The 288,358-nt window shown below is 43.7% G+C and overlaps 1 protein-coding gene and 2 long non-coding RNA genes across 6 annotated transcripts; all 3 read left to right on the top strand.

Moving 5' to 3' along the window:
- Positions 1–38,913: 38,913 nt before the first annotated feature.
- On the top strand, positions 38,914–43,107 carry LOC309532985. Its single transcript, XR_014220083.1, has 2 exons — positions 38,914–39,030; positions 42,995–43,107. It is a non-coding gene; the product is annotated as an uncharacterized lncRNA (long non-coding RNA).
- A 48,689-nt stretch (positions 43,108–91,796) lies between these two features.
- PHF21B (PHD finger protein 21B) lies at positions 91,797–281,859 on the top strand. 4 transcript variants are annotated; one of them, XM_082223135.1, is made up of 14 exons: positions 91,797–92,187; positions 93,053–93,118; positions 215,904–216,227; positions 247,148–247,240; positions 254,522–254,875; positions 257,740–257,862; positions 264,034–264,085; positions 269,115–269,191; positions 270,510–270,564; positions 272,683–272,705; positions 273,989–274,147; positions 275,951–276,026; positions 276,752–276,855; positions 280,081–281,859. In XM_082223135.1, exons 1-14 carry the CDS (start codon positions 92,134–92,136, stop codon positions 280,306–280,308), a joined length of 1,788 nt encoding a protein of 595 aa, XP_082079261.1. In that variant the 5' UTR covers positions 91,797–92,133; the 3' UTR covers positions 280,309–281,859. The 4 variants fall into 4 exon arrangements, with proteins under 4 accessions (XP_082079261.1, XP_082079263.1, XP_082079262.1 ...); XM_082223136.1 differs by lacking the exon at positions 91,797–92,187 and adding an exon at positions 92,538–92,728; XM_082223137.1 differs by lacking the exon at positions 215,904–216,227 and having other exon boundaries at positions 91,800–92,187.
- Positions 155,433–156,346, top strand: LOC309532742. The gene is made up of 2 exons (XR_014219997.1): positions 155,433–155,784; positions 155,817–156,346. It is a non-coding gene; the product is annotated as an uncharacterized lncRNA (long non-coding RNA).
- Positions 281,860–288,358: the final 6,499 nt, after the last annotated feature.

Below are 288,358 nucleotides of genomic sequence, written 5' to 3'. Positions count from 1 at the left end.
AACCGGTGTTCCGCGGCACAGTAGTGTGCCGCCGGACGTCGCCTGGTGTGCCGTGGGAGGGAGGCGGGCGAGTCGGGCTAATCCTCCGACGAGCTCCACCTCCAGACCCATTGCTCAAATCCTTTAACCCAGCAAGGCAGGAGGGCGGGGAGGGGGGGGGAGAGAAAAACGAAAGGGTGGAAAAAAGAAGGGGAAGAGAAAATATTTTTTTAAAAAAAGGAAAGAGAGGGAAAAAAGCGAGGGATGGAGGAAGGTCGTTCCTCGATAGAAAGGACTGAAGGGGTGGCAGCTGCGTGGCTGACAATGGGGGTGGCGGGGGGGGGGAGAGACGGGAGAGGGACCGTCTCTCCTTTTCTCCAGGCGAGAATGCTGTGTGGCTTCTTCTTCGGAGCGGGGGGAGAACTGTGTGGCAAGACCCCAATCGTTTTTTTCTATGGAGAAAAACGATTGCTCCGACCGAGGGAAGAGAGTGAGTTGCGCGGAGCGCCTGCCTGACAATCGCCTCGGAAGGAATCAAGATTTGGGGTGGGTGGGTGGAGTGACGGGACGGCGGTGTCGCCTCCTCTCTCTTTCTCCCTCCTCCGCGGCCGCTAGCGACGGGCTTTTAACTTCTCCCAACTTTTGTGCGCGCGCGCGCGGCCCTCGAAGTCCCCCCTTCCCGGGGGACCCGACTAGGCCCTGCCCGCCGCATTGCCGCTGCCGTGCGCCTGGCTGGGTGGGGGGGAGGGGACCCTGGCGGCGGCGCCGCCTTGGTGCTCGTGCGGGACTCGCTCGGCTGGTGCCGGCCTCTCAGGGCGGAGGCCTAGTCGCGGGCTTCTGGGTGTTGGGGTTGCTACGCGCCTCAGTCCCCGGGGACCCAGCGTCGCAGCCTGACGCCGCCGAGTGTGTGGCTATGAATGGGAGGGTGGCGGCGGCGGGCCTCTCCCCCTTCCTTTCTGCGAGGGACTCTTCTTGTTGAATGTGGGGCTGGGAGAGAGGCGCGCATTTCTGCTCCCCCTCCCGCTTTGTACATGGAGAATGGCCTTGTCCTCCTCCCTCCCCCTTCCGCCGTGTAGCGCGGAGGGTGTGCGTCTAATCCCCTCTCCACCTGCTCCCTGAGCTGCTACCCTTGTGTAAGGGGGGGAGGCTGCGAGTGTGTATCCGAAGCAGGCAGCATGCTCTTATTTCTCCCACCTTAAATCAGCGCTAATTGCGCCTGGACGCAGTATTTACTTCCGAGTAGGCCCCCTCCTCCCCCCCCCGTAGCACCTGATGTTGCTATTCGTATCATCAGGTTTGTTTGTTGATAATTTAATTGTTTTAAAAGCATCATGCTAAAGAGCTCTCTCCCACCCCCAGACCCTTGGGCAAAACAGAAACACACACATACACAAACACAGAGATTGAGCCCTGCAGGTTTTATGAAATGAATGGATTCTGAATGCCTGTTTCAGTGGCTTGTCCGCCTTAGGCTGCTGGGCCAGACACCTGTTACACGGTGCAGTCCGTAAGCTGTGAGCACTGCTACCTGCCGCCGAGACCACGTAACAACAGTCTTGAAAGACCTACATTGGCTCCCAGTACCTTTCCGAGCACAATTCAAAGTGTTGGTTCTGACCTTTAAAGCCCTAAGCGGTTTCGGTCCAGTATACCTGAAGTAGCGTCTCCGCCACCATCGTTCAGCCCAGACACTGAGATCCAGTGCCAAGGGCCTTCTGGCAATTCCCTCACTGTGAAAAGTGAGGTTACAGGGAACCAGGCAGAGGGCCTTCTCGGTAGTGGCGCCCGCCCTGTGGAATGCCCTCCCATCAGACATCAAAGAGATAAACCAGTGTTTCCCAACCGGTGCGAGACGTTGCCTGGTGTGCCGTGGGAGGGAGGCGGGCGAGTTGGGCGGCGAGAGGCGGGGCGGCGGCGGCGAGGAGAGGCCGCCCAGCGCGGGGCTCTCGCCGTCTGCCTGCCTGGCTGCCTGCGTGGCGCTGATGTCACGGGGCTGTAACGTGCCCCACATAGGCACACGCGGGGTGGCGAGCGAGCTCCCTCCCACATCCCATCGCCGCTCGCTTCGGCCGGCCTACTGGGCTGTCGCAGGCGGAAGGCCTGCGCATGCGCGAGGTTTTCGCGCCTTCAGGATTGCCTTCACGCCTTCCTCCTCCCGGGTCCTTGAGAGCGCGGGAAGCGGCAGCGCGAGACCGGCGTTGAGCCTGGTAGGTATTGCGCTTGCCAAGGCAGTCATTTGGGAAATGAAAACTTGCAAAGCAAGCAACCAGTTCAATCTGAAGTACGTGTATGCTTAATATCCTGTATCTGAAACCTGTTCTGCCCCTTCCCCCACACTTGGTGCCATTTTCATCTACACATGCAGCAGAGTAAGTTGACCCAGAATAGTACCAATTCAGATGGCAGATGGGAGAATGACAGTGCTGAATGCTTTCCCATGTAGAACAGTCCCTGCAAATAAAAACCTAGCATATTTGGAAGAGGGATGCTAGCCTAACCATTACCTTCTATGTTGTTACTATTTTTATTTTTTATTTTTTTTTACATAAGTAAAAAGTGACCTTTCCCCATCTGGCATGGTGGTGTGCCTCGAGACTTTTTTTCATGAAACAAGTGTGCCTTTGCCCAAAAAAGGTTGGGAAACACTGATCTAGGGAACAGGAGCTGGAAACAATGATGGGCTGGATGGGGAATCCAGTTTCCCAGAGGAAATACCCCATATCTTTGATGAGTGGAGAAGGTGTTATGGTCTGCCCTTCTCCTCATGGTCCCAGGACTGGAGACACGTCATATATTATACATCATTTCAGAATAGTAAAATCACAGAAAGCACTATAAATTTTTGATCATTAATTAGATATCTGGAAAACAGAAATGTGGCCATTCTGGATGGGTTTTTGGATGCTGGGACAGGGGGGAGGGAGGAGAATAATAGTGTGGAATGAAACGTGCATGATTTGAAAAGCATTCTCAGCAGGTACATATTGGTGATATCCAATGTCATGCTATTAGATGTGGCAGGGCTTCCCCTTTCTCCCCCCACCCCTGCAGTCCCAACCCAAACCCCCAAACCCTACTCCATGCTCCAGACAGTCTTCCAGTCCTTCAGAGCAGATATTGAGAGTGTGCAGCGGCTGCAGATAGGAGATGAAGAAGAGGAGGTCCATTGCACTAGTGAGCTGAGGCCACTGGATGTCACCCGTTATGTTTGTATTTAGAATAAATTCTATCCACTAACCAAAGAAGATCTCAAGGCAGCTCTCAGCTTCCAACAAACAACCATCAACAATTAAACAATTAAAAGAATAAAAATAAATAAAAACAGGAACAGCATGGAAGAGGAATGAAAACATCACAGTCAGCTTAAAATACCAAGGTTAATAAAAAGCTCGCTTGAGCAAGATTGTATCCTGGCAACAGAAGCTAAAAAGAGACAGGAGCAGAAGAGCCTTCCATGAAAGAGAGTTCCACAACTGAGGTGGGGCTACAGAAAAGACCTCTTCTACTAGCACACACTTTTGTTGATACCATAACTGCGTTGCCTGAGGTTTCTGTGAACTTGGGATGTAGCCCCCTGCAACCTTTTTCTCTCAGTTGGTTAGAGAGTGGAGCTGATAACGCCAAGGTTGCAGGTTCGATCCCTGTAGAGGACAGCTGCATATTCCTGCATTGCAGGCGGCCAGACTAGAGGATCTTCAGGGTCCTTTCCAACTCTATATCAGAGAGAGAAAGGGAGAGAGGAAATTGATTTTCTATGCAAAATATTGAGCAGCTGTTCACCTGCAATTTAAGTTATACTCTATACAGTGGTGCCTCGCAAGACGAAATTAATTCGTTCTGTGAGTTTTTTCGTCTAGCGAATTTTTCGTCTTGCGAAGCACGGTGTCGGAAAAGTTTTGGAAAAGCTTCAAAAATCACCAAAAACCTCAAAAAAGGCTACCACACCGTGTTCTATGAGTTGCTCCTCGAAGTCAAGTCGCAACTGTAGTAACGGTGTTAAGAAAAAGGAAACAAACTTGCAAAAAACGCAAGACGTTTTCGTCTTGTGAAGCAAGCCCATAGGGAAATTCGTCTTGCGAAGCAGCTCAAAAACCGCAAAACCCTTTCGTCTAGCGAGTTTTTCGTCTTGCGAGGCATTCGTCTTGTGGGGCACCACTGTACTTAGTCTGATGTTGCTCGTTCCCTCTTGCACAATGCTTTTGGAAAAGCTAGTATTGAACACTCTGCAAGTGATATTCATTTACAATATTAGAGGGACTCATTTTTGCTGTCATTAACTTGGCTCTCAAACCATCAAATACATCACTGGGCAGGTGACCCTGCAGAGATGCAGACCCCCAACACTTGCAGAGTGCAGCGTCTTCAGTCAGAGGTGAGATCAGGCCGTACTGCTGATCTTTGCGATCCGGCAAAAGTCACTGGCTTCCAGGGAGTGAGCGTTCGGTAATCTTTTAGTGCACTCTGCTTTTTGCTCATGGATATATGCTGTATGAAACCATATCGTCTAACAGCTATAGGTTAGGATGTATATTCGTGGTTTTGGTGGCGACTGGTGCCTCCAAATTACAATAGTGAAGAGAGGCTCTCTCCACAGTCCCATGGTGAAGTATCTCCCAAACATATCAGCACAAGGTTCAGCTCAGCCACAACATCTATACCTCCCCACCTCCCTGACAGATCCTCTCAGGTACTGAGTACAGCAGAGGGGTCTCTTGGGAGTTCCACTGCCCTCAAACTTTTTTTGGGGGTGGGGTGGGGAATAGCAGCCAGGGATAAGCTGTGGTATTCCCTCCCCAAAGAAATGCACCTGGCGCCTTCATTATGGTGTTTTCATTACCCTGACTAGCAATACACATTTTAGGACCCACTTTGTTCATTTGACTGTAATCTGTTTCAACTATTTTTAATATGCTCAGATTGTTGTAATCCCCTCAGAGGCCTCAATGTTTATTTTATTTAGGGGCATTTATACCTTGCCTACCAACCTAAGTTCTCAAGGCAGCTTACAATATATTTTAAACACAATAAAACAGACAGTGACACAATAGCCGCCTCATCAGGGCAAAGGTGTAGCTCAGTCTTCCTGCTCCCTTTGTTATCTGATGTTCCAACAAGCGGCATTCTGCAGCTGAATCTCCGGGCTGTTGAAGCAGCAAGATGTTCAGCTCATGATGAAGAGCAGGTAAGAAACCTAAAACAACAACAACAACAACCATTTACTGAGTTAGAATTATGGTCTGCAAAATCTACTTGATCTCCAGCAGTTGCTAAAAACAGATCAAATGCTTCTGAAGTAGCACCAGACCAAATCATGAATGCTTTTTGTTTGGGATACCCAATGTAAACACAACAGGAAATGGAACTGAACATATGGGTCTGGACATGAATGGCCGGAGATACTATATACAGGTATATATATATATGTGTGTGTGTGTGTGTGTGTGTGTGTGTGTGTGTGCGCGCGCGCGCGCGCAGTAATTTTTCTGTATTAGGGAGAAATCTTAATAAAAAAGCTTTTTATAAAATGGAGTGCTTTTTGTTACAGAAATAAGTTTAACCTGCAAAAAATGTTATGTTTGAATGCATTGTATTTAAAATGCTACACAGAGAGGTTTGTATTGGACAAGAGAGCAAATGCAGCAAAGGAAGGTTAGATGTTTCCATTTGAGGGTTTAGGCTAATTTAGGGTTGCCATACGTCCAGAATTTCCCAGACACTGTAGGAACCAGTGTCCGGGTTGGGGGGGGGGGAGAAGCTCAGCGTCAACAACTTTAGGCCAAAACCCCACCATAAAACAAAAACTCAACAACGTTGCCTAAAAAGTTGTGTCCAGATTTTCACTTATTGAAATATGGCAACCCTAGACTAATTGATGATTTATCACCAGAAACCGAAGCTGCAATGTCTGTCGGCAGGAGGATGAAACCTGCAAACTCAGCATCTAAGTCACTCACGGAAGCTCCACAGTGATGAACAAGCTCTCTCTGGGACCAGAGAGAGGAAAACTATAAAGAAGAAGAAAGGACTATAAGAAGATGGGACCACATTGCTTGCTGTTAAAGAGCAATGTGATATTTTGTATTTTGCAACATTTATTTGTAACTATTTTAAGCCTGTTCTGCAGTCAAGCTTTGAAACACTTTCTTCTGGTGGAGACCTTATCATTTCTACTCTGCACAAGGTCCAGATCAGAGATTTCATTTGAAAAAACTCTTTCGCTTAGTAGCAATTTCACCAAAATAGAAAAGGGAGGACCCATCCCCTTGCCATCCCTTTCTCAAAGCCCTTGGGGAAGGGGCAGCTCAGCTCCATCCATTCTACTCCCCCAGCTCTCTTTTTTCCAAAGTCCCCTCAGAGCTGGGTTCCATATAGCTAGCAAGCAAATACCGTGTGTTGGTGTATTTATGTATTTGCTTTTTAAAATATGTTCAAGAAGCCGCGGGGTGCATGAAAGAGAAACAGTCCTCACACACACTTGTATAAATATGTATGCTAAATATATGTACCAAACTGCAAAAAATAACCCACAAATAATAGCAAAATCCACAAACATTGCAACTCCCCACATGGCACTGAATAATTTAGCAGAGTACTGATAGTTCCTAATAGCATACTGCACATTTTGATTATGTTAGGAAGGTGAGTCTTATGAGGTGGTGTTAGCCTTACTCAAAGAGCTTCAGATTCCCTACATTTATTTATTTATTTATTTATTTATTTATTTATTTATTGTTTCTTAAAATCTAAACCGCACATGGGTTCCAGGGCAGTGTACATTAAACTGCAAATACCCATAAAATATTAAAAGAAAGCAAAGTTGTTTTAATACTACTTTGATCCATCTGCCCATAAGATCAGCAACAGCCGCCCTTCCCACCTTCCCCAGCAGTTAGATTGGGAGAGGATCTTCTTTGCCGTGGTCTCTGGAATGCCTTCTCACAGGGAGAGTTAGCATGGAGTTCTAGGACTTACTTTCTGGTATGTGCCCGATCATTCTCACAGTTTGCATTCCATTCCATATTATAGTTATATCTTGGCTGGTGCTTCCTGTGGGAAGTGCTTGACGTGCAGAGCTCATAGCTGTGGGGTGAAGTGGGAACAGCCTTTCCTTAGCAATATGTGAAGGGGGGAAACATGCACCCACACATGAAACGGCCTGATCCTGGTCTCTCTTGCTCAACCAGGCTACAAAAAAAACGTGCTCTGGAGTAAAAGTCGCTTCTGGGGCTCAGAGGAACTGGGCCAGTTGGTGTGTCTCTGTGTGCTCTTTCTATGAGTGGGCGCACATTAGCCTGCCTGCCTTCTTTCTTCCTGAAAGAAAAGACAAGGAACCAATTAAAATATTATAAAAAATACAACTTTCTATTCAAATAGTACATTGCCTACTTTTTATGCCCTTAAAAAAACAAATGTCTTGAGGTTTCTGCGTGTGCCAAACTGAAAGTGAAAGAAAGCCAAGTTTTGCCCCTGCTTGGCATCCAGGAATTCTTTTTAAAAAACCTTTCTTTTCCCACCAACAGCAGCTTCCTCCATGTCATTTCTTTTTATGGTTTAAGAAAACTAGGCCCAACCCAAGATGGGGGGAGGGAATCCTTTCACCATGTTATGGTTCCTTAATGGGGAAGATGGAGAAATGCTATTGGGTGACAGAGAAAAGGCGGAACTAAACACCTACTTTGCCTGTGTCTTCACCCCAAAGGAAAGTGATGCCAGCCTGGTGAAAACAGAATAAATGACGTAAGGAGGGAGCCAAAGATAGGGAAAGAGGTAGTGTCAGAGCTGCTTCCAGATCCCAGCTCACAGAGGATCACGCTAGCCAGCGTTCACTTTATAAAAGTCTTTATTGAGTTACAGTTTCCATTTTCAAGCTGCAGCGTGCAGCTCTACGTCTTAGAAGCTAGACCGGCGAAGCTCTGTCTGAGTCCCCGCCTCCTGTACACCAACTTAATACTCTAGCCTTACTCCACCTCTTCCGCCTTTCCCTCCTTCTCTGGGTCCCTCTGCCCCCCGTGGTCTCTTCCTTCCTGGACTCTTCTGACGCTGACCCCCCGGACCCTTCTCCTTCCTTGCGGCGGGCTTTAGGACCTGGCTCCCTTTCCGGGCTGCTTACTGTGCCGCCTTCCTGTGCATTTGAACTTGGCGCGCGCGCCCAACCTTCCACCTTCCTCTTGACCGTTTCCTCACTCCCCGACGGAGGTGTGGCCACTCCTGACTCATGCCCTCCCGCCTGTGGCGAGACGTCGGATCCCGTTACCTGGCGCCCTTCCTCCCCACTGCGCTCTGTTGCGGACGCTGGCCCCGATTTCCAACTGCTGCTCTCTGAGTCCCCTCTGGTCCCTTCTTCCTGGGGTGTCCCCCTAGGCCCCCCTTGCTCTGACCACTGGCTCCTTTCTGTGAATCTTCCGATTCACTGGAAAGACTCGGAGATCTCGGGTCGTTGTCATCACTCATCTTTCCTTCGGACTCCTCCCCCTCGCTCTCTGTTTCCTCCCTTTCCTGCGCCTCTGCTCCTGAACCCCTGACATCCATCCCCCCCTCGAAGCCCCCCTTCCCCCTCCCCTCCTTCAGGTGTGGGTGCTGGGTGCTCCATTGTCATGGGGGTGAATGCCGGATACAATTCGTCTCCCGTGGCGTGCATCCAACTGGATAAGTCCGGTTCTTGCTCCTTGCGCTCGTCGACGTCGATCACCTCTGCTTCCATCTCTGTGCCGCCGTGCTCGAACCCAAAATCCTCCCCGAACACGTCCACGTCAGTCTCTGCCTCGGTCTCTCCTGGGTCCGTCGCTCGCCCTGGACCCTCCAGCCACTTCCTGCGCCACTGTTCCTCTGGTCGATCGTCCCACCAATACGAGGGTTCTGAGGCCGATCCCGAGGGTGACCCTTCCGGGGAGCGTGTGCCCAGTGTAGGTTCCACGTCCGAGTCAAATCCCTGGAACGTGCTGGATGAAAGTATGGGTGTGAAAAGCCAGTCGTCAAAAAAGTCGGCTGGCATGGGCCTGTGTGGGAAGAGGGCATGAAATTCGTCTTTGAGCAGAGGTTCATGCAAAGCGTAGCCGTGCACCCAGCAGTTGGCACTGGCCGGGGTGCCCTCTCTGGCGAGAAGGTATTCTACCCCCTCTTCCCCCCATCTAGAGTCCAAAATCTCTGTGACCTCGTTGATGGGCTCCTCCTCTGGCAACCCCCCCTGGGCGGTCCTTTCCCGGAGCGGACTCGGTGCCGTTCCTGGCTCCTGAAATCTGTGAGGTGCCTTGTAGGGAGTGAGCACCGATCTGTGGAACACCGGATGCATCCTGGATCCCTCCGGAAGCGTCAGCCGGAAAGCCACCGGATTGACCTGTGCCTCGACTTGGTAGGGCCCTAGCTGCTTATGCCCTAGCTTCTTCTTAGCTAACGATCTGGCCGGCACTGCGTGGGCTGCCAACCAGACCCAGTCTCCCACCTGTATACTTTCGCCAACCCTCCTGTGTCTGTCAGCTTGCACCTTATATGCGTGCGTAGCTAGCTCCAGCTGCCGTCGAAGCTGGTCGTGGACCTCCTGCAACTCTGACGCGAAAGCGTCCGCTGCCTGCGGCTCCCCCTCCCCCACTCTTTCCAGTCCCGGGAAGGTTCTGGGATGCCTCCCATTGTTGGCGAAGAACGGCGTCACCCCTGTGGACACGTGCTTCGTGTTGTTGTAGGCGAACTCGGCGAGTGGCAGGTAATCCACCCACGTTGCAGGCTGTTGATTTGCATAACATCTCAGGTACTGCTGCATGATGGCATTGACCCGCTCCGCTTGCCCGTTGGTCTGCGGGTGTCTCGCCGACGCTAGGTTGATCTTGACGTTCAGGAAGCCCATCAGCTTCTGCCAGAAGTTCGAGATGAACTGTCACCCCCGGTCGGACAGTATAGACCGTGGCAGACCGTGAACCTTGAACACGTGATCTATGAACAGTTTGGCGGTTTGTTCCGCCGTGGCCACCTCCGCACACGGAATGAAATATGCCATCTTGGTGAACAAGTCCACTACCACTAGCACTGCTGTCTTGCCCCTCGAGCTGGGTAGATCCGTGACAAAGTCCAGGGCCACTCTCTCCCATGGTTCGAACGGGGTTTGCAGCGGTTCCAGCAGTCCCGCCGGCGGTTTGTGCACTGGTTTAGCCCTCTGGCAGGTGTTGCACCTCGCAACGTAGTCCGCGACTTCCCCTCGCATTCTGGGCCACCAGAAGTCTCTAGCGACTAGTTCCACCGTCTTCTCCGTGCCAAAGTGCCCGGCTGTGGGCGCGTCGTGCAACTGCTGCAGTACCTTAGCGCGAAGTTCGTCTCCCAGTACGTAGATGGCCCCTTTACGGATGAGCAAGCCGTCGCGCACCTGGAACTCATCGCTCTTCGCCGTGCCCCTGTGCACCTCTGCCATCTTTGCTTGCGCGAATGAGTCGTCCTGCAACGCGTGCCGTACATCATCCAGGTCAACTGTTGCCGAAGCGCACGCCCACGCTGTCGGTGCGAAGATGTGCTTGGCCACCGCTGGCGTCGCCTCCTCGAGGTATTGCGGTTTTCGGGATAGCGCACCCGCCATGACGTTGGTGTCGCCTGGGACGTACTCTATTCGGAAGTCGAAGTCCGCAAAGAACTCCGCCCAACGTATGTGCCTCTGGTTCAGGAACCGCGCCGTGCGCCAGTACTCCAGATTCTTATGGTCTGTGCGGACCTGCACTGTGTGCTTGGCTCCGATCAGGAAGTGCCTCCACGCCTTGAATGCTGCATGAATGGCAAGCAACTCCCTGTCCCAGATGGTGTAGTTCTGTTCCGACTTGCTGAGCTTCCTGGAGTAGAAAGCTCCCGGCCTCCAAGCCCCCTGCGGGTCTTGCTGCAACAGGACTGCTCCCACGGCTCTGTCTGAAGCGTCCGTTTCAACCCTCATCGGTCTGCTGGGGTTGACATGTAGTAGCTGCTCTTCCGACGCGAAGAGACGCTTGAGTTTCTGAAAGGACTGCTCCGCCTGCTCCGTCCAGACGAACTTCTTCTTCTTGGAGCTGAGCGTGTCTGTAATGGCCGCCGTCTGCATCGCGAACCCCTTGATAAACTTGCGATAGAAGTTCGCAAAGCCGACAAACCGCTGGACCTCCTTCCGGTTGCGCGGGCTTTTCCAGTCCAACACAGCGCGAACCTTGGCGCTGTCCATGGCGAGCCCCTTATCCGACAATTTGTATCCCAGGAAATCCACCTCTGTCATGTCGAACTGGCACTTTTCCAGCTTGGCGTACAGTCTATGCTCCTGTAGTCTGCGCAGCACTTCCTTGACGTCCCGGTCGTGGACTTGCTGCGATTCAGAAAATATCAGGATGTCATCCAGGAAGCAGACACACTTCTTGTAGAGGAGCCCCGCTAACACGTGATGCATGAAAGCTTGAAAACAGTGGGAGCCATTTTGCAGTCCAAACGGCATAACTCTGTATTCGTAGGTGCCCAGGGGCGTGAACATGGCTGTCTTCCACTCATCGCCTTCCCGCATGCGAATGAGGTTGTACGCCCCTCGCAGGTCCAACTTGGTGAACACGCGTCCTTTGCGCACCGTCGCGAGGAGGTCGTCGATCCTGGGCATGGGGAAATCCGAGGGCTTGGTCATCGCGTTCAAGGTCCGATAGTCCACTACAAGTCTTTTTGGGGGAGTGTCTTTCTTCTTTACAAAGAATACAGGACTGCCCCCCACTGCCTTGGACTCTCAGATGAAACCGCGCTCCAAATTATGATCTATGAACTCTTTGAGTTCCTGTAGTTCGTCTTCAGACATGGAATACAGCTTCCCTTTCGGCAGCGTCGCCCCTGACAGGAGGTCAATCTTGCAGTCATATGGCCTGTGGGGGGGTAGCTTGTCCGCCTCCTTCTCGCAGAAGACCTCCAAAAATTCTGCGTATTTGTGGGGGACCGCTTGCAGCGTTCCCAACTGCAGCTGTGACTCCTCTTCTTCTCCCTCCTGCCTGGGCAGGATGCAGTGTTCTGCACAATAAGAAGAGCCGAAGATCAGCTGTCGCTGGTACCAAGCCAGCGTCGGGCTGTGCTTGTCCAGCCAACTCATGCCCAATACAATAGGTGTGTCCGACAGTTGGGTGACATTAAAACTGATGACTTCCCTGTGATTTCCAAGTCGCATCACCATTGGTGGCGTTTGCTTCACCACCTGCCCCCCTAGCAACTCCCTGCCATCCACCGTGACGACCTGCAGGGGCAGCGTGGCAGGCAGCAACTGTATAGCGTGCCGATCGACAAAATCTTGCCCTATAAAGTCCGCATTGCTTCCTGAGTCAATCGTAATTGGCACGTCCATTGTGAGTCCATTGGGTAGCTGGAGCGATGCGGTGAGCTGCACCACTGGTTTGGGTGGGAGGGGGTCTGTGGGCTGCAAAATCTCTGGGGACTGCTTCACTGACTCGTCTGGCTGGGCCCCAGTGCCTCTGTTTCCAGCCAGACTCCGTCGTTTCCCTGCTGTGGTTCTCTGTGCTGATTTGTTTCCATGACCGTTGCGGGGGCTGCAGTGTGTTTGTGGAGCCTCTGGGGACACTCTTTCGCCATGTGCTGAGGACTGTCGCAGAGGTAGCACTTCCGGTTCCCTCTAGGAGGCTTCGTTTTGACTGCTCCCGGCGCTAGGGCTCTGTTTGCTGACTGAGCCCTGGCACCTCCAACCTCCATAGGTTCCGCTCCCCCTCCTGGCGGAGGCGTGGATTGCGCACGCGCGGTTTCCTTGGGAAGGAAGGAAAACCCTCTTGCCAATTCGCGCCCTCCGCGCCCTTCGTCCCTGCTCCATGGACGTTCTTCCAGCCGCACCCCAATCGTCAGCGCCCTCTGAACGATCTCCTGAGTGCTCCGGGGTCTCTCCCCCCTCGCAATTTCGTCCTTAACCGCACCGCTCAATCCTTCCCAGAAAAGGTCTCTGACTGGAGCTGAATCTCTGTCCCATTCCAGAGAGCTGACCAGTGCAAAAAAGCGGGCATGATACTGCCTTACACTGGCTCTTCCTTGCTTCAGCCCATGTATCTCTTTCCTTGCAATATCCACGTCTATACTTGATAAGAAGCATGCATCCATTGCTTTAATGAAGGCATCCGCACTCTGGAGAGCTGGATCCTTATCCCTCCACAGATTACGCATCCACGCTTTAGCGTCTCCATGCAAATGGGATAGGATAAACCCCACCTTCTCCTGCTCATCTCTAAAGTCTCTGTCCAACAGTTGCAGCGCACACTGCACATCTGCTCGGAAGTTGGGGTATTGCTGTATATTTCCATCAAAATGAGATACGAGGGCGCCTCCTCTTCTCCCCAGCCCAATTCCCTCCGATTTGGGTCCCGGTTGCCCCTGCTTAGTAAGCACTTCCAACCTGATCTGGAGATCCTTGTAGGCGGCAGCTGCGTCCTCCTCCCTCTTCCTGGATGCGAGTATCTCTGCGTTTAGTTGTGTCACTGCATTTTGCAGGGCTGTAATCTGCTGTTCGGTAGTCATCTCTCCTGACTTTTGTGAGCTCGCGAAGAGACACCAATCTTCACCCCTCGCTGCGCCTGCTCACGCTGCGAGGCTTTTGGTGCCAAAACGTGGGGACGGAGCTTACTGTCAGAGCTGCTTCCAGATCCCAGCTCACAGAGGATCACGCTAGCCAGCGTTCACTTTATAAAAGTCTTTATTGAGTTACAGTTTCCATTTTCAAGCTGCAGCGTGCAGCTCTACGTCTTAGAAGCTAGACCGGCGAAGCTCTGTCTGAGTCCCCGCCTCCTGTACACCAACTTAATACTCTAGCCTTACTCCACCTCTTCCGCCTTTCCCTCCTTCTCTGGGTCCCTCTGCCCCCCGTGGTCTCTTCCTTCCTGGACTCTTCTGACGCTGACCCCCCGGACCCTTCTCCTTCCTTGCGGCGGGCTTTAGGACCTGGCTCCCTTTCCGGGCTGCTTACTGTGCCGCCTTCCTGTGCATTTGAACTTGGCGCGCGCGCCCAACCTTCCACCTTCCTCTTGACCGTTTCCTCACTCCCCGACGGAGGTGTGGCCACTCCTGACTCATGCCCTCCCGCCTGTGGCGAGACGTCGGATCCCGTTACCTGGCGCCCTTCCTCCCCACTGAGCTCTGTTGGGGACGCTGGTCCCGATTTCCAACTGCTCCCCTCTGAGTCCCCTCTGGCTCTATCTTCCTGGGGTGTCCCCCTAGGCCCCCCCTTGCTCTGACCACTGGCGCTCCTTTCTGTGAATCTTCCGATTCACTGGAAAGACTCGGAGATCTCGGGTCGTTGTCATCACTCATCTTTCCTTCGGACTCCTCCCCCTCGCTCTCTGTTTCCTCCCTTTCCCGCGCCTCTGCTCCTGAACCCCTGACAGGTAGTAAGGGGACACCTAGCTATTTTAAATGAATTCAAATCTCTAGGGCCTGATGAGCTGCATCCAAGGGTGCTAAAGGAGCTTGCAGATGTAATTTCAGAGCCTTTGTCTATTATCTCTGAGAATTATTGGAGAACAGGTGAGGTGAGAACATGGCAAATGTCCCCATCTTCAAAAAAAGGGGGGGGGGGAGGAATACTAGGGAACTACTGACCAGTGAGCTTGACATCGATACCAGAGAAGGTCCTTGAGCAGATAATTCAACAGTCGGTCTGTGAGCATTTAGAAAAAGATGCTGTGATTACTAAGACCCAGCATGGATTTCTCAAAAATAAGTCATGCCAGACCAATCTGATTTCTATTTTTGATGGAATCACAAACCTGGTGGATCAGGGAACTGCTGTGGACATAGTGTTCCTTGGTTTCAGTAAGGCCTTTGACAAAGTCCCCCATGATATTCTCGCAAGGAAGCTGGTAAAATGTGGGCTGATTGAGGTAACTGTTAGGTGGATTTGTAGCTGGTTGACTGACCAAACCCAAAGAGGACTCATTAATGGTTCCTTGTCATCCTGGAAAAAAGGGGGGCTGCTGCAGGGTTCTGTCCTGGGCCCGTTGTTGTTCAATGTCTTTATAAATGACTTGGATGAAGGAATTGAGGGAATGCTCATCAAATTTGCAGATGACACCAAACTGGGATGGGTAGCTAATGCCACAGGAAACAGAGTCGGAATTCAAAGTTACCTTAACAGCTTTGAGTACTGGGCACAAGCTAACAAAATGAATTTCAACAGGGACAAATGTAATGTTCTGCACTTAGGCAGGAAGAACCAGATGCACAAATATAGGATGGGGGACACCTGGCTTACTAGTAGTACATGTGAAAAGGATCTAGGGATCTTGGTGGACCATAAGCTGAACATGAGTCAACAGTGTGATGCGGGCTCAAACCAATGGCTTCAAGTTGCAAGAAAGGAGATTCCATCTTAACATTTGAAAAAACTTTCTTACAGTAAGAGCTCTTCAGCAGTGGAGCAGACTCCCATGAGAGATGGTGGACTCTCCTTCCTTGGAGGTTTTTAAGCAGAGGATGGATGGCCGTCTGTCATGGATGCTTCAGCTGAGATTCCTGAATTGAAGTTGGTTGGACTCGATTACCCTTGGGTCCCTTCCACCTCTAAGATTCTGTGAGTTTATGACTACTGAATCTTTGTCATTCATGAGTAATCACTAGGTAGTTAAGCACTGGTGGGTAGCAGTGAGTGGCAGGTATTTGAATGTGCTGAAATGTTGGACCAACACACTTTTTGTCTTGTTTTGTTTCCCAGACACAACGTGCCTTTACCAGGAGTGCTCAGAAGAGCCACAGGCAGGAATAACAGTGTGTTCTTTTCTTGCCTCCTTTCTTTCTTTCTGGACACTGCTCTGATTATCTGTTGACATTACACTTTAGGAAAAGTAGTGTGTGCATTTAAGAATGGAACATACGACTCTGTGCTAATGACCAAGCATTAGTGAAACTGAATGACAACCAAACAGATCTGCTAAAATTTATATGGTGTACAGAACTAAATTGGGAGGCTTGGCTCTCAGAAAAATGCCATGTATGTTGGCACCAAGCATTAGGCAAGGATGACATGTTGATCTTGGTTGTAAAAAACTGAGGATCAAAGCTCTCTCTCAACTATAAAACTCACTGGGCAATAATAGATATTATTATTATTAATAATAATAATAATAATATGCACCACCTTAGCCCGGTGCCCTCACCCCCCTATATCTGGCACTGAGTTTGTGGCTGAGGTCAGATAGCATTTTGGAGAAGTTTGGTTTATTTGTTGCAAAAGTGCAAAAGAAGAAGAAGCAGCCTGTGTTAACTGTTTCTAGTATGCAAATCAGCCAAAAGAATGAAAAACCCACTCATACACAAACTTTCTTTGCTCCCATCTCCCAAAAATAGCATTCCAAGAAAGAAAAACAAGTGTTTCTGTAAGGAGTGAGATGTTTTTTTCCCTCATATGTGATGTTTACATGCATACTTGCTGTTTTCCCCACCTGGACAGCAAATAAATGTATTTTGGGTTGTTGTTCTAGATCAGTCCAAAAAGCAGATGGTCAAGCTATTCTGAAACTACAGCACAAGTTAAAAGCCTACAAAATGCCATGTATCCATCTATTTCAAATTCATTTATCCAGAATCGCTACCTGAAGCCCCTTATGTATAAACTGCATACAGTACATGGATTTAGCTTGCCCAATTTCAATTATGAGGGCAAGATGAGGATTTTCCTGTGACGTCTCATGGGAAGTCAGATCTCACAAGAGCCTCCGTAACACTCCCAGAGCCAGTGTGTCAAACAGACTTTGCCTGGCAGGCAAGGCCGAGAAATTAAAATCTCCTTCTGTGCCCGGTAACCCCAAGTGCACTTAGCATGATAAGAGTTTTTCAGTTCTTGGCCTTGTTTGGTGGAATCTAGACACATATAAAAAACACTGTGGAAATGCTTTTTTAAAAAATGTTTTGAAAAATATATTTTATTTAATTTGCTATAAGCTCACCATCACCATCTAGTGTCATATTTGTATAATGCACTTAAAACGTTATATTTGCAGCTGTGTAGCTGAGTCCTTTGTCAGGCAAGGTCTGCTTGCCACACCAGTTCTGGGATTGGAGTCTCTCTCTATCCTCGTCACTGGCTGCCTTACAGAAGATAGGCTGGCTAGCTGCGGGGTGGCTCCAAGAGCAACCAAAATGTTGGCTATGTGCAATTTTTGCATGCATATGGTAGCTTGAAACCAACTCCTTGGATAAGAGGTGAAACAACTGTATTAACATATCTGGGTATCTAGTCACATGGCTGCATCAGAGTCTAGAAGGAGAGGACCCACAAGCCAGAGCTTGTATACAATTATTTATTGAATAAGACTTCTATATTGCTTACTTTGAAAGAAATCTCAAATAAATTTAAAATAATTTTAAATTTAAGTGGGTCAGAAGGACACAATGCTACTGTTCATGTTAAGCGTTTCACTTCTCTGCATCTCTAAGTGGTTGACCCAAATTAAATTAAGAAAGAATTCATTCAAAAATATGTGCTGTTCCCTCAGACTGGAAACAATCCTAACAGCATCACAGATTTATTTATTTTTTTAAGTGATGCCCAATTATGTAGGAATTGAACAGACTGATCCTAAACTGCTAAGGCAGGCTGTAAATTGAATGGGACCATGAAGCAAAAAAGAACTCCCAACTGAGTTTCTTGCAAAACAAGTTTGTAAACATTATGTGATTATATATTTGTTATAATGTTAGAGGATTATACCTGTGGGGTGGGTAGGCCGGTTGGCGGTTTCTAGAGCCAACTCTGATGAACTGGAAGCGTACGACTCACAATCGATTCAATAGAACTGAACACAAAGTATGTCTCTCTCTCTGTTTCCAATGCACACTGACTCTGCCTGAGCTTGGTATTAAGGGCTGACCATTGCTCAGGGCAAGGGCTGGCAGGATGGAGGAACCATGAGGCAAAGATGACACATTTAGCTCACTAACCGAGCCTTCCCTTCTGTCCCCTTTCTTTGCCAAGGCTGCAGATGGTGGCCCAAACACGGGGTCACCAAGTGGTCCTTCTCAATGCCAGATATCTGAATGTACCCCAGCTGCCACTGACCATGTGCACAGAGGCCTCCCCCCCCCCCAAGAATGCAATGGATGGGGTGCCATAGCCTCCTTATGCTGAGGGACCACCAGTTATTTTACAACAAAACAGCCCTGTGGAAGAATATATACGGAAAGCTATTTCTGAAGTGGTGCAGAGTTAGGGAGCAAACTATTGTGTACTAAATTAAAATTGAGAAATTTAGCACTGCCTGCTAGGCATTTAGACCACTGCTGAGGGAGAAGCTTCTGAACACCAGTTTGTTTCACATGTGCTTTCTTTCATTGCTTAGTGCGTTGTTAAATTTTCACTGGAATGCTTAGGTGCATTCCTAAATATATATTATCAATCAACTGGCGCAGGGCTCCAAGTATTAATCATGCACTTAATGGTCAAGAAAGCGTATTCTGCACACACTGTAGAGGGACGTGAGGGGCAGATGGGGCTTGTCAACCTGGGAAGGGAGCCCACCTAGGAGAAGGAAAACTCTTACCCTAAACCTCCACCGCCTTGCAGCTACTCATTCATGAGAAAGGCTTCTGGAGTAAACACTGAGCAAACACCCATTAATTGCTGCCTTGCGGGACACCTTTGGGAGGGAAAAAAGGCTGAGGAGTAAGCCTACACAAATCCAGAGTGGAGTTCCTAAAATGGTTGCATGGTATCTTGTACACCTTCCAGCAATGCTGCAGCCCAGCTGGTGGGAAACGTCTTGCTCTGCTTTCCTTTGGACCACATGAGTGAGGCCGAGAGGAGGGTCTTGTCGTCCGGGCAGCCCAGGACCTCCATTCACACTGCCCAGGCTTGTGCCTCGGGAAGGTCACTTTGGTGCCGCCAACACAGGAGGCAGCAGTTATGAGTTACTGGTCTCTGCAACCACAGCAGGCGCTGTGATTCTCCAGCAGTTAAACTTCACCCCTGGAGGCACACTCCATTGTCTCTCAAAATAGATAGATGCCAACAAGAGTATCTCTGGCTTGGCTTGGCCAGTGGCGTAGCGTGGGTTGTCAGCACCCGGGGCAAGGCAAGTAATTTGCGCCCCAAACCCGTGGATTTTGCACCCCCTAACCCGTGGAGCGCGGCCCCCCAGATGTTGCGCCCGGTGTGGCCGGCCCAGCCTGCACCCCCCACGCTACGCCACTGTAGCACAGAACACCATCCCTAATCCTGCAACTGCAAAAAGTTCTGCAACACAGCACAACAAACCGTGCAAAAGGATTGTTGTTGATGCTTTTATTAAAAAAATGTAAACAACAGCCATCTTTATTTACACTATGAGCTAACTGTCTGAGATGGGTAAACCAATCCCAAAGGGCCCTTACAAACAGTAGATTATGCTACATTTTCCTTGTTTAAATCCACAATGTTTTGGTTTTTTTAAATGCACTCTACCTCCCCACCCTTATACCCTTTCCACCCAAGACGTACACCTGATGCCTTTGTCACACATTACATGCACCCAACCCCTTCCCTGCAGTCAGCTAGATTTCCCTCGCAATAAACGTGGGTGGGTAGGTACCGGAGAAGGGAAACCTGAAAAGAGCAAGTGGCTGCTTTCCTGCATTCTGCCTCAGGGTCTTACTGCCCACCCGCTTCTGTTTCCTTGCTGTGTTTGCTCAAACGGAACAAAGAGCAGGGAAAGCCCCTCCCCTCCAGGCAGAGAGAGAGAGAGAGAGAGAGAGGCGCCCTCCACGAGTTGTCGAGCTTGGGCAACGGCTGTGCGGCCGACGGCGAGGCGCTAAGGCGCCGGCTCCCCAAGCTGCAGCACTTGGCCAGGCGCTGCGCTTGCATGCCTGGCCGCGCCCAGCGCAGCGGAAAACAGAAGCAGTGGCGGAGACGACGACCCCCCACCCCAACCAAGCCTCGATTGCTTGTCCCTTCCCTCTGGACTCGCGCCCCCCCCCCCAGTGTTGCGCCGGTGCGGCTGGCACCCCTGGCACCCCCCACGCTACGCCACTGGGCTCGGCTCTTGACTTTCATGTGCTTTGGCTCATTTGTGTGTTAGTAACTTTGGAATCCTGAAACTCCTTGCTCCTAGAAAGGATTAGTTGGATGTGGTTTGTGATAAACTGCTCAGGTTTGGCTCCAAGAATGTGAAGAATTCCAGTTCTCTGTTTGAATTCCATGGGTTGTGTTTGGGTTAATCCCAAGAAGAGCTAGTTAAAAAGAGCTGTGTCATTTCTCTGGAAGAGTTTAAAAATTAAAAATGACACGTTGGAAACTTCACTGCAGCCTGTCAGCTGTGAGTGGAACAATGCCAACAGGAAGTGTCAAAAAACCAGCACTGTCAAAATTTCTTATCTGTCTGTGTTGTTTAAAATGCAAAGTGTAAAAATGTAATGCAATGAAAGGCACATAATGAACTGATGTGCAAAAGAACCTTCATGCACTAAACAGAGATGATGTCAAAATTTCCTAGCACTAAAAATTTGGAATTAAGGTTTTTGGATCTTGGCAAGAACACAGCTCTGGCACTCCACAGCAAAGAGGAATATCTGTGCTGAGCTCATCATCGCCTGCCTTAATGCGGGTGCCTATTATTCCAGTGATGAAAGAGAGAAATCAGGGCCAGGCAGAACATCAGGTGCACCTTCTCCCACGGGAATCTTCCTTAAGATCTTAACATACTCCGTGCTCCTTCAGTTCACAGACAATCCCCACCTCCATATGCAGAGCAGCTCTTTTCTCTGGTGGCACCTTTCTCAAATGCATTGAGGGCGGTCAGAGGAGGATTGCTGCAACGACACAAGAACAGTAGCAAAAACTGCTTCAAGCAAGGACATGTGTGTGTGCGCGCATGTAGATTAGAAATAATACACCAAAGTCACAAAACATTTCCCACCCCACTTCTTCTTCCCGCTTTTGCACCGATGCCCTGCTGATGCCCACCTGCTCATGAGGAGGGCTGAGCACTGGGCAGCAGAATTCAAGAGGCAGTGAGCTACTGGCGAGATCTCACTGAAATCGTGTGAGATCTAGTGTGCTCCACAAGTTCTCACAAGATATCCCTGGAACCTCAGGTAGCTAAACAGGGCTGACCGCACCTGACCCCATCCCCAAATTTCTCCTGAGAAAAAAGTTCTCCTGAGAATGTTCTGCACAATCCTATGGAGAGGAGCCTTTTTTGGCAACCCAACCAGGCACCAATATCATTATACAGTTTCTGCCAGACAGCTAGCAACCTTTTATTTACAAAGCTTTGCTAGTTCTATTTTTGTTTTCCTGCTGCTTTTAATTATACATTTGCTGTTTGTTTTGTTAGATAGCTGCTGATTCCTTTTTTTAAAAAAAAAAGAATTTCCATGAAAGCTTTGTAAAAATTAATAATAATAATAATAATAATAATAATAATAATAATAATAATAATTTATTATTTATACCCCGCCCATCTGGCTGAGCTTCCCCAGCCACTCTGGGCGGCTCCCAATCAGCGTTAAAAACAGTACAGTGTTACATATTAAAAACTTCCCTGAACAGGGCTGCCTTAAGATATCGCTGAGATCCAGCGCCAAGGGCCTTCTAGCAGTTCCCTCAGTGTGAGAAGCAAAGCTACAGGGAACCAGGCAGAGGGCCTTCTCGGTAGTGGCACCCGCCCTGTGGAATGCCCTCCCATCAGATGCCAAAGAGATAAACAACTATCTGGCATTTAGAAGACATCTGAAGGCAGCCCTCTTTAGGGAAGTTTATAATGACTGGTGTTTAATGTATTTTTAATCTTCGTTAGAAGCCACCCAGAGTGGCTGGGGAAACCCAGCCAGATGGGCGGGGTATGTATGTATGTATGTATAAATAAATAAATAAATAAATAAATAAATATTTCTTGCACATTGTTTCAGTTGCTCAGGGCATGAGAGGCATCTAATGAAACTTGGTCAAACAAATGGATTAAACATTATTGGGTGGTCATCTGTCATTGATTCTTTAGCTGAGGTTCCGGCATTGCAGGGGGTTGGACTAGGTGACCCCCGGGGTCCCCTCCAACTCGACAATTCTATGATTACTGTGTTGTATGCCTACGCCCATTGCTCTACAGCTCAAAGGGGCTTGCCACACACTAGGCCTGGGACCATGGCACCCCCAGGCTCCTCCCTTGCGGAGCCCCAGCCCTCCACCTTTCCATGGCTCTCTAGACGTTCTCCTCCGCCTTTTCAACCTTATGTATTTGCAAGGCTGGCTGGAAAGAGAAGACCAGGCTTCCATCTGGCATGGTGACCTCTTTCCCAGTCGCCATTTGGGGCCTGAGGTCATTTTTCCTAGGAAAGTAAAGAAAGAGGGCAGAGTGGCTAAAAGAAAATGGACTCTGCTGCTCCCTAATAGGGTTTTTTTTTTGGGGGGGTGTTTCTTCATTTTGTTTGGGGAAGTGTGTTTTGTCTGCATTGGAGAAGCAGGTGTGTGAGTGTGTTTGCTTGCTTGGTGTGTGTATGTGTGTTGCCTGTTTTTCAGTGTTTTCTTTTCTATGGGGTATTACCTGTTTGTTTTGCCTGCGTATAGTTGGTTTTGGGGTGGGTATTTTGCCCATTTGAGCACCCCTCCCTTTTCCTTCTGTGAAATTGGTGTTTTTGTGTGTGTGCCCATGACAGTTTCTTAGATTTCCAAATGTTCCTCTGGGCCCAAGATGGTTGGGAGTCCCAGTTTTAGAGGGTTAATGCTGGGAGGATTCTATTTTAAGGTCAGAGAGTGAGCTAAATGACTTTGTGTTTTCTTCCAGTCCTCTAAATCTGCATCCTTTTGTTGAAATCAGGGGCGTTTATGTGCCAACTGCATACACTTACCGTATTTTTTGCACCATAACACTCACTTTTTCCCTCCTAAAAAGTAAGGGGAAATGTCTGCGCGTGTTATGGAGGGAATGCCTACGGGTGGCATGCCTACGGATTTTCCTCCTCTAAAAACTACGTGCGTGTTATGGTCGGGTGCGTGTTATAGAGCGAAAAATACGGTAATTCTTTAGTTCTATTTCCTTGTCAAGGAGCATTCTTTACTCTAGACAACAGAAAATAACTATGTCACTAACATGTTATTACAGACTTTATCTAATCTACTCAGCTATGAAGTATCACAACCTAAGTGAGGGGGGAGCTGTCTAGAAATAGGTACAGTATTTGAAATAATTCCTCCTCTTAAAAAAGTAACACCAATTTTTTCTCTAAATGGTTAAGTGCGGGAATGTGCTCAAAGTTCTAAGAAATCAGATCATCATGGATCTTAGTAGAATCATAGAATCATAGAGTTGGAAGAGACCACAAGGGCCATCGAGTCCAACCCCCTGCCAAGCAGGAAACACCATCAGAGCACTCCTGACATATGGTTGTCAAGCCTCTGCTTAAAGACCTTCAAAGTAGGAGACTCCACCACACTCCTTGGCAGCAAATTCCACTGTCAAACAGCTCTGACTGTCAGGAAGTTCTTCCTAATGTTTAGGTTTCCCCCTTTTTGAAAATAGGGACAACATTTGCCCTCCTCCAGTCTGCCGGGACTTCGCCTGTTCTCCAGGAATTCTCAAAGATGACTGCCAGTGGTTCTGAGATCACATCTGCCAGTTCTTTTAATACTCTTGGATGCAGTTCATCTGGCCCTGGAGACTTGAATACATCTAAACTAGCCAAGTATTCTTGTACTATCTCCTTAGTTATTCTGGGCTGTGTTTCCTTTGCTGAATCATTTGCTCCAAATTCTTCAGGTCGGGCATTGTTTTCTTTATCGGAGAAGACTGAGGCAAAGAAGGCATTGAGGAGTTCAGCCCTTTCTGTGTCCCCTGTTTGCATTTCACCATCTTCTCCTCTAAGTGACCCCACTGTTTCTTTGTTCTTCCTTTTGCTACAAACATACCCATAAAAGCCTTTTTTGTTGCTTTTAACCTCTCTAGCAAGCCTGAGTTCATTCTGTGCTTTAGCTTTTCTGACTTTGTGTCTACACGTGCTGGCTATTTGTTTGAATTCCTCTTTGGTGGTTTCCCCCCTTTTCCATTTTTTTTACACATCCTTTTTAAATCTTAACTCAGTTAAAAGTTCTTTAGATAGCCACCCTGGCTTCTTTAGGCACCTTCCATGTTTCCGTCTCATTGGTATTGCCTGACGTTGTGCTTTTACTATCTCCCTCTTAACAAACTCCCAGCCATCATGAACTCCCTTTCCTTTTAGTATTACTGTCCATGGGATCTCACCCAGCACTTCCCTAAGTTTTATGAAGTCGGCTTTCTTAAAGTCAAGAAATTGAGTCCTAGTATGCTTGGCTGCTCCTTTCCGCTGTATAGTAAACTTCAGAAGAGCATGATCCTTCCACTTCTACCCCACTAACCAGGTCATCAACATTGGTTAGGACCAGATCTAAAATGGCTGTTCCTCTTGTTGCTTCTCCCACTTTCTGGACAATGAAGTTGTCTGCAAGGCCAGTGAGGAATCTGTTTGACCTTATGCTCTTGGCTGAGTTTGACATCCAACAAATATCCGGGTAATTGAAGTCCCCCATTACTACTATCTCCCTTCCTTTTGCATGCTTGGCCATCTGTTCCAGGAAGGCATCATCTATGTCCTCCATTTGGCTTGGGGATCTATAGTAAACTCCCACAATGAGGTCACTGTTATTCTTCTCTCCCTTAATTTTGACCCAAATGCTCTCACTTTGGCTTTGAGGTTCTAAATCTTGGCTCTCTTCACAGGTATACACATCCCTGACATATAACGCCATTCCTCCTCCTTTCTTGTCTGGTCTGTTTCTCTGAAATAGATTGTATCCCCCCATTATTACATTCCAATCGTGGGACTTATCCCACCAGGTTTCAGTGATGCCTATTATGTCATATTTAGTTTGCTGTACCAAGAGCTCAAGCTCATCTTGTTTATTTCCCATGCTTTGCGCATTAGTGTACAGACACTGAAGTCCATTAATCATTCCCCCGTGTCTCTTATTTAAGGATTTTTTCCTCCCACCACTAGGTCTGAGTGCTGTTTGCTCCATTTGGTCTATGACATTTGGATGATCATCTTCATCAATTGATAGACTCCTACCTTCAGGAGCACTGTCTCCCTCCCCCACATTAGTCAGTTTAAAGCCCTCCTGATGAGGTTTCTGAGATTTTTGGCAAAAACATTTCTCCCAACTGTTGTGAGGTGCAGCCCATCGCTTGCCAGAAGTCCATCTTCAAGAAGCTGCAGTCCGTGATCTAAGAATCCAAACCGTTCCTGTTTACACCATTTGCGAAGCCAGCTGTTCACTTCCACTATTTTCCCCTCTCTCCCTGGGCCACGTCGTTCAACTGGGAGGACAGATGAGATGACAATTTGTGCATTTAGTTGCTTCAATTTCCTGCCCAGAGCCTCGTAGTCTCTTTTGATCTTCTGGAGGCTATTGCTTGCAGTGTCATTGGTTCCCACATGTACCAAGAGGAAGGGGTATTTGTCAGTGGGTTTTATGATTCCTTGCAGTCGTTCAGTTACATCTTGGATCTTAGCCCCGGGGAGACAGCACACTTCCCGAGACATCTTGTCAGGCCCACAGATCACTGCTTCTGTTCCCCTCAGTAGGGAATCCCCTATCACCACTACACGCCTCCTCTTAGGTTTGGTCGGGGTTCTTCCGTGAGCTGTCCGTTCCAAGGTCGCCTACACATTCCCCGAGGACTGACTTTGCTGCTCGTCTTCATATACCTGATCGACTGTAATGAGGGAGAGATCCTCAAATGGGGTCTGTTCTTCGTCTTCCATGCTAGGGAAGAGGACTTCAAAGCGATTGTGTATTTCTAAACAATCTGAGCGAATCCTGGGCCTCCTACTTCTTTGAGTCACGTTTCTCCATATATCTGGCTCCTGTGTTGGTGAACTAGCCTCTTTCTCACGGGAGTCCCCTGTCTCCTCCTTGGTGGAGACGGTGTGCTCTGTTGCTTCCAAGAAGAGCTCCAGCTCTCTAATTCTTTGGAGCGTAGCTACACGTTCCTCCAGTTGCTGGACTGGAGCAATCAACATGCAATTGCTGCAGGTAAAGCTGCCTGCAACCTTTGGCAAGATGGCAAACATTTCACAGGAACAGCAGGCAACTGCAGCTGTTCCCTCCCCCTCCATCTTGAGAACGTGTTGTTGGGGGTGGCTACAGCGGTCCTCCATCATAAAAAGCATGAAGACAGGACAAATAACTCCCGCCACAAAAAAACCTAGGTCTCCCCCAACAAACGTTTGAGACTAGCTCCCCTAAATCTAAAAGATGGATCAAACTGCTAGCTCTGATGAGCTCCTCCCACAGCTAATCACCTGCCTCAACATAAACCCTGCCTCAACAGAAACCCTCTGAAACTTTGTTTCAGAGCCAGATGGTGATACTCTCAACACAGCCTGATCATGTTCCATGTATAGATCAATAGAGATATTGTTGTGAGTTTGGGGAATTCATTGCTGAAGTAGCCAGGCCAACTTCTTGGCAATGACCCTAAGTATGGGTTGTCAATATGAGGAAGGAATCTGCTCTGTGCTGGAGGGTGAAAGTGTGCCCCATCTCACCTGGCTGCTCCTGAGAAGGACACTCGCCAGAGTGGCAGAAGCAGAGAGGGAGAACCACACTGGCTGTGCTGGTCCCGGGGGGGGGGGGGGTTTACCATGCGGCGTGGTCCGTGTCCGGTCCGAGGCTGAAGCGGGGTTCAAGGCAGGGAGTCGGGCGTGGTCAGGAACTCGGGCAGAAGGCAGGACAGGGTGCCGGCAGGAACAGGTAACCAACAATGTTGCTCCCACAACCTGGGACTGGGCAGGCTGGCTTTTATCTGCCCCGAGGCATAGGGCGGCCCCAGTCCACAGGTGACTCGCCTCTCCTGACCTGGAGGCGAGCACTCCTCCTGCGAGAACTTAGTTCCCTCCGCCTCTCTGCCCTGAGCCTCTGCAGCTCAGGAGAGGCTGGAGGGTTACTGGACCCAGAGGCAACCTCACCTTCTCCTGACAGTGCTGGGAGAGGAGCACCTGCAGGCAATGGGCCCTCGATCACCTCCGGAGCCAGAGCAGATTCAGCTGGTGACTGCTCCTGAGGATCCAGCATAGGTGAGGGTCCTTCAGATTCAAGCCCCTGCCCCAGCTCAGCCGGCCCTGGAGGCGGGGACTCCTGTGCAGGCTGGGATTCCTCAGGTTCAGCCTCTGAATCAGATTCCCAGGCCATCACACTGGCTTTCTGCTGGAATCCAAGGCTGTGGCTATGGGAGAAGCAAGACCTTCTGGGGTGTTAATGCTGTGAGCCCCTCCATCGTAGGCTCAGGTTAAATAGACCATATTTCCTAAAGATCTGAATCTCTGCTGCCCCTCATTCCAAGGAAAGCAAACCTTGGGCAAATGCCCAGAACCCCTGGAATCTGTCAGGGACTGGGCAGAGGAGGAATGGTGGAGGCTGCCTCCCCAGCCAGACCCTTCCCGAGAAGAGGAAGACAGTTTAGATTTACAAAAGGAGTTTGAGGGAGGTCACAGCTCAGAGGCAGATGAGGGGGAAAGTTGGGAAATAATGGGAGAGAAGAAGAAGAAGAAGAAGAAGAAGAAGAAGAAGAAGAAGAAGAAGAAGAAGAGTGGTTTGAATTTGATATCCCGCTTTGTCACTACCCGAAGGAGTCTCAAAGTGACTAACATTCTCCTTTCCCTTCCTCCCCCACAACAAACACTCTGTGAGGTGAGTGGGGCTGAGAGACTTCAAAGAAGTGTGACTGGCCCAAGGTCACCCAGCAGCTGCATGTGGAGGAGCGGAGACGCAAACCCAGTTCACCAGATTACGAGTCTACCACTCTTAACCACTACACCACACTGGCTCTCCAGTGTGGAGAGGAGGAGGAGGAGGAGGAAGCACCAAGGGGTGACAGCTGATGGACACAGTGTCTTTAGAAAGCATTCCAGACCCCACCCCTCTCCCAGAACTGGGCAAGCCTTGAAAGTAGGAGAGCTCAAAGGTAGAGGGCATGTGGCAGCACCTGTAGAGGTAGTGATGAGCATGACTAGTGAGGAAGTGGGAGAAACGGGGGCTGGAGATTCACCTGGGACACCGCCATTATCCAAGAGGCTGGGTTCCAAAGCCTCTCTCTGTAAATACTGAATAAAAAGCAGATAGTAAGAACATTCCTTGTCTTTGTACGTTCCTGGGCAACCGGCCGTGGGAGTCAGCAGCCCGACAGAGACTGGGGTTGATGGCTTACTGCTTAGAGGCTTCAGGATACTTCCCTGCTAAATAAAGAGCAAAGGGAATGTATTTTTTAAATTGATCTCAATTAATTTGTAAAGAAAAAGAAACATTACAGCTGTCAAAACAATATACCCTTCAAAGAAACAAACTGACACAACATAAGATTAGCAGTCAATAGATACGAAAGAAAGAAAGAAAGAAAGAAAGAAAGAAAGAAAGAAAGAAAGAAAGAAAACAAAGTAGGTAATTATTTAAAACAAAAACCAATAAAGCAAGAGCTCTGCAGATTATAACATGTCCAAAACATATCCATCAGGCAGGCAAGTTCTTATTCATTTCTCTAAGAATGGATGAATTCAAAATAAATTACAAAGTTTATACATAAATATTCAAACATATTTTACTTTTTTAGGTACTTCACATGAGAAGGAAAGGAGAGCCTACATCAACCAAGACTTATGGTATGCAGGTAGCGTGGATTGACCATGCTCTTCAATATTAATAGATATTATAAAGTCAGACCATACCACAGTAAAGTTATCTTTCTTAGTGTGACCTTGAACAACCCTCAGCTTATTTGTTATTTTTTCTATTAATGCCGCATTCTGTATCGCTCAATACCAGTGCTCTTTATAACTGCTGGGCAGTCAAGATTTCCAAGATTTTCCAGCTGTGCCCCACCATTACAGTGGTTCAAAGGTGGAGCTACTTCCTGTGGATCTATACTCGGGAGGCATCAAGCAATTTCAGCCTTGAAGCCAGAACTGCAGGTATAAGGATTGTTCAAAACTCTTCCCTACACGTCAAAAGCCATGCACTTCCTGAAGCCTTTGGCTTAATTCCTTCTTCTTCTCCACCAGCTGAAGTGAGTTCTAAGTGCAGGATGCCTTGTTCTTCCCCACCACCCTCAAATTTAGGAACTAAGCTTGTCAGCGAAGGGCAGAGACGGCAGTACCATTAGGAGCAGCAAAGCAATTGCCTCAGGCAGTGGGATCCCCCTGGGATCCAGAGGTGGCAGATCCCGCCACTATGCCTGCCTGCCACTGAAGCGAAGGTGGCAGGGGGTTCATTGCTGCTGCCACTTGCGTGGCGAGTTCCCGCCCCCCACCAGGATAAATAAAGACACGAGACACCATAATTTAAGGTTAATTGGGCGAATTAGGCCACAACTTTATTGAATTCAGGAATGAGAGGCATTGGCTTAGGCATTGGTCCTAACGACTATCCGGCTCCAGCCCATTTGCTGGAGACACGGGGAAGGGTTAACACTATATTGGGGGAGTCTCCTGCCGAGTCACGTCGACTAGGAGCTCCCCCGGGTCACCGCTCTGGGGCGTGCCTTTGGCCCACACCTCCATAGGCTTCGGACAGAGCCACGCCCCCCGGAGTCCTTTAACGGACCACCCTTCGCTCACTGGGGGGAGGTGATGGCGTTCCTCCCCCCCCCACATCCTCTTAACCCCTTCTTACCAATGCCTACCGCCAATGCCGAGAAGTTGTGATGAGTTGCTACGAGGTAGGCGAAAAACCAAAAGGCTAGAAATTGCCACTTGGGAAAAATTCCTACCATGCCCCTTGCGGCGACAGGCCGAAGTCCATAGCAAAGTCAAAGACCTACCTAAAGCCCGCTTAAAGGGAGGGAGGGTGGGAAAACGTGGGGGCTAGCCGGCGAAAAGAGGGCGAGCCCCCTCTGTGCCGGCCCTAAATAGGACAGGCCACGCCCCCAGCCAGCTGATTGGCTGGCTGGGGGGGCAGGCCCGGCCGGGATTCCCCTGCTCTCGCGGGGGCTGCGACCTGCACACTTGTTTGGCCATGTGGTGGCGCAGGAGAGACGCACCCTGCCCAGCCACCACAGAAGAGAGGAGAGGTGGTGGCAGCAGGACCCCACTATTGACAGATGTAGCCTTCTCTCTCTGAGAGGGTTCTCTGCTTCAAAGTCCACAGCCAAGCCCTTAGTTCAGCTGCTTGCAAAGCACTGTAACTGATAGGTCTGGGAATTTTCCAACTCCTTCCTCAGACAATCTCTTCAAACCGGCAGTTCCAACAGGTTGCTGGAACTGTTGGAGGCTCCTACATAATATGAACGTTTTTATACAATTCTGCCCAGTAACACCAAAAGGAGAGTCACAAGATTCCTGCAGGCGCATTGTGGGGAATGAGCCTTCTCTGCTGACTCATGGAGAATTAACCTATTAACTGCATTTCTTAACAAAGATGAGGTGACCGCCTCAGGCGGCAGCACTGGCACCAACGTCAGGGAGCCCCGGAGGCCCGGGCAAACACAAGTTTTTTACTGTGGGTGTCTAGCCTCCTCCCCCTGCCACTGTCCACCGCCTTTGCAGCTTCCTCCGCACACCACCCGCCACAGCTGCTGCTGCCTCCTGCAGGAGCGCTGCCTGCCGTGGCAGTGACTGGACTGGGGCCAGAGGTAAGGTGGCAGAGGGCCATGGTGGGTGTGCTCAGGGGAGTGGCAACAGGTGGTGGCACACAGAGGCGACCACAGCAGCTAAGGCAGAGGCCCTAGTCCAGTCACTGTCCTGGGGTGTGGCTGCTGTTGCATGCTGATACCTTCTAGGAGCCAAGGTGAGAACTCAGTGTAGGGTGGGGAACAAAGATGATCAAACTACCCCAGGAGGAGCATGACTTGTCCTCCACAAGAAATACTACCCCTCCCTTAACACACCCCTTCCAGTGGTAGGCAATAGCATTTTATATGGAGATACAGAAAATTGTCACAGCAGTGGTGGTGTGATCCAGAAACTGCATATTAAGGATGCAATCATATAAATACCCCTCAGGGAAGTGTCACTGAATTCAGTTGCCCTTATTTCACAACTGGGTGGGCAGTCCAGGTAGGGATTTGTAGGCATGTTGGTGGCTTGGTCTTAGACGCAGGCACACAGAGATAGACAACCAAAGGGTCAATGGGCCTGCAAGCATAGGTGCCTGGTCTGGCATCAGGGTTTAACAGATAAGTGACATTCTCAATGAAAAGTCACGCACAGTGCAGTTCCAAACTATCCATATTTATACCCTGGGAAAGAGCTATTGCTCAGCTGGCACTGCAACTTTATGCAGCAGAGGTCCTGTTGCTTCCCAGGCATCTCTTTCTGCTGAAACAGATAAATGCTCCTTCTTCGAAGGAAAACAGCGTTCGTTACTCACCCAAGAGTGAGTCATTTGGGCAGCTCAGGGAGTTTTTATGGGTTCGTCATGACACAGTGTTAACTGGAAAGTGTCCTCTCTGAAAAACCCTCAGCGCTGTCTTTCTGTCAAGAGCAAAATGGGTTGTGCACAGCGTTATTTACAAGGTAATGCTACACAAATCTACTTAGAAGTAAGCCCTATTGAGACCAGTGAGACTTACTCCCAGGGAAGTGAGTATAAGATGGCAGCCTTAAACTTCCAGTAAAGCAGTGCATAAAAAGTATGTGAAGAGCCTACCTAAATTAGCCAAAGTCAGAAGAAAAACACCCAAAAGGAACACAGAGAAATGAGTTTGCAGTCGTAAGCACAGCACTGTCATTTTTAAATCTGTGTGGTTCTCTTGTTTTTTATTTTTTCAATGGAAAGAAATATTCTTCAGCTGAGCCAGGCTGCCTTCTCTGCTGGTGATAATTTTGTGTAGGTGCATTTAATTCTCATGAAAGATTGCAGAGGAACCAGCCAGGTCTGTTTTATTTCAGAATGGGAACAACACATGACATCTCCTTCAGGCAGTAAAGCCAAGAGATCGAACCCCAGGCACTGGAAAGAGAGTTGATCACCACTTTGCTTTGGCGTTATTAATTGTTGCTGTTTGCCTCTAACAGCTGAACCATTTACTAATGCATCAAACCCATTTTAATAATATGATTTCACTAACCTGGAAAAGGTCTGTTCCACACTCCAGATATTATAGATCTAGGTGCTGCAGCCTCGTCTTCCCCAATGTGGTGCTTTCCAAATGTTGCTGGACTACAGCTCCATCCTCTGCTGAAACTCCAGCCCTGGTAGCTGGGTTGGTGCAAGTTAGAGTCCATCAACAAATAGGGAGACCCTGGTGCAGAAAGACTGTTGGAGTGGCTCCAGTGGCGTAGCGTGGGTTCTCAGCACCCGGGGCAAGGCAAGTAATTTGCGCCCCCTAACCCGTGGATTTTAGCACTCCAGTCTCTTCCGCGCGCCCCCCCCAGATGTTGCGCCAGGTGCAGCAGGCCCCCCTGCACCCCCCACGCTACGCCACTGCTCCCACCACAAGTCTTCAGGACAGCCATCCGAAGGCTGGCGCGGGGAGAAGGTCTCTCCGCCCCACCGCCAGGCTTCGGAGGAGGTCCGAGGACAGTGGGCTTCCTGCTTCCTCGAGGAGGGCCGGCCAAACGCGCCCCCCCAATGTTGCGTCCGGTGCGGCCGGCACCCCTGGCACCCCCCACACTACGCCACTGAGTGGCTCAGAAAGCAGACTGAGACTTCGCAGTCCACATGGGGTCCAGCAACATTGTAGGAGCATTAGCTGCCCACCGCTGCCACTCCGCTAAGTTAGATCATGGACCTCACAAAGCCTCACTTTGCTCTGCTGCTCCCGAACTTTTCTGTTTAGCTTTCCTATATCTCTTGGTTTCTATATTTTCCTATTTCTCATAAGTTTCTTAAGATCCATTGGCTTTGTAAGAAGCAAGGCTGTTCAAAATGTTAGCTGCAGAGAACTTTGGATTCTTTTGTTGTTGTTGTTAAACCACAGCAAGTGAGGATTTAAAAAAAGTTAAAAGGTTCATTTAAGGGTTCATAATGCTATGCTTTAAAAACACATGCACACACAAAGTACAGAGTTCTTCAGAACTCCATGGGTAACATTTTGTACAGCCTCATGTTGTAAGGTTTATCGGAGGCCTGGAAGACCTCAAATAAGCAAGAGAAAGGAAAGGCTAGCGTGAAGCAAGAATACACATTACTCAGCCATCTCTTAATTCTTTTAAGATAAGAGAGAACAAGTGATGCCCCCACTTTCTCCCTTATAAGAGACTATGAAGAACAGTGGATCCCCTTTGCTTCCCCCTACATAAAGCCCCTGGACCTATTTCTCTGCAATTTAGCAGACTTAATCCACTTTGGAAGGGCTTCTGGGCCTGTAAATTTTATCCACTTAGGCAAAACATGGGGGGAATTATAGTCCTTTTTAAATTACCCAAATTTGAAATTTGAACTACTACTTCTTCTACTACTACTACTACTGCAAATAATAATAATAATAATAATAATAATAATAATAATAATAATAATAAAGTATATTATCCATTCTTAAGGAAATCAGCCCTGAATGCTCACTGGAAGGACAGATCCTGAAGCTGAGGCTCCAAGACTTTGGCCACCTCATGAGAAGAGAAGACTCCGTGGAAAAGACCCTGATGTTGGGAAAGATGGAGGGCACAAGGAGAAGAGGACGACAGAGGACGAGATGGTTGGACAGTGTTCTCGAAGCTACAAACATGAGTCTGACCAAACTGCGGGAGGCAGTGGAAGACAGGAGTGCCTGGCGTGCTCTGGTCCAGGGGGTCACGAAGAGTCGGACACGACTAAACGACTAAACATATTTATTACTATTACTACTACTACTACTACTACTAATAATAATAATAATAATAATAATAAATATTTTTTTATTTGTACCCCACCCATCTGACTGGGTTGCCTCAGCCACTCTGGGCAGCTTCCAGCATATATAAAAACATAGTAAAACATTATGCAATATAATGAATTGGGGAACATAAGAGTTTCATTTTATTTAGAGTGATTTCCATGAAAACAACAGCAACCCAGAGCCCATATTGAAGCATGTTTTGTGTTTTAAAATCTCAGCTGAGGTTCTCTCACTAAATTGCACTTGTCCCAAACCTGGATCTTGGCATCCAGGGAATTCTTCTTTTATAGTCATATGTATTACCTTGCACCAAACTTTATTATATATTATTTATTTACACATACATACAACCAGAGCCTATCATGGAGAGGCTCTCACAACATTAACACCCCAGAAGGTCTTGCTTTCCCCATAGTCATAGACTTGGCTCTCATGTCTTGCTTCTGCCTGCTGCTAACCCAGTTCTCACACTCTGGCCTTTCTCACCACCAGCCAGGTGAGGGAGGAAGCCCACACATTTGTCCTCTGGCACAAAGCTGCTTCCTTTGTTGTACTAGCAACCATAGCTGGGTGATACTTATGACCCTTGCCTGGCTAATTCAACACTGGAACCCTCCTTTAGATTTCCATCCTTCCTGAACCCAGGGAACAAGGAATTAGAAGGGGCTACGGTCAGCAAACTTTTTTAGCAGGGGGCCAGTCCACTGTCCCTCAGATCTTGTGGGGGGCTGGACTATATTTTTTTTGGGGGGGGGGATAGGAACGAATTCCTATGCTCCACAAATAATCCAGAGATGCATTTTAAATAAAAGCACACATTCTACTCATGTAAAAACATGCTGATTACCAGATTGTCCATGGGCCGGATTTAGAAGGCGATTGGGCCGGATCTGGCCTCTGGGCCTTAGTTTGCCTACCCATCGACTAAGGCATCATGCAAACTAATCCCGCAAACTCACAACAGTGTAATCAAAGGTTTATTCAAGAACTTGGTGTCCTGAACATTTCAAGCAGAGCCATTCATCAGAGGCAGAATCTATGTAATCTCAAGGTCTCTCTCTCTCTCTTTTACATAGCGCCACAAAGAAGCTGCTGAGCGGGCAAACTCAGTATGCCTCCAGGCTGTCACTGTTTTGCAGGAGGAATTCAAGTGTCTACTTTAGCTGTGCACAATTAAAAGGCCTCTGTCATGGATGTAGGCAGGATTTTTGTTGCGGGGGGGGGGGGGCAGAACCAACATGATTGGTCAGTTAGTTAAGTATGTCTATTGTTTTACTTGATGGGAGGCAGCTGCCCCCTGCTCCCCCCCCCCCGCTACGCCCATGGCCTCTGTCATCCTAGGGCAACAAAGCCACTTTAAAAAAGAATGGACTTTTTGCCGTTTAGAAAGTGATGCGGAAATGCATTGAGAAGTGTAGAATGGACAAATGACTAACAGAAAGATGTATAAACAACCCACAAGCAATTTAGGGCTGCCAAATTTTGAAGAGCAAAAAAGAGGACACATTTGCCAACTTCTACTTTTAACTATGGATCACTATGATGGTTCTACCCACGAACAAGAGGATGTGGCCTGGAAAAAGGGGGCATGTGTCACCTTTCCATAGTTAAAACCATGTTCAAGGAAGCTTACAACATGAAAATCATGGAAAAAATCACATCGTTACAAGCATAACCAAAGTAGTCATAAACAATAAATAAAGCATCAAAATGTACACAATCAAATTGAGAAATTTCCACATAAAGCCATAAAAAGATGGCTTTTAAAATAAAGATCTAAAAGAATCAATAACAGCAACACCCCCCAAATCCCACTAAGCAATACCGCGGCTCAAGAGTCTGTTCAGCAACCTCTGCTTTTGCAGCTGGAGTCAGTCAGGCCAGCTGGGAAAAGGCCAGCAAGGCAGAGAACAGGTCTTCCAGGACTCACAGCCAATATGAATAAAAGCTTGTTTTCATATAACTGCCCCATAAACAAATCAGAACAAGTGCTCAGTAAAGACTGGAGGAACCTTCATACAGATGCGGGCAAGAACTGCAAATGTTTTCCCCACCCCGTAAAACTTGTTGACGTCATTCCTTGTGTGGTACAGTTGTATGGGAAGAAATTCACCTCTATCTGGTTAGGTCCAGTCTCCATACACCTCGCCTGCATCTGTGTGGGATGAAGCATCAGAGGGAAGGGGCTCCTCCACAGCTTGTTGTTTCGTGAAAGGGTCTGAACAGAATTCTCTATAGCAGATCTTGGAGAGAAGATCTTATTGAACGAACAAGGTAACATTCAGCCACTGAGACAGCAGGAAGGACTCTGAGAGGGAAAGTTGCTATCCCACTTTTTAATTCGTTTACCCTGTGTCAAAATGAATAAAGTAGATGATCACACAGTACAGTGCTCAAGAACAATAAGGGATAAATAAGTCTGTGCTTGAAGTGCCTTTACTCCTGATGGCAGTCAATACTTTTGTCTGTGTGCTTCTAACTCCTTTCTGATGTGTTAATGATAGGCTAGCTATTTCAGTCCTGTACTTTGCACTTTTGTTCCCACTCACTCGATTTCATTTCCCTTCCATACTATGATTATTTGAGGGAGGTGGGGGGGACGACCCAGGGTGGGGGTAGAGGGAGCACTCCAATATCTGTCTCCATTTATTGTCTTGATAATGACTCACTGTCAAATTAGCACTGCAAAAACATTTGACATGACACAGTGGAACAATTCTGGAACAACTCTGATGTGCTGCTTCCACCCAGAAGATTACTTTTATGGCACAGTTCAACATCGAAGCCTCAGAGTTTCAGCTAAATGGGCTCTCTGGCATGAGGCAGAGGCATTACAAGCGCTTTAAATGTGTCATCAGTACTAGTAATGTTAACATAAAATGCATAGGAAATGATGCCTGGGGACGCCACTAGCCTAAAGTGACAGTTCTGCACCATGGCTGAAGCTGTCTCCACAAGAATCCTTTAGGGATCCAGAAGAACTCAAGCACAGAAACGACCTCAGAGAGAAAGAGGGCCAGTTGGTTTAGCTGATACTACAACTGGAAGAATTCTGCAACTTTTACACATGCTCTATATTCAGTTATTTTTTTTTCTCCATCAATAAATTCATCTCCCAAGGAGCTCTAGGTGGCCACACGGTTCTCACTTCCCCATTTTATCCTCACAATTCTGTGAGGAAGGCTAGGAGAGACCGTATTTGGCCCAAAGTAATCCACATAATAGGCGAGAGCAGTGTTAGAAACTGAGATGTGAAAGCAAGGAGCTAAATAGCACCTTAAACCTAGGTTATGGGCGCAACAACGGAATGTCTAGGTGCACTTTTTAATAACAAGAAAACAAAGCTGAAAATGAATGAACTGCAACTAAAATATTAAGTTCATTTTTCACATGTTCTAGTATTTCCCCTTCCCACCCCCTTAATAGTCTTTAGAGGGTCTCTTCTCCAGTCTTCAGAAAGTAGCTGGAAGTGGGGAAGATGAAAAAGGTCCTCCTTTCCTTCCACTCTGCAGTTTTAATCTGAAATCTTAGGCGCAATACTGTGCCCAGAGCTATAAAATGCTTGTGCAAATGAAATTCCCTGTTGCAAAATGCGCCTAGAACAAGGGGAGTTTTTAACACTGGGTGTGAGATTTCTGTTGCATGGCTGGTATAGGATTTTAAAGGATGATCCACCAGTCGAAAAAGGCAGAGATCTTCAAGATCAGATCCCTCTCCTTCCTTGATTTTCTCTTTCATTTAGTATGAGTCTGAGACACATTGATGCAAACATCCTCTAAGTTTTTTGGGTTGCCAGGGACTCTTTACTCTTTAGATCTAGGGTGCATGTGTACTGTATTATTTGCTACCCATATCTGTGACATGGATGTCTGAAGTAGCACCCATATACTCTGCCTTCATGTAATAAACCAAGCTTTTCTTTATTTCCTTGTTTATGGGTGTTACAGAAATTACGGGGGGGGCACATCTTTAAAGTTGTTAAATGTTACAAATATTATGCATAAATGTATCATCTCGACTTGACAGCTCAGGGAAGTTACCTAGCTTTAACAATCATATAAAATCAACTCCTTTGCCAGTTTCCTCCATTTCAACACTATTTTGTCCTTGGAAAAATGACTATTTTCCCTGCCACCTCCCCAAGCATGAGGACATGTATACACACCTCCTACCCCAGGAAGTGCTCAGAGGTGACAATTGCTGAGCTGATTGTTGGCCAAGGGAAGCCTAATCCCATCACCAGACTTGCCAAGGGGTCCAGACATGCAAAGGAAGTTCTCTTGTACTTTGGGTGGTGGGACTTCAGAGGTCTTTGCCTCTGCTAATCTTATACCTGGGTCTTGCCCTGACGTCTGCTTATGCTAATCTTGTACCAAGGACTTGTCTGGACATGTTTGCCAAGGTTGAACTCGTGTAACCCCTGTCTACCCCTCCCCTTTTGTGACATGTACCAATGATGCTGCATGAACTGTATTCTGGGATACGGTGGGAAAGTTTTAAAAGTCTTTGTCACCCCATCCTCAGCGTTCAAAATTCCTCTTTGGACCTGTTGCGCAATAAACTTTGGTCTACAGCTATTTGCTCCGGTTGGTGGCTGGACTCCTTCCTTTATTCTGCAGGGACCCGCGGGCTCTGCCCGACCAGCTGGGTGACTGAGCAGCCTCACACCTAGATTTTCTGTAACAATGGGCATAAGGTTAAGGGTAAGCATGTATCCATAGCAGATGCACTTACTGACTCCAGCAAAACATTTCAGTCTTCTCGGAGCTGTGTGTTGAACACAAGACAGAATGTGGCCGGTGTCAATTGGATCAGATCTAGGGAAACTGAGGAATCAATCAAACTGGGGAAATATGTGCTAAAATTAATCTACTGATGATATTTTACACATTATTGATATTTGCCAATTGCTGGAGAGGTTGCAAAGGTTGGGGTGGGGAGTTCTTTCCACATGTGGTGGGAGTGCCCAGTCTTCCAAGTGCTCTGGAAAAGAATTTAAAGAAGTCTCTGCTATAGCGCAACAACGTACTCTTATGGACCCTGGACTAGCTTTATTGTCGATATTTCCTGGCACAATGCAATTGTGACACAATGCAGAAGTTCTAGTCATATTCTTACTTGCAGCTGCAGATACAGAAGTTGCTCAGTGTTGGAGGCACCACATACATGTGGCACCTACAGGGTTAGTGGAGCAGGATCTAGAGACTAGCTGCGACAGAGAAAGGGACAGAGCGCAATAGACCAGCTAGAAGAGACAACTCCTTCCAGTGAGTGTTTTGCTGGAGGCTTAACCAGATAGAAAGAGGTATTTGTCAGCTAATTTGTTTCATTTCCCATCACCTAATTACACGTTTCCCAAATGTTTGGAAGCCCTGAGAGTGCCTACTGCCTTCTGCCAAGTACACTTAGAAAAACATCATATAAACAAAGCAATCCTGTGAGCGGCAGGAGATTGGCTAGAAGTGGGAATAGCTGGTGTAGTGACAAACTGGAACGTGTCCAGAGGAGGGCAACCAAAATGGTCAAAGGCCTGGAAACGATGCCTTATGAGGAACGGCTAAGGGAGCTGGGCATGTTTAGCCTGGAGAAGAGGAGGTTAAGGGGTGATATGATAGCCGTGTTCAAATATAGAAAAGGATGTCACATAGAGGAGGGAGAAAGGTTGTTTTCTGCTGCTCCGGAGAAGCGGACACGGAGCAATGGATCCAAACTACAAGAAAGAAGATTCCACCTAAACATTAGGAAGAACTTCCTGACAGTAAGAGCTGTTCGACAGTGGAATTTGCTGCCAAGGAGTGTGGTGGAGTCTCCTACTTTGGAGGTCTTTAAGCAGAGGCTTGACAACCATATGTCAGGAGTGCTCTGATGGTGTTTCCTGCTTGGCAGGGGGTTGGACTCGATGGCCCTTGTGGTCTCTTCCAACTCTAGGATTCTATGATTCTATGAATATTTTATCAGAAGGCCAAGGTTGCTAGACATGCAGAGGAAATCATGGAGACTCCTGATGCAAAAGAGCAAATAGATCCTTTATCTACTGTTAAAGAAGAACTGGGGCAGTGAAGGATGGGATAAATTTGATTTAGCTGACAAATCTATCAGATTCACACGTTCTGAAACAATATGCAAAGTGAAACACAGCAATCCTTTGAAATTCACATTTTGCTATGTAGTTCGCCATTCCAACAGTGTTTACCAAAATGTGTATATTAAAGTGAGCATAAAAGTGAAAATATTGGTGAAAATAGCACACAGAAATGTATATCAGGGAAAACTGCTTGCAGAAATGTGTGCATTAGCCAGAACTGCAAACAAAACATGTTTGCTAGGGGAAATCTACATTAAACTGCTGATGAATTTTCATGAGGATTTAAAAAAATAATCATCATCATCCCAAATTGCTGTAAAATGTAGAGAAGTGAATTTAAGACTGGCATCTGTCCACAATTCCTTCCACTGCACATCTATTTTATTATGTTATTCTTTTTAATAATGTATAAGCCGCTTAAAATAAAAACCTAAATGTTAGACAACAGCAAATAAAAAAATACATCTGATAAAATCAACCACAGAATTACAAGTATGATCAAAGTGTGGTCATTATCCTGCTCCCTTACTTTGCATTTGGAGACAGAAGGAAGCTAGACATGTAGGATTGGATGCCGATTGTTAATTGTAGTTAGTCAACAATGAGATTGGTGGGATTTAACTTAGTCATCATGACTAACTTTCCCCACTGATTTCAGTAAGATGTACTAGCAACTAATGTAGCCTGGATTCGAGCCATAGAGTAAAATACATAAATAAAAGCAGATCCCGTGTGCAGATCAGGGTTAAAGATGGGTCTCAGGCCTGAAAAAGTTGAAGACTACTCCTCTAGAAAATGGCGTTTCTAATCTAAACACAGACGAACCAATGAAACTACCAGAAGCAAGACATGTTCTTTCAGCTGAAACGCCTTCCTGTGGCCATAAGGTGGCAGTGGCCATAAAGAGAAATAAGCAAAATGAGACATCTTTAGGACATCAAATCATTATAATTCCAGTGCAGAAACTGCAGGCAGCAGTAATCTCTTTCTGATTCATTCCAGCAGAAAGTTCTCACTGTTTCTCTCGCTATGTATATGTACAAGCAGGATGCTGTGCATCTTTGTTTTGCCTCTTTCCAGGAGCTCATCAAAGTCCATTACGCAGGCTCTGCTGCAAGTTGCAAAGCTGAGCAAATCAGGTCTTCCCTGTGGATGTATAAATGAGCCAAATGACCTCCAAAATCACGCATCTTAAAATGAGGCTGAACAAAGTAGCAGATCTCTGTGGTGATTAGTGTAGAAAAGGACTTCAGAAAGCAAAGGACCTGGCAATAGAAAAAAGCAGAAGCCTTATTCCAAAAATAATTGCATCCAAAAGGCAGCAGCAAGGATAAGGCAGCTCTGAAATATATATAAATGGTGATTAAATGCCTACATTTGAGCTCAGCTCCTTGGTGAAAATAAGCACTTCAACAGGGAACTGAAATGGGACAAAAGGTTCCTGTGCCTGGAATTAGATCTTTTAAATATGTCTCAAAAGTGCCCATGTTTGTGTTGAAGGCATTCCAGGTGGACAGTGCTCTTTCCCCCTTTTTTCTAAAATATTCCTGTTAGTTCATCAAGTACATAATATGCTTTTACAAAAGAGACTGATCATTTATCCCAAGATAAGAGGAATTTGTAAAACAGCCCAGGGGCAGTGGAACAGCCTCTCAATTTTAAAATGTTTCCCTTTTGGTCCTTAATAGTGATGTTTCATATTGAATTTGCACTTTACATTTAATGGGATGCATTACACTAGCTTCACAGCTAGAACTGCCCAACCCATGCATTTTGCCAACTCTCATAACTAGGAAAGAGCTAAAAGTAAAGAAGACCTCGAGAAACTTGTTTCCTTCTTGGCAGGGGGTTGGACTCGATGGCCCTTGTGGTCTCTTCCAACTCTATGATTCTATGATTCTATGAAACTTACGTGACTATAAGTTTGAACTAAAAGCTTGGTCCAGAATCTGGAGGCCACTGAACTAATTTCTGTGCAGGAAGGGCTCAGGCAGCTAGGTGCTGGCTTATGAGTCTGTGCTTGGTACATATTGCATAACTCTGGCTCTGATCACTCATCCAGGTGATCAGAGGTGGTCGCTGATAAAGGTGTGACATCAGTGGAATTAAGTTAAACTGCTGGAGACAAAAGAGCTCTGAACCCCCTTCCTGGTTTGGCAGATCAGAAGAGGATTTAACATCTCGAGCAGAAAGAGATTCAGTTGCAGTTACACTGATGCACACAACAGAGAGCTAAAAGTGTCACTCCTTAAATATCCACTGAACCTTAATGACTCACTTTCCCATACCCTCAAACATTCCATTTGGTTGAGAGACAAACCCAATATGCAGAGACCTTTTTTGTATATCAACACTTTTGCATTCAGCAAAAATTGTCATTGCAGACTTTAAGTCAAAACAGACTTATTTTTATTTGCTCCTCACAGCTGAGAAAGGTTAGAATTGTTTATGACTTAAAGCTTATTTGCTTCCCCTTTCCCCTCTGCAACCTGCACATCATGTACCTGGAAGGTACTTCAGAGCTATTTCTGTATTTCACTGGTAGCTGCTTTCAAGCTTTTCACTGCAAAGATATGCGCTCCTTTTTACAGAGACCTATACAGTATTTGGGGATTGCCTTGGAGGTCAGACCAGTTACTATGTGAAACAAAGTTTATGAGAATGGCCTTTCCAGGCAGTGAAAACCCCTCACCTTCCTGGTAGTATTTTTTCCCAGCACTACCAATTAAGCACCAGGCTTTTAGAAATGGCTGCTTCATTGTTAACGTCGGCATTAATTGAGAGTCTGCCAGTAGCTGCAGCTTCTAAAATTTAGAACAAGCCAGGCTCGTTTTCTTTGTTTGCTAACAGGGTTTGGGGGCTTTTTTTGGGGGGGGGTGTCAAGAAGCAACAAGGCCTTTTCAGTACTGGTCCCCAACTTACAGGTATCCTTTCCTTGTGGAGTTCATCAGACCTTAAAACTTCTAAGAAAATGGTAATTACCTGTTTCCTCTCCCATGATGAATGGTTTTTTTTAATTAGAAAGTGTCTGTGTTGCTGTTTTTAAGATGCTGTTTCTATCTAAAATCTGTGAGTTAGTTTTTAATTAGTGTTTTAGTGACATTAATAGTTCTGATATTTTGTATGCTTCTCCAAGGGCTCCACTGATCTATGGTGGCAGTTTGTATTCTTTTTGTATTTTTAGGTTGTGAACCGCCCAGGAGTCTGTGAATGAAGGGTTGTATCCAAGTTTAATAAGTAACAACAACAAGAATAATGTGGAATTTTAAAAAAGAAAGAAAGGAGTGCCATATCTCATATCTTGCACATGGGGTGCATGATCAGTGGCGTCGCAAGGGGGCGGGGGGCAGTTCACTCCGGGTGCCATGTCTGGGGGGGGGGGTGACAAGAAGGCACCCCATGGGGTGCTCGCCCCGCCGCCCCCAGGCGCGGCGGTGCAAGCAGCCATCACATTGCCACAGCCGCATGTGGAAGATCCTCTGTTCATGGCTGCAGCCGCGAGCAGAGGATCCCGCCACTGTCTGTAAGGCGCTCAGGCTGTGCTGACAGCAAACCGCTATGTACAACACATGTGCAGTGTCGCACACATGCACTGTACATAGTGACGCCGCACATGCACCCTACATAGCGATGCCACGTATACGTCGTACATAGCGGTGCAACGCGTGCGCAGCCAGCGGTTTCCCCTGCCCTGGGTGTCGGTTAGCCTTCGTTTGCCCCTGCGCATGATGTGATTCTTGCTGAATTAATCCATGCATAAATTTCCTAACATAGACAACAAGCCTTTGGGGGGTGAGGTTCTGATTATAGGCTTCCATGTCCCTGTGTGCCCCATAACCTAAAAAACTGTACCATTCACGTCGATACTGGCAACTATATGCTTGGAATACCCGTATTTTTTTCAACAATAACACTCACTTTTTTCCTCCTAAAAAGTAAGGGGGAATGTCTGTGCGTGTTATGGAGGAAATGCCTACGGGTGGCATGCCTACGGATTTTCCTCCTCTAAAAACTACGTGCGTGTTATGGTCGGGTGCGTGTTATAGAGCGAAAAATATGGTAGGTCATGGGGTGTCTGTAGCATGCAATGACATCTGTCCAGGCCATTGCTATGCACAAAGATTCATGGATCAGGGCATTGATTTACCATATTTATAGAAGGAAGATGTGGGGAGGGGAAATAGAGGATCATAGCTTGATAGTTGGGTACATACTGTATCTATTAGCAGGTTCAAGACACTATCTTCAACTCCTGGCAGTTAAAAGGCTCACAGGTACCAGGGCTGATCTGAGAACACGGAGAGCTGCTGCTATCCAAAGTAGATAGGATAGGACTAGCTAAACTAATAACCTGGTGATCTAAAGCAGCATCTTCTATATTTCTAAAGCACTAGTTCACAGGGAATGCTGAATTGCTAAGACAGATCCCCTTCAGTACCACGATAACCACCTACAGATGACAAGAAATTGAGAATTCGTCAACATAACTTCATCTGGTGCTTGACATGCAACAAAATGGAACTTATCTCTCAGTGTCATCATCAATGAAGTAAAATTATAGTACAAAGTGTTTGTTAGAAGAGAAAATGAGTTCATTTGGCATCTCCCTATAGCTTATCATTTTATACTCTCCAACTCAAAATAAATGCAGCAGAAAGAGGAAAGAACAGCTTTGTTTCCTGAAGCAGATATGAAGTGTTTGTATTGAATCAGTTACAGAATATCTCTTTTTCTTTTAATAGTGCATTAGCTGAGAACAGGCTTCCAACTGGATTGTATATAAGGGCAATTAAATTGTCAAGGCACAAATATTTTGATCTCATTGGCCAATGCAATATTCTCACAACTGCATCAAGAACACCAGTGCAATGGTGGGATGAAGAGATCTACAAGTCAGTTTAGATGGACAATTTCAGAACATTTTTCATTCCCCAAGTAATCCATGTTATCTACAGGGCCATGCAGAAGAGCTATGAATAACAGAGGACAGCATAAAAAGAGCACCTGGACCTAGACCCAAATGTGATGTCAGGAAAGGCAACTACAGTGGTACCTCGGGTTACATACGCTTCAGGTTACAGACTCCGCTAACCCAGAAATAGTGCTTCAGGTTAGTAACTTTGCTTCAGGATGAGAACAGAAATCGTGCTCCAGTGACGCGGCAGCAGCAGGAGGCCCCATTAGCTAAAGTGGTGCTTCAGGTTAAGAACAGTTTCAGGTTAAGAATGGACCTCTGGAACAAATTAAGTACTTAACCCAAGGTACCACTGTATAAGAAACCAATGGGGGAGAACTTTTCCCAGAACACTCCCACTACTGACTTGTTGCCCTTTCTCCTACAAAGGAATTTCAGATTTCAGAATTAGAGTTTATTTAATTCATTTTATTTAAATCAGAGTTTATTTAATTCAACTGTCCCATCAGAGGTGTTAATCAATCCAGGAGTACTACAAGGAAGGTGTATTCATCTTAGCATTGCTGAATTTTGAATGGCTCTGAGCTTGGCTTGCATGCATTTAAACTTCAGTTGAATGGTCACAATCTGCTTTTTGCATTTCATGAAGCTCGACCCTGCTGTTTACTACTATTTTCTGTACACCCATATGAAGGAACCTGATGGTGTAGCCAACAGCATTGTGTTGAATTCCATGGGGTTTACTCCTAGGCAATTGGAGACAAGTCATGTTAAGCTGCAGTCCATTCTGGACAATTGTACTTTAGATTGTTTACCTGAAAGCGTTCACATGACATCCGGAGTGGGGTGGGAGCCTTGTTAATCCACACTATACTACTTTACTAATTTAAGAGGTACAAATAGTTCTTGGAACATTTCTCTTGCTTCCAGCACCATTGAATGAAGCTGGTTTCTTTGTTATGTAGAAGCTGGTGTTATGTATTGAAAGAAGAAGTGAATGTGGAGCTTGAACAAAGTAGTCCTACCCAGTTGTATGGAGATCGGTTTTAGTTTCCCTTCTGAGGTTGAAGTGACAAGGCTGGATGATAGAATTAATTCAGAGGAAGGCCATCAGAGCAGATTAAAATGCTGCCAAGGATTCCGCACAGCATTGAAACTTCAGCTCCATTATCTGTAAAGTAGGAAAAAACAAGAGGGCAGGGAAAGGCATGGAGAGTAATAAAGCTCTGCTGGCAGCTTCACGGATTACAAACCCCCCCCCCCTTCTTCATGGAAGCTATTTCTGTGTAGAAAATCAAGCTAACACTGCTGGGTGTTCACTATCTCATTTGACTTCCATGTACAGTGGTGCCTCGCAGGACGAAAAGAATCTGTTCCGCAAGTCTCTTCGTCTTGCGGTTTTTTGTCTTGCGAAGCAAGCCCATTAGCGGCTTAGTGTATTAGCGCTATTAGCGGCTTAGCGGATCAGCTGATAAGCAGTTTAGCGGCTTAGCGGATCAGCTGATAAGCGGCTTAGCGGCTTAGCGGATCAGCTGTTAGGCGGCTTAGCGGATCAGCTGATAAGCGGCTTAGCGGATCAGCTGTTAAGTGGCTTGGCGGCTTAGGATCAGCTGATAAGCAGCTTAGCGGCTTGGGGAAAAAGGGGGGGGAAGGAAAAAAACCCCGCAGGAACTCGCAAGACATTGTCGTCTTCTGAAGCAAGCCCATAGGAAATTCGTTTTGCGAAGCACCTCCGAAACGGAAAACGCTTTCGTCTAGCGGGTTTTCCGTCTTGCGAGGCATTCGTCTTGCGGGGCACCACTGTATTATTGGTAGTAGCCCTATAGCAGGGGTCAGCATCCTTTCTCAGCCATGGGCTGGTCCACCGTCCCTCAGACCATGTGGGGGGCCAGACTATATTTTTTTGGGGGGGAGGGGGAATGAATGAATTCCTTTGCCCCACAAATATCCCAGAGATGCATTTTAAATAAAAGGACACATTCTTCTCATGTAAAAACACGCTGATTCCTGGACCGTCTGTGGGCCAGATTGAGAAGGCGATTGGGCCACATCTGGCCCCAGGCCTTAGGTTGCCTACCCCTGCCCTATAGCAAGAAACTGCCAGGATACTGGCCAAAACCAGGGACCACTTGGTCAAAGCCAGAGACCTAACTTGGAGAACTGCCTGAGATTGTGCGTGCTGAAGCCTCAGGGCTGATTTCAGACAAAGAAGGGAAGAGGGGCATAAAATACTCACTGACATCTCTGAATTGGCCAAGCCTGGTAGTAGTATTATTAGGAACCTGTGGACAGAGCAGCCAGTGTCTGCTAACGTTCAGGCTCCGACCAACTTCCCTCTGCATCCAGCTTCTCCATAGCCTCCAGGCCTAGATTTGGGCATGGCTGCCCAAGAAAGAGAGGGCAGGAATCTCAGCAATCACTAAGCAACTCCATTGTGAATGTTTTCAAGTAGTAGGACGGTTTACAGTTAGTAGCCTCTCTTCACCCCCACTTACGTAAGTACAAGAAGCAAGTTGCCAAATAACGTGTTTAATTTGGACTTGAAAAAGAAACCCAAAACTTATGTGGGCAGCCAAATGGGGGAAAACCTGGTTATTGATAGATAAGTTTCTAACTACTGCACTGTATAACTTCTGGGTTTAAATTGTTGTGGTGATGGTGGTGATTTAAACTTAATAGCTTCTTGCCAACCAAAGGGTCTCCAAGCAAATTACATTAAACAAATATACATAAATACATTATACCATAGAAAGGGGGCGGGAAAAACATCATATAGCACATTAATATTCCATACAGCATAGTGGGGGGGGGGCGCGCGACCAGACCCCCATAACAGTGATAGAAAACATGGGCAGTGTGCTAACAATAAACAAAAGAATACTTCCATACACAAACCAGCAGATAAAAATTAGGCTCAATATCAATATCCCCCTCCTTACCCCCCCAAACCATTCACATCAACCCAGCAATTAAAAATAATCTCCCTGTTGCACCCAAAAGTCCAGCATCAAGGCCATCTTTGTGGGGTGTGGAGTGGGCCTCAAGAATGAGGTGGAAATCTATGAGGTAGGGAATCTGATGAAGAAGAGGACAATTGAGTTAACTAGGTAATGCTCAATGACCCAACCACCTAAGACCTCCATCCATCCTGCTTGGAAGTTCATCTTGAAGGGTGAATAAATGAGAAGTAGCAGTCCACCCATGTAATCTTGAGACCATATCCAAAGAGATGAGCCATAAGATTTGTCAATGCCAGAATCAAACGGTATTCTACAAGCTGTGCTGTTTCCATGGTGTGCATCTCTTGCTTGTGTAATGTACTGTGGCCTTGTTCAAACAAGCCAAGTTTCCTCCACAACTGACATTGCTGAATAGCTCATGGTCAGAGAAGAGTCCTTCCATCTGACAGAGAACTGGATACTGCAGTAAACATCTCCCACAACCAGAAGGGCATCAAGTCCCAAGTGCACTGAGTTCCACTGGAGGGCAGACATGTGTTCTCATGTGCAATCCAAACAGCTGAGAGGAATGGAAAATGACAGCAATGTAGAGACAAACAAGGCTGGCACTGTAACTGCATAGCATCTACCGCAAAACATCATAACTTGACATGTTATAACCCTCTCTCCATTTAAGGAATTAGTTACATTTCCCTTTCCTCTAAGGAGCTTAAGGTAGCATGCGCTGTCCCCCTCCTCCTCGTTTTATGACTAGCCCAAGGTCACTCTGGGAGCTTCATGGCTGAGTCGCGACTCGAACCCTGGTCTTCAAATGCCTAGCCCAACACTTGAACCCCTATATCACACTGGCTCTCCAAGTAGAAAACCACTGTGGCATCAGTAACACATTTCACAACATAAACTAGACTTCCTGCTAAACATAGGAGGCTCATATTGCTTTTACATCCACCAAGTGGCAATACGAAGTGGCCTTAGCCCAAAAAGTCCCTGCTCCAACATTCTTACAAGAGGGTTATACACTGCTTTAACATCTGTAGCAAGGGTGTCAATGGACCTTAAATTACGGCTTATACAACAGAAAATAATATTCAGAATTCATTGCACTCCACTATGTTTGTATAGAAAAGGATTGTCTAAGATAACATTTTGTTGGGGATGTAATTAGGATAATGCTTCTTTAAAACACATGCTTTTACAATGTCCTACACTTACTAAGTTTTGGGAGAAAGTAGTGGATTATATAAATATGACTGGGCGGGGGGGAAGCTAGTGTTTGGGGCATGGGCTGGAAAGACCTAGGATCAAAACCCTGCTTAGCCATGTAACCGTTTACTTATCGTGAAGATAAAATTGAATAACCCCGTATACCGCTCTAATGGATACAATGCAGAACCATTTCCCCTCCATTCCAGATTTGTAAAGAGGTCCACAGATACATTCGCCATTTGTGGCTTACTGCCACAGTAGGGAGGCCCTTGAGTTTGGTCTGGAAGCTGAAGCTAGTGCAAAATGTGGTAGCTCAACTGCTCACCAGGATATCACCGTCATGTTACACAGATCGTGTCCTCCCTAAAAGAGGTCATGTGTTGCGGTGAGACCTGGAGACTGACTCCCTGTGTTGTGGGTGGGTTGATTGGTTAGCCACAGCACCCGATTGGTAGGTCCCTCGATGTTCGGTTCAATCTGGCCAATGGGGCACAGTCTAAATGGATAGAGGGACCTATATATACCCATGCACGTGACCCAGAGCTTCCTCTTTTGGCTTGTGCATTCGGAACACCCGCCCACCTCTCCCTACTTCTAGGGCATTGTGCGCTTGACCTTGCTATGCCGTCTTGTGTCGTGCGTCATTGAGACAGGGGCACGGCAGGAATTTCCCCACTTGGCTGATTGGCTGTTGCCATTTGGGTTTCGCCTGCTACGTAGCAAATCGTCACAACTTGTAAGGTTGCGGAAAGGCACTGGTTCAGGTGATAGGGATGGGAAAGTGGTCTTGCCATCCCTATGTGAAGGGCATTCCGTTAAAGGAACCCAGGGACTCAACTGGTTTGGTCAATCCCCAAGAGGGGCTTGTGCCTGTGCCTGAGTCCAGGGGGGGCATCTGTTCCCAGCTTTTTGCCTATCTAGGTGTTCACCCTTGGCTGACCTATGCTGGTGCCCTGAGTCAGCGCTGCCTGCAGGGAGCTACTCGAACCAGAGCCTATGCAACCATTCACTCTCTGTAATAAATAAAGTTGTGGCCTAAATTCTGCCAAAAACCAAAACTAAAATGTGAGTCATGTGTGAATTTATTTAGGGGGAGGTCTCTGGGTCTGAACATGCAACTGCTGAACAAATTATACTGGCTGCAACATCCTGGTCCTAATGCATAAAGCCCTATACAGCTGAAATATCACCTCACCAGTTACATATTCAATAGATTATTGCACTTTCGGGGGGGCGGGCGATTCCTACTGCAGATACCATTTTATCAGGTCTCTTCTGCACAATACAGGAGCTGAAAAGAAACAGAGCCAAGCAGGTCTGTGCTGAGCATTACATTCTGTGTTGCCGTGAGACAAAACACCATGGAAGAGTGAGAAAATTAACAGCAGCCAAAGGTAATATAGGCTTGCTTTTCCTTCAGAACAGGAAGAAAACACTGCATTGCCATATTCCTTTAGGTATTTTACTTTGCAGGGTTCATTTAGGGTTAGCTGGAATGTAGTATGTCCTGAGTGACTGAAGAGATATTCTCCATAAGGCAAAGTCAGCAATCCAAATGTATTCTTCTTTTAAGTTGAACCACTCCTTTTCAGTTATTGCTTTAACAAGCAGATGGATTTTGCTTAAGGAGTTAAACCACAAAGACACTTAAAGCAATGAGATGTCAAGTCTTTAACTAATGGGATTATACAGTAAAGGACTCTTTAAAGATGCCTTGGCCTAAATGATCCAGTTTCTGTAAAGACCTTATTGTAGGTCAGCAGTTTAGACAGTGGACAATAGCCCTACTTAAAAATTGTGGCACACAATAAAATTCAGCAAATCGAAAGAGCTTGATTTTATAAACTCTTCTAATATATATTCATAAGCTTTCCTAAGCCAGCTGTGTGTGATGTTCATTTGGAATGCTTGTAGTTATTTTTATAGATAGATGGATTTATAGAGATGTCAATGCTTTTTAAAAACCTTTTCTCTATTTTGTTTTTAAGTTTTTAAGTATGTGAACAAATGGAAATACATTTTTTCCCTGCATGGTGACAGGGTTGCTGTTTTATAATCACATTTCATACTGTTGTGGTGACGAAATGTAGCCAAATAGACATCTCGGCTACTTATCAATATTTTAAACATATATTGCATAGCAGTGTTAACCTCTCTAAAAGGGAAAAAGTACACATGTGAAAAACACATTCTTCCCCCAGTCTGGAAAGCTTGTCAAAGTTTATGACTATGGAAAAGTGGTTGGAAATGACTAATCTGCCTTTAATAGTCAAGGTGCTCTGCTTTGTGGTATCCTCCCTGTTTTGTTTAACCTACACTGCTATATTCTGAGGGGAATGGTTTTACTGGTTTTTTTAAAAAAATAATTGTAGCTGTTTTAATTGTTTTTATAACTGTATATTATATTGTTGCAGCCTGCATGGTCTGAAACCTCTTATAAATATCTACATATACCTACATACTGTATATAAATAAGATAATCCAGAAGAAGTTAGTTGTCCCATTTGAAGTCAATGGGGCTTAAGTTAGTCACAAGCAAGGACTCCGTCTCCTTTTAAAATTAATTTGTGCATGCAATTTGAGAGTCATAACCCAACTGAGCTTTGCTTATTCTGCGCTGCCTCTCCTAGTCAGTACCCACTTAAATCTGAGCTGCTTGTGCATTGCTGGATGTTGTTGTTGTTTTAAAAAAAGTCCTGAATAATTATATGCAATATATACACATATGTAGAGGAGTTGAGCTCTATGCAATATTTCTGCAGCATAACTTTATAAATAAAGTTATAAATACATGTGTGCTTTTATGCAGTTGCAGTATGCATTGATGTACAGTATCTGTTTACTTGCACTTTCCTTTGGGAAACCTGATGAATGTGAGTATAATATTATAATCAATAATGCATATTATATACAATAATTGTTCATATTTTTAGCAGAATGAGGGGGCAGGGGACCTTGCTTATTGTCTAGATTAAATAGTGATATGAGAAATAGATAAAAATTGTACTCGGCATCAAGATTTTCAGAATTTATTTTATTTATTATTTATTTCATAAAGTTTATACACCGCTTGATTGTAAAAATCCCCAAAGTGATAAGATAGAGAAAGATAAATCTATTAAAATAACCTTGACTTCCTAAGCTTTCTGGGTAGACAAGAATGTTTTTAGCAGGTGCCAGAAAGATTACAGTGAAGGTGCTTGCTTGATCTCAATAGTTCCAAAGTGCAGGCGCTGCCACACTAAATGGTCAAGTTCTTACAAATAGGGAAAATGGGTATTATGTGGCACCTGCAGCAGTGTGGGGTGTATGGGGTGCTTGGAGAGGGGTAGTACCTCTGGTGAGGGACAATGTGGTGCTCCTTCTGGGGTAGTTTGTCCACCTTGGTTCCCACTCAGTTCTCAGCTGTGGCTCCTAGAACCTGTTAGCATTTGGCAGCAGCCATACCCAAGGAATGGCTTCGACTGGCAGGCTGAACCAGATGAGAATGGCTGATGGGTCCCAAACCCCCAGTGCATTAGGGACTTCCCCTGCAGGCAAAGACAGGCTCCGGTGGATTGGGAGGGTGAGACTAATGGGTCTGAGAGTCCAGAAGGCAATTTCTGCCTGTGCTGTAGAGGGAAATGAGAGGCAGATGGGGCTTGTCCACCTGGGAACATAGCCCATCTAGGAGAAGGAAAACCTATGCTGCCTTCTTCAGGAGAAGAAAAGGCTAAGCAGTAGACCCTACACAAATCCAGGGTGGAGTCCCTGAGGTGGTGGGATGGCGCCTTGTATGCCTCCTTCTGGCAACTCCTGCAGCCAGGCTGGTGCCAAACGTATTGCTTTGCTATCTTTTGGAGCACATCAGTGAGGCCAAGAGGAGGATATTGGCGTCTGGCCAGCCCAGGACCTCCAGACACGCTGCCCAGGCTTGTATCCCAGGGTGGTCCCTTCGGTGGAGCTAACTCAGCTGCTTGACTTCACCTCTGGAGGGGCATTCCAATGGCTCTCAAGACAGACAGGTGCCAACAACAGCAGTGCCAAAATGCCACAAGTCTTGATTGTAATGCACTGTGATCTGCAGTTTCAGGTGCATCATTCCAGGCATACCAGTACCTTTTCCTTTGCTGTTGTTGCTTATTTAAGCTTTTAGTTAAGCTTTTCTTTTTTATAAGTAAAGCTGGAAGCATGAGAGAGAAGAAAGATATTCACAGTGGCTCCATGGCTGAAAGTTCAATCTGGGTGTCAGGGGTTCAGGGGCAGAGGCACATGGGAGGCAGGAGAGGGAGGACGATTGGGCGGAGTCCGAGGACAGAGTGGAGGAGGAGGACTGTGGCCCAAGGGACTCCATGAGCTTTTCTAGCGAATCGGGGGATTCCCAGGAGGGGGCGCCTGTAGCCAGGGCAAGAGGAGCCCCAGGGGGGACTCATCAGGGGGAAAGAGCCAACAGGGAATCCCGAAGCAGCAGCTGGAGATCAGGCCCGGCTTCCCCTCCAGAGCGTAGGGAAGGGGGGGGGGAGTTCCAGCGTATCAGGGGAAGCAGCTCCGTCAGCTGAAACGGAGGAGAGGTCAGAACAAGCTATCCTCCCGGAAGGGGAGGGGAGCAGTGAGAGGAGTGACGTAACGATCAGGAGAAAGGTTGGAAGCTGGGCGCACGCGCCAAGTTCAAATGTGCAAGCGCGCGGGGAAACGGAGAGCCCGGGGGAGGAGCCAGGTCCCAAAGCCCGCAGGAGGGAGGGAGAGCCATTGGGAGATTCAGCGTCAGAGGAATCCAGGAGGGGCGGAACTCCAGCGGGCAGAAAGACCCTGTGGAAAAGGAAAGATAGGAGGAGGTGGAGCAAAGCAAGCATCTTAAACTGGTGCAGGGGAGGGACTGATTCAGAGGGGACTTCAGCGGTCTAAGGATAACAGACGTGGGGCTGCACGCCTCGGCTGTGGAGCGGAAAATGAACTGCAATAAACATCTTTGTATATAAAAAGAACTTGGCGTTGGTCCTTTGTGAGCTGGGACCTGAGGCAGCCCTGACACTGGGTTTTTAAAAATAACAGATGTAAGTATTAAAAAGTAACCCCTCCCACTGAGATTCTGAGCCTGGTTTCCCCCTCCCTACAGTTGCAATTTAATAAATATGCAGACAAACTATGGTTTTATTGCAATGTCTAGTTCTGATCTGTCCGTACCTCTTTAAGGTCTGAGCTGCTCTCAGCTTCCATTTCTTCAGATGTCGGTTATTACCAGCTTTCAAATTAGAGCTCATTAAGAGCATTGATTTGGTCACTGAAAAACTCTGTGATTCAGCAGATACCCAGCTCCTCTTTTTTCCCTGCAGAGATATCTGAATAGTGTTAATTTTGATCCAGCAATCCCTGCACATGGTTTAGTGGGAGTTTTCTTCGTGTGGAGACTGCATGATCAAGACTTAGCAAATATGTGCAAATATTTGAATAGACAAAAAAAAGAGAGGAAAAATCCCAACCCTAGGAAGAATTAAGATTTGCAGTTCTGTGAGATTGCTTTCTTTATGAATAATTTTCTTCAAATAGCTAGTGGAAAGCAACAGTATTATTTGATCAATGGAAAGAGTCAAATCTCCTATGATCAAAGTTTTCATTCTGGAAGTTTCTGTGTGATGTAACCTTGTGTTTGCCTTACTATAAAGGCAAACAATGTTTTTTCAGGAAGGTGATATTCCACTACGGATTTTGTTCCACTTGATAGGTTCATGCTGCTTTCCGATGTGCTTTTGTGTGGGTTGGGGTGTGCTGAAAGTTCCCTCAGGTGCACAGCTGGACAGACTGGGCCCATCTAACAAATGGTCAAACTCCACAATGGAAGTTGGGGTCATCTATCAGTATTAAAAGAGAAGATGATAAGAATCTCCACAGTAAATGGCAGACCAATTAGCAGAATGCAAACGGCTGCACTGTATATAAGAATGACCACTATTAGTCCAAAAATGTCCTCAAAATATTCTTAAATATAAGAGACTTATGAGACCTGTATCTCATTATTTGTTTTAAGATTTTACACTCTATTTTGGGTTTACTTCATGTTTTATGTGTGTCGTGACTTAGCACTTAGACTTATTTGACTTAGACTTATTTGTAGGTTGTTTAGTTTGTTGTATACTCTTATGGTTTTCTATTTTCACCAAATCCATGCCCTCCAAGAGTTCCGATTTTCTAGGGACAGTCAGTCCTGGAATTAGAAAAACCATCCCAGCTTCTGATTTGATCCTGGAATGCTCCTGTTTCCCCACCTTTGTGTGTCTGCATCCAATCTTGCCCTTTTTAAAATTTATTTATTCGTGCATGTTTTTCTTTTTGTAAACCTATCAAGGTATAAAATAAAAGTATAAAAATTGTGTTAAGGGGTTTTCTCAAGTGGTGGGGGGCATGTGTACTGCATCTCATTGGTGTCCTGGGAGCAGCACTCACCCTTCTTCTGATAAGAAATGCTCTGCGGGGGGAGGGGGTACCAAAATGGGGAGTCAAGGAGGGTCAGTTGTGGGGGGAGTGAGAAATGTCCCTGTTTTCACCTGAGGAGTGTTGGAGGGCATGCAGATCTGTTACTGTGTATGCTACTATTATGGAAATTCGAATTTTGGTGCTTTATAGCTCTTATTTTGGAAAAGTGATGTTTGTTCTCCTTGTTGTTAAAAAATTAATAAAAAATATTTTTGAAAAGAAAAGAGAGGAAACAAAATGCCAATGGTGTAGGCTGTGGGTTGTATTAGGAGTAGACTCAGTGAAATTAATTTACGCTTGTTAATATCAATGGGCCTACAAGTGAGCAGAATTTAGTTGCCTTTAACCCTGTGGTGCTACTTCCCACCGCAGTCCACATTTAGCTGGACCGTTGATGCTGCTCACCAACTGCCAAAGTTCGGAAAGAGGGAACAAACCATCCTGATTCTGAACATCCAGCTTTTATAATGGCAAAAAGTCGTTTGGTTCATCCACCTGAATTACGAAGGCACAACTATAAAGCAACAAAGCACTGGGTTCTGTGTATCATTTGCTAAGCGTATAGCTTAATAAGGCACGATCAATTATATCCTTTGGGAAGAGTGCAGGATAGAGCTTGCGCTGGGTTGGCTTATTTGAAGCTGGTCACCCAAGCTTCAGTTTAGTTGAATTACAACTTCATAAACAAAGAAGAGAGGGTCTCAAAAGAAATTGTGCCATCTAGCCAAGGACAGAGGTGTTAGAAGAGTTATTGAAACATAATAACATAACATTTTCCCCATAGTACCTACCCAGTGCTTGACATTGCAGTTAAAGAAGTTTTGGTCTTTGAAGCTAAGTTATAATGGAAAATCACTGTCCTTCCTCTGTTCTGAACACCATGTTAACAGTGTTCCTCCCTGTGCTACTTTCTGAATAAATAGCCAGGGTGTGTGTGGTCTGCATTACTGAGTATACAGAGAAAAAAGTACAAACATGATACTGTCAGTAATTTCATTCTCCCATTGCTGATGTAACGTGATACATGTTGACATTTCTGTGCTGTTATGTCTGGGAACGGAAGTGAACTTCTGCAACTTCCGCTCTTTGTTTTCTCTCTGCTCTCGAAAAAGAGAAGACGGGTGTGAGGCACTCAGCTCACGCTGGCCATGTTCGTTGTTTTAACCTGCTCTAAATAATAAAGAAATTCGGAATGCTACATATCTGAAGCGTCTACTTCTTGCTGCAACTCTGCTGCAGCCCGGAGGGGTTTGTTTCATACCTCCCCCTCACATGTGTGGCTGCCAATAGGTACTGGGTGCAAAATCTGGGTTCTGGAGAATTCCAGCTTGCATTGAAAACAACAGCATCATGTAGTCTTTATGGCTAGAAACTCCATAGCCCTGCTGCTCTCCAGGGGTTGTTGGAAAGCCCCTCCCTCGACCCCTGGCGAGGCTGCCTGGGGCTGAGAGGAACTGCCGCCCTGGGACACTGCCCCACAGGTTCTCCATCCCAGGGGACCTCAGCACTTGATGACCACAAAGAAGGTTATTTTTAAGCAAGACGTGTGGGGAACCACAATAATAATAATAATTTATTATTTATACCCCACCCATCTGGCTGGGTTTCCCCAGCCACTCCGGGCGGCTTCCAAACAAATATTAAAATACAGTAGTCCGTCAAACATTAAAAGCTTCCCTAAACAGGTCTGGCGTGCTCTGGTCTATGGGGTCATGAAGAGTCGGACACGACTAAATGACTGAACAACAACAAAACAGGAATGAAAGAGGTTTGATATTCCAATTTCTGATTATTCGAAACATGCATAAAAGTGGGCTGATGAGTTTATACCTTCCTTATGGGAAACCCATTTCACACTTTGACAATGATTAGTTTGGTGTCCAGGTCAAAATATAAAGGTAAAGGTAAAGGTACCCCTGCCCAAACGGGCCAGTCTTGACAGACTCTGGGGTTTGTGCGCCCATCTCACTCAAGAGGCCGGGGGCCAGCGCTGTCCGGAGACACTTCCGGGTCACGTGGCCAGCGTGACAAGCTGCATCTGGGGAGACAGCACAGCACACGGAACGCCGTTTACCTTCCCGCTGGTAAGCGGTACCTATTTATCTACTTGCACCCGGGGGTGCTTTCGAACTAGGTTGGCAGGCGCTGGGACCGAACGACGGGAGCGCACCCCGCCGCGGGGATTCGAACCGCCGACCTTTCGATCGGCAAGCCCTAGGCGCTGAGGCTTTTACCCTCAAAATATAAGCAACTCATTAATGTGAAGTACCATTATAGCCCTTAATATTTTAATCTTGATTACTAAAAACTCCAGGTTACCTCAATTCGTAATATTTTTCCTTTGCATGCATAATGCCAAACCAACACTACAAAAATACCTTCAAGCTTCTGATAACGCAAATATTTTAGATGTTCAAACCATAACCACACCTAATAGCAAAGGTGTCTCTTTTGGCATGTTTTTGTCTTTTGCCCTTTTAACTCAGCCCCCACATTATTGTCATACCAGCCCTTTGAGAAGGGCTAGGTTGTGACCCACCTAAGGGTGGGTCTCAATGATATTCAAGGCCAAGCGGGGTCTGAACCCATCTCCCCAGTCTACCTCTGACAATCTCTCTGCTATATATTTAGGTTGCTAATATGGAGTTATCCTGATGCTTTTCATACTTGTTCCTCCCCCCCCCACTCCAGATATTTCAAATCAATATGTAATAAAGGATCTAATTAAATCCATTCGTGGCACATATTCTCAAAATCATACTTGAAAGGAAGACCTTTGTTACCTGAGTGATAAAAATCTTCCTATATGGCACTTCTATTGTTCTCACAAATGGTCCTCCTCACTTTTGATTGACAGGTCAAGCCATAGCTCTTTTGATTATGAATGAGGCTAAAGTGTCTGGATATAAAATGGACATTTTACTGAAGGTCTCCCGGTGACCACTTCTGGACTTTATGCCACTACACATGGGAAATTAGGCTTAAAAGAAGCAAAGGTTTCAAGGAGCAAATATGGAGCCAGAATTAGACAGTTTTATAATTGATCCACAAGTACTTGCTGCGCATGAAATGCTGCTGCCTTTCTTGATAGGATTTGCTCCCTGGGCAGCGCAGTTTTAATTTACACAAAGATGAACTGGGGCACTCTGATTCAAATTAGCGGTATTTTACTTTCACATCAAAATTGTATTTCTTCAAAACCGCATAAGCAACAGTTAAATAGCACCACAAAAATAGGGAATGGTTGATTTTTTTGCAAAAAGAAGTATGCAGTACAAAAGCTGGTGGAGCAGAGGATGAGACCCCTAAAATATGACAAATCATGTAGTCCCTCACCCCCGCCGTGACCCCAGCAGATGGCCTTTAAGGAATAAGCCCACTATGGGGCATGTTAAACAGAGGTTGGATGGCCTCCTGTCATGGATTTTCACAGGCAGCCACCCCCAGTCTGAGACATTTTGCTGCCTGAAGTGGAGCCCAAATAGCAGCGCTATCCCCAGTAGGGACAACAATTTTTAAAAAGCTTTGCTATACCACGTCCCTAATAAGGCCTAATAATGTATTTATTTATTTTTTAAAATTTATACCCTGCTTGATTGTAAAAAAAACCTCAAAGCAGCTTATAACAACAACAAATAAATAAGTAAATAAATAAATAATACAATAGATAAAGCAGTAAAATCAATTTAAAAAAATTACAACCCCACTTTAAAACATATAAAAGTTAAAATGCTAGAACAGATTAAAATTACCTAAACTTTCTAAGCATCTCAGTATGCTTGTCTAAACAGGAATGTTTTTAAGGAGACTCCGAAATGACTACCGTGAAGGCACCTGCTTGAACTCAATAGGCAGGGGGTTCCAAAGGGGCTGCCACACTAAACAGCCAAGTTCTTCCAAATGCAGAGAACGGTTATTATGTGGCACCTGAAGTAGAGCCAATTTCATTTATCAAAGCAGCTGAGAAGAGAAATAGAATAACATAATCCAAATGGCAGCAAAAATATTATGTTTTCTCCAAAACAAAATGTGACCCCAAGCAACAGCTACTGAAGAAGACCTGCACCCTGATGAACAAGGAGGATCCCTGCAGCAGGAGGAGTCGGCCATTCAGGCTCCTGCCCTCCCTGGACAGGCGGACGTGAGCCAGGGCTACCAGGTGGATGCTGCCTCCTGCTGCCTGGGAGGACCAACCATGTTTCATCTTAGTTGCAAGGCAAGTTGGCATCATAGAATCAAGAGTTGGAAGAGACCACAAGGGCCATCGAGTCCAACCCCCTGCCAAGCAGGAAACACCATCAGAGCACTCCTGACATATGGCTGTCAAGCCTCTGCTTAAAGACCTCCAAAGTAGGAGACTCCACCACACTCCTTGGCAGCAAATTCCACTGTCGAACAGCTCTTACTGTCAGGAAGTTCTTCCTAATGTTTAGGTGAAATCTTCTTTCTTGTCGTTTGGATCCATTGCTCCGTGTCCGCTTCTCCGGAGCAGCAGAAAACAACCTTTCTCCCTCCTCTATGTGACATCCTTTTATATATTTGAACATGGCTATCATATCACCCCTTAACCTCCTCTTCTCCAGGCTAAACATGCCCAGCTCCCTTAGCCGTTCCTCATAAGGCATCGTTTCCAGGCCTTTGACCATTTTGGTTGCCCTCCTCTGGACACGTTCCAGTTTGTCAGTGTCCTTCTTGAATTGTGGTGCCCAGAACTGGACACAGTACTCCAGGTGAGGTCTGACCAGAGCAGAATACAGTGGCACTATTACTTCCCTTGATCTAGATGCTATACTCCTATTGATGCAGCCAAGAATTGCATTGGCTTTTTTAGCTGCCGCGTCACACTGTTGGCTCATGTCAAGTTTGTGGTCAACCAAGACTCCTAGATCCTTTTCACATGTACTGCTCTCAAGCCAGGTGTCACCCATCTTGTATTTGTGCCTCTCATTTTTTTTGTCCAAGTGCAATACTTTACATTTCTCCCTGTTAAAATTCATCATGTTTGTTTCGAAACCAGGAAACAACAATAGCAACACCTTTTTTATTTTCAAGAGAATTCTGTCTCTCTTTTGCCATCAAGGCTCTACAAGCATGAAGAGAAATCCCAGGTCATGGCAAAATAATGCAGCCTTTAAACAAAGCTGTGTTCGTCACTGAGGGTTTGCTATGAAAGCCTTTTCTTCCTTTGATGTTTGTGGAAAGGGTGAGGGAATAGGTAAGACTTATAACAGTGCAGGGAAAATGTTTAAAACCAAGGTTCAGTATAAAGACTAGGTAGTGAAAAGGCCTTTTTATCAGTGTGGTATGTGACTGTACTGGAAAATAAATGGGAAAGATAGAATAGTTACTTTTTTAAAAACCCATTGGTGCTGGTTTTTGTCAAGCCGTGTTTCATTTCTTTTTTTCACAAGCTGGGAATCCAGCGGCTGCTGAACATGAAGTTAATTTTTTTGTATTTTAGCAGGTTTTATTGGATTAATATATAACAGGGCAGACTCTGATCTTATTTACACTGATGGAGTAATCCCATCGTAGCTCCGTCAAACTAATCAGATTTGTAGCCAATGAATGCCTGGAAATAGTTTGCTATCTCAGAGGGGGATAAAAGGGGGAATCTATTTTATTTTTCATTTCATCTTTTCAATTTATTATCTTGAGGGATCACATATCACTCTGATACAAGACTTTTTGATTATCTCTTCAAGTCAATAGAACACATTTCTGAGAGTAAGCAAAAAGGGAGGGAGCCTCGTGTTGGGCAGGGGGAGGGAGGGGAGAATCCTGCCCTGGGCAGAGGAGAGGGGCACCACCCCACCCCTGCCCTCTGCCTCTCAACCTCAGTCTCTTAGTCTGACAATTTTGTAGTTGCCCCAGAATCAGAGCACAGTGGTACCTCGGGTTAAGAACTTAATTTGTTCCGGAGGTCCGTTCTTAACCTGAAACTGTTCTTAACCTGAGACACCACTTTAGCTAATGGGGCCTCCTGCTGCCGCTGCGCAATTTCTGTTCTCATTCTGAAGCAAAGTTCTTAACCTGAGGTACTATTTCTGGGTTAGCGGAGTCTGTAACCTGAAGCATCTGTAACCCAAGGTACCACTGTAATAGTTTGGGTCCTAGTGCTAAATCATAATTATTTTCTAAATTGTAAATTAATAGGTGCAAATTGCGGCAGAGGGATGAAAAATATGTTATCAACAATGACAAATTGTAGGATTTTTGTAGTCAAAACTAGAAAAAGAAAAAGAGAGAATGCCATGTGTGTATACGTGGAGACCGAGAGCAAGAGGATAAATGTTGCAGGGATTGTTGTCCCCTCCCAGTGTCCCAGTGTCAGGGAACTGCAGCTGTGATGGAAGAACATCTATTTTTGCAGGCAGGAAGTCCCAGGTTCAATCCTTGGCATCCAGGTAGGGATGGAAAGGTATCTTGTCTGAAACCCTGGAGAGCTACTGTCAATCAGTGTAGACAATACTGAGAAAGATGGGCCGATGGTCTCACTGGGTATAAGGCAGCTTACTATGTTCCTAGGACCTTACACCACCACCGTCTGTTTCAAGGTGTACATCAAATTTGACCTCTCAACTCGCATTTCAGTCTGCTTCCTTGTCCTATGGACCTCAGTGGGAGCCACTGAAAACCAAAGCTGTCCTCCAGTGCTTCCCTCTGTCATGGGTTGCATTTCTAACAGCTAATCACTGCTTTCAAGGTTGACTTCCAACATTTATACTGTGTGTTATGCATACTATGAGGTATGAATTTGACAGAAAATAAACTCATAACTTTTCAAAATTTTAACCTGGAAGGCATCAAAAAATCGACTTTGGGAACTTGCTAAACCTTATCCTCCCAGTTACTGAAACATCTTACTATACCAGTGTCCCAAACTGCCTGGTCAAACCTCAACCTTGTAGGCACTTTCCTTCATTCTTGCCATGATGAAGCCGGCTGTGCTAAGGATTTTGCCTGTCCCTTTGTGCGCAGGTTTTGACTGGTCCCTTACCAGCAGGATTCCACCCCCAGCCAAGGGTGGGCCTCTCATGGCAGAGGTGGGGGGAGAATCTGGACTCTTTTTCACCCTGGTTGCTAATCATAGAAGCTGATATAAATATCACATGACAATCAAGCATTGCTAATTAATATGTAATTTCCATTAGCTTTCTTTCAAAGGGTTCATTATGCTGAACAAAATAACTACCCATTCAAACAATTTCATTTTGTACGAAGAAGCGCAGAAGGGAAAGGATGACTTTATATGAATTGTACAAGAATGACGGTAATAATATTCGTCTGAGAGAACTATAGGAAGGTAACAAAAGGGCTTACAAACTGAGTGCATTACAAAGATGCTTTTATGCCTGAAAATGTGTGGTGTCCTACAAAAAGGGATGAGAAGGCTTTGAGGTTTTCGTATAAATACCCAAAGATTGTTTCAAATTTTGTCTCCATGGAGGGGGCCGATATCTCCACTGGAACTCACCCAATCTCTCTTCTCTTCTGCCATTTAATGTTTTTAAAAACATGCTGGCCTTTCTGTCTTGAGAGGACAGCGGGAAACTGTCACAGAAACCTTCACTCGGTGTACAGTACATGTGTGGGATATTCCTCTCCCACTATCTGGCAAATCCTGTATCTGTAATGACAACTTCATCTTGTTGATGAGGGACAGGACCATAGCTCAGAGGTAGGGGCGTGCAAGACTCATTTCTGAAACTCTGGAGAATCCCTGCCAGTCAGCATGAGCCATATGGAGCTGGATGGAGCTGATTCAGTTTATGACGCCTTCCATGCTCCTTCTCTGCTCTGCTTGAGATGTGCATCATCTGAGCTGCGAAAGGCTGCTTCAAGTCCCTCCTTTGAAATTACTATGGGGCAGGAAGGTCATTTTAAGTTTCAGTGGGTCTAGTAAGATTTTCAGCAATGTTTAAAGGCCTACTCTGGACTATGTTCAGGATAAAATGGCAAAAAAGGCATGTGTGTTAAGGCAATTTACTGAACCTCTTTGAGTGTGCGTGTGAAGTTGCGCATAAGCCATTGTGCTAAAGTTTAGCGGTTTTTGTTGTCGTTATGTATTTTGTGTTTTTATATTGTGATTTTATGTTGTAACTGTCCTGAGACCTGCGGTATAGGGTAGTATACAGTTAATAATAATAATAATAATAATAATAATAATAATAATAATGTATAAACCTGCAACGATCATTTAAATCTAACATTTTTAAATAAATTGCTGACTACAAGCAGCGCTCCCACATCACTTTAAACCATAGCTAAGCAGCATGCTTGCATATGGAACAAAAATCTTAACTGCTTGGCTCTTCTCCGGCTCTTGCTACTGCTACACTGCCAGGAGCTAATCCATGGTTTGCATTAGTGTTATGTTTGAACCAGGGTTTCCCCTAAACAAACTGCAAGTGGTAAGCCAAGAACAAACTTTGGTGTTAGCTCATGGTTTGCTTGGAGAGAAACAATCCAGAAGACTATGTTCAGACATTATTCTAAGCTAAACCATTACTTAGCTGCTAGCACTGTGGCAGCAGCAGAAGTGGAGGAAGTCCGAAATGGCCATGATCTTCACCCCTTGCACTGAATGTTGTGCATTCACCTTTAAACCATAGTTAAGCTTAATTGGTGACATGCAATTCAGGCCAATATGCAGATGTCTAGAACACACACACAATTAACAGCCTTTACAGAATTAGACAGCTCTCTTGGGAAAGGCTGTTGCATTGTGAGTGTTAACAAGTCTTAGCTAAATTCTACATAATACTAGTGGATAACCCCACATCTCTCATCTTAACCACTCAGCAATGGAATTCAAATGACACTCCTGACAAAATTCAGAAACTCTTTATTTCATTGAGACACCCACATTACAGGAAGTAATTTCTGTCTTCTTCTTGTTCCGGTTATCATCTTCCAAACTCTAAAGAACCTGATCCTGCCTACCTTAAGGGTACCTGCCACACAAACATTTTTGCCAACCTGAGACTGTCTGATGTGGGTTTCAGCAAAGCCCCTCAATTTGCTTAAGTAAGTTCAAGTAGGCAACAGAAGCTTTCTCTGTGGTGACCCCTACTCACTAGAAATCTGTGTCCAGGGATGTCCACCTCTGCATTGAAAGTATTTTATACCAGAAGGTAAAGCATTTTATATCGCAGAGTATCCTATATCAGAAGGCCTTCCCAAGTAGTGACTGGCTGCCATTTATTGGATTTATGTTGCAACTGTTTTAGTCTTTCTGGCATTGCATTTTACACTGTATTGATTCTATCATTTGTATTCATTGTAGTATTTGTGTGTGTGTGTGTTTCAATGAAATACGTACACATACACTCTTGGATATTGATTTTGAGTGCTATCCCTAAATAAAAGAAATGAATACATCATGAGAATGATATCTTTAAATCTCTACTGAGTCTCTACAGAGACATCTACTACCTAGTCAGAAGAAAACATTCCACATTTCTGATTATTCCAATTCAAGATGAAACAGGGCACTGTGGGGGGCAATGCTGTAGACTGCAAACCATTGGTACAAGAAAACAATAACACTGAACGTCTCCTTGTGAATCAAAACAGTGCCATGCCTCATCTACTACACCGCTGGCACCTCTGTGGGTAAAAACAACCAAAATGTATCTGCCTGAGGGAAAGAATATGGAAAATTGATCAGCAAAAGAATGTCACCTGGATTCACTTTGTCTCAATTTGAGGATTCTCTCTTCAGTAGGAGATTGAAAAAATTCCATACAAAAAGGAGGTTTAAAAGCATAATTGTGTACAGCATGACAACCAAGGCTGGGTCTGTTTCTGCTATTTTTCCAATGCAAAATGGATGATTCTGGTGATTTATTAAGTTTATTCCCTACCCTTCCTCCCAAAGGAGCCCAGCTGTGGATTTCAGACGCTGTTCTTGGTCCATCTAACTCAATATTGTTCACCCTGACTGACAGCATCTTTCTAGGGTTTGAGGCAGGTCTTTTCCAGATCAGCCTAAGAGGGACTTAACCAGGGACCTTCTACATACAGTGGCTGAACCACTGAGCTATGATCTCTGCCTCTTACAACAAGATGAATGTCCTTGCCAGAGGCACCAGCTTGCGAGGGTGATGGAGGGGCAATGCCGTGTGCATGGTATCAGGATGTCAGGAGGAGTCAGGGACAGAGCCAACGCAGTGGCCACACGGCTTCAATGGCTGGTGGCTCCTCCTTCTCCTGGCGCTGCCACTGGCGGGAGACTGCTTCAATCCTCCTTCCCCTTCATGGAAGGAGGAGCAGCTGGCCATTGAAGCCAGGCCAGGCCAGGCCAGGCTTCATCTCCGTGCTTTCTGGACATCAGGAGGCTCGGCCCCCACCCCAAAAATACTGGGGGTCCCAAAAGGGCTTGGCCCCCAGTTTATGTCTTTTGCACAAGAAAATGAAGTAATCCCCCCCCCAGTCTATAGGGACCAACAACAGCTCTTCAGGGTATCAAACAGGATTATTGGGCAGGTCTGTGAAGACTGTATCATTTTAGAACAGTGATTCCCAACCTTTACAAGTAGGAGGGCCACTTCTTAACCTCGTTTTTTGTGTGGACCTCCACATGCTAATTGTAACATTAGTCTCCATTAATGGAAAGAATACAACACAGAAAAAGGCTCTTATGAACTCAGTAACATTTTAAATGAATTCACAAATGTGACAAAAGCAAAGTAAGCAAAAATTATTTAAGTACCAACCAATTCATGATTTAACCACTGAACAGAAACCCAAGCAATTAATTCCAAAGTGTATTCAAATTTCATATTCATAAATATAAATTCTTTTATTTCTCCAAAATACCCACTGATCAACACAATTAATCAACTAAAAAATGTATGAAAGGTAAATAAAAAATATATTTTTCATTATGATTCCATTCATTTATTTCTCCGGTATAACCAGTGATCAACTAAATGCAGACATATTTACTTATTTCCAAGTGAATGCAATCCCCAAAGGAATTAAAATGAAAGCTTAAATTGCCACTAATGTAATATATTCCTACATATAGAATCAGGGCCATCCACTGTCTACTTCAGTGAAATCCCTGATCCTTGTAAGTAACACTATTTATTTATTTAATAAAATTTATACATCACTTGATTGTAAAAATAAAAAAACCCCACCGCAAAGCAGTTTACAAACAGTTAATAAAATCAAGAAAAAATCACAACCATATTTTAAAACATACAAAAGTTTAAATGCTAAAACAAATTTAGATTACCTCATCTATGCATGTGTGTAGGCTTGTCTAAAGAAGAATACAGTGGTGCCTCGCAAGACGAAAAGAATCCGTTCTGTGATTCTCTTCGTCTAGCGGTTTTTTCGTCTTGCGAAGCAAGCCCATTGACGGATTAGCGGATTGGCGCTATTAGCGCTATTAGCGGCTTATCTGCTGATCAGATCAGCTGATAAGCAGCTTAGCGGCTTAGAAAAAGGGGGGGGAACCCAGCAGGAACTCGCAAGACATTGTCGTCTTGCGAAGCAAGCCCATAGGAAATTCGTTTTGCGAAGCACCTCCAAAACGGAAAACTCTTTCGTCTAGCGAGTTTTCCGTCTTGCAAGGCATTCGTCTTGTGGGGCACCACTGTAATCCTAGCAGATGCTGAAAAATGTACAGTGAAGGCATCTGCTTAATCTCAATAGGCAGGGAGTTCCAACGTGCAGGCACTGTCACACTAAACAATCAAGTTCTTACAAATGCATTCCACATTCTGAGCAAGACCCTGTCAGAGTGTAGAAAAGGAAGCCAGTGGTTGGGGGATACACCCTAAGAGCTTCCCATCTGATCCCTCACAAAGTGCCAAATATTCCCCCTTCATTATCAGTCTCAGCCTTTTTCTCCTGCATAAGTGGAGAGCAACAAAGACTTTGGTTGAGCCCTCCTTGTCTTACTTGTGTGATAACCAGCCTCATATAACCAAGATTCTCATGTCTAATGAATGCATGAAGGGGTTAATACCATAGCATAAGCTGTCCTTCCAGGCTTAGCTCACCTTAGGAGGGACCAAGGTAATCAAGACTTTGTAGAGAACAGTCGACCTGAGAAGCTCAGTGAGTGAACTTGACTAATGTAAGGCTTTAACATAATGCATACATTTATTTAAATGTATGAAACTGAATCAATAAATTAGCAGCCAGACAATTCCGATAATTAAAGGGGCAGCGATATTTAAAGAATGGCAAAGGACAATTTCAAGGTATATCTGGCAGGGTAAGAAGCCAAGAATACAGTTTAAGTTATTAACAGATGTGAAAGAGAGAGGAGGCTTCACCTTGCCAGACTTGAAATTGTATTATGAAGCATCGTGCCTCTGTTGGCTAAAAGAATGGATCAAATTAGAAAATACGGAATTGTTAGATTTGGAGGGATTTGATAACAGATTCGGATGGCATGCATATTTATGGTATGACAAGAAAAGAGTGCATAAAGTTTTTGAAAACCACATCATTTGAAGATCTCTCATAGAAGTTTGGGATAGGTATAAAAATCTATTGGAACCAAAAATACCATATTGGTTACAGTGGTGCCCCGCAAGACGAATGCCTCGCAAGACGGAAAACCCGCTAGACGAAAGGGTTTTCCGTTTTGGAGGTGCTTCACAAAACGAATTTCCTATGGGCTTGCTTTGCAAGACGAAAATGTCTTGCGAGTTCCTGTGGGTTTTTTCCCCTCCCCCCCCCTTGTTCCCAAGCCGCTAAGCCACTTATCAGCTCATCCTAAACCGCTAAGCCGCTTAACATCCGATCCGCTAAGCCGCTTAACAGCCGATCCGCTAAGCCACTTAACAGCTGATCCGCTAAGCCGCTTATCAGCTGATCCGCTAAGCCCGCTAAGCCGCTAATAGCACTAATCTGCTAATGGGCTTGTTTCGCAAGATGAAAAAACCACAAGACGAAGAGACTCGTGGAACGGATTCTTTTCGTCTTGCGAGGCACCACTGTATCTCCGTTGGAGGTGATGAGTGTAAAGAAGATTAATATGAGGGGGAAGTGGATAACATATGGGAGTTTAGAAAGACATCTCGAAATTTGTCTGGCAGGGCAAAAAGCCCAGAATTAAATTTAAAATACTGACAGATGCTAAAGAAAGAGGGGGATTTGCCCTGCCGGACTTAAAATTGTACTATGAAGCGGCAGCGTTTTGCTGGCTGAAAGAGTGGATGCTCCTCGAGAACACAGACATTTTGGACTTGGAAGGTTTTAATAATGCATTTGGTTGGCATGCATATCTATGGTATGATAAAATCAAGGTGCATAGGGCCTTCAAAAACCATATTGTCAGAAAAGCATTGTTTAATGTTTGGATAAGATATAAAGATTTGTTGGAAAATAAAACCCCTAGATGGTTGTCACCCTTGGAGGCTAAGGCATTGAAGAAACTCAATATGGAGGTCGGATGGCCGAAGTATTGGGAAATCTTGGAACAGGAAGGAGATAAATTGAAACTACAAAGTCATGAGAAATTGAAATTTAAAGTACAAGACTGGCTTCAGTATTACCAAATAATGGAGATTTTTAAACAGGACAGGAAAATTGGCTTTCAGGTGGAAAAATCCAAACCAGAGACTGAACTGTTAGAACCCAATACTAAGAACTTGTCAAGAATGTATAATTTGCTGCTGAAATGGAATACACAAGATGAAACAGTTAAATCGGCTATGATTAAGTGGGCACAGGACATTGGCCATAACATTATGTTTGCTGACTGGGAATGGTTGTGGAACACCGGTATTAAATTTACGGCATGTAATGCCTTAAAGGAAAATATTATGAAAATGATCTACAGGTGGTACATGACCCCAGTCAAGCTAGCAAAAATCTATCATTTGCCTGATAATAAATGTTGGAAGTGTAAAGAGACTGAAGGTACTTTCTATCACCTTTGGTGGACATGCCCGAAGATTAAGGCTTTCTGGGAAATGATATATAATGAAATGAAAAAGGTACTTAAATGTACTTTCCCTAAGAAACCAGAGGCCTTTCTCTTGGGCATTGTCGGCCAATTGGTGTCAAAGAAGGACAGAACTTTCTTTATGTATGCTACAACAGCAGCAAGAATACTTATCGCAAAGTATTGGAAGACACAAGATCTACCCACCCTGGAAGAATGGCAGATGAAAGTGATGGATTATATGACACTGGCTGAGATGACTGGCAGAATTCGCGATCAGGGAAAGGAGACGGCGGAAGAAGAATGGAAGAAATTTAAAGTCTACCTTAAGGACTATTATAAACTTGTTGAATGTTAGAATGTCGAGGTTTTGAGCAAGAAAGGGTTACAGCGATATAAGATTAGGCTGAAGGAAAGATTAAGAAGACAGAGGACTGATAGATATATTTAGAGTTGCTAAAAACTTTTAGACATTGGGATGCAGAAAGGGGAGGTATGGGGAAGTCGGAGAAACATGGTTTATGAAAAAAAGGTTATGAATCTATACGTGTTTGTATGTCTTTTTTTATGTTTGTATTGTCTCAAAAATTTTGTAAAACCAATAAAAAAAATTATTAAAAAAAAAGATAACATATGGGAGTTTAACAATAAAAAGCGGGAAGCAAATGGAAATTAAAACCATATGAAGAAGTAAAAGAACATGTTAATGATTGGCTGCATTATTTCCAGGTTAATGAAATGTTTAAAAAAGAGGTTAAAATGTATAAATTGTTGCTGGAATGGTATACAAAGGATGAGGAGGTTAAGTTGGCTATGATTCACTGGGCCAAAGACTTTGGATATAATATACAATTAAAAGATTGGATAAGATTGTGGAATGAAGGAATGAAATTTACTGCATGCACTACAATAAAAGAGAATGTGATGAAAAGGATATATAGATGGTATGTAACACCAGTAAAATTAGCAAAAATGTATAAAGTAAGTAATAAATGTTGGAAGTGTAAAGAAAAAGAGGGAACATTCTATCATATGTGGTGGGAGTGTAAAAAAGTGAAGTGCTTCTGGGAAATGATATATAATGAGTTTAAAAAAATGCTGAAATATACATTTGTAAAGAAATCAGAAGCATTTCTATTAGGAATAATAGGTAATGAAATCAATAAGAAAGAATGGAAGTTGTTTTTATATGCAGTAACAGCAGCAAGAATATTATTGGCCCAGAAATTACCTATGACCGAAGAGTGGAGAATGAAACTAATGGAGTACGCAGAACTTGATAAACTAACAGGAAGGATCCGGAACCAGCGAGATCAGAAATTCACCGAAGACTGGACTAAATTTACAGATTATATGAAAAGTATATGTAATAATCAGACAACGTTTGCAAGTTTTCAGGAAGTTTTGTTAAAAATTATCAGACGAGTTGATGGAAGTCCAAAAAGATGATGTTGGTGACAAATTCTATGTTTGTTTGTTTGTTTGTTTGTTTGTTTGTTTTGGTATAATTTTATATTGGAAAATCAATAAAAAATATAGGGGGGGGGTTAGCAGACAGATGATTGGAATACCAGCAAATTCACATTGCACAATTAATCCAATTTGGCACTCTTTAGCTATATTTCACCCCCACCCCGAAACACTTTTTGTGATAAGTGATGGGAAAGGCACTAAGAAGTATGGCATGACAAATGCTTAACACAACATGGGAGAACCTCCTCACAAACAAATCAGAATACATGTGGAACAGTTGACGTTGTCTAACCTCCATGCAAACCATTTGGGATGAATGCGCAATAAACAGGCTGGCTGTCCATCTGTCTTGGATGCTTTGTTGAGATTCCTGCATTTCAGGGGGTTGGACTAGATCAGGGGTAGGCAACCTAAGGCCCGGGGGCCAGATGCGGCCCAATCGCCTTCTCAATCTGGCCCACGGATGGTCTGGGAATCAGTGTGTTTTTACATGAGTAGAATGTGTGCTTTTATTTAAAATGCATCTCTGGGTTGTTTGTGGGGCGTAGGATTTTGTTCATCCCCCCCCCAATATAGTCTGGCCCACCACATGGTCTGAGGGATTGTTGACCAGCCCACAGCTGGAAAAGGTTGCTGATCCCTGGACTAGATGATCCATTGGGTCCCTCTCAACTCCTATTCTATGATCCTATGACTGAAGTAACAGTGTCCGGATAAAGGGAAGGAATAGTACCACTCTATTCCATCTTGGTCAGACCCCCCCCCCCCTGGAGTACAGCGCCCAGTTCTGGGTGCCACAATTCAAGAAGGATCTTAATCACAGTTCTGTTATTTCCTGGCCTCTACACAAATGAGCAAGAGATAGGGGGGAAAGTTCCAGTCTGCAGGCGACCTCCTGCCTGAAGGAGTTTCTCCCTCCCTCGCAACCTGTGCTCTTCATTCACAACCAAGAACAACAGCACCCCCTCCCTCTATATTTTAACACCTCGCTTTCAAAGTAGGAAGCAGCACAACCGGGATAGTCTATTGTTAGTTGCCGAGATGTTTGAAAAGAGCAGCGCAGCGGCGCAGAATCGACGGCAGAAGAGAGCCAGCCAATCGCTGCCCGTGTAGAAAAGATGGGCGTCGGGGGGAGACGCGGATCGGGAGGGGAAATCAAGTCTAATCCCGAGGGGGCGGGGCGGGGCAAAGGGAGCTGGATTCACCATTCGGATTACACACAAGAGAGCCCGGAGCGTCCGCACGCTTTTTTGACCTCAAGAAAGCTCCGCTTTTTAGAACAAAGCCTCCCCGCCTCTCTTTCTTTGCCGTGTCCTTTACCGACGCTGGGGAAGTAGCCCCATAGGAAAGTATCCCCCGCCTCCTTCCTCGACCCGCTTCCCCAGTGATCCCTAGGGATCCGTTCGGCCACCTCCGAGCGGGAACGCAAGGGAGGGGAGCCAGTGTCCAAACGCGACGCGGCCCGGAGAGCGAAGGGCGACAGAAGGATTTGAGAAAGGAAGCAAGCCCTGAGGAGCAGCGGCTGGAGCGCGAGAGTTTCAGCCCTGGGTCGCGGGGGCTGGAGGGAGAGAAGGGAAAGGGGTCTGCAGGGGGGCAGGCCAAAGGGATGCCTTTCCGAATCCGAAAGGACACGCGTCGAACTCTCCCTTCTCTCTGCGCCGCGCGCGCCTTGGACGAGCCCCAGAAGAGCTTCAAGCGCTTGCATTTCTCTTCGCCCTCCCCGCTGCACTCGATCGCCTTGAGGTCTCCAAGCGAGGAGGGATCCAGAAAGGCGCAGCAACAAACCGAAAGGGGGAGGGTCTCTTGCCTTGATTTCTTATCCTCCCACTCGGCAAGGGCAGCTTCCGGAGAAGTTGAGCGCAAAGGCTGCTCATAATGATTTGCTTAGAAACAAGGCGCATCTCCTCCGGGCGGGGAACTTCACCAAAAGCAGCGCGGAGTTCAAGATTGTCACCTCTTCTGGTAATCTTTTCCCGTGATGGTTTCAAAGGCGTCTAAAACCGCCCCCGCCACCCGCGCGCAATTTGCTAAACATTTGATGGAAAAAGAGAGAACAAGATTCACAGTGTTTGCAGCCCATAATCGCATGAAGTTCCATACATTGCTGGTTTGTGCGTCACGCTGGGAAAGAAGCGTTTCTAGAAAGCTTTCCCCTAAAAAACTACATCATTAACCCCCCCCCACAAGTTTATAACCACCACAATTTGTAAAAAAACACTTTTCTCCCTTTTATTCCCCCCCTTAAATCATTTTTGTAAGATTCTTTGAGCACAAAAATAGGGTACATTTCCGATTCTCAGTGGCACTTTACGCAACAGAAGCTTACAGCGGCTCCTGCCTTTTGTTCAAGGCTGCTTACGCCTGAACTACATTTCCCAGCAGGCTGCGGGGCGGAAGAGAGGGCACGTGATGTAGTATCTATACTTCTAGAAAGAAGTATAGAAGCCTATGGCGATGAGCTACGAAGCGCAACTTATGTGAGATGCAGCACTTTTCAAGTAGCCAGGTTCTTTACATAGCTTCTTATAAAAGAGAGAGCTGCAGGAAACTACGCAGAACTTTGTTGTTGCTGCTTTTCGTGGGAAGATGGAATGGTGCATCAAAACGGAGGAAGGGTTTGGTTTTTTGTTTTTCTTTTTTAAAGGTATATATAGCTTTGCAGTTTGTGCAGGTGTCCTCAAAGCAAGACTGAGTCGGCAATGTTGCTGTTCTATTTACAACATTTAGGCCTATTTATGCATTTAATTTCTCAACTAGATCATGCTTTGCAGCTTCCCTCATTTAGTTTTCCACCACCATGGCTAGAACGTGTCTTGTTCTTAACAGCTTTCAGAACTCATCACCGCACTTTGCTGTTAAATGACCCCACAACCATATTTCATCCTGGTGGAGGTTTGGAGAAGAGGGAGACCAGGCTGTTCTCAAAGAAGCAGCCAGCCTCCCTGACTATGACCCCATCCTTACCAGGGAGGCCATTTAGGGAGTACAGAGGACATCCGCCCCCCTCCTGAGTTTCAAACCACATGAGATTATACCTCAGCAGCAGCTACACTGCTGGTCAGACATTGCTTCTTCATAGAGTTGACAGGTCTCAGGATCTGAACGGGGGTTCAGGAGTTTGGCCTTCTAAAATGGAGCAAAATATTGGTGAGGTGCCAGAGAACTCCGCCTGCGTCCACCGTAAATCCCAGAAAGTCTACCTGTTGCACTCCTAGCAGACACTTTTCCCGCTTCACCTTGAGGCCGGCTGTCTGGAAACTGTGCAGGACGGTGCAGAGTCAGTCCCCAAACTCCCCTGGCATGGCCCTGGCAGTCAGCACATCATCGAAGAAGGGGGTGATGCTGGGAATTCCTTTGATGAGCGAGTCCATTAGATTTTGGAATATGCCTGGCACCACACTGATGCTGAATTGCAGCCGCTTGACACGGAACACGCCCCTGTGTGTGACAGTCGTCTGTGCCTCGGTGGTGGCCTCGTCAGCTGGCAACAGCTGATAGGCCTGGGCCAAGTCTAGCTTGCCAAAAATATTAGACTATCCCAGGGTGGCAAGGACATAGCTGACCACTGGCACCGGGTATGCATGGGCCGTGAGGGCCTTGTTTATGGTACATTTGCAGTCCGCACAGATGTGGACCGAGCCGTTGGGCATGACGGCCATCACGATTGGGGTTTCCCAGGGGGCGATAGGCACTGGCTTGAGCACTTCTTGTTCCACGAGCTGGTCTAATTCCTCGTCTATGCGGCATTTCAGGGTGAACTGGACCTGGCCGGCCTTGATCCTGATGGGTCATACAGCAGGGTCTAGTTGTAGGCTGATGGGGGGAGCAGTATATCGTCCCAATGCTCCATCATAAACCTCCAGAAATTCTTGGCATATGGCGTCCACTTCCACATGGGAGCTGGTGTGGTTCACCCCGGTGATGGCAACCCCAGTGGCCCAAACCACACCAATCCCAGTAAGCTTACGTAGGGGACCTTACGTTTTTGGAAGTCCCAGAGGGTGAATGGGGCTGGCCTGAGCTTGGAGCCACATTAGGGTGCAACTTCCTTAATGTCTGTGCCAAGATTATGGACAGGGTTGAGCCTGTATCAAGCTCTATGCGGCACGGGGCTGCCTCTATCTGTACCTCAATGTAATTTTTTTCTGCGTTGGAATGGTGCAACTGGTATACCTGACAGTCCATGATCTCCGTCAAGTTGCCTTGGTGTGTTGGACCATGGGGCCTGGGACTCTTGGGTCAGCCATCTGATGCAAGGCGTTGGGCAGGGCGGACATGGCACACCCGGGCGATGTGTCCCGCTTTTCTGCATTGTCGGCATTCTGCGTTGCGGAAACAGCAGACCCACATTCTGCTTGTGGGTCTTCCTGCAGCTTGCACAGTTCCCCTCTTCTGGCCGAGGCAGTTGTGGTGGGTGTGCGGCTTGTGTTTGTCACTGCACTTGGTGCACATCCTCCCCATCGGATTCTGAGCTGTCAGCGAGGTCCTCGTGGTGGACCCTTGGTTGGGATGTTGAGTTTGGCCAGAACCCTTGCACCCTCTCGGCAGCTTCAGTTGCCAGGGCCTCCTCTAGGGCAACCTGGAACGTCAGGTCCTTCTTGGCGTAGAGGTGCCGTTGCAGCTTCTCATCCCTCACGCTGCCCACGAAGCAGTCACAGAGCATGTTCTCCAGCTCTGTTAAGTTACAGAGCCGGGTGGCCTGGCGGAGGGAGGTCACATACCTGGTTATGGCTTCTCTGGGGGCCTGCCGCTTTGCATAGAAGGCATTGCGACATGCTACCACCGAGGGCTGTGACGAGAAGTGCCCCTTCAGTCGTTCCATTATCGTTTCATAGGGCACAGTTGTGATATTTTCAGGTGCAAGGAGGGCCCGGGCAATCTCAAATGTCTCTCCGCAGACACTGAAGAATGTTGCTCTCTTCTTGGCTGCGTCGGTGACGTCCTTTGCCTCCAGGAGAAACTGGAAGTGGGTGGCGTATCTTGCCCAGTCTCCTGAAGCTGGGCTGAATGGCATGAAGCTGCTGGTCTGTTGACGTTCTGGGTCCTTGGGTCCCAGAGCTGTAGCCTGGGTGCATGGTGTGATGCAGTGGTGTGTCTGGTGGTGGGCTGCGGTGCGGTGCATGGCGGACAGCTCAGCGGGATCCCATCCTCGTCGCCAGTGAAATATACTCAGAGTCGCGTAGTGATTTCATGCTCTTTATTGCATCTCGTCAAACAGTGTGTACGTAAATCCCCCCCCCAAAAAAAAACCCCTCTGGCTTTATATACATTATTTACACAATTTTTTATTATTTACACATTATTTACTTTATTATTTACACATTATTTACACAATTACACAAAATTTACACACAGTCTGATTGACTGATTCTGCTTCCCTCCTGGGGCCTGATTGGTGTTCTCCTGCAGGCCAATCAGGTTGTTGCATTCTAGGTTCCTACCTGCCTATTGTTCTAGGATCCAAGCTTAGTACATAACACTTATGTTCTTACATTGCCAGGGACACCAGGCACAGCAGACCTCTGCCCCCGACCTTGAGGTACCATCTCTAGCCTCCGTCAAGGGCTCTTAAGTGCTGCATCTACCTTGCTAACTTCCCTGCATCTTATCTTTCAGGCACTTATCTGTGTCTTTGGTTTACACGGAGCTGCTTCAAATGTAAAGGAAAGGTATAGGCTTACTCTGTTGTGTTTTTAAAACCAACTGGTTGTATGATTAATTAAACTAGCACTGTTAAATCAACAAATAATTTCAAACTTGTGATGGGTCTAATAGTGAGCTGAAGTCCCCAAACATCTCCACAGCGCTCAGTGTTTTGCAGTGCCTCTTTAAAAATGCTCCAAAAAGCCTATTTGTAGATAATGGTTAAAATCGGGCGAAAGCAATACAACCTATGAAAATATGAATTCATTACTTAATATCAATATGCTTTTCTTTTCTTTCTATAATGATTAAAATTAAGAATGGGCTTCCCCTCCACCAAGGGCCTTCCAGGGCTCACAGCAAAGATGGAATTATTCACATGAGTATTAAGAGAGAGAAATCCACAAGCAAGATGCAACTTGCATCTAAGAGCTGGTTCACACAGTATTGTCAACCCATGTTTGATTATCTGCATGTGTAAACAAATCATTGCAGATGAATAACTAGAGGCAGAATTTTAATTGTACCAAATGCCAACTCAGGCCAAATTCATAATTATCAGAGTGGTGCAGTGTAGCTTTTCCATTAATATATGAAATGAGATCTCAGCAAGAGTTAGCAGGATCCTATAGTAAGTTCCTGCTGACCCTGATTGGGAGAACAGTGTTATGGGAACATCCCACATGATCTGCCTGTTCCACATGTGTTCATCATTTCATGTGTTCCTGTAGTGGAGCGAGATGAGGCCATGGGGAAATAACACCCACACCCATTGAACAGAGCCAACCCAATACTTTTTGGCACCTGAGGCGAACCACAAAATGATGTTGTCCCTCCTGGCCAGGGAAGAAGAGTTGAGTGAAGCTCTACATCATTACACAACTAAGGCCTTCAACACTGCAAATCATAATGCCCTATGGACTGTCCTTCTGAAAATCAGCTGCCCAGATAAATTTGTGAATATCCTTCGGCTCCTTCATGATACTATGACAGCAACGATCATAGATAACAATGGCTCTCAAAGTGAACCATTCACAGTGGGATCAGGTGTTAAATAGGGGTGTGTTATCGCCCCAACTCTATCTGTTATTTTCATTGCCATGCACATTGTCAAAGGGAAACTACCCACCCGGGTAGAAATCATATATCAAACAGATGGAAAGCTCTTTAACTTGAGTAGGCTGGAAGCAAAGAATAAGGTTATCATGACTTCTATCATAGACCTTCAGTATGCTGATGACAACATAGTGTGTGCACACTCAGAGGATCACCTCCAAACCATCCTAAACATCTTCGCAGAAGCTTACAAAAAGCTTGGCCTATTGTTCAACATCCAAAAAACCAAAAGAACCCCTCTGCAGCGCCTCAAATCCAACTCAATGGTGTAACGTTGGAAAGTGTCGATCACTTCCCCTACCTGGGCAGTTATCTTTCCACAAAAGCCAACATTGATGCCGAAATCCAGCATCGCCTGAGCTCTGTGAGTGCAGCTTTCTCCCGATTGAAGTGCAGAGTGTTTGAGGACCAGGACATTCGCAGGGAAACCAAAATGCTTGTTTACAAAGCTATTGTGCTACCAACCTAACTGTATGCTTGTGAAAAATGGGCCAATTATAAACATAATCTCCAACTCCTCAAAAGATTCCATCTTGGGGGCGCGGGGGTGGGAATCACTTGGGAAGACAGGTAAACTAATGCCAGTGTACTGGAAGAAGCAAAGATCACCAGTGTCGAAGCAATGATTCTTCAACATCAACTTCTTTGGTCTGGGCATGCTGTTTGGATGCCTGATTATCGTCTTTCAAAGCAGCTACTCTTTTCTGAACTTTAAAATGGAAAGTGTAATGCTGGTGGTCAACAAAGAGGTTTAAAGACTCTCTCAAGGCAAATCTTTAAAAATGTAGCATAAACACCAACAATTGGGAAACACTGGCTTTTGAGCACTCCAATTGGAGAACAGCCTTTACCAAAGGTGTCATGGACTTTGAAGACACTTGATCTAAGGGTGAAAGGGAGAAGTGTGCTAAGAGGATAGCATGCTTGGCAAACCCTCAATGTGATCAACTCCCATCCGGAAACCCATGTCCCCACTGTGGAAGGACGTGTGGATCCAGAATTGGCCTCCACAGTCACTTACAGACACACTGTTAAGACGGTGCTCATGGAAGACAATCTTACTCGACTATGAGTGATCACCAAAGAAGACATCATTACATAACTTTAGGCACCAGGCAAAACATTTCTCTTCAACCAGGCATTTGGCTTATTAAAATTCTATGGCTCCTTAAATGTGTTTGTGGGAGGGGGGGTTAACTGTTAGTTTTTTATTTATTTTGTATTTTGTATTCTCATTTTGTATTTTCCTGTTGTGAACTGCCCTGGAATCATCAAATGAAGGACAATATACAAATTTGATTAAATAACTATCTTAATAAATAAAATACAATGGTACCCCGGGTTTCAGATGCTTCAGGTTACAGACGCTTCAGGTTACAGACACTTCAGGTTACAGACTCTGCTAACTCAGAAATAGTACATCAGGAACGGGGTGGGGGAAGTAAAGTTCTACATCTGGAAACAACTGCAGGAATCAAATCAACCGTACTCAAAGATTGAAGTGGGAATCAAAGGAACATTCTTCCACCTTTGGTGGACGTGCCCAAAGATCAAGGCTTTCTGGGAAACGATCTATAATGAATTAAAAAAGGTACTTAGGTACACTTTCCCTAAGAAACCAGAGGCCTTCCTCCTGGGCATTGTCGGCCAATTGGTGTTAAAGAAGGATAGAACATTTTTTATGTATGCTACAACAGCAGCAAGAATACTCATCGCAAAGTACTGGAAGACGCAAGAATTACCCACCGTGGAAGAATGGCAACTGAAGGTGATAGACTATATGGGACTGGTGGAAATGACGAGCAGAATCTGTGACCAGGGAAGAGATACGGCGCAGGAGGACTGGAAGAAATTTAAAGAGTATTTAAAGAAATATTGTAAAATTAATGAAGGTTAGAAAAATGCTGGATTGGTTATTAAGGGGTTAAAAGCGGCAAGGGATAATTAGAAGAAAATAATTTTTTTAAAAAAGAAAAAGTTAAAAGTAAGATAAGGATTTGCTGACAATTGAATTCGAAATTGGAATACAGAAAGGGAAGGTATGAGGAAGTCGTGAAAGTAAGCTAAAAGAAAGTAAAAACTGGAGTTATACGTGTGTGTGTGTTTTTGTGTGTGTTTGTTAGTACGTTATTGTTATGGTGTTGTTATTGTATTGTGGTGATTTGTTAAAACTTCAATAAAAATTTAATTAAAAAAAAAGAAGAAGAAGTGGGAATCAAAGGCCATCCTGGGGGCGGGGAACCCACTATGATTCATGCCAGGAGGCCACAGAGCCTGAGACCCTAGAGCAGGGATAGGCAACCTAAGGCCTGGGGGCCGGATGCGGCCCAATTGCCTTCTCAATCCGGCCCACGGACGGTCCGGGAATCAGCGTGTTTTTACATGAGTAGAATGTGTGCTTTTATTTAAAATGCATCTCTGGGTTATTTGTGGGGCGTAGGAATTCATTCGTCCCCCACCCCATATAGTCTGGCCCACCACATGGTCTGAGGGACAGTGGACTGAAGAAAGGTTGCTGAGTCCTGTTCTAGAGAGAAGCCCCTGCCACCTCCTCCCTAGGGGTGGGAGGAGACCACCAGCACCTCCCGTTTTCTGAGAAGTTGCTGTTCCGGCGGCAGATCTGGCCTTCAAGGAGTGGGTGGCAGTGGCGGCAGCAGCAGTAGCTGGCCATGCATTCTTTGGAGGATGGATCTGCTGCCCCTGTGGATCCTGCCTGAGGCAGCCGCCTCACCTTGCCTCATGGGTGGGCCGGTCTTGCTTCAGAATACTCGTTGGTGGCAGTCCTAAGCAGGAGGCTGCTATTGCTTTCCTGTCCTGCTTTCGGACTTCCCGCAGGTACTGCATTGGTTATTGCGGGGAATATGTTTCTGACTTTGCTAGACTTTCGGTCTGATTCAGCAGGGCTTTTCTTATGATTTTTTTTTAAAAGTGAATATTAGCACAAACCATATTCTCCCCCCCCCCAATAGGAAATATTTCCACTTCACTGGCATCAGTGTCTTTGACCTGAAAACTGAAAATATGTGAAAAGGGGAATAATGTGTTGCAGCCTTCGTTTCTGTTCTTGAGTCGGTAATTTTGACCTGCTTTTGAATTATGCAGTTATTTGGTGACTAAATCCATACAAATACAAAAAATAAAAAATTACAACCCAAACAATTTAGTGTTACAAAAATCACATTAAAAATCTGCGTAATTAAAAACCATTTGAAGTTCAAGCTCCACAACCAATACAAATTGATTTAGTTTTCAGGAGTCATTACTAAGTTCTCTGCTACAGGAGTTCAATATACTTTCTACCCTAGGGCTCCATTCAGTGGAAACGCCATCAAGGCCTTTTTGTGTGTGCTGAAGCCGGCTGGAAACTGTGGAGCAGATTTCATCTTTTTCATCCCGTTCAGCAGAAATTTCCTTATCCCATGAAACCCCTCATGACTGGTGGGGCCTTTCACACAGAGCCAAAAGGTGCCAAAGACTTCATTATGTAATCATTTGGCACTTTCTCCTTTTGACAGGGACAAAAATATCTTCTGCCAACTTAATTTTTGTTTGTCTGATGCTAAATTACCTTTGAGGTTTTGTTAGATCTCAAATATATGGGATAATCTTGTGCAGGGCAGTGTTTTTAAGTGTGTCCTTGACATGAAGCAACTTAAGTCTTCTTTGTCAAAATGACTATAAATTTAGCGGCAATGGAGCAATGGACCTAGGAAGTTCCTGATCAAAATATTGTCATTGCTATGACAGTCCGTTATGCAGAACTCTTGCTTCCGCTTTGCAAATACAGTAATGTAAGTTCCTAACCCAGATTCCCCCACTCTCACCATCTCTAACCCTTCAATCTCATGTAATTAAAAATAAAATATTTTGGGTTGTTTTGATTTTCCTTTCCAAGTGTTGCTGTTCCTGCAATCTACTCACTATGCACACTGAATGTTCAATGGGTCCACGTATGCTAGATATACAACCCATGTGTCAAAAACCTTGTTATTCTTTGGTAGGCTTTGCTGTTTGTACTTACTGAGGGTTCCCCCCACCACCCATGGTATCTGCCCAACCTTAAGGAAGCATTGCAATATTGTCATGACATCTGGAAAGTTCTAGTTGTGTGCCATACACAAGTGCTGCTGACGGTAGCTAAATTGTGATCAGTTTCTTGTGGAACAAGGAGCTAACTTTTCCCGAGCCTCTGTTAATTCCTTGGTAGGTAAAAGCATTAATGATTTAACTTTATTCCCCCACTTGTTTTTCATCCTGGCTTTCAATTGGTTGGCACCAAAATTCTTGTCTCAGGGCATTACACAATGGGCAGTATCCAAAGAAGAAGTTCTGTTAGTGCAAGGATTTTCACTTGTGCAATGGAACTCCACCCCCTGCATGCCCCACCCTATACCCTCCCAGGACCTTCTCCCAGAGCGTGTGTGGAAATCCCGTACCAATTTAAGCAGCATGAGGGGAGCGTGCGAGAGGGGAAGTTCCATTCTACAGCAGTAAGGCCTTGCTCCAATGAAACTACCTTATTCCTCCCCCCCCAAAAAAAGTAAGCTTAAAATTGGGGATTGTTTTATACACGGAATGTTGCAATTAAATATATAAATAAATACATGCCGCCATCCAAATTCTTTCCCCCCCCCCCAGCCTCCCCTCACTATTGGCCTCACGACAAACCCTGGTCTGGTACTCCCCCCCCCAGCAGCCCCACTCCAGACATTGTCCCTTCCACGCGGTTCCCTCAGCCGCCCCCTGGCTACCCAGACTCCCCATTGAGAGTTAGTGTAGTGTAGTGGTTAAGAGCGGTGGACTCATAATCTGGTGAACCGGGTTCGCTTCCCCACTCCTCCACCTGCAGCTGCTGGGTGACCTTGGGCCAGTCACACTTCTCTGAAGTCTCTCAGCCCCACTCACCTCACAGAGGGTTTGTTGTGGGGGAGGAAGGGGAAGGAGAATGTGAGCCGCTTTGAGACTCCTTAAAGGGAGTGATAAAGCGGGATATCAAATCCAAACTCTTTGCTTCTTCATTCCCCAAGTGCACTTACTCAGGCAACTCCGGCAGTTGCAGCTCCACGCAGCGGCGGAGGAATCCGCTCCGGCACCTGGGGCAGGGCGAGCCCCCCATAGGGGCAGGGCACACCGCGGGGCCTCCGGAGTCTGCCTGCCTCCTCCCATTCAGCCGCCCTACAGCTGGGGGAGGGGAGGAGGCAGTGGGCGGACTGTTTGGGCACAGGGGGCAGCGTGCAGTTGGCTCCCCTGGATGTTTGAGAGTGGAGCAGAAAAAGGCAATTTGACTTCTGCAGCATATGAATTCCCTCTTAAAGGGTTCTTCAGCTATGATTCTTGCATTGCGGCACCAACCAGTTCCCGGTTATCAGGGACACGCTCTCGTTCCAGCTTAGCTGCCCGGCTCTGCAACAGCACTGCTTCAGTTCTTATACTGCACGTTATAATAATGCTGACTAGCCTCCCCCAAAATAAAAAAAAAATTACCTACCATAATTACGATTCTAAATATATAAATAATGTTGTTCTGTTTAATGTTTAAATATACGGTACTAAATACACCAGTGTTTTGAATATTTAATAAAATATCAAAGTTGTTCTGTTTGGTGTTTAAAACATTAATTTCTTAATTTTGGGTTCAAAAAATAGAGGTTGTCTTATACATGGGGGGCGTCTTATACATGGAAAAATAGGGTACTTTGTTGGATACCACCTGATAGTTAACAGTAGACTGCAATGTAATACCTAATGTTTAAACAAAAGCGAAAGAGAATTTTCTGTTAGGTTCCAGTGAGTGTTGTAAATTTAAAAAGGTATTTCTTTATACAGTGCAAGAGATTTCCAAGCTATTTATGAACCAAAACCCACATACTTGAGGTTGCCTGCTACATCTTTGCGTGCCACTGTTCTACAGATGCACATGCATCACCAAAAAAGAGGATCCAGATTTGCATACAATTTGCACATACTCATTTATGCATATGGAAACAAATTTAGAAATACTTCTGCAGCTGAATTAGAAATACACTTCACCTCACCATAGTGGGGAAGGCTGTGACACTGGCTTGTTTCCTCTTGATCAGGTGGCAGGCTCAGAACAGCGACACACTTTTAAGGTGGGATCCTGTGAAGGTGAGTAATGCTTTCTCTTGCACATTCTGGGTGATATCCAGTGTTAGTCATACTCACAGTGGAATCACTGAAATCACTGGACATCAGTAACTTGAGTCTGTTGATTTCAGTGGGATCTACTCCTGACTATGACTTAGTTGGATATCAACTAGTAAACATTCTCTAGTGGTAAGATCAAAGTGCTCTTCATTCAATTGTCATTAAGGGGGAAAATGTGCCTTATCGACCAGGGGCTTAGAAATTGAGGTGGCCTGTACGCTTGCTGAACATTGCACACTGCAATTTTAGGGAGCCACTGTGCCTTCCCAGAGAAGGAGAAATTTGCAATCTGGTCAGGAACCTTTTTCATATAACATAATGCTGAAACAGCTTAAGAGTCCTTTCTGCTTTGTTCCTAGGAGCTGGTTAAAGAGAGTTAGGTCAACAGGACCCAGGGTGATTTTCTGAACAAACTGCTTCTGGTGCAAGGAGTGATACTTCAGTTTACAGACTTATTATTAACTAGCCCCCTCCCTGTCTTGAGTCAATTCTCCACTGTACTTTAATGCGGTTCATTATTTGCACTCAGGGGTTATTCCATTCTGTGCTCAAACCTTTTGAATTCTGTGCCATGCAAATATATTCATAATTGAAGCAGACACTTTTTGAATGATGCTCAGCGCTTCTTTATAAACAGCCAAAGTTAAGGGCATTGTACATCATATTTTCTTGGTGTCAAAGCGAATAATTGCATTGAGAGGTGAAGATCATTAAAGTTTCTGTCCTTGATCTAGACAATAAAGCTTTTGGTCAAGATCTAGACCAGGGGTCCCCAAACTAAGACCCATGGGCTGGATGAGGCTCAACTGACTCGTTTATCTGGCCTGTGGTGACTCCAGCTGCCCGCTGCCCGGCTGCCCACTTCCAGGTTGGAGGAGCACCAGAAATAGCTTGTGCAAATGCACAAGCATCATTTCCGGTGCACATCCAGGTCAGAGGAGGCCCATGCACAGGTGCACAAGCTATTTCCGGTGCTCCTCCAACCCATAAGTGCGCCGGAAATAGCGTGTGTGCATGCGTATGAGCGATCGGCGCTGGAGACACTGGTTTGAGGCGCGGTAAGTTTGCTGACCCCGATCTAGACAATAAAACTGATACTTCTGCATTCCAATCTAGCCCTTGTTCTATGTAGTTAGGTGTGACTAATTTTATGAGGATGGATAGGTGCATACATGTGTAATTGCACATTCATTGGACGTACAGTGTACATACAGCATTTTATCCTAGAATAAAATTGAACTACTTTTTTTTTCTATATAGTCCACACACTATTGCTTATAGTTTACCGCTGAAAAATGCTTCTTGAGAAATTGGTTTCATTCTGAAAATAAACTCTCACTGCAGATTGATTCTGTGTTACTCTGCAGTGTGTCTGTTTGAAAACAGATGTAGGCAGTCTCAGCCGTGCAGGGCGGGTGTACCCACACCTGCCCAATAACATATGATTCTGTTACTGTGGGTGGCCATATACCAAGGTGGCAATCACCACTTCCTTCTTCATTCACCGGGGCCATGTGCAGGGAGGGAAAAGTGTGAGTGTCAGGTACGAGCCAGCAGTAAATCACACTGTGCAAGTTGGAGTTAACTCTATTAGCAAAAACAGTATCTGCACAGGAGTGACATGCCTGATGAGCACAGCAACTTCTGGTAGGTCTTGCCCCCATGAAGCAGTTGCTGAGACTGAATTGCTGAATTGCTCAGCAGTTGCTGAGACTAAATCTTTCCCACATCTGCCTAAGTCCCCTCTCCAAACAATCAGAGACTGCATCTACATGTTTCCAATCTCTCCTCTGCCCTTTTCCTGACTCTCCTGACTCTGGAAGACCAGAGGGGAGGGGAGCTTGCCACAGCAGGAGGGGAAGACACCCATGCCTCTTTCCCAGATTGGCTCCTCTCGCCTCTTGGCCTCCCTCCTCTCCTGCTTCAGCTTCTGCCTCTGATTATGCACTTCTCTCTGCCACAGACTCTCCAAGCTCACTAAGCCCTGTTACCTCTTTAGCTTCTGACATCTCCTCTTCACAGTCTTCTCCCTCTGACCACCCATTGTTGACCCACCATTAATCCCAGAGGCTCAGCCTTCTTCCTTTGGTGGTTCCCTAGCTAGTTCCACCCACTATTCCTCTTTGTCCAATCAGTCTGTGACAGTGGGTAACTTAATCAAGGGGAATGTTTTGAAATGTGCATCAGGTAAGCACACCTACCCTTGTGGACAACAGGATTGAGAATCAATCTACAGTGGTACCTTGGGTTAAGTACTTAATTCGTTCCGGAGGTCCGTACCTAACCTGAAACTGTTCTTAACCTGAAGCACCACTTTAGCTAATGGGGCCTCCTGCTGCTGCCGTGCCGCCGGAGCACAATTTCTGTTCTCATCCTGAAGCAAAGTTCTTAACCTGAAGCACTATTTCTGGGTTAGTGGAGTCTGCAACCTGAAGCGTATGTAACCTGAGGTACCACTGTATAATAAAAGCTGCATGTTGAGAATGAGCACAAATGATTCCAGCTTGAGAAAAAACTACACTTTGTGATGCAAACAGGTTAGTGTATGTACACTAACCTATTTAGTGTGGCTGGTTTCTCCATGTACATGCACATTTAATTGACACCCCCAGTTCCTAGGTTGAAAGAAGGGTACAAAAGATGTAGGTATGACTGATCTCTGGGTAGGGGTGCCAAAGTGAAGAGTAGGTATAGCATAGGTTTTATAAAAGTAACCATGGTGGAAATGCTTTTTCTGCCTTGAAATAATGTTTCCCTTGCACCCTCAACCAAGGAAGCCCGACCCCTATGCCACTGCCACTCCAAGTCTACACTCAGTTACAAACTGTCTAAAGAAAGTATAGTCAACTATTTTTGTCTGTATATATATTCAGGCTGCATGCAATGATAGGATCCAGCTCAAATCATGTGCAACTGGTCACATACAACAAGTGCAAATCTGGGTACACATCAGAAGCTTGTTCCAAATAGAAATCTCCCTTTCTGGACTGGAACACTTGTGCAGAATGTGGGGTGTTTGTAGAGTTTGGAATTCATTGCCAATGGTAGATGGTGAGCAAGTGGTGCACAACAGAGCTGTATAGCTCAACGTAGTAAATGGATGCTAAACGGAGAGGATATGCAGACCTGCACGGGATAAAAGGGCCCCCTCCTCAAACACTTACAGCCTGCCTTTCTCCTGAAAGTCCCAAGTTCAATCCTTGGCATCTCCAGGTAGGACTGGGAGACGACCCTGCCTGAAATCCCAGAAAACCACAGCCAGTCAGTACAGTGGTACCTCTGGATACGAACGGGATCCGTTCCGGAGCCCTGTTCACATCCTGAAGCGTAACACGCGACTGCACATCTGCGCATGCGCGGGTCATGTTTCACCGCTTCCGCACACGCGCATGACGTCATTTTGAGCGTCTGCGCATGTGTGAGCTGCGAAACCTGGAAGTAATGCGCTCCATTACTTCCGGGTCGCTGCGGAATGCAACCTGAAAATACTTAACCTGAAGCTACTTCAACCCGAGGTATGACTGTACTGAGTGAGACAGATCAAGCTGAAAGCAGCTTCCTTGTTCCACTTGACCAAAGGCCTGGGTAAAAAGGTGCATCTTGACCTACCATCACGAAGCATTCAGGGATGGTGCAAGATGCACCTCTTACACCATGTCGCTCCACTTTCCATTTATTAAGTATATTTACAGGGTATGCTTCAACATATGATCTCAAGGCAGGTTACAGTTTAACAAAAGCAAAGTTAAAAGCAAGTTAAAAACAAGGCATCAAAAAGCTCAGTTGTAAAAAACAGACGGCAGAAATAGACATGAAAGAAAAGTTGCTGAATTACAACTTACTACTAAACTGAAAACTATGGAGAGACTGGGTCTTAATAGAGATATTGGATTCTTGCCTCAATACATATGCTAAAGCTATTTTTGGTCATCTGCATACTATTTCTTGCTCTTTCCTGTAGGACTAATTGCAGTTGTTAACAGGTTTACCATATCCATTGAGTCAATCACCCATTTCCTACTACCCTTCTGAGAAAAACCCCACCCCACCCTCCCACTATATATAAGGGTCTGGTGACTTCTGCTTCAGTGTATCTGCATGCACACAAAAGCTTATATACCAAGAACTGAGGTGCTACTAGACATTTTTAAAAAAATTTTATTTCGACTGCGTCAGACCAACATGGCTACCTACCTGAATCTAGATGCATGCATCCTTGGATGTACAACTGAAATACACCTCCAATTTTATTTTTTATTTTTTAAAGTGTGTGAATTGCCAGAAATTTGGGGAAACACAGCATTCTTTTTCCTTACATCCAGGGGTGTACCTGGGGTCGGCCAGCTTGACCCCCACCAAGGGCAGAGGTCCATGGGGATGCAAAAATCATGCCTCTCGACATTGGCTTGGAGTGGCCTGCCTGTCCGCATGCTCGCCGGGCTGCTCCTCCACTGCTCTGGGCAGCTGGGTGAGGCCTGCAGGCTTCTGGGCAGCTGGGTGAGGCCTGCTCTGGGCCCCTCAGTGCAGCATCCTTGCCAAGGATACAAGAGATGAGGGGGCACCGATACAGTTCCTTGCCAAAGATTCAAGGGAGCCTAGGTTCACCTCTGTATATCCCACCTTTCTTAAGTCATAGAACCTAAGAAAGTGTATGTGTGGTTCTCTGGTGGTCATCCATCCAGACACTGCCCACACCCAGACCTCGTGTGCCTTCAGTCCGTACCCTTACACAGGTATGTGAGCCATATATGCAACATAAAAGAGAAGCATTTGTTTTCCAAAGGGACTGTGGCTTGTTAGAGCCTTAATCCAACATTTCAAGACTCGGTGTGTGTGCATTTGTACACATATTGCATTCTCTTTCCCTCACCACTAATTAAGTTATAAATGACTGGATCATTACTTATTTTTCAGGAAGGGATGATGGAACTAGCTCATGGTCAATTCCAGCAGGAAAGAAATATACAGTTTGTTCTATTTCTCTTGAAATCTGCACTATGCTTCTAACCGTTTTCTTGTCTTACATTGAATGCAGCACGATGACACCACTGTGGAGACTGGCCAATGCTGTTCCCTTCTCTCTTTTGCCTCTCTATGTCTTTCCAAAGCCTTTTTACCTGTGGACACAGCGACTTAGCAGAAATTCCAAGGAACTTCCCAAAAGAAAATGTACTAAAAATGGAAAAATGGAAACTAACAAAAGAGCAAGCACCCAGCATCCTGATTTATAGTGTAAACAGTTGTCCTAATTCACGGAACAATGTTGTTCTGCATTTGAAGGCAATCTTGCCCTTGGATGTGCCTGCATGGCTGCCTCTCATATCAAAGGGGCTTGTGAGTCCTCACCTGAGAGAAGATTTTGATAGCAGCTTAGAAGTTCATTCTAATCAGTATTCATGTGCATTTAGAAAGGAGTTTGCTGGAGGAGAAAAAGTTAGCAGCAAGATGAAAGGCTGGCAGGAATACTGGGATAGCTTAGCAGCACAATAGGAGCATATTACAGCACAATGAAAGGTATCCTTTGATTTGACAATGGAAGCATGGCTGATGGATTGCTAACAATGGGTTTGATCCTGCCAGATAAAGCATGTTTCCTGTCAGTGTCAGAGTGCCCTCAAATTCCACTGAAGTTCTGACCTGTGACCAGGAATGTTTGAACCTTGACAGGTGGCCTGCATAACCCAGCAGTGGCTCTGGCATTTTGAATCCTCCAGTCTGATGTGGAGAACTTGCTGAAAATATACCTTGAGGATTCTTGACTTTAAAAAAAGTATGCAGGACTTATATTTGAAGTCATTATTGAAGCAAACCAGGGTCAAAGACTGTTGGTGGTTCACCTATATCAGTGGTGGACTTTGGGCTTTAAAATTTCAGCAGCACTCTGTGCGATGCCAGAATTTGGTGCCCCTGCCTCTCGCCTTCCGTTCTAAGTCAGTGCTTTCTCAGCAAGGCACCCAGTGCAGGTGAACTGGTTGCGTCCCTAGTCTGTCACCTGCTATTAATGTATTTAAATATTTTTTTATGGTTGAACGTTGTTTTTAGCAATATGTTCCTCAAATTCTTTCTTTATTTTTTGCATCCCTTAGTATTAGTTTGCATTTCTTTTGCCAAACTTTGTGTTCCTTTCCATTCTGATTTAGACAAAACTTTCAGTTGCCTCTAATACTTTAGTTGACTCTGCTCACTAACCATGCAGATTAAATTTTATTCTGTATATTAGTAAAACTTCAAAATAGGTGTCTTTTTGAGATATTTAAGGAAATGTGAGATTTCCAAAAACAAAGTTATCACTCATTACTAGGAGGGCATTTTAATTATCTAAATTTCCTCGTTTCATTATGACTCACCAACCAAAACAGCTCCCACAAGGTGTCCTGTCCTTTTACCTGCCTATCTGGAAGTGCTGTATTCAGATATTAATGGTATTAATACTTAACATTTATAAAGCAGGTTCACAACACTTTGCGTTCATTTTCTCAATTCTGCAAGGTACACCAGTATTGGAGAGCCTGTGTGGTGTAGTGGTTAGAGTGGGAGACCAGGGTTCAAATCCCCGCTCAGCCACAAAGCTCAATGGGTGGCTTGGAGCAGTCACTCATTCTCAGCCTGACCTCACAGGGTTGTTGTCGCAAGGATAAAATAGGGAGGAAGAGGGAGCAGCTATGCCACCTGGAGCTCCTCGGAGGAAAGGTGAGATATGAATAAATAAATATTATTAAACTGGTAGACCACTATAAAAAGTGGGATACTTGCATAGGCGAGGTGAACAATTCTGGGTTGCTTCGGATGTTACTTTTTTCTATTTATCACTTAAAGAGGCTGCACATGAGTGCTCCATAACATCCAGAGAGTAAAACTTGTGGAATGAGAGGGAGGGAGAGAAAATCATCTGTTGAAAGTGCTCTGATGACCCCCCCCCTAGCTCTGAGCTGACGTTTTGCCGCAAATGTCAACACACTCCAGCTCTGAGCGCCAACACTGATAGTCTTGCTGCACTATTTGGATAGCTGCCTGCCTCTCTTGAAGGCCCCACTTAGAATCATAGAGTTGGAAGAGACCACAAGGGTCATCGAGTCCAACCCCCTGCCAAGCAGGAAACAAGGACTTGAAGCAGGGTCCCTGGCCGGCCCTGCCTCAGCCACATGGTCAAGGAAGGCAGGCGCTTGGCCTCCCACAGAATGGCCATGTAAAGAATGAAGGGAAAACATAGGTACATGGAAGGGGCAGGATCAAGAGATGGGCTGGGTGGGGAGGGGACAGAAGGGTTGACTGGCACAGGGCTATATTCCACCACATTTGCTGATTGGCAGCTGGCGATGGGAACTCCTCTTCCAGTGCTTCTCAAAGGGTGTGGCAGGAGAGGGTGGCAAGTGTGGGAAGATTCAAGGACAGTCAATATTACATTTTGGGACTGATTCGTGTTCTCACGTAGCTGCATCGTTTTATACTTCCAGGATGCCCCATGATCATGTTATAAAGTAGTTGCGGTCTATGTTTCAAATCAAGCACTGCCACGAGTTGTTTCTTTTTGCTTTCCAATTAGCAATTTAAAAATTGGTGTGGTGTGAGCCCTTTTTTCTTCTGATCCACTGCCCTGGTCCCACGAAAAGTCTTCCACGGGAGGCTGTGCGAGAGGGGGCCCGCCCCCATCCCAGAAGCTTGCTTCTCTCTCGGCGCCTGCCTGTCTGCGGGAGGGAAGGGGCTTCAGAGGCAGCCAGGAGCCCCGGGCTGGGCAAGAGAGGCAGGCCAGCCCAGCTGCTTCCCGGGCACCCCCCTTCACAGCTCTCTTTGGGCTGAGCATCCCCTCGGCGCCTCCCGGGGCCACGGGCTCTTCGCGACTCGGCGCTTCTCTCCATCCCTCCGTTGTTCTCGCTGGGACCACTACTGCTCCCGCGCATGCTCCGAGGGGAGGCTGCTTCCCTCTCGCCTCCTCCTCCTCCTCCCCCCGCCCTGCCTCGCTCCATCCGGGCAACTCCGCATTAGCATTGGCAGCCGTGGCACAACTTTTCCCGAGGCAAAGTGAAATCAAGGCGCGCACTCGGAGGAAATATAGTCCCTCCCGTTTGGAAGTCTCCTCGGCCCCCATTGGAGGGGCGGCGGCGCGGCGCGAGGCCATTCAGCGGGTCCTGGGCGGAGCAGGGGGCGGCCGAGGGGCCCATGGGGATAGCGGGCCGGGGGGGCGGCCGGGGGGCAGCCTCCCCCCCAGTTGGGCGGAAAGTGAGTGATTTGTCCGTGTCCCTCAGCAAAGAGGCAAAGAACTTGCTTCGCAGCCTGACTAGTTGTTTCTTTCGATTGTTGTTATCGCTTTTTGGCGGGGGGGCGCGTGGAAGCCCCTCGCTGGTGGCGGCTTCGCCTGGCGCGGCTGGCCTGCCGGGGCTTCTCCTGGCGCAGCGGGGCGGGTGAGGGGAGAGGAAAAGCCACCAAACTTCGCGGGGATTGGAAAGTGGGCGAAAAGTGCCTCGCAAGTTGGAAGGATGGAGCTGCGCCGCTTGCCCGAGGCGCTAAAAGTGGAAATCCAGTGTCACCAGGTAATGAGAGAGACGGAGGCTGCCGCCCGGGCTGGGGACCCGAAAGCAGCCAGCCCCGCGTGCTTCCCTCCTTGTCGCAGGGTCTCTCGAGCGGGGGGGGGGTCTCGGGGGCAGGAGAGTGGCGGGAGGGGGGAGAGGAGTCTCCCCGGGAGCCTCCCTCCGCTGCCCTTCACCGGGGGGACCACTTCACAAAAGTAGTTTCCCAGCTTGTTTGGCTGAGTTTTGGCATGTGTGTGTGTGTGTGTCTCTGTTGTCGCGATCCGGAGTTAACATTGCGGTTGGCACTTGTGTGTGTGTGTGTGTGTATGTGTGTTGGAGAGATTAGGACGAGACTTGAATATTTATGAGCTTTGCTGGAAACTGACTCGCTGTGTTTACTTGCCTCTTTGTTCCAGACCCCCACCCTCCCCCTTACACACACACACACACACACACACACACATTTTAAAAAATCCATTACACGTGAAACTCTTTCTAGTTCCTTCTTTTAAGGGGCATTTTTTAAAAGAAACTAGTTGCACAGATGAAGCAAGATCCACAGGTAAATGCAGATCTGTTGTGTGTGTGTGTGTATTGAGTGTGTGTGTTTTTAAAACCCATCCTCTTCAGTATTTTAGCTTTCTTGTGTTAAGTGCAGTTCTGCTGGGACAGCAGGATGAGAAAGTTTATCAGTAAGAGATCTCATTTTGAAGACCGGGCTGAGCTTTGTTACTTAAGGGGGTTATTCTGTTTCCACCCCCTTTCCTTATTGTGCATGCTTTCGGTTGGGCTTTTGCCCCCGAACAATTCCTAAGCGCAAGTTTCCTCTGAATTGGCTTTAGTTTACACTTGGTCTCTAATCTGCATTTTATTGCCATTTTTACAGAACGGTGATCTTAAGAAACAAATCCATGAGAGGCAATCGAGAATAGCTGCTCTTAATGAAAAACAAGTAAGAATGAATCGATTCAGTTATGTGTCTGTGGATGGGGTTTCGTCTTTCCTTTCTCTCTCTCTCTCTCTCTCTCTCTTTTACAAAGCACTTTCTAAACATTCTCAAAGAATCCGCGTTGGCCGGTGGAAAAAAAAACCCGCACCAGTGAATAAAACACTCATGTTTACTAAAGGGAGCCTAAAGTGAGAAAAGGTTTTAAAGATGAGGGATCCAGTTTTCTGTTGCCTTGCCAGACACTGTGTTTATATTAATACACAAAAAGAGATATGCTGTAGTTAGACGTTTTAAAACACACACACACACACCGAGGCGTCCATTTTGAGTTGGTCGACATGTTTTAGGAATATGGGAAATTATTTGGTCTTCTGCTTAGTTTGTTTTCACTTCCTTGCAACGTGCAAAAGCAGAGAGTTGAGAATAAGGGGACTGATCCCACTTTGAAAGCCTTGAGTGCTGGTTTTGATTGGAAAGCTGCTTTTGCTTCCATAGATACAGATATGTATATATATATATATATATATGTGTGTGTGTATATATTCTCCCCTCCCCCCCCCACTCCACACACTTGGCGTCTTCTTTCTTTGGCTTGATCTGACCTGCTGGCTTCGGAATCGAGTTCATGTATATACATTTACACACACACATACATAGCCCTGCACCCCTCCTGCATAGCTTTGTCTACTTAGGCAAATCTGAGGGGGGGGGTAAAGTGGGGGGAGGGAGAGAGAAGCGAGACACTATAGAAAGAGATGCCTTCGCCCACCTTCCTTCCAACAAACTTTCTTTTTTGTGCCTTTCTCTGTGAAGGTGTCTCTTATTTTGCAGCGGGCGACCCTGGTGTGCGTGGGGGCAATGACGGACCCCCGTCCTCCCCTCCATTCCCACCCACCTCCCCTCGCCCCTTTTCCAAGCTGAAAGAAAGTTGTCTCGCATTGTGAGTTGCTCTTCAGATCAGCTGATGGCGCGGGGCTGGGGATTTGCTGCCTTTCAGCACCACGAACAGATGCCACGGCGCGCTCAGCAGCTCCCCGCGCATCTCTGGAGCTTGAAAACGACACACACACCCCAACCACACACACAATACAAGGAGCCCCCTTCCCTGCCCCCCCCGCCCCGCTCGACTTTCGGTACTTCCAATGCACGAATCGGCTTAGAAATCTCGTCGCTGACCTGCCGGGTTGTCCTTTCCCTTCCCCCCGCCCCCCCATAAAAGCCAACTTTCGCCAGGCTCCCCTCCCCTCCCCCTTCCTCGCCTGCTCCTGCAGCTTTGCAAAAGCCCCTTTGGCGGAGAGAGCGAGAGCGCGCAACCTCCTTTCCCTTTTCCTTCGGCTGAATCGATCGCGATTCCTTCGGAATGCAGCAGTTCTTTCAGCACCAAAACTTGGAATAGCGCCTGGATCGTATTCCGCCCCCCCCCCCCCGGCCTAAAAACAGCCTTTCCAGCCTCTCAAGGAGTCTTCGCCATACGTACCCGGGGGGCGGGGAGAGGGGAGGGAGGAAGCCGGTGGTGGTGGTGGACGGAGAGCGGAAAGGAATATTTTCCCCCCCCCGCTCCATATATATAGTTGTGGTGGAAGTTAAAAAGTAAGCCGAGCCTATTTTTCCTCCTCGCCCGCTGAATGCGCGCCCGAGGCGACGCTGGCTGCCTATCTTATCTGCCTGTGCCTGGATGGGTGCGAGCATTTCCAGCGCCGCCCCTCCCTCCCTGTCCCGATTGATCGCAGCCCAGAATTTGTCAGCTCGCTCAGTTTGGTAGTGGAAGCTTCCATTTTGTGAGGAAGGGGTGTTGGTTTCTTCCTGACATGGAGAAAAGTCTGCAGAGTTTGAAGGCGGGGGGATGGGCCCCCATTCATGCTTAACATTACCATTTTGATTGCTTTGATGCCATTTTTTTTAGTGGGGGAGGGGACAGAATACCCGACTCAGCAGAGCACAAAGATGTTTAATCACTGTATGGAATCAAATCAGATAGTTTCTTTTCTTTGGGGGTGGGGGAAGGAAGCAGCACAGAAGCAGCAGCTTAGAGCAGTTAGTCCTTTTTTCTTGTTGGGTAAAACAGTGTGCTATATTGATTCTGCTACTACACTGAGTAGAGAATTTATTAAAGCAAGGTAACAGCCTCACACTGCCGAGAATACATTTGTTTATGTTTTCCTGTCTTTGAAAGGGAAATAGTCGGCGGTGGATGATTTTACTGCATTAAAGTGATTCTTCCTCTCTGCATTATAACAACTATTTCAAGGCTATTGAAATTTTTATGATGATAGTAATTGGTGAGCTGTTTATTATGTACCATGCTGGAATTTAGATAAGGCAAAGAGACATACTTGGAAAATTAGGGTTTGATGCAGCTGTTGGGTGCAGGATGACATTTCCAATCTCATGCAACACTTTGTGAACTAAATAGTCAACAATGCCTGTGTGATACACTAAAAGAACCCTGCCCCCCCTCCAAATTATGCAATGAGCTAACTAGTCCTTGGGTTCAACTGCTACTTACATTGAAAAGTGCAGATGCCATCGACAGGCTTCCTCTGCCTGCTTTATGCAGCAAGAACTTATACAATGGTATAAGACCAGATGCTGATGCAGTGTCTTCTTGCGCTGCACACTGTCACCTCTGGAGGCAGATAGGAAATCTCCCTTTGCACAGAGAGAAGAGTGATAGGAGTTTTAAAGCCTCAGCCTAAATACAGATCACAAAGTTGCTGGAGTCAGATTTTGATACAAGTAATATTATTTCTTCAAGGAAAAGGTCCAAAGCTCCCCCACCCCCCGTTTTTGCCTCACATGGAAGAGGACTGCTGCATGTGAGCTTGGATTTCATGTTTTAAATCAGACTCCCCATTCCAAAAGACACAGAGTTCACTGTGAAACATTTAAACAGACCTCTGGGAAGTAGAATTAGGAATGGTGGTTTTAACTGGTACAAGTTATTCATATTCCCGTCCATATCTTTCAGGTACCATTTTTGTTTTTACATTCTGCTAATGTGGAACTCATGAATGTGACTGGGTGAAAATGCTATGGAAATTCTGGCTGCAGTCCATAACTCCAGTGACTTTAACAGGGCTAATCTGGGATCAATGGGAATGAAGACTGCCCAACCCAGAGGCCCTATGTTTATACATATTTTGTGTTCATTTTTAATTGAAAGAGAAAATAGAATATGCGTAACCATACCAGCCACATATATTGGCCATGGCCATTGGGTTGGATTCAGGCTACCTTAGTTGCACTTAGATAAGAACATAAGAAGAGCTGTGATGGATCAGACCAAAGGCTCATCTATTCCAGGATCCTGTTATTACAGTGGCCAACCAGATGCTTTTGAGAAGCAGGACACCATCACAAAAACACTCCATAAACTTCCCATGTAGGAGGAACATACACCATTGCAACTCTTCCATAGTGTACAACTAGATGTCATTGCTGTTGTCATGCACCACCACTGCTGATAGACTCCTCTATGCCTAGTTGGACATAGTGTTACATTGAACTCAATTTGACTTCCCTGTGGGCAGACCCATTTGGCATTGCTGTGTTAGAGACCAACTCAAACTCTTAGTGGGCAGCAATGGGGCTTAGCAGTGTGGCCTCCACATTTGGAGTCCCACCACTCCCACTAGTCAGGGTAGAAAGTAGAGAACAGAAAAATCCTATTTATTTGCTGTGCCATGCTGGATTGTTGCCCCTGGGTGTATAGTGATGATAGGAGAAATCCTTCTCTGTTCTTTGTTCCATGCATCAGATTCTTATTGTGACTACCTGATTAATTTAATAGGCTTCATCTATTATTATTATTTTTTAAAAAATCAAGGTTTCCAAAAACAAATGCGAAGTGTTTTGAGGATATTACCAATTTAAAAAATGGATTTATATAGGATGCAACTTAGCTGGAGTAATTTAATTTAATTTCTCCTATAGACTTAAATACTTTCTGCAATATTTTCAAGGATGGATTGCAATCCCCCCCCCCAATGCATCTTGAATCAATACTTCATTTTGCGTTTTGTCCCCAAAGTCAAAGCCAGAGTGTGGGTTATGTTCACTGCAAACATTAGTATACCTGCACATTCTACCCCTCCCTCCAGAATGTTGATGAATTGTAATACTATTTGAGAATGGGTTTACGTCTTCTTTAACAAGATATGATGTGTGAAGACTCCATTAGTTGGTCCAATGCTTTTACACCTTGAATCCCCATAACCTACAGAACAGCTGTAACATTTTTATCTATACTGTCAAGGAACAAGCATGTATATGTAAATAAAAGTCCTTCACTGAAAAGCAGCATTGTCCTTTTAAATGCACATCTGAAGCACTCCACTGCATGTTTGCCTGGGCTTACTAGGCATCCCTTAACTCCTCTTGCTGCTTTTTTTTTTGAACTGCCTACTTAATAATTGCACAGTTAAACTCTAACCTGACATTAGTATTGACTCGTAAAGCAGATCTTGGAAATCAGCAGTGAGCATGTGGAAGACTTGCTGTGTTTTCATTGCTGATGAACCCTCGATTCAGAGAAGCCTGTCCTGAAGCACAGCAATAAAAATATGTCTTCCTGAGAGGCATTATGTATATGCCATTCACTTGGGCGCTGCTTCATTTCTTTGCTGTAATTTACTACCTACATAGAAATCAACATTAGTCTCTGACAGACTCTTCCAAGAGAGTGTTATTGCTGGTTTTGCCTTTTGAGGGTAGCATATCTGGAATTAAATTGTTGACTGTCATTTGGTGTTTATGATCTGACTGGAAGTAGGTTCTTGGGATGCATTGGACTTCTCGGAATTAAGGTGCTCTTCTTAAGCACTGGGAATGTGTAGGCAAATTATATCTTTGATGGAGCGTATTATATTATGTGTTCCAAGGGGTTGTTTTTGCTGGGCTTTTCAAATCAAAGGTAGCTAGGTGGTGTCTTGAAATGGCAGCACAGTTTACACATGTTTCAGCAGAAAGTAATGACTTTTGCTGGAGCTCAGTGATTCCTTTGGTTAGGCATGAAATAAAGTAGATAATATAAGTATCAATGAAAATAGAAGATGGAGCCATGATCCAGGGCTCTGTGTGTGTGCAGAGACTTCCTGTGATCTTCTATAAGGAGGAAAGTCTTCTATGTATACTGTAGAGTGGAACCACTCAGATCGTGACCAATACCTTACTTGCAAATAGAGGATGACCGAGAGAATGCATTTTATACATTTGCAGCTAAACATTTTCTTTGTTTTATATAGTTGTGACAAGATTTGGCACCTCATTGGGGAAAATAGTTGCCAAAATGGAAATCAAATCATTCAACTTTTGAAATTCCGCTAAGGATAACAATTTCCCCTTCTACAAACCCCTGAAGCAGATGAACTTCAGGCCATCCACTGCAGTGAAAGATATTTTGACCAGTTTTTGTTCCATAGAAACCTTGATGGCAGAAGAAAGATTGCTTTAAAAAACACCACACAGCAAACTGGAATTGTAGTTCTTCACTTGGAAGCGCTAGAGGTTGAGAAAAGTGAATGCAACATTTGTTGTAACTGCTTTAAAGAGTTCGCTTTGATATCTTAGCCACTTAAAACACCTGCTGTCAGAACAGTACAATTGATTTCAATTAACTTTGAATTTCTTCAATAAGATGACTCTTATAATAACTCCAGTAATCCCATGATGCCTCATTAGAGGAACTGACTATGATGATTATCTCTGTGATTTAGTAATGTTTTCCTTGCAATGTCTTTGTCTGTTCAGAAAAAGGAATTCTAGCAACAATGCTGTTTAGAATTTGTTCTTGTTTAATGCTTACAGATATTTGCTACCTGTTACATGTTGAGGACAGCTAATCTGCAGTGAGTCAAAATTGATTATTGAACAGCTGATGGTAGGATAGCATGAGCACTGAAAAAACTTCTTGTGTGTGCTGCGTTTTGTAGGGACCTAATCTTAGATCATGCACCATTTAGCAATTATTCTTTCAATATATTTTCAGGCCTACAGATAGCAAACCTTAATTTCCAGCTTAATTTTTTTGCATAGGACTCTGGCTAAATGAGTCAGTTAATGTGGCATTCATGAGCCACATTGGCATTCATGTTGCTTTATTTTGAACAATTTTCTTTTCTTACCAAACATTAGGTCCAGTATGGTGATCAATAAGGCTGTGTTTAAGGGACAGTCCTTTGTTTCAGGAGGTTATAGAAACCCAGAATAGGTGACCTTGCAACTCTAGGTGAAGAATAGTCCTGTTTCAATGGATCTTCCATTGGTTTAATAATTTGATTCACATAGAGCTTAATCCAAGAAAGAAAAGGGAAGGTCATATTGGTATTGTGGGCAAAGAAGAAATGGAGGAACAGGAAGTTCCAAGAAGTTGTATTTGATGATGTAGTTTTGTAAAAGAAAATTATATCCATGTATGAAGTAGCAAAAGGTGCCTGGGCATTTATTTCTTTGCAGCAGTACAACTGGGATCCAAAGAGCTCATGGACCCAAGAGTTTTGACTTGTCTAAAAAGAGTTGAGCATGTGGTAAAATGTTTCCCACTGAAGTCACGAAGATTTAAAGCATTATTTAGATAAGCTTTGGAGCAGGCAAGAATGTTTCATTGGCTCAATTATTGCTGTATCAGCCCTATGAGATAAGCCCCTCTTACTTCATAGAATAATAGAATTGTAGACTTGGAAAGGACCCCAAGAGTCATCTAGTCCAAGCCTCGCAGCTAAAGCATCCATGACAGATGGTCAGCTAACCTCTGCTCAAAAACCTCAATTAAGCTGAAACATAGTGACGTAGCCAAAGCCTCAGCTGAGACCATTGTGACCAACTCCAGCATTTTTTTTCCTTAACCCAAGTCCCGTTGAATGGTTGCCCTCAGTTGTGTTCCATCTTCTATGATACTCTGTCTCTAGAGTTTGGGATATGGTATCAATGCTATTGTCGATCTGTGCTGGCAGCTCCTTTATGATTGCACTAGTAGCAGGTGGGTATTGACTGATTTTGTTATATCTAATAAATGATGTGGCACTATCTCATTGTAAACGCCTTTTGGTCAGAGCTATCCCTCAGTTCAGAAATCTTAGTCCCATTGATTTCTGTGTGAGACTTAAGCAATTGTTTAAACAATTTCCCAGTGAGATTTAAATTCCTTTATCTTGGCTGGATTGCATACACAATGTTTAACTGAGAAAAAGAGTAGCAAGTTGTATGGCTCCATGGTGTCAAATAAGGATATTTTGTCTATAGATGATAAACTGATACCGTAGCCCTGTACTTTGGAGGAAGTTCCAAGAATTTACCTTCAAGAAATTATGCAGCCCATACTGCAACTTAAGATATGTATACGAAAGGAATCCAGTAGAAATGCAAATTGGGGTGTATATTTTAAATATATATATATATACACTAGGTAGTTATATTAACTTCAGTAAAAAATTAACACTTTAAAAAGTCTTTTTTGCTAAAAGTAGCACCATGATTAGAAATTACTTCTGTATAAAATATTCTTCCTTAAGCTTCCTTCCTTCCTCTCTCTCTCTTTCTTTCTTTCTTTCTTTCTTTCGTTCGTTCCTTTTGAATCAGCTACTTATTGTCATGTAGTAGCAATTTTTAGAGTGTCATATGAAATTGCTGATGGGGCTTAGTTCTAGCTACAACCTCTGCCTGCCAATAGTAAGCACCTATTGAAATCTAATATATGCTGTGCTTTCAACACAGCACACACAACCCCTTATGGTTAATATAACAAAGGAAACCCTGTATGAAATAATACATTTTAACCCTGGAAGAGCTAAACCTGAAACTCAAGGTTAGGATGGAAGAAAAAAAGGGCTTTCCTTGACAGAAAGTAAAACAGAAGAAGATCTGACTGAGATTGCTCTAAGGATATGAAACTCTCTAGTGGAAGCTTTGTGCCTCTGCAGGAATCATCTGCTGTGTTGATTTGAGTGTTTGAGAAATTGCTCTCCCCCACCCCCACCTCAGCTGAAATTGGCTCCAGGGATTTTAAATATAGCAGTTGTGGCTACAGAATGTTTGATGTAAAATTTGGCTGATTGCTTACATCTAATCAACAGGAGTATGTAATTGGGCTTGAAAGAGAAACTTTGAATCCCTGCTCAAGGATTTTCTTCCCAGAGCTCCTTACATTAACAGTGACTTATTCCCTCCATGAGAGATGCAATATTTTTATTTGTAATCTGGAAAGGATTTGCTTTTCCATTCAATAGTGGACCATAAAAATGGGTTACCAAAAGTTTTCCTTTTTAAAGGGAGGTGCATTGCATTTTGAGTCACAGAAGTCAAATGAGAACATTGATACCTTTCACATGCAGTGCAGCTTAAAGTGTATTTTCTGTAATTTCCACTTTCTGGAGCTCTTTGAATGAATAGAGATTGCTTAAAGATTTATTGGTGAGTTGAAGATTTTCTCTATAAAAAAGATGAGAAGGGATGACTGATTTAGAAATGCAAGTCAGGACTCCCTCCTTGTGTATAATTCTCCTGATCTCATTCAGGCAGAAAGGTAATATGCTCACATAAGTGAGTTTGAAAGGTATAATTAAAATATATATAATATTTACTAGTAACTGAAATACAAGAGAAACTGTTTTTAACATGGCAGGTGATTATAGATACCTCTTCAAGGGAAAATGACAGTTTTGTACAAATTCCTCTCCAATGAATGTTTCATTCTGTGGCCTGTATACATTATGCAAAATAGCCCATTTGTATTATTTCTCTTACTTTGTTATTTTTTCACAGACTTAAGGACTAGAAACCTTATTTTTGAAACAAAAAAAATCCAGGAAGCTGGATTCTGTACCTGTACCACACTCGGTGCCTTTTCTCTCTTTGAGCAGAATCACATCATGCACATAATTTTGTTTATAATTTCATATAGATTGAAGACCCCTAAAAGAAAACATTGCAATTAAATTGAAAAATGTATTTTAAAAAAAATGTAAATCCCTCTGGGAATGATGTTTCATTCCTCTCCCTATCCTCTCACTCAAATCAAACCTCTAAGGGTCTTGGGTGATTTCCAGTGAAAGTCATAGGCAGAGTAGACCCACAGAAATCAACAGACCTAAGACTGTGTTGATAAACTCAAAGCCTCCTTGACAACAAAACTTTGGTTCAAATGGCCTATAGCATTAATGCTTAAACATCTAGGACATTTTGTGGGTTGGTGATAAGTATGCAGAACTCAGTTCAAAGGGTGCAAGAGGGGAGGGGAGAATCTGTTAAGAAAAAGTATAAATAATCTTGACCCTCATGTTATTGTTTATGACTCGGTGGTTCCCAGTTGGTAGTCCGTGGACCCCAGAGGTGCCACGTAAACTACCCAGCGGGTCCATGGCACCATTCACATATCAATAGCTACCATAGAGATATCAAAAAATTTCAAAAGTAGGGGTTCATGCTTTGAAAAACAGGGTGGGTGTGTTTGCAGTATTTAGCTAATTGGGAGCCACTGAATGCAATATAATACAGTCTTTGGCATGAACTCTAGCACAGAACATTGATGCTGTTGCCAAACGTATCCATGGTGTTCCAGTTTACTGTAGCTAAGATATATATTTTGAAAAGGTATGGGCACAGTGTATAAAAGTAAGGTATTGGGGAAAATCTAAAGTAGAAGAATAAGTAGGAAAGAGGTGACTGCAGAGATGTATTTCTCTTTATTATTATTATTTTAAAAAGCATTGAACCTCTAATGTTTCTATTACTCTGCCACCTGCCAAACATCCATAACTCATATTCATGCACAAACCACACATACACTTACACACAGACAGAAAGAAAGAGAGATCATATGTGCACATGCCTTATTTACGTGGGTTTATTAACATTCTTTGCTGAGTAGGCTTGAATGAAGTGCAATCCTCATATAGATGATCTAATTATAATCATAAGGGACAGAACAAAATAAGCAGTCTTTAAAGGGAAAAGAGTCTGGCAGCTTTGTTTAAAGTGTCCTTTAATGAACTTCTTTAGTAGCTCGTATCTTAGCAACACATTTTATTACATACCAGTGCGGGAGAAGCAGTTTGCAGATGGAGTTGCACACAGTAATTTATTTTCTCCCTTTTCACCACCCCCACTTCTACTTTCTTCTCTGTGGTGACTCAACTGGAATATGCAGACTAGCTGCTTCCTAGCACTGATAGCTCACTCAACCCCCCTGATTGGTTCATTTGTATGTGCTCTGCCTTGTTAGTTGATGAAAACGGCATTTACTATCTTAGAGACTGTGCTTTGCTTGCTATGTTAGGAGGAGCAGAGGCAGGGCTGAGGATTCTGAATGGGGACCGGGTTTAAAATGAACAGGCTTGCTTGCATTCATCTTTCATCTCAACACCCTCCCCCCACCTTTCCTTCTTCCCGGCATCGGCTTATATTCACGGGGCACATCAGTTTCTGGGTTCCTTGATTATTTATTATCAACTCCTAGTGGGTTTATTTTAATCCCTTTCTTCTGCGCTAAAACTGATTTGAATACAACATCTGGGACATTTATAATCCCTTTCTCCTTTTACTGCAAGCACCCTATGATTTAAAATGTAAACGTATCTTCCAGTTGTAGATTCTGCTTTGTGTGTGGGTGTGCACATTTGTAAAACTGACACTTTTCAGCTCTTTTGAAACACAGTTGATTTGGAAGCATTTATGGTTCAGGAGCCTTACCTTCAGAGCGTCAAATCAAGCAGTCAACTCCATGATTTCCCTGGCACTAATCAAGTAGCAAAACGTTACTCAGCATGATTAAGGTTGGCCAAACCTTGTCTTCAGAGAGCTTTTGTTCAAAAATGAAAAGAGGAGAAAGGCATTTGATTGAATCAGACTAATGTGGAACATGAACGCTGGGTCATATTTCCCCCTGTACTCAGTAATATTCGGAACTGACACAGGAGTAGCAATGATCAGACTGTCACCCTGGCAGAGGAGATGGGGGAGGGGAAATTACACCAAAGTGACCTCCCCTTTTGAAGGGCACATAGGCTAGTACACAAAACATTCGATTTAGCTTTCCCTGTATACATCAGACACAGCAAACAAGGCAAGAGAGGTGCAAAAGTTATCAAGTGCATTTGTGCTCAGTTTGAGCAATGGCAAATTGCTCAGTGTCTTCCCTTAGCATTTGATTATAGGCAAATAACTTTAGGTTTCCATGAAAACGCATGTGTGAGCTGGGAACCTTGATTTAGACATATAGCTTTATGTTGAAACAAAATGTTAGATATACATTTTGATCCTGGTTGTCTTTGCTTGATGGTTTATGTGATCATTTTCTCTCTCCCAAACCTCTGTGCATGTGAGAGAACCCAGTTGGCTGATTTAGAATGGGGGAGAGAAACCACTCATTTCAGCCACAAAATACAGGCGTTTCACTAAACGCAGTTCCGTTTCTTTCTCAGCCCCTGGGATTCTGCTTCGATAGTTGAACCTCAGTAGTGGGATGTCCTTTGAAGCTCAAAGCGATTAAGTTGCCATGTGATTAACTTATTCTTCTCTTTTACAATTCATTCCCTTGTTTTATTAACTTACAGTTGGATTGCCAAAATAATTTAAGCTGTAGAATGCATCAAGATCTTGCCCAAGTGCCAGAATTAGTAGCGACAACCTGAACGGTTGAAAAGCAAAGCCATCATGAAGTTTACGGCCTGGCTAGCAAAAAGGCAGTTAGCTTTAAAAAGATGGGCCATCACACAGCCGTGTCTACAAATAAAGGTGGTGTAGACTGGTGTGTTGGTTAGTAACCATTTAAACCATTAAAAATATACTGCAGAGTAAGGCCTGAGTGCACTCCTCGTCAGAAACAGCTGGAACACCTTTTTATTTCATTTTTACCCCATACCTTCCTCCAGTGAGCTCAGATCAATGTACATAATCTCCACATCATTTAACCCAGGCTTCCTCAAACTCAGCCCTCCAGATGTTTTGAGACTACAATTCCTATCATCCCTGACCACTGGTCCTGCTAGCTAGGGATCATGTGTGTTGTAGGCCAAAAACATCTGGAGAGTCGAGTTTGAGGAAGCCTGATTTAGCCTTACAGCAACCCTGTAAAGCATGTTAGACTAAAAGATAGTGACCGGACACAAGTTTACTAAAGTAAGCTTTGTGGCTAAGGAGGAATTTAAACTCAATTGAAGCAAAGCACACTGTGAACAAGGTTCACAAACTTTCTGGTTAGCACAATCTGTAGCTTTGTTTGCTATGAGGTATAAGAAGAAACTACAACAAATGCTTTTAAGTCACAGCTTTATTCATTTAAATCTTGAATACAATATAGCCAAGATGAGGAACCTTGCTGTGATCTTGCCCTTCCAATGAAATCTGTCCTGTCCGTCCCCTCCAGCCCCCAATTTATCAAAATCTTGCTGCAACTTTGAAAGAAGCAAATAGAAACTTGGGCAGCCTATTTCAGCAAAGGCTAAATTTACATTGTATTTCTGATCCTAAAGAATACATGGAAGGGACATTGTTTCCAGAAGCACAACTACGCATAGAGCTCTCTAAGAATTAAATGGAGTTGAAGCTAATAAGCATCTACTTTGTTGGGATGGAGGATGGTTCTTAAAGGAGGTTCCAGTCCTGGATGAAGCACAGACTCATTTATTAACAATGAGAGCAGGAACAATGGGAAGCTAAGTGCAGTCTGCATGAATAATATAACCAAGGCTGGTGAAAAGCGGACAATTTTAGTATGCCAAACTGAGTGTAGGAGTGCAGCATTTCACTTTTTTAGAGACACTCAGGATTCATCTCCCCACCATGCTTTCCCACGCGTAGGGAGAGACATGCTTAATCACAATGGATCATCAATTGAAGGTGTGAGCAACAGCAGCGTAAGGCTGCAACGGAGCACGAAAAGTTCTGAGATGAAGATGCTATCCTGTGTGCTGGGGATTTTTCTTTTTTAAAAGAGGGAACATGAAATCTGAATAGTGGGCATGCACAAGTTCTCATTGCATCTTAATATGTAAAGGAATGCATGTGTAATATTAAGGCTTGTTCCTCTTTGCATCCCTGTACACTGTACACTCCCCAGCCACTCTGACTGGGGAGAAAATGAAGGAAGAAAGATTGTGATGCCTGAAACAGGTTCAATGATGGAGGAAAGTAAAAGGGGAAAATGAGCTACTCCTAGCCAAGCTTAGTTAGTGTAGCAGTAGCATAGTGGTGCAGATCAGGAGCATCCCAGTTCTCACTCCTTTTGCTCCAAAAATTCTGTACATGGTTTTCAATAAGGGAATCTCTCTCATCCTTAGGCCTCCTTTCCCCATATGGGCTAGTGCTCTTATAGCTATCCTACAGGGTTGCTGTAAGGATTCCGCCAAGATTACATAGGTGAAGTACACAGATATAAGAATAATTATTAGTTTATTGAACTACGTAGCTTAACAGAATTTGCCAGGCTCTGTAAATGGGAAAGTAAGATAATGCATCCTACAGCTGGAATGATGTTTCATGCAATCATAGATATGCAGAGCTGGAAACAGGCAGCTAAATACTGTACTGTGGTCATAGTTTCTTATTTTTTTTAAAAAAAAACCCCCATCATTTTCATGTAGTTTTCTTTCAATGTACAACAAGCTGTAAATTTTAAATCCTCTTTCCACAACTTCTCCCATAAATTAAAAGATATATCATAACCCACATCTTTTGCCCAGTGTATCTACAGCTTTAACTTCTTCCTCTTTAGTGTCCCAGTCTAACAGCAGCTTATAAATGTTCGATAATAATTTCTCATTATTCTCCAATAATTCTTTTTTCAAACCTTGAAAATTCTTTCCCCAAACCTACTCCTTTATCACTCCTAAATATGTCATTTAATTGGTGATATTATAACCAATCTGTTAATAGGTGTCTTATCTCTTGAATTTTTTTCAATTTCAATTGGTTTTCCATCTCGGGTTACAGCTCTCTGTAAGTTGCGCACTTGCCTTTATATTAGTTTTTTTAAAACAGATATTGCTTCCAGTGGGGCATTTAGGTGTCAAATTTGACAAGTCATGAAAAATTTAAATTTGGCATTCAGTAGGAAGAATTTTGGTATGTAGGTGATGATTTCTGAATGAGGCAATAACAGGAAAATTATCCACTCACTTTTCAGGTGACTTCTTGTTTCTCTTTTTCCCAGATCAATTCTACAGAAATTGGATTGTTCATGCTAATTTTAGTATCGTGTGAAACCCCCAGGGACGCGGACTTATAAAAAATATTGGGGGGGCCGGGAAAGCTCGTGAAATGCAAATAAGCTCATGAATATGCAAATAAGCTCATGAATATGCAAATAAAGTGGCGCCGCCCCCTCGTGAGCGAATAGGGGAGAGCGTGCTGCTGCCTATTTATCAGCTCCGGAACAGCTGATATGCGGGAAACATGGGGCTAGAGGCAGGAGCCCCCGCCCCCGGGGATTCCCTAATCTCGCGGGGGACGGCCGGGGCTCTCCGGCTAGGGCGCGGGCTGGCTGGCTGGCGAGGGAGCAGGTGGGGAGGAGGCAGGGGACGGCGGCGGCGCCCGAGATTATTGGGGGGGCTGAGCCCCCCCAAAAATTTTTTTGAGGGGGCTCAAGCCCCCTCAAGCCCCATGGAGTCGGCGCCTATGGAAACCCCTACATTTCACTTCTCCATTTCCAGCACTCTGCTCCGAAGCTGCCCCAAATGTCCTGCTTTTCAGAATGACTCTTCCATTCTTTTCCATTTGAAGCTGCTCCTCTCTTGTTACATTGCTGCTTAAAACACACCTTTTCCACGAAGCCCTTCGCCAAAGGTAGATTCTTCCCCTCTTTATCCCTGCCCCTTCCCTCTCCTCCCTCTATGACCTTCTCTGAGTCACATTCTAGATTGCAATTCATTAGGCCAGGGACCAATCTTTTTTTGTCATTACTGTATTCCATACAGTACCAGACACATTAATGATGATAAAAACAATGGCTGATGAATGAAAAAAAAAAAAACATATGCAATTCAAACTGTGCAGACCATCAGATGTATTTTTCTTTCTTTGCATTTTACTGTTCCTCCAGAAGTCTCAGAGTGGCTTACATCTGACTCCAAGTGGTCTCCGAACTAGGCAGGAGTCAGGTGCTTACTTTTAGGAGCTCCAGTAATGAGAGCTCCAAGCTTGAGGTCTGGCCTTTATTAGCATTTTCAGATTGTTTTGCAAGTTACAAGATTTGTGGGTACCCTGTATGTACCTGTGGTGCATCCCTGTAGTGTTAGATACGAGCTTTGATCCCTTATTACCTATGCATATTGTCCTCCATACAGCATGTATGTAAGTTTAAAAGGCAAATATTGCCTCATACATTATGGTGTGTCTGCAGTAATGCTCCCTCACCCCAAATTGTGCCATGTCACCCTGAGGAAGAGAATAGACTCTTCAGAAACTGAAAACGTGTTGAATGGTCCTGTTATTGCTCCATGCTCATTCTCAAGTTCATCCCCATAGTCTAGTGATGTCAAAATGTCACAGGGCTGGCCCTTAATGCAGAACACAGAGCGACCTGACTGATGTAGGTCTGGCCAAACTAAAATGCCGAGCAGAGATGTTGACCCTGCTCATGGAGTCAAAGCTTTAAGACTTAATTTGAGCCAGAGTTCACTAAAGTCTAGGGTCTTCGTTGCAGTACCATTGCTCAGTCCTAGAAAACATGAAATAATAATAATAATAAAACTTAGAGTCACCTTAAGCATGTGCAGAATACCTTTCCATCTGCATCACGTACCTGCTTCTATGGAAACATAAGATACCCCAGATAGGGTGTAACACAAATGCTTGAATAAATAAACTTTAGACCGCCTCACAGCCTTGGCTCTTGGGCAGTCTGTCAGACACCACATATCTAGGACAATGGCTTTCAGAGAATATGAATTCAAAGAAGGCACATTTCTCATTTTTTTAAAAAAGAGAAATAACTTGTAGAGCTTCATAGTGCTTCGTCACACAATCCCAAAGCAGAGATTGATGGCCTTTGCTCTAGGATTCACCGTCTTTTCATTAATTTTAATGTAGAGGTACTCCAGGCAACTCCAGCTACACCAGAAATACAAATTATCTGGAGTAGAGTTTTAGAGCAGTTCTAACAAGTAGCTTAGTTACAGTCAAAATGCACTTAGTTTTTCTTTTTTTAATTATTAGCTGTACAAGGCAGAGCTAGGGTCTGAGCTCTTGAATACACATCCATTTTTATGGTAATCTGGTGCAGATGGGAACAAATACCGTATTTTGCGCCCCATAGGATGCACCGGCCCATAGGACGCACCTAGTTTTTTTTTGGGGGGGGGAAATAAAGAAAAAAAATTTTATTTCCCCCCCCCCAGGTGCGGGGCTGGAAGAACAAGGTCGGGGAACAGCGGGAAGGCGCGCTCCGCCTCACCGCTGTCCCCGAGCTCGTGGGGCTGGCAATGGGGAGAAGTGCGCTGAGCCCGGGACTGGAGGCAGCTCTGCGCAACCCTCGGAGCCGGTCTCCCGAGGGTTGCGCAGAACTTCCTGAAGCCTGGAGAGCGAGAGGGGTCCGTTCGCACCGACCCCTCTCGCTCTCCAGGCTTCAGCGAAAGCCTGCATTCGCCCCATAAGACGCAGGCACATTTCCCCTTCATTTTTGGAGGGGAAAAAGTGCGTCCTATAGGGCGAAAAATACGGTATCCTGGTGGACACCCTGACAGCCCTCTGGCAACACCCAAGGGTGCCTACGGGCACTGTATTGACAATCCTGGCCTAATGAGATTTTCCAAAGCTTTAATACATATTTGATTACCGCCATCTTCCCCATATGAACTTTCTCTCCATGGGGGGGGGGGGGCTGGCTCACTGAGGAAGGGGGTACCAGGAGGTTTAAAACAAACAAAACAGTTTATGGGGTAAGAAGTGAAAAACTCACGTGGCGCTTGTTTTTTCAAAAATCCATTTTAATCTTGTATAACAATGGCACCCGTAGGAAAACAAGGATTTAGAAACAGAGTAAGAGCACATTACAATGCAAGCTTTGTAGGGAGAGTGGTGCTTAGAACAATATGCATAATTTTATTGTGGAAGTCTGGAAGTCCATAAGATTGAGTCCTTAACTTGATAAAATATTTAGTGCATAATAGTTGTTTTGTAAGCTTTTTAAAATGTTTGATTAAACATGCCAGAAAGCTTTTTGAATGGCAAGTTCACTTTTTCAGCATTAAGCACCCAATCCTGCTCTGCCCATTGTAATAACTGCAGAATAAACAAACTCTTTACTCCTTACTTCAGGGGAAGAAATGTGCTTCTTTATTGCTGGCTGGGTAGAGAACATAACTGAAACTGAAAAGCAGAGGTCAGAAAGGACCAAGGGATGGAGTCTAGCCCATAATACAAAGTTCCAATACTTAACTTTTCAAGGATGGTGTTATTGTTCCCCCCAAAAGGATTGCTTAGATCATTATAGGATGAATGTGATCATAAAAACTCCACCCTTAGTCAGGGAAAGTGAACATTAAATGGTCTGTCATGTCACAAATGTAAAAGACAAAATTGGGGGGGGGGAAATGGGGAGGGGAGTTCACCTGTTTTGCCCACCCTGGCTACAGGGCTGTCTTATGCTAAACATTTCTAATATATTGCTTAAAATATATCCGTTAAAATATTATAATTAACTCCATCCTATATTAAATGTTTTTAAAACTATATATAGCTCAGTACTAGGCAAAATCCTTACTACATATATTTATAAGAACAGAGAAGATTTGTGGCAAAATTTTGTGGTACTGAAAGTGTGGGGTAAGTTATTAAGAATAGCAGATGTACTGGTCTATTGGCCCATGGCACTGTCAAATCAACACTAAATGCTGGCCAGTTTTTCTGCTGTTCTTCTGTGCTGCTATGGGTTTGGAGTATACACAGCCTTTGCCATGCCTAGACCTCAAGTGAACTCAGGAAAATGTCAGGAATAGGACCAGTGTCAGCAACCAGAAAGGCAAAACATTAGCATTTCTGGGCATCCTTCAAAACAGGCCAGATTTTATATTTTAGAAGCATGGCAGATGCCTTTTTAATTCCAAGCAATGGGGAGCACATATTGACTGCTCCAAGCAAAGTCTGAGAAAAATTAGTTACGCCTGTTGAGAAGCAACATGGAAGGAGAAAATTCATATTTTTACAATAAGAATTTTGCCCTCTTGCATTAATTGTCCCATGGTTCTGCAGTCACTGTTGATGTAAGTTATAGATTACTGGATCATTGCTGAATAGTGGAGTATTTTTGTTTGTTTGCTGGCTGGCTTGCTTATTTGATTTCAGTGAAATACAAATGCACCCCCCATGCACTAGTTTTGAAATAGCCAATTTGTCTAAAACAAGGGCCAACTTGGTGATGTATAATGAGCTGGAGGGCTGCAGCTAATTTGCTTGTTTTATGCTTGCATAGTTTTCATGGATATGCTTTTCACCAGGCTGTGGCAGAGGGACGTGTTGTGTTTCATCTGTGATGCCACATGGACCCTGGGCTTTTGTGTTGGTGCTTTTTGTGGTGGTGCATTGTAAAGGAACTGCTTGTCACAATGTTATCTGTTTTGGTAGTACATCGTCAACTGCATGCTGCAAGAGAACAATTTATATTATGTGAGGAGTTAATTCAATAATTAAAGGAGGACTATGGTTCTACTCCACAAAAGGCAAGGGAGGCACATTTGGGATGCCCAGATGCAAAGAAGACATGACAAACTGTCCCATTTGAAATACCATCTTCTACACAACTATTATCATTGTAGGGGCCCTGTCCTCTTTTTAAACCAGGCAGAACAGGCCAGAGGTCTCAGTGGTTACTTACTCTGCTGCTATAGCCCCAACTCTATGCATATTTACTCAGAATTTTTCACTCAGCTGAATTTGGCTTACTCCCAGGGCCAGCTCAAGTCATTCTGCTGCCTGAGTCAAAGGACAAGATGGTACCTGTAGTATCTCTTCGGCTTGGAAAGGGTACTCACTGTGTGAAGAAACCTTGTAACAGGTCTGCCATGATACCAGGAAGCAACAGGAGCCAGGAAAACTTCAGCAGCTATATCTATTGCTGTGCAGCAGATCAACAACTCAGCATAGCAGCTAGGTAAGCTTCAGCATAGCATAGCAGCTTCAGAGATAAGACTAAGGCCCTCTCAGCACCTTCTCAACTTTAAGCTGACCAATAAGTTGAACACTGATGAAGGGACAGTATCTTCCATTGCATTTGAGGGGACCAGGCCAGCTTAGGGGATGTAGGAAAGCCAATTTCTTAGGTATTTTGGCTGATGGCTCAACAGATAGGTTGACTGTGGCATCTGAGATTATTTACTTTATTTGGAGGTGAAGTGAAGTGTACTTACTGCGAAACAGAGTTGCTTTGGAGAAACAGAACTGTTGTGGGGAAAACAACCTTTAAACTGGTGCATATTATATATAATAGAATATTTTTGAAATAAAAGAGCTTGTTGGAGGTTCTAGCAGGGGAGCGCAGCTATTGTACACCCTTGACCAAAGAACGGTACACTCCTGCTACCTGGGATGGTCATCCTCTTCCACTAAACGCACGGCATTGGGAGGGACGCACATGGAATGGTGCAGGAGGAAAGGGGCATCCGCCTAGCCAGCCAGATCAGCCGAATCAACCCTGGCAATCAATGGGGTGGCAGATGTCGCAGCCAGATCACCCTCACCGTCCGTACAGGAAAGATGTCTCACCCTGGCAGAGAAGGTCCTTATGGTTTCTTAGCGATGTAAACACTTCAGTGACTCATAAAGTCGCCCTTTTTGCTTTGGCAGCCAAAAAGATCAGAAAGAAGACCCTAGACAATATAGCAGTGAACTGTAAGGGAGATGCAGAGATCTAAATAGAGACCATTATTTGTGGTGCAACACCCCTTTTGCTTGTATTTATTTTTTTATTCAGATTTGTACTGCTACTAGCCTTTATCGGCATAAGTTAAAACATTAAAATCATAAAAAGTCATCCAAATACATTGATAATCCAAACACATACAATATATAAAAGACTAGATAGTCACCACTGAACAAGTCAGGCAACTTTAGATTTAGCTTGACAGATCTTGGCTAAGTACCCTGAAACCATCTTGATAGTTTTGGGAGTATCATTCCGAGCACAATTCAAAGTGTTGGTGCTGACCTTTAAAGCCCTAAACGGCCTCGGTCCAGTATACCTGAGGGAGCGTCTCCACCCCCATCATTCTGCCCGGACGCTGAGGTCCAGCGCCGAGGGCCTTCTGGCGGTTCCCTCACTGCGAGAAGCAAAGCTACAGGGAACCAGGCAGAGGGCCTTCTCGGTAGTGGCGCCCGCCCTGTGGAACGCCCTTCCAGCAGATGTCAAAGTGATAAACAACTACCTGACATTCAGGAGACATCTTAAGGGAAGTTTTTAACGTGTGATATTTTATTGTATTTTTGGTTTTTATGGAAGCCGCCCAGAGTGGCTGGGGAGGCCCAGCCAGATGGGCGGGGTATAAATAATAAATTATTATTATTATTATTATTATTATTATTATTATTATTATTATCATCAACAAATATTGGATTACAGACTGTTTGTAAATCACTAGGGAGTCACTAGGAGATCTCTGTGATGGGTGTCGAGAAGAGGGTAATCCAAAATTATGTGATGTATCTGGTGTTTTCTTATTAAAGGAACAGAATCTGTCCTGGAAGGGGTTTCCCCCGAAACCTTCCAAACAAAACATTTGAGGGGAATGCATTTAGACAAACTAGCATAAAAGCTCTGTGATTTGATGGAGTATCTACGGTAAATTATAAGAGTAATTAGGCATTACTCCATGGTGGGGCTGCTATCATAAGTAAGCAGATGAACATACAAGAGGCTGGGAGGGGTACAGTTTTTGGATTTCATGATCTAGCAGCCTCTGTTTGATGAGAGAGAAGATTTGTGAGTCATCCAATAGAAGAAGGGAATCTACTGCAATCCCTGTTTATCTTAGTTTGAGAGTAATATAAAACCATGTAGAATTATGTGCATCTCTCAACTAAGAAGTTAGTAAACTTTCCGGGTCTGTATTAAAATGATTTTTTAGCCAGTATTTGAAAGTCATAATCCAGCTCCTAGATTCTAGGAGATGCTTCCCTAACTCTGCACACATAGCCAGATAGAAGACACATTTTGGAGCTCCTAGAATTTGTCAGAAGAAGGATGCCTGTATGCCCTCAACTTTGTTGTTAAAGTTAGTTATCCATAAGGGAATCCCATAAAGGAGTTGCCAAACAGTTTTTGCGCTATAGGCCCTAACCCCTGCAGGCACATTCTGATTAACATTGAGAAATTAGAATTGTTTAATTCATGCTGCAGAGCATTTAACTAGGTGGATTATCCTGTTACAATGGGTCACCCATTTTAGATTGTAATAAAAGATGATCCCTAAGAATTTAAAGCTTTTAATTTGTTTGATTTCTTGATCACCAATGCACCATTTAGATGGATGCCAACTCTTTGAAAATACCAAGATCTTGGATTTTGAGTAATTAATCGCTAGTTGATTTCCTTGACAGTAATGAAAGAATTCTTTTAGATACCTTTGGAGCCAAACTCTGGTGCAGGAGAGGAGGACAGTATGTACTTTTACATTCGCATGTAAAAGTATGGGAACTGCCTTAGATCCTAACCTAGGAGGGTGGCCATTGACAATGAATAGATGTTGTTTCATATCATTCAAAAATAAATTAAATAGTTGTGGGGAAGAATACAGCCTTGTTTGACTCCTTTAGTAGTTGTAATGCTGGGTGATAAGTGGCTGTCCGGGGAGATCTTCACCTGCCACACAGTGCAGCTTTTTTGTCAAGAAAAGTAGTTGGGGTTCTAGCTCAATAGTATTCAGTTTCTCCCATAACAGCCCTCTGGGTATCAAGTCAAAAGCACTTTTCAGATCAATAAAGGCCACATGTAACTTTCCCCTTTTGGATTCATATATTTATCTGCTAGAAAGGCAAGTGAAAGAGAGTGATCAATGGTTGATTTCTGTTTTGTAAATCCAATCTATTCAGGGCCAATAATTCTATTCATTTTAATCCAATCCAATAGATAGCGCTCTAAATGTTTAGAATAGAGTTTACTTATAGTGGACAGGAGACTAGTAGGGCGCTAATTACATGGCTGCTCAGGATCGCCTTTTTTTCCTAATAAATTGGGATAATTACCATGATTTGGTAAAAGGTTAGCAAGTGATGATGCCCACCACTTTTCAGAATCTCACCAGAAATCCCATCAGAGCCAGGGGTCTTACCGGGTTTTAGTTCTGCAATAAGTTCCATAGTTTTGTTTGAGCTTACCGGGGGCCAGTTTGGTATATTAGAAGGGAAAGGCTCATCAGCATTTGGAAGAAAGCAGGGTAAGGTGTTGAATATTTTAAAATAGTCCACCCACGTTTGGGAGGGAATAGTAGGTACAGTTAAAAGAGAGGTAGCCAGAGGTTATTTGCCAGACGGTTATGAATGTTCCTTTTTATTGCATTTATTAAGTGGGTCCATTTTTTCTGATGGTATATTATCTTTTTCTTAGCAATAAGTTCATTATATGAACTTCATTCACATAAAATAGGTTTTTTATCACCCTTTTTGCGAAGGTCTCTGAACGATATTCTGAGCAATCTTTTCTCTGTCTAACATTCCTGGTCAAGGGAGGGATTAGAGAGGGTAACAGATGCATGCTTAGCTATTGTTCCACAGTAGTCTATTGCTGTTATTACTACCTTAATAGAATGTGAGTTAGTAAGGGTTGTTCTCAAATGGAACATTTTGTCCAAGTCCGGGAATTTGGCGATCACCCTTTAGAACTGCAGGGACCATTATTCTAATCCTTTTCAGAATACTTTAAGAGGCCTGATCTGAGTTACCAGGCTTCAAGATCTTATTTGCTGGGTCGCATTTTATAGTCAGAAGTAAGTCCGTATAGTATAGTAAAAGCCATGGTTTTCCCAGTAGTGATGTATGGAAGTGAGAGCTGGACCATAAAGAAGGCTGATCGCCGAAGAATTGATGCTTTTGAATTATGGTGCTGGAGGAGACTCTTGAGAGTCCCATGGACTGCAAGAAGATCAAACCTCTCCATTCTGAAGGAAATCAGCCCTGAGTGCTCACTGGAAGGACAGATCGTGAAGCTGAGGCTCCAATACTTTGGCCACCTCATGAGAAGAGAGGACTCCCTGGAAAAGACCCTGATGTTGGGAAAGATGGAGGGCACAAGGAGAAGGGGACGACAGAGAATGAGATGGTTGGATGGTGTTCTTGAAGCTACTAGCATGAGTTTGATCAAACTGCGGGAGGCAGTGGAGGACAGAAGTGCCTGGCGTGCTCTGGTCCATGGGGTCACGAAGAGTCGGACACGACTAAACGACTAAACAACAACAACAACAAGTCTGTATGGACGCCAGTAAAAAAGAAGTTAACATCAGAGTGTAGATTTAGAGAACAGATGCAGTAATCAACTACACTCTGACCCCTGGACGAGATGAAAGTAAACTTATTACCAGGAATGTTATTCAGTCCGTTTAAGATAACTACATTATGGCCAATTCAAAATTCCATAAGTTTTAACCCCCGCTCTGTTAGTTAATCTATCCTTAGAGGAGCGGTGAATAGACAGTGGGGTAGGTATTATATATATTCCTTCAAAACCCAATTGGGATACAATATTTTGGTGGTTGGTCCCAATTCACGCATTTAAATTGGCCATAATAATAAATTGGGTAGATGGAAATTTTTTTGGATAGAGAGAACATAATATCTGACAACTTGTCCCAATTAGCAGTTAGAAACATCTCATCTTCTGAGGGAGGTAGACATTTACCAAAATTTTTAAAAGGAAAGGACCCCTGACAGTTAAGTCCAGTCGCGAACGATTCTGGGGTTGCGGCGCTCATCTAACTTAACTGGCTGAGGGAGCCGGCATTTGCCTGCAGACAGTTTTTCCGGGTCATGTGGCCAGCATGACTAAGCCGCTTCTGGCAAAACCAGAGCAGCGCACGGGAACGCCGTTTACCTTCCCACCGGAGCGGTACCTATTTATCTACTTGCACTTTGACGTGCTTTCGAACTGCTAGGTTGGCAGGAGCAGGGACTGAGCAACGGGAGCTCACCCCTTTGTGGGGATTTGAACCACCGTCCTTCTCATCAGCAAGCCCCAGGCTCAGTAGTTTACACCACAGCGCCACCTGCACCACCAAAATTACCAGTTGGTTATTCATAGTTATTAGGTAAGCTTGGGCTAATGGAGGATAAGTGCCAAGAGGAGTTTTTTTGAATGGCAGACCAGATCTGATTAAGATCAATAGGCCAGCTTTGTGAAGAATTGTCTATGAGCAGGTAAGTTATATGAAGAGAACCCGGCAATGGGGAAACTCAGCCAGATGGGTGGGGTATAAATAATAAATTATTATTATTATTATTATTACCTCAATCACTAATCAGGTTTCTTGAAGTAATATACAGTTGAAGCTTTTAAGATATTCTGTGTAGTCCAGGTCACTGGCTCCCCCCGAGTCCAGCAGTGTCTCAGGAGATGAGGCAAAGAATTCCAGTAGGGGCACCTGCTGATTGCCAATCAGGTTCTACAGTTTGATCCAAAGGTCTACGACTGTCCTGAGGGACATAGTTATTTATTTGAGGGGCGCTAGGGAGGGTTGGGGTAAGTTCCATATCCTCTGAATTCAGGTTTATCAGTGGGGTTTGCATTTTACAGTTCAGCTTCGGGGATTCTTGGTTTTCAAGGAATAAAAACTTGGCACCATTGCTTTCACTAGTTTGATTTCCCTCAATTATTGGGGGTGGTCAGTTAGGTGTATTATCTTTAGATCTGATAAAGATGTTGTTCTTTGAAAGGGCACTGCTGAGATGTTCCATTTAATATATGAGTCACAGATTGGTTGAATCATAGATGGCTTTAGAGGGTTTGGAGATTTTTCTTTACTCGTGGGTAGGCTTTCCTTTAACAGGTCGTGCTTTGCTATTATTCTCTGCTACTCCTGCTTAGAAAAGGTCTGTGAAGGTTCCTGGAGATTTTCTTCCAGGATTTTATTTTCCAATGGCATGTTTATACCCAGGCCTGGGTCATCTGGGAGCAGCAACCTTTGGGCAAATTTCTGGAGGGTTCTCCTCCTTTTTACTTTGTATGTTATTATTTGATAACAGATTTACGTATCTGGCCTTGCACTGTACCATCGTCCATCATATCTCTGGGTTCGACTTTCCTGGGACTTGCTCTCCCCTTTCCCTTTTTTATTTCTTTTATCACTTGCGACTTAAATTCCTTCAATTTTAATTTTAAGCCCATTGCTTCTTCTTTGTTGCACAATTTAAGCCCTGTTAAACAGCTTCTCAAAAAATCTAGCCTTTCCAGGACTTCTATTTGGGCCATGGCTGGCAATGTCCAATACTGACACAGTAAGGCTTTCTCTTCTGAAGTAAAAAAATAAATCCACTTGATAGTGGAGTATCATGGGTCATGTATAAGTGGTATCTTCCATTCTGGTTTTGATGTCTTGTTTATAATAAAGGGGCAAGGATTCTTGAGTCCAATTCAAATCTATAAGGTTTTCATCACTGTTTGGTTTCAGAGAATCTTTGTCTTTGTAATGGACAGCCATATCACCAAGAAGAGAGGTCACTGGGGCCTGGTTTTTGAAAAGTCTTATAATTTCTAGCCTGTCTTTTATGAAAAACTCACTGATTTTATAAATAAAGTTGGCTAGATCTGGATCCTTAAAGTTAAACCACTGCCTGTGCCCTAAAACTGTCATGATATAGATATTCTATGAAGACAATATCGTTGGGCCTCATTGCTCCTGGTAAGGTCTTATTTAGAATAAGCAGGAGATGTGTTATACTTTCTGCCTGGGTGAGGCAGCTTTTCAGTTTGGGATAATTTGCAGTAACTAGTTTTTGTGGACTCATCACCAAATTCCACCCTTTTTCCTAATGAAAGTCATGTTGGACTTCTGGGTAATCAGTTATTGGGTCAAGTTCAGTTTTGTGGCTAGTATCCTCTCTGTTCCCCTTGTTCCCAGGTGCTTTCCCTCCTGTAGTCAGAGCAGCAACCTCAAGTGAAGAATCTGTTTTATTCTCCTCTGTCAGATTTTCCGTCCCTAGCATTTGCTGTGGTTTAGCTGCTGTCTTCTTCCTTTTCCCTTTTTCCCTATGAGCTATTGATGTAGGCTTATTTGTGCCCAGAGTGGAAACCGTTGGTATCAACTTGTAAGCTTCTGTAATAGATTTTTATGTGCACAATGAGTTTTCCTTTGCTTCTTAAAGTTTTTAATATTTCTACTTTTATTCAGTGTTTTAGATTTTTTCTTATACAGTCTTTTGGTGACTTCTTTAGCATTTGCCTTTGGTGTTTCATTGATTACCAACTGGGTTTGTCTAGATGTCCTTTCAATATCTTTTGCCTCTAAAGCTTTCTCTTGAATTGTAAAAATTTCCACTAATGTTGTAAGCAGCCCAATGCTTACTGTAAGAAGGTTTTTGATGAGCAAACCATATGAAGCTGATCCTGGAGTTGAGTGTCCTCTGTTTGTGGCTAATACAATAAAGTTATTTGGACTGGATAGAAATAGAAGAAAGGTGGGGTGGAATTGTATGATCTTTTAAGTTCAAGGGATGCCAGTATGATCTATAAAAGTTTTATAATTCAAAGTACAAGTAGTCAGTGTTATTTGAACTTTTTTTTTTGCTGGAAGTGAAAAATGAAATAAGTGCCTTTTCTTAGGGAAACCTAAGAACACCTGAAACCTAAGAACATTTGGAAGTCTCCATATTCTGACAAAAGCTGCAGAATCTCAGCCGCCTGTGCCCTAGACCATTTATATTCCCCCCCTCAAATGGAAGTTCACTACTTATGATTATCTTCATATACATTCATGGAAAGTGCTGATTCTGGCAATTTGTTGTGTTCAAGATATTTCATTTCACACATCAAGTACTGATAACATTTTCCCCCAGGACCCAGGGATGTTTCCAAGGAGCTAGTCCATACTTTTGACAGTACAGTGGTACCTCGGGTTACAAACACTTTGGGTTACAAACACTTCATGTTACAGACTCCGCTAACCTGGAAGTAGTACCTCGGGTTAAGAACTTTGCTTCAGGATGAGAACAGAAATCATGTGGTGGCGACACGGCGGCGGCGGGAGGCCCCATTAGCTAAAGTGGTACCTCAGGTTAAGAACAGTTTCAGGTTAAGAACAGACCTCCAGAACAAATTAAGTTCTTAACCAGAGGTACCACTGTATTTGTTGGCTTGCAGTATAGTCTGAGGCGATTTCCTTGTTTTGGTCTGCTTTGTGCGCTTTTATGATTGTAGTTTCTAAAAAAGCCGCAGGTTTTCCGCAGGTGGATTAGAGTGCTGCGTTCAGAAATAGCCAACAGTGCAGTCAGTGGGAGAACTGCAACAGTTTTGGTTCTGTCCCTTGTATTTCTTTTCTCGCTGCCAGGAAGCACCAGAAGATGGCATGGTTTATACAGATGCATGCTGGATCGAGAGCAAGAGGCATTAAGAGTTTGTGGAGATGCTATTAATAACACTGAGATGCTGTTTAAACACTTTGCTATAAAGAAGAGAGGAGACAAGCAATATTTTAAGCCTCATCTCTTCTTTACGCTGGCAAAACACAGCTGCACTGTCCTTTTTGCCCCCCCCCCCCCGGATTTGGGTGTCATAGGAAGAGCAGGCAGTGAAAGAAACAGAGGTCTGATGTAATCAAGGTCCAACGTGAATGTAAAGGTCAGGCTGACAGAAAGGGTACTTGAGGGTAACAAGAGGAGATGGCACTTCCTCTCAAGAATTTTGACACAAGACCTGTGTATCACTTTAGAAATTTTGACACCTCTTTCTTAAAGATCCAGATCTCTCTTTCAGCCCCCTTTAAGAACAAAGAAAAGAGAGACCCTGTTGAACATTTGGTGAAATGTTTTACTTCAAATGTTTCTTAGGTTAAGGGTCAAAATCCTGGCATCTTGAGCTTTATTTAGCTTTTTTTCATAATGTCCTCAAGGTTAAGGCAAGCATGCACTTTAAAGACCAGATTATACCCTGGTCCTTTTATGAAGCTCTAAGGGGGAAGTATCTATATTATAAAACACTAAGGGATTTTGTGATTGTGTTATCTTTTGCTGATAATCCACTGCAATGTTCCCTCTTTGTTTCCATGTCCTGGACCCAAGGAAATACTTTTGCAGGCTCTTTGGATGCCCCATGAGCTCTATCATATCTTGAGAGAGTTTCAGTCATGTTTCCCTCACCGACCATATACAGTAAATGGTAGTTGTCATACATACATGAGTGTTTGGTTCACTCTCTAAGTTTATCAGGGGCTTTAAAGTTGCATGTATATCTTTAAATTGTACATTGCCTTGGGGGCCTTTTGGAGCCAAAAGATGACTAATAAAAATATGATGAATAAAATAATAATGAAATGTACCTGCCTGTGCACCTCCTATTAAGGTGTTCAAAAAATTCCACATGCAGAGGAGGAGCAGGGCTGTGTGTGGCTCCATCCTGATTTTCTCAGGTTGAGGAAGAAGACCTGAAGTGAGACTGAACACCCTTAGAAGCCTGACCTTGACCTAGAACTCTGTGCAAAAGAGATGCCTAATTGCAAGGAGGCTCCTAAATTGCATTCGACCCAATCTGCTCAGAATCTCCCTTAGGAGGTCATGGGTGAAGCTGGTGGTGATGTGGACATTGGGAGCAGGGCTAGCATGTGCGTCCCGGATCCCCTTTCATGCACTGAACTTCACAGTACAGTGTTACCTCGGGTTACAGATGCTTCAGGTTACAGACTCTTCAGGTTACAGACTCCGCTACCCCAGAAATAGTAGCTCGGGTTATGAACTTTGCTTCAGGATGAGAACAGAAATCGTACTCTGGCAGCGTGGTGGCAGCAGGAGGCCCCATTAGCTAAATTGGCGCCTCAGGTTAAGAACAGACCTCCAGAACGTATTAAGTTCTTAACCCGAGGTACCACTGTATCTGAAGAGACTTTGCAACATTTTGCTGCGCAAAATACCAATGTGTCAGGAGTGCGTGCAGGAGCCAGACCCTGTGACTAGTAGGACTTCGCAGGACTGGGGCCTTCCTAAGTTTGTTCTGAAGAGGCAAGGTGCGGCCGCACAGGTGAGGCCGACTGGTAACTCGCAGCACCTGGTGGCAAGAGCCAGGAAGGGATATAAGGTCAGCATTTCCCTTTGGCTCTTTGCCACAGCAACACATTCCCTGCCTTCCTGCGTTTGGCTCCTTGACTCCTTGCTTCTTGATCCTCGGACCCCTGACTTCATGACTCCTCGCTTCTTGATCCTCGGACCCTTGACTTTGTGACTCCCAGCTCTCTGCCACTTGGACTCTTGGCTTCCTGACTCCTGGCTTCTGGATCCCCATTCCTGCTCCCACCCCTCCATCTTGTCCCCGGTCCCAACATCCCCAGCCGGGACTTTGATTGCCCACGAACCGGACCGTGACACAATGTGACACTGGTGACATTCCCAGATTACTGACTTAATATATAAAGTACACCTGCCATGCTCTTACCCAATGGAGCACATGCTTGTAACACCACTATTGTCTATGAAGACTCTTGGCACTATATCCTGGTAAAACTGTCCTTCATAAATAAGTATGTTTCATGCCAGTGCTGGTGATGCAAAAAGTACAAAGGTGCATGGTCTTCCTGCTCAATGTAGGGTCATTATTATTCTACTACACCATAATCACAAAAGGCAAGGACACTGTTGGGCCCACCCCTGGTGTAGCCCCCAGGAAAAGAATGCCTGGATTCAATTTTTAGTCATCTCTGTTTACATAAAGACCCTGTACACCAGTGGAATCAGGTTTGTTCCCTCGTGGAGATTGAAGTGAAATTAAAATAATAAATTTGAAGTCCAATGTGCTACATTAATGTAGTGCTGCTGTATAATAAAAAAGGAAAGCAGAACACAATTTGCCAAAGCAGGGTGAGCTTGACTGTGTTCAAATCTAGTGTATTTTATTAGCTTCTATATATTAAAAACACAGAAATATTTGAGTGCACTTCTGCTCTGAAAAAATGAAAGTATGTCTGTGAAAGCAATACCTTTTAACTTTGACTAATAAGCTGCTCTTGTCATTACTTGAGAATCTTCAGGTTAAATTCTTGTCTTTGGAGATAATTTTAGATGAATGACCCTTTTGATAAGCTGGCTTTGGACTTTGCTGTGACAAAAAATACAGGGTTTCAAAATGGCAGGCCATCATTAGAGAAATGACAGCATTTCATTAGACTCCATTAAAATTAAAATGGTAGCAGCTTAAGCACATTGGAGCTACCATACTCAGTTATATAGCATTCATTGTTCATACATGTTAGCCTCTGCTTTCTAATGTAGATTAAGACTTGATGCTTCAGAAGACACTTGTGAGAAACATGGTGATTTTAGCCAGATTATTGCATGACATCATTCAGACCCTGTATGCATGGAGTTGTCTCCCAGGACCATTTTATAGGTACATCTACCACCATGTTGTATTAATGTCTTTTGAATGTCGCAAGATAATGAATGCAACAGTTTGGTGGTATTTTTCTTTCACTGATGCAGTTCTGATGTGATGGCAAGCCATAATCTATGGCTCACATGCCCAAGCCAATTGCACTTGGTTTGCTCCTAGGAGAAACTAGCAACTACCCCTGGGTTAGCGCTATATATGATTGCGGTTTATTTTGATCCTAAAAAACCATGATTAGTAGCCAAGGTTTCTTTTCCTGGCATATTGATTATGGCTTGTTGTAGTGAAACAACCCATGATCCCTGGTTTGGATGCAACAGTAAGCACTTTGTTTCCTCTGTGTGCTAGTGGGAGGGAAAAAGCACACACAGTCTTGTTTACACTTAACTCTGGTTTGCGGTGCCATGTGAATTGGACCAGTGATGAGTATAGATATGAGTACACCTTTACACTAGTAAAAGAAGTGTGCATTGTACTGAGCGAAAGGTTATTAAGGATTTGAATCCCACAAACGTACCATTGTGGCACTGCTGTCCTGTAATAATGGCACAGGAAAAGGCTGCTGAAAGGATTATCTTGGACCAGATACATGGTTCATATTTAGACACCCCCCTCCCTTTCCTTTGGCCGTATAAATTTCTGAGGACACAACAAACATGTTGTAGCCTGATTTGTTTGTTCCCATGCCTCCAGACTTTATTTGAGGGAAGGTTCCTCTGTAGTCATTGTGTCTCCCATCTCTTTCCCTTCCCATCCCCAACCCCACAACAACTGGGCACTAGTCACTGATGATTGAGCATTAACTTCTACAAGAGTGATGAGCATGATTGAGCACTTAGCAGTTGTCCTACAGCAAACATAACACTGGCCATTTTTCTGCCTATGTTACATTGTGAGTAGATAAAACTTGTTCAGTTGTTGGCATCCACCTGTCTTGGGAGACAATGGAGGAGTACACCTTCAATGGTTGTAGGGTCACAGTGCCTGCTGTGGCTATAGAGACCGATACAGGAGAGGCATGTTTTATTGCAGCTAGGGCAGGTGAAGGTGTCTGGTTTTGTTGCTACAGGTGCACCATGGCCTTTCTTCTCTCTGTGCTCCTCCCAGTAGTCTTCTGGTCACTGCTGTGGATATGCAGTGTAGCCTTTGTAACAGCTATGGATATAGAGTTCTTCAAAACCCAGGATGCCCATGATATGATGGGCTTTTCCTATGGCTTCACAGGGAATTACAGTCTTTTGAGAAACAAAAGTCCTATCACGTTTCCCACCACCACCATGATGTATGCATGAAATAATATAGGAAGCTGTCTTCTACCAGATCAGAACCCTTGGTTTACCAAGCTCAGTATGCTATATGCTGATGCATAGAGGCTCTCCAAGGCATCAGGCAGAGCTTTCTCCCAGGTCTGCTATACAACATCCTTATAACCGGAAATGCCACCGATTTCTCATAAAGTTGTCATGACCCCTTGATCCTGACCTGCTCAGGGCTGGGGTGGAAGTTGCCAAGGAAGACGAGGAAGAGGAGGCGGCCAGTGGGAAACAGCCCAAGAGGGACCACCTTCCCTTGCTCTCACTGGCTCCCTGTCCTGCCCCATCCATAGAACAAAGAGTTCTCTGGCAAGAGGGGAGGTCATGGACCAGGTGGACAGGAAGCTGGACGGCCAGAGGAGGAGGAACCCAAGGGGCTGAGCCCTCCACCCCATTGCTGGGAACTCAGTGCTGCTTCTGCCATTGACAACAGACCCAAGCCCTTCAGAGACGCACACACCTCAAAGTGCACCAGTCTCATGGGGAGAAAGTCTTGCAAGTGAATGCACCATGCTTCATTGCTGTTCCACCCATGAGGCAAAGTGAGGCGACTGCTTTGGGCGGCCAGATTCACAGGGGCAGCAGTTCCTGATATAGATGTTTATTCCTCCCCTATTCCTGATGTAGATCTTTGTTCACCCTTTATTTCCTGGCAGGGAGAGGGCACCATTTTTTGGTTCGCCTCAGGTGCCAAAATGTCTTGGGCTGGCCCTGGCACCGTGTCTCACTTTTAAAAGCGGGTGGGACAGGTGGGACTGTTTGTCAAGACATCTTTGCAGCTTTTACCTGGTCTTGGACCCTTGTTACTGTTCTCAAACTCTCTAGCCTTGTCTCTGGAGATCTGTGCCCGTAGCCCAACCTGTTGAATAAAGCTTCTTTTCTTACTAAAATATAAGAGCCTCTGTCTTGCCTTTGGGATGGGGCAAACAACAAAATCATGGGTTCTCTCACTGAAGTGTTACTCTACCAGAATAATAGATGTGGAACAAAGTCTTTTGACTTCTTCTTCTGGCTCAGAGGATAAAAAGCTGGTGATGCAACTAAAGATTCACCCCATAAACTCTCAACCCCACCTCTGTGGGTTCACTTAACATGCCCCCCCCCATGAGAACCAAATGAGTGAATGGATTTTGAAATGTTTTCTTCATCAAGGGAAATTTCTTAAATTTCTTACTGAAAAATATTCTTTGGGACTTCTCTTCCAGCTCATCTAAACAAAAGCATTGGGAACCAATTCACTTGCACAGCTGTCTTCTTTCTTTCTTTCTTTTTGGCTTTCTACAGCTGTTTTTGATCCCCTCTATTATGTTTTCTGATATACCTGCATTGTCTACAGTCTTGGCAGGGACAGCTGTTAGTGCATAAACATTTATGGATATTACTGAACCAGCAGTAAGTCTGTTGCCCCCTTGTGCCCGTGCTAGGATGTATATTAGACCCTAAAGGTTTGCTAGGTCAAAATTAATTAAATTCTAGTTAGCTTCTCCCCAGCTAGGATCTGTATTCCTGATCCAGTAAGCTGTTCCTTCAGAACATTGACTCTTGTTATCTGACTACTAGGATCAAAGGTTTTAGAATGAATATTTTTGGCCTGTATTTGATGTCTGATTCTTGTTTCAAAGAGCAGAAACTAGCCAGTGTATAAATAAATACAGTGGTACCTCGCAAGACAAATGCCTCGCAAGACAAAAAACTCGCTAGACGAAAGGGTTTTTTGTTTTTTGTGCTGCTTCGCAAGACGATTTTCCCTATGGGTTTGCTTCGCAAGATGGAAACGTCTTGCAAGTTTGTTTCCTTTTTCTTAACACCGTTAATACAGTTGTGACTTGACTTCGAGGAGCAACTCATAGAACGCGGTGTGGTAGCCTTTTTGAGGTTTTTAAAGACTTTGGTGATTTTTGAAGCTTTTCCAAAACTTTCCCGACACCGTGCTTCGCAAGACGAAAAAAAATCGCAAGACGACAAAACTCACGGAACGAATTAATTTCATCTTGCGAGGCACCACTGTAGTAATATAAAGTGGAAAATGAGGCATTCTTGTTATGAGCAGTTTTGGAAAACATTTTAAGAAAAAAACAACCTGTCATAATGTAGCAGTTGCAGTAAGATAAATATTGTATTTATAATTTTATAAAATGTGCAGAAGCTACTGCCTTTCTGTATATGGCAATATACAATATGATAATTTGGTTTGGAAATATATATGCTAGTGGTTTTCAGCTGGTGTGCTGGGGTGCCTTGGATGAAGGCAGGCATGAGTGGATGGGTCCATTGCTGCGTAATATGACTGTTGTTTCTGAAAAGGCCCCTGCTTGGCACAAACTGCTGCCCAAACCACCCTCTGTCTTGCAAGGAGCTCTTGCGGCATGGAAAATGTATTTATTTATTGCTTCCCTATGACTCATTTTTTAAATTTATGATCCAGTGTATGGTAAGAGTGAGCCCTGTGCATCTTAGTCTGAGTAAATATAGGTATAGGGCCATGCTGGAAACTTTCCACAGGGGAGCCGCAGAAAGAATGTAGTTGGTCAAGGGAACCGTGGACTCAAAATGGTTGAAAACCCTCAAATATGCACTTACAGATTCTGTCTCTTGTGTTCTTATTTGCGAAGAGTGGCTGGGGCATTTCAGTTAGATGGGCAAGGTACAAATAATAATAATATTATCAATAATATTATTCTCACTACCCACTGCACAGCAGAAATTTGCCAAGCAATAGACAAATCACAAAAGTAACTCACATGTCAAAGCTCAGCTGGTTATCACAGAACCTTTTCGGTGGTGGCACCCATCTTCTGATATTCCTTTCCTAGAGAATTAAGAGTAGCCTCTCCTGCATATCTTCAGCTTCAGTTAGCTCTTTGGTCCAGCACATTTGGTGATGTTTGACAAAGAGACTGCTGATTTGTATACTTCTTCCCCACCCCTGCTATTTTGAAGACTGTTTTTAAAAAATGGTTTTAAACTTTTTTGTACATTTTTTTGTTTAGAGCATGCTCTGGGTTGGAAAGGCAAACAAAGGTGTTCTGAATAGAGCAAATAGATAAACGAAAGGCAAGGAAGGACTCCATAGTGCTACGGTTGTGTAGCATGAACATTGTGGTGTGTGAAACGATGCTATTTGCCTGTGAACTGCTGCAGCTGGAAATTCATGCAGCAGGAGTTCTTCTTTGCCGACATGCTTGCAGGATGCTCTGCGATGCTTCCCACTGGCCCCTTTAATGTTTTACATAAGGTATTTCCATTTGGTTGCATTCTTTCACACTTGATGTTCCTGCAACACTCCGTTGGAGTAAAAGGCATTTGCAATGTGTAATGGTAACTGAAAGTTCAGTCATAATGTGGATTAGTACATGAGGAGCATGATTAAATATTGAAGCCAAGAATGTAATCCCTTGTCTCTTTTCTACAAATAAAATGGTCATGTATGTATGGGTAAGAATAATCCATCAACACTTTAAATTACAATGTCCCATAGGCTTGGCACTGAGGCAGACAATTCTACACAATATTTCTAGGTGTTAGATTTTTCACTTGACAGGTATCCAGTGAGGAAATTCACATAAAATGTAACTTTGACTGTCTGACAGTTTTTCTGGATGGGGGAAGGTGGGCATTATTTGTGGATTGGCCATTATGAAAAGACTTGTTGGCAAATTGTTCCTGGAATCTACCACTTTAGACTGGGAGAGAGAAATGGCAAGCTGTCTCTCCCTATGAAAAAAGAATTCTCCATACATCCAGAACTAGCATACTGAAGATAAGAGGGGAGGAGACCTCTCTCCCCCTACCTCCCCGTGTGTGTGTGTGTGTGTGTGTGTGTGTTCCCCCCAAAAAAAGATGTTTAGGGGTACTCTCATTTTGACTCAAGAAAATCACCATTTTATGGTTCAAATCAGGAAAAATACAGTAAATTGACAAAAGTACAAAGATTCACAAAATGGTTAGGGGTATGCGTACCCCTGCATCCCCCCAGAAAAAGTACTGTGTACACACACACACACACTTGATAAGGCCTGGCATACCCATGAGGCAGACCCCACCACCTCTGCTGCCAGTGGAGAAGTGGTGCCAGAATCAGCACAGATTTCCAGTAAGAACTTGTGAGATTTCACAAAACACATGAGCTCTCATGAGATTTTGGCAAGAGGGTCTTGCAGGAAATTGGCACCCACCCCGGCATTGCTTCTCCACCAGTGAAATGCCACCCCTATACTTGGAGATCAAATACCAAGCAGTTAATATGTTAAGACTATGGTGAGGAGGTCTAAATATCTAAGGTTTTGAGATTTGGGTAGGGAAGGGACCTGTGTATTAATTGCCACAAAACCCTGTTGTTGTGCAGGAGATATTTTTAAATGTAGTCTTCATGCAGACACATGTTTATCCATTTAAAAGGCTGGGGACAGAAAAAATGGGGGTGAAGCAGGGCGACTCAGAACTGAATTGTGTGAGCGAATCCTTAAGTGTGTTAATAGATTTGGGTATCCACCAAATCTGATATTTGAATCAACCTAATTCAAACCTATTGAGGTCTTGCCTGAAGCCCTACTGTAATGAATTCAGATTTTGATAATCTCAGTGCTAAGGATAAACGAAGGAATGTGCTCAATTGATTGAATCAATAAAACATGTATCTAGTACATGTTCAAAGCATTCTGTATACATTATCTCAGCCACTGTAGTCAGCTAGTACTATTTTGCCCATTGTGCAAATGGGTGACTGAGACTGAAAGAATAGTCCTTTGACTAAGGCTACCTAGGAAGCTTATGGCTGAGGTGAAAGTTGACCTGGGGAGTTTATAGTTCCCCCTTCCTAGTCACTGCACTACACAAGCTCTCTTTTGTTTACAGTGGTACCTTGGGTTACATACGCTTCAGGTTACAGACGCTTCAGGTTACATATGCTTCAGGTTACAGGCTCCACTAACCCAGAAATTGTACCTTGGGTTAAGAACTTTGCTTCAGGATGAGAACAGAAACCGCGTGGCGGCAGCGGGAAGCCCCATTAGCTAAAGTGGTACCTCAGGCTAAGAACAGTTTCTGGTTAAGAATGGACCTCCAGAATGAATTAAGTTCTTAACCTGAGGTACCACTGTATTTTTAGTGTTTTCATTATTTTTGAAAAATATTGTTCACATATGCATTTTTAGCTATGATAAATCAAAGACACATGATAGAATATGAACTGGCTATCGCTTCATTTTTAATATTTTGTTGGGAGCCACCCAGAGTGACTAGGGCAACTCAGACAGATGGGCGGCATATAAATAATACATTTATTATTATTTATTGTCATATGTTACACAAAAGGTAGCTATTAATTCAGGACATTTAGGCTGCCATCGTTTAACCCATCGGCAGGCAAACTAAGGCTCAGGGGCTGGATTCGGCCCAATCGCCTTCTCAATCTGGCCCGTGGACGGTCCGGGAATCAGTGTGTTTTTACATGAGTAGAATGTGTCCTTTTACATTTAAAATGCATCTCTGGGTTATTTGCGTGGCATAGGAATTCATTCATTCCCCGCCCCCCAAATATAGTCCAGCCCCCCCCCCAAGATCTGAGGGACAGTGGACCAGCCCCCTGCTGAAAAAGTTTGCTGACCCCTGCTTTAATCATTTACTTGAGAATAAGTTCCATTGAACTTAAAGGGGCTTAACGTTTGAGCAGACATGGATAGGATTGCACTGTTAGTCTACTCCTTAAGTTTTATCCTAATCAGATTGTCATGATCAGCATGAAACACCATGTGTGAAGCTGAGGCTCCAATACTTTGGCCACCTCATGAGAAGAGAGGACTCCCTGGAAAAGACCCTGATGTTGGGAAAGATGGAGGGCACAAGGAGAAGGGGACGACAGAGAATGAGATGGTTGGATGGTGTTCTTGAAGCTACTAGCATGAGTTTGATCAAACTGCGGGAGGCAGTGGAGGACAGAAGTGCCTGGCGTGCTCTGGTCCATGGGGTCACGAAGAGTCGGACACGACTAAACGACTAAACAACAACAACAATTAGGTTTTATGTGGAAAATTACTTCCCATTGTCTGTTTGAGCCAATTGGTTTGATTGGACTTTCCATGTTCTTCTCTTATAAGAGATGAATATTTTTTTTATCTCTCTTTCCAGTCTCTTCACACCGCTCAGTATGTTGGGACTACAAATATATATATATGTGCGGTTGTTTGCTTTGCTTGTCAAACTAAAACATTTGGGAACCCAGTGGGACCTGCAGTGGAATTTCCTACAAATTCTGCCACTGTGTGAAATAAACAGAGAAAGCCCATGACCCCCCCCCCAGGCAGCAGTGGGGGGCGGGGAAGCGAGACTAGAAGTGTGCTTCTTAAAGCCTTGCTGAAAAGTTTATTTGAAAGCAGTATGGCAAGGTGAGATGGTTTGATTTGATTAGCAAGTCTAAATGTATTAGCAGTAAGACAGAAACTGTATTACAATTAGAGGTAATTAGTTGCACTGATTACTTCAGACCACAATATCGTTTGACAGATGCTGCTCTGAGACATGGTTTTAAAATAACAGGGTGCTTTGCCCTCGTAATGCATCTTAGTTTATTTCATATTTGGCTAGACTTTCCTCCCACCCACCTTGCCATCATTCACTTACAAATTTTCAGTTACAGTAGCAGTGGGACCAGCTTTTGGGAAATAGAGTCCCTCATACCCTTTTTAAAACAGAGTACAGTAGCAGTCTCAGAAAGGGACAATTTTGAGCAAAGAAGCAGTGGTGTGTGTGTGTGTGTGTGTGTGTGTGTGTGTGTGTGTGTGGATGCTTAACCCTTTCCACACCTGCTATTTTTCTGCTGCAGTGCCTGTCCCCAAGTTACTCTCACAGGGATTTGAATCACATGAAAAACAGCTGTGGGATGGGAAGTTGCAACAGAAAATGTCAAGTGGGGAAAGAATTAAGCATCCGCAGAGCACCCACCTCAGGTGGCAAAAGCACAAGAAGTGGTACCCTGCCCATCCCATTGCGCCTGCCACCACCGGAACCTGCCTCACCCCATTTCACTGGGGAGAGGAAGATATTACAGCACCCAGAATTGCTGCTCTTCTTACCTGCCCAAAATATCTCACTGGGTTTGCTGAGAGGGGGCATTCTGGCAGCGATGGAGTGGGGGACATTTTGCCTCAAGTGGCGAAATGGGAGCAACCCACCCTCTACTGAGGGACTGTTGCATGCATCTGTATGTAATGTATAGGTGGCCCCATAACAAATGTGGTTTAGCAGACGTCCTACCACAATATGTGATTGTTCTAAGGTGGACCCTGTAGAGATGGAAGACACAATCAGAATGAATGGAAGCTTTGCAAGAATGCACAGCTTCCACTCATTTTGCAACTCTTGCCCAGAAGAGGCTCCTGGAGGATTGTCAGCCAAATACTTTGGCTCTTCTAAACCATTCTGCCACTGATATACCTGGTGTCACCTGCTCTGATCCAAAGCACATAGAACTGGAAGTTACCTGGAGCCTTTCTGTTGGCAGATGAGGGGTGGGGATTAGATCCATGGAGTGAAAAGGGAATCTATTTCCCGCATCTGTACAGCACTTGACCTCCATAAAATGCTACAGGGTGTACCTTGAGTCATCTGGATTAGTAGCAGGAACATATCCAGGGGAGCAGAATTAACTGAAGTAAGATCTTACAGTAAGTTGTAGTGGGAAATAATTACCCATAGTGCAAAAATGAACAGCCCAATGAATAAAGCAGCTACTTCATTCCTAATGGTGCAAATAGTCAGAATAAAAATTTAAGCCAATGCTATTTTAGGACATAAAAGCAGAAGAAAATGGAAAGGAAGTTTTAATATACACTTGATCCCATGTAAAAACTGTTCAAAGTGCAGATGTTCTAACTGTCATATCCTCCAACATTTCACAGGAGTGATATCCTCCAACATTTCACAACATTTCATAGCAGGTATTTTTGTGTGTGCTTGTAATAACCCCAGTGGTGCCAACATTTTTGCATAGCGTAAGAGAAAGGGCAATTTTCTAGGAGCTGAATCCCACCATTCAGAAGAGGGTTGCTGTTCCAGTTTGCTGTCATTCTTTGTAGGTAGTGCTTAATTTAGACATAGTGTACTTTCAAAAAGCTTTTGACAAAGTACCTCACCAAAGACTCCTATATATTATTAAGCAGTCAAGGAATAAGAGGAGAGGTCCTCTCATGGATCAGGAATTGATTAGGTTGCCGGAAGCAAAATGTAGGTATAAATGGACAGTTTTCTGAATAGAGAGAAATAGAAAATGGAGTCCCCCAAGGAGTGGTGTTGGGACTTGTGCTTTTTAACTTGTTCATAGAGATAGGAGTGAGCAGTGCGCCAAGTTTGCTGATGGCACTCAATTGTTGAGGGTTGTTAAAACAAAGTAGAGAATGTGAAGAGCTCCAAAAGGGCTTTTCCAGACTGAGTGAAAGGGAAGTAAATTGCAAGTGCAATTCAGTGTAAACAAGTGAAAGTGATGCATGTTGGAGCAAAAAATATTAATTTCATGTACACACTCATAGGGTCTGAACTGGAGGTGATGGACCAGGAGCGAGACCCTGGGGTCATGAGTAGATTACTCAATGAAGATGTCGACCCAGTGTGTGGTGACTGTGAAAGAGGCGAATTCTATGCTAGGGATCATTAAGAAAATAAATGAAAATAAAACTTCCAATAACATAATGCCATATGGTGCTTCCATACTTGGAGTACTGTGCTCAGTTCTGGTCACCTCAACACAAAAAGGACATTGTAGATATTGTAGAGTTGGGAAAATGATAAAGGGGGTTGAGCGACTCCCCTATGAAGAAAGTTTTCAGCATTTAGGACTATGGTAGTTAGTTTAAAGAAAAAACAAGCAGGAGGTGACACAATAGAAGACATGATATACTTTATAAAATTATGCAAGGCATGGAGAAAGTGGATAGAGAAAAGGTTTTCTCCCTCTCTCATAACACCGAAACTCATGGACTTCCAAGGGAGGAAGATTTGGAACGGATAAAAGAAAGTCCTTTTTCATGCAGCGCAGAGTCAAACTATGGAACTTCCTCTTGCACGCGGCAGCTTCGTTGCTCATAACATGCTGTAAGTAATTCACCAGGGCTATGGATCCTCTCTGAAGAGAGAAAAAGAGAGAAACTGTGTATGGTGGCGATCATTTTAAGAGAGATCCACTATTAGATATCCAGTGATTTGTCAGGCACATATATAAGAAAATCAGGGTTGTTGCTGTTAAATGGAGGCAGCTGGAGCTATGAAATGCCCATTCTTTCAAAAAGTCACTTCTCATATTGGAGATAACAATATTTAATTTTTCCAACCTATGTTGCCTTCTGGCAATCATTAGGGTTGCTGTAGAGCAAATCTATTGATGACTTTGTGCCTTCCTGATATATTAAACCCTGGGTACATTTCTCATGCCACACTCATAGTCTTCCATTTCTAAAGGGTGAATCCCTTTTGGTTTTAACTCTGAACTATAAACACATTAAGGGTTTGGGAAGAGAGAGAAAAATGTATTTGAAAATCATACTGTTCTTCAAGAATAAAACAATTTTGTCTATCTGTGTTCGGTTTGTGAAAAATAATCTTATTACCAGCCTTTCAGAATAAACTGAATTGATGTGCATTAATATAGACCTGTCTGGTGTCTGAACTGTCTAGAGATAGATATGCTGAATGCTTGAATTATACAAGTCAGACATGTTTGGAGGTTTCTTCAAAATGTACAGTGCATGACTTGACATACATATTTCACTTATTTGTACACAAATTATAGAGAGTTTCTTAAAAATTGTAATGAACAATGAGGATGAAGTTGGAATTCTGAACATTCAGAAGTAGATCCCATTTAGATCCAAACAAACAAATTTGGGATCACGGGTTGATTTCATTAAGGACAGATGGTCTAGGGAGGCCATGAGCTTCCTGTTTTAATTTGATTTGCACCAAGAATAAAAAAGGATTAATTTTTTTACCCTTCGTTGTTGAGTGGAATTTGAATGAAACTTGCCCAACAGTTCATTGGCAGGGGGAGAGATTTCTCCAAAATTTTCAGTAGGGAGTTTCATTGCACCTTATTTAAACTTAGGAAATGGTTAAGGGTTTTCTGTCCCCCCCAAATTTGCTTATTTAACTTTTTAAAGCCTCCTGCACCACTTACAGTGATGCAAAGCTCTCTCTGCACCTTCCTACCCACCACACTTTCTCAAATGACGTGAGAGTGATGCCATGTCACATTGCATCGTCTCACTTCCCAAGTCATTAGAGGAAGTGCAGACCACGAGAAGCAGTGCAAAACTTTCTCCACCGCTTACTGCCAGCCTCACTTCCTAATGGGACCCAGTAAGGCAGGACTGTCCAGTATGGCGCCTGTTAGACGTTGCTGGACTAAAGCTCTCACCATCCCTGACTGCTGGTCACGCTGGATTGATAAAAAATAAAATTAACATCCTAAATTCAGGAGGCAGAAAAGAGCCCCCAGAAGTATGTAATTGTGCAGAGGGTGATGCGTGCTGCAAGAGGTCCACATGTGTGCAGTAGTCTTCCTGTTTTCATCTGTGAAGTGTTGGATGGTTTACAGCAGAAGTGGGGAACCTGTAGCGCTCCAAATGCTGTAAGACTCCAGTCGCATAGTCCATAGTCAGGGATGATGGAAGCTGTAGCCCAGCCAAACCCCTGGTTCAGAGTTTTCTCTGTAGAACAACTTTCCCACCTACCAATCTCTCAGTATCCTTTCTGCCAGTCATTATTGTATCAAGGGACCTTCCGAGGGTGTTGACCAACTGTTTATTGTGTGCGGCTGTTGTAGTTGTTTCGGCATTTCATTTTACATTGCCAGGGTCTTGGTTTTATTGCTTTTGTTTTTATTTTCCACCTCAAGTGCTGGTGCTCATACAGTAACAAGCTATTTAGTAGATCTTGTGTATTCCAAGGTCCCCTGGAATATGCAGTGCAACTCTGTGTTCAGAAGTTGTACCCTCTTGAGAGGTTGTTTGCTAGTGAAGGCTGAGTTCCCAACCAGGGATGGATGGCAGGTTTTCCCTCACTGCAACAGTGTCCCCAAAAGCAACACTGTTTTCTCTGATAGAATTAATAGCAGTCGTTCGCTTAGAAGCAAAGGAGGGTGTTCAAAGAACATCATTTGCTTTACTATCTGGTTTATCTCAGATAGCAACAGCTCTATCCCATCATCTGATTAGCTTCCTACCATTTTTTAATGGTACCATTTCATGCTTCTTTTTTGGTCACAAATGCCATAGGTGTTCTCTCTCTCTCTCTCTCTCTCTCTCTCTCTCTCTCACACACACACACACACACACACAACCTCTAGCATTCATGCAAGCATGCAAGAGGCATTATTACAGTTCAGTGAAGCATAAAGCACTTGAGAAGAATATGGAGCAGAACCGATGAGTGTTGAGACTTGGGAAGAGTATGTGGATTGGGGACAGTACTGAGGGCCAGATAGAAAAGTTTGGAGGTCCACATTCAATCCACAGGCTTGGAGTTCCTACTGCTGCACTAGAACATGGTGTAATTTTGAGAGCTGGCATTGGTATACATTTATATTAATATATGTTCATTATCAGAATCTGTTTCCCTTATCACATGCAAATTATATTCTCATTCTTGTGATTAAGGAAAGTTGTATCTCGTAGAGTTATCTCTCTCTCTTTTACTGATCTCTGATGGCGTTTGACTGACATAAACCATTCTGTGCTGGAGCACCTTGAGTGCTGTTGCATCAGAAGGAAAAGTCATCCTCTGATAGAACCAGATGCAATATGAAACATGAATATGTCAGTTAATTGGGTTCATGCCTTGGAATAAGACAGAATACACCATCTAGCTTTACTGGGTATTCGTACAAGTAGAAGACTAGGTATATTAAATCTCTTGGAGCAAAAAGTATGGTTTTGTGGTACCTGAAATGTAAGAGTGTTACTTGGGAATAATCCCCATTTAACTCAGTGGGTTTATATGTATGCCATTGGATTACTTAGAAAACTGCTTTATACAGTTAGAGGTTTGGTCTATCTACCCTAGTATTGTCTACATACACTAGAAATGCAGGCTTTCTCAGCTCTACCTGGGGACTGATCTTGGGATGTTTTACATTCAAAGCATGCATTTCCTGCATGCCAGAGGTTTCATGGGAAAGGGGGGATTAATTTGAAGCAGAAAGTGGGTCTAGTGTTTACAGCAGGACCACAAAATTTCTGGAAATTGCTTTGGCATCTGACATAGACCCATTGGTGCCTTTATTACAAGGCTACCATGTTTAGTGGAATCCCCAGTTACATTAACTGATTAAAACATTCTGATCAACTAAATAAATTGCCCCCAATTTATTGGTCAACAGGCTTTGAACAAAAAAATTGAACAAAAAACAATGTAAAGTGGCCAGCCCTGCCATTAGGCAGAGAGAGGTAGCTGCCTCAGGTAGCAGATGCTGAGGGGCTGGTAGCCATGGGAGGACAGGCAGTGTGTGCTGTGCAGCCTGACATGAGTCCCCATAGCTAGTCTGCAACTTTCAGGTATGGTGAAGGACACTATCCCAGTCTACCCTGCTAAGATATTTTTTTTTGCAGTTGGGGGCAGGTAACTTGTCCTTCACCTCAGGCAGTGAAGTATCTTGTGCTTCATGCAAGTGCTTATAAAAACTGTATTTTTACTTCAATTAGTATCTTAAAAATAGATGCTTCCAGTTGTATGAGAGAGAACAGGGAATGCCTCTTTGATGTTGCCTATAGCAACACATACATGCTTTATCTGGAAAGAAAATACATTCCCCACCCCCCTTTAGAAACATTGTTTTCCTCATATGCCAATGTACGCAGATTCAGTTGCTTGCCTGATTGACTAAACCTTATATAGTGGTACCTCGCAAGACGAATGCCTCGCAAGACGGAAAACTCGCAAGACGAAAGGGTTTTTGGTTTTTTTAGTTGCTTCGCAAGATGATTTTCCCTATGGGCTTGCTTCGCAAGACGGAAACGTCTTGCAAGTTTGTTTCCTTTTTCTTAAAACCGTTAATACAGTTGCGACTTGACTTCGAGGAACAACTCATAGCACGCGATGTGGTAGCCTTTTTTGAGGTTTTTGAAGACTTTGGTGATTTTTGAAGCTTTCCCAAAACTTTTCCAACACCGTGCTTCGCAAGACGAAAAAACTCGCGGAACGAATTAATTTCGTCTTGCGAGGCACCACTGTACTGTTATTTGGCTATGATTTCACTAATTATTTGGCAGCCTTATGTATTCTTCCTTTTCATGAACTATTTAAGAGAGGTGGAAATCTAAAGAGAATCCATCTCCTTTAAAAGTTACATGAGAATCATCTGTGAGCAGCTGGAATTTTAATAGTTTGGGACTACAGGGATGAAGTAACTTACCGTATTTTTCGCTCTATAAGACGCATCAGACCACAAGAAGCACCTAGTTTTTGGAGGAGGAAAACAAGAAAACAAATATTCTGAATCACAGAAGCCAGAACAGCAAGAGGGATTGCTGCGCAGTGAAAGCAGCAATCCCTCTTGCTGTTCTGGCTTCTGTGATAGCTGTGCAGCCTGCATTCGCTCCATAAGACGCACACACATTTCCCCTTACTTTTTAGGAGGGAAAAAGTGAGTCTTATAGAGCAAAAAATATGGTGCCATGATCTTCCGAGTCTCCACTCAGTGCTATCTGACCTGGCTCTCTGCTCCCTCTTCCTCAGGGTTACCAGGATTGAAGTTTGTGCAATGCACACAAAGGTTTTGGGTAAAGACAAAAGGCTTTTCAGATGAACACCTAGAGAATCCCTACGTCAACCTTCCCTAACCTGACATCCTCCAGATGTTTTGGAGTAAAGCTCCCATCAGCTCCAGCAGGGAGTCATAGCCCAACACATTTGTAGGGTCCAACTTGGGAGAGGCTGTCTTGCATGCTTACATGCATAGGCCCCTTTTACACGTATGCCAAAACATACGGGCTTTAAAGATCAGCACCAACACTTTGAATTGTGCTCAGAAACGTACTGGGAGCCAATGTAGATCTTTTAGGACAGGTGTTCTATGGTCTCAGTGGCCACTCCCAGTCACCAGTCTAGCTGCCGCATTCTGGATTGGTTGTAGTTTCCAAGTCACCTTCATAGGTAGGCCCACATAGAGTGCATTACAGTAGTCCAAGCAGGAGATAACCAGAGCATGCACCACTCTGGCAAGACAGTGTGTAGGCAGGAAGGACTCAGCTGGCATACCAGATGGAGCTGGTAGGCAACTGTCCCAAAAACAGAATCAACTTGGGCCTCCATGGACAGTTATGAGTACAAAATGACTCCCAGGCTGCACACCTGGTTCTTTAGGGGCACACTTACGCCATCCAGGAGCAGGGAGTCCCCCACACCTGCCCGCCCCATCCCCCCAAAACAGTACTTCTGTCTTGTCAGGATTCAACCTCAATCTGTTGACTGCAATCCACTCTCCAAACGCATCCAGTCACCCACACAGGATGTTCACCACCATCACTGGTTTTGTTTTGAATGAAAGGTAGAGCCATCATCCACATATTGGTGAAAACCTAGCCCAAACCCCCTGGTGATCTCTTGCAGCAGTTAAGAAGCATGGGAGAGAGGACAGAGCCCTGAGGCACACAACAAGTGAGTAGCCAGGGGTCCAAACAATCAACCCCCACTACTTTCTGGACACAACCCAGGGGGAAGGATTGGGACCACTGCATAATAAAGCCCCCAACTCCCAGCTTCCCTAGATGGTCCAAAGGATACCATGGTTGATGGCATCAAAAATCACGGAGAGATCAAGCAGGACCAGGAAACAGCTTTCACCTCTGTCCCTAGCCCACCAAAGATCATCGACCAGTGCGACCAGGGTGGTTTCAGTCCCATGATGGGACCTGAATCCCAATTGGAAGGGATCCAAATGGTCCACATCCTCCAGGTGTGTCTGAAGTTGTTCCGCAGCCACCTGCTCAGTCACCTTGCCCAGGAACGGAATATTTGAGAACGGACAATAATTGGCCATAGTGGCCGGGGTCCAAATACGTTTTTTTAAGAATTGGGTTAATAACTGCTTCTTTAAGGGGTTCCAGGCAAACCAGATCTATCATACTTGGAATGTGTATGTATCTTAAGTCAATTTAGAAGCTGCTATCTGAATACTTCTGAGCATGGCCAAGCATTTATCTTGCACGCTGAAGAAACATGCCAGTCTTTTTTTTCTTGTCAGCATTATGCAAATCCCCAGCATTGACATTAATGCCATTTTGGTTTTTATAGCATGGTGACAGCAACAGCCTGCAATATTAAATACAAATATATGTACGCAGTTACAGTAGTGATTACTGTAGATGCTCAGCTAGTCATAATATTTGTGCATGGAGTGATAAGGTACTCTGAATGATAATAGCACTAGTAGGCACTAGTTAAAGAGGCAGTAATCCTATGTCATTGTTGAGTTCTGCACCTCTGGTTGTACTCCTGTTATTTGTTTGTCTTGTGTGTATAACACTTTGTAAGGGGAAGTGGGGTCTGTCTGGCTGTGGAAGATAGAAACCAAGACAGTTTTGCAGATTAACTTTACTGCCCTTATTGTGTAATCTTTAAATTTGGCACATTTTACAAAACCTTATTGACATTTTGTCACGAAAAAAGGAAAATATATTATCCACTTCAACATGTCAACTGAAAATAGCTGCACCTGTTCTACAAAAGGTGAAAGGCTGGACTTATTTGTTAGCAGTGGTAGAGTTGGAGCTGCTGAGGTCTCTACTGGACACCCCCCCCAAGTCAGGTCGGAAGGAAGCACCTCGTGTAGGCAGGGGCAGTGATTTGGTTACTTCCCATTCCAGCATCACCACATTATTGGAGCAATGGAAAGTAACCACATTTCTGCCCTCGGCCATTCAATCTCATTTCCAGCTTCTCTTTATTCAGTTGCAGCATATTAACACTAACACTGCACTGTAGAAGAAAGTAAGGGGCAGATGTGACTCATAAAGCTGGAAAGGTAGACCATCGAGGAGAAGGAAAACTCTGACCCTAAACCTTCACTGCCTTGTGGCTTTGCTCATCTGTGAGGAAGGCTTCTGGAGTAAACCCCAAGGAAAAATCCATATCCACTGCCTTGTGGAACATCTTTGGGAGAAGTAAATCCTACACAAATCCAGAGGGGAATCCCTAAGACTGGCATCTTGTAAACCTCCTTCTGGCAAGTCCTGCGGCCAAGCTGGTGCCAAATGTCTTCCTCTGCTTTCCTTTGGACCTCATCAGCGAGACCAAGACCCTGCCTCTTGTCATCGGGGCAGCCCAGGACCTCCAGACACGCTGCCCAGGCCTGTGCCCCAAGGAGGTCACTTTGGTGCTGCAAATGCAGCAAAAAACACTGCAGGAGGCAGCAGTTATGAGTTACCAGTCTCTGTAGCCACAGTGGGTGCTGTGATTTTCCAGTGATTTGAATTTGCCCCCAGAGCACACTCCATTGTGTCTGAGGCAGATGGATGTCAACAAATTAGCACTACTCATTACCAATAGAATAAGTACATAGAATAAGAAACAAGTTAATGCAACATCAGAATAAAATCAACAATGAATAAAGCATTAAAACTGGTTTTTAAAACTGGATATCTTGAAAAAAATAGCAAGGTCTTCAGGTGGTGCTGAGAATACCCCAATACAGGCACTGGGCAACCTCTCTAGAGAAGGCATTCTGGCACAGGGGCACTGTAATAGCAACCTGTCTTACCTCATTTGCCGACAGCACCCAGAGAAGAGCCTCTGCAGATGATCTTCGGGTTCAGGCATATGTGTGGAGACAATCTTTCATGTTACTTAGCTCTAAGTCACTTAGGGTTTTCAAGGTTGAGCTGAACTCCAATACAGATGCCAAATCAATGGTGTACCATAGGTGTATTGGGCATCCTTGCTAAAAAGAAATAAATCATTTCCTATTCTGGACTAATTTAACATTTCTGGGCCATTTTTAAAGACAGCCCTGCATGTAACACATTACAGCAATTTAATTTTCAAAGGTAGCCCTGGCATCTAACACATTGCAGTAATCTAAACGAAAGGTTGTGAGAGCATGAATAATTGTAGCAAGGCTATCTCTGTCCAGAGAGGGTCATAGCTAGTATTTTGGCCTAAGCTGACCAAGGGTGCCCTGAGCCAGCAAAGCTGACTGGGCCTCCAATGACAGCACTACACCCAAACGACAAGCCTGATATTTAAGAGGAATACAGCCCCAAATGAAACTATTCCTCTCCCACTAACAGTGTTTCCATCTTGTCTGGAGTGAGACATCCTGATCCTTATCCGGTCCTTTACCGCACCCAGGGACTGATTCAGAACACTCACTCCTTCACCTGGCTTGAATGAAAAGCACAGCGCTGGATGTCACCCCCTCAGTCTCCACCTTCAGAGTCTCCATCTCCCAGTGCTTTCATGGAATTGTCTGAGTGCATGGAGAATAAATTAAGAGTTCCGTAGATCCCTGCAGCATAACTGGCAAAGGCTATGCTCCACCACTGCCACATTCTGAAATTAGCCATTCAAACATTGCACCACAGAACCTTCCAGGTGACAAAAGCAGCGTGACAGCCAGCTGCACCATAGTCGACCACAGACTTCATGCACCACAGACTCCATGGCCCTGCTGGTAACATAAGACCAGGGCATCATGGTGGGTAGGCACGCTTTGGTGCAAACAAGCTGCTTCTGTGCATCTAGATAGCTGGCAAACTCTAGTAAAAACTTTGGGAGATGTGAATTAATCCTGTACTTACTTTATGTAGCAGTAAGTCCCACTATTTTCAGTTATGCTTACTATGAGGGATTGCAGCCTTAATCATGCACAACTCTCAACCACATGGAAATAACACACTTTTAAGTTGATAGGGTTGCCATATATGTCCAGAATATTACAGTCAGCAGCAGTGTCTGGGCAGAAATCAGAAGAAAAAAATGTTTAGGAAAATCTGGACGTATGGCAGCCCATGGAAGCAGTGCCGTTTCTGCCGTTTCCCCATCAAAATAGCCCCAAAACGTGGTGTGTGTGTTTTTTGGGTCAATTTTGCCCAAAAATCTCACAAAAACTCTCAACAACTTTTTCAATGTTTGAAATATGGCAACCCTAAAGTTGAGATAACACAGTCCTGTTTATTGTTTAGCACGTCTCTGCAAATCTAATCCCCTAATACAGTCATACCTCTTGTTACATTTGCTTCAGGTTAAATCTTTTCAGGTTGCGTCCCGCGGCTACCCGGAAGTACCAGAAAGGGTTACTTCCAGGTTTCGCCGCTCACACAGATGCTCAAAATGACGTCATGCGCAGAAGCGGTGGATCACGACCTGCACATGCGCAGACGCGGGTTACGTTCTTCTCATGTTGCGAACGGTGCTCTGGAACGGATCCCGTTCGCAACCAGAGGTACCACTGTACCGCCGTTTTTCGCAATTTCATATCTCAGAATGCTAACTCATACATTCCATTGAAATCCACATGAATTTCTATGACTTTCACAAAAGAGGGGAATTGGGGCGGAGGTGCTATCTAGATAGTTCCTAGTTATTATCTTGAATTTAAACCATTACTTCTGTTGGGCAACAGAAAACATATATAAGAATTTGGAAAAATAACTTTCAGATTATGTTTATTTTAATCACACTATTAAATAGAATAGAGGAGGCTTTCAAACCCCTCAGTTTTTATATTGCATGCTTGTTTAGGTCACCTTAATGGTCAGTGGGGAGATACAGATTGATGAAATATGTTAAATACTTCATATCATCTGTGAGGGTTATGGGTTAGAATTCCACCTCTGGGTTCACTATGTGGCTGCAACATCAAGTGACGACTGCAAATGTGAAAAAGCCACCACAGAACTAATATCACAGAGAGGAGAACTTTTATAACACCCAACATCAGTTCACATCCTCTGCTGCTGGTCACCAAATGCTGAACAAAAAAAGATGAGGAAATAAGTGTTAATTTGAATGTCTGAATGAGCCTTTGAACCCATGGATTTAAACAAGATTTAAGTACCACCTACCTTCCTTCCACAACCCCAATGGATTATGCCAGGTGCTTGCAAAGCTGTTAGATTTGGTTCCAAAGCCATAAAGCTGATCTTTCTTCTTCTTTTGTGATCACTCGTAGCTGAGTTAGATTGTCTTCCATGAACACGGTCTTAACAGTGAGTCTATAAGTGACTGTGAAGGCCAGTTCTGGATCCATACATCCTTCCACAGTAAATAATAGGTACTTGACCCAGTGTACACACCAGATCCTATACACACCAGAGATTGTATCACATGGCGAGAAAATAAATATTGCAGTTTATTAAATATGGGTAGAGGGAGAGGGTCTGAAATGTGGATTCCCGTTAACTTTGTTAATGGATTTTAGTTTGGATCCTTCATTTTTTTAAAAGCAGACATCATTTCTGTGAGTTAATATTTCAACATAACGTTTGTTTCCTGAATATTTGATAGCAGCTCTGCCACCAGACGCCTCTTTTAGCAGGTGTCATGACAGCACCTCCTGAGAAGGGAACACGAAGAGCTGGGCTCATTGGTGATACAAGTGCAGAGTGTACTTTGTCCTTCGGACCTTATTTGAATTCTAAAAGGACATCCGTGCCAACTGAAAAGCAAAGGCAGCAGCCCTGAATCCCTCCCTCCTCTTTTCAAGTGCAGCCAGCTCTGAAATATAATTCATATGATCACTTTAGGGTCATTGTACCGAGTCCCTAAAGACCAACTGCATCGTCATGTAGAATTGGTCAGAGAAATACGTGGGGCACATTTTCTCCTCCTGTAAAGGAACTGGGAACAACTATTTCCAATGTGATGAATAAACATGATGGGACTGTCCTTCATAAAAGAACTCATGTGAACTCATTGATCATGCTGCTGAGGTTTTGAGTATTTTTTCCACATCTTTTTTGAAACACATGCATACTGGTCACCAGTAGCCAGTCATAACATTGTCTGTGATTTAATATTACCTCTTTTGGAGGATTCAGTAATTTGTTGCCTGAAGGCTGCAGTTAGCAAATTGGGAATAGTTTTTTTTTTTTCCCCTGCATAATTTTTATTGGTTTACAGAAATCAAAGCACAGAACAAACTGTATCAAAACTCATATCCATCACTAAAAGAAAAGAAATAAGACTTCCTTCAGTCCACGAATCGTCCAAAATAACAATAAACAATAAATCCGCATTTCCATATTTATAATGCCATGGCATTACCCTTTACCTCTTACAGAGCACCTTGGAAACCTACTAGTGTTATCTGTTCATCGATTAAACTTTCCAGATATTTCGTAAGACTTTCCCAATTTTTAACAAACCTCTGATCCTTTGTATATCTAATTTTACCTGTCATCCTGTCCATCTCCACATATTCTAGTAGTTTGGATCTCCATTCCTCCGTTGTCGGTAAACTCTCTTGTTTCCAATTTTTAGCTATTAGGACCCTTGCTGCCGTTGTTGCATACTGGAACAATTTGTAATCTTTCTTCTTTATCTCCGTTCCTACCATACCTAGCAAGAACGCCTCGGGTCTTTTGACAAAGGTATATTTTAACATTTTCTTCATTTCGTTATATACACTCTCCCAGAACCCTGTAACCTTTTGGCATTCCCACCACATGTGGTAGAAGGTCCCCTCCCTTTCCTTGCACTTCCAGCATTTATTGCAGGATCCGTACATTCTGGCTAATTTAACCGGGGTCAGGTACCAGCGGTAAAACATTTTCATTAGGTTCTCCTTGAGTGACACACAGGCCGTAAATTTAAGATGTTGTTTCCAGAGTTTTTCCCACTCTCTGAAATAAATATTGCGACCGAAATCTCTAGCCCAATGTGTCATTACCGCCTTAACCTCCTTGTCAGCTAAGTTCCAGTCCAGTAAATACTTATACATTTTAGATAATATTTTTGTATTATTCCCCAAGATCTCGGTTTGGAATCTAGAATTTTTATCGGCGTAGCCTTTGTCTTTGACATCTTTCCTAAACATATCATTTATCTGGTGGTAGTGTAGCCAGTCATATACTTGAGATTTGACCTGGTCATACGGCCTCATTTTCCACTTTCCTTCCTCCTTCATTAGCAGTTGTTCGTAGGTTGCCCAATTGGCTCCCATGTTAATCTTTTTAATAGCCATAACCTCTAGTGGAGATAACCATTGGGGTGTTCTAGGTTCTAACATATCCTTATACCTTTCCCAAACCTCCAACAGAGGGCCCCTGAATATATGATTCCCAAATCCTTTGTGGCCCTTCTTCCGCCCATGCCACAGATAGGCGTGCCACCCGTATCGGTTATCGTGGCCCTCTAAGTCTAACACTTCCCTATCTTCTAATTTTATCCATGTCTTTACCCAGCATAAGCAAGATGCCTCATAGTATATTTTCAGATCAGGTAGGGCGAAGCCTCCCCTTTCTTTCGTGTCCGTCAGTAATTTGAACTTTACTCTCGGCTTCTTCCCCTGCCAGATGAATCTGGAAATCTCTCTGTGCCAAGCTTTAAATACCTTTGTACCTTTGATAATCGGGATATTTTGAAAGAGAAACAAAATTCTTGGAAATACCGACATTTTGATTGTGGCTATTCTACCCCAGAATGACAGTCTGAGCCGACCCCACGTTTCTATATCCTTCTTAACTCCTTTCCATACCGTTTCGTAGTTGTTTTTAAATAAATCTATATTTTTTGGCGTTACCCATATCCCTAAGTATTTCACCTTCTTTGTTACGTCTATTTCTATTTCTCTTTGTAGTTCCTCGATTTCATCTGCCTGCATGTTTTTAGCTATTATTTTTGTTTTTCTTTTGTTTAATTTGAAGCCTGCTACTTCCCCAAATTGGTCGAATTCTCTAAGTACCTCTTTTGTTGAATCCAGTGGATCTTCCATTGTTACGACCAGATCGTCTGCAAAAGCTTTAGTTTTATGTTCATGCTGGCCGACCCTGATGCCTTTAATTTCTTTGTTGTCTCTAATGGATTTTAATAGAACCTCTAATATCGTTATAAATAACAGTGGGGACAGTGGGCATCCCTGTCTTGTTCCTTTAGTTACTGTTATTTCTTCCGTCTCCACATTGTTTATTATCAATCTTGCTTTTTGTTCCGTGTATATTGCTTTTATCCCATTGAAAAATTCAGTACCTACTTCCATATGGTCCAGTTGCTTCAGTAGGAATTCCCAGTTTACGTTATCGAACGCTTTCTCAGCGTCCACGAATAGCAGTAAACCTTGTTTGTCACACCTTTCTGTTAGATATTCTATAATATTTATAATATTTCTTAAGTTGTCTTTCATTTGCCTTCCCGGCAAAAAACCGGCTTGGTCTCTATGGATACTATTTACCAAAATGGCTTTAAGTCTTCTTGCCAGGACTCCCGCAAAGATCTTATAATCTACGTTTAGTAAGGAAATCGGCCTGTAGTTTTTAATTTGCTCTAAGTCTGAATCTTGCTTTGGAGTTAATGTGATCAGTGCCTCCTTCCACGTCTCCGGTATTTCTCTTTCCTTTAAAATGTTGTTCATTACTTCTTGTAGTGGATTCAACAGAACCGATTCCATCTCTTTGTAATATCTACTAGTAAACCCGTCTGGGCCAGGGGCTTTTCCATTTTTTAAGTTTGTTATTATTGCTTTTATTTCCTCCGCCTCGATCGGGGCGTTTAGTTTCTCTTTATCTGTTGCGGGAATCTTATTAATATTCTTAGATATTAAGTATCTCTCTATTTCCCTTGTCTTATTCTTTTCTGTATTTCTAAAGAGTCCTCCGTAGAAATCCAAAAAGGCTCTCCTTATTTCTTTAGGTTTGCTTATCTCTTCTCCTTCCACCACTATCCTATTTATCGTATTCTGCTCCTTTCTTTTTTTCAGTTGCCAAGCTAATAACTTCCCCGTTTTGTTGGCATGTTCGAAATTCCTCTGTCTCAATCTTTTAATTTTCCATTCTATCTCTCTGTTTATCAGCATTGTATATTGGGATTGTAAGACTTTTATGTTCTCTTTTATTTTCTTATTTTTTGGGTTTTTAATTAGTTTCTGCTCGTTCTCTGCGAGTTGTTGTATAATTTCTTTTTTCCCTTTTTCCCTTTTTTAATTCTTTATTGCATTCTGTTGGATGAAAAAAACCCCGCATCACCGCCTTACCTGCATCCCATACCACCCTTGTCTTTATATTATTGCCTAAGTTATCTTCGAAGTATTCTTTTAGTCTGTTTTGAGCCTTTTCTACTACCTCTTGGTCGTCCAACAGATAGTCCTTCAGTTTCCATCTAATTAGTCTGCTTTCCTGCCCTTTCAATTCCATTTTTATTGGGTTATGATCCGAAATTGTTCTGGCCTGGATCTCCACCCGTACAGCTCTTGGGACTAGCTCTTTCGAGATCCATATCTGGTCTAATCTTGATGATGAATCATTAGGTTCTGAATGGAAGGTATATTGCTTTTCTAGGGGGTGTTTGAACCTCCAAATGTCTGCTAAGTTACAATTTTGGGCCAAGGAGAAGAAAGTTCTAGGTAGCTTCCCTTCTTTACCCTTTGTGTCCCTCAATCTATCCAATTCTAACGACACCACGCCGTTCATATCTCCTAGTAGTATAATTTTCTGGTCGGCGTAGTCAAATAGCCTTTCTTCCAGCCTCCCATAAAATTCTGACTTATTTACATTGGGCGCATATATTCCAACTATTATTATCTTTTCTCCCTGCCAATTTATTTGTACTGCTGATATCCTTCCTTCTTCATCTTTGAAAAGAGATTTCGCTTCAATTTGTTTATTTATATAGATAACCACTCCTCTCTTTTTACTCTGGTCTAAGGATATAAATTCATTCCCCAATCTTTGATTAATCAGAGTTCTTTTATGTTTCCTCGCTATGTGTGTCTCTTGGAGACAGATGACGTCTAAACCTTCCTTCTTCAGAATGTGCTCAATTCGGTTCCTTTTTCCTTTATTATTCATCCCATTAACATTCCAACTAAACACCTTTAACGCCATTGCGATTTAATTAAGGGAGAGGAAAAACAGCTATTGATTCCTTTTAAGCTTCCTCTTCAGACCCTCCTCCCTCCCCCCCTCCCCCCGAGCTCCCCGCCCCTCCTCCCAGGTCCCCCCCGGTCCCGCCCCCCCTCCTCCACCCCCCTCTCTTTGTGGTTTTAACTCTTTATATTTCCTTAGGAATTTATCTGTTTCTCCTGGATTTGTCAATTTTTGTCTCTTGCTCCTATATGTAAAGGAGACACCTTCCGGAAACTCCCATTTAAACTCGATATTATTTCTTTTGAGTATCTGTACCAATTCTTTGTAGGAGTCTCTACGTTTTAGAAGCCTAACTGGAATGTCTTTGAAGATTATTATGTTGTTTCCTCCAATATTTAACCTTTTCTCTCTATTCTTATGGAGAATCTTGTTTTTTATTTCCTTATCTTTGAATATAATTAAGCAGTCTCCTATGAATTTTTTATTCTTTGGAGGCTTGGCTTTCAGCCTGAAAGCCGATTGTATTGCCTTTTCTACCTCTTCTGCAGGTAACTCCAGCCAGAGGGCTAATTCTGTTATTAGTTTCTCCTTTATATTTTCTCCCTGAGCTTCAGGTATACCTCTCATCCTAAGATTAGCCTCCCTCTGTCTTAGTTCGTTCATGGCAATCCAGTCTTTCAAATCCTCTTGACTTTTATTCAAATCCAGTATCTCAGCTTTGATTCTTTCTTCCTCGCGTCTTACTTCTTTCAGTTCTGCTTTTGTCTTTTTCAGACCTTCCTCCACTGTCTGTGTCCTCCTAAATACCTCTTTCATTTGACTTTTCAATTCATTAACTGTTTCATCTAACTTCTTGTCTACTTCCCCAATTCTGTGTTCTACTTGTTCTAGTTTGCGCTCAACACTTTTCTCACTCTCTTTTATTTCCGCAAACATTCTCAGTATCTCTGCTCTAAAATCCCCTTCCTGCTTTGATCCCTTCCTATCCACTGGCGTTCCCCCTTCGGGCCTTTTCCCAGTATTTGACATTCTTAAATTTAGAAGGTAGCCTGGACTTAAATCACAATATGGTTACAGCCCTCCTGAGCAGTTACCTGTTTGCTTAATTGGCCCCGGCCCTCAATTTTTAACAGTGTTTAAGTTACACAAAGTTCGGCTTGTTTGACAGTCATTTAGCAGTCTTTAAATTGCATAGAAGTCATCTTATTTCTTTTCGCCGTGCTGCATCCTTGGGGATGTCAGTAAAAGTCCTTTAGTCTTAAAGTTCAAGAGAGTTCAAAAGATTAAAGAATCTTGTATTCGCAATAAGGGGAGTGCTTTCGATCGACACAGTAAGTTCTTAGAGATTTGTATCAGGAGAGTTAGTTTTGCAATTAGCGGATGAAAAGTTTCACCATCAAAGATCCCTAATCCATTCTACCTGGAAGAAACCATAGGGAGGAGAGATAAGAAAAGGGAGAGGGAGGGAGGGAGGGAGGGAGGAGGAGGAGAGGGAAACCGGGGGGACGGGCGCAAGATCGCAGGGGCAGAGAAAACAGAGAGAGAAGGTAGGGTCGAGATAGAATGTTCCAATCGCAGTAAATACTCTGTCCACTAGATGGCTCTCTCTATCGCTGCTAGGTTCTGGAGGCAGGCACACCACACGAATAAACCAAATAGTCCGGCAGCACAGAGCAAAAGATTATCTCCCAATCGTTCCCAATCGCTGAGCAGTCACCAGGAATCCGGAGACGCAAACACACCCAACTCTTCACTGTAGTGACAGGAGACGGCTAAAAGCACATCCACAAAGATTTAAGGTCAGGTACGTCCGTATTGCTGAATTTTAGTTATGTATGTTCTGTTCTCGCTAATGGCGCCGCTGGCGCTTCTCTTCCGCTTTTCTGCTTTTCCGCTGGGCGTTACGCGGTGGGAATGGCGTTTCAGCGTCCCTTCCGTTTTAATAAATGGTTTTAAATTAATAACTTCGTCCTCTGTTCCCTGTTTTAACACCTCTTTTTTAAAGAGGGTCAGCTGTTTTTATATAAGAGTCATTCAGGGAAACAAAATAGACGCTAGTGGCAACTCAGTACACTTATCTCCGCTCTGCAGTTTCTCTACGTTTCCGCCGATCCCTGGTAACGGCTGAACCCCTGTAGCTCCGCTTTTTTTCTCTCCCCGGGTTTTTAGTTTTCAAGCTTTTTAAAATTACTTAACCATCACTTTAAATCCGTTCCCGGTTTTCATGCTCTTGGAAGCGGAGCGCTAATCTCCGGCGAGGACTGGGCTGTCCGCTGTTCGGGGGGGAGGAAATGGCTGCCTAGGACCTGCTGCTCAACGCCGCTGTTCTCTTCACCTTACAAGGGTTACCTGACAGCGGTGCGAACCGGTCTCTGCTGGCTCCCTGTACCTCCGGACACCCTCCGGACGTGTTTCTGGGGTGCTCTCGCCCTCTTGCACCCCCTTTTCCCCCTGTTTGTCGGACTGGGTTCGTGCTCCTGGCCGAATCCCTTCTCGCACCGGAGACGCGCGCCACCGGAAGTCGCAAATTGGGAATAGTTAATAGGCTTGAAAAGGTGGAGGGAATGCCTTTTGAAATAACTATCTGTTTCTATCTTATTCTATCTTTTTGCTGCCTTTTTTCAGCAGTGCTAGGTAACTCTTGTCAGTAAGACAGCTATTTATTTGGAGGTGTTGCGTGCTCAAGGGACGGGAGGTGGCACCAGACAGATTCCCACCCCCCCAAGTTCTTTAATCTTATGAAATGTGGTATGAAACATATTCTTATGAAATATGAGAATTTTACCCAAGGGTGAATTAAACCCTGGCTCTAAGTCATACTATCTGTTTTCTGATTGGATAAACAGTATATATATGTAATATATGGAAGTGTCTGCCAAACAAAAAGTGAGTAAGAGTGAGAAAGAGCTATCTTAGATATTCTCCACTTTCTGTTTTCTAATAGAAATCAACAGTTTCTTTGGAGTGATTTCTCCCCTGCAATAATGAACTTTTCCAAATATTTGTCATCTCTCTCTACACACCCCTCCCTGCAATTGCTGATGCTTTGCACAGTTCTTTCCTTCTGGCTCATGTTTCTTTGCCCTTTGAAGATTAGTCTTATAGGTGATCTCACCCAAAAGGAGCTATGCAGTGAATGGGATGATATGTCTGCATTATGTGGCCAAATCTGTCACTGTGGCAATTATAAGTAATACCAAATGAGGCCCATCTAGGTGAATAAGTTAATGTTTTTGCAAGGAGTGCCATAAAATCACCAACAACAGGAGGTATTTTCCACACTATTGAAAATGTTTACAGGAACCAGTAAGTAGTTGGGACTCATTTCCATCAAAAATGCCATTAGGTCCAGCCTGTCTGTATTGTCCAGTTATGGGTTCTGTTTCCTGGTCCTCCTTTTACCTTACCTCCTTCAGTGTGACAGAACGTAGCTTTTGTCTACAGATGGGTTGTGTTTGTCTATACGCATTATTTTTTTAGCTTTTTGCATAAAGTACATACGGTTCATGGGGACGCGGGTGGTGCTGTGGGTTAAACCACAGAGCCTAGGACTTGCCGATCAGAAGGTCGGTGGTTCGAATCCCCACGACGGGGTGAGCTCCTGTTGCTCGGTCCCTGCTCCTGCCAACCTAGCAGTTCGAAAGCACGTCAAAGTGCAAGCAGATAAATAGGTACCGCTCCGGCGGGAAGGTAAACAGCATTTCTGTGTGCTGCTCTGGTTCACCAGAAGCAGCTTAGTCCTGCTGGCCACATGACCCAGAAGCTGTACGCCGGCTCCCTCGGCCAATAAAGCGAGATGAGCGCCGCAACCCCAGAGTCGGTCACGACTGGACCTAATGGTCAGGGGTCCCTTTACCTTTTACATATGGTTCTTAGTAGTAGCAGGCAGCTATTTTTGATTCCAGATATGATTAGTTGCTTCTCGTTCTCTGCTGATGCCATGTGATCCAACTTTTTAGTCCCATAATAAAACTTTTTGGCTACTTCATCTTATTGGATCACTGATTGTGATGTGAAAATTGCTCCATTTCCTGACACTTTGCAAGTTAAAACTATGAAAGATACAACAGATGCATCTTAAATGCTTGACTGGTACCAAGAAAGGCAAACATGTCTTTAGCTTATGCTTCTGTAATACAAAACAAAAGCTTACCTTGCACCTTGAGCTCATAGTGCTCTGCATTATTCTGCCTTCACTTTGCACCATTGGCTCTGCAGCTAGAATGGGGGCAGCTAAGCATGGCACACCCATGATGTCTGGGCATGGCTAAGTTTCTATGCAATGCACTTTGCAAAGGGAGGAGCTAAATATGTGGCTGCAACATTGTGTATAACATATCATCCAGTTTCGCTAGCCAACAATGAGATTAATAATAGTTACTCATCAGTAGATATGCAGTGTAAAATAATAATAATTCTAGATGCCCCTACAATCAATATAAAGCAAGAGATATAACGATTTAGAACAAATGAAAACATCCATAATAGAAGGTACTAAGTACAAAACTACAGTGTGACATCTAGAAACATTCAGTGCAGCAAAACATATTGAACGTTTTTGAAAACTCTGTATTAATTTATCTAGTGTCTCAAATAATCACAATCAGTCATGATGTATTTGAAAGGGCAACAGAGCTGATCATTTGTTCACCCCTTATATTAGCTTATCCATCCAGTTACACAGAAGCAGGCTGCTGTTCCCAACCAGTGAACACACTTAGCAGTCTTCCTCTCACTTTGAAGCATGTCTTATGTTCCTTAGCATCCTTTGCATGTAGAAATCACTCTCCAAAGTAGATGTCGTAGTCAAATTTGCCTTCATTTAAGTAAAGTAATGTAAAAGAGTAAAAAAAAGTGAAGTAATGTTTAAAAGCCTAAATTGTATTAAGAATTTTTATTAATAATATAGATGTACATCTCTGCAGAGATGCTCTTTGAGCGTGCTATGAATAAAGCCCTGTTCTTTGTTTTTATATTATGCAAACATGTGTCACAGTCGGCAGAAAACATATCGGAAGGAGCATTTCCTCCTGAAAGCCCTTTCTACTTACAAAGAATTCATAAGTTCTTATATTAAAAAAGATTTTTTTAAAAAAACAATCTCTGGTCCCTGATAAATCATAGGCACTATTTTAATAGACCAAAAATTGTGAGCACCATTTCTAATTTATTAATTCCTTACAGCTTGCAATCCTCATATTAAGTAATGCATCAATATAAAGTTGCTGTTGTCCTGTTAAATGGGTGTTTTCACCACCCCTCAATACCTTGAATGAATTCCTTCAAATGGGAGCTACCATTGACCTAAGTACCATTGACCCAGCTTTGTTTCTGACTGAAAATGCACCACTCTGCTTTGTCCCAGTTCCTGCCAACTTAGCAGTTCAAAAGCACACCAGTGTGAGTAGATAAATAGGTACTGCTGCAGCAGGAAGGTAAATGGTGTTTCCTTGCGTTCTGGCTTCCATCACATTGTCCCATTGCACCAGAAGCACTTTAGTCATGCTGGCCACATGACCCAGAAAGCTGTCTGTGGACAACACTGGCTCCCTTGGCCTAAAAATGGAGGTGAGCGCTGCACCCCGTAGTCAAATTCAACTAGACTTAACCATCAAGGGGTCCTTTCCCTTTTACCTTTCCCATCCACTGTGCATGCCTTCTTCTCATTGGCTGCTAATCTTCTTTTCCAAACCTTGGGAATTAATGACAGCTGATTGCTGACTGAAGGAAGTTTATGGTTGAAGAGAAGGGTAAATGAGGCTCAGTTTTTAGTGAGATGTTAAACCTCTGTTTGGGCTAGACCCCTTCAGGCTGTAGGCGGGACCTCCTGTGCCTGAGTGCTCCTTACACAAAACACAAAAACGCAAAAATGAACAAACAGAACCCCTCTTCCCATCACATTCAAAACAAGCATGCCAGGAAGAAGGGTTCTACCATTATCTTCTATCTGACATTTAGGTTTTTAAATGGCAGATTTATTTAGTTTGAAGGAGGAAAAATCAGTTGTGTGAGCCCCTCTTTGCAGGCAGTACAACTCAGGCACAAGTTTAGCACCTCACTGAGACAGCTAAGCATTAGCCGGCAACCACTTAGGAAAGATGCTCCAATGGTCTGTTAGCTGCTGTACACAAAACCCCAAATCAATTGAACTGCCTGCAAAACCTTCTGAGCTACATTTATTCTTTCTCTTCATACTCACCACAAACAAGGACATTTTAAGAGCCTGGGAGAAAAGATGACTAGGATATCGGGGGTTATTTTCATTATTCAAGTGACCTGGGATCTTTCGCTGAAGTTTGACCAAAGTTCACTTTCCTCATGACAGAGCTGTCCTTGGATCCAGTAAGCTGTCCCTGGTCAAATTCTACATCCTAAGAGCTCCTTTTATCCCCTTGTTTCTGTTTTCCCCTAGTCTGAAGCATCACATGCCACAGAGGGGGTTTTCGTTGTATTTTGTGCAGAAGAACAAAGACCTCCTTTGACCTGGATTTGGATGCATCTGTGATGGCCCACTTCACTGACGCCAGCTGAGCATCGTGCATTTAATTGATGAAATAATAATGATGAACCATGCCTGAACTCGCTCTGACTACCACTTGAAGCAGAAGCTGTGGTAAATCACGCTGCGCCTGCTCCCTGGCGGGACCTGGCCTCCCCCTTCCTTGGGGCACTCAGGCGTTGCCGGAGCGATGGGTTCCTGGAAGATTTGTGCACAGGCCTGCCTAGGATTTCATTTCAAAGCTCCCCAGCCCTGTTAGTGTATGTGAGAAAGGAGCCCCTTGCTTGCTTCTTAGGAAAGCCATTCCACGGCTTTAATGGAAGCCTGGTCTTCCAAACTACCCAGAGAAAAAGGCCCAAGTTCTACTGCTGTTACAGATGCAACAGCAAAGCTCGGTGATTGTTCTTGAGTTTGGCCAGCAGTGCTACAGCTATTTACAGGGTTGCTGCAGCGGTCCTTCAGCTGTGCATAATCTTCTGACATTATTCTTTGATGTTATGTCTTCTCTCAAAATTCTAGAGCTCAGAGCCATCCCATGAAGTTGAATGTTGGAAGATCCAGGGCAAAGAGAAATGTGAACTTAAACTGTGGAAGATGTTCCCACAAAAGGTGGTGGTGGCCACCAACGTGGATGGCTTTAAAAGGGGCTTAGACACATCCATGGAAGATGAGGCACTCGGTGGCTGCTAGCTGTGGTGTGTATGCTCTTGCCAACTGTGCTGAGTCAAAGCAAGGGGGCTTCCTGGGCTGTTGCAAGCACAGCTAGAGCATCTCAAGTTAGCAGAGCTTTTCAGAAGCTGCTTGCCATATCTATGAAGGCCCTTTCACTGTGGATATTGCTGTAATTTTTCTATTTTATGATGTTTTAATCTTTGTCTCAAAGCAGCTTACAGAAAAATAATAAAAAATACATAGTGGAAAGTGAAATACTGTATAAAATTCTTAAATAAATAAATATGGACTTCCACCATTCTATAAATGTAACAGAGTGGGATAAGGAAACCTCCTGCAAATTATGTTTGTTTCACCTTGACTGGGTTAGAGCTGCCAATCCCTTCCACTCTTCTTGTAGAAGATAGGAGTAGGTAAAAACTAAGCTGACATCCAGCCAGCTCCCCAGGAGGACAGAATTGAACCCCAATTCCTTTGTCCATCCTCAGCCAATATCTGCTCAGTTAAATGCATTTGCTTTATAGACTGGAAATCCCGCCCAGTAGAAACCAGGCAGGCACTATATCCCTGCAAAGTTTCAGACGTTAAATCAAAACATCCCCCCCACTCCGGATGTCTTTGCACTATGAATGTTCTCATTTCCTGATGTTTTAAATTTTGAACATAATGTGTTCTATATTCTTCTTCTTTGCAATCTACTTTCAGACACATGTGAAAAGCAGGGCATAATGTTTTTAAAAATAAATAAATAACCTGGCCTGTGCTATTGTCAGGCTTTGGGAAAAGATGACAATTTTAAGCTTAAGGAAATATTTCATTTCATTTTACTTTTAATTTGCATACCTGCTTTCTATATTACTATACACAAGGCAGTTTACAAGCTGAAGAAACAACAAGAAAGACAGAAAAGATTACACACCTAATAATCTGATCCAATAAAAAAGTCATAATAAAAATATAACTTTAAAATAAACAACATATCAAATAAATCAATAATCCGTTAGAATATAACGATAAACAGTAAAATTAAGTATCAGCAAATAATAAACAGTTTACTCTTAACAACTACAATAAATAATTACTTAACTATAATTAATAAAAATAACAGCAAGTCGGAATGCATGGCATCTCTTTGATCAAGAGACTTTGCTAAGTTGAGATGCTGTAGCTGTGCCTGCAACCTCCCAGGAAATTCAGCACAGTTGGTGAGATGTGAAATGGGGTGGAGATCAGGCTTCCCCACCCCCAAGGCAGCTGCACAACCTGCGCAAGTTGTCTTGCAGTTGTTTTGCTCAGGCAGCGAAGATGGACAGTTTTAGTTGCAGCTTGAAGGCTGCCTCCTTGTAAATCTGCTCAGGGCCATCTTGGTGCATTGGCCATGATGCTTCACAGCCTGGGATCCATTCTTCCCACCAGGCAATTATTCTCCTCCTGGTCTTGGATTTACAGTAAGGCAGCTTTTAAAGTCATTTGTCAAATAAAAACAAGCCCTTTGGATCAGAGCATTTCAAAGCCGCCAAGTGTTCCAATATTCCGCAGCTGCTTCATTTCCCCTTTCAGGTCAGTGGGATATAAAGATTAAGGCTTTTTATATTCCATTTATTTCAATGGGAATGCTAAACATTTCCCCCATGAAATCAATGGGATTTTAAAATGTTTAATGCTGGCTAGATCTTGCCCAGATACTTACAGTATGCCTAGGCAATTTAGTATGTGACCCTCTGCACATTTACTTTGCTGTACACCTCATTGAAGTGAATGGAGTTTACTTTTGACTAAGCAGTTTTAGGATTGCCCTGTTGCACCACAATTCTAAACCCACTTACTTGGAAATAAGCTCCACTGAATTCAATAGTAGGCGTGCTTAGGATTGTGCTGTTAATCAGTTTATTCAACTCAAGGCACTTGGGTCAATATAGGCTAATATATGGCAAGCTTTATAATCTGCAGGGTCCTGTGTGCAGCCCTTATTTTTTTTTGGGGGGGGGGTGTTTGTCATTATTCACCTTAGTAAATGTGACTATTTCAAAGTTGAGTGAACGGAGAGATGATAATAATAATGTTTCTGCAATAATCCAATAATCCCTCCTTCCAGAACACATTTTAAAGGGTGTTAGATGTCAATCAGCCAAAGGCCTGGTTAAAGGGGAACGTTTTCACCTGGTGCCTAAATAGCCAGGGCCAGGGCCAAGACATGTTGCTGTCTGAGGCAAAGGACAAAATGCCCTCCTCTTTCCATGTACAGAAGCCAAACTGGACCTTGCAAACACCATCTGAAGCCCTCCATGTTATGTTATGTATTGTGTATTTACAGTGGTGCCTCGCAAGACGAAAAGAATCCGTTCTGTGAGTCTCTTCGTCTAGCGGTTTTTTCGTCTTGTGAAGCAAGCCCATTGACGGATTAGTGGATTAGCGCTATTAGCGGCTTTTAGCGGCTTTTAGCGGCTTTTAGCGGCTTATCGGTTTAGCGGATAAGCGGATAAGCGGCTTAGAAAAAGGGGGGGAGGAAAAAAACCCCGCAGGAACTTGCAATACATTTTCGTCTTGCGAAGCAAGCCCATAGGAGATTCGTTTTGCGAAGCACCTCCAAAACGGAAAACTCTTTTGTCTAGCGAGTTTTCCGTTTTGCAAGGCATTCGTCTTGCGGGGCATCACTGTATACTGTAAACTGCCCTATGATCTTCAGATACAAATTTAAATAATAATAATAATAATAATAATAAAAAAATAACAATCTTACTTCAACATCAGTAATGGAACTGTCTTCTGCTGCTGCCAAGGACACCTGGCTAGCTTGGAGAGTATAAGGCTGGCCTGTGGTAGACATTGCTCCAATATCCAACAGAGACGAATGACATGGGGGGCTTATAAGGTATGGCTGCTGCCAGGATCTGCTGGGTCAGGTGACCTACCTAATGGTGGGTCTGGCTCTGGGTAGGGAAAAGTACCTAGGAGTCACTGGAAAGACCTTATAGGATGTTGGAGTATTATCAAGCATTTTATTTGTATGTCGCCTTTCCAATGTTAAAACCGGGCTCAAGGCGGCTTACACATATTTAAAAATTGCATAGCTAAAAGCATAACAAAAGTCATATACAGTAAAAAAAAATATCGAAACACACACACACAGCAACAATGGCAAGAACCCCATTAAACACCCCGGCCCAAGAGTCTGTTCCGCAACCTCTGCTTGTAGCTGGAGTCAGTTACACTCCCAGGCCAGGTGGGAAAAGGCCTGCAAGGCAAGGAGCAGGTCTTCCAGGACATATTCTGAGGCAGCATGTGGCATACACACACACAGGCAGCCAGATGAGGAAACATCATATAATGCTTGCATCTCACTTTTAGGTGGGGTTATACCAGCAATTGTTGGGTGGAAAGTGTGGTGCAAGCTTGAAAATTGCTCACAACATTGTGTTTTTTAAACTGTCACTGTGCACTCATGTCTTTTGAAGGAGGGAGATTAGAGTACGAATTATACATCCAATAAGTAAACCATCTTCTGAAGAGCATGAGCCTCTGTATCAGGGTGCTGGATGGATGACCTAGATTTTTAAAAAGTTTACCAGATTGTCATACCCCTCGATTGCCGCCCCTGAAACTTAACTTTCAAGTGCTGATGAAATGGTGGTTATATTAAGGGACAAGAAAGCAGCTAATGGGATCTTTAACCACAAGATACAATAATGCCATTTTAAATTGAGTTCTTTTGTGGCAGGCTGTCTGGATAATATTGCTAAAGCTGAGCTTCAGTTGTGAAGTAAGTGGTGCATGTGCTGTGAAAGGCAAGCTGCAGAGTGATAACAAGCTATCTCTGCCATGCAAAAAAAGAAAAGAGGGGGAGGGGGAACAATCTATTTCCATCAACTCAACAGTGTGTGTCATGGTAAATACGGGCCCATGATACTCGGCCAAAGAAACATACCATATTGATTGATGTTACTGAATCCAGTGTGTTCCTTGTGCATAAATGTGCTGATGTGTCATAGGCAGGAGACCCAGGTTCAATTTTCAGCACTTAGTTGAGGATATTATGTGCCAGTGCTTGGAGATCTACTGCCAGTTAAAGTACTCTAGCTAGATTAAGTAAAGCAGACTAGAATTACCAACTATTGCTTTCCAAAATTCTATTACTTGAGTGAGGCTATGGCCAGAGGCAACCCCTCCCCCCCAAAAAACCCCCCAATCTGGACCACCCCAAGGTAAATTCGCAAGCACAGTACTGAATCTGGCAAAAACAATGCCACTTAGTTTGGAAATTGGGTTCAGACTCAGAAGGCTGTACCCAATGTTAGGTTTCCTCAGAGTAGACCCATTGGAGTTAGTTGCTTCCATTCATTTCAGTGAATCCACACCAAAATAGACTAAACAATGGATGCAACCAAAAGTCCCAATGATGAAGTTGTGAGCTCTGGCATGGACACACTGCAGAGTGAAAGGGGTTTCCTTCTGACCAACTGAGTGACCAAATAATTCCATATTTAGCTATTCAGGAACAAATTATTGGGAAAAAGGAAGTAAACATTTTAGAGAAAAGGGGAAGCTATACCATATTTAGAGCTGAACACAACGCACTAAAAGTGTCTACATTTTCCTAAAAAGAGCAAAGCTTGGAAGAGCTGATGTTATTAAGTCATTATTTTAGTATTACTGTTTCTTTCTAATGAGAGAGGAATAGCATTTTAACAGCAAAAAGAAAAATGTATATTGACAGGATCGCCCAGTCGCATACCTAAGACGTTCCACACTAACATAACTGCACACATGGAGATTCCAGCATGTATATGCAAACATATGGTTAACTAAGCAGATTGTTACTCAGATTCATCCTTAAGCAGATTGCTAACTGGGTTACTTAACAGAAATACAAGTGTATTTACTGAAACCAGCTCTGCCTCACAGTTGGTTGCTGTGGTAATGCAATATTTTTATGGGGCTTGGATCTATACTGTTGTTTTGGAAGAGAAGGAGAATTCTTTTTTCTCTGAATGGAATCAAATGTTTCTCCTCACAGTAAGGTGAGATGTCTTTTGTGGTTGAAGGGATAAAAGTTTGGATTCAAGGTGACTAGAAAAGGCTCAGTTCACAGTTCGCCCCCCCCCCCCATATTTATTTCCTGCCTGTCTTCTGACAGGGAAGCCAAGGTGGTGCTCATGTGCTACCCATCCAAATTCAGAACTGTTTCACAGCAGCTGGTGGTGAACTCTTTTGCACCCTGGACATAGCAAAGAGGAAAGAGGGCCGTGGTCCTAGGAGCCTGCCATCTGTAAAATAAAAATAAAAATATTTTGTATGCATTTGACTGCCCTTCAGTTGTCTGTGGACAAACACCGGCTCCCTCAGCCTGAAAAGCGAGATGAGCACCGCACTCCATAGTCGCCTTCGACTGGACTGAACCATCCAGGGGTCCTTTACCTTTTTACCTTTTACCTCTACTGCTCCACCAAGCCCTGAAAAGGTTAGCTTCAGGTATCCTAGGGTCCACCTTAACCTGTATATCCCAGCTTGATCACTAAGATCATCTGTGGGAGTTTTGTTGCCCCACTCCACCAAGTTGATGAGGCTTATTTGACATCAACAGGAAATAGAGCCCAGTCTTATGAAATACCCTGCCCCTAAAGAGCCACCAGATGTCTTCTATTCCAGGTTTAAATTGCCACCAGGCTTATGCAGGCAGTTTAGAAAATATATTTCTATAGTAGTTAGTTGACTGCCTCTGGTTTTTATTATGTACAGATGCACTGCTTTGATATATTTATGATATAGTGTATATAACTGTGTTTATTAATGAATACTAAAATATGTTTTGTGTGTTCCAAAGGAAGCCTTAGGCTCGGACCCCCCCCCCCGTGTTTAGTATGTATACCTCCGGAGCATACATGAGTACATGTATATGCTGCTTGCACAGGTGAATAGTTTGGGGAGGAGTTTCTTGCAGGCACCTCAGTCCACATAAATGACCAGTTGTGGGTATATGAACCCTTCACTGTAGAAGGCTGGGTGCACAGCCTCTTAGGCTTTAAACGTGTGGCAACGGCCAAGTCACTGTCTCGCTGCCTTAGCCCTCCATCAGTAAAATGCTGATGATAGTGACTCACATTTGTAGCAGAGGAATAGCTTTACATTCATTGTCAGCCTAGCTGCAGTCTCTTGGGGCACTGCAAGAGAGTCCAAGAAGGAAGTAGCATGCGGTCTTGAGAGGTGCACACCTTACCAAAGGCAGGGAGTGCAACTCTCAGATCACACAGTGCATCAGTGTGGGTCAACAACATGTCTGGAACCTTTTTTTGTTTGATCTCTACTGATGTATCTTGAAGGTTTACAATGACCACTCTTGGGTTAGGAGAGGCCATAGCTAATTAAACGATAGCATTTAAATGCCTGTATCTAGGTCATGTCTGTATTGCTACACATTCTAGGTTTTTATTAAAAACTCTAGTAGCAAGGCCAATGAACATTCTCAAAAAATATTTTAAAGAAAGATAATTGTGGGACTATTTTTTTAATAGAAAAAGTATGGGAATTGTGTTTAAAACATCTGTTTCCACTTGATGAACTCTTAGGTGGTCAAAAGGTCAAAAATGAAAGTCAAAGATACTCTTTCTGGTGGAACTCTCCCTCTTACAGTGTGTAATGGCTTTTTCTTTAACTAAGCCTGGGAGGTCAAAAGAGCAGACAGATATTAACCCTGAAAACCTCGAGCTCTTTCCCTGTGACACTAGGGTCTCTCTAAATTAAAATGGTCTCATAGGTGTGTGCAACTTGCACATTTAAAATAATGCAAGCTTGGAAAATTATTGCAGCAGGGCTCTTTAACATACTCTAACAGCTTCTTTTATTTTCATTTATCCCTTTTGTGGCTACAGGATTGTGTGCAAAATGAAATTCTGCTTAAATCACAATGAGGTCATTCAGTCCAGCACTAAGGGACATAAGGACAGACAAAGAAGCTTGTGTGGTTATCCTTAGTGAGGTGAGGAATAGCACATGAAAACTGGTGCTGTGAATGTCATTCCTCAACCCAGTCCAGCAGTGAGGCTTGTGCATGCATAGTCCAATCAGATAACCAGCGATGATGCCAAGTGCCTGTTTAGGAAAGTAAGAGACTGGGGTATCCCTCTCTGCCAAACAACTGATCAGAACACTCACCATTTATCTGACTACATTGCACAAGCACACATTTGGATTGGGGCCAATAGGAATGATCTAGTATAATGGTGGACAGGATTATAACCTTAACTTTGTGGCAAATACCTCAAGAGTGATATCTTTGTTAATGTTGCCCAGATATCCCACAAAATAGAGGAATGGCTTCTTTTCTCTCAGCCCGTAAAAAAAGATAAATACTAATATTTATGCCATTAAACAATATAAAAACCAAAGCTAAATCGCCACCTGCAATGGGTAAATTAAATATTGACTAGTTCATTGACTGTTAGATTTAATTTGGAGCAATCATGCAGGAGCCATAATGGTGTGGAAGACGACTGACTATTTAATCTTGGCTGTCATCCCTGTTAAGTGTTGAATAATGAGAAAAAAATGTACTTGACAGACTAGGCGAGTTGACTTCATCTCCTGTTTCTGTGTCAGGAAGGCCAGGGAACTTCATAAGGCTGTTGGGAACAGCTGTTGGAGCAGCACTCTCTGCTTTTCAATATACAGATGAAGTTGGATAGTATGAACACTCTTTTTCTGACACCCTCCAGTTGATTCAATTTCCAGGGTAATTGTTTGGACTGGTCTAGCTAGCCACAGGCCACATCTCCCCCTTCTGGCTGGACACACTTCCCATCAGATACACCAGTAAGTCTGAGAGTAAATCAATCCGTACATTTATGACTAGCGAGAAGAACGGAATTCCTGGATCAGGCCAAGTCTTAGCTAGTCCAGCATTCAGTTTCTAACAGGGGCTGATGAGAGACTCCTTTTTGAAAGTTATCTAAGACATTGTTGCAAAAAAGTCACTCATGGAATTTGTTTGATGAAGAAGTTGGTTAAGCAGAAGTCTTCTTAATTATACTCTTAGCATGTTATTGGCCGCCTCTTAGTACTTTTGTGAATCAAAATAGACAAGATAAGCACCTACCTCCTCACCATGAATCACTCTGAAAAGATCAAGGTTGTTAAATTTGGAGTGATAGCCTTCCTTGTGTATTTTCTTAATTGCACATAATAGAACTCTTCCACCCATGACTTTTTGATATTGCATTAACCCCTTCCCTATGGCATTTTTTTTTGGGGGGGAGTGTTTCTATATGTTGTCATCTTCTCTCTCTCTCTCTCTCTCTCTCTCTCTCTCTACACACACACACACACTGTATGTGTAACCATTACATATATAGAGATCTAGGGTCTGTAAACTAAATTCTCTGTTGAATTCTGTAGAACAAAAAGCAGTCTGCAGCCTGGTGCACAGTTGACCAAGAGTCGTAACCTGCTCCCACCCCAGACATTCCATGGGTGCCCTCAAGCACACACCTTTACTTTTTCCTACATAAGTGAGTGGCTGCCGCTTACTCCTATGGTTGAAAAAGTAGATTTGGTACTTAGGGAACATTGCTGTGTTGAAGGTGCTGCTGCCAAGAGACAAGGAATGTGCAATGCACCTCTGTGCACAAAGGCATGTTAAGCCTCTGCCATACTGAAGCCTTCGCTCCACATACAAACTCTTCTTCTTATAACCAGAATGGTGGACAATTTTCTAGGCCAAAATATTCACTACACAAAACCAATGTGGTAAAGTCACCTTCTGGTGACAAATAAAAACTAATCTGAAAATTGGCTTTTTACAAAATAAGATATATTATTGTAGCATTGCCTAAATTTAGGGACCTTGATTGCGTTTGCTTTTTAAAAAAAACACACAGAGAGACTGGGCATTTCAAAGACTTGAATCATTTCTTTCATGTAGAATTTTGTTTGGCAGGACTGGAATCTTTTTGTGCATTAAAAAAAACAACCAAAAAAACCTTTCACACCTTTACATAATTTAGTCCTCAAAACTCCAAACAAGCTGAAGCCGTTACTCGCATGGCATCAAATTATTCTCTTTGAGAATGCACTCCATTCTTGGCAAAATAAGTTTTCTGTTTTTTGTTGGCTTGAAACCAGTCACTTCTCAGTGGGATAATTGCCACCTTTGCTATGTGCAATATAAAATGTGTAGTGCAACGATTACATCTACACTTACAACACAGAAATGCCACGAAAGCAGTTCTGTTTTTCTTGAAGATCTTCAGGATTTTCAGACAACCCAGCATCATTGCTCAGCTAATGAATGTCTTGTTGGTTGGATTCCTCATACACCTGCCCCATCACACTCCTCAGGCAGAAATGGAGGAGACACTCAAAATGGAGTAGCAACCCCACACTGAGTTCTTTCCCATCCCTCTCAAAATGTCCCCACCACCACCAACCATTGATGAGAAGCAGGGAAATGAACCATTCGTGATGTTATGGGAAGATGTACAAAAGGCAGGAGATAGTTCTGCCCTCCTAAAAATGGCCCCCAGGATTTCTTCTACATGACTGGAGGAGATCCATTATCAAATGCATGGCTCTGTATGCATCACTTACAGTTTACCTCTGGTGAGGCTGGAAGGAGGAGATTAGAAGCTCTTACTTGCATTTTCAGTAAATCACAGTATATTATTATTCTGAACCCTAAACTGTGGTTATTCTTAATTGTGGTTTAGGGAGACAAGGCAACTTCAGAAAGCAGTTGCCCAGGTTCAAACATCCCATGATACTAAACTAGTTAAAAACGAAAGTCAAAACTTTGGATAAAGGGTGGTATATAAATTGTAATCATTATCATCCACTACTACTACTACTACTACTACTACTACTACTACTTTGGATTGCCTCTTTATGGCCATTAAGGAGGGGGAGGGGAAGCTGACAAGCCTGTGACTTATTTACATAAAGCTGAACTGTAGTGTAGAGTTATGTCCAAACAAGACCATCAAATGGAATGATATCACAGCAAGACATATCCAATCAGATGACATCACTGAGAGCACATGAGAGCAATTGAAGACAACAACATGGTTAACTGAACATTTTTTTTTTTTACAAGTGCTCAGAAATAGCTGAAAACTGAAGGCACCTCTTGGCATGTTGAAAATGTTTGTGAAAAACCGAGACCACTTTCTCAGCAGCTCTGCTTTTAACCCCCATAAAGTCAGGAGTAGTGCTGGAATAACACTGAGCAGCTGGTCTGGCCCATTTACTTTAAAGCTGCCAGACTAATTTATGTGTCACTTTCAAACGTCTTCAGATAAATTCAGCCCAATGTGTAAAAAACACAACTAAGTATCACTTTGCAAGTTGGTAAATGGTGGCTGCCCTTTTCAGCATAACACTTTTCTAGTAGCAAATATTATCTACATAGGGAGGGACGCGGGTGGCGCTGTGGGTTAAACCACAGAGCCTAGGACTTGCTGATGAGAAGGTTGGTGGTTCGAATCCCCACAACGGGGTGAGCTCCCGTTGCTCGGCCCCTGCTCCTGCCAACCTAGCAGTTTGAAAGCACGTCAAAGTGCAAGTAGATAAATAGGTACCACTCCGGTGGGATGGTAAACGTCATTTCCGTGCACTGCTCTGGTTCGCCAGAAGTGGCTTAGTCATGCTGGCCACATGACCCGGAAGCTGTACGCCGGCTCCCTCGGCCAATAAAGTGAGATGAGCACCGCAACCCCAGAGTCGATCACGACTGGACCTAATGGTCAGGGGTCCCCTTTACCTTTACCTTTATTATCTACATAAGTTGCATCTTGAGATGCTGAGAACCATGGGAATGTATTCCCTGGTTAGATCCTCTGAATTTATTTGAATAGAATTTGTGAAAGATGTGTGGGATGGGTGGGATGCAGAGGGAATGTACTAATTAAATGAACTTTATATGCAAAGATAAGTGTTGGTGATGGCAGTTATTACTTAAATAAAGCTCAAAGTCTCTATTAAAGGAGTAAAACATGAGACAAAAACTGCTGCAGATTTAGTTCAGTGTAATGATTTTATATGTCTCAGGCATGATTGCGGAGGGGAAGGAGCTGTGCTGTAAATCCAATGATTTTGGTGGTTACTAAATGAATGCAGACTTTCCAAGAAACCTCAACTGCTACTTAAAAGCAGTGCTAAACACACATATAAAGCCCCCAATTCCAGGTAATATAATCTGCACATTATGCTAATTTGTGCTAATATGACTATCAGATTTGCTAGGTTAGCATACTTAATATGTATAATTTCCAGCAGGTGGTTCACCTCTGCTGCTGCTCTGGAGACAGTGAGCAACATTTGATTTCTAAAAAAGAGAGGCACATCGGGAGTTAAACTTGCCTTGAAACCCAGGCCCCAATGCCATACATCATTTGTTCAGATTGATGTGGTTGTTCAGTAGTGAAGGAATCATGGTTCAATGACAGAACCCATGTCTTATATTCTGGAGGTCCTGAGTTCATTCCCTGGTATCTCTAGTTAAGAAGAAGCTGTGCTGGGGAAATCTGACCTCATGTGCTCAACGTAATAATGCCTTCTTAATGGCATGCATTTGGGAATAGACGCCATCCTGCTAAGCCATTACTGAAGGGAAAGAAAACACTGCGCATGCTCAGATGTAGGCCTTTTTGCTCACTTGAGCCATGGATGTAGTTTAGCACTTAACATTTCTAAGTTTCAGAGCAAAATCTTGGAAATACGGTACTAATGTAGGTATTTAGCTTCTAGCTGGAAAAGCAGAGTTCTTCTCATTCCTGCTCTGCTCCTGCTTCTATTTCCCCAAAACGCAGAACAGCATACAATCTATTTATCTGGTGCAATCCAGATTTTTATGGTACCGATCCCTGGTTAAGTCACTGCTCCCACTTTGCCCTGTGAGAGATTTGGTGGTACTTTTTAACCTTATTGTCAACCTGCACATCTATTTGCTAATGTTCAGGCTTCAGCCCCCTTCTTAAGGCCTCCAGGGGCTACAATTTCAGGGTGCATCGTGTCTCTTAGTGCGTGTGCATGTGAAGGCGCGCACATAAGCCCTAAGGCACCATGGAGTACAGTCTGCCTTCTTGCCCGCTGCAGCTAGTGAGGTTCACTTCCAGCTGTTACATAATATATATTATAGGACAATTGTATTTTTTTCTAATACATGTTGACCCCAAGGGACCAACACACACATTCTTAAATCACGGGGCCAGTGCCAGGCAGTGGCTGTTCATGCTTTCTTGTGTGTGTGTGTTCTTATCTTTGGGGGTTTTCAGAGAAGGGATACTGGGGGTGGGACTATTCTTTTCTTCATCTTGTTAAATAGTGCCCTGTCAGATCATAGGAAAGTAATATTTTTTTATTCAGAGGAGATTTGAAGCTTTAACAATAGAGAATGAAGAAACAAATTTGAGTGTGAACTGCTGTAAGGAATATCATGAAAGCTTTGATTCCAGCTTTGATACTAAGGCTTCATTTTACTCTGTGGTAGTACAGCCCTGCTTCGATGGGGCTGTTCTGAAGCAAGTGGTACAGAATTATAAGCCAAAATGATTGTGCTAACAGAGCATCCTTTTAAAATGGATGTGTTGATCACAGCATAAACTACCCCAGCTGTATACAATGGGGAATTCTGATAGTTCTGTCAGCAATACCTGTTTTCCTGCGTAAACATATATCTTTTTTTTTTAAAAAAAGGTTGCTTTTACTACTTAGTACTTTGTCTAAATATAATATCCTTATTAGTGCAGGTGAAATATAACTCTGGGCCAGACACTCATAGAGTCTCTTCCCATTTCTCAATATAAGCAGGTGCCTCTGACCACTGTATGCCTGCAGCTACCTAGGGCATATAAGGATGTGGTGTCTTGGTAACTTTCGGGTATATAAAACCTAATTATTTTTTATCAGGGTTATACATAAAGAAACAGACTTCCTTAGCTGAGTGAGGAATCCCCCACATAAATGTCAGTTGCACATGTTACTCCTGGCCCCATCTAGTAATTGAATGCTGCTTTGTTGTAGTCCTGGTTAGATGATGGGTGATTTGCATCTGTGTGTTGGGTGGGTGGGGGGATATAATGGGGGCAAAGGGGCTGGATGGAGTCCCTTTCACTGCACAGACTAACAATGCTACTGCCAGTATGACTCAACTGCAGCTACCTAAGTAGAGCCTTGCTGAAGCAACCCAGCACCCCATTTCCCATATTGGCCAACAACCAGATGCCTATGTGAAACCCACAAGCAGCACATCAAGCAGAGGTGGGCTTTCCAGAAGTCTTCATCCAGCCTTCAGCACACTCTTCAGACGGCATCCTCTCTCCGCATTATGCTCCTCACCTTCTCAACACACTCCTCATGTGCTTTTGCCTGGCTGGAATGTGTCCTTGAACTGTGACACCGTGTCACAGAGTGAGTGAGCCAGTCAGTCATCACACAGTTCAAAATTGGAGTTAACTATTAACACAGCCTCCATTGACTTGGTAGAGTGTCAGGCCTAATGAGCACAGCAGCTCATTCCTAATAGGTCTTCATGAAATCTGTTGCCGAGACTGAAAGTCCCCACCTCTGGGAGACAGAGGGGGAGGGGAAATGGTCACAGCAGGGCAGGGAGACACCTGTGACTCTTCATCAACCTGACTCTTGGCTTCCCTCCTCCCACTTGCCAGCTTCAGCTTCTGATTCTTGACTTTTCTCTGTCACAGACTCTCCCTGCAGCCCAAGCCCTGCTCCCCCTTCAGTTTCCAACACCCCCACTTCCCAGTTTTCTCCCTCTGACCATCCATCACCATCCCACCCACCCCCCTCCTCAGGCTCTGAGCCTTCTTCTGTTGGTGGTTCCCCAGCTGGTTCCTTCTACCATCCATGACATCATGCCTGTTGTCTGGAGGATGCAGCGGGATGTGTGTGTAGGGGTCAGAACTTCTGACTTTTGCATGGCTGTTCTCCCTCCTCTATGTGACATCCTTTTATATATTTGAACATGGCTATCATATCACCCCTTAACCTCCTCTTCTCCCGGACATAAAGGCAATGTTCCTTATTGCTCCCAGCACCAGGAACTTATTGCAGTGCCAGTGGGATGGTGGGGCAGTGGTGCTCGCCTGACTTCTGTACTGATCTCACCCTACCCACTCTACCTCCTGGTGAGCAGCAGTGGCATGACCAGCCAGAGGTCAGGTGAGTACTGCCATTTCACAACACCATCCGCTCCTGATTTAGTGACATACTGCCTCTGAATCTGGACGTTGAACATAGCCATCACTACTTGTAGTCATTACAGTGGTGCCCCGCAAGACGAATGCCTCGCAAGACGGAAAACTCGCTAGACGAAAGAGTTTTCCGTTTTGGAGGTGCTTCACAAAACGAATTTCCTATGGGCTTGCTTCGCAAGGCGACAATGTCTTGCGAGTTCCTGCTGGGTTTTTCCCCCTCCCCCCTTTTTTCTAAGCCGCTAAGCCGCTTATCAGCTGATCCGATCAGCAGATAAGCCGCTAAAAGCCGCTAATAGCGCTAATCTGCCAATGGGCTTGCTTCGCAAGACGAAAAAACCGCTAGACGAAGAGAATCACAGAACGGATTCTTTTCGTCTTGCGAGGCACCACTGTAATAGACTTACCCTGCATGAAATTTGTCTAATTCTCTTTTAAAGCCATCTAAGCTGCTTGGCATCACAATAACTTAGAATCATAGAATCATAGAATCATAGAGTTGGAAGAGACCACAAGGGCCATCGAGTCCAACCCCCTGCCAAGCAGGGAACACCATCAGAGCACTCCTGACATATGGTTGTCAAGCCTCTGCTTAAAGACCTCCAAAGTAGGAGACTCCACCACACTCCTTGGCAGCAAATTCCACTGTCGAACAGCTCTTACTGTCAGGAAGTTCTTCCGAATGTTTAGGTGGAATCTTCTTTCTTGTAGTTTGGATCCATTGCTCCGTGTCCGCTTCTCTGGAGCAGCAGAAAACAACCTTTCTCCCTCCTCTATGTGACATCCTTTTATATATTTGAACATGGCTATCATATCACCCCTTAACCTCCTCTTCTCCAGGCTAAACATGCCCAGCTCCCTTAGCCGTTCCTCATAAGGCATCATTTCCAGGCCTTTGACCATTTTGGTTGCCCTCCTCTGGACACGTTCCAGTTTGTCAGTGTCCTTCTTGAATTGTGGTGCCCAGAACTGGACACAGTACTCCAGGTGTGGTCTGACCAGAGCAGAATACAGTGGCACTATTACTTCCCTTCATCCTACTTGTGGCAGGAAATGCGATAAATCAGGGTCAGGAACTGTGTGCATATGTTTGCATCAGGGCCAGTTTATGCAGCCGCCCTCAGTATAGAAGACCACAGCTTCAGTCCTATACACACTTACGGTACTTACCTGGGAGTAGGTCCTAGTGATGGAGCCTACTTTGGAGTAGACATGCAGCATTTATTCAGAAGTCTACTTGAGTGCAGAGCTCTGGTAAATTGCCATAAGATGGCAGCCCAAGGCTTTTGTTTAAAATACTGTTGTTTAGTCCTACTCTTAATTAGTCTTTCTCTCCAATCAATCAATCAATTACATGCTACTGATATCAAAAATACCTGCAATTCTTGTGTAGTTTGTATTGATATTTGTACTATATCTATATCTATATATAAATATAAATAATAATCATATTGAAGATACATAATGAATATAATTCAAGTCCAGAACCATGTTAGACTGTGGCTGTGATCAAAGTTGCAGTCCTGTGTATACTTGGGTTTACTTCTGAGTAGACATGTCTAGGCTTGCACTATAAGTCTTCTTGTTTTAAAAAAGTTAATTTTAACTACTTCATACACCACTTAATTATTTGTGAAATAATACTAAACTTATTGTAGCTTTCCACTGCAGAGTACACTTACTTGGTAATAAGTCCAGGGATATTTATAACCCAGATGAGTGGGGTATAAATTATTATTATTATTATTATTATTATTATTATTATTATTATTATACCATTCTTTTCAAAGCTGAGGAGGGTGTGGGGCAGCCTGTGTACACTAAAGTCTTTATTTATGCTCTGTAACCCCTGGATTGGGAGGAATGGAGGGTGGTTGCTTGGAGGGATGTATTTAGACTCTTTTTTTCACCCAATGAGTAATTTGTAGTGAAATTCTTTCTCAAGCAACAGCTCATTATTACAATTTGGTTAATGATGTGCTTGTTTAGCCTCCAAGTAATGAATTGCTTTTCCCAATTAATTGATTAATTTGCACCTCTTGACTGTGGTTATAATGCAATAATTCAGCTGGCCTTTCCATTGACATAGGAGATGAACATGTTAATTTAAAAACTTCTAATACACTGACCTCTACTCTTTTAAACACACACACACACACATGCAAGCCAACCACCCTGCTCACATGATTGGCCTACTTGTGTGACCAGTGTAACGTAGCAGCCACAAACTCAGGTGAGAGCTGTTCCTCTTCTGTGAACTGGAAAATTACAAGTTTAACTTTTTCAGCTCCGGAAGAACAGGAGTAATCTTGTGTTGAGGCAATCACTCCAATTTTACTTTGCTCCCACGAGAAGGCCACTCACATGAGCCTCGGGGTCTGGTGTAAGCTGACCGCTGTTACAGCACTGGAACTGACTCTGGAAATCTCTTCCGCTTCCTACATAAAATTAAAATCCTGGCTTGATTAAATAAATCAGTGTGAAATTCAAAAGTTTCTTCTGGGAGCTCCTTTGAGGGAACCCAGTGGATGTTTTCATGGGTATCGGTTGCATGAGAAACAAGGATATGACATTTGGGCTGTTAACACTTTGATTTCACTGGTAGATGGTATGGCATGTACACTTTGAGGAGTTTTACTGTTCAAAACCACAGAGCCTAGGACTTGCCGATCGGAAGGTCGGCTGTTCGAATCCCCGCAACAGGGTGAGCTCCCATTGCTCGGTCCCAACTCCTGCCAACCTAGCAGTTCTAGGTGTAGTGTGGAGCCAGTGTGGTGTAGTGGTTAAGAGCGGTAGTCTCGTAGTCTGGGGAACCGGGTTCGCGTCTCCGCTCCTCCACATGCAGCTGCTGGGTGACCTTGGGCCAGTCACACTTCTCTGAAGTCTCTCAGCCCCACTCACCTCACAGAGGGTTTGTTGTGGGGGAGGAAGGGAAAGGAGAATGTGAGCCGCTTTGAGACTCCTTAAAGGGAGTGAAAGGTGGGATATCAAATCCAAACTCTTCTTCTTCTTCTAAAGCACGTCAAAGTGCAAGTAGATAAATAGGTACCTTTCCATGCACTACTCTGGTTTCGCCAGAAGCGGCTTAGTCATGCTGGCCACATGACCCAGACAAATGTTGGCTCCCTCGGCCAGTAAAGCGAGATGAGCGCCGCAACCCTAGAGTCATTTGCGACTGGACTTAACTGTCAGGGGTCCTTTACCTTTACCTTTTTACACAAAAGACACCACCAATAAGCAAATACTGACTGCTATTAAAGAACACATGACTTTAAATTGGTTAGATGATTCCCCAAAGAAAGACTTCTACTTTGGCTCTATGAGCTTTGTAGGAAACCTTCATAGCTGTTAATTATATTAAATGAAACACTATGGTTGGATTATATTACAATATATTATGGGACAACTAATTGGCTAGTATATTAGATTGAGACAATGTGAAAAAGAATTTTTATAAAGCATTGAAAATTGAAATCATCATGCCATTAAAAATTAAATGTAATTCACTTACTAAATAAAAAGAAGGGCAAGGTCAGTATTAGCTATCAAATGATGTTAATGTAGAACTCCCTGTTTCATAGCAGTATAGTGGTTTTTCAGGATCAAGCTAGATGTAAAGAGAGTATCCACAAATGTTCACCCACGTATTTACCCAATTCACATGTAAAGTGGGGAGTAGGAAAAACTAACTTTAACCTGTCTCCTTCCCCAGCTTACCTTCCTGTGTGCCATCAATTTCTGAACTTCTCCAGCCTGGCTCCTAGACTAGATACAAACCAGAATGAGAGAAAAGAAATTGAAGTAATGGTGTGTGGAGAGCAGGAATGAGAGAATATGTCAATTTCCGATTCTCTCAGTTTCTCATTTTTCCAATCTTGAGTTCAGTTCTAACTATGCATTCTTCTGAGAGGCTTGGAATGTTCTTTTTTAAAAGGATCAAGTTCAGCATGTCCAAAAAGGAACTAAATACAGCTTCTCTTCTTCTCTTTGCAAAATAAGCTAGCTTGGTTCATGTTCAGTTCAAGTTCATCTGTTGAGATCATCAAGTTGATCCTTGTCATCCTCCCAAAAACCTGCACACAGTATTCCAGGTGTGGTCTGATCAAGGCAGAATACAGCAGTACTATTACTTCCCTTGACTTTTACTTACTATCCTTCTGTTGATGCAGCCATGAGTCTCTTATTGTTATTTCATCTAAATGAAAATTCCTTCTTTCTCCTGCTTGTAAACTGAATCTATGGATATCTATGGATACTGAAGAGAGAGACAGAAGAAAGAGACTTGGCCTCTCTTGAGTAGAAATGGGTTGACCTGGAAAAGATCCAAGCTTTTAAAAAATGTGGACTGATTCCTTGCCCAATCCAAGGCCAAGAAAGATGATCACATGGGCTTTAGTGGATTTCCAAAAGACTAAAAGAAAATAAGAATTGCTTTGCGGGTTACGGCCAAGCTATCTATTTCAGCGACTGTTCAGATGCTTCTCCAACCTCACATCAGGGCAGAGCACAGCCACCTGGCCTGTACAGTGGAACCTCGGTTTAAGAACAGCCCTGTTTATGAACGATTCAGTTTATGAACTCCACAAAACCGGAAGTAGCGTCCCGATTTGCGAACTTTACCTCGGTCTAAGAACAGAAGCTGAACAGAGGAAGGGCACTGGCGGCAGGAGGCCTCATTAGGGAAAGCACGCCCCGGTTTAAGAACGGTTTCGGTTTAAGAACGGACTTCCAGAATGGATTAAGTTCGTAAACCGAGGTACCACTGTACTCAGAAGCAGACTACACAAATAACAGTATGAGGTCAGTCAAATCAAGTACTTCCTGTACTACTGTAATCCCAATTAGCTTCCTTCTTGCATCACTGTCTCCACATGATTCCTCATCTTATTTAGACTGTGAGGTTCCATAGGGATGCGATGTTGCCCCCTTGCCAGCATCCTACCCAAATAGTTGAGTTGCAGGAAGGACAGTGGGGGTGGGGGGAGGGAGAAGGCAGGCAGGAAGCAAGAGAAACGCATTGGTTGCAAATGAGCAGGATTCTTTTTCCTTTTTCCTTCTGAGTGACATGGTTACCAAATCAGTATCACAGGTGTTTCCCTTTTAAAGGTGTGCTGGCGTGATGTGCTGTTTTCATAACAAATGATGCCTTGGGGCAAAAGAAATGCAAATAAAGTAAATCTTTGATATTACTAATCGCTAGTGGTAGATGATTTTGCAGGGCTTCCTTTACACTGATATTATATGATAGTGTAAGACCATAAAACACTGTAAGATTTTTAGCAGCCTAGAATAGTGTAAGGATCTGGCACACTCTGTGAGCTGATTTCTAAATGAAAGCCTGGCATGTCTTGGCTAGAATCAGAAACAGTAACTCTGCCCCCTGTGTGAATGGACCGGGGGGGGGGGCCTGTGGTGGCCTCTTACAAGAAGCCTCTGCCCCCTTCTCCTCTTTTGCTGGGTGTACTGGGTTTTGCAGGCGGGGGCATCTAAACCAGGGGCGACTGAACCCTTTTTAGCCTGAGGGTGGCATCCTCTTTCAGAGACGACATGGCAGTAGTGTAGGGTTGCCACCTGTCATGTATAATACAGGATTGTCCCATAATTCAGTGTAAAATGCTGTGTCCTTATTGATACAGTTTTGTCCTGCATTTCAGAACTTCTCTCCCTCTCTCTCTCTCTCTCTTTCTCTGCTAACAGATAGGTAGCCGTGTTGGTCTGCCATAGTCAAAATAAAAAAATTCCTTCCAGTAGCACCTTAAAGACCAACTAAGTTAGTTCTTGGTATGAGCTTTCGTGTGCCTGAAGAAGTATCTGAAGAAGTGTGCATGCACACGAAAGCTCATACCAAGAACTAACTTAGTTGGTCTTTAAGGTGCTACTGGAATGAATTTTTTTATTTTTTCTCTGCTAAGTTAGGGATCCTCTCCAAATGCATGTGTTTGAATGGATGTGTGAAAGGTCATTTATTTAAACTCTGGATAGCCAAGCACAGACAGATTTACAAATTTGTGTGTGTGTGTGATCAATTCCAGAGAGGGTCATCCTGTTAGACTGCAATAGATTGGAATGGATTGCTTTGAAGTCACTTCAGCACCAGATGAAAAAATAAATTTCCACCAACCTGTATTTTGGCAGATTTTACTGTGGCAGCCCTAGAGCAGAAGCAGAAGTGGGCAAAGTATTGCCTGTGCATTTCCCCTCCGTACTATAAGCTAGTTTCTGCATACACTCAAACACACTGCTCTGTCCTCCACTCAGGTGAGCAAGAGTCCTGGATCAAAGTCTGACTGCAAGATATGTGTAAGGCTTGTTTCTAGATTTTCTGTTTCTAGCAGACACCCCTGTACCAAAGGGTGGCAGGATCTGGCCTTTCTTCGTTGCTAGCGTGAATGTCCAAACTTGATTCTGTGCTATATACTTCTGCTGAAGGCATGCTTTTTCCTGACAGTCCATTTCTCCAACAGAACAAAGATGGCTGCCACAATACACTGCCAGAGGAATGGTTTTCTTTCTGCACCTCCCAAGTCCTTTATCCTCCCTCTGTTTTCCCTTTCAACTCTCTCCTAAAGGATAATAAGTGGAGGAAAAGCCAGTGAAAGGAACAGCTGGCAGGTTATACAAATGGCTGCAAGGAGGGGCCACCAAGGGAGCTGTATGCACCCTCACAAAATGGAAGCTTGCAAAGAGATTTTACCAAACACATTCTGGCAGATGGGCTGCCTGCTCCCAATTACCACAGGCAGATGCAACTCTAAAAGCAACAAATCCACAAGTGTTTGCCATTCAGGAATTACACCCCAGCTGTAACTGACCCCAAATGTCTTTTTCAGGAACAGTCTTCTTGGTAGCCCATGTAGACAGAGTGCTGGTATTTCATGTATGTTGCATAGAGCTAGCTAAATGGCATTTTCATTTAATAATGCTGAAAGTTCGTTTCCTCAAAGGAAAGGAGCTTAAACATATTCTTTGAGAAAAGCATCCAGAATATTGGTTCCTATTAGGAATTTTCTGCAGCTGCATTAAATTTTGAGAATTAATCTAGGCTCCCTTGCCACCATACATTTTAAAGACTCAAGAATACTGATGGAAGCTACTCTCAGGTCTAGTAAACAGCATGGGAAGTGTCTGAAAAAATCACCCCGAATCTGTTCCAGAGGTCATTCATCTTCTGTGCTAAAGGATCACCGATGCCAAAGAGCTTGCAAAATTAGCTATGCTACAATCTTTCTAAAAGTGGCACAGTGTGGAAGATGAGATTTCCTGGGCCTCTGTGACATAAGATAATGTCCACAGGGTACCCGCTATCTCTTCATTGGAATTATTGTTACAATTTCATGAACATGATAGAGAAGAAAGGAGTTTCATAATTCTGACTGTTTTCTAAGATCCCAAATCTCAAAAGAAATTTGTAGTCCCTTTAGTTCATGGGGGCTATTTTCAGTTTCAGTTTTTAGTTCATGGGGGCTATTTTCAGTGAAAATGTGGATTGGAACCAAATGCGCTGAGAGCTAGCACGGTACCCTTTTGCATCTTTTAATGCAAACCAGGGTTTTGTTTTCATTTCTTCTCTCTGAAGAGAAAGCCCTTGGTTTTAAGACCCAATTTAACCTAAAACATCTTTAGCATCAGAGTTTAATAGAACCCATAAATCACAGATTTACTGTAATAATATTCTATGCTAGTTAGTAAAATTGTCAGAGCACAAAGAACTGCGGTGGCAAGATTTCCATAGAACATGCCTCGTAAGTAACAAAGGTTGCGCAGTAAAAAAAATTTTTTTTATCAAGTTTCACAAATAATTTTTAAAGCAGCTGGCATGCTGGAAGTTCTGTCTATTGCAACATGAGTTATTACCAGTTTGAAGGACGTTCTGTATCAAGTTATAAAAGTGAGCAGGCTCCTCTGGATCTCACGTCATTAAAATGAAACATTTCCCCAATTAAGAACCTGGAGGAATCGTGGTTAAAGATAGCTGTGAAAAACAGATGCACCATGTGGGCAAACAGGGGAGGAGGAAGTAATCTGAGATAGAACTTAATTTCAAATTCATCCTGTGAGAAGGACCAAATAAGGATTGCTGTATTTATACAGACAACAGGGGGTGGTGTTATTGTTTGGCTCTTGTTTTATTCTGTATTTTGTGTTTTTATCTTGAATTTTTATGCCGTGAGCTGCCCTGAGATCTATAATAATAATAGCGATAGCAGCAACCCACACCAGGAATTCAGAAAAATAGGACTTTGGGATGCACAGAGTGGGGGTGGGGGAAGCAAACATGCTAACTATCACAATTTCTCTTTTGGAAGCATGAAGCTTGGAGCTGCTTAGTGAACTCCATTAGGTGCCAGGCTTTTAAATGCCTTAAAATAAAGCCAGTTTCTGGCCCAAGTAGACTGTAATCCTTTCCTCTTAGCATGCCCTTGCCTTTGGATTTACTACAGTATATTTTTTTATTAGAAATTTAAATTTAAGTAGCTCAGATGAAAATGTTTGGGGGAGTGGATTTTTATTTTAAAGACCAAGAAAGTGGTTAAATTAGAGTGCTTTTGCTAGTCATACCCTGCCATTACATAATTCAGAAATAAAGACACTGGGGGTGGGGAAGCCCTTGATAAAACTCCTGGGTAAAGAAGGTTGTGGAGCAGGAACCCAGCCAGACGAGAACGACTGCTGTAATGCAATTATCTAAATGTTTCTGTATGGAGAGTAAGTTGCCCTGCTCCATATGCTGGGCTTTTCCACAGTTCCCCCACAGATCAACTCTTTCACATATATCTCAGAGATTATGGGTGGCTTTTGGTAGCTGGCAGTATCCTGTTCCATTTTTATATACAGTCGTACCTTGGAGGTCGAATGGAATCCATTCCGGAAGTCCGTTCAACTTCCAAAACGTTTGGAAACCAAGGTGTGGCTTCAATTCTCCTGGGGCCAATCAGAAGCTGCAGAAGTTGCGTCAGACGTTCGGGTTCCAAAGAACGGTCACAAACAGGAACACTCCTGGGTTTGCGGCGTTCGGGAGTCAAAACATTCGACTCGCAAGGCGTTTGGGATCCAAGGTACGACTGTATAGAGGTTTTGAAATCCCTCAACTGTGCTTTCCATTGCTATTTAACTCTGGTGTAAAAGCATCCACCTTAACATTTTTTCTTTCTAAATTGTGCTGAATGGTAGCAAAGTTGCCCTTGTGTCTGCGAGTCTGGAATATACACTAGGAATCTCTGGGGCCTACTCAGACACAGAAAAGAAACGGTGCCTCACAACATTAGCCCCTGAGACTGAAAGGCAGTACAAAGCTCTGGATTAGCTAGGCATGGTATAAATATTAGGAGCCTGTCCTTCTTTCCTGGCTTGTTCTACAGAAAAGAGAAGTTCCACTTCAGTTAAGAGGCAACCTTCTAGTTCCATCAACTGAACTTGGGGATTCTGGGCTGGACCACAACCTCCAGATCTAGATTTGGGCATGGCCATTCCAGCCTGTTTCTGATCCCCTTTCAGTCTCTTGCTAGGAGGCACTAGGATTCCCTAAACTATTGCTACAAAAATAAATATATTACTTGTGCTTAGCCATTTGCATTGCTGTCATTCTCAGACCTCAACAATGAAATGGACCAGGCAGTAACCAAAAGTTTTGGCTACTTAGGACCTTGTTTTGGGGTGAGGTACGTGCAGTAGCTTTGCAGAGAATTCTCTCAAGGTAGCCTTTTTGCTGCAGGAATGCTGCATTCTCCAGATTTGTGGGCCATTCTACATACTGTGTGACAGCAAACTTGGATTGTACCATTGACAGGGAGCTGCCGCCAACCTTCACTCTCTGATGAGTATAACTGTATGATGCATGTGTTGTCAAACCTACATCTGTCCCGGTCACAAAATAAACCACACATTTGGGCCAGATTAAACATGATAGCAGCAGGCCCATCTGTTGAAAGCTGGGGTTGCCAACCTGGCACCTGCAAGCTCACCTGCACCCTTGAGGACCTCACCTGGTCGCTTGCCTGCAAAGCTTCTGAACCTTCCTTATCCACTCTCGTTGTTATCCTATGTTAAAACCATAAAGCCCCATGCCTTGTATGAGTGTTTTTGTGATGCTGGTGTGCACTGGAGCTGTGGTTTTATACCTTGCAGTCCACCAGTGTAAGTTTTAATTTGACCATTTTGCAAGAAGGGAACTTGTGGGACACCCTGCAAATTCATGAGGGTCCAGTTTCATTTTGCTGGACCTAACTTTTCCCCAGATCTTATAAAAAAGTAAAGATATTGTGTGTGTGTGTGTGCGCGCGCGCACGCACACACACACACACACATGACTGCCTACTTTCTCTTTTTCTATCAGTGGGGGGGGGAGTAAACAACAGCAAGATGAGAGAAGGAGAAGGAAAAGGTTTAACAGAGCAGTCACTGTGCAACCTGTTATACCTTGAGATCCTCTGGTGCTGTGGGAGATGGAGGCTCCTTTGTCAGTAAATCTTGTAGGACTCCAGGATTGCCACTCAACAGAGAACATATGGAGCTGCGTGGGGCCACTGGTCCTTCTAACCCTGGGATGGGAAATTTGTGGTCCTCTAGGTGCTAATTCTCATCAGCCCTGGCCAATGGTCAGGGATGATGGGAATTGCAGTCCAAACACAGGCTCCCCACCTCTGACCTAACACAGCACTGTTTCCTATGACTGGCTGTGGCTCTCTGGTGTCTCAAAACAGCTGTCAGCCTCAGCACCTGCTACCTGAGCTTCTTTACCTGGAGATGCAGGTAAAGCAACTGCTCTACCCCTCAGCTATAGTCATTCCTTCCCCCATAGAGACTTGCACTTGCATTATACTGTATATACCTGTATGGCTTTATTGTGTATATCAGACCCTGATCTACAGCAGTATTGGAAACATATGACCAAGCCGAATGGAGAACGGGTGTACATAGCAACCCTCAAGTTCAGCAATAGTTTAGATGGCTGTAGTGGATCTATCTGCTGAGTTATCCATAGAGAGGGGGGGCGGAGGGAGAGGGAGGGGTGTGTGTGTGTGTGTGTGTGTGTGTGTGTGTACTGCAGTACAGTTTATCGATGTCATACCTTTAATATTCTGTTGTCCTGAAGGGGTAAGAAAAAATGAACCTACTGAGGTTCCCTCTGTTGCACAACCAAAAGTTATAAAGAGTTCTGACTTCTATTATAATTAGTTGTGCGGCATACTGCAACTGGAGGGAGACATACTGTGATTTAAAGCTTCATGTCCCTAACACCTGAACATATTATGAAGTAATATACCGTATTTTTTGCACCATAACACTCACTTTTTTCCTCCTAAAAAGTAAGGGGAAATGTCTGTGCGTGTTATGGAGGGAATGCCTACAGGTGGCATGCCTACGGATTTTCCTCCTCTAAAAACTACGTGCGTGTTATGGTCGGGTGCATGTTATAGAGCGAAAAATACGGTACCTGTAAACCAGGTCCAAACTTGTGTGCCACGAGTCACAATCAAGGAGCCTCCTAAATTCATCCCTGTGGGTTTCCTCCAAACTACAATGCTTGTGCCCCTTTGGCAGAAGCTCTGTCATCTGTTTTTAAATGGTTTAAATATTGTAGAGTAAATATGCACAAAGCAGTGAAAGGGGTGTTAATTCAACAGTGTCTCTGAAGCTTGTGAGTTTAAGTTAGATTTCATTAGACCTACTATTGCCGGACAAAAATATCTTACACAAGCACCAGGAGATCTCAAGGTATAACATCTCTAATGTTGAGATAAGCTATTGACTCTTCATGGAGGAATGGACAAGAGAAGGAAATACTATGAGTTTATCTCTGGAACATTTAGGCAAGAAGTAGCTGTAGTAGCAGCAGCAGACTTTATTGTGCAAAGCCTGCTGCTTTACTGCCACACTTACAGCCTCCAGTCGTGTCCCTGTGGGTTTCAGCTGAAGCCTTCACAGGAGGTAGAACAAAGGATGACATAAATGAGGGGACACATTGGACAGTGACTATGCCATTTAATTTATAAATAGCTGGATCAGACAGCGCAGAGTATACAATTTGGCAAGCTGAAATCTAATGTCCATATAATATAATGTGCAATCAAAGTGTCCTCGAAACAGTAGTTCCTTCTTGAGAGTGGTTTTGCCTTCTAGTAGTAAGCATGCTTGCAATTGTAGCTTTATTACTACAATCCAAAACATACTTAACTAGAAGTAAATCTCCTTGAAATCAACGGAACACACTTCTGAATGAACACGGCTAAGGTCAGGCTGATAATCGTATCTCTATTTTCTTTCTTGGTGCTATGTTTAGTGAGGGAGGGCCAGAGGGCACACATAATTATTTTTGCTTTCCTGTATTTGTTAAGACTATCACAACATTTACAGAAAAGATGAGGGATTGAAAGCAGTGACCTTACTTTTTGAATGGGAATTTACTGGAGAGTAATTGTCAAGGGGGGAGCATATTCTTTGTTATTTTGTACATGTCTCTATATGAATAACATTTTTTAATTTGACAGTTTGTGCCAAATATCTTTATATGAAGAACAGGATTGAAAATTAACCTCTGGGTCACTTTTCATTGCAGAAATAGACCTACAGTATAGTCTTCCAGGAAGGATGTTGCACAGTCTTAAATAATGTCTCCAAATTTCAGCCACTTAGCATTTACAGTTTTTGTTCTCTTAACTACTACTACTACTATTAATAACAATAGCAATAATAATTCCACCCCCTCAATGGAATTCAATGAACTGTGTGCAATGTTAACATATTCTGGTGGTGGAAAATGTCACATTAAACTTTTTAAGCGATAACTGACCCAGGGAAACAGGTAAGCACGCTGCTTCTGACACACACAGATTTACTTTGGGACACTACCACTTGAGACAAATTTGAATCCAGCCTGGGGTAGAAATATATCCCCTAAAACTGTCTATGCCAGCTCTTTGGTTTTTTTTAAGTGGAAACAAATGCAGGGAAGCAGTTTAACATGCTCTTCTCCTGACACGATACATGTGGCTTTGTTTGGGACATTCTACTATCCTAAGTTAAAGATTTCATCTTCTTCTGTGGAAAGGAGAAAACAGCTTATAGCAGTTTTTTTAGATTTCCCAATAAGAACGAAACAGAGCTTTAGATTTAACAAATTGGCTCTGACCTGGAATAATGGATTGGATTGGAAAAATAGAGCGGATCTGAAAGAGAGCTTCCCAATTAACACAGATACAAGGTGAATCTTGTGGTTGCCGTACATCCCTAATACAAATATGCTCCCAGAGACTGGATTCTTTGCTTCATTTATGCTTACATTACCTCTCATTTGTACTCCCATTACTAGCGTGACAGAACTGAAAATTCTTGTCACCTTCTTTGGCTTTCTCATCATGCTAGTTTATTAATACATGAGGGCTGAGGAAAAAGGCAGCACAGACCACAGAGAATCTTGGTAATGGGATGGCTTGGATGCAGACACAGCAGGCATAGCTTCAGAAGATTAGAAATGAAAATGCTTGCAATTAGAAATTCTGAAGCCACTGTTCTCCAGGAACTCAGGATGGAGTTTAAGTACACAGATTAAGCTAGAAGGTGAGAAAATAATTAAGTTGAGCCAAGTGTTTCACCATAACACTGTCTCTGGTATCAGACCATAAGATCAATCCTCATTTTGAATTCTAGAGGGACAGCCAGTGAGTCACAAAGTCCTCAGCGCCACAGCAGGGAGTCCTGCATTCACTATCCAGTACTTCCAAAAGTTCAAAGTACTTTACATACGTTTTATCATCTTGTAATTCTTAGAAGGATCCTGTAAGATAGCCCATTGATATTATCCCCATGTTGCTGGTTGGGGGCGAGTGAAAGACAGTACCTTGCCGAAGTTGCAATCCTAACTCTGCCTACCTGAGGGTAAGCACCATTGCTTTCAATATGACGTGCTTCTGAGTAGACATGGTTAGGCTTGCTAGTAAGTGTACCTGCTGAGTCAATGGAGTGGGCTGGTTTGTCTCATGTCTCCACCTGATGCAGCCAGGTGGAATGGTTGTGGGTGGGTGAATGGGGCCCAATGGCAATTGGTTCTGGCTGAACAGATGAATCAGGGCTTGCTGTCTCACCTCTTCCTCTGATGTAGCCAGGTGGAATGTTTATCCATTCAGACAGGGCTGGCCCAATACATTTTGGCATCTAAGGTGAGCCACAAAATGCCCCTTTCCCCAGGAACATGGGGGGAACAAGGGTGGCAGGAGACCAGCAGTATCTCCTGTTCACCAAGAGGCTGTTGTAGAGGCAGAAGGGGGTGGGCTACCAAGGAGGCAACAGAACCAGCCTCCAAAGAGTGTGTCACAGCCATTGCTGCCACTGCATTCCTTGGAAGACGGATCTGCTTCCCAAGGTGGTCACCTCACCTTGCCTCAGGGTGGGCTGGCCCTGCCTGCATTCAGATATTCTGAGACTTAATAATTCCTTGAAGATATTCAGATATTCCAGGCCTGACTCCCAGGTTAACACAAAATAATGGACAGGGTGCACATTATTCTTGCTCTGAGAATACAGCCAAAAGAAGATTCCTGATGCTGTAGAATTACAGAATTGTAGAGTTGGAAGGGCTGCTGAGTGTCATCTAGTCCAATCGCCTGCAATACAGGAAACTCAGCTTCTTGAAACCAAGCGAGTTGATACCCCCATCCATACTTTAAATAAATGAACATATTTTTGATGTGGAAGTAGGAAAGAACTATAGCAGAGTCTTCAGCTTTTAGCTAAGCAAGGAATGCAGTGTGGGCTGGCTTGCTGAAGTTAGGCTGAGGTGATGGTGCCTGCTTCTGCTATGTGGTCAAATGTAGTTGAAAGAGGCAATTCTTCCTTCTATACACTGCATCCATCTAAACCAGCGGATCAGGGTTGCCTTGGAAACAGAAAATACCTCTTGGGCTTGGGTTTCATGGCTAATCCAGAAGACCTCAAGCTTTCCCCAAGTGAGTTGACACAGATGTTATCAACATGTCACAGTGGGGGTTACCAACTGACCAGCAAAATTAGTTGACCTGCTCATGTGCTTTTAATAGATTGATGAAAAGCTAGCAGTAAGGCCTGCATCAAAAGAGAATAGTACTTTTTAAAGGATAGCACTTGGATATAACCTTGAGTAATATTTTTGGGCTGAAATATTTTTCCAGTTGCTAGAAAAGCAACCTTTACATTTCAACAATCAACACAAAGGAAAAATGAAAAGCTTTAGCCTTAATAACAAGGGGTTTCAAGGGATTGTTTCTTTTTCTAAAAACTCTGAAATACACTGTAATAGAGAACTTGTAATTGTATTTTTTGTGGTAGCGGTGGCTAATATTTGGGTGCCCAGCACAAAGGAGCTAGGCAGAAAGGTCTTTGGCTGCCGTTGCCTGTACTACTCAGATCCTAGGGGTGAGTGGGGGTGAGGTCCAGGGCAAAAAGAAATACAGGAGGCAAAGAGAAATACAAGAACAATTGGAACATGGTGCAGTCTAGAAGACTGAGGGGAAGGAGGTCTGAGACTAGAAGGAATAGTGGGAGGGAAAGTGAGGCGTATATGGTCAGGAGCTCTTGTGAAAAAAATCAGGTGAAATTTACCTGTTAATGTGGGGAAGAAACCCAATCAAAATCTTACCCACAGATCTCTAGTATAATGTACAAATTTAGACATAGAAGAATATGTCAGACTGCTTTTAATAGTGATTTAAATGTGCAGATGTGCATAACTCATTAAAATTCATGTTCATGATAAAACATTTCTGTACCTTTTATTTGCATAAGCAACTCTTCTGTATATTAGCTTGCGCTAGTTTTCTTTCAAAGACCATAATTGGCATCATTAGAAATATTGATTTTAGGTTTCAAATGAAACAAGTTAACTGTAAAGAGTGCCTACAGGCAAAAAGAATAATCAATCCACAATTGGTTTTCTCAGCATGGATATATCTATGGAGCCACTCTAGAGGGAACATGATACAAACATATGCAATTATGGATGGCACTGGGTGGACAGCTTTTTCCTAGATTCCTTCTTCTAGATCTCTGGGTGACGGACCCAGTCACATTGCACAGTGGTAGATTCAATTTTTTAAAAAGTGAGGATGTCCACTGGCTTGGATGACTTTAACAATGCAATCCTGTACCCTTTGAGTTCAATGAAGCTTTCTCCCCAGTAAGCTTGCATTGCTTTAATTAAACAAAGCTCAGTCAAAGGTCTATAGACATGTGTTAGCATTCATTATTGCTAATATTATTTATTACTGTTAACCGTGATAACCAAATGAAACTTCATGTTAAGAGTGAGTGTGTCTGTAAATTGCAGTTGCTGGGGACTAACAACTTGTTTCATCCATGGGCTTTTAGAGTTCCTGGAGGCTGGATTCTGGATGAGATGGCCCCTTGTTCTGATGCTCCTCTTAAGCTTGTATGATCATAGTAACACTCTTTACCATCATGTCATACGGCACACAACTTCTGGCAGAGTGTGGTGATAACTACTAAGATAGATAGGTATAGACCTGGATTCAACTCACCTGGTGTGCTGGCAGAAGCCAGTTCATGTGCTCCTGCTGGCACAATGGAGCTTTCTGCCCACTCCATACACCCCCATGCCTGCCGCAAATCTACTCTGGAGGATCAGGTAAACACCTTAAAACACAGGCAGAAATGCTTGTGCTAACAGAACAACTTGAAGAGGGTGACACTGAATTCCTCCCATTTTGGATTTGAAGAACCTGTGGGTGTAATTGAACAACGGGGCATCATGACCCCTTTTAGTTGGAAACAGAAGTAAAATGGATGGTGCTTTGTATCTGAAATGAGACACAGAAATTTAACAGTTATTTCCTATTATTAGCGTATATGTTGCGCAGGAACTTGTAGCAGTACTGGAGCTCTGCATGAGCATAACTTTTCATTTTGTCAGCAATTTCCAAAGGAAAGGAACTATAGATCTCTACAACAGAATAAATGGCCTTGAGGTTTTTCCAGGTTGGTTTCTTTTTTTTAAAAAAAAAAAAAGCCGCTCAACACGAGGTCATTTAATTAGCACATTGATTACTAAATTCTTCTTTTATAGCTGCTGCACAGCAATATGCTTCTTTCACATAATGCCTTTGAAAAGTTCAGTTGATGGCAGTTCTCTGTAATACTTACAAAGAAAGGGAGAGGGGGAAGACTCAATGTTACTACTACACTTCTCCCTGGAGAGAATGCCCAATCAGTTCATTCCAGCGCTTGGGAAGGAAACACACACACACACACACACACACACGGATCCTTTCAGTGCTGCTAAAAGAAACATTTTATCTGTATTTAGCAGCACCCCAGGGTTGTGTTTAACTTTAAAAAAACCAAGCTGTGTATGTGTGTGTGTGCGTGCATGTGTATTTTCTCTCTTCAACATGTTACACGCTTCTAGTAAAAAAGAAAAAAAGAGAAATGTGCTGTTCCATTTTTAAATTGTAGAAGAGAACAGAACATTTAGTGCCACTTAACTCTGAGTGTCTGTGTGCAGCAGCATGAGTGCCATGCTGGAGCGGCTGCTAGGGTCTGAAATAACCACAAAGATTGAATTAAACCTGAACAAAAGTTGAGGGAGAGCTATTGCCAAGGTTTGTACAATGCATTCCGTTGGCAGAGTTAGTGCATACAGTGAACATTGAGGGTGGCCAAATTCTATATGCAAAGGAAGCCACTCCTGTGATTCAGAACCTGGAAACATATCTGACTCATGGGTCAGATTCCATCACAAAGTGGGCATCATCCAGCACAAAGGACTTCAACTGCTGGGGTGCATAAATACAGTGGTGCCTCGCAAGACGAAAAGAATCCGTTCTGTGATTCTCTTCGTCTAGCGGTTTTTTCGTCTTGCGAAGCAAGCCCATTGACGGATTAGCGGATTAGTGCTTTTAGCGGCTTATCTGCTGATCGGATCAGCTGATAAGCGGCTTAGCGGCTTAGAAATAGGGGGGGAGGGGGGAAAACCAGCAGGAACTCGCAAGACATTGTCGTCTTGCGAAGCAAGCCCATAGGAAATTCGTTTTGCGAAGCACCTCCAAAACGAAAAACTCTTTCATCTAGCAAGTTTTCCGTCTTGCGAGGCATTCGTCTTGCGGGGTACCACTGTAGAATCATAGCATGGTAGATCTTGAAGAGACCATCTAGCCCAATCCCTGCAATGCAGGAATCTCAGCTAAGGCATCCATGACAGATGTCCACCCAACCTCTGCTTAAAAACCTCAGGCTTAGCATATGAGATGCAAAATTAAAAGAAAATGCAGGTGGGAAGCAGATATAGCATTTACATGGTGTGGAGTATCACTTCTTTCTAACAACTGGAAATCTTTTACCCAAGTGAGGTCAGACTTTTTAACCAGAATCTAATTAAAATTGAGGCAAGATAAGCTTTCATCAGATTTCTGTCACATTCCAGAGGGTTGGTACCTCCCTATGGTAATGGTGGTTTGACTTTGGGTGCTCCCCCTCCCTCCCTTTTAAACGGAATGATCTTTTTACACAGAGACCATAGGCGCTGACTCCTAGGGGCTGAGACAGTTTTGGGCACCCCAAAAAATATTTTTTGAGGGGGCTGGGCCCCCTCCATTTTCAGAGGGCATTTGGCTCTGCCCCTGGCTCCTCACAAAATTGCATGTGCAACTTCAGGGTGTTGCGTGACGTCTCATCAGCCCCTCCCAATTCCTCTGGAGAAGCTGGCATCTCTGATAGACACAATGTGATGGACAGGTTTTTGAAACGCTTAACTGTGAAAAGAATAATAAAAATTGTAAATGTTATAAGTCACAAACTTTTGTGGCATATCTAAAAATTAGGACTACTACACCCTGGTGCATACATTTGATGTTTGAGCAAAATCCGTGCACAGTGTTTTTCCATGTGAGGAAACATTTGTACTGAAAGGGTCTTCACATCAAATGCTTTACAAAAATGCCTGTGTGAGATTGTCTCTGTGTGAAGGCTTAAAATCCCTTAAAAACAAATGCATCTGAATTAAAAAGTCAACTTTCAAAACAAGCTAAGATAGGACAGTTGGCTAGCATAGGTGCTCAGAGAAATCTTGTTTGGTCCTTGGAAGCTCCAACAAATTTTAATTGAGCTGAGGTTAATAGAAACTTGTGCAAAAAGCAAAATTATTTCAAATTGTGGGAAACAGAGAGGCTCTACATTTGAATAGTACATCTGTTTTTGGATTTAGTAGGTAACAATGCCTGAGCGCAAAAACTACCCGATGGCACCAGCTTTATTATGGAGCACTTTTGCAGCAGTGTTCACTTCTAGGCCCTGAGCCCATTGTTTAAAGGAGACAGCAGTCACAGAATGTAGAAACTGCCTCTCACTGAACTGGAGCAAAGAGCAAGAAACAAATAGGAGAGATTTTATGAAAAATACCCCCCCACCTTACTTGTATATATGCATTGTGATGTTTTGTTTTGTGTTAATAGCTTGTGTTTTTATATTGTAGACAGCCCTGGGGCCTTCAGAGGAAGGGCAGTACAGTTGTACCTTGGTTCCCGAATGGCTTGGCTCCTGAACAAATCGGCTGCCGAAAGTCACAAACCCGGAAGTAAGTGTTCCGGTTTGCGAACTTTTTTTGGAAGCCGAAAGTCCGTTTCAGCTGTCGGCATTGTTTCCAGGGCCAATCAGCTAATCGGAAGCCATGCCTTGGTTTGCAAACATTTTGGAAGTTGAATGGATTTGCAGAACGGATTGAGTTCAGGAACCAAGGTACCACTGTATAGAAATTTAACAACAACAATAACAACAACAACATTGCACTGTGCCAGTTGTGAATGCTGATCAGAAACTTCTGGAAAATATTCTAAAATGTATCATTCTTTTAGATGTATCTGCTTATTAGTCAGGGTTACATGAATGAGCATTATGTACCCTTCTGATATTTGCATTTTCATATTTTAAACATTTCTCCCAAAACCATTTGTATTCTCATAATTTAATCTCTTTGCACTAAACCATCTTCGTTCTTGCAAGCGAAAGGAATGTGCATGAGCATAACTTAATTGTTGCTTAAACTCTAACACTATCAGCTCTATGGTTCAGTACAAACAGTGAGTGAAACATTCATACTTGAAAATATACAGGGCATTTAGTCAAATTGATTATGTTGATAGGATGGCAGTACAAATGGAATAAGCTAATGGCTCAAATAAACAGATGGATTTCCTGTGGAAATCTGGTTGAGGCTCTGAAAACTTAATTTTTAAGTTCAAACATAACTACCTACATATAAAACTTTATTTATTTATTTAGAATTAGCAGATTTTGGTATAATGAGCATAGAAATCAAACTACTTAATTCACATATGTGCTTTCACAAGAAGGACATAAATGTGGCCTTTCAGACTTGAGGATTAGCTAAGTCTAAAATACTTTAGGCCCATTGACATGCTTTGCTACCATTATTCATCATAACTATGAGATATTAATAACACCCCTTGGCTAATCTTCAGATTATGGAACACAGAATAGTCCTGATTCTTCAGCAGCTAATGGCAAAAGTTGGAATTGACTTAGGTAAAGATGCTGCCCTTAAAGCAAACATGAGGTCAGTGGAAGACTTTAATTGCCTCTAGCAACGGAGTTCGGCAGAAGTCCATCATTTCCATTTTTCCTGGAAATGAGTTTAATTTGTCTAAGTAGCAGAGGGAATATTGGCTTTAACAATCAGGTTGGCATTGTACCAGAGTAAATAGTATGCAGGGAGTGCACCAGAGAATTTGGGGGGAAAGGATCACAAATGGAAATTGTGGCTGTGGTGCATGAAAGCTTCTGTCTTACTTAATGTTGTGCTCATTTATCATCATTTGACTCACAACACAACTGTGCAGAAAGGGCTACCTGCTTTAGATTTGCTGACTCCTTGAATGGGAGACTCCAGGGGGATTCCATCTAAAGCGCAGCAACAAGGGAGTTGGGAACGTACTTAAGCTCTGTTGCTTTCAGTGGTGCATAAAGCTAACTTTGCTTAGACTGGAGCCCAGATCTTCACAAAAGATAAGTCTGATCCTCTTGGTATTTGACCAGGATGTTATCAGCCCTCTACCTCATGTCCTCAAAAGGTATACTTCTGATATTGTTTCTCTTATTTTGCCCCCTTGTTTTTGCAAGAATAAGGTGCCGTTATCAATGGTGTCTATGTTATTCACATTATTGCTTTGTTTTCATATTCTTTCAACTACATCCACTTTTATGTCGTTATGTTTTTGATACTCTGTTTCATTGGGGGGGGGTTGTAGAAGTAATACAACCCACTTCCTGATTATTTTTAAATATCCATCCTGTGGTTCCATGTTTAATATGGCTCCAGTTTTAATACGCTCAGTTTTCAATAGGGTGTTGAGGACAGAGGTGCCAACTTGCGAGGGAGTTTTGGGGGGTGGGGTAGCCGACAGTGCGCATGACGCCAGGAGTGTGATGTCAGGGTGTTGGGAGGAGCAGAATGCGGCAACAGTGCGGCTTCGATGCCCAACGGCTCCTCCTCCTCCTGCCGCCATCACTGGCTGGTGGCTGCCATGCGGCTCTTGGCTCTGCTCTTGGCCTCCTCTACCCCCTGATTTTCTCAGACATTGGGGGGCCCCAAAGCACTCAGCCCCCAGGAGTTGGCATCCCTGGTTGAGGAGCAGATTTTTTTCATACGTGTTAGAAAGTAAAGCTGGGAGTGGAAGGTCAAACAAAAGGGTTCTCTTTCTCCTTCCATCAACAACAAACTGTTCTATTGCTAGGATGTCTACAATAGCGCTGGCTTGAGTTCAAAATGCACTTCACTCTGTGTGAGAGGCAACAGTTCCAGGAGGAATTAAAAAAGAGGAAATGCATACATTCTCCCACCTCAAACAGTGACATATCAAGTTGGCTGTGCATTAGCAGAGTATTATATTTGTCCATCACAACCTGACTATAAATTCTCCTTGACTTAAGCTGCTTTCATTGTTACAGAAAGGGAAAGCTGGAGATCAAAGGGTCAGTAGCTTGCACAGAACAATAAGTGAGTGATTTCTGCATGGAACAGGAAACCAGGAAGTCTCTTATGTTTCTGTATCTGTTGCTAACTGCTCCAGTGACCTTGAGCAAGTAATTTATACTGAAATAACTCATCTACATCTTCAGTTGGGTCTTAATTGAGCACACAGAAGATTCAAGAGACACCTGTTTTAGGTTTGCAGTTTCTGGTATATTCTGGCATAAAACCATATTCTGGTTTTACTGGTAACACAGATAGCCCAAGAACTACTTTTGCTACTAACTGCCCGTGAATGCAGCAGGCGGTGCCAATGATCTGCCATATTCTGTTAGCTCCTGCTGTTGACCCACCAGTTTTTATGCTGACCTACAAGATTCTGAGCTCCTCCCTGCCTGACTTGTCAGGTTCCATCCAGGCTCCACCTGCAATCCTCTGTGTTCTAACCTAGTACCACTTTCTCCCACCATAGTTTCTCTGCCATAGTTTAGGGCAGGGGCAAAGTATATTTCTAAGTGGGTGAGAAAAAAACAGCAACATATGTCAATGACAGTTCAGAAATGTGGGGAACAAGTGGGGGCAAACTCCTTGTTTGTGGAGGGTGCATGCACCCACCCCCACCTGGGCATGGTTCTGTCCCGTGGCTCATCATGGATAACTGCAGTTTCTTCTAGCCCTTGATCAGTACTAGCCCTTGATTGGAAGAAAGAATAAAAAAATCAAAAAGGTAAACTGCTATTGTGTGCCCTAGAAACTTTATAATATTTGGAACAGTGTGCTAGACCATGTGCAGAATATAGAAGTGGCACAGCTGCCCTTCAGATTTACCTGCATTCATGTGGGAGTGGCTTTTCTGTGAGCAAATCTCATGTGACAGGAGAAGTCCATATGATGCAAACATGTGGGCAGCCCTGAGAGGCTGATTGTTTGCACCCTGATAGTAAAGATCCATGCAGTCTGCCCTGCGTACATGATTACTTCTTTTGGACGCAGACACAGTCTGAAGGACATATCCCAGCTGCTGCAAACAAACTGTTGTAAAATGCCATATCATAACTTATAGCTGGTCACTCTTCATAGCATAATTTCTAAAATTAATATACCACCATTATACAGTTAAGCAAGATGAAATCAGTAATAGCACTGAAGGGAAAGGGTACCTTTTTCATTTGAAGCTTTCACTGGAATGTGTCTGGCAGATCTCCCTTGAGAGGGATTTCCACACAGGTATTGCCACTGAAAAAGCCCTGCTGTGGCTGTGAGTAGAGTCTCTTCAGATTATACAGACTCACCTGATCCACAGAATTATGGGCTGTATTCAACTAACCTGTTCAGCTCATGGAAGCCAGAGCAAGGTCACCCTCTAAGCGCCATGGGGCTTTTCCTCTCTCTCCCATGTGACCCCCATGCCTCCCCTAAATTTGCTCTGGAGGGTCAGGAGGACCCAATAAACAGTGCAAGTTGAAGGGGGGGGGAGAACATTCCATTGGGCAAGCAGAAATCCTTGCGCTCATGGACAATCTGCTTAGCACCACGTTGCATTCCACCCCATGTTCCAATCAGATGCTAATGTGAAGATTGTAACATGGTTATCTTTTAGATTTCATGCTTCTCCAAATTTTGCATGGCAGTTCTTAGCAAAAAAAAAAGTACCAAGAATACATACTTTAAAAAAATACAAAATATTATTTAAAATGTTTGTTCGGGGATAAAATATGCTTAGGAATGCATACATTGAGATTTAAACAGATGTTTAAATATGAATCTTCATGTGGATTTATTAAAAAAACACAATAAAATCAAAGATTAATTTGGAAATAGGACAGAGTGGACTTATGAATGAACACATGGACCAGAAATAGACCTGATCTATCCATCCCTAATTACAGCAATGGCTTTCAAAGCACTAAGTATAGACTAGGGATGGAAGAAAAAAATTATTCAGTTTGCATTTAAAAGTGAGTTTACTTACTTAAATCACGCTTTTTGAAATGATATGCTATCTGAAACGCATTTGCCTATAAAAATATCATTTCTCTGAATTTTGCAATGTAGTTCTCCAGTCATGTAATGTGTACAAAAATGCAGAGTAAAGTCTGCATATAAGTGCACATATTAGTGAAAATAACATGCAAAAGTGCGACAAATATCAAGGAAAATCACTTGACAAAAGTGTGCATTTTGTTAGAAAATTCAAACTACACTGCTGATGACTTTTCATGAGGACTTTTAAAAAACACAAACTGATGTGGATATCTGGAGAAGTGAACCTAAGATGGAAAATGATAAACTGAGAGTAAGAGCTGTTCGACAGTGGAATTTGCTGCCAAGGAGTGTGGTGGAGTCTCCTACTTTGGAGGTCTTTAAGCAGAGGCTTGACAACCATATGTCAGGAGTGCTCTGATGGTGTTCCCTGCTTGGCAGGGGGTTGGACTCGATGGCCCTTGTGGTCTCTTCCAACTCTATGATTCTATGATTCTATGATTCTAAGTTATTGTGATGCCAAGCAGCTTAGATGGCTTTAAAAGAGAATTAGACAAATTTCATGCAGGGTAAGTCTATTACAGTGGTGCCTCGCAAGACGAAAAGAATCCGTTCTGTGATTCTCTTCGTCTAGCGGTTTTTTCGTCTTGCGAAGCAAGCCCATTGGCAGATTAGCGCTATTAGCGGCTTTTAGCGGCTTATCTGCTGATCGGATCAGCTGATAAGCGGCTTAGCGGCTTAGAAAAAAGGGGGGAGGGGGAAAAACCCAGCAGGAACTCGCAAGACATTGTCGCCTTGCGAAGCAAGCCCATAGGAAATTCGTTTTGTGAAGCACCTCCAAAACGGAAAACTCTTTCGTCTAGCGAGTTTTCCGTCTTGCGAGGCATTCGTCTTGCGGGGCACCACTGTAATGACTACAAGTAGTGATGGCTATGTTCAACGTCCAGATTCAGAGGCAGTATGTCACTAAATCAGGAGCGGGTGGTGTTGTGAAATGGCAGTACTCACCTGACCTCTGGCTGGTCATGCCACTGCTGCTCACCAGGAGGTAGAGTGGGTAGGGTGAGATCAGTACAGAAGTCAGGCGAGCACCACTGCCCCACCATCCCACTGGCACTGCAATAAGTTCCTGGTGCTGGGAGCAATAAGGAACATTGCCTTTATGTCCGGGAGTGGAACAGCCATGCAAAAGTCAGAAGTTCTGACCCCTACACACACATCCCGCTGCATCCTCCAGACAACAGGCATGATGTCATGGATGGTAGAAGGAACCAGCTGGGGAACCACCAACAGAAGAAGGCTCAGAGCCTGAGGAGGGGGGTGGGTGGGATGGTGATGGATGGTCAGAGGGAGAAAACTGGGAAGTGGGGGTGTTGGAAACTGAAGGGGGAGCAGGGCTTGGGCTGCAGGGAGAGTCTGTGACAGAGAAAAGTCAAGAATCAGAAGCTGAAGCTGGCAAGTGGGAGGAGGGAAGCCAAGAGTCAGGTTGATGAAGAGTCACAGGTGTCTCCCTGCCCTGCTGTGACCATTTCCCCTCCCCCTCTGTCTCCCAGAGGTGGGGACTTTCATTCTATTCTATGATTCTATGATTCATTGTGTGGACTGGTGGTAGCAGTGGACTTTAATTAATTTCAGCAAGAGCAGAACCGGCCTGTTCTGTTCTTCTCTGCCTTCCTTGTGAATTGGTCAGAATGCACCTTTATTGGGTACAGAGGTGCAGGCTGTTTGTTTCAATCTACAACTGTGGGTTACATTGTATTTGCATCAGAGTCTCTGTGAAATCTCCTTATTATGATTCGCTTTCTGCTAATCAAAGTGTCTCCTTTCCCTTCACTTGCTCTTAGGTTTTATTCCTTGTATCAAAAGGCACAAAGACAAACTTTGGGATGAGAGGCAGAGAGTTTGCAAAGCCAGTTTGTCAAAGAGCAAATACCTCCTTTTGAATGCTTGATTTAAGGCCGCAGGCATGCTTCCCTTCTGACTCAGCTCTTTGTTATGACTAACTGTTCAGTGGATATAGATTTTGTGTAACTGTGGATAGGTTTTTTATGTATACACCATTAGTAAATGTAATGAGTTAATTTTACACCAGGCATAAAATAAAAAAAGCTCAAGAGCACGAGTGCAAATGTGCTGTTGGTACATTAGAAATACACCCACTTCAGTCATTGTGTGTTTGCTGATTAGCAGGGAACAGAATTAGAGTCAAATTGCATTTTATTTTTTCAGCTAAAGATACAAAAAGTAGTAGAAGTTAACTAATTAGTTCCCATTCCCATTTACAATGGCATCTTTAAATTGATGTATATCTTTTTCTTCTTTTTGAATTTTTATTAAATAAATTGATGTATGTCTCAACCCTGCAATAAGCAAGGAAGCGGCAACTGAGCTCAGAGGGTGAAGTTTCTATAGAACATCCTGTTTTGAAGATCCAAAATGCATGTGCTTGAGTTCATCGCTCAACAGAGCTCCAAACAAAGTAAGAGACTGAAAGCACTTTAGAAAAACACTGGACTAAGCATTAATAAATATTGGCTACTGATGCTGATATTGTCCTCTAGAGCTGCTGTTTATTTTTTGTTCTGTTCTATTAAATTTGTATACTCCTCTTCCTCCGTAGATCTCAGGTCAGTTCGCAGCATAAAAATACATAATAAGAACAAGAACAAAACAAAGCAATACTTTTATAGCATTCTTTTCTTGCTTTTTGTTTTGTTACTGAGCATTTATGGGGGGGGATCTTTAATGTGTCATCTTATCACACACACACCCTGGTATTTATATGACCCCTACCATTGTCCCATCCCAGGGCTTTCTAAGACAAATAAAAAAGCAGGAACCCCCCCCCCAAGAAAACGTTTATTTCCCACCTCTGCCCATTCAGATGCACATAAAAATTCCAGAGAGTTCCAGGATTACTTCATCTGCCTGCAATATTGCTCTTCATTACTGTCTTTGGAAGGAGAGCCGCTTGGTGTCCTTGCACACTGCTTAGCCTTTGGGCTGATGCTCCCATTGTTGTCCTGAAGTGGACTATTCTTTTCTTCCTCTGTCTTCTGCATTCCACACTTATTAACTGCTCATCCCTTTCTTTTCTTTTTTCTTTTCTGTGTGGCCTCCATTGCAATGGCTTACTAAAGCTTCAGTTCCACATGGCACTCCATTAGTCACCTCTTTTGTTCATTATAATGTCTCCCCACCCCAGACTGATAATTTTTCTCTCTTTTTTTCTTTTAAAAAATTCAGCCCTTGGTTTTGCTCGGTATTCTCTTATTCCCATGTCTTCTGTTGTCATTTTATAAAAATGAGAATGTATACTTGAGACAGACAGACATAACACATACATCAACTTTACAAATTTGGTATTAGGCTAGTGGAAATCTTTGCCTTAAATTTAAGCTAGACATGACCTTAAACTTGTGTGGGGAGATGTTTTTCGTCCTTTCCTTCTGATGGAAATTGCCCTCTCACACCTCAAGCTGCTATTTGGTACAGGAGGGAAGATGCCATTTGCACTTACGGAAGCTCTTCACCCACGTAAAGTAGCAGTTGGGGCAGGGGCAATTTCCATGACATCCCTCTGCCTCCGCCACCGTGCTCAATCCTGCTTGGGCCAGAGTGCCTGCTTCTTACTGCTACAACAGATGCACACAATGCCAAGCAATGAATATCAAGGCCATGCATCTTTTGGCCTTTATACAGAGTTCTGCAAGGTTCCCCAGTGGACATCTTGCTAGCCCTGCTGCTGAGGATTCTTTTTAATTAGCAGGTCTCAAGTAATGAACCTGAGGCCTTCTGCATTCACTGGGCTATGGCTGTTTCCCACATATCTAAAAGGGCAGACCATGAGGCCTCCTTGAAAAAGAAAGATATTCCAATTATTTCTGTTCAGGAATTGGGATGTCCCATACATACATGTATACATACATACATACATACATACATACATACATACATGTCTCCTGCCTCTCTTTCCCCATGGAAACCAACGTGCCTAAATGTGGTTCCCTAGGCTGTGCTGGTTGTAACTTGCTAATAATTGACTGTCCAAAGACCATTTAACATGTAAGTCACTAAATGATAATGCATAATGTATTTACAGAAACCAGGAATGAAGTGTCAGAACTGAATCTGAAAGGAAATTGAGGATCTCTGTCGATAAAGGAATAAACAGTCCATTTCAGGCTCAGTTGGTTGAAACGTCTTGTCTATCTCAATGAAGTGGACCTAGATGGCTTGTTGACGCCACAGGTCTTATGTTGAACAGTCACGGCAGCCCCATGGACCAAAAACCAGGGGTCAATGTGTAAAAGTAAAAATGGTACATACAGTGGACTTCTTAATGTACAGAGTATGTAATTTAGATGTATACTGGTTGTATGTGTGTAGGCCTCATGCAAATCAATTGTGTATGGATTTAAGGTGCATGGAAAGGATAGAGACACACATCTTTATCAGGATTCTTTTCTTCCCCTCCCCCTTCCCCTATTTTCTCAGCTCTAGCTCCATATCCACACTTTATTATTATGTCATTAGCCACATTTATTTCACTACTTTTAACAGTCATGTTAAAGGGGCTGGGAATTTTAGCTCCGAGAGGTTAGCACCCTTAACAAACTACACTTCCTGGGATTCTCCATGACTATTAAAGCAGCATGATAATGCTTTAAATGTATGCTATGGATGTTACCATAGACATTGTTAAAAACTCAGCTCGTGATATTCTCAGACGCCAGAGATTCCACTTGAGTTGCATCTTTATTCCAGGGCAAGAGGGAACCATGGCTCCATGACAGAGCAGATGCATTGCATGCAGAAGTCTCCATGTTAAGTCCCCAAGATCGTCAGGTAGTCGGATGGCAGGGTTAGGAAGGAGGCCTACCTAAGGCCATGGAAGGCAGCTCCCCATCAGAGAATATAGTCCTAGGATGGATAGACTGATGATCTGAGTCAGGAAGCTCCATAGATATGTCTCACACTATAAAGCATAATCCAAATCCCCTTACTTCCATAAAATGGCAGAAACTGCCCTTAATTTTAAAGTTAGGGCATCTCAGAATATCCAGTTTGTTTCTTCTTGTTCTTCTTCTGTTTGTATTATGTCCAGAGGCCTCTTTTCTCCACTCCCCCCCCCCGCCCCAAGGAAATGGATATCCACACAGTGTAAAATGCGCAAGGGCAGCCATCTGCCTCTCAAAGGGCATGTGCATTTTTATCTAACTTGTGCCAGCTGGCAAGAGTCCCTAAAGGCACAGATTTAGATGTCCTGATACAAATTTAGAAGCTTTAGACACCCAGGCTCCACTGCCTTTTCTTTTCTGTAAGAACCATGTTAAAGTTGAATGATGGTATTGCGAAGTCCCTTGGAAAAACAGTATGACTTTTCACATTCAAGAATGGCCCACACTGGAAATGGCAGTGGTTGCTTTCTAACACTCTGTTTATGCAGCACACTATAGGAAGGTCTCCGCATACCTGATGCATGAAAATTACCAGACGTTTCTTCTTTCTTTTGAGAGTAGGACTGAGAATAAAATTCTCACCACTTTGCAAACATTTCTGAGGCTGTTGAACAACATTTTGTCTTTTTGACGAAGTTTTGGTGCTCCTTGTGAAAATATTAGTTTATTCCTTTAAACTGCCATCCCATGCCCTCAACTGCCCTCATTTGCTCTGAGTAGCATTTTTGTATTGCCAGATTGTAACTTTAGATAGTGATGCTTGTCAAATCAAACAAGGCATCACCACTCATGTGAGTAGCTCATGGGTGTCCTGGATGGAGCCGAAGATGGAGGAAAAAATGGCAGTGAGGAAAGAGCACCCAGAGAAAACAGTGGCACTGAGCAGAACCACAAAAAGATTAAAAAGATGAATACTGATACAGTTGGAATAGTTGTTTGGATAAATTTCTAACCCAAGAAAAGTGGCAGTTTCTGCTCAAATAGAAACTTTGGAAGACTTGGTGCAGTCTTGTTTCAAAAGTAACTAAGCATTCCAGCTAAGGCAATCCTTTCCCTTGAGGAAAACACAATCTTTTAACTTCTTTCTTCTTTCTAGACTCTCCAAAGAGCTGAAGGTTGTCTCCCTTGGGAGGCTAACATCCATTCAGCACTACATTTGTCCATTTCAGAAAGATTCTGTCTTGGTTGAAAAGAGAGTTTGCTTGGTTTATTGTGCTGTCAGATCTTGGCACTCTCTATCCATGTAGATATGCATTTGCAAATTCAATTTTAGGGGGAGAGAGGGAGCATGGAAGGATGATCAAGTCTTGGGGGTGGGGGAAAGAATCAGCAGATAGCATATTTGAAATTAGATTTTCAAAATTACTGTTTATTTTTAAAAAGGTCTCAGGGTCTTAAGGGGGATGTTGATCAGTAGGGAGAGCACTTGAAATTAGATTTCATAAATTACAGTATTTTTTTAATGCATGTAGCAAGGCATCTATCCCTCCTTGTATCACTCAATAAAAGAGGGTAGCACACTCGGAAGCAGAAAATATATAAGCCCCCAAGTTCACGTTTGGGCTGGAAACATATTAAAATGTAAACTTTAATGGAATTCATGCAGGGGTGAAGAATGATTCAAAGAGGCAATGAGCATGTGCTTTCAGAAAAACAAAGAGAGGAGGAATATTAAGAAACAAGGGCTTCAGCGCCGTTATGAAGGACTACTGTGATTTATCGAAACTTGATGAGATGCACCTCTCAAAAAATGCAAATGTCTGGTCTGGAGCTGTGTAATAAATGGGCCCATGCACAATAAAACATTTGACTTGTTTGGTAGACTCTTACTGAGGCTCCATATGCTCTGCTTCATGCTCCTTGCCCTTTTATCAGGCTGCCTTTCTTGTGTCTCTAAAACTTAAATTAGAAGACTGTTGATGATTTAAAATCCATGTAGAGTTTTCAAGCCTGTGGTTAAGTCAAGCAAATGAATGTGGAAATTTTGTGAGTGTGCAGGGACACGGCAAACCACAGAAAGCAATGAAGTTTGGGAACAGCAAAACACATGTAAATTTCAGGAGCTGCTAATCACATGTAAGACTACAGCTTTAGGTTGTGTGAGGCTCCGTGTTGCCCAGTGGGGAACAATTTAAATACCACACAGTCTGTCAAGGGAGAGCGGCTACATGCTCTTGCAGTTTTTATTAAAACAGGCCAAGCTAAAACTCAGTTCCCCTGCCTCCCCCCACCCCACCACCCTTTTTTCCATTTGTTAAAGTTGTGCTTTAAAAGAAGGAGATATTTTACAGCTTTTCCAGAGATTTGCAAGCTCCCCCCCCCTTGCATCAAGGCTAAGGCCCATGGCAGCCTTGAAGTTGTGCTGAAAGAATGTCAGCAGACTTCATAGGGTTTTCTATCAGCCCTCATCTTATTAAGATCTGTTTACTGAACGCTTTTTCCTAAGATGAAGGAACAGCAGAGCAATCTATTAATCAAATGTTATTTGAAGCAGGCCAGTGTTGTTCAGGGATTTCCCCCCCCCCCGCCCAACATAAGGATTTGTGCATGCAAATATATATACAAAATGGGTGCCTCTTTGGTGAGCCTGCACTGCAGTTCATAAAAGATCTCTCTCTCTCTCTCTCTCTCTCTCTCTCTCTTTCCTCTCTCAGAAAAAAGCCGGCTAATTAAGAGCAGCGAGAAACGAAATGCCAGCTTGTAGATTTTTCTTACCCCTGCAGGAAGAGCCTTCCCCCCCACCCCCATTAGATTCCTCTTTCTTGATCTGATGTAAGGAGAACAGAGAGTCAGCTGTGAATCTAGTCCCTTGTTCTCATTTCCTTGATCACTGACATGGTTTCAGGGGGAGAGGGTGGGAAGGACAACAACGAGAAGGGAGGCTGTTGCAAGGTTTTTATTTAAAAAGTTACCCTCCCCCCTCTCCTCTGCAAGATACACAGATGCTTCGAGAACGTTTTGTATTACGAGTTTGACTTTTCCCATTAAATCCCATCCTCTTTTCCCCTTGTCTCCTTATTCGTTAAAATGCTGATTACAAGTCAGTAAGCACATAATTCAGCTCTTTGATGAGTGCATTGCCAGTGAGCAATGCAGGGGGAAATGCTAATTTTTTTTAACCCAGCAAGCTGTCTAATGGCTTCAGAAATTAAAGGATAATTGCACATGAGTGAATTTCTGTTTTTACAAAGTCCACTGTTACCATTTGGAAAGTATTTGCATTTTTCTAAACACACACACACACACACACACACACACACACACACACCACTTCATGTCAAGTTGTTAATTCTTTGTTATTGTTTTCGTCTGGAAAAAAGAGACACGTTTCACTCTTTAGCCTTGAGCACATTTATTTGGAAACTAGTTTGGGGGATTTCGAGAACTGTACTTTCCTATATGGACAAGTTCACCTGCGTGTCCCCAGCAAAGAGCTGTAGCTCAGCAGTTGGGCTTCTGTCTCACACGCAGAAGGTCCCAGGTTCAATCCCCAGGTGAGAGAGCCGTACCTGAAACCCTGGAGAGCAACTGCTAGTGTAGTCTGTGCTGAATTCGATGGGTCAATGGGCTCACTCACTTTGAGGCAGCTTCCTATGTTCCTATGATTTTTCATCCCTTCATTAGTCAGTAGAGATGGGTGAATCTGTCAGTTTTGGTTTCTCTGTGTGCCTCATTTTTCCAATCTTCAATTCTCCACATTTCCACTTCAGTTGCATTTTTTAAAGTATGCATAAGAGTTAACCAGTATTTTATTGCAAATTTCTCCTACGTATACATTTTTGTATGCAGTTTGATCTAATAAACAGATTCTTGTGATGTATTTTTCACCAATAGCTGATTTCATGCACACATTACACCAGTATATGCATTTCTGCACATACTGCTTCACTAGAGAATGTTGTTTGGAGATTTAGAAGGAAGATGGTTGTTTCCAATCAGGCATAAGGAGAGTAGTATTTCTCTGTCTCCCTGCCTTCTTCTTGAGTGCTGGATTTTTGTTTGCTAAGGAGTAGGGGTGGGAGGAGTTTGCTTGGATTTGAGCTACTTTTCTCCTTTGCAGAAATAAAATTAATGCACAGCACACAACCTAGATCCCCCTCTGCTGTGCTGATTGGATCCCCATGCCGATTAAATATTTCACACCGATTAGAGGAAGCTGAAAGCACTCAGCTGGTAATTCAGCATATACATGACTTGTACAAGAACCGACTTTTGGGCTTAAATCAAACACCCCAGTTTCTGGCAGTTTGGATTAGAAGGCGTCATCTGCATTAAAATCCTTCAGCCCTGTTGCCGTGAAGCCTAATTAACAGAGGCACATAAGGGGAGGGGAAATGAATACATTGCATTGCAAATGTAACCCTAAGAAGTATCTTCTGAAAACAAAAATCATCAAGAACAAAAATGACTATTTTAGTTCTTTCTTTAATTAGGATCTCCTCCAGGACCCTTCTGGAGCAACGCTTTTTCTAAGATGCCTTATCCTCACCCTGCCATCATCTAGTCTTGCCAGCTGAAGGCCGAGAGAGAGTGAGAGAGAGAGAGAGAGAGAGAGTTACTCCCACTTTGTTTTGGTAGGGCTTTCTGAGTAAACAACATGCATAGGATCAGGTCCACTAACTTTTATTTCTGTTTTCACTAGTTCTTGATATCTGCCAAGGTTTCTCTTTTCTCAGTAAACTGGAGGTAAAATATGTATTAATAATCATGCTGTTACCTTCTATGGTCCACTCCATATCCTTTGGTATTGCAGCCTATAATGCAATTTAGTGGTGGGAGGGTGGGGCTTGGTGGAATTTCTCTCTAACAGTGCAGTCCTAATGTGTTTGAAAAGGCTTAAGTGCCCCTTGCTTTGTAGAACACTGAGCCAAGAGGGTGGCTTCCTCCTTCATCTGCGCTACTGTGCTGAAGTGGGCTCTCTGGAACCCTTGTTAAAATTGCACCATCACATTTAACAGAAGGTTCAGTTAATTCTGTGCCTCTGATAGTGCCCATTGTCAGTTTGCAACATGCTCTTTCTCCCTTACTGTCCCTTCTCCTGATCCCTTGCCACCCTTCCTGCCAAATTATGTGTGTCAGGCTAAGGATGACTTATCCTTAAGGTTCAGTAGAACAAGGTCCATTTTTACCCACTTCAGAGCAAATAAAGGCCTTTGCCTCCTGCTTTTTTTAATATCAGCATTTAAAAACAAAACATACATTGTTTCATTGGGCCAAACTTCCACCTCTTTGAAGCAGAAGCAGGGCATGAAAGCACAAGAAGCCATATTCTGTCTTTGTCCCCAGCTTCTAACATCCAGAAGTGCTTCTGAACATGGAGAATCCTATTAACTATTTTTGATAACAGCAGCTTATACATACACCATTCATAATTGGTCAAATTGTCTCTTAAAGCTATTTAAACTAGTGGTCATCACTGTATCTTCTGGCACCAAGTTCCATAGAGACCAATCTCTGTCTCATACCACAGTTAAATACCAAAATGGGCCTATTCTGGAACAGACCAGGATAGTTTCCGTTTGAAAGTATACATCTGTTTCTGTTTGTGGGTTTTTTTGAGAGATGCACCCATGGAGTGAAAGAAGGAAATACAACTGATTCACGGGCCCTTCCCCATGCTTCCAGTCTTGTGTGAAGGGGAAAGCGCCATGTTGACTACCTCCCTGGGGCGCAAGCCTGGGCAATATGTATGGAGGTCCTAGACTGCCCAGAAAAGACCCTCTTCTGAGCCTCCCTACTGAGGTCCAAAGGAAAGCAGAGCAATATGTTTGGCGCCAGCTTGGTTGCAGGAATTTCCACAGGGAGGCATACAAGGATTTGTGTAGGGTTTACTCCTTAGCCTTTTCTTCTCCTGAAGATATCCCATGAGGCAACAGAGGTTCAGGGTCAGAGTTCCTAGATGGTCTGCCTTCCCAGGTTGACAAGCCCCATCTGCCCCTCACTTCCCTCTACAACCGCCTTCTTGACCATTGGACCCACTATTGGTCTTGTCCACTCAATCCACTGGAGCCTGTCTTTGCAAGCAAGGTAAGTCCCTAATTCAGTGAAGGTTTGAGACCCATCAGCTACCCTCACTTGCTTTAGCTGCCCAGTAGAAACCGTTTCCCAGGGTGTGGTCTCTGTCACATGCTGACAGCTTCTAGGAGTCACAGGTGAGAGCTGAGTGCAGGGATGCGACCAAAGGTGGACAAACTATCCCAGAAAGAGTACAATGTGTCGCCCACCACAAGTATTACCCCTTCCCTAGCATCCCATACACCCTAATTAACTCCTTTTATCTGTTTTGAGTAGAGTCTTAGGTTTCAATTTGTGGTCAAAGTTCCTTATAGAAAAGATTGTCCATGAAGTCCCTTGTAGAGCATCTCTGGCCATTTGATTCACATAGGTCCAAAGAAGACAAAGGGAGTGAGATGCGGCCTCACATACCAAAGGAAAAATCTGCCTCCTTTTGTAGATAGTGGAGTAAACCAATGGTGAAAATACTCGATATCAGGTGAAAATGGTCCAGGCAGTCAATCAGAAATTTACTTGCAGGATGGTCCCACCTTTCCAATGGATTTGAACTTCCATTACAAAACAGCAACTCAGTTCAGAACAGCTGGGCTACCATAAAAAATGGGTTAAACTGGGTAAGAGGATTATTGCTGTCACACCAGGTTTCTCAGTAGGGGTCTAGATGCTCTAGCCGACACTGTTGTTCTGATCAGAATTTAGGGATTCATCACAGGATGTAGTTGCAGAAATAGAACGTACTTGAATGTATAATGGTCATGTGGAGTTCCAATTTATACCAAACTGCTTTCATGTGGTCACCAGGTGCATGAAAGTTCTGAGGATGAGGTGTGCACACTCATGTACATGCTGCAATATCATTTTTCCATAAAGAGGACCACTGGCCTACAAACAATGAATACACATTGTGTACATGAATATATGATGACCATGTGGTTTTTTATACGGGTAAATATTTGCCTGGCTCATAGAAGAATGAAGCTTGGGGGGAAAGATCACACTATAGCTGTCAAAGTCACTATTCATCTAAGTTCCAAACGCTGTAATTTTTTGAAAAGCAGCACTGAGAATACGTTTGTGGTTCATTTCCGTTGAAGGACAAAGATTGTTAAAATGTGTTTACTGTGAGTGGAGGGTAAATTAACAAAGGTCAAGACCCAGCCTGGTTGAAGAAATAACTATTTAGCTCTCTCAAAATGCTGAATTAATTTGAATGCTTCCATTCAAACATGATTGCTATTCATTTGTGAGCCTATCAAACTCTCCGAGTTTCACAGAATATTCTTCTCTAGACTAGAGTGTTATGTTCTGCAGAAATATATAAATGAAAAAGAATGGATGTTGCTGTGAAAAGGAATTGAAGGATTTTTATTTCTATTTTATTGCCTCAAAACCTTAGTGTCAGGGGAATATTGTTCTGGAAGGATTAATAGAACCAAGTGCATGTCCAGAGCATGTTGGAGTTGTAATATGGACAGTGATGGACAGTGAATTCTAAATCTCACTTAAACAGATCACTTCTCTCCACCCCCATCCCTGAGCCACGAAGGGATGTTGACAGCCTCACATCAATTTAAAGTCACCACCACAGGGAAGAAAACGAGTGTCAGAAAATAAAGTATTTACAGTGTGATCACACTCTTATTCAATGATTCCTATATAGACATGTGTGCACCGGTATCTGCATAATAGGATTCTGCTCAAATGAAGCTGTTTAGGAAGGATGACGATGTTGGAGTAGAAAACAGATGAAGCTGAATCTCTTTCAAAACATGAGATAAACATAAGCTCAAGCATGGGAAGGAAAATGCTGAGGGAAACTTGAGCATCAAATTATAACTAACTCTCCCAAAATGTGGATATAGAACAGTATCGGAGAGCAGTTGGTAAAGACAAGTACTTGCAAATGATAATACAGGTTTGTTAATGTAAGTAATAAATGTGATACAAATTCCATCTGCTGTACCACAGTCTAGGACTCAGAGGACCCAACTAACAAGGCAGTCCTAACAATATATTCTCAGAAGTCCTACTGAACTCAATGGGGCTTACTCCTCAGTAAGTTGAGTTAGGACTATATCCTAAGTCATAGAGTAGGCCAATTTAAATAAATGGTTTTAACTTACTTCAGGCCATTGATATCAAATTATCTACTCTGAGTATGACTGACATTGGACAGCACCCAAAGTCTTTTACAAATAAATTCTTTTCTTGTTGTCAAGAAGTCTAGTATCTCTTTTTGTTGTATTTTTTTCAGCCACAAAAAGCAGTGCTATAGATTACAACTATTTATGACCTGCAGGGACTGGCCTGGTTTAGACATACTTTTCTTAGTTTATTAAGCCATGGTATGTATGATCTTTGCATTGCCCCATACTTCCTCTCTTCTCAGCATGCTGTAAGGCACTTCCTGCATAATTTACCATTGTTTCCCATCACATGTGAACCAGAAAACAATGGATAGCGGGTTCAGAACAAACCAGCATCTTACATCAGCTTCAAACCATGGTTTATTAGGCCAAAATAATTAAATATGTGTCTATACCTCAACATGTGAAATTTGTATTCTCCATTTATGCAAAATACAGCTTATATATCCAGAGAGCTATGCAGACCCCTGTGTACAATCAAACTGTGGAGGTCAGAGTGGAGACCAACAGGCGCAATTTCCCTTTGTCTCTTTGCAAAACTCTTTTGAGTTTATTGGATAATTTTTTTAGCCTTTTTTGAGATGCCACCTAAATGCAAGGCATTGTCACCTTCCTCAGGTACTGACATACCGAAGAAGCAATGAGTGGTGCCCACACAGGAGGAGTAACTGGAAGTGCTGGATTGTTTACAAGAAGATGTGATCATGTGTGCTGTGGCATGCAAGTATGGCAGGAATGAGTCCAGCAACCATGCCATCAAGATACCCGAGAAAGAAATCCAGGCAGCAGTGGTAGCGAGTGCACCTACAACTGCCAAGGTCACCAGCTACGTGTGGAACAAAGCTCTGGTGAAGACAGAGAAGGTGCTGACCCTGTAGCTAGAAGACATGAACTGCCAGCATGTCCCCACTGATGGCAACACCTTGCGCAAGAAGGTTCTCCATCTGTATGTGCACTTCAAGTCTGCTACTGAAGAGGGGGAGTGGGCCATGAAGGAGTTCTAAGCCAGCTCTGGTTGGTTGGTTCAATGAACTGCTTCAATGATTGCTTCAACCTAAAGAAGCTCCACATCACTGGCGAAGCTGCACCTGCAGACACAGAGGCTGTGGAAGCAGACCCCCGTGAGCTGAAGAGGCTGCTGCAAGAGGGCTATTTTCCAGAGTGGGTCTTCAGAGCAGACAGAATGGGCCTGTTCTGGAAGAAGATGACTGAGTGCCCTTACACTGCGAAAGCAGAGAAGGCAGCCCCCGGATTTAAAGTTGCGAAGGATCAGGTGACTGTGCTGCTCTGTGGCAATGCGGTTGGGCACCTGATCAAGCCAGGCATGCTGTACAGGTTCAAAAACCACTGTGCCCTCAAAGGCAAGAACAAGAACCTACTGCCTGTCTACAGACAGTCCAGCAAGAAGTCCTGGGTGATTGCTGAAAGCTTTCTGGACTGTGTCCACAACATTTCAGCTGGGAGGTGAAATGTTACCTGCTGGAGAAGCGGCTGGAGTTCAAAGTACTGCTGCTGGTGGTGGATAGTGCTCCTAGTCACCCACAGGGACTGTAATTTCCACACAAAGTTGCTCCCCCCCCCAATACGTCTTCACTCATCCAGCAAGGGTAGCGCTGTGGTCTAAACCACCAAGCCTCTTGGGCTTGCTGATCGGAAGGTCGGCAGTATGAATCTGCATGATGGGGTGAGCTCCCATTTCTCTGTCCCAGCTCCTGCCAACCTAGCAGTTTGAAAGCACATCAGTGTAAGTAGATAAATAGGTGCCGCTGCAGCAGGAAGGTAAACAGTGTTTCCATGTGTTCTGGCTTCCGTCACGGTGTCCTGTTGTGCCAGAAGTTGTTTCGTCATGCTGGCCACATGACCTGTCTGTGGACAAATGCCGGCTCCAGTGGCCTGAAAGCAAGATGAGCGCTGTACCCCATAGTTGCCTTTGACTGGACTTAACCATCCAGGGGTCCTTTACCCCCCTTTTTTAAACTCATCTAGCCTTTGAATCAAGGGGCAATTAACTGCTTCAAGGCTCATTACACCATTCTCACCTTTGCCTTGCAGATCAATGCCATGGATGCTAAGCCACATCTCAACCTTCTGGCATTCTGGAACCATGCTGGCCTGATTGCAGGTTGGATTGGGCCCTGCTTCCTTCAGAACAGTAGATTTTCCTACAGGATTACATTTCTTTAGAGCCAGTCACAACAATTATCCTTCCGTACTTTGGTCATCAGAACCTCATTTGCGTAAACAGGGTATACAGTTCAGTGTGGACAGTAGGTGAGGTTGACAATTGACTATGTATTGCGCTTCCTCACTCCAAACGGATTTTCTATAAATGCACTACAAATTTTCATTTTCCTAATTTCACCATCTTGAGGCAGTATTCATGGAACCAGGCTTCTTTGATCCAATCTCACAACTTCAAAAAAGCCAGTCCATTGTTTAATAGCTGTGCAATATGGATATTTAACAAGCTGGGTCCTGATTATTCCCTGCTGAGGTTTCATTTTAGCTTGTTTTTCTTCTTCAAGTTGCCAAACCACCATTACTACTAGCAGAGACCTCTGAGATAGAGTGCCTTTTGCTTTTTGAAAGTACGTAAGCAGTAGCAAAGCTATTCGGCTGGAGAGGCATATATTGGCTCTGCTTTGTATAGTTTTAGATTTATGAACAGGACTCAGCCATGTAGAATACTGGAAATCACAAACAAGCAGCTGCTTTTCCAGCACATTGAAGTGTGTTTGCATGTGACTGGCATACATATTTCAAACTCCAGTTTGCCTGTGGCATCCTGCCGTGAAAATGAAAGTTGTGTTGCCACTGAAAGGCGCTGCTTCAAAAATGGGTGTATTGTGAGGACTGTTATGCAGTATGTGAGAAGCAGGGAGCTGCTTCCCAGCATTTATAGAATGTTTTTGATTGGCTCTTCTTTTATGACATTATGTTTTCAACTACAATGCCCAAAGCAAGCTTAAGAGATCCTTATTACTCATTGTTCCAAGAAGAGTCAGAGAACGTGTTCTGCTGACTGATTCCCAAAATGGAGATTTTCTCTCTTTTAAAAGGAGGATATTCTTTTTAATTAAATTTGGCAGAAATATAACATGGCAGATGTAGCTTTTGTTTGAGGATTTTTTCCACCTCTCATATCATAATCTTTGTTGTTTCTGCCAACACCCCTTTATCAGGCTCTCCATAGGGTATGAAGTCAAAAAGAAAGAAGTTCATTAAAGAGGAAAACCAAACTGTTTCTCCTGGCAGGAGAATCTAATTAAGAAAGATGTTCTGCTATGTTTGATCAATGCATTTTTTCATGGAACCTTTCAAGTCAGCCACTGTGGTGGCCTCAGGACTCTCACGTTCCAGTAGGTTTGCCAGCAGTCAGGGTTTGACCCAAAGTTTCAGGATTTCAGTCTTTTTAAAAAGGTTTCCCAGTGGAAAGGAGCACATCTAGGTCCACAGATTGTGGGCCTCCCTGATCTCCCCCACAAAAATATCCCTTACCCCCCATGCCCATCACGAGTCACCACACACCTGCTTTCCTTTCTCTTAAAGTTACTTAACAGGGAGGTCTCCACTAGTAGAAAATGTATACAAAATCCCCACCACAACAGATTAAAAAGAATGGCAAAAACACCAGTTGGCGCTCATGCAACGCCCTGTGTGGAAGCATCAAACAGTAGCAGCAATCTATGGTAGGACATTATGAGCCAGGGTTGGCAGTGCTTGTTTTGTGCCTACAACACTGTTCAGGAATGTTATGGAGGTTTCACCGTGAAACCTTCCTGTTGTTGCTGCTGTCATTGCCACTGCCACCAGGAAAGTTTGAATGGAAAAGCGAAGGAGGTGACTGTGTAGAGATGGTGGGGTGGAATAGCCTGTTGTATGCCTGGGCCAAGTCCAGCATTCAGAGATGGGTTTGGGTTCCACTTATAATGTACTCAGCTCAGGGGTCCAGAATTGGAAAGGACACATCTGAATCACCCCCGTTTTGAACTTCAACCACCAATACTAGTTTCTTTTTGTTTGTTCATTGGTTTTTATGTTGGAGACTACTAAAAATGCAAATGCTCTTCCTACAGTCATTCAGCCCAAGAACTCTGTTGCTCTTTCATAAATTTCCATAATGACCTAAAATATAGTGTTAAAAGTAAGTGCCTCATAAGTTCGTTTATTTATCTGTTTAGGCTATAGAACTAAGATTCCTTGCATGTATATTGTTTGAAAAACACTCTTCTCCTTTGACTTTTCTTTGGCTTTATGTAGAATAAACATCATAAACCATGATGTTAAGTAGAGCAGACCATGTACACGTTTGTTTCTTGGTTTCATGGATTTGTGGATCAAGTTGTGCAATAAGCATTTGAGTCTAGTTCTCAATGGGCTATATTAGTTCAGACTACATGTGTGTGCTCACACGATGGAATGCTCACCCACACAAATACAACTGCCGGCAGGTAAAAAGCTCATCAACGAGAAGGTCTCCAGCTTACCTTCTCTCTGGCATGCTGTTCTTAAAATCTTCAAAAGCAGTCGCAGCTTTCCACTGTGCGAATCCCCACCTCCAGTCTGAAATGGTGTGCAGCCCAGACACAGGTTTACCACACAGAATCACTGATGCCCATTTATGTTGAAAGACATAAATGCTTGAGTTAAGTCTTTATGAATAAAGGTTCCAGATACAGATTAACTGTGACTTTTTCTAAGCACCGCTATTCTGGCTAAACAGTCTTTGAGTCTGTGCTCCTTTCTCTTCGTATGTTCTCCAACATTTAAGAGATGTAAACAGGGACATTTTTGCATACCAGTTGCATCACCCCTGCTCTCTCATTAAAAATTGCTGTCTGAATGCTGACCTCTCCACTCCACTCCGTACGCATTTCACATTGTACATTGTGTTTTTTCATTTGTAATTAAAATGTCTACCCCACATAAGTTTATGAGGGAAGGTGAGTTAAACTGAGTGTTTAGAATGCTTAATTCCAACATGGATCTGACAGTACACTAGAGAATTGTTTCATCTCAAACATATACAGCAGCATTTGCTGAATCCATAGGCTGTGCCCTGACTAAAATGGTTCCTGCAGAATTTGATTTGCTCATCATATCCACAGCATTTAAACACATCATGCATTTTTAAAGGTTCCTCATTAGCAGATCTTACTTGTAAGTCAGTTACAGTACATGATTTGGGATCAATTATAAACAGCTCTAATGCTACTTTCGTGAGTCACTGTTCAAGAGTTTTTCTACCCTGAAAGGCAGCATAAATATAAATCTCCCCCCCTTTTTTACTAAATATATTGAAAGAAATAAACAAAGGAATAGAACTATCACTCTAAAACTGAAATGTGATGGCAGTAGCATTAACATGTAGAGTCTTGTCTACCTAACATGGTCGTTATGAGGATAATATGGGGATAGATACCATGCATATCTCCCCCAACCCACTTTGGGAGAGTATGATAGGAAGCGTATGAAATAATATGAACACAAGAAGTCTCTAAGCATCAGAGTACCAGTATTTGTCTACTTATAAATGTGCAACTTACATAATTTCAGATTTCTGTAGTGGGCCCCCTGAATGTACAGTGGACGCTCGGGTTGTGAATGTGATCTGTGTGGGAGGCACATTTGCAACCCGCAGTGCCACATCTGCGCACACGTGGGTTGTGATTCGGCGCTTCTGTGCATGTGCAAAGCGTGATCGCCCAAACCCGGAAGTAACCTGTTCCGGTGCTTCTGGGTTTTGGTGCGTCCGTAACCCCCCAAAAAGCAACCTGAAGCATTTGTAACCCGTGGTATGACTGTGCACTGGGATTTTTTTAAGGGAAAATATTCAAACAAACAATTTTTTTTTTTTTTGCAAAACAAAATTCTTATAGCTGCTATACTTTTACAGTACAAAAATATTTAACGTTTTACTGTTCAGATTTGTGCGCTATACTGTAATAAGCATGTTTAAAGGAGTTGTAAAACTGGAACTTCTGCAGGTGGAAGAAAGAAAGCCCACTAGTCCAGTGTTTCCCAACCACTGTTCCGCGGCACACTAGTGTGCCGCGAGATGTTGCCTGGTGTGCCGCGGGAAAAATTAAAAAAATTGAAAGATTTTTTTTAAAAAAAGTCAAATTTCCGATTGGGGCGCCGTCACTAGATGACCCCTGGGGTTCCCTCCCTCCCCCCCGCTCTGCGCCTCCCTCCTCCTCCTCCTCCGGGGAGGCCCTTCCTGGCTCTCGGCCAAGGCTTGGCGGCTGCCACTCACTCACTCGCTCGCCCACCCGTCCCTCCATCCCTGCACCCAGCCTCTCCCCCTCCGTCCCCGGCACGGGGGCTGCCGGGATCCGCAGTCCCCTCGCCCTTGGGCTCTGCGCCCGCGCGGGGTGCGCAAACTACGTTTCCCAGCGTGGCCTGGCAGGCCGGGCGTTTTGTTTGAAGCGCTCTTCTCCCGGCCATGGAATGAGCACAGCGGCGGCGGCCGGGCGGGGGCTCTTCCGCGCAGACCCCGCGCAGCCTGCCTGCGCCCCCGCGGAGATCGGGCGGCAGGATGGAGCCCGGGGATCCCCGCGGAGGTGGAGCGGCGGAGGCGGAGGCTGCCCCCCAGGTAGGGCTGCGTCGGGGGGGGGTGTTATTTTTGCAATGCTGCATCCGCGCCGGAGGGGACGCATCGGACCGCGGGGAGACCCCTTGGCGGGCGTGCAAGGCAATGCATGCGTGCAGGCGTTGCATGGAGTGCAGTGCAATGCAATGGCAACGCGGCGCCCTGCATGCATGCATGCATGCAACTTCCACCGGCGCTCCGGACTTGGCAGGTGAGGGGGGTCCCCAGTGGGCGGCAGAGAGAGCTGGGAGGGCGAAGGGGAGCCGGGGGGGAGCAGCGCTGCTCCCCGAGCTGAGCCCGGGGGGAAACTTCGGCGTCATTGCGCCGGGTGTTGGAAGCGGAGGCTGGCGGGGGCCCCTCACCTGCAAAACCTGGTTGCCTCTCATATATTTCGTGCATTGCATTCATCGCCCGCTTTCTCCTCCAAGGAGCTGCCAGGGGCGCGCGTGGTTCTCCCCGTGTTATCCTCGCAACAACAGCCCTGCGAGGTGGGTCAGGCAAGTGGCCCAAGGGAGCACCCAGGGATTGTCCTGGCCAGGTGGGGTGATTTGAACCCTGCTCTCTGCCCGGTCTTCGTCCTCATTTAGCCCCCACATGTGCATGACTGTGCATGACTGAGGTTTCCCCCCCTCGTCTTGGCTATGGTGTGAGTCTGTGCTGTTAATTAATGGGGTTCTGCCTTCGGAGAAGATGAGCCAGCCCTCAAGGAGGTGATTATGTAATTTGCTAGCAATTCATGTCCCTCCCGGCGTGACGCTGCGCGCTGACGTCACAGGGCTGTAATGGTGGTGTGCCTCGAGATTTTTTTCATGAAACAAGTGTGCCTTTGCCCAAAAAAGGTTGGGAAACACTGCACTAGTCAGAGTTGCACTAGATGACAAAATTAAGAAAACACAGACAAAGGGTCACAGACATTTTGGGAAGGAGGTGTGAAGGATCTACATCAGGAACAAGGGGCAGGGGAGGAATAAAAGACCTATTGCCCCCGCGGATCCTGCTGCCTGAGGCCCTGGACTCAAGGCTGTGGTCAAAAGAAGTCTAAAGGGAAGGGACTGAAGACCTGCAAGAGAGAATTCGAAAAGATCCCATGCTCCAAGCAGCAGAAATCTTTGCCAAAGAACTGGGGCGGGTAGAGGATACACGCGCTTTTTAACTTCTAAAAGCCCCTTATCCCAGAGCGCACCCTTATTTGGGAGTAAGCCCCACAAAACTTAGTACGACTAGGAGGTAAATGTGAAAGGGCAGGCCTTGCGGGGTGCGCAATCCTGGGGAAGTTCTCTCGCGCAAGTCTCATTCCAATGAGCAGGAGCTGCGCCAGTGCTCGGCTCCCGCGGATTTCCAAGGGGCATGCGCAGAACTTCCCGGTCGGCCAAGCCGCGGCTTTTGTTTGGCTGCCTTCCCTCGGCCGGTCCCCCGGCTGGGGCTGCTGCTCGACGGGCTGGTTTTCCTCGAGTCCCGGCGGCCCCCCAATGTGTGCTGCTCAGGGGAGGAAGGCAGGGGGGGATCGATAAACAATTAAGGCACGGGCGATCCGAGTCAAGTGATCCCAAGATGCTCCCTCGCTTAAGACTGTGTGTGCGAGGGAGGGAGAGAGAGAGAGAGACGCCCTGAATTAAACCCAGGTCCGCCCACCCCGACGGGGCTCGCCAGCGCCCTCCGCTCCCCCGGCAGACAGACGGGCCACCCCCGATGGGCCGCGCTGCCCCGCTCTGCTCTGCGCAAAAGGCAAGGCGGAGTTGGCCGCCCCAAAAGGAAGCCTGCCCGGCCCTCCGCCTGCAGCGCCGGGGGTCGCCGACAAGCGGGCGGCTCGGGCAGCAGAAGCCCCCGCGGAGCCGAGGGCTGCTCGGCGGGGAGGGCGGCGGGGTTCCCGGGGCTGGGCGGGGAGAGGCGCTTTCCAAGGCGGGAAGCCTGAGCGCGTGTCGCCTTCTTTTCTCCCCTTGCAGAAGCTGGCCGTGCGGAGCTGCTCGGCGGCGGTGCTGGGGGGCAGCGCAGCAGTAGCAGCAGCAGCAGGGAACGGCGGCGCCAGCGGCAGCAGCACCAAACAGCTCCTCCAAGCGCCCGCCGGCGGAGGAGGCGGCGGCCCCAGCTCCGGCCCTCCGAGCGTGGCGCTCTCGGTGCTGCCGCCCAAGGGTCCCGTGGCCATGGTGACCGCGCACCTGAACGGCGGCCTGGGCTGCGGCGCCCAGCAGAGCGCGCCCATCAACCTGCAGACCAAAGGGGGCTGCAGCGCCCGCCGAGCGCCCGCCGCGCCGGGATCCCAGAGCCAGGTGAGCGGGGTTGGGGGTGAGGAGGGCGGCGGGAGGGGGGGGTGCTGGGCAGGGGATGCAACGGGAGTCCGAAAAGCTCCAGGTAGACGCACACCTCTGTCTGCTTTGGAAACCCACCTTGCTCGAGAGTCCTGGAACTGCGAAACTTTGCTCACGGGCTGGAAGATCGTTGCCATCAGTCGCTAATCGATTTATGATGATTCAAGCAATAAAAATAACTCAGGTGTGGAAGGAAGGAGGTAGAGATGCTGGAGTAAGTGACGGGGGTGGCCGCTCAGGTCCGCATTTGAGTACTGAGGGTTGTTTCAAAGGCTCCAGCACTCTGGGTCTCTGAGCATACACTGAATGTCTCCATGCAGTCTAGTGAATCGCTGGCCAGTCCGACCCAGTTTGGTCAAACTCGTGAGTCTTCAGCTTTCCAGAGTCTTGGGCAAGAGACCCTTTCAATCCAGCTGCCCGAGATCTAACTGAACTGGAGACCCCTCAGCCTGCAGCTTCGTATGCAAAGTATGTGAGGTCTTGCTTCTTCCCAGCTGCAAAATGAAGCCCAACCTTTCCTTTGGTGAAGTGAAGCTGCGCCTCTGTGATGGTGTATGTGTGTTTCACTGGATGCAAGATTCAAGTGACAGCGAGCACATGCAGAGTGCCTTTTGTCTCAGAGGTTACAGACACGGGGTCATGTCAAGGGTGAAGAGAATAGAGGAGGAAGAGGCTGGAGCAGGAAGATTATGGTAAGAAGGAACCTTCAGGCGGACAGTGATGACAATGGGCTTTGGAGGCTCTAAAGATCAGCAGGGAACAAAAGGTGGGGGCTATACACAGGGATGTCTGGAAACAGGAGAGCCTGCTTACAGAAAGAAGTAATGGGTAGTCAGTGATGTGGGTTTTCCAGAAAATTGTCCTATGGATAATTTGTATTGAAACATTTTCTGATGCCCTGGAGAGTGATCTAGTTTAGCATGTTTATTTAACTTGCAATTTAGTAAAGAAAGATGTGAAACTACCAGGCTTGCCAAGCATTTATTTGCACTGGCACCAATTCATTCCTACTAATGAACTTAAGAAATTGACACTCCCCCCCCCACCCCAATGTGTTGATTATAGAGACCTTTCTAATAATGCCGTTGATTATTCAGAGTTGGGGCTTCTGCTGATTTTATTCATTTTGCTATGTTGTTTTTAATATTTCCTTTATTATAGAGAAGCAATTGATACATTTAAAAATATTGATTTAATTTATTTAAATGTCAGTTTCTGATGGGTTTTCTATCTTTCAGAGGGGAGAATAATGTTCAGTGTAATTAGTGCTGTGTGTAGTGCTGCTTTTGAATAGTCGCAGACAACCAGAGGAATGTGATACTGGATGCAAAGGCCAGATTCCAAGATTTCCGGTGGTGGTGGTGTGGTCTTCTGTGCCTTGCTCCTCATAACTTGGATAGGAAGTATAAATTATGCAAAATTAAACATGCAAGTAATTCATATGCATAATGTATACAGTTAAGAGAATTCAGATGATTTTGGCACAGAATTTGGTTCTTCTTTAGGTTCAAGTTGTGTTTTAAAGCACAGAGTACATGCCAAACAGGTTGGAATAAACTTCTGTCTTCTTGACAATTTCTTTCTTTTGTTCCTGTCTGTTCAAAAGACTGAAAAAAAGAATATAGTTCAGATCATGTTCTGCAAGGCTTCCAGAACCATTTGGGAAAATAACTTTAGGAATATGAAAATCCATTTTGACATCTGGCTAGCTATAGACGTTTTGCCGTACACATGTTTACATCAGTCGAGCATCAGTAGGCTCTATTTAAACAAGCCATGCAAGCCAGTACTTTTGGCTAGGCATTTGCCTAAAGCCTGCTTTCTAGATTCCTTATTCTGGAAAGTCTTGTTGCAGCATAGTGAAATGACAGTTGTATTATCTCAGACAGGGAGTAGTTAACCCAAAAACCTGTGAAATATGCATTGCTATAAGCATAAAAAGTAAAGGACTCCTGACAGTTAAGTCCAGTCGTGAATGACTCTGGCCAAGGGAGCGACGTCCGGGTCATGTATAAGCTTAGATGACCAAAATGCAGCACAAAGTGTCTTAATTTGTATCATCACCATCAGTTCTTATTTGTTTGTATCATCTCAGTCAGAAGAGGCTTGCAGGTTTTAGAGCAGACATAGGCAAACTCCGGCCCTCCAGATATTTGGGACTACACTTCCCATCATCCCTGGCCTTGTCCTGTTAGCTAGGGATGATGGGAATTGTAGTCCCAAACATCTGGAGGGCTGAGGTTTGCCTATGCCTGCTTTAGGGTGACTGCAGTGACAAGCTGGCCAAAAGCAAAAACAAACATAAAACCTGAGACAAGATGGGTGGTTGACTATGGGTGGTTGACTCCTCAGTCCAAGAAGTGGTCAGATCGCTTATTTAGGATGGCACCACCCTCCATCCTAAATGAGCAAGTACATAGTTTGGGGTGCTCCTGGATCCAACAATGTTCTTGTAGGTGCAAGTGACCATCATGGCAAGGAGACCTTTTGCCAACTTCAGTTTGTGTAGCAGTTAGGGCTGTTCCTGGGCAAAGAGAGCCTGGCCAGTGATTCTCGCACTGGTAACCCAAAGTTTGGACCCTGCAGCAAGAGCAGAGTGTAGTGACATTACTATTGTCAAAGAAGAGCACTGCCTGGCTGTGTGCTTAAGCCAGGTTCAGTGTGCTCCTTTGACTGTCAGGGATTGGTTGGATGCAGAGGACTAGTGGGAGAAACCAGCCGGGGAACCTCTAAGGGCAGAAGGCTCAGAGCCAGGGGTTGGTGGTGGGACAGTGATGAGTGGTCAGAAGGAGAAGGTGTTGGAAACTGGAGAGGGAACAGGGTTTAGTGAGCAGGGAGAATCTGTGTCAGAGAGAAGTCCAGGACCAGGATCATAGGCTGAAGGAGGAAAGGAAGGAGGCCAAGAGGCGGAGTCCAGCTGGTGAGAGGCGTGGGTGTCTCCTCAGGCAAATAACTTTTAAAATTTCGCTACACCTTTTAAAATATTGTCTGACTCTGTTTTATGGTGCTTCTTGAGACCGCTTTGTTGTTCTGCTGTTTTAATTTTAAACTGCAGTTTTATGATATTGTGTTACTCTTTTAATTGCTTTTTATTTGATTCAAAAGCCACCCTGAGGTTTTAGTTGTTTTTTAACTGAGCTAGAAATTCAGTACATAAATAAATATGCTTGTGGCATTGAATAAGTAATGAAAAAGAAGAAGAATGGTTTTATTTGCATTGTGGCATTCTCAGGGCTGTAGCCACACCCACAGAGTTTGCAGTGCTGATTTACACCAATCCTTGAAGTTTCAGATTTGCCTAAAGGAGGGTTGTTGTTTTTGTTGTGTGTGTGTGTGTGTGTGTGTAAGCAGCACAACCCTGATATTGCCTTAAGCCACAGCATGGATGTTGGTAGCTCAGCTGTTATATCAAGTTATTTAGATTTTCTTTTTGATGAATAAATAGAGGCATGAAGTAAATATGCAAGCTACACTCCATAATGTGATTCTAGAAATGTTGCAGTAAGAACCGCTTCTCTGAGCAAAGGATGCTGGTGCAAGGCAGAATATATAGTGTGCCCATGGAATGGGGAAATAAACATCCTTCATCCCAAGAGCCACATTCCATCATGGAGAACCCGGGTTGGCGAGGTGAGCAGGGTCAGAGGCAAAAGCTGATGGGGCAATGAATGTGACTCTTACATTAGGTACAGTAGCCAAAATACCTTTTGGCCAATGTAAAAGCCAGATAGTTCTGCCCACACAGCTTTCCATTCATGCAAGCAAGAGGACACATTCTAGCCTGGCAAAAGCTCTCAAGGAAGACACGGAGAAAGGCTAACGGGGGCTGTGGCCCCAGGGAGGTGCATGACTTAGCGGGGTGAACTTCATCACTCCTGGTGGGTAGTTTAGATTTCTATAGAATTATTTCTTTTGTTTAATTTCTATCCCACCCTTCCTCCCTGAACAGTGCCTTGGGTGGCTAACAGCATCATTAAGAACATATCCAAAACCAATCAAGTAGCAGTATAAAATTCTAAAGGGCTTGACTCTTCCAATCTCTTTCCAAAGGCCTTGACCAGGGGTAGGCAATCTAAGGCCCGGGGGCTGGATGCGGCCCAATTGCCTTCTCAATCGGGCCCACAGACAGTCTGGGAATCAGCGTGTTTTTACATGAGTAAAATGTGTCCTTTTATTTAAAATGCGTCTCTGGGTTATTTGTGGGGCATAGGAATTCGTTCATTTACCCCCCAAAAAATATAGTCCTGCCCCCCACAAGATCTGAGGGACAGTGGACCAGCCCATGGCTGAAAAAGGTTGCTGACCCCTGGCTGAGAAATTGTTAGTCTCACACCAAGTACAATGCACAGTACTTGCATTAAACCTTCATTTGGTGGGGTAATACCCCAAATCCTACACTTATTTTTAGCAACTTATTTGGGGCAGCTGTATAAATTAGTAGGCAAATAAATATGGGGAAAGCAAAATGTCACTTGCTACATAGGTATCTTGCTAAAAGAAGTATTGGGTTTTGGATATTACCCCACCAAACCAGAGGTAGAAGTAGGCATAGGAGCAAACAGCAGATGTGACTCTTCACCATTGTTTAGTGGTCTGTGTTCCAGCCATGCAAAACTCAGAGATGTCCTGTATATACTGTGTGCGTGCGTGCGTGTCCGTGTGCATGCACATCTAGGCAAGTAACAGTTATCACAATTAAAGAACACATTCCAGCTTTGCAGCAGCACTAGGATGCACAGCAGGGCATCTCCACCTGGGAATTTGCAGAAACCAAAAGAGGTTGTGATTTTTCATTGAGTAGTTTTAATTAGCGAGTTGGATCCATTGTGTCAAAAGTCAGACAAAGTCGCATTTTGTTCCATCGTCTTGATTCAAAATGGCATCCAATCACCAACAATGACTGCTCAAGAACCCTTGTGCGGAGTTTGGTAATAACAGATGGACAGACAGAGAAACCACTTTCCTAAATACATAGTAGATAATAATTTAATCAGTTTACTACCCTTGCTGGTGCCTTTCCCGGGAAAGTCAGAGGCTCACTATGTCAGGTTCCTACTGGAAGACCGGACAAAAGCTAGAACGTTGGCAGTGGCAAAGTTTTTATCGGTGGTTGCAAGAACAAACGAGCCCTATATTCCAAACAAAGTGCTTGATTAACCTGGAGGTAGACGGTATGAACTCTGTATTAATTTGTAATGTTTTGTTGGGTCTCTGGACCGTAATAAAGATTGATGATGAATTTAATCAGTTGAAAAAATAAAATTGCAACCTGGTACCTGCTTTCCTAGGAGTACCTTCCCAGGGAAACTTCTGAGAAGACATAGGATTGTTCCATAAAATACGTATTGGTTTGCTGCACAGACTGGTGCACAATCCGTAGCACAAGATCTTACAAAATCAGCACAGGCTTACTGAAAGTAGATTCCAGACACTAGATTTTATCACTGTCCACAGTTGTTCTAATTTTTCAGAAATCATTTCATATACATCCAGACCCTCCAAGTGCCCCTATTTTCCAGGGATAGTCCCGGATTTTCAGAAGCTGTCCCAGTTACTGATTATATCACGGAATGTCCTGCTTTTCCTTAGAGCATCCCTGTTTTCATCAGACAAATGCTGGAGGGTATGTATGTAGAGACTTAAAGCAACAGAGTAACAAATTCTCAATTTGATTCTTTCTGCAGACAGAAAACTACAGACTATGTGGAACATTTTGGTGTCTGCTTTCCAATATAGAAGTAGTCAACTGAAAATTAAAAACAACAAAGACTCTGCTCAAGGGGAATTTATCCATTTTGATCTAGTAATTTTTCAATTTGTGTTTGTAGTTGATCATGCTGTAGCAAGGAATAACCTTGATTGTATTCATGGATGTCAAGTTGAATTGGGAGTACCCATTTTCAAGTCTAGTTTTAAATTCCTTGCAAGCTATTTTCTTGTCGTTTGATTGAAATAGACTTCTGAAAGGCCATATGAATGCAACAATGTGAACAACATTCTGGTGCCAAGAAATCAGATTAGATACTTCAGAGTAAATTTGCTCAGGGAAACGTAATTTTGAAAGTGTTTCTCAGGGCATATTGATTAGCTTAAGCCAGTTTTTGAAGACTGATAATGAATCTTCAGCCAAGAGTATTCCCGTTTCTGTTCTCGGAAGAACAAAGAGTGTATGCTTAAAGATCTATAGAATGGTTCTCAATATTTTATATTTAAAAGAATTTGAATAAGAGATCCTAAAATTAGGGGCCCATTGTGAAATGCTGCAGTGCATTTCCAGCTCCTAATATCAGTATTTCTGTTCAGGGCTCCAGCATAGTTGTGAGTTCACAGGGAATGGGAATTCCAGGAAAGGGCACCTTTTTTCTCTCCCCCACTGTGCTAAAGGACTCAGGTTTGGGGCTTGACTGTCCACTGCAATACTTATAGCTTATAAACAGGGTGCTATGATGACACAGGGAAAGGTGAAACTGTTGTTTTTCATAGTTTTTTTTAAATACTCACATTAAATACATGCCCCAGACCCTATTTTCCACCTCCAAATTTGTTAGTATAAACGGCCAGCTCCTTCTTCACAAGGACTTTCCTTTCCCTGCTACCCCGACCCACACCTTCCGCTTCCTGCATTTCAGTTACAGATAGGTAGCCGTGTTGGTCTGCCATAGTCAAAATAAAAAAATTCCTTCCAGTAGCACCTTAAAGACCAACTAAGTTAGTTCTTGGTATGAGCTGTCGTGTGCATGCACACTTCTTCAGATACACTGAAACAGAAGTTGCCAGATCCTTCTATATAGTGAGAAGGTGGGGAGGGGTATTACTCAGAAGGGTGGTGGGAATGGGAGATTGGCAGGTAGCTGAGATGAGCCTATTTCAGTCGCTAAGAGTCGTCAACAGGCTCATCTCAGCTACCTGCCAATCTCCCATTCCCACCACCCTTCTGAGTAATACCCCTTTGGTTTTTATTTATGTATCATTTATTGAGAAGAGTTTATAAACCACAATCAAATAAACCCAAAAGAAGATACATAGAATTAAGTTTCCACCTTTTCAGAAGGCCTCAATACTCCTGTTCTGTTTGTTTGATTTTTTACACAAGAGAAGGAATTAACATACTCTCGCTTAGCTACCTTTTGTGCCTGTTACTTGGCTAATTTGCATTCAGGATCATATCATGAAGAATTACCTTTTGGGACAGAAGGATAAAAATGTGCTATTAAAAGATCTGAGGCTGTGTCCATATTTGTTGAGCTGTGGCTTTTAAGTGAGGGGAAGACGCCTCTCAATCTAATAGGCAAGGAGACTGTGGTGGTTGCTGCTGCTGCTGCTGTTGAGAGAACTTTGATTGCCCCTTTACTCTAGGAATGCAATGACAAACTAAAAAAAAAGGAGGTGAAGCATGTGTCAGGACTCAAATGTAACAGTATTTTCTTCATCTTTCTATGAGCATTGTTATATAGCACTGCTATCTGAGCAGCTCACAAGCCTAAAAGAGTGAAATACAATCAGAATGCAATATGTTCTCATTGGCTCTTAAAGGCTAAAAACAATAAATTCCTTACTGGAATCTAAAATGCCCCTGCGATTTAACATTTCATAGTTTAATTTACATAACATTTCCAGCAAGCTGAGAGACAAATTGACAGCAAATGTTTCGATTTTATAAGTGAAGAACTGCCATCCTTCCCTTGTTGCTCTCTGTATGAATGTTAAAGCAACCAGCCTTCACTGTAATAAATTAAGGTGGCTGTTCTTAAGACTTTGAGGCATGTTGACATTACTCCAGACAGAAATGGAGAAATATTTGGCATTTTTGGTGAAAAATATAAATTAGTTAGCAACATGGAAATAGGGCCTGTGTCCCAAAAACTGATAACTAGACCATTGTGCATTTATATGGCAGAGCTTATTTGCTCAGGATTATCATTTAACTTCCTATGAACTACCCAATACCTGAATCTCCTATGGGCTGCCCTCCGGCCTTTAACTGCAGGGAAGTTCCAGCCATTGTAAGCAGGCATTCAAATTTCATCAGTGCCTGACTCCAAGAAACTATTTAATATTTATGTAAAAGTGCAAGGACATTCTTTCTGTACCTTAGAATTCCAACCTGCAGTCTTCACTGACAAAGTGGAGAGGATACCTCTCCTGTGTCTGAAATTACTGGTTGTCATGGCTCTGTGTTAGTACACTGCTAGGTAAGAGTTTCAAAAGAATGAAAATCAAAAATTTAGGTCCTTTGTTGTTAAAATAACCACACTAGGTAGCAAGTCTTTGAATATTAGAATGATGTAATTTTTTGAACAATAGTTAACTGCCAAAGAAATTAATTTTAAATGTGGATTACTACTGTCCTCACAGGACAGAGTTGAATCATAAAGGAAACTTCATTCTCCAAATAGTCTATGCCCTACAATTCTTAGCAAGAAGACATATCCAGTTAGTGATGGGCAGGTTGAAAAATAATGGATTTGGAGTATGAACTTTCCAAGCTTGTAATGCAAATATATATTCCAAGGGAAAGTGTCACATCCCAAAATTTATCACTTCAAATTTCAATTGGGAATGTTATATGGTTATATGCTGATTTTGCACCTGTACCATCCAAATTCATCATGCTAGACGCTCAAAGCAATGAGTCATTGCTGGCGCATGTTCAGATGATGATTAGCTTTTAAGTTTTGACTAAGCTGCCTGGCCCTGGCAAAAATGACCAACAAGAAGCAGGTATGGCAGAGGACTGCAGCAGATAGGAAGAGCAGCAGGCCTGTAGGTTAGAGCAGCTTTTCTCAACCTTGGGTCCCTGTATGTTGTTGGACTACATCTCCTATCACCCCTGACCACTGGTCCTGCTGGCTATGGATGGTAGTTGCAGTATAACAATATCCGAGGACCCAAGGTTGAGAGAGGCTGAGCTGGATTGTGTATCAAATTGGAGATTGAGAAGCAGAAACAAGGGTAATCAAAGAGTCCTCCAGAATCCTGCACTGGTCCTAGGGAACAAGCAACTTGCCCGAACATGCGCAGAATGTTAATTGAATCTGGAGCTCCCGCACTCCTGACAAGCCGCTTTGACAGATGGGTGGGGCCTGTCAATCATCAGGTGCTCCCCCTTCCTGCGCAGCATGGTTTAAGTACACACTGTGCTGCAAAGGAAGAAGATCCCTGCTGATCCAAGTGGGGCTTGGACTCTCTGCCAGCCAGTGGATTGGCACCGACCTCAAGCCCTGTTTTTGGCAGGGATCAGCTCCACTTGGGAGTTCATGAGTGGGAACCATTCCTGGCTGGCCTTGCATTTGGCACCATATTTAAAGGCACCAAATACAAGTTCCACTTGCCAATGAACAATCAGGAGTGCATTTTAAGTCTCCCTCTTGTTCCTTTGCAGCCACATCTCCACTTGCCCTACAACTGACACCATAGATTTATTTATATGTACACTTTATGTACATTTATATGTACATTTATATGTAACACTTAATATTCAGAGTATCTAACTGGTGCACAGAAAATGGTGCTGCTGGTGTTTTTTTTGAAAGAGGTGGCTGCAGCATGGGTAAAATGGGAGTGCCGCTGTGTCTGCCAGCCTTCACTATCCCACTGTGATAGAGGCCCAAGCTCTGCTGAAGTAGCCTGCAGGAAGGTCCAAAACAGGGTGCCATGGGTGTAGGGCCCTGGAAGCTTCAGATCTGCAGGGTCCAAAGTGCTGGGGATCCTCAAAAGGCACGATTGGTGGCTGTGCTGCTTCATTCGTCCCTGGCTCCAGTTGGGATTCCTCTGTAGGTCCAGTCTCCTTTGCATTGCAAAAGCTCCCTGTTAGTCAGATGAATTATGACATATAAATTATGTAAAATTTTACCGGTAACTAGCAACAGAGAAATAGCAAGGGAGAAATAGTGGCACTGTAGTCTAAACCACTGATCCTCTTGGACTTGCTGATCAGAAGGTCGGCGGTTTGAATCCCCGTGACGGGGTGAGCTCCTGTTGCTCTGTCCGAGCTCCTGCCCACCTAGCAGTTCGAAAGCCCACCAGTGCAAGCAGATAAATAGGTACCATTGCGGCAGGAAGGTAAACGATGTTTCCATGTGCTCTGGCACTCATCACAGTCTTCTGTGAACCAGTAGTCATGCTGGCCACATGAAAGCTGTCTGGACGGACTCCGGCTCCCTTGACCTGAAAAGCGAGATGAACGCAGCAAACCCATAGTTGATTTTGACTGGACTTAACTGTCCAGGGGGATGCGGGTGGCACTGTGGGTTAAACCACAGAGCCTAGGACTTGCCGATCAGAAGGTCGGCGGTTCAAATCCTTGCGACGGGGTGAGCTCCCGTTGCTCGGTCCCTGCTCCTGCCAACCTAGCAGTTCGAAAGCACATCAAAGTGTAAGTAGATAAATAGGTACTGCTCTGGCGGGAAGGTAAATGGCGTTTCCGTGCGCTGCTCTGGTTCTCCAGAAGCAGCTTAGTCATGCTGGCCACATGACCCGGAAGCTGTACGCCGGCTCCCTCGGCCAATAAAGCAAGACAAGCGCCGCAACCCCAGAGTCGGTCACGACTGGACCTAATGGTCAGGGGTCCCTTTACCTTTTTTAACTGCCCAGGGGTCCTTTACCTTCACCTTTACAGAGAAAGAAACAAAACTGTATTCAGTGCAGTCCCTTAAAGTTCCATTTGCATGGGTTCAGAACAAAATCAGTTGGCTTTCTTAATTCAAGAGGACAGTGATTTGTGTCGGGAAGTGGCAAATACTTCCATGTTGAAATAATCTAGTACATTTTTCCCCTGACAGTGGTTTTAAACCACAGCTCTTGAATTAACAGTTACAGAAGTGTAAGAGTGAAGGTGGAATGGGCGTGTTTTCCCCATGAAGCATTTTATACTAAAAAACAGAAACAAAACACATACCTAAAAGGAAACCCCATAAACAGAAAGTTAGGATTCTTCTGCTCAAATGAATCCTAGGAATAGCTCTTCATTGTGTTGGTGCCAATCAAAATAACCCCCATGGAGAGCTTTGATTCACTTCAGAAAATAAGAGAGCCCTCTTTAAAATGGTAATGCATTGCAGCTGTTTCATTGTATTTGGAGGTTGTTTTATGCCTCATGTAAATTGCCAGGCTAGCATTCATGAAAATGTCAATGTTTTTAAAAGTTAGCTCTGTTTACAACTCTGGAGGCAATGACAGAAGTGGAATAAATCAACTATATGAAGACTGATTCTGGATGGCTGGAATCTCTAGTAATGCTAAGATGTACCAGCTTTTTGGTTTGTGGCAGGGTAGGGAATCTCCTGAACATGATCCAGTCAGACACATACACTTTTAGGCTGCAATCCTATTCGTCATTGTTCAGATGTATGCTCCAGTAAGTTTAGTGGGGCTTACTTCCAGATGAATGTGTATAGCATTACAGCCGATTGATTTGGATAAGTTTATTAATCACATTTAAATCTTTCCCACTGAAAATAACTTGTTGGATGAACCCTCCCCCACCTCTTATTAAGAGCAACAGAGTATGAGATATGCTTATCCTTATTATTTGAATTTATATACTGACCTGTACCCGGAGGTCTCAGGGAGGTTCACATAAAAAGATCACAGTATATAAAAGCAATAACCTAATAATACCCCCCCAAAAAGAGCCACATTTTAAAAGGGTATGGGATGTTGATCAGGTCAACCAAAGACCTGGTTAAAAAGGAACATTTTTGCCTGGTGCTTCAAGGTGTATAATGATGGTGCCAGGAGAACTTCCCTGGGGAGAGCATTCCATAGACAGGGAGCCACTGCAGAGAAGGCCCCGTTCTCGCGTTGCCACGTTCCGGACCTCTCAAGGAGGAGACACACGTAGGAGGGCTTCAGAAGATGATCTCAAGGTCCGGGTAGGTTCATATGGGAAGAGGCGGTCCTTGAGGTATTGCGGTCCTGAGCCGTTTAGGGCTTTATAGGTCAAAACCAGCACTTTAAATTGGGCCCAGTGCAGTCGGACCAGGATCAGTTTAATATGCTCAAGACCGTCTTGCTCTGGTGAGCAACCTGGCCACTGAATTCTGCACCAGCTGAAGTTTCCGAACTGTCTTCAGAGGCAGCCCTACGTAGAACGCATTGCAGTAATCTAACCTTGAGGTTACCAGAGCATAGACAACATTAGGTTATCCCTGTCTAGATAGGGGCGTAGCTGGGCCACCAGCCGAAGCTGATGGAAGGCACTCTGGGCCACAGAGGCCACCTGAGCCTTGAGTGACAGCAAAGGATCCAGGAGCACCCCCAAGCTACAAACCTGCTCCTCAAGAGCAGGCAACCTCCCACCCATCTGGTCTAGGGAACAGTGCCTCTGTCTTATCTGGATTGAGCTTCAGTCTGTTGGCTCTCATCCAGTCCATTACCGAGGCAAGAGACTGGTCCAGCACTTCCACTGTCTCACCTGCAGATGTAAAGGAGAAATAGAGCTGAGTGTCATCAGCATACTGCTGACAACATACTCCGAACCTCCGGCTAACCCCACCCAGTGGTTTCATGTAGCTGTTAAGCAATGTGGGGGGATAGGATTGAGCCCTGCGGAACCCCACATTGAAGGTTCCACAGGGCTGAAAAGCATTCCCCAGGTAACACCGTCTGGGAACGACCATCCAAGTAGGACTGGAACCACTGCAAAGCAGTGTCACCCACTCCTAGTTCAGAGAGTCGCTCCAGAAGGATACACAGTTTTCAGAAATGAAAAGCTTTGGAATTTCCCCGGTTGCCTTAATTTTATAGAAGAAGAAGAAGAAGAAGAAGAAGAAGAAGAAGAAGAAGAAGAATAATAATAATACTGCCTTCATCTGTAGATCTCGTGGAAAAAGGAAAAAACAAATCAATGATCCCCCTCCCCTTATCCAGTAGAGGCCCCCATATACCTGCTGGAGAAGGTTGTAAGGGATTTGAATGATTCATAACTGGAATGTTGAATCCTGGGTGCATTTTGGGGGAATTGCAGACATTTCTACTAACTTTCTTTTCTAAGATTTCTTTTGAAAATAGAGGCATGGCGGAAGGAACACCAATCCTGCTTCAGCAGTAGTGTGTTAAATGGCTTTGGTTCTGAAGCTCTACCATGGTGTTGAAAAACATATTTAAGTTAATTGGGCAATTGTAGTGGAAAACAGACTTTGGGGCACTTGAGAGCCAAAAGGCAGTATCTAAATTATTTTATAAATAAATATAAATTACAATCTTCTGTTTAAATTTCATTTTAACACATTACTAGCTGATAAGGGGGCCAAGCTACATAGTGCATGTTATAATCCTCCATGTTTTACAATACTCTGTGCTTTTAAATTTTACTTATTTATTTTATTAAATTTATACCCCTCTTGATTGTTATGAAAAACCTCAATGCAATTTACAAAAAGATAAAAACAATAACTTCGAGAGAGAAAACCACAACCCTACTTTTAAACATACAAAAGTTAAAATACTAAAACAGGTTAAAATTACCTCAGCTTTCTAAGCATCTGGGTAGGCTTGTCTAAACAAGAATGTTTTAGCAGGCACCAAAAAGAGCCCATTACTGCTTGATGTCAATAGGTAGGGCCTTCCGAAGTCTAGTGTGTGCTGACATACTAAATGATCAAGTCCTTAGAAATGTGGGACCGGTATTATGTGGCACCTGTAGTCGTGTCCATTATAAATCAAAAGCAGCCTCATCAGACTATGAAACTGAGCAGGAGGAGGATGGACATGGCAAAGCTTCAGTCTGGGAGTTGCCTTGTACAATTTATGTCACAGAACAAACCACCTGTTCCCATCATGAGGGGGGAAAGTACATGAGCAAAAGAGCACTACATAGGCAAGTACGATGGGGCAGACAAAATGCAGTGCAGTGGTACCTTGGTTTACGAAATTAATCCATTCTGGAAGTCCGTTCTTAAACCAAAGCGTTCTTAAACCAAAGCGTGCTTTCCCATAGCAGCAGGGGACTCAATTTACAAATGGAACACACTCAACATGTTCTGCTTCCAAGGCAAATTTCAAAAACCAAAACACCTACTTCTGGGTTTGCAGCATTCTTAATCCAAGTTGTTCATAAACTAAGCTGTTCTTAAACCAAGGTACCACTGTACTGAGATGCTGGGTGATAGTTGTTCAGAGATACGTTGCCTAATTGAGGTTTGGTAGAGGCATCATCCAGTAAACGAGAGAGATCCCAGGGTGTTCGTTGAGAGTTTGGCAATTCTTTCATGGAAACCGATTTAGATTGTCTGGTTATTGACAGCAGCATCTTTGCAGACAAAGAATGGAAGTGTAAAGATCTGTACAATTCCTTTGTTGAGGAGAACTGTACCTCATTTGAACCACAGGGAAAATTGCATCTCTTCTGTATGCCAAGAATGGTGGTGATAAAAATGCTAACTTAAAGTACCTGAAGAAAAATGTTCAACTGTTTTCAAGGCTTATGGTGAATTGGGATCATGACTGTAAAGCAGTTCTTTAAATATGAGAACTGACTTTTTCTTACGGTGCTCTCCAGTTTTGGTGAAGAAGTAGCTAGTGTCACTTTTAGCAAGGAAGCACATATGATCAGAATCAACCGATCTATTGAAGTTACTGAGATACCATTGTGTACAAGGGAGCAACTCCTACTCATGCTTTGAGTCACACAAGCCATGCAGAGAGTTGCCTTTGACATTTTCCAGCTTCATATCTGCAAAAACCTCATGGAAGCATCTTGACAGGTTGATCATAATATTTCCATCCTCGGCTCCCAAAGGGGTTTCCTGCCCATGTTCTCAGATATTGGGAATGCTACTCAAAAGCTCCTGGGGTTCCAGCCCAATCCCAGAGACAGTAATGGCGGTCGCAGAAGCTGTAGGGGCCACCACAGCCCCACTGGGTTGTGTTCTGCTGCCCCACTGGAATACACAAAGCCTTGAGATGAGAGCAGAGCTCCTGAGGGAGGGAGGACCTGAAACAGTGTACTATACTATAAAGTGTACTATACTATACTATACTATACTATACTATACTATACTATACTATACTATACTATACTATACTATACTATACAGCAGTGGTCCTCAAACTTTTTACTCTGGGCCACATTTTCAGAAGAAAAAATTGCTTATGCCACACTGAATTTTGAAAGAAGAGGAAACCACTCCTAGCAGAGCTTGATTTATAACATAGCGCACAACTATTTTATCATATCATCACAGGACACAGAGAAATTACGAAACAACGGAGCTACATATGAGCATGAATCATTCCCATAATGTAATAATGGTTGTAACTTGGATCCCTGACGCCTTGCGACCTGAACATTTTGGCTCCCAAATGCTCCCGAACCCAGAAGTAAGTGTTCTGGTTTGTGAACGTTCTTTGGAAACCAAATGTCGGACGCAGCTTCCGATTGGCTGCAGGAAATGCCTACAGCTAATTGGAAGCCGCGCCTTGGTTGCCGAATGTTTTCGGAAGTCGAGGAAACTTTTGGAATGGATTCCATTCAACAACCAAGGTAGGACTGTATAAACAAGCCTCTTACATATGTTCGCAAACTCAATGAGAGAAGCAAGCTTGCTTTGGCCAGGTAATCTTATTTATATAGGTCTAATTTGAAACAAATGAGGTCTCATCTCTTCAACACTTTCTCTTTTCTGATCTTTCACATTTGTCAGAGTTGAAAATCCCCATTCACAACAATAAGCCATGGGGAACTGTAAAAGAATAGCTAGCTGTGATGTGATTTGTGATATAATCAGCTAATGCTCCTGAAGAGAGGCGTGGATATTATTACTACGCTACACTGAAATGTTTAAATGTTTCTTTGATTGCCCTTGAATCTTTCCACACCTTTTGAGAACCACTGCTGTAAAGAATTTCAACCCTCAATAGACTCCAAATTAGTATTGGAACAACATAAATCTTAACATATAAAAAGGGTTTAAGTAGAAAGCAAACTACAGTGGTACCTCTGGATGCGAATGGGATCTGTTCGCATCCTGAGCAGAACGCAAACCACACGTGTGCGGGTCGCGATTCGCCGCGCATGCACATGATGTCATTTTGAGCGTCTGCGCGAGCAGCAAAACCTGGAAGTAACCCGTTCCATTACTTCCGGGTCACTGCGGGACACAACCTGAAAAGATTTAACCTGAAGCTACCTTAACCTGAGGTATGACTATATACCGTATTTTTTGCACTATAACACTCACTTTTTTCCTCCTAAAAAGTAAGGGAAAATGTCTGTGCGTGTTATGGAGGGAATGCCTACGGGTGGCATGCCTACGGATTTTCCTCCTCTAGAAACTACGTGCGTGTTATGGTCGAGTGCATGTTATAGAGCGAAAAATACGGTACATAAGATTGAATAGTAACATGGAAACTTTCAATCCAAAAATTAGCAAATGATTGTGTTTTTATAAATTTATCAGTTTGAATTTTGTTTAATCACTCAGATTCCATAAGTCTCCATGGGTGGATCAACCTAAGCAGTCCCCTTACTCCTATGTAAGAAGTACATAGGGGAGTTGGGAACTATCACCACCAAATCAAACCTTGCCGAGAAAAGTAAGCTCACAAACTTACAGAAACATGTTCCTTTGTAAACTTTTGAAATGAAAATTTCCATGATAATATTTAACTTTATGTCCTGTGAAAATGCATAGTTTGCTTTTCATTTAAATCCCTGTATAAGTTGTAATATAAGTAATATAAATTGAAAATCAACACACTAAAAAGTTTTTTGTCTCATGCAGATTGCTGTAGTATGTAGCAGATTTCTTTTAAATCTTTGAAAACGCCTGGGTTAAATTCTTTTCAGAATTAGGGCCTGAACTGGTGGTTTCTTTTAAGAGACATCGATATGTTAGTTAAAACTTGAAAATCACGTTCACATTTGTGATAAAGAGGAGGGAAATGTGGCTTTCCACATGAGGGAAAGGAGGAGGGAAATGTGGCTTTCCACATGAAAGGCTGTGTGTTTTTTCTGTGAATAAAAATAGTTGCAATGCTTGTGGAAAATAAAGCTTTCAAAACAAAGGGTGATCACTGAGTTCAGTTCCTCAAGTTTTTAAAAGTCAGCTTACATTTAAAGGTTGCATTTAGCACTTGGCATTTATATAAATCAAGCTCAAGGTTGAATTCTGTGTTCGTTGTAAAATGAATGTAGAATGGGTTTTTTTAAATAAAAAAAAAACCACAACAAAACCAAACACCCTGCAATTACTTCAGTGAATATCCATTCAGGTTAAGAATTTTCATCTTTGCTGTTGCCATAGTAATCTGTTCCCCTGTCAGTACCACATTACAATCCATTCTGTTTCCAATATTGAACATGTAGCAGACAAAAACATCTTTAAAATAGCTTTAGGTGTCTTTGCAGCAGGAAGCAGTATTTGCTTGTAGAAATGTATACATACTTTGAGAAAATGATTAGCAGTCACAACATCAGATTTTTACTACAGTTATTCATGAAAGGTAATTTTAACAATCTCATTTTTTTTTACTGTGGGGAAACACCCTCAGAGAAAGCAGATTCATATACCGGTCTATATTTTCAGTAACGGGCTGATAATGAAAAAGTTTGGGAACTAACAGCCCCTTAACCCTTTGGCAGGGAACTGTTTTCTTACACCATTGCTGATTATTATTTGGTGCAGTTTGAGGAGCACACTGCTTTTTCCTTGAAATGGATTAGGTTTAAGCAAAAGAGGCACACTAAAATTTATCTACTGTTGCCTTCAGCCATGACTTGAATTTCCATCTTGTAACTGTAGAGAATACATAATCAGTACTAAGTTATTCCTCTTTTTTGCACCTGATACTAAGTTTATTCTTGAAGTAACTGGAAATTTTAGGACGAGGAGGGATTTTTTCCATTGTATTCTGATATCTGTCTTTTTTATATGTCTGGGTACATTTTTGTATTTGCTTAAATTTTAAGAACATTCATAATTTAAAAAACTTGTTGAACTGGGCAGTATTCAAGCGCTCAATTTTTTAATGTCTATGAACAAGTAAGCATGCTGTTGGAAAGAATAATAGAATCAAATGAGTTTTAGTTTACTTTCACTTTGTTACACAATATAAAACATTTCCTTTATATTCCGTACATTCAGATATTTTGAATTTTTTTAACCTGTAGTTGCTGTCATTTTAGTGTTTTTATCAACTATGGCTGTAATACTGATGTTGAATCAGCTACACTGAACTCACTGGAACTTGCTTCTAGGAAGACATGTATTGGATCACACTTTGATTTTAGTGCTTTTATGTTTTGTTAGCTGCCCTAGGAGCTGAACTTGTGTTGTGTAAATGTAATAAACAGATAAAAAAACTAATTAACCTAGAGTAGCACTCTGTCATTTGTGCAGCATTTGCTTCTTTCCCCTTTCTTGTTCTTTGGGGGATTTGCACTGACTTGAAGGAGCTGGTGCTGCCTGTAGCACCAAAGTCCCTTCCTTCCAATTCCAGTACGCTGGTGACACCCAGCTCCATTTCTCCTTCCCACCTAAATTCAAGGACTCTGTTCTGAACCTGTCTCCCATCAGTAATGGACTGGATGAAGGGGAACCAGTTGAAACTTCAGACAAGGCAAAGGTCTCTTGGTCATTTGGAAGGCAGAACAGGGAATGGGGATTCAGCCTGGGCTGGATGGGGGAGCTGACTCACATGCTGAAGACTGACTCCCGTGGGCTTGCTCCTGGACCCTGAGCATGGATGCTGAGCTCTCTGCCGGGGTCAGGAGTGCATTTGCACAGGGAAAACTAGGGTGCTAGCCTTGGGATGTCTGATTTGGGCACAGTGAAACACGCCTTTGTTTGTTTGTTTAATGTCTATCCCACCCTTCATCTAAGGATCCCAGTGCAGTTTACAATATAAAAACATAAAAATACAGTAACAAACAAAATAGTAACAAACAAAAACAATACCGCCCCCACCCTAGTTAAAAAGGCCTTAGATCAGTGGTGTCCAAACTTTTTTCAAAGAGGGTCAACCGTGAGGGCCAACGAAAGTTGTTAACCTTTTCTTAGGATTTTACCCCAAAGTTGTTGAGCTTTTTTTTAGGATTGAATTTGTTGAGTTTGGGATTGAACTTGTTGAGGGTTTTTTTGGATTTTACCCCAGGAAATAAACTGCCACAGGGGCTGGGTTAAACCGACCGGTGGGCCGGATTAGGCCCCCGAAACAGACTTTGGACATGGCTGCCGGCCCCTGTGGCAGTTTATGTCCTGGGGTAAAAAAAAAAAAAAAGCCCTCAACAGGTTCAATTCTAAACTCAACATGTTGGTTGTTGAATTAGCCCAAGGCCTGGGAGAATGTTTTTGCCTAGTGCAAGCGAAGGCACCCAGCAGGTCTCCCTGGGGAGAGCCTTCCACAAGCTCTCTAGTTACATCCCATTTGGATTACTGTAATGCACTCCAGGTGGGGCTCCCCGAAACTTCAACAGGCTCAAAGAGCTACAGTCAGATTGCAGACCAGGGCAGCAATCCCTCTTGCTGTTCTGGCTTCTGGGATAGCTGCGCAGCCTGCATTTGCTCCATAAGACGCACACACATTTCCCCTTACTTTTTAGAAGGGAAAAAGTGAGTCTTATAGAGCAAAAAATACAGTACAGTGGTGCCCCGCAAGACGAATGCCTCGCAAGACGGAAAACTCGCTAGACGAAAGAGTTTTCCATTTTGGAGGTGCTTCGCAAAACGAATCTCCTATGGGCTTGCTTCGCAAGACGACAATGTCTTGCGAGTTCCTGCTGGTTTTTTCCCCTCCCCCCCTTTTTCTAAGCCGCTAAGCCGCTTATCAGCTGATCCGATCAGCAGATAAGCCGCTAAAAGCCGCTAACAGCGCTAATCCACTAATCCGTCAATGGGCTTGCTTCGCAAGACGAAAAAACCGCTAGACGAGGAGAATCACAGAACGGATTCTTTTCGTCTTGCGAGGCACCACTGTAATTGTTTTTAAATTATCATTTCCCCTTTATTTTTATCTGGAAGCTGCCTCAAGTTCCTGTTAGGGAAAAAGTTGAGGTATAAATAAATATATGAAAACTATAATGGCAACAACAGGAGGAGGGGAAGGAAATCATGCTACCGGCACAAGATTGTGGTTAGCACAGGTCTAAAGGTGTAATGCAGATTTTGTAAAAATAATATATTTAGGCAAGGCTCCAAGCTGTTAGTTTCAGCCCAGATATATTTATGTTTTGAAAAATCTTAAGTACTTCTTAAAACCAATGTATTAAAATATGCATGGGGAAAATATTTTATATATGCTCCTTTTTTATACTGTCAGTTTTGACATCTGCAGTTTCCAAACAGTTTCTGCTTGGGATTATTTTGATAGTGTCCTTCTACCCTCCACTACCATTCCCCCTTCTATCTTTAAAGTGCACGGCAATGTAGACATTTCAAGGGGTCAGTATTGACTGCATGTAGGCTGCAGATAGAGAAGAGATTTGAAGTTATCTTTTGATTTTTATAGTCCTTTTTTATTAAAATGCTTAGTGCCGTAAATGTAGTAATAAGAAACTCATTTATCTTGACGAAAGTGCTGCTATAAACTATTCTGCACTCATAAAATAACCTTTTAAATTATTGTTTCTGCTGGTATCAATAAATTCATACAAAGTGCTTAAAGGTCAGGCGTTGCCAGAAAAATGTCTTTTCAGCTTGTTAATTAAAGGTTCATAAGAATGTGCACAGGTTTGCTCCTTTTGACAAATGTAGAGGAGAGGGAAAATATGCCTATTTTCAGAAACGTAAAACAGAGGTGGAATGGCAGCAAGGAAGGACAAAAAGCTGCAGTTGAAATGACTGATGTGAGGGAAGTGCCTACATTATTCAGGTTGCCAGGTGGGGGTCAGGAAAGACAGTGGGTGATAACACTCTCCACTCCCTTCTGGGGATGGGACATGACTTGACGTTCTGTTTGATTGCATTCGGATATTGCCAAATGCTCTCTGAAGTTAAGAATGCCTGTGTGGGTGTTGTGTTCCAGACACCAGATACCTTGGGCAATGATGTCCATGGAAATGGGTCAGCAGGACCGCATCTGAGAGTCACCTGAGATCCAGTCTGAGCAAGGGCACTCCGTAGAGCACCCTGAAGAAGAGGATCTGACACCAGATTGAGACTTTTTAGATGATGGCGCAGGCTCACCATGTTAGGCTGCCATGATGGTGCTGTGTAGCCTTTTTCTGTATGCATCCCAGGAATTCTTGGGACCAGTGATGGTTGAGAGTATGCTTGTATGTGTGGATGAAAGTGTGTGGGTGTAGATTGATGGAGGTGTGGATATGTTAGTGCAGGGATAGCCCATGGGGTGCCAGCTCCCATCATTCCTGACCATTGGCCATGCTGGCTGGGAGTGAGGTCTCATCCTCTGATGGTTCCACTGCGGAAAAGGCATTTGGTTGACAAGAAGTTAGTTGCTTGATCTTTCTGATATATTTAGAGTGCAAGGTACTGTGTAGGTAATGTTCAGTGTTATTGGTGTGTTTGATTTGCTTCTTTCATGATGCTATCAGAGTTTGCTGCCCAGCTCTGTCTGTTCTTTGCTATTAATAGTTTTATTGAGGTACTGTTGGTTTTAAATGTGTTAGCTGTCTTGGACATTGCTTATGGAAGGGTGGGGTACAATTTTTTTAAATAATAAACAACTAAAGAAGGTGGACTGGAGGGGTTCAGTCACACCTACCCAAAAAGGGACGTGCACAAATGCTGGGTGCTCACCTTCTCTCACCCCAGATGGTTCTCCTTTCATGCTGATTTTTTGCTGCTTCTCTGCCCCTTCAAAGTATTATCAATCTGTTGTGTCTGTTTTGGACAAATGTAGGACTATAGCGCTTATTATGCCTGAGGTGGGGGGATCAACCATAGTGGTACGAAAGAGAAATAAAGGTGATTTGGACTGTGCAGTCATGGTTAGCACTACACACAGAAAAGGGTTTGTTGCGTTTGCTGTTCTACCAGCAAAAATGATAATGTTTTCCTGTCTCTAGAGATAGGTTACAATTAAGTCCACATTTCCAGGTGACGCCACTCAAAAAAGGACCCTGCAGGAGTTGGTGTGAAGAGCCAACTGGGTCTCATGACTTTGTAATGGTTTTCCTGAATATAATCTCTTCCTTATCCTGTGAGGGAGTGGGATTGAAAAAAGATTATATTTCAAATTTCAGCATGCAGCTTCAGTGTATATTTTCAGAGTACTGCAGTATAAAAATGGTCTTATCCCATAATTTTAGTTTTTTAGTGTTGCATTCTGGGCAACTTCAATGCAATGTAGGAGTGCATTAATTCAGAGTTCTGGCCCTTTTATCTCTACTCTTTTTCTTTTGACCCTATGTATTGAGGACTTTTGTTTCCTCAATAAAATAAAGTGAGTTAAGCTAACATGTTGCAGCAAAAACTGCTTTGAAATTCTTATGGGAGACTAACTGTATCTGCACTCCCTGTTCTTCATGTAAATAATTTATTTAGTGCTGCCAGAATGCTGACAAATGAATTATTTTGAAAGAAATATGAAAAAACTAAATCCCAGCACACAAACTAAATCTAGTTGGCCCAGAAAGCAGCAGCACAGCTTTTCTCTGGTACTAAACTTAAGGAACATCACACCGACATTAGAGCTCTGCTAGGTATCAGTTGGGTTCCGTAAAACATTTTAAATACGGGTTTAAAACCAAAAAATAAACCCTAGACAACCTTGGAAATACCTTAGGAAATGCCTCCCTGAGTTGAGAGCCGTAAATTGGCCTCTGAAGTAAGACTAGCTTGATACTAGAAATAGAGCCTTTGGGGTAGTGGATCCTTTTTATGGAAATCTCCCTTGTGGGAAGAACACCAAGTCCACTCGATAGATTTTTTTTTAAAAAAGAACAACAACCAGTAAATACTATTGTCTTCTGTCAGGTTTTGTTACCTACTTCAAGGTATTGTTCTAGCCACTCTGTGTTTACACTGTTTTTATCAGGGGCGAGTCTGAACATGGTCCTGCGTAGGGCATCCCATGTCCCAGGTCTCATTGGTTCTCAACTCAAAATACTCTTAGGATTGGATCAAGCCCCTGAGTCCAGTCCAGTCCTAAATGGGGCCCACACACCCCATGATATTATCTGCATCACTACCTACCTTTTCCCAAACTTACCTCGGTGGAGAATAAAACTAGAGAGGGCTTCAGAGCGCCACTCTTCTATCAAGGTGGGAAGATTTTGTTACATAGAATCCAGATACTGTGGCCAAATTAAGGCAGTTAACATTAAAAATAAAGAGAACGGGGGATTTCCACTTTTGCAGCATTTCATTGTTTCAAGGAGGGCTTGCATTGCCTTTGAAAAATTTAAACCATCAAGCTTTGATATTAAGAGGCTGATAAACATTAAGCATGTATCGTTCGGTACTAAAAATTTCATAACTGAGGAATACCATAATTTGTTTTCATTCTCCTGAGAGGCAGCTACAGTACTCTGAACTTCTTCAGGGAAATAAATCGACAGTGTTTTCTGAAAGCGTAGGTGACAGGACTAATGATAGCTTCATTGGAAAACACAGCCAGCACTCCTAGTCCACAGATACTAAGAGAAATGAACTTGGCAGTACAATGAAGCTGTCTGGCTGTTCCTCTCCCCTTCAACTCCCCTTTTTTATTATTTTTGGCCGCTGTGTGTGTGTTTAACAAACAAGCAAAGCTGTTTCTGTTTTATAGAGCTAACCCATGGATGCAACTCGTGATCGAACAGTTTCTAGAGTTATGAGTTGTGCCAGATAAATGCACCATGGTATTGGGGAAAGGAGGCAACTGAAGAATAGAAAGAGGAGATTTGATACATTTTCTGCTTTTTATTAAAACTATTAAATATTGGTAATTTCTTCTGATTAGATGTAAAACAAGGAAAGGTGGTATGTGTTTCTTAGGGTTGCAGCACACAAAATATTTCTTATGTGGATATCACTTTTGTGTTCTGTGCCATTGCATCAGGTGAATTAACACAAGTCTGTTATGTTGTACAGTGGTACCTCGCTTTACAAACTTAATCAGTTCCAGAGGTTCTTAAACTAAAACAGTTCTTAAACCGAGGCGCACTTTCCCTAATGAGGCCAGTGCCCTTCCACCATTTGGATTCTGTTCTTAGACCGAGGTAAAGTTCTAAAACCAAGACACTATTTCCGGTTTTGCAGAGTTTGTAAGTGAAATTGTTCTTAAACCAACTGTTCTTAAACCGAGGTACCACTGTATTAGAATACCACAGACACCCACAAAAAATCATGATTTTCTCCTACAGTGAAACAGACTTATGCGATGCTTTTCTTATGTGTGCAGTAGACATATTTTCCTATGTGAAAATGATACACAAAAATTCATACTGTGTGAGGCAGACATAAAAAAGGTTAAGAATTCAAAATGCAGCATTCCAATGGAAGTAGTATTCATGTTTTTAAACTACAGTCTCTATCTGAAGGAATCCTTTAAAACATATGCAGTTCATAAAGTTTGTCTTTCATTTGTCTAACCTGAACCAGCCCTTCTTCTAGGAAACTTATGGTGGCAGGCAGGGGGTTTATTCTTTTTTTGTCATTACATCACCAAGTGAAGCCTGTGGGGCTGGGGCTTTGGATGGAGCCTTCTCAGTGATGGCCCTCCAGCTGTGGAGTAACTTTGCCCCTGACTGGCACCAACTTCGATTAGTTTTCAGTGCCAGATAAAAAACGGCATCTTCCTCCAAGCCTTTGGAAATGGAGGATGATTTAAAGAAGCCACATGTTAGCCACCTGGTTTGTCTTAGGAAAGAACAGAGGGAGAGAACTTAACACCGCCATGCTGGTTTTAGAATCAGAGAATTGTAGAGTTGCAAGGGACCCCAAGGGTCGTATAGTCCAACCCCCGCAATGGAGAGATCCTGCCCACAGATGTCCTCGGGTGACTTGAAGTAGCCATTTTCTGATTAAGTGTGTCACAGAGAGCACCAAAGGTTTCTTTTGACTTTATGGTGTACGGTGGTACCTCGGGTTACATACGCTTCACGTTACATACTGTGATGGGATGATTAGCTGCTTGTGCGTAAAATCGTGCTCCCTCAGAGTTTGTGCCACTCCACAAACCTCTGTGTGTGACAGAGCTCCTCAAACATGTCTGCCCTAGTCACTCGTAGATTCCGACAGTGGTTGCTTTCGGAATCGTCTCCAGCATAAGAGCTCCTTAACGGAAACCCGCCTTCTGGACTCACGGCGTGACAGTTTCTGGCGAGGCGTGGGTCTCCCTATGGGAGCCTCAGATACCTCCCCACTGTTCTCGCTGGAAGCGTCTCTGAGCCCTCCCTCCAGCTCGCATTCCCTCAGAGATCCACTCCTCCCCCTGCTGGTCCCTGCTTCGGCTGTTGAGTCTCTTCCTTCCTCCCTGAGCCCCTCCACCACCTGTTCCTCCGATGGCAGTTCCCTGACATCCACCTCCCCTCCAGGGCCCCCCTCACCCCCTCCCATTTCCTCTCCTCTGGGAGGTGAAGAGGTAAAACCCCGAAAAGAATCTTCTTCATCTTCAGACGTCTCGAACAATTCCCTCCATCGATCGCCGTCCTGGCTCGCTGAAACCTCCTCCTCCTCAGAATCTGTGAACCCCTCCAACTCCTCTTCTTCGTCAGTGGTGGCAAAGTATTCCCTCCGGAACCTCGCTACAGGCTGAGGTTTACGTGGGAACCTCTGATGAAAAGTTTCTATTAAAACTTCGTCATTGACATCCTCTGCCCTAACCCAGGTGTTTTCCGACTCCGGTTCCCCTTCCCACATTACCAAATACTCTACTTGATCTCCCTTCCACCTGGAATCGAGGATCTCCGCTACATTGTAGCTTTGTTCCCTTTCCTCCATTGCTGGTCCCCGAGTGACCCTCCCTTCTCTGTCCTCTTTATACAGTGACAGCAATGACCTGTGGAAAACTGGGTGCAGCTTCATGTGGTTCGGTAACCGGAGTCTGAAAGCCACTGGATTGACCTGTTGTGTGATTTCAAATGGACCCAGTCTTTTGGGTCTTAACTTCTTACAACCCCCTTTGAAGGGTAACCCTTGGGTTGACAGCCACACTTGGTCCCCCACCCTAATGGTTTCACCTTCTCTCCTGTGTTTGTCTGCCTGCCTCTTATATTCCTCCTTGGCCCTGTCTAAGTTAAGTTGGAGCTGGCGATGGATAGCTTCCATTTCTTCTACGAACTGTTCGGCAGCTGGAACGCTCCATCTCTCCCCCTCACCCCCTGGGAAAGCCCTGGGATGGCACCCGTAATTTGCCAAAAAGGGGCTCATCCCCGTGGACACGTTCTCCGCATTGTTCTGGGAAAATTCCGCCAATGCCAACTTCTCCACCCAATCATTCTCTCTGTCATTGACGTAACACCTCAAATATTGTTGGAGGATGCCATTGGCTCTTTCCGCCTGCCCATTGGTTTCAGGATGCCGGGCAGTCGAGAAATTTACCTCTACATGCAGCAAGCTCATGAGCTTCCTCCAGAACCTGGAAGTAAATTGTTTCCCCCGGTCTGAAACCACCCTCAAGGGGGCGCCATGCAACCTAAACACATTTTCTACAAACAATTTAGCAGTTTCTTCTGCCGTGACCGCATGCGAGCAGGCTATAAAGTGTGCCATTTTGGTTAACAGGTCTACCACAACCATGATGGCTGTTTTCCCCCTGGACCTTGGCAGATCAGTCATGAAATCTATAGCCACTGCTTCCCATGGTCTTTCTGGTGTGGGTAGCGGTTCTAATAACCCTGCCGGCGCCCGCCTTTCCCCTTTGGCTCGCTGGCATTGGTCACAACTCCTCACATACTCCCGCATGTCTTCCCTGACCTTAGGCCACCAAAATTCCCTGGTCACCAGCCACATGGTTCTGTGTTGCCCAAAATGCCCCGCTGTGGGGCTATCGTGCAGCTGCTTGAGTACCTTCCCCCTCAACTCTCCTTCAGGTATATATAACGCTCCCTTGTAGTACAACGCCCCGTTTCTCTCCTCAAAACCTCCGGGTTTATCTCCCTCCCTCCTGAGTCCCCTGAGTTTGTCCTGTGCGTATTCATCGTTCTCCGTTCCCTCTACCAGTTATCTTTGCCCCACCAATGCCGCCCCACACACCCAGCGGTCCTCTGGAATGACATGTCTCTCTTCGGGTGCTCCCTCCCCCTCCAAATATTCAGGTTTACGTGAGAGAGCGTCCGCCCTAACGTTCTCTGGGCCTGGCACATAACAAATCTCAAAGTTAAATCTGGAGAACTCCTGGGCCCATCTCAACTGCCGTTGGTTGAGCACTCGTGCCGTTCTCCAATACTCTAGGTTCTTGTGGTCAGTGCACACTTGCACCTTATGTTGTGCGCCAATTAGCAGGTGCCTCCATCTCCGAAAAGCCTCATGGACAGCAAGAAGTTCTCGATCGTACACCGTGTAGTTCCTCTCGGATTTGTTCAGTTTTCGCGAAAAAAACGCACACGGTCTCCACTCTGACTCCTCCCCCCCTGGCTGCAGGAGAAGCACCGCCCCAATGGCTCTGTCTGATGCGTCTGTTTCGACTCTCATCTTTTTTTGTAAATCCACATGCAGAAGTTGTTCTTCAGAGGCGAAGGCCTCTTTTAGCTCCTCAAAAGCTCGCTCCGCCTCCTCAGTCCAAACAAATTTCTTCTTACTGCTGAGACAGTCCGTTATGGGCGCCGTCAGGTGGGCAAAGTTTCGGATGAACTTACGGTAAAAGTTCCCAAACCCTAGGAACCTCTGCACATCCTTCTTTGTTTTGGGAGTTTTCCATTCCAGCACTGCCTGGACCTTGCCGGGATCCATAGCTAATCCCTTGTCTGACAGGCGGTACCCCAGGAACTCCACCTCCTTGGTATGAAACTGACACTTCTCCAGTTTCACCCACAGCCGGTTGTCCAGCAGCCTGCGCAACACTTCTCTGACGTCTCTCACATGCTGCTCCTCATTCTCAGAATACACCAACACGTCATCCAGGAAGGCCACACAATTCTTGTAAAGCAAAGGCCCTAGTACGTGGTTCATCAGCGATTGAAAGCACGCTGAGCCTGCTTGTAATCCAAATGGCATGACGAGATATTCAAATGCCCCCAAAGGGGTGAACATGGTGGTTTTCCATTCATCCCCTTTCCTTATACGTATCAGATTGTATGCCCCCCTTAGGTCCAGCTTGGTAAAAATCTTTCCCTTCCGCACCCTGTTCAAAATGTCATCTATTCTAGGCATGGGAAAGGCCAATGGTTCTGACACTGCGTTTAAGGCCCTGAAATCACACACAAGTCTCGGCTTGTCCGTGTTTTTTTTATCCACAAAAAACACGGGACTACCTCCCACTGCTTTTGACTCTCTGATGAAACCCCTCTTCAGGTTCTTGTCAATGAATTCTCGTAACTCCTGCATTTCTCTGTCTGACATGGCATACAACTTGCCTGCGGGGAGCTGCGCCCCAGGCAGTAAATTGATTTGACAATCAAAGGGTCTATGCGGGGGTAGTTGGTCAGCCTCCCTTTCGCTGAACACATCGCTGAGATCTGCGTATTGTCGTGGTACCTTCACCTTCTCCGTTACTTCCATCCCTGCTAGGGTCGCTTGGGCTCCTGCTGAACCCTTTCCCTCCCTGCAGTGTTCTAAGCAATGTGCAGAACCAAAGGAAACCACTCTCTGATGCCAGCCCACCAGTGGATCATGTAACGCCAGCCAGCTCATCCCCAAAATAATGGGAGCCCCTCCCAAGGTGGCCACATTAAACGCTATCAGTTCCGTGTGCCTTGCCACCTTCATTGTCATTGGGACGGTCTGCAAGCTGACTTCCCCTCCCAACAGCTCCCTGCCATCGATCGTGGTCACCTGTAGGGGGTTGCTTAAAGGGATCGTCTGTATCTGGTGTTCAGCTGCAAACTCCTTGCTCATGAAATTGCAGGAGCTGCCTGAGTCCAACAGCGCCTTAATCTTCAGAGGGTATCCGTTTTGCAACTCTAGTGACACCTCTATCACTAGGGCAGGTTTGGGAGGTTCTGGCGTGGGCACTTTCACTGCTCTTTGGCCTGGCTGCTGTGCCCCGACGGTGGCAGCCAGGCGTTGGCTTTTACTTGCTCCGATATCTCTTCCACTCCTCCCTCAACAGCTCCCACCATTCCTTGCCATTCCTTCCTCTGGGGGCAGACTCTGGCAAAGTGACCTGGCTGTTGGCAGAGATAGCATTTCCGGGCGCCTTTTCCCTCCTTCCTACCCCCTTCGCTGGGCTTTGAAACTGCGCGCGCGCGCGCTGTTCCGATTTCCATCGGCTCTGCCGGCGGGAAAGCTGGCTCAGGAATGTCTGGAATGCGGAACTCCTTCCAACGTTCCCCTTTACCTTCCCGCCTCTCCAAGGCTCTTGCCTCCTGGCGCGCTCCTATGGTCAGCACAGATTTGGTCAGCTAATCCATAGACACCGCCCTGGGGCTCCGGGACAGTTCGTCTTTCACAGCCGAAGAGAGACCTTCTTCAAATAGCATCTGAATGGGTGCCGCCGATAAGTCCCACCCCAATCTGTGAACCAGCATGGTAAACTCAGTCCAGTACTCACGGACAGATCGGCTTCCCTGCTTGCAAGCCATTAGCTGTCTGCGCACCACTCCCTCCTCAATATCGCTGGAAAACATGATATCCATTGCACGAAAGAACTTCATAGTGTCCTTTAGTACGTCATTGTGCGTTGCCATCAGGGGTCTAACCCAGTCCCTCGCCCCCCTCTCAAGATGCCCAATCACGAAAGCAACTCGCGATTCCTCATCAGGGAACTCATCAAACTGCACATTAAGGGCATATTGCATCTCTGTCCTAAAGGCATGGTAGTCCTTGGGGTCCCCCCCAAACTTCTGCACCAATCCTGGTACCTTTCTGGTGAACTGGGTGGCTCTCCCCTTCTTGTCTGCATCCTGAGCCCTTCTCTCCTCAAGCCTCGCCGTCTGCAGCGCAAGTTGGATTTCCAACGCTCGGTATCTTTCTTCCAAGCTTGGACCAGCTCCAACCCCTGCTCCTTCGGTTCCGGCTGGGTCGCTCATGATGCCTTCTCCTGCACAGGCAGCGTACAGAGACTGTCGGAATGCTGTGATGGGATGATTAGCTGCTTGTGCGTAAAATCGTGCTCCCTCAGAGTTTGTGCCACTCCACAAACCTCTGTGTGTGACAGAGCTCCTCAAACATGTCTGCCCTAGTCACTCGTAGATTCCGACAGTGGTTGCTTTCGGAATCGTCTCCAGCATAAGAGCTCCTTAACGGAAACCCGCCTTCTGGACTCACGGCGTGACAGTTTCCGGCGAGGCGTGGGTCTCCCTATGGGAGCCTCAGATACCTCCCCACTGTTCTCGCTGGAAGCGTCTCTGAGCCCTCCCTCCAGCTCGCATTCCCTCAGAGATCCACTCCTCCCCCTGCTGGTCCCTGCTTCGGCTGTTGAGTCTCTTCCTTCCTCCCTGAGCCCCTCCACCACCTGTTCCTCCGATGGCAGTTCCCTGACACATACGCTTCAGGTTACAGCCTCCGTTAACCCAGAAATAGTACCTTGGGTTAAGAACTTTGCTTCAGGTTGAGAACAGAAATCAAGCGGCGGCAGTGGGAGGCCCCTTTAGCTAAAGTACTGCTTCAGGTTAAGAACAGTTTCAGGTTAAGAATGGACTTCCAGAACGAATTAAGTTCTTAACCCGAAGTACCACTGTATTTTTATTGTTGTGACCTTCCCTGGGATCACTTGATGATAAGGGTGGAATATAATAAAATAAATAAATATCCTTTTTATCTTCCCAACAACCCTATGAAGTAGGCTAGACCCTGAGCAGCGGTAGCTGGCCCAAAGCTGCAGTGAGGCAAAAACAGGCGTGCATGACAACTCTCTTTGGACCATTTCAAATCCTGAAAATTCATTTCTTCTGGCAGGCTTTGGGAACCATTGCAGCTGTGCAGATTACCGTTCCTCAGGTGAGCTCCTTGCAGAGGTTGGCAGGACAAAGACCAGCAGTGCTACCTCAGGTAAAAAGACTGTTTTCGTAAAATTGTCTGCCTTTATTAATGGGCTGTGTGTTCTGATATTCAGAGAGTAAATCATTTGTTTAGGTACCAGCAAGTCAGCCCACTTAATCGTCCGGGCAGCCATTCACCCAAGCAAGCAAGCTGCAAACACACATAGTCCTAGCCAATCCTGCATGTGCATAATCACGAATAGTATTTCTGGGTGTGTGTATTAAAGCAAGAAAAGTGACTGAAAGCAAAACAGGAACTAACATCATCATGGTGGTTAGTGGTTCAGTGATGATCAGCGCATGGCAGGCTTTAAGAGCGTCATTTCTCAACATGTGAGTTGTGACCTGCCATAGGGTGACTGGCTTTATAAGTAAACCCAAATATTAATTCCTTAACTGCTATGATTGTTTGCTTGTTTATAAACTCACATCCAATATTTCAGCATGCAGGACTCAGAGCAGCTCACTATAATAAAATATTGCAGAAATTTAAAACATAAATTAAAGCTACAAAATTTAGAATCTCGAGAATTTAAAAGAAGAATCAGTTGGTTCTGAAAATACCTTTGGTGGAGTTTTACTAGTATTCTACTAGCCATTTCTGCATTTATAGTTCCACTGCCACTCTTAAAACCGTGGCCACTTTTGTAGCAACTTGTGCAAATACATTGAAGGTTCAGCATAGGATCAGCTCACTAATAGCCCCTTCGTTAGCAATGGCAAGGATTGTCAGAAGGAAATGTGGGTTGCAATTAAGGTTCAGTCTTTAGAGGAGGCTGTAAGATCTTCTGTAACAATTAGTTTGGGGTTGTAGAGCCTGTTTGTATGATAACGAGCAATTCCTTTTCATAAGATGTGAAGGGAAAATATTGTGGCTAATTAGATTCCTGTCATAACATTCAAGTGTCATACAAGAGGTACATTCTTTTAACATTCAGTTAAAAGTTTTGCGCTTGTATTCAAAAGACTTGGGTCTGGACCCTTTGTAGCAATCTGAGACATCTGCATCAGTGGTTCTAGAAAGCCGGACTATTTCAGTTGTAGTGCCCTTCCTTTGAGTTGCCTTGCTTAGAAAATTTCACATGGGCATTTCTTTGGAGTCTTTTGAGTAATTGGTAAAAATCAACCTCTTTAGAAAAGCTTTTATATCTTTGAGGACAGTGGATGACACTGATATTGATGTTACCTGGCTTTTTGGTTCTTACCTTGTTCTGTAGGTGTGATGTTTTGCTCTAATGTGTAGATTAAGCATGCTCACCCCCATGAGAATATATAATAGGCTGATTTTGAAAAGATAGACATTCTAATGTAAATAGACGTTGTGATAAACCATGGCTTACCACACATAAATGGATCTCATCCACTTTGTTCTTCCCTAGTAGATCTGGGGTGAAACAAACCACAATGCCTGATTTAGTGTTAATAAATCATGGTATGTACCCACGTTTGTACGTTCATGGTTTGAACCACAGTCTGTGGTTTAGACAGGACCATGAGGGCAGGATCATGGTTTCATTCCTCTACATGCTAGAAGCCCAGATAGGTAGATTCACATAAAACCATTAACTATAGTTTACTGTGATGTGTGAATGGAGCCAATTCTCTGCAGCTATACAGCACATGCCCCTCCATAGAAACAAACAAACAAACAAAAGCTCAGTTTAGGAAAGCTCTGCTTCGAATGTGCTCTTTCCCGCTGGGCATCAAAATATAGATATTGTTGAGATTTTGATTATTTTCAGCTTCTGAGGCATCAAAACAAATTGAGCTACAACATACTATGTTTGAAATCATTATATACATAAATTCAATAGAGGTTTGACATCTGTCATATACTAATGAAATGATACTTTGCTTTCTCCTGAAAAGCAAAACCCACACTAATTGCATTATGTCCAGCAGTTGTAAGAACACATTTCTATTTATTGCTGTCCCTTCTCTCCCAATCCTTATGATGCCCTCCTGGGGTATATACAGTGGCGGAGCTTCATGCTCCAGAACCAGGGGCCGAGAGCAGGCGGGGACGGGGCTGGCACGCGTCCCGGGGGTGGGATGCGCCGCCCAAAGGGGCTTGGGGCGTGTCCTGGGGGCGTGGCGCACCGCCTGCAGGGGCTGGGTGCCCAGCATGGTGGGGGGCAGCCGCGATGGAACCCCACTGGGATCATGCTGCCAGGGGTGGGGGGCTCCCCCACCCCCCTCTTCCTCCACCAGTGGGTATATAGGGCGCCACTTACCATACACCGTATTTTTCACGCCATAGGGCGCACCGGACCATAGGGCGCACCCAGTTTTTAGGGGGGGAATCAAGAAAAATAATCTTATTCCCCTCCCCAGCCCCAAAGAGCAGCAGTGGATGGATGGATCCCACTGGCTGCTTTGGCTTCCTCTTTAGCCCCACGCAACCTCTCCCTCCCGGGAGAAGCTGCGCGGGGCTAAAGAAGCCATAGCCACATGCAGCCTCTCCCTGCCGAAGCCTGGAGAGCAAGGGGGGTCGGTGCGCACAGACACCTCTCGCTCTCCAGGCTTCAGCGAAAGCAACGCGGCCGCCATCTGCCTCACTCGAGTATAAGCCAAGGGGAGCTTTTTCAGCATAAAAAATGTGCTGGAAAAGTCAGCTTATACTCGAGTATATATGGTAATTTGTGTTACCTATGAGGCCTGTTCCAATAGGAAGGAAGAAGGATTCTAATTTTGCAGTGAAATTAGATGTTAGGAGAGAATCGGTGTGCAAACCCAAATGAACCCTCTTCATTTAATGCCCATCTGTGATTTGGCATCACATCTAAACTTAGCCTGAAAGTTGATGTTAGTAAGAAGTATTTAAAAATATGAGAGGCTACCATATAACACAATTTTATCTAGGAATAAAATTTGTTGGATTGCCAACTTTCTGTTATCAAAGTGTTTTGGACTTGTTCATGTTGCAGTAGATACAAGCTCTCTTGGTGTGTAAGGAAATTTGTCTGACCCCCTAATTGTTGCAAATAATTTGTTCCAAGAATGGTAATGGTTGGTGCTGTGTACTTAACCTGTACTTTGTATTTTATCATCATCTAGCACATTTTTGCAGGATATACTGCTTAGCATTTTTTCTGCATTTTTTTAAAATAAAAAACTCTAATCCTTTAATTGTCTGTTTTAATGCTTAATGTTTTGCTGGAGAATGTGGAGATTAAAGCAGTGTGTGGGATAATGGTTTCTTGTTCTATGTTCTGTCAGGGGTTCATTTCTTGTGGCCTGTAGGCAATTGTTTAATTGTTTCTTTAACTTGTGCATGGGGCACAGTTAGCAAGGCAGTATTATTTTTTATTTGTAAAAATGAATTAACTTCCACATTAAGTTAGTTTGAGATTAGGTTAGGGCAGAAGCCTGTGAGGGCTACGTAATTCTGCTGAGTTATCACAAGGGGGCAGAAAAGACCCAGTGTTGCCTTAGCTTAATCCTTCATTTTGAATAAGAACACTTAATTTGGCATTGTTTAACACTGGTATGAAATCATGCTATGTACATTTAGTACACAGTGGCACATGGTGAAATGCTGTGCATTTAAACAGGCTACAACAAAAGTAACTTTAAGTCAAACCTAATTGCAACGCTCACAGTGCTTTGCTATAAATGCAGCTTAATCCAGAATTAATTGTTCTATTATCTCTAATGGAATTTTAAATTCATACTATACTGCACCGAGGCAAGGAAGTCAAAGGTTAAGGCTTCCATTCTGACTACCGAGGTCAGGATTTGACTGTTTTGCACATTCCTGATATGTCACGTATAAACTGAACTCTGCCTTTGCTCTGCACTCAGCCAAGATTTTTTGCCATCCATTTTTATTATTTATATAGTGCTGCTTTAAGAGAGTTTCACAGGCAGAAAAGACAGGCTCTTATCTCCAGGGATCTTGGAATCTGCATGTTGACAGTAGGGAAGACAGTCAAGCGAAGGAAGAGCAGAAAGGTGTAGAGGTTTGAGGAAGGAGTCTTATTTATTAAAAGGGCAACAGGAGAGAATAAGAAAAGTCTTTTAAGAGAGGAGCAGTCCGGTGGCTTTGAACAGTAGAAATGTAAGAGACAAAGTTGAGAGCACTGACATAGTGGGAGATAAAATAGGAAAAACTGTGGCAAGAACTTTGGTAGTAAGGATAACACAAAATTAATAAAGAATGACAGCCTGTGGATGCCACCATCTTTTTATTTTTACCATGCCAAAGCCGTTTTTGGGTGATGGGCTACTGGAATCTTTGTCAACGACTTGGATGATGGACTCAAGGGCATCCTGATCAAATTTGCAGATGACACCAAACTGGGAGGGGTAGCTAACACCCCAGAGGACAGGATCACACTTCAAAACGACCTTGACAGATTAGAGAACTGGGCCAAAACAAACAAGATGAATTTTAACAGGGAGAAATGTAAAGTATTGCACTTGGGCAAAAAAAAATGAGAGGCACAAATACAAGATGGGGGACACCTGGCTTGAGAGCAGTACATGTGAAAAGGATCTAGGAGTCTTGGTTGACCACAAACTTGACATGAGCCAACAGTGTGACGCGGCAGCTAAAAAAGCCAATGCAATTCTGGGCTGCATCAATAGGAGTATAGCATCTAGATCAAGGGAAGTAATAGTGCCACTGTATTCTGCTCTGGTCAGACCACACCTGGAGTACTGTGTCCAGTTCTGGGCACCACAGTTCAAGAAGGACACTGACAAACTGGAACGTGTCCAGAGGAGGGCAACCAAAATGGTCAAAGGCCTGGAAACGATGCCTTATGAGGAACGGCTAAGGGAGCTGGGCATGTTTAGCCTGGAGAAGAGGAGGTTAAGGGGTGATATGATAGCCATGTTCAAATATATAAAAGGATGTCACATAGAGGAGGGAGAAAGGTTGTTTTCTGCTGCTCCAGAGAAGCGGACACGGAGCAATGGATCCAAACTACAAGAAAGAAGATTCCACCTAAACATTAGGAAGAACTTCCTGACAGTAAGAGCTGTTCGACAGTGGAATTTGCTGCCAAGGAGTGTGGTGGAGTCTCCTACTTTGGAGGTCTTTAAGCAGAGGCTTGACAACCAACCAACAACATTAGGAATCACCTACCTGCTGTAGTGTTAAGCCACTGCAAAAAGGCCCTCCAGCTGCATGGTGGCTGGAACATCATCTTTTGCTTATTTTCTTCAAGCTTCAGCAGCTGAAAGCTGCTTTTGCTTGCTGAAATTCAAAGCCTTTGGGGTAATGACACGGACAGCTGTTTTCAATACCAGATTATTGGGAAATGACAGGGCTGAGAGCTTTATTCCCAAAGACTGGGAGTGCAAGAACTGACAAGTGCAATATGGCAGCTGGAATGGAAGGAATAGAAGTTGAGCTAACTATGTAACACATTAAATTATTTATGCTTAATCTTGAGGCGATGCTTAACACATTGTTAATTTAGAGCCATGTTGACAGGATGGCATTAATTACACCAGTAGAAGGTATCATATCATCAGAATGCTGTCCTTGGAGACCTTCATTTTAATGTCTCATTTGTAGAATGCAGGCTGCTGCTGCTGCTACTTCTTGGCACATTCTCTAATTTTGGCAAAGTCCCCGCCCCCCTTTTCTGGAAAGCCATCTTGCATTAAAGACTCCTAACTCCAGCGGTCTCAGAAGTGGCTTGTAACTTGCAACAAATAAAAATTGAAATCTAGCACCCATTTACTGCCCTTCAAACCTAAGCAATCTGCTTTTTGTCATAAACTCATCACATACATAAAGGAAAGATCTTTGCTTAGTATCCTTCAAGGCTCAAGACTTATGGCTTAAGGGGCGGGAGAAATCCTGCAGCTGATTTGTACATTCGTGAGGATCAAGTTTTAAATTCATTCCTAGACCATACAACTTTTAAGTTGCAGGAATGGGATACAATGTCCCCAGGTGGAAAAATCTCAATGCATTAGCAGAACTTATCAGTGAGATAAAGGCAATCTTCTCTTAGATATGTTGGTTTTCTGTGGGCAAGAAAACTCTCCTCTTCCCCGCAGTGAGGAACATTCAAATTGCTTGTAGGTCAAGGCAGGAGCAGAATTGGTGCTTTCAGGAGCAATACAAACTCAAGATCTGATGGGATGAGCAGAGTTTGGAATAGGTGTATTTCTGGCTGAGCATGGGGTCAGCCAGGGCCACGCCAGCTGAAGTCACTCATCCCGGCTCAGCCAGAGATACACTGGCATATGTCCTCCATCCCAGCTCAGGAGGAGCTCATCCCCCTCTGCCAAGGCTGGGGTAAGTCATGGGCAGTATAGTGGAGGGGGTGGGAAAGGGCAGGAGGAGACTTGCCCCTATTCTAAACTCTGTTCAGCTTCATCATATGACCAGTGAACACAGCAGAAATTGCACTGGCAGAAAGGGTGCTGTAAGTCAAACTATTTCAAAGGCTTGTTTTCCCTCTACCAGATTTGGGGGGGCTCAGCCAGCGGTACCCCTGCTTCTGAACGGAACTTGGGACAAGAGTAGATTATGCCAGAATAATTTGTCCCATAGTTTGGATTGCTGTGCCCGTGAGCGATTGGAGAGGATACTGCCTGAACCATAATCTCTAAAAACCAAACTGAATGTGGCAGAGAGTTCCCTGTCTTGCTTAGCTTTAGTAAGATCGCTGTGGTCAATAATAGCAGCTCCTAGGAGAGTGGGCGACTTGTTATTATTAAAATTTCTATATTGCCCTTCATCCGAAGATCACAGGGCAATTTACAATATAAAAACACAAAAATACACACTATAATAGCAAAAGCAAACATAGGTTTAAAGGCCATAGATTGCTCTTCTCCCAGGCCTTTGGCTCATAAAACAATGTTTTTGTCTGGCACCTAAAGCTATGTAATGAAGGCACCAGGGAAGAGAATTCCACAAGCAGGGTGCCAGTGCAGAAAAGGTCCGTTCTCATTCTGTTGCCACGCTCTGGACCTCTTGCAGAGGAGGCACGCGAAGAAGGGCCACAGATGATGATTGCAGGGGCCAGGTCAGTTCATATGGGGAAAGGCAGTTCTTGAGATATTGCGGTCTTGAGCCGTTTAAGATTTTATCTGTCAAAACCAGAGCTTTGAATTGGGCCCGGAAACTATTTGGTAGGGAAAAAAGCACAGTTGAAAGGGATTAAGCACTCCTCCCCAATTTCACTTCCTGAATCAAAGTAGCAACTCTAGGCTGCTGCTTTGAAATTGAAAACAACCACACCCTCTGCCCTGGGCCCAGACCACCTGCACTACCTCTGGTTCTTTTAAAACTGAATTGAACGTTGTCTTTTCTTCCTTGCAGGTTAGGCCAAAGACCCTGATTCCAGACAGCCTCCCTATATCTCCATGCAGAGACCAACCTTCCAAACAACCTTCTGCGTTCCAAAAGGCAACTGTAGTCAGCATCAAAAACCCCACACCCGCCCTTCCCACTGCCAATAATACTGTTAGCCATGTACAGACACCCAACAGCCAATCACAAAGTGTCACTGAGTCTACAACAACTGTGTCAGCGCCCCTGAGCACCACAGGTGTGGCCTATGCCATCATCTCCACATCCCCCAAAAATGCAGCTCCTATCAACACCAGTGCCACTGTTTCAGTGGTTAATGACGGCATTAAAGTGCAACCACTCCTCATCAGCGCTGACAGCAAGGTAAGTTTCATTATTGAACTGCCGTTCTTATTGCAGGTTTACTAACTGCATGAAGGGCTCAGGTCTGATATATTTAGCTGCATTTCAAAAACTCTTTCCCCACCACTCTTCTAGTGAAAGTACAGGAAGCTGTGTGAACTCTTCAGGAAACACATGGAAAATAATAACCATTTAAATTATCCATGTACTAGTGCAGGATTGGATGTTTGTTTTGGGAGACAAGATGATAGAAATATCAGTTGTTGTTCAGTCGTTTAGTCGTGTCCAACTCTTCGTGACCCCCTGGACCAGAGCACGCCAGACACTCCTGTCTTCCACTGCCTCCCGCAGTTTGGTCAAACTCATGTTTGTAGCTTCGAGAACACTGTCCAACCATCTCGCCCTCTGTCGTCCTCTTCTCCTTGTGCCCTCCATCGTTCCCAACATCTGGGTCTTTTCCAGGGAGTCTTCTCTTCCCATGAGGTGGCCAAAGTATTGGAGCCTCAGCTTCAGGATCTGTCCTTCCAGTGAGCACTCAGGGCTGATTTCCTTCAGAATGGAGAGGTTTGATCTTCTTGCAGTCCATGGGACTCTCAAGAGTCTCCTCCACCACCATAATTCAAAAGCATCCATTCTTCGGCGATCAGCCTTCATTATGGTCCAGCTCTCAAATCAGAGACCAGCTCTATAGCTATAGGCTTTGCTATTTGGTTCAAATGTATAGGGTGTTATGCTGCTTTGTGGGCATGGTTCCCCTGCTGGGTTCGTGAACTCAAAATGCTGCCATTGCATCTCTTGTGCTTAGCCAAACTTAGCCATTGCATCTCTTGTGCATCATCCTTAGTCCTTCTGTAGCTCCCTTACTTTATGTACCATATACTCCCTTATGACCTTAACTGCTATAATGTTTCTTCAGAGCTCACCATCTGAGTAACTCAGTTTTGTGTCAGTTTCCAAAACAAATGTGCCTTTCTCAAGCATGTTTCTCACCTCACCTTTCTTTTAGGTTTCTCTTTCTCAATACCCTTCCTTCAGCCCCATTGCCCATGGTTTCATTCTTGCAATCTGGTCTCAGTATTCACCTTTCCCTTTGTGAAGTTTAATTTCAGCTAGTCTGACAGCTTTCCTTTCTGCATTTTAAGCTAGACTGCAAAGTATTTAGTTCTCTGAGCAGCAGAACATGCTGTACCTCAACATCAGCTCAGTTAATCAGTTGCACAATGTAGATTAATATATATATAAAACAACAGCATCTTTTTACACAAATTTTCCTTAGGTTGTTAACATAGAAAGTCGAACTTTTAAAATCAAACAATTTATTACTTCACTTCAGTATAATGGTTGATTTTCAACTTTACACTCCTGAAGGCAGCATCAAATAAATGTTTAAACCAGTGAAATCAAGTAAAATTATACAACAGTAAAACAATAACAATTTCTATATTTCCCTCCAAGGGAATAGTGGCTGATTACCAGTGAGTGAAAATATTGTTCTGCCCTGTGGTGGGAGCCCATAATCAGGCCTCCTCAATAGACCTTAGTTCTCTGACAGGTCCACATGGGTATATCCAAGACCCATGCCATTTAAGTGGAAGCCAGTGGAACTCTGAGTGCCTCACTAGACAACCATCAGACAACTTATTCTACATTAACGGAATGCTCTGAGTTGTCTTTGAGGGCAAACCCACGATGTACACATTACAGTAGACAAGTCAAGAAGCTACCAAAGCAGCAAGTTCCTTCTTATCAGTGTGTGCAGCTGACATGCCAGCCAAAGTTGATGGCACACACTCTTGGTCATGAGCTGGCTCCTAAGCTCTGCATCTTGGGTGGCTTCCAGTGATGCCCATACACTTGTTGAATGGCAATTGGCTCGGGCAATGGAACTTCCAGTCTCTCTTCTTCCCTGTCCTGCCTCCTTCCCAGTGTGCCTCCAAAAATTTATCCAGAAGGTCTCTTAATTCTCCACAGCAGATTTTGGGAGTGTTTGGGGATCTGGAGGAGGGTGAAGAGCAACAAGAAGCCCACTTGTAGCTTCACCCCTTGTTTTCCATGTGGAATGTGATTGCATGTGGCCATCGTGTAAACATAGAATGTGTTCCACCTTCGCTAGATGGAGGCAGGGTTTGGGTTGCTTTTTTCACCCTCATCTAGTCCATTACTGACTGTTGCACTGGTGTCTGGTGGAAAGGAAAAACAAAGCAAAGTCCCGTCTTCCTCTTGACACCCACCTCATCACTCTAGATGACCTCTCTTAGCAGTTTTTTCATACTTGGTATAGAAAGTCCTGTTAATGCTACAGGAGTAATAATTATCTTTCTCAAACACAGAGATAAATTTGCACTCCTATGTAGCTCTGCTGAACTCAGTGAGACTTGCTTCTGAGTAAACAAGCAAAGGATAATCTGAAATTGTGTTGTTGTGGACCATGCCATGGAATTGTGTTATTGTGGACCAGGACATAATTAATAGGCTAGAAAAAGAGGGACTGGAGAGAGATTGAGATGCGAGATTTAAAAAGGAAACTATTCTACCATTTCCTTTTGGAATATTAAAAATCAGGCTGGAGACCCCGGTTCTGTCAACTTCTGTGTTGCGGGGATCCCACGTGGACCACCATTCTGAGACGTGCCAAGCGATTGAATCAACTAGGTGTAAGTGAACAGTCTCTAAGAACGGTGCCTTTCTTGTTTATAATATTTGTAAAGATCCTGACAAGAGAGTCTCCAGATCGTAATATGCCTGCTGTATGATTTTATTGTCTCTGCAAGAAAGTAGTTAACAAAGGAGCCCTTTATTTGAAGATTCAGTTTCTCTGTTTGAAAAATTGAATCCCTTTCAGACTGTGGAGCAATCTTCTTTTCATTCACCCATTTGTTTTGCAGGTCATCATCATTCAGCCTCAAGTTCAAACCCAAACAGAGAATAAAGTGGAGACAAAGAAAGCTCCTGAAGAGTCAGCTCAGGGACCCCCTGCTACCAAAAAGAAAAAAGAGGAAAGTCCAGAGGTTAACAAAATCTTATTTTCTTTATAAACGTGATATTTCATATACATAGAGAAGCTCACAGAACGTCTCCTCACTCCAAAGGTTAAGCTGCTGCTTTTAGAGCATACAGTCCCTTATTTACTGACCGGGGGGGGGGGGGGCAGGAGCTGCAACGTGCTTGCCTTAGTTTTATTTATACCTTTTGCAAAATACAGTTTGTTACAAAACCCACAAAATATGCCCAGAGCAGTTTGTCCTTACTAGCCTTAGTTAAGTGTTATAGTTCTGTGTTTTAACAAAGTAATGAAAGTGTCCATTTGATCTGTGTTTATTTACATATTTGTGTAAAACACATTTTTAAAATCCAGTGTGATTAACAACAATAATAATAATATTCAAATAATTTGTAAAATCAACCTAAAACATGAATACAATAACATCTACAGAACCAGAATAATGTGCAAGACTGAGTATTAATAACCAGAAAAAGTTTGGGCAAGCAAGTATCTTTTTAGCCAGTGCCTAAAATTAATTACGTTTCTGCTCCCCTCATTTTGGAGGGGCGGCTCTTTTGCAAGCCAGGTGTCTCCACAGAAAAGGTCTGCTGGTTTGCTGAGGACCTCTTTTGAAGATCTTAGTGCGTGGGCAGGCCTGTATAGGGACTTTTAAGGTGTTTTATGAACTTGTGCAGCACCGAGGAGAATTGGCTACAAAAAAGAATAAGCAATCAGTTTCTACTTACTGTATGACAAATGGTTCACGTCACACTCTTATCGTTATAAGAAGCAATGGGAAGCAAGTGCAAGGATAAATGCGCTTCTTTTTCATTGTTCACTGAGAATTTTCTGTAATATCAATTATTTGCAAGCCATCTAGATGGATAAGACAAGGTACAATGAATAGCTTGCAAATGCAGAGAGGAGGGTAGCACTTGATTATTAATATAATAATAAGACCATATAACACCGGTCTTGAAAGACCTGCATTGGCTCCCAGTACGTTTCCGAGCACAATTCAAAGTGTTGGTGCTGACCTTTAAAGCCCTAAACGGCCTCGGTCCAGTATACCTGAAGGAGCGTCTCCACCCCCATCATTCTGCCCGGATGCTGAGGTCCAGCGCCGAGGGCCTTCTGGCGGTTCCCTCATTGCGAGAAGCAAAGCTACAGGGAACCAGGCAGAGGGCCTTCTCGGTAGTGGCGCCCGCCCTGTGGAACGCCCTTCCAGCAGATGTCAAAGCGATAAACAACTACCTGACATTCAGAAGACATCTTAAGGCAGCCCTGTTCAGGGAAGTTTTTAACGTGTGATATTTTATTGTATTTTTGGTTTTTATGGAAGCCGCCCAGAGTGGCTGGGGAGGCCCAGCCAGATGGGCGGGGTATAAATAATAAATTATTATTATTATTATTATTATTATTATTATTATTATTATTATTTTATATCAAGCTTTAAGTGGCGCTTTAGGTCAGAGATGCGAAACCTGTGACTCCCCACCCCATGCCAGGTGTTACCAAACTGCAGTTCCCCTCATTCCTGGTCATTGGCCAGACTAAGTGGGGCTGATGGGAGTTGGAGTCCAGCAACATTTTGATGGCCACGGGTTCCCCATGCCTGCTTCCTGTGATGCAGCCAACATGGCTGCATATATATAGACCTGGCGTTAGAACTATTAATGCCACTTCAGTTTCCCTGCAAGGTGTTCCACGCACCTGATTTTTAGTGCAGAGTTCACTGCAAGCTAATAAGCTTGTGGCAAAACAATTCCCCTGCTCTTAGAAAACAGACCTGTAGAACTTCTTGGAAATAATACTTTTAAAATCACAGGTAGTAAATAGTAAAATGGGACCTAATGATGTGAGATATGCAAGAGCATTTCAGAGTACTCTAGGAGATAGTAGAATTGTACCCAATTGTCATTACTCAAGTTGAATAATATTAATAGCTGTCTTTGGAACATTGCCTAGACAGAACAGACTTGTGCTCATTTTTTCCTCTGTCAGCAAAAAATACTTTACACATAAGACTTGTCCATAAAATTGGATGACTGCATTTGTTGTCCAACACCAACAATTTATTCTTATTTTTTTCATGGAACAGTAACACCAGAAATGACTATAATACAGGATTTATTGCTTACCGTCTTGGGTAACTCTTTGTTCTTTATGTTCTTCTGATGGCAGCGGTGGCTGACCTGTGACCCTGCCAATGGCGTTGGCCTGCAGCGCTCATAATTCCTGACCATTGGCCCTGCTGGCTGATGGGAGCTGGACTAAAACAACATCTGAAGGGGCCACAGGTTAGCCACCCTGGTCTTGTGGATTGTAAACTCTGTTCTATTATTTTCATTATTAGTAAAAATTCTTAATAGATGATGCTCAGCATTGCATGAGCAGACATCATAGAATTGTAGAGTTGGAAGGGACCCTGAGGGCCATCTAGTCCAACCCCCTGCAATCTAGGACTTTCAACTAAAGCATCCATGACAGATGACCATCCAACCTTTGCTTAAAAATCTCCAAGATCCAAGGGAGCTCTTAATGTGAAAGGTATTCCTGCAACATAACTTCCCTTTCCTCTCTGCCACCTCCCCAGATTTGCTGCAGAGGGTCCCCCAGCTCTCTGGGGGGGCTCTTTTGGGGGGGGCATGTGGGGAGGCTGCAGGGTAGAGAAGGGGAAGTTGAGTTCCACCATCAGACAATCACAGTAAAGTATTACCCAGTGTTTATCTAGAGCTTTATGGCTGTTCAAAGCACTTCATTTAGTCCTCAAAGCAACCTTCCTTCAGATGATTGCCTGCCTTTCTTACATGCACAACCTTGCTGTTACAGCACTTCTTCCAGTTTTTACATAGCCATTCACTGTAGATTTATACCTCTTACAGGATACTGACCCTGTTGCTGTTTTGAATGGCTGCATCACTGGGCCCCTTCTTAACTGCTTCACTAAAGTAAAATATTGCATTTGGTGAAGAGTTATCAAATATAAATGAGCACGTGAAAAGAACGTGACTCGCTTAATTTAAGTCCATTAGATATGTAAGAAATCTGCTCAGCTCAGTCCACACTGGTTCAGAGCCTCAACACCTTTTTTTTTTTCTGCCCACAGCAGCTATTTTTTGCTGCCATCCAAGGCACTTTTATCCATATCTGAATACTAGCACCTCACTTTTTTAAAAGCCAAAAATGCATTCCCCCTTGAGTTGATGTCAAATTCTACTTACTTATGTATTTCAAAATGAACTGCCCCCGATATATTCTGTTACATGGCTGCTTATCTGAACATTAAAAATCTCCAAGTCTTGAGCTTTGATTTCCTGTTATTTCTGTAAACAAAGCCACTGGGGGATGAGTTGTGTGGCTGTTCATCTTGAAAGAACTGGTTGTGTTAGAGAGATACAAGTCGTTCAGTGTGGGAGAGCAGAGGATTTGCCTAGTAGTTATGCAATCATGGTATAAATGGAGCCTCAACAAACACAGCCAACCTACCCATCACATGTTGCCATAACAATGCTCATCTTCACCCACCTTTCTGAAAACCAGCCTTCCCCCTCATTGTAGTTTAAGTAAGTAAACCATTTCCCTCATATTTGCCTTTGTGTTTTTGATCCCTAGACCCCTTCAGTTCATTCACTCGCATCAGGTATGAGATGTGTTTTTCACTGAGATGCCATTCTTTTTTGTGTGGATCACCAGTCTGTGTTGATTTAATAGTTATTTTAAAGAATACATATTCTCTGGCCTTGCATGAAATAGCATTCCAGGGTGTGGTTGGAAGACACAATTGGAGATTAAGAAGGTATTTTAATATCAGTTTTATTTTCAAATTAGTTTTTTATTCCTTTCTGCATATTAGAGTAGAACTGATGACTTAACAGGAACAGTTCTGCTAGAAGAACCGTGTGGTTATCAGGCAGTGCAGACTTGGGGCATAAGCATGAGGTCTGCTTCTGTCTTGCTTTCTTTGTGCACTAAAGAAAAAGTATTCATTATAAGGCTCTGGGTTAATTTATTTTGTTCTTTGAGTAAGCTTTAGTTGATTAACATGCATTTATGCAATTAGTGTAATTAGAACTAACTGTGTAATTAGTGTAAATGCATGTAACGACAACTAGAACATATAATTACAACGTGAAATGTTGTTGTCTTTTTTTAAAAAAAAATCCTTATTGAACTATGCAAAGAGAGAAGTACTGCAGATTCCTTAAGGCATTTATTGATATATTTAGTATGAACAGAATTCAGAAATATAGATCAAGAAAGCTTGGCATTCAAAAGCAAAAGAATAGGTAAGCAGTAACCTTGTTTGAAAACAGCAAAGCAGCTAATTTAGGAGTTTGAGTTGGATTTGGAGGAAGACGGTGGATCCAGGGACTCCTAAGGCAGCCGCCCAGGGACTGTGCTATTGCAGCCAAAGTGCTAGGTGAGCCTTTAATTGGTGTAATGAATGACATTTTTCTTTAATTAGGTTGTTAAGGCTTCCTTTCCCCTTGAGTAGTGGAGGGCTAGGTCCAGACAGCAGGCTGGCTCCTCTTTGGTCATCCTTGAGAAAGATGTGCCAGGCATGTTGGCTGCTGCTGCCCCTCCATCAAGCAAAGAAAGTGCACAAGTGGGGCTTCCTGTTGCCCCAGACTTGCCCTATCAGGTCAGGGACAAAAGCCTCACCACAAAAGACAGAGACAGGCGGACACTCTGCCAAGGGTCAGCTTTACCCCCACTTGAGTTTTCTGTTGTGCTAATGACCTTCCATAGAAAAATCCTTCCTCATCTCTGCTTTAATCTCACTTTATTAAAGGCATCGTGACTTGATGCAATCAATACAGAGAGGCAGTTCTTTGGGCAATGCATGTTTGCAGAAATAGATTTTCCATAAAGTTGGTTCAAGGCAGCAAATGTTCGGATTTTGCCATGGTTATCACACCATCCTGAGTCTTTTGATTTTTGCAAAAAAAAAAGGGTCATAGCTCTTCACACATTAATCCATAGTCCAGAACCACAGGGTATGTTCTACTGAGTCACTGAGTGCAGGTTACAATTGTTTCTCCATCTGCATTAGATGGCTGAATCAGTAGGTGGGTTGCCCCTAACCGGCTGCACATTTTGCTTTATAACTTTATTTTTAGGAGGGTTAGAGACTCATTCTTCCCCCCCACCCCCAAAATGAAAGCTCAGAATCCAGGGGTCTTGCAAGTACATTAGCATCTACCTCTCAGTGACCTCGGCCACCATCTTCTTTCCCCCTCACAGACCACTTTCTGGCCAGTCACCAGTGCTGGAACTGGTGCTTATTCTATGTACTCTGGACATAGAACCAATTTCTTTGGTATACCTTCATATGAGATGTGAGCTGTAATGTCCAAAGACAGCAGGTCAAGTTCTTGCTTTCTGAGAAGGCTCATGTTGAACTTCCCCAAAACTGCTTGTCAATTATCCAGTGGTATAAATGTCTAGACTCAGATTTTCATATTCCATTCTGCAATAGAGAATAATTAAAACGCTTCTCGCTAGGGTTGCCATATGTCCTCTTTTTCATGGGTAGAGTCGTCATAGTGATCCAAAAGTAGAAGTCAGCAAATGTGTCTTCTTTTTTGCTTTTCAAAATATGGCAACCCAGCAGCTGGTGGTTGGGGTGAGGTCAGATTTTTGAATGCTCCTCTTAAATAAAAATCTCTCCACACTTAATTCAACAGGCAGCAGGTTATGCTTCAGCTTTTCTCCCTGACGTGCCAGTCTTTCATGTTTCTTCATGGTTGTTTTTTTTTTGGGGGGGTTAGAATTGTCACTCCTCACATCCAGTCTGAAGCAGTTACATTCCATTTGACTACTTCATTCTGTTACATGTATAGGACAGACTCTGTCCACTGTACTTGGGATCAGACAGAGAGTTTACTTTCTATACTGCTCGCTTTTAAACATAGAAACAGGAAACCAGTGAAACAGTATGCACAAATGCAGTACAGTACAAATCAAACTTTCGCAAAAACAAATCTCTGGCCCATCTGCACATGTTTGACACTGCTTTGAGGAATTCATCTGAACATAGATGTTGTGGTTTTTTATAGAGGAATGAAGGTCCTGAGTTATTAAAGAGTTCATGCTGTTAGTCTTCAAATGGAGGAATTTGAAAAGCCCTATGGTGCAACTGGAGGTCTTTCAAGCAGTAATCAAAGTAATGTATTTTTTATTTCTTCTCTAGAAAATTGCCTTTATGGTAGCATTAGGCCTGGTTACAACAGAATACTTGGAAGGTAAGAACGCTTTTATTACTACAAAAATGTTTTCTGTTTTGGGGGGGAAGCAACTTCTCAATGAAGGTTGGAAACTTGGACTCTTTATTATTAAAAGTCTTGGGGGGACTGGTTCTCATGAAGTAAAGTATTGTGTGTTCTTTGCCAGCTGAAGATCTTGCTCTGATGTTCAGTAATGTAGCTTACATATACTGTACCAACAAAATGTCATGACTGGAATGTGTAGAGTATACTGCAAAGAGCTACAGCCAAGATATACTATATAACAAATCCAAGATGGCATTTAATGTGACTGATGTTTCTTAAAAAATAATGGCATCCATGTGTGTCAGTCAAGATCAAGACTGTTGTAAAGGGGGCTTAATCCTTTTTTATATTTTTTTATTGGTTTTACACAGTTTTTATAAACACAAACAATACATAAAACAAACAACAAACACACAAACAAACATGTATAATTTCATATCCTTTTTTCTTAAACCTTACTTCGCCGACTTCCCCATACCTCCCCTTTCTACATCCCAATTTCCAAACTTATTTCAGCAAATCCTAACCCTTGGTTTTATCAATTTTTCCCCTTATTCTTTTCTTTTACTTAATCTTTTACAACTGTAATCCCCCTTTTTTCCTAAAACTTCGACATTTTAGCATTCATTAATTTTGCAATGTTTCTTAAGATACATTTTAAATTTCTTCCAAAAGGGGGCTTAATCCTTTCCCCTCATACCATGATCTCAATGATACTCACTTCTCAAAGCTTCATTGGGACCATGACACAAGAGGAATGGGGTGACCATTGTGATCTCATCCCATGCTGGTGATTAAACATCCACCTCTGTCACAAACTCAGCATTTTGTGTAACTTCTCTTTTAAAATATCACTTACATTTTCTAGAATGTGAAGAAGCTGGGGTAATAGAGCACTTCAGAATGCAATCATATCCTTTGTGAGGATCCCCTCCTATTGGGCTTGCTGTTTGTTTGTTTGTTTGTTTGTTTGTTTGTTTGTTTTCCTCAGAAAGGCTCAGAACTTTATAGCTGCATTTTGGAAAATGATTTCATGCCTTGATGAATGGAAATCTAAAAGCAGTTTACAGAAAGTTCTAAGTCATCAGCATTCCTAATCCTTTAATGGCAAGAGATTGAAATGGAATTTACAAAGCAACAGTTTTACCAAGAGGCTTGCATAATACAAATCGTGTAGATAATAATCCCACAACTTGCCTGTCTAATCTTTTTTTATGTCAAGAAAGTAAGAGTAATAATTTAAAGCTTGAGCACCTCTGAATAATATCACTGACTATTGCTACATTGAAAATACCAGCAATCATCCAGGCAATTTTTCTCTTCTGCCAGTAGTTTATTAAGATGTTTCAGTATCAATAACAATAAATAGGAATGGGAATGGATATGGATTATAAATATAACATTAGAACAAAGATTTTTAAAAAAATATGTTCTTCCTTTAGGTGATACAAAACTATCTGGAAGTGAAAAGCCTTCTAAGCTTGTTACTAGAGGGGTTGCTTTAACTGGGCAGGAGTCAGATTATCAGGTCACAGCAATTGTGGCCAAAACTCCGTATGCCTTTAAATTTGTGCAAGATGCTCCTTCATATGTTGAGATATGTATAGAGATGGAAAGGCCTGGGGAAAAAACCCTGGGAAAACTGAAAACAACCCAACCTAGCCCCTCCCCTTTTCTGTTCCCCCCCAAAGCCATTTCCCCCCGGGAAAATTGAAAAAAAAACACAACAGTTTGATATAGTTTGAATATTCAGCACACTTTTTTCTCTCCATTTTTTCTGGGGGGAAAAAGGGCTTTGGATAATTAAAAAAACCAGGGGAAACATTGGTTTGTTTGTTTTTCCATTTTTTCCAGTTTTTCCCCAGGCCTTCCCATCTCTAGCTATGTGTCACTTGTTCTCAAGATGCCAATACCCAGTCATCAATATCAGGTGGAGCATGGGATTTCCAAGCTCATGTAGCCAGTCACTTATTAACTCTCTAAATCCAAGATACATCAAACTTATTTAGGACCCATGGAACGGAGTAACCAAACCAAGCACCATATGAAGAAAGCAAATGCAGAAACTAAATTCACCAGGTTCTCCCCTGAAGAGGCACAAAGCATAGAAATGCTCTAGTTCTTAAAATCTGAGAGGCTTCGGGGAAACCAGAGGGACCTGCTATTTGGGCAAGTCCTTTGAGACTTCACTTGTCCCTGGGAAGCCCTGGCATTTCTTGCAGCAAGTCCACATTCTGTGAAATCAAGGAAACAGGCGGCAGTCATTCAGCAGAGTCTTCAGGAGACCATCAGCACAAGCATTTCTGCTTGTCTGGTGGAGCCATCTTTCCTCTCCTCGCCCCACATGCTGTCCCGTGGGTTCTCCCAACCCTCTAGAGCAGCTTGGGGGAGGTGGGGGGAGAAAAGCGGAGGGGGGAGCCCACTAGTGAAATGGGTTGGTTGAATCTGGCCCCATCATGTGTTTTTCCTCACAAGGCAAGTGCTGGGGGAGACACTTGTTGGGGAGGAATTAGCAGGAAGGCGGGAGCACCTAACTTGTTGCTCACTCACTGATTCTCCCCTGCAAATGTCCCCCCCCCCCCGTAATAAAATTTTCCCAGACAGATTTTGAAACTGGAAGAAACCCAGCTAAGAGGAAGTGCCTAGTGGGTACATAACATCTGCACTGAAGACTTGGCAGGTGTGGGAGGCGTTAAGCACCTCCTGCCAGTTTGCCTTACAAATGTCCCCACCATCCCTGCATTTGTATCATCATCATCATCTATTTGTTTGTTTGTTTGTTTATACATACATACATACATACATACATACATACATACATACTTACATACATACTTACCTATCCTTTTTCCCTGACAGGGACTCAGTGGGCCTTAAAGATTTTTTAAAAAATTAGGTACTTGAACAGCAGCAGCAGCAGATGTTGACATCTGCCAGCTGCCATACATTCTGATGACAACATATTTCAAAAGACACAATCCCTTACAGGGTCTATGGGAGGCCAGTCACTGAGGCCAGGTTCAGACATTTCATCCCTTCCTCCATTTGCCATGATGTTCTCTACATCTGCCCTCTTCACAAACTCCATCCATTTCACTTCTTACAAAATACCTCTGAAAAGGCAAAGTTGATGGCCGTTGTACAGTCTTGTATATTTTTAGTACTTCATTGCAACTGACACACATTTGGTACGGCTGATTGCAATATAGGCTACCAGTCTTGCTGTTCAGGATGCCTTGCAGAAGTTAGCCCTTCTTGCAGGTGTTTTCGCTTACGTGCATATGAATGCAGCTTTTGCAAGAGGCATAGCCATTGCTACCTATAGAAATCTGAACTCTTTTTGTACTTTTATAACTAGAATACACAAACAATGTGACTCCTCAAAACATGACAACTCTCCTACAGGCTGCTTCAAAGAAGAAAGCAAAGCAGCTCCTCAAAGTTAGCCTGTGTTAATATTATATTTTAATGATGTAAGTTGGGGGCATAAATCTGGGTTTCTTCACCTTTTTCTAAGCGAGGTTTTGAACCAAATACGTCTACAAATTCAGCTTTGATATTTATAGTCTTTCTTTCCCCTTCTCTATGAGGGAAACAAAGAAAACTTGCAGTGCCTTTTGCAACAGCCGAGATACAAAACTGTGATAAGGATGTGTTTGTTAGCATAGAGGCTTGAGTGTTAATGAAGCTTTTCATTCTGACCTTGTTGTCCAAAGCGTTAAAAAGCTTATAACTTACTTAATAGCTCCGATCACTGAATTCTTTTGTCTGGATGCCCCTTTAATAGGATACTAGTTGGGCTCTTAGTGTGATTTGTTATTGGGGTATTGCTGGTTTTTGTTTAAAGAAACGAATCCTTGCAAGATTGCAGGCTGCTATGGCTCCAGGAATATAAGGATTGCCTTGGCAAATTAAAACAAGGATTGGAGATCCCAGTAGGCTGTCTCCAACCGTGGCTGACCAATGCTCCTGGGTGCTCAAGAGCAGTGCCTGGTGGCGAGGGCCCTCCACTCCTGTTTACCCCAATGTCTGGTATTCAGAGGTATATAGCCTCTAATATAGTTGTCTAGTCAGGTCTTCACCGTCTTGTCTTCAGGAGAAGAAAAGGCTAAAGAGTAAACCCTACATAAATCTGGAGTGTGGTCTCCAAGACGGTTGGATGGTGCCTTGTCTGCCTCCTTCCGTCAACTCCTGCAGCCCAGCTGGTGCCAAACATCTTCCTCTGCTTTCCTTTGGACCACATCAGTGGGGCTGAGATGAGGCCTTGTTGTCTGGGTAGCCCAGGACCTCCAGACACAGGGTGCAATATTTGGTGCTGCTAATGCAGCAGTTTGACTTCACCCCCAGAGCTGCAGTCCATTGTCTCTCAAGACAGACAGATGCCAGCAAGAACAGTTTAGGTATTGAGCTATGCCAATTGTTATTAGACATCTGTGAATCTGTCTGATAATCAAAGGATTCTCTTTTAGTAGCCTTTATACCAGAAGTGTGGAACCTTTTTTCATCCCAAAGGCCAGAGTCCTTCATGGGTGACCTCCTGGGGGGCACAACAGCCATGTACGGAGCCAGGGGCAAAAAGTGGGCAGAGGAAGAGGTGCAATACTTACCTTTAAGTGTAGGTGGCAATGCCCACCCCTCCATCCATCTCAAGGACACAGTCTAGCCAGGCAAAAGCACTTGAGGGTGCAGAGCAGGCTGGTGAGGGGGGTGACCTGGGAAAGCTGCAAGGGCCAGATAAAGAAGGCTTCAGGGCCATATTTGGCTTCAGGCCTGAGGTTCCAGACTGCTGCGTTAAACCATATTGTGAATTTCAGAAATAACTTCAAACACAAAATCTGACAAATTATCAGGGCCGCTGCCCAGACAAGCATTAGAAACTAAACATAAGGTCTAAGCAGACCACAAGCCAAAAGTCATCTGACTAATGAGTTGTATCTGGAAAAAAAATTGTTTTCAAATGATCACACACATACAGAGATAACGTTTCATCAATTGATTACAGAAATCCAAAGCAAGCGTCAGGAGAGGAAAAGAAGAAGCACAGCCAACCCAGCCTACAGTGGGCTTTTGGAAACAGAGGTACATCTCTTGTCTTCTCGCTTTTTATTCCCCTTCACTTCTGGTCCTTATTCACGTGACGCTAGAGTGACCACAGTAGTTTCCCATTACAAAATAAAAGCACGTCCCTGTTATAAAACAAGACCTTAAAACAGCATAGCTGCCATGGTTTACTGTATTATGAAGCTGTTGAGAGAAACACTTACATTGTCAGTGTTTCCCTGGTTGGGAGCGTGACAGTCTGATCAGTTTCCTACTGGCGTAAATGTATAGGATAGACATGAATTTCTAAACCCAGTAGCATCTTAACATTAGCTCTGTGCATTTACCACCCACAACTCAAGCTTATTTCATGGGGAAGGAAAGGCTAAATCTATCCCACCATCTGCTGTTTAGGAAAAGTGAGATTTAGGGGGGAACGGAGACTTCATGGTTTTGATTCGCCAAGGAATGGTTCAAATTGGGATTGGCAATTGCAAGTGAAAGTAGAAAACACTTTAAAAAGTCCCCCCCCCCAAGCCCAGTAGTTTCTGATGAGTGTTGCATGTTCAGTAAAGCAACCTCAATAAATGTTTCCTGTGATGCCGGTTTTATCTAATTCAGTTACAGCTAATGAACTAGTAATGGGATCACTTATTTCTTTTGTATGTGACTGACATAAATTTAATCTTTGCAGTTTTGGAGAAGTGGAAATACAAATTATGTACATTTCTTCTTTTCATGCTTCTGGCATAACATATGGTGAAATACGTTGTGGACTTTAAAAATACAATTTCGTTAAAAATCCACTTTTGAAAAGCACACATTTATGCCAGGAACTTGGGAAGATGAAACACAAGGCACTGTTTCTTTAGGCTATTTAAAGCTGACATTTGATAATGACATTAGCTGGCATTCATTGAAATACTTATTTATAACAGCATATATTGCCTTTTCTTTTGTAAAAGGCCCTGATTCTCACATCAGCATATGCACACACACATATATATATATACACACACACACACACACACACACACACACACACACACACACACCTATCCAGCTAAAAAAACTCTCTTGCATGGAATTCCTTGCTAAAAGGGGAATGCTCCTGAAGGAATTTGTGTTTAACGCACAGATTTAACACAGAATACCACAACTGCTCCAGGAAATCTCATGTTAATTTTATTATGAGATCCCCCCAACACTCTGATATAGAATCCCCTTTTTTAAAAGTATGTATGTGCATATTACTGACACCCATGTGTGGATAGCTCCTGATCATGCCCTTTCAGTTGGACTTGGTTGTTGTTGGAAGAAATGTCTTAGTCAATGCTATTCATGTTATCTTTTGCAGAGGAAACGTCTTGCATCAAATTATTTGAACAATCCCTTGTTTCTGTCCACAAGAGGTAAGATCTCTGAATTATTGGAATGGAAATATAGGTTAGTACTCCACACTTGAAATAATTACAGTAAAATTGTTTTTTTTTTAGCATCAATAAACAACAGGAAAAATAAAATTATCCCCTCCAGAAGGAGTTCTGAGAGGTCAGAGGACACACTTCCTCTTTATGACAATTTACATGAGTCAAAAAAGGGAGCTGCACTTTGTAAAATTTACCCTATTGAAGTTTAGCCCTAACTACTAGATCTGTATGCCAACTTTTCAGCTAACAAGGCAGAAATTATTTTGAGCTAAAATATATGAATATTTGAGAATTGGACTCTAGCCTATGAGAACTCATGTCATAAAAGTTGTTGATCTTTAAGGTGCCCCAGAACTCCTGCTTCCTGAAAAAAAATCATTCTTGCTTCACTTTTGTAAATCCATTTCTTTGGACAAGAAATTCTATTAGGTGTCTTATTGGCCAAAGTACATATATTCCGCACCTAGTTCTAGAAAATGAAGGTTTGTTTCATATTTGAGCTTTTAATGCAAATTATACAGTAAATCATCCTGAAAAATTAGAAAGGAAGAAAACCCTGAAAACTATGAAATGCACTGTAGATTTAAATAATTGTATATGCTCCTTAGCTTAGATAAAGCCTGAGTTTTTAATATCTAACTTCATTCAGTCTAATGAAACTGTTACCTGTTTTGAAAATGCATATGATATTGTTGTAGTATCATAGTGGGACTGGGCTTTACAATTGGCTAGTAGAAAATTATGGCTGGCTACCAACACTGATAAAAATGTATGTGCCACTGCTTTGGTCTATCTACCCCAATACTGTGCACTCAACTGCGTGGTCTTAGGTAGAAGTTTTCCCAAGCTCTGCTACCTGAAACCCTTTTAGCAAACTCATGAAAATTGAACCCAAGATTCTATGTATGCAAAGCATGCATTGTACCCATGGTATTAACAGCAGCAGCAGCAGCGTACTGGAGTACCTAGACCAGCACAATGTTTGAGCAGTGTGCAGCACTAAATAGCAAATTACTATTTAACTCTTTCTTGCTAATTTACAGGATAAACTCGGTTTTCCTATTCAGCCGCTGAAAATATGTACACAATGCTAGTATAGTCTGCACTTCTTTCCCATTTTTGCCCCAGATTAATATTGTGGTAATGGGACGCGGGTTGTGGTAATGGGACGTGGGTGGTGCTGTGGTCTAAACCACTGAGCCTTGGGCTTGCCGATCGGAAGGTTGGCGGTTCAAATCCCCGCAACGGGGTGAGCTCCCGTTTCTCAGTTCCATCTCCTGCCAACCTAGCAGTTTGAAAGCACCTCAGAGTGCAAGTAGATAAATAGGTACCGCTCCGGCGGGAAGCTAAACGGCTTTTCCATGCACTACTCTGGTTTCACCAGAAGCAGCTTAGTCATGCTGGCCATATGACCTGGAAAAACTGTCTCCGGACGAATGCCGGCTCCCTCGGCCAATAAAGCAAGATGAGCGCTGCAACCCCAGAGTTGTTCACGACTGGACTTATCTGTCACGGATCCTTTACCTTTTTAATATTTCTAGTTTCTCGGGGCACTTCCATACTAATATTTTTTGCAGATGATCTTCTCCCGAAATCAGAATATTGATCAGCTGCAGGTCATGTGTTCAGGGGAGTTATCCCCATCCTGATTGTTTCTAGCTCACACAAGGGTTGCTATGAAAGACAGAACTAACATTTAAAGCATTGGTAGCCTTACATTCCAGCAGTGGGAGGTTTCTCATTAATGAAGCACTCTTGTTGCACTTCTGGTTATCCCTGCCTTAGATGTTTCCTTAGAGCAAATGTTAGTACCTCATTAAGGTGCTGCTAACCTACTTGGGAATAGGCTGGGCAAGTGTCTGTATAGTCCTTCTCATTCTCCTTCTCCTCCTCTAGAGGGAATGCAAAAAGCTTAGTATAAGGATAAACTAAAAAGGGGGGAGTGCATGTAGGGTCACTTGGACAGACATAGCCTGGCTGATTATAACCTTCTGCTCATACATAGTGTTCTTTTATCATAGCCTACCTAAAATCCCACCAAGCTGGGGATCTAAGCCCACTGCTCCTAACCTGTGTTCTGCCCTTCTTTCATAATGCTAGCCAATGAGGATCCATCTTGGCAGGTATGTTTTACCACACCTTGTATATTGCGAGGGAACAGGGTCTTTGTTTAAGCTTTTTTTAAAAAAAAAGATATTGTGTTGTTTTTTGTCACCCTGGGCCTTTTCAGTTGTCACATACCAGAGTGTACATTTGTAAGTACTATTGTCACTTCCCCACAGCTGTCCAGGGTAGTTTTGCCAAAAATGCAGGCAATGCAGTGGTCAGAGAAATGACTGGAAGAACAATACTTGGGTTCACACGTCCTCTGTCCACTGCAAAGAACATTTTGTTTTTATCTCTATGCAGAATCTCCCAGGTTCCATCACTTGTCTCTCCTGACTTATTAAATCTAGCAGAGGGGGTCTGACTGATTTGTCCCTGCTCCCTTGAAACAGCCTAAAGACCCCTTTGACAGGAACAACTATTGACCAGTCACAAATACCCCCTTTATGGGAAAGGTGGTGGAAAGAGTTGTGATGGAGCAGCTGCAAGCATTCTTGGATGACACAGATTATTTGGAGCCATTCCATTCTGGGTTTAGGCCTGGCCATGGAACTGAGTCAGCCTTGGTCTTCCTAATGGATGACAATTGCAGAGAGGTGGACAGGAGAGTGCAACCTTACTCCAGATTCTTGAATTCTCCTGATACCATTGGCCATGGTATACTCCTGAACTGGCTCTGGGGAATGGGAATTGGGGGAGCTGCAGGCTGGATTAGATCTGCAGCCTGAAGATTCACCACCGCAGTCTAGTGATCACACATGGAAAACAAACAGACAGCAAATCGGAGAATTCTAACCTTAGATTTCAGTATCCCATCTATCAAGCTAAATGATGCTTCCAGGACCACACAATTATGTTTTTCACAATCACAGATTCTTCCACAGCACTATACTTACAATCCTATATAGATTATGTGTGATGTTGACAACCTTCATAACACAGGCAAGTTAACATGCTGACAATATGTCCACCATAAACCAAGAGCCACTGAAGACATATCGTTAGCAAAATCAGTTCATCACCATAGAAACAAATCTCTTCAAAATAATTATTTCCCTTCTGTTTAGAATGATGGCCCCTGTCTCCAAGATTTTCATGCTCAGGAACAATGTGTAATAGTTGGGTTGGTGCTGTCAGGCTTTGATCATTGATATGAAGTAGGAGTACTACTTTCATTTTCATCTATTTAATTGGACTTGTTGGCAAAGTGGTGAGTTTATATGGCCACAGTCTGCTTGTGGAGAGCTCCTTCTGTAGATCAGCTGAACAACCTGCCTCCTTGTGCTTTTGTGTTTCGCAGAATGAGGTCAGCCATGATGAATATTGTTCAGCATGTAAGCGCGGTGCCAATTTGCAATCCTGTGGAACATGCCCCAGAGCCTATCACCTCAACTGCTTGGACCCTCCCTTGAAGACTGTCCCCAAAGGGGTCTGGGTCTGTCCTAAGTGCCAAGAAAAGGTGAGATACGCCTTTACACTGTAACTATCCAAACCAGATCTGGGAGTTGAGTTGTGTACAGATATAAATTTGATGAGCTCTGTAAAGGTTGACCACCAGTGCAGCTGAAATTAGTCTTCACCAAGTCCCACTAAAAGTAATGGAACTTAAATATCACTTACTTTTTATATTGATTTTTATATTGAGTAACTATGCTGGATTCAGTCCTTTTAGTTGGTAAAGTATCCTCTATATCTTATTCATTTTGTAAAAAATCCTAAGTCCATTAGTACTGATTTGCCTAAGGCTACACAGTAAATTCACTATTGCTCCCTGTTCTGTAAATATTCCACTGAAGTAATTTTTGCACAGCAAAGTTTAAATCATTCACTTTTGAGTATTCAGGGTAAGAGGAGAGATAATATCTAAATCTAATCACCTGAGAAATCCCAGGCTGCTCATCTCCTGGAAGAACTTCCAGAATTATGGTCTATGGTGTAGTCAGTGCAACTCAATATCAAATAACCCACCATCTTTATGGTAAGTTGATTTCAATGGGATAACTTTAAGCACATGCTTAAGTCTCTTCCAATGAAATCATTGAGTGACTTAACATTAGCTTCGTAATGATATCTTATCCATAGTAGGACAAACTTAGCCCCCCATTCATAGAAAAATTCACTGTTATCAGTCTAATATACCCAAGAAAGCTATAACCAGCACCATTAGTATTAATATTGATATTAAGCATAACACCACTTGCAAGTTAAAAATAATGCCTCCACTGATAATTTTCTCTTTTATTTATACAGTATACAGTGGTACCTCTAGATGCGAACGGGATCCGTTCCTGGAGCCCCGTTCGCATCCTGAGCAGAATGCAACCCACGTCTGCACGTGCGCGGGTCACAATTTGCCGCTTCTGCACATGCGCGTGACGTCATTTTGAGCGTATGCACAAGTGGTGAAACCTGGAAGTAACCCGTTCTGTTACTTCCGGGTCGCCGCAGGACACAACCTGAAAAGATTTAACCTGAAGCGTCTTTAACCCGAGGTATGACTGTAACTGCAAAGAGAGTCATCAGCGTCAGTAATAGCCTACAGTATAAAGCAGTGCCGACAGCTCAACACTTGCTCTCCTTTAAAGACAGAGCAGGTTCTACTCTAGACATAAAGAACAATTAACTGCATTTGATTCCCAGCCCCTCATGAGAGGGAATGGACCCCAAAAGCTGTGAGACTGGAAGCATCAGTTTTTTCCTGGGTTTGTGATAAAGGGACTGCAATCCCACATAGTAATTCATCATGGTTGAGGAAGACATAAACATGAAGTTTTGGAAGACTTACACGAACCTTTCATGCATTTTTTTCAGCACTGTCATAGTACACTTGGCTATCACTAGAGGGTTAAGCCATCTTCAGTGATCATGGATGCTAAAGAAACTGCATATGCAATTGTATAAATTCCCTCCATTTGCTGACCAGTTCATGCAACTTTCTGTTTGTATGATTTTGTGACTGCATATGTGAGCATGTGAAGAAATCTGGCGAGGTGAACCAGTCTGGTTGTATTACAGATGACATTTGCTAGACTTACCTTGATAGAGAGTTTTGTGGAAAGGCAAAATATAATTTCTAAATATATTTCCATGCTTTTCATTTTACATATCGGAAAACTAACTACTCTTACGGAGCAATTACATAGTCCTGATATAATCAGCTTTTGAGGAATAAATTGGAGGGTGGCAATTCTAAACGATTGTATGCATTATAACATAAGTGTGCCCTTGACTTGTTTGAATCCGTTATTTCCTGAAATTGTAGGTGTTAAAGAAAGATGAAAATGTGCCATGGGCTGGAACTCTGGCGATTGTTCAGTCCTACGTTACTCATAAAACAGGTACGAACTGTAGCAATTGATTATAAGAAATGGTTTCTCAAGTGTCAGCAACTTCCAAATGGAGTCGCCTCAGGGGGTGGATTGCAAGGGTCTCGGAAATAAGGCATCATCCGAACACATCTGTACTTGTCTGATGGAAGGGTTTCCCAATTACTGTTCTAACACATCTGAATTGAGAGTTCACAAACTCGGAGGTGGACTAGGGGTGTGTGTGTGTGTGTGTGTGTGTGTGTGTGTGTGTGTTTCACATAGGAGACAAATACTGTTTTTCGTTTGTGGGTCAGAGGGGGGAATTCTCACTATAACCTTTCTCCTTGAAAGAGAGAAGGTCACAGTGAATTGAGGCCGTCTGCGAGCCCATTCATGCAACGGCATTCTAATTAGGTGGGTGCTTTCTGTTCATTGATGACTTTGCTTTTTGTCCTTAGCACATGAAAACCCCTTGAGTCCTTGAGCCCAGTGTAAAATATGCACATCCACCACACCCATTATGAATATTTTACTTGTGTCCTGTGACTTTTGTTGTTTTTACTGTACCTCCTTCAGACTGAGTTGTTAGCACTGTGTGCACTTGTTTATCAGCTTAACGTATTTGACAGTATCACCAAATGCCTCTTCGCTAGGTGGGTCGGAAGGGCCCCTCCCAAGACATCTCTTACACTCCTCTGTTACATTTTTCATCTTAACAGCCATTCATTGCCTGCTTTCTTGCCTTTGCTTCACAGTCAAAGAAGAGGAGAAGAGGAAGTTATTAAAGAGAAGCAGTGAACTGAGGGGAGAACACAGGAAGCTAGAGGAAAAAGAACACTTTCTCAATAATGCAATGAAGGTATCGTTTTTGGCTTATGGCTTATCCTGAAAAATTGCCCAGGCACTTGCTACTTTTGAAATCAAGAGAAAGTAGCACAAGTGGACAAATCTGAATGTTTCTTTAAGTTTCTGGACAGCAGGTCACTGAAACCTTACCTCCTTAAACTTGACCTATGGGTGTGTGACAGATGGGTGGGGTCTCTCACCTGTTAAGTCACATGGCATCACAGTGGCATCAGGTGGTATTTATTTCGCCTGTGTGGTTTGAAATCCTACTGCACAGGCAGAAGATGTGTGTGGTGCTTTGCGAGTGCTGACCATCAGCTGATTTGTAAGGCTTGTGCTCAGTGCCCAGGGAGAACTGGGTACAAGGCTGGCAAAGCTCCATGATTGGCGCTTCCCAAGCACCAACAAGCAGCGAATCAGTGGTGCCTGAAAAGCCCCCTTTTGCCCGAGCTCTGTCTTTACCTTCCCCATAGCTGGCATCAAGTGTGGGGCAGGTGGCCATGGCTTGGCTGAACCTGCCTCATGGCCCAAATGTGGGGAGCTCCGGGAGGCTTCCCTATCCTCGTTCCACAGAGAGTAAAGAGAACTTTGCAATCAAGCACAGGTAGTTGGACTTAAGCCCAACTACCTTTTCGTGCATGCACATGAAAGCTTATACCAAACTTAGCTGGTCTCTAAGGTGCTACTGGACAATTTTTTAATATATTTCGACTGCGTCAGACCAACACGGCTACCTACCTGAATCTTAAGCCCACTAATTTCTGTGGACATACATGGTGGATTGTGGCTACTTTCTTCTTGTGAGTAAGCAGGCCCCAGTTGGCTAAATCCAGCTGTGTTGGCTAGTAGGCTATTAGGAAGGTGTAGTGCAGCAGCTGTGCTAGTCCACCATCAAGGAAGTCATTATGCCACAGGATCATTGGGAGATTCTCTTGAACTTTTGCATCCTAGTGACTTTCTCTGAAACATGAGCTTTGCACTGGTTTACAGCCTATGTGACCTTATGTGAGAGTAAGTCCTGTGGAACTCAGCGACACTTTACAGTTAAACTGCATAGGACTGTGGTGTAAATAAATCCTTGTTCTTTGGAAGGTAGACCTGAGGTCTTTTCTTCCTCCTCCCATCTTCATTGTTTGTTCTCTATTACTCCAGTGGTCACTGGAACCTTAATCCCAAATGCTATACATTCAGCAAACCATATTCTACAACACTTGTTGAATATTGCTAATGCTAGTGAAGGAAAAACATGTTTAAATATTTGCCCATGAACATGAGGGAGAAGTAGTATGGGGGGCAATTGTGACTTTTGCACAGATTTTCAAAGAGCTAAGCCCAAAGCACGTTCCAAAATAAAGAAGCTAAGCAGTATTACAAAGGGGACTTCAGTGTTGCAGATTCTTGCAGATAATTAATTACGAATAACACAGATTAGGAAAACACTAAATTTCTACAATAACAGCAAACATGCTTTAAGGTAGATCAGCCCTAATATTGGAGTTGTTGTTCTTGTTCAAATGGGAATTTAGAAGGCCCACATTTAGAGCATGGGTGCACCCCACAATTCAGAAGACCAGTGAGCAATGTATGAGGTTTGATCATCTGGTGTGTGTGTGTATATGTATTACATTTATTTTGAAAATTAGAAGTAGCATTTACATCTGTAGCTAGTCACATTTTGTTCAACTGCTGCTCTCATTCAGGAGGGACACCCATCAATTTTTCATGACATTTAAAAGAAAATGGGAGGCAAAGTAATAATTTATTAGAAGGCAACTTAGTGGGGTGTGTTCCCTTTAACTGTGCAGACTTAGTAATATAACCATGTACATGCCTGAGTCCATAACGGCATGAGCTGAAGACTCAATAGATTTCCTTGTATGTGCGACTGTATTATGTTAGGTAGAGAGTAGAATTAGAAAATGAAAAGGATGCATACTTCATTGTTCAGATAGAAGTTTTGGCTGTTGACTGCAGCAATGCAATTCTACATAAAGACCTCAACTGATGAGAGCAATCAAAAATATTATGCTACAAAATGGCTTGGTTCCTGAGGTTTTCATTAAATTAAAATGGAGCAATTGAGAGCCTAGATCCAATAAAATGGAGAATTAAATTAAAAAGCAATTGAATTAAGTGGGACACATAGAGACCGAAAGGTAATGGGCCCTGCACTTTGCAGTGTGAAATATTACATTGCAAAATTTTATATTAAAGTATAAAATAAAAGATAACTTATTCAAGGAAGCTTGTGGGAGATTGTGCCTGGATATTTGCCTTAGTGTTAAGAGGGGGTGCCTGTATTATATTTAAAGTGAATGCGTGCAGATAAATCCCATTTTCACTGATACTACAACTTTTGTGCTCATATAAACATGTGAAAGTGATGCAAGATAAGAATTTCTGTCGATGCCTCCAAGAGCATGCACACTGTAACCAGTATTAAACTAAATAAAGTTTAAACAGAGGATATTTCTGACTGGATCTAATAACAGGAGGAGTATGTTTGTCAATTACATGCACGTGTTTTCGTATGAGGGTGTCATGTCCATTTCACTTGCTAAAAATACTCCTCCTCCTCCATAAGGGTCAACCAATATTCATGCCAAAGTGTGTGGACTATATTAAATAAATTCCATTTGTATGTAAACCGACATCATCTGTTCAGTCTATCCAGACTGAAGGCACAGTCTTCCACAACCTTCCTTGAATAAGTTATCTTTCATTTTATACTTCAGTATAAAATTTGGCAATGTAATGTTTTCCCCTGCCCCCAACCCTTAGAAGAGCAAGTCTCCGTGCCATATCACTCACTGCTTCTGAAGGTCTCTTCGCTTTCAGAAGTGATTTGTCATCTGGTGTTGGGAGTAGTGGGCAAGAGAAGTGGCCTTTTGAGAAATCCCTTTGGGCATGTAGAATTAATAGTGCGGGTCTTTGGATTCCAGCCAGTGGAAATAAATAAAATCATAAATCTTTGTAGATTGTGCATTAATTCAGATTAGACCGTGGCTTTGACTAGAATCCCCCTCTTCAATCAACATAAGCATGCATGCAGGCAGGGCTGGGGGGGGGCGGGTGTATCCTCAAGCTCTAGCCTTCGAGCCCCCGGCTTGCGATTCTGACAGGGGGGCCGCGGTGCAACTCATTTATTTGAGCTTGCCCACACAAAAGCGTGTTTGCAGGGAGAGTGTTTTGACACCCAATGGAATGTGCTCTTACTCTTTCTTTCCGCCTTTGACAGAAGTGCTTAGAGCGAAAAAACAGCCTATTGGCCCAGCAGAAAGGGGTTCAACCATCGCTGGAACGCCTCAAAACTCTCATTAGACTGATACAGAATGAGCAGATGATTCAGGTCACCATGACAACCACCACCACCTCCTCCCTGCTCACCGTCCCCTGGATCAAACCGTCTTCTGCCTCAGCTGCTGCCGTACACAAAGCCTTGCAGCCGACACAGGGGAACAACTGACAGGGGCTGCCTGAAAACCTGGTCTTTCTTTTTTGAAAGAAAACAAAAGGTGAACTTTAGATAGATGCAAACACAATAGCTGTGGAAACACTGCAACTGCATCGAGAAGGAGACTTGAGGGGAGGCAGGGGAACAGAAAGACTTTGTTGTCAATTTTTATTACACCAGGAGGTTGGGTGAACCACCCGGTTGACTTCGTGGGTGTCATGGCAACTTTCTACAAAGCAGATCCTGCTGCAGTTTTCTATTGCTGAGATATTCTGTACTTAGGATATTCTTTCTTTCTTTTGTTGCATTGGCCTTAAAGTATTCAATGGATAAGGAAAATGAAGCGGCATATGTTGGCCAATGAGGGGAGTGCGGTGGTGGAATGGAATGGAGCGTCCTTGGGGAGGGAAGGTGGACTTTAAAAAGTTCTCATTTTGAAGGGAAAATAGATTTAAAAGCAAAGAGATAGTTAGCTAGTATGCAGGTAGTTGGTAGGGGGGGTGCAGGAATGGTTAATTGGTGACAGTGAAAAATGGAATAGCTTGGAAATCAACATGGATTCCTGATATTTTTCTTTTAAATGAACAAGGTCTGCCACATTGATTCAGGTTGAACTGGACAAGGGGCTATTTGAGAAGAATTGCATTTATGGGACACTCACAGAGCCTTCAAAATCAAATCATTTTTTCAGTATTATAGTTGAGAATTACAGATATTTAAATAAAAATGTATGAAATTAGCATTTCTAGTGAAATATTGAAGTATTTTCATGCTGATGCTTCTTGTATATGCGTTCGGAAGTATTTAAAGAGGTATGCCTGTAAAACCCCTTAATTTTGCAGGACCTTTCAACTTATTTTGCTATTGATGTATTTTTCTCATGGAGTTTTTTGTGCAAGGTTTAGCATAAACCATAATAGTGACAAATATCTTCAGCAGGTTGGATCTTTATTATTATTTTGAGCGGGGACGGGGTCAGATTTTTTTTAAAGAAAGAAAGCAAATAATCTTTTTTGCTGCTGCTTTTTTTTCCTGTCAAGACAGTACAAATGATATGCCAAAAAACTTTACACTTTTGTACTGCATTTTTATTGTAAAATAGGGAATGTGAAAAATGATTATTCTTTATTTTGTTTTATTTCACTTGCAGAAGTATCTGCTAAATAGTACAGGAAATAAACTGCCTCAAGGGGTTGTTTCATTTATTGGATGTATCAGGAGCTGCGGGGGAGGGGTGGGCTGTCACATTCTAAGTAATCGGTTGCTTTTTGGAAAACCTTTTCTTTTTATGTTGTTTGTTGATTTTTACCACATGTGACATGTTGAGCACTAGCCTGAGAAAATACTGGAGAATTGCTTTATTCCCCCTCCCCTCTAGCTAGTCTTCCGATGCAGCAAGCTCAGTCTGGCCCCATCCGGCCAAGCAGCCTCTGCTGGTGCCCTGAGGCTACCTCAGAAGTTAGTGGTGGACAAACCCGTTTCCCCTTAGCATAACTTTCCCATTCTGTAACCCTGTGAGGAGCACCATATCGGATCCCAGGGGTGGGGGGATTCACTCTTGAATATTCAAAAGTTGGTGCCATTGATTCCCATGGTACTTTTTCCCAGGTAAATTTACATAGCAGAAGCGATAACCTCTGGTTTGGGGGGGGCTAATCTGGCCTCCAAGACAGTTTTTCTGCACCCCAAAGATTTTGCCATTTTTTTCAGCAGTGACAAACTTTGAGAGAGGGAGTGTGTGTGTGCTGAGGTGGGCAGAGCCCAACATGGAGGAGGATGCAAAAACCCCTCCCCAGGGAGGGGGCAGCAGCCTCTTTCCTCAGCTGATCTGCTTGGATTAGCTGAGGAGGGAGGCTGCAAGTGTGTAGGACTGCAAAGAGGCCCTGAAGGAGTGGCTATGAGTAAATGTGGCCCTCGGGTCATGAAGGATTAGCCAACTCTGCTGTGTAGGATTTGAAGTCCTATATTACAAAGTAGCAGTGTATTTTAACAGCATTTGTTGCATTACTTTTAGTAATTCACAATTATAGCATCTTTCTCGATACTAACACAGCCTTGTTTGTTTGTTTGTTTGTTTGTTTGTTTGTTTGTTTGTTTGTTTTAAACAAATGGATTTGTGCCTTTGGCATGCATACCTAAGACGCAGACCCATTTTAAATATATATATATATGACAATAGTAAGTCAGCCTGTAGAACCAGCGATTTGGCCAGAAATATAAGTGCTCCTGAGAAATAATTTGCGTGTGGTCAAAACCTCAAGGAAGGGCGTAGGGGACTCTGCGCACTGGCCCTCTCTAAATGTTGCCCCTGTGTTTAAGGAGGTCTGAAGCAAGAATCCATTTCTGCATTCCACAGGTGAAGCATCTCACAATGGCCTATCACACGGTGCCAATAAATCAAGGGATTTGGCTTTTTATTGATTGATTGGGGGGGGTCACCCAGCACTAGGCAGCACACGGTCCCTTCAACCATTTTCACAACTCCGGGAGAAACTGTGCAGTACTATACAAATCTATTTTAATACACTTAACACTCTGTTGAACAAGATTTTTATATTCTTTTATTGACAAACAAAAGTGAACTAAGTAAAACACGGTTGTGATACATTGGTTATTGTATGCCAATTTATGCATTCGAACGTGGCTTGCAATGTAAATGTTTTCAGGTTTAATGGTTCTTTTTCTCCTTCTAAGACGAATTTAAAGAAAAGGGGAAAGCACAGAAAGTTGATTTAATGTGAAAACTTTCTGAAGTGTTTTTCTGGGACTGTTAAAAGTAGTTATTTTGGAAAAGGGACTGTCCCGTGGATAGTGTGCATAGAAAACAAAGTGTTTGTCTTAAATATACCAATGTAGTTTACTTCTTTATGATGAATTAAAACTTGACTGACAGATTTAATCTTGGTGTGGTCCCTGGAATGTGCATGCTGCTTCCAAACACAGCCTGTGCCGCCCTGAACAAGGCCGAAGTCTGTTGCTGGGCCCCCGCATTCCTGCCTCCCCTCACCATCCATGGCAACCCCCTCCAACAGCCCTCATGGGGACTCTGCCCACATGGCATCATAGGTAATGATTTCTTGTTCAATAGAAATGCCATTGTCAAGATTTGGTTTTTCATTCACCAATTTACACACCAGAATCAAAATGGTCTCAAAAATAAACTGTATGCCTTAATTTGCCCTCACATTTAATTGCAGTGCTTGAGAGAGGGGACTTCAATACTAAAGACAATAAAGTAAGGAATAAAAATGAAAATTGCCATTATTACAATACCTTTAAATAATTCTGTGCTGCAACCACACTGTACACTCTGACAACCAGAACTGTGCACAGTATTTCATCATCACATCTCAAAAAAGATAATGTAGCACTACAAATGGTAACCAAAATGATCAGGGGACATTAAAGCCACTTGTCATCTCCTGGGCAAGTAGCTCAAGCAGATGTTGACTGTTCAGCTCATGAGGAGATATGACAGCCATCTTCAAATATCTCAAGGAATGTCACATGGAAGATGGCATAAGCTTGTTTTCTCCTGCTCTGGAGGGTAGGACTCAAACCAATGACTTCAAGTTACAAGAAAGAAGATTCCAGCTATACATCTGGAAGAACCTTCTGACAGTAAGAGCTGTTTGAGGGTGTAGCAGACTCCTTTGGGAGATTGCAGACTCGCCTTCCTTGGAAGCTTGTAAGCAGAGGTTGGATAGCCACCTATCATTTCATGGATGCTTAGCTGAAATTCCTGCATCGCAGGGAATTGGACTCGATGGCCCTTGTGTGCCCTTCCAACGTCCAAGTTCAATGAGACTTAACACACACGAAAGTAAGTTTCTGTTTTGCTATTGCAGTGTCCAGCAGCTTAAGGCACAAATTCAACAGCTAAATGTGGATTCTTTATGGATCCACTGAGTTCACCGGGAGAAGAATCATGAACCTGCTCTTAACTCTCACCTTTGTTAAAGAATTGCTTGCTGATATTAGCATTCCCAGAATGAAGGGCAAGACGATGCCCTTCCTTTTACATACCCCACCAGAGTGTGAGACTCTTTTGCCAGTTCTTTTTAATTTCAGAGTGTTGTAACTATAAGCTATGATAACCCATCACCACCCATCCTCTCTGTGTATGGATTTTATTGGGGGCGGGTGGGCATCATTTATGACATCATGTCAAATTCTGCCTTGCCTTAATATTTTTTTAAAAAGCAAAGAGCCTGCTGTTGTTGAGGCCTATGCAAATCTCTTTGCCGTAGAAAGAAACAGGGAGCCCATTGCAATACTCTGCATGATGCCTTGGTAATGAATATGGACACAGGGATGTTCTGGCTTATGCTAGCCTTTCATCATTGGCAGTATGTTGCACTACGCTTCTCCTGAGGTGATTTGGGAACCCAAAAACAGCTGCTGTGGTCCAAGACATCTGTAGTCCCAAATGCATCCTTTGAAAGGCAACAAACACCAGCTCTGCCCCCCTGGAATGATTCCGCTTCCGCCGGCCACCTTCCATCCCTGCCAGGCCTTTGCTTGCTTCTTGTCAGTCAACAGAAAATCCTGGCTGACAGCTTTTGAATCTTTATGCATGCTCTTCATAAGTAAGCACTTTGGGGCAGGGACCAATCTTTTAAAAAATATATTTTATTAAGGTGATTTCAGCTAAAGAAAATAAAGTGATACAGGCAATGAAAGGAGGGAAAGTGTTTATATAGCTCTGTAACGGTGACAGTGTTGTATAAATAAGGCTCCATTGGGGGAGGGCAGGAATTGCAAGAAAGAAATTGTTGATCTTTCAGAATTAATGTGATGACAAAACATTGCTAAAAAGATGTATTTATTGTAAATGGCAGTTTTTATTCTATGTTTCTTTTCATGTCTCTGCTTACTGGTTGATTTCATCTCCCAAACAATCAGGTTGTTGAATTGCACACCTTGCAGCCCTGCCCCCAACCAGACAAGGATATGTGTGCAAAAACCCTTTTACAGCTCTTATTGTTGCCCCCCACCCCAGTCTCTGAGCAGTGCAAGATTGCAGGGGTCCAGGTGCTGACTCGGGGTTCAGGTTTCCTTTGGAAATGAGATATTCAGAGGGTGAAATAGGATAAATTCTATGACCACATTGCTGTGCAACACCTGAGAAGCTGTTGAATGCCTTTCCTTCTCTGGTTTGTTAACACATTGGAAAGGTTTGCACATTCAAGCAATGACATGCATGTATGAAGACTCACTAATGATGAACCACTGAAAAAAAATCCCCACATCAAGTCAAAGATGATGCAAGTTCACCATGAACAGAGACTCGTCTGTTCTGCAGCCAGCCAGCCATCATGTCAAGAGCTTCATTGCTAATTCTATAGGCAGTATGATTATTTCCTGACTTTGATAATACAGGTTTTTTTTTAAAAAAAATAAGTCTGCCTAACTTCCTACTTTCTTCTTCAGAGAGTGTATTTTGAAAAAAAGGGGCATTATTCTGAAATGAAGCAGAAACAGCTACATCAGATGGAATATCATTTGCTTTAATCAATTTTTACCCACCGTGGCTTCTTTTCCCCCTATGAAATGAAGCCCCAGCTCCAGGAGAGATGGATTGGTGTAAACAGAAGCCACTAGACTGCCTCTCAAGCGACTTTTAACTTAACCAGGGTGAATCCCATTAAAGCCTGAGAATGAGTTGCTTACATTGAAATTGTCATGATGAGAAACTACTTGCAAGACTTTGAAGGAACTCCCAGCAATAAATAAATAAATAAATTTAAAATTGCTTGTGTTGGGTGTTTTTGGAGTACAGAAATACATCAGGTCTTTGATCATTGGTATTCATCAGAAAGATTTTACAGCTTGTGTTTTCCTTCGCATTACCATTTCATCTATGTAATTTAGACAAAACTTTCATCTCCTTTTCAGGCTTTGACACAGAGAGTCTTTGAAAGAGTTTACGAGTGTTGATATTAGACAAAGTAGCCACATGCTGTTCTGTATTCTAAACGCTGCTGTGCCAGCAATTTTATACTCCTAATGCCATCCCAAATAATGTCCAAATGATCACTTAAGGATACATAGCAGTTTCTTTGATTATGCTTTTAAAAAAACACCTTGAAGGATATATAGATAAAATAAAGTTATTCTTAAAAGCTCACACAACTAGAGGCCTGAAACATGCTGTGTTATATACCCAGTAAAAAAACCCAGTAGACTTACAGTGAAGTAAGGTGGATGGGAGCCAAAGAATAGCATGATTTCAATGTAGAACTAGTAAGTACCCTTACAGTGGTACCAGTGGCGTAGCGTGGGGGGTGCAGGGGGGGCCGGCCGCACCGGGTGCAACATCTGGGGGTTAGGGTTAGGGGGCGCAAATCCAAGGGTTAGGGGGCGCAAATTACTTGCCTTGCCCCGGGTGCTGACAACCCACGCTACGCCACTGAGTGGTACCTAGGGTTACATACGCTTCACAGACTCCGCTTACCTAGAAGTAGTACCTCGGGTTAAGAACTTTGCTTCAGGATGAGAACAGAAATTGTGCAGCGGGAGGCCCCTTAAGTAAAGTGGTGTCTCAGGTTAAGAACGGACCTCCAGAATGAATTAATTTTTTAACCCGAGGTACCACTGTATTTGGTTGAAATTCCAGGGTGTAAACTCCATAAGAAGCCTAAGCACTGTGGAATTGCATTTGACATCAAACTAAAGCCCCTTCTGGTCCAAGAACATAGAACCAGTTGACTGGTTACCCATGAGGGTCATCTAGTCCAACCCCTGCAATGCAGGGATCTCAGCTAAAGCACCCATAGGAGATGCCCATCCAGAAACCTCCAAGGAAGGAGAGGCCCCCCAACTTCCAAGGGAGTCCATTCCACTGTCAAACAAATAAGGGTACTTATTAGTATCACACTCAAACAGAGCATGCCTTTTCAGTTCTCAGGTATTTCAGGCAGTAGTTCCCCCTGCCAACGGCTTAGAAAATAGCTGCCCAATTCCCTCTAATGCCATTAGGGGGAATGCTAAGTTAAACTGTTATTGTCAGGACAGCTGGCCATTTTGCAGATTCACCAGGCTTCGTGAAGAATGTGCACTTCATCTATGAAGCGGGAGTTGTGCACATTCCTATAGATTGTACGCAATTTCCAACAAGCCTTGGAGAATGTGCATATCTGAACTACATTTTGGGCATTTTCCAGCCAATTAGCTTAGTCCCCTTTGTACATTCTCTAGGTAACAGTCACATTCTCTGGCCAGTGTGCATTGTCTATGAGAAAATGCATTTCCCCCTGTTTCTAGTTCAGGCATGTGCAGTCTCCCCACCTCAATTGCTTCTGACTCCCTGCTTAATCTTACATGGCCCACAACCTATTATCCCAATGATAACATTTTCAGTCTCCTTTTCACCATTCATAATTGTATCCTACAGTCATCTCCGTAGCACAAGGAGGTCCCTCGCCCTTCTACAATCCAGACGGAACTAGTACCTGGCCCCACCGAGGACACCTTGCTGCTATCAAGCTGAGAAGCGGGGGGGGGGAGAGAAAGAGCGTGAAGCCCCTCTGGTGCCACTCAGAACCATTTCTGTCCTTGTCCACTGCTGGCAGCTTACCTCCAAGAAAACAGCACTTGATAGAAAAGAATGGCTGTTAACTTCTCTTATTGCTGAGGTATTTTCTTTCTTTTTTTTTAATGATTTTTATTGAAACAAAAGAATTTTTTTAAATTACACACACAAAAAACAAAATTACAAAAAAGAAAGAAAAACAAAAACATAAGGAGAAAAATAAAAAATAAAACTATCCTTTTCAAATTCTCCAATTTCCATTACCTTCTTTCCATGACCTCCTCCTCCTCCCATCTCTTGTATCTTGATTAGTAATTGTCACAGCAAATCCTTTCCATAATTCATAATATTTTATCATTACGCTACCTTACTCTATTCTCATTTTGTCTTATAAAAACGACCTTAGAGCTTAAAACCTAAATCTTTTTTACCAACTTCTCATAGCCATTACCTTTTTGCCAAATTCTTTAAACATTTTAACAAGAGCCAAGTAATTTCATTTCAACATTTTCCCAACATTCATAAAAC

This window comes from Podarcis vaucheri (genome assembly GCF_965113315.1).
Source record: "Podarcis vaucheri genome assembly, chromosome: 5".
Taxonomy (NCBI): Eukaryota; Metazoa; Chordata; class Lepidosauria; order Squamata; family Lacertidae; genus Podarcis; species Podarcis vaucheri.
This window is presented reverse-complemented; position numbering and strand designations above follow the sequence as displayed.

Coding starts and splice junctions, on each gene's coding strand:
- PHF21B (XM_082223135.1), top strand. CDS start 92,134: ATGGAGCTGCGCCGCTTGCCCGAGGCGCTAAAAGTGGAAATCCAGTGT. Junction 216,228..247,147: donor CGCCGGGATCCCAGAGCCAG/GTGAGCGGGGTT, acceptor TTCTTCTGGCAG/GCTTTGGGAACCATTGCAGC. Junction 254,876..257,739: donor TCATCAGCGCTGACAGCAAG/GTAAGTTTCATT, acceptor TTTGTTTTGCAG/GTCATCATCATTCAGCCTCA.